Raw genomic sequence first — 239,253 nt, forward strand, 5'->3', positions numbered from 1 at the left:
CGGTGAAAATTAACACAGAGACAGGAACAATCACCCACGAAATGTAAAGCGAAACCCAGGCTACCTAAATACGGTTCCCAATCAGAGACAACGAGAATCACCTGACTCTGATTGAGAACCGCCTCAGGCAGCCAAACCTATTAAACACACACACCCCTAATCAGCTACAATCCCAACTACTACAAACCCCAATATGAAACTACAATACATAATAAACCCATGTCACACCCTGGTCTGACTAACTAATAAACTAAAACACAAAATACTAAGACCAAGGCGTGACAATTTGAAAGGAGACACTTTGACGTTTGTGGAAATGTGAAATGAATGAAGGAGAATATAACACAACAGATCTGGGAAGAGAAAATACAAATATATTTATTGTTTAAATCATCTTTGAAATGCAAGAGAAAGGCCACACTGTATTATTCCAGGATAGGCGCAATTCTGATTGTGTTCCACTCCCTACACAAGGTGTTTCTCAATTTCCTGACCGGCATACATTCTTCTTGAGAAATGAAGGATGGTGAGCAGGGGTTAGTCATGTTCCTGAGAACACCTGGAATCACATAGAACTTTTTATTTCAAGTTGTGATAACTCCAGTGTATGTGCAAGGTTTTAGGTTGATCCAATGAACCATTGCATTTCTGTTCAAAATGTTGTATCAAGACCGCCCAAACGTGCCTAATTGGTTTATTGATACATTTTCAAGTTCATAACTGTGCACTCTCAAACAATAGCATGGTATTCTTTCACTGTAATCACTACTGTAAATTGGACAGCGCAGTTATATTAACAAGATTTTTAGATTTCTGCTCATATCAGATAGGTCTATGCCCTGGAAAATGTTTTTGTTACTTACAACCTCATGCTAATCACATTAGCCTATGATAAACTCAACCATCTCGCGGGGGACACACCAATCCTGTAGAGGTTAAAAACTTAAAAAGAAGAAAAACGGACAAAATGTCACAAAATGTCATCATAATATACACTGAGTATACCAAACATTAGGAACACATTCCTAACATTAATTTGCACACCCCCACCTATTTTGCCCTCAGAACAACCTCAATTCATCTGGGCATGGACTTTACTAAGTGGAGAAAGAATTCCACAGGTATGCTGGCCCATGTTGACTCCAGTGCTTCGCATAGTTGTGTCAAATTGGCTGGATTACCTTTGGGTGGTGGACCAGTCTTGATACACACGGGAAACTGTTGAGTATGAAAAATCCAGCAGTGTTGCAGTTCTTAACACAAACCGTTGCGACGCAGCGACCCGGCGACAATGAGACACCCTATAGGGTGGAGGTGAGTGACCTGGCAGTGTGGTGCAGGGACAACAACCTCTCCCTTAACGTCAGCAATGCAAAGGAGCTGATCGTGGACAACAGGAAACGGAGGGTCGAGCACGCCCCCATCCACATCGATGGGGCTGTAGTGGAGTGGGTCGAGAGCTTCAAGTTCCTTGTTCTCCACATCACAAAGGAATTAACATGGTCCAAATACACCAACACACTCTTGAAGAAGGCACAACAACTCCTCTTTCCCCTCAGCAGGCTGAAAAGATGTGGCATGGTCGCTCAGATCCTCAAAATGTTCAATAGCTGAACCATTGAGAGCATCTTGACTGGCTGCATTCCCACTTGGTCTGGCAACTGCTTGGCATCTGTCTGCAAGACATCACTGGGGCTGAGCTCTCTGCCATCCAGGACCTCTATACCAGGCGGTGTCAGAGGAATGCCCTAAAAATTGTCAGATTCCAGCCACCCAAGTCATAGTTCTCTCTTCTACCACACGGCAAGCGATATCAATGCACCAAGTCTGGAACCAACAGGAACCTGAACAGTTTCTTCCCCAAGCCATAAGACTGCTAAATAGTTAGTGAAATACTTAACCAAATAGCTACCCGGACTACCTGTATCCACCCTTTCTGCACTAACTTTTTGGACTCATCACATACGCTGCTGCTGTTGTTTATTATCTATCCTGTTGCCTAGTCACTTTATTCCTAGTAATATGTACATATCTACCTCAATTACTTTGTACCCCTGCACATCGACTCAGTACTGGTACCCTGTTAAATAGCCAAGTTATCGTTACTCACTGTGTATTTATTATGACTTTTATTATTATGTGTCATTACTCTTCTATTATTTCTCTGTTGTCTTTCTCTCCGTGTTGTTGGGAATGCCCCTTAAGTAAGCATTTCACTGTAAGTCTACACATGTTGTTTACCAAGCACGCGACAAATAACATTTGATTACATTTTTCATTTGATTTGATTGTCCTCCACCTATCTGAGGATATGAGTTTCAGACAAGCTAAACAAAATAACAATTCGCCTAGCCCCTGGGTAGACATGCAGGAACAAAGACAACTCTAATCTTGTAAATATATCAACGGGAAAAAACCCTGGAATTTCACCCAATGAGATATGTACAATAAAGCTGCTGGCTCCCAACAAGTGAAAATTCTTACAGGCTGTTTTCTCAGATGCCATTCTCTTGGCAGTTAATTGATTTTCTTCTTTTTTCTTTTCTCTCTCTCTCTCTCTCTCTCTCTCTCTCTCCCTCTGTCTCTCTCTCTCTCTCTCCCACTGTCTCTCTCTCTCTCTCTCTCTCTCCCTCTGTCTCTCTCTCTCTCTCTCCCTCTGTCTCTCTCTCTCTCCCTCTCTCTCTCTCTCTCTCAAATTAAAAGGGCTTTATTGGTGTGGGAAACATATATTTACATTGCCAAAGCAAGTGAAATTGACAATAAACAAAGGTGAAATAAACAATACAAATTGAACAGTAAACATGACTCTCTCTGTCTCGCTCTATCTCTTTCCATGGGGTGAGGAAGGGGTGTGAGGGGGGTGCTGTGAGATTATTTAAGACTCTTTGAAGAGGAAGGTTTTCAGATGGTTTTCGGAAGATGAGCAGGGATTCTGCTGTGCTAGTTTCAGGGGGAATCTATGTTCCACCATTGGGGTGCCAGGACAGTGAAGAGCTTTGACTGGGCTGAGCGGGAGCTGCCCTCCCGTAGGGGTGGGAGGGCCAAGAGACCAGTGGTGGCAGAACGGAGTGTTCGAATTGGGGTTTAGGTTTTGAGCATAGGCCAAAGGTATGGAAGGGCAGTGCCTCTTGCTGCTCCGTAGGCAAGCACCATGCTTTTTTTTAAACTGGAAGCAAGTGGAGTGTGCGGAAGAATGGGGTGACATGGGAGAACTTAGGACGGTTGAATACCAGGCGTGCTGCAGCGTTCTGAATAAGTTGCAGGATTTTGATGGCACTGGCCAACAGCGAGTTGCAGTAGTCCAGACGGCATATGACAAGTGCCTGGATTAGGCCCTGCACCACATTCTGTGTGAGGGAGGATCGTACTCTACAGATGTTGTAGAGCATGAACCTGCAGAAGCAAGTCACTGCTTTGATGTTTGCAGAGAATGACAGGGTGTTGTCCAGGGTCCCTCCAAGGTTCTTTGCATTCTGGGAGAGGGACACGGTGGAGCAGCTCCGTCTTGTCGAGGTTGAGCTTGAGGTGGTGGGCCGACATCTAAGATGAGATGTCTGCCAGACACGCAGAGATGCTTGTTGCCACCTGGGTGTCAGAAGGGGGAAGGAGAAAAGTAGTTAAGTGTCATCCACCTAGCAATCTCCCTCTCCCTCCCTCTCATGCTCTCTCTCCCTCCCTCTCTCCCTATATCTTTCTCTCCCTCTCCCTCTCCCTCTCTCCCTCTCTCTCTCTCTCCCTCTCCATCTCTCCCTCTCTCTCTCTCTCCCTCTCCATCTCTCCCTCTCTCTATATCTCTCCCTCCCTCTCCTTCTCATCCCCTCTCTCTCACACTCTCTCTTTCTCTATTTCTCCCTCCCCCTCTCTCTCCCTCCTTCTCCCTCTATCCATCTCTTTATCTCTCCCTCCCTCTATCTTTCCCTCTCTCCCTCGCTCCCTCCCTCTTTCTCTATGAATCTAGTAAATGCACTGTAAAAAGAAAGTGATTCAACATACAATTGTAAGGCAGCCAGCTGCAATAGGATTGTGAGTTTGCTCAATATTTGGGAATATAGCTGAACCTACATACAGTGTTGCATTCAAAAGGCAAATATGAATTTGTACCTCGACTCAACAAGTTTTTATACATTAATCCCACTGTGAGACGAGTTTGTTGAATGAACAATGGTTCAATTTCTTGTCCTTCTGAAGTCCACCCAACTCACAGTATTACACTGATAAAGCAGTGTTAGTGTTAGCAGTATACACACAGTCACCTATTTACAATTTGTACCACCAGTGTTTGGATAGACCTAATATAAGAGGCCATGAACTAACAAGCCTGTCCTACAAAGCCAATAAAATAAAGATCACTGTCTCATTTCTGCCTGCAGTATTATTGTCTCCTCTCATGCAGTCGAAGGTATATATGTCCCAGGGAATCAGGAAGAGGCAGGAAATTAAGTCAAGAAAGAATTGTGTACAAATTTAAAACAACTAACTTAGCCTCTCTTGGAGGCCTCCATAGATATAACCAGAGTCATAAACTGTATAGAGTTGGGCTGATGTGGTTTCTGTTTAACAGTTCCGATATACATTACCAGTCAAAAGTTTGGACACACCTACTCATTCAAGGGTTTTTGTTTATTTTGACAATTTTCTACATTGTAGAATAATAGTGAAGACATCAACACTATGAAATAACACATATGGAACCATGTAGTAACCAAAAAAAGTGTTAAACAAATACAATTCTTCAAAGTAGCCACCCTTTGCCTTGATGACAGCTTTGCACACTCTTGGCATTCTCTCAACCAGCTTCACCTGGAATGTTTTTCCAACAGTCTTGAAGGAGTTCCCACATATGTTGAGCACTTGTTGGCTGTTTTTCCTTCACTCTGTGGTCCAACTCATCCCAAACCATCTCAATTTGGTTGAGGTCGGGTGATTGTGGAGGCCAGGACATCTGATGCAGCACTCCTTCACTCTCCTGCTCGGTCAAAAATCCCTTATACAGCCTGGAGGCGTGTTTTGGGTCATTGTCCTGTTGAAAAACAAATGATAGTCCCACTAAGCACATACCAAATGAGATAGCGTATCGCTGCAGAATTCCTGTGGTAGCCATGCTGATTAAGTGTTCCTTGAATTCTAAATAAATCACTGACAGTGCCACTAGCAAAGCACCCCCACACCATCACACCTCCTCCTCCATGCTTCACGGTGGGAACCACACATGCGGAGATCATCAGTTCACCTACTCTGCATCTTACATAGACACGGCTGTTTTAACCATAAATCTCACATTTTGGACTCATCAGACCAAAATACAAATTTCCATTGGTCTAATGTCCATTGTCCATTGTCCATTGCTTGTGTCCATTGCTTGTGTTTTTTGGCCGAAGCAAGTCTATTCTTCTGATTGGTGTTCTTTAATAATGGTTTCTTTGCAGCAATTTGACCTTGAAGGCCTGATTCAACCATTCTCCTCTGAACAATTGATGTTGAGATGTGCTTGTTAATTTCTTAGGGTTGCAATATGAGGTGCAATCAACTTTAAAGAATGTATCCTCTGCAGCAGAGGTAACTCTGGGTCTTCCTTTCCTGTGGTGGTCTTCATGAGAACCAGTTCATCCTAGCGCTTGATGTTTTTTGCGACTGCACTTGAAGAAGTTTTGACTGACCTTCATGTCTTAAAGTAATGATGGACTGTCGTTTCTCTTTGCTTATTTCAGCTGTTCTAGCCATAATATGGACTTGGTATTTTACCAAGTAGGGCTATCTTCTGTACACCACCCCTACCTTGTCACTACACAATTGATTGGCTCAAACGCATTAAGAAGGAAAGAAATTCCACAAATGTACTTTTAAGGCACAACATCTTAATTGAAATGCATTCCAGATGACTACCTCATGAAGCTGGTTGAGAGAATGCCAAGAGTTTGCAAAGCTGTCATCAAAGCAAAGGGTGGCTTAAATATAAAACATATGTTGATTTGTTTAACACTTTTTGGGTTACTACTAAATGATTCCATATGTGTAATTTCATTTTTTTGATGTCTTCACTATTATTTTTCAATGTAGAAAATAGTAAAAATTACTTAAAACCCTTGTATTTGTCCAAACTTTTGACTAGTACTGTATATATCTCTGGTTAGAACCATGAGAAACTCTGTCTTAGACAGTCTGAGAGAAAGTGTGCTACTCTATGTACAGTAGATATTCCCTTATGCTGTGGTGGATATAAAATAATAGAATGTTCATCCAAATGGTAAGAGACATAATGTGGGCTATATTTACCAAAGGCACAGCCCACCAGAGCTCATATGATATTTTTTTATGGCTAATGTTAATATTCTAGGCTCATCAAGTTGAAAGGCGTGCCGAGTCTCGCCTGATCCTCCCTTGTGCCACACCTGCTTGGGAAACAGAGATATTGTTGGGGGGTAGAAGACTGATGCAGATAGGGGTTAACTGGCTTCATGGTCCATCCTGTTGGAGCTTGTCTGTCTTGTCTGCTGTGTTCCATCTCATAAGCAATTCACCCCCGTAACCCTTGAAATTAGTCAAATTTTTTACAATCCTGGATAACACAGTGTTATCTTAGGACAGGATTCAATCCGATCACCCTTGTAGACAGTGCAGTTTTTAAAGGCAATGTGACCACGTTTGCTGAGATCGCATGCAAGGTAAATTCTGCAGATTTCTTCTCAATTGGATATTACCTTTAAATGTGAAGCACGCTATTTCGTGGATCTAATGCAGTCTAGATTAAATCTAGGCCTCGGTTTTGATTGATGTAGACTTGGGAGAATGGTAACGCAAGTCTAGTGTTATTGCTATTCTCAATCGGAAAGATGTTCCTCAAAGGTATGTATAACTCACTATTACGTACCTGGTATCAGCAAATAAATGATACTATGTGGTCCTTCATGAACAGGTTGTACAAGAGTGTGACTTAATGGTTCCTGGGAAGCCTAAAGGGTAACTGTAAGTGACTGTAAGTCACTCTGGATAAGTGTGCCTGCTAAATTATCAATAATACGTAATATAAATGTAGGATAACTTGACTGTACTATGGCATCATATCGAGAGGTTTCACATTATGAATGAATCATACCTGTGGCAAAGCTTTTGGCAAGCAGGTGTATAGTAGGTTGCAATGACATCACACGCCTCACAAGTGTTGGCCTAGTCTCAAAGCTCTACATCACACGCTAATCAGACGGGACCGTTCAGCATGACATGATGTAGAAAGCTAGGTATCAAACACAAACCAATGAAACAGGTGTGAGCCTGTAGCCTGGTCTCAGTAGGTATGTTTACTTTGCCCTACCTTATCAGCACTCTGAGATAATACTGACTCCATAGATTGATCATTCACCCTGGCTCTAGGAGTCACAATGTGATTGAGTCATTGTTACATTAAAGGGAGGAGTGGGTTTACCGGGTTACACTTTAACATTTAAAGCCTGGGAAGAGTTATTTGGATTGTCCTCAGATGGGCCTCTGACTGGGTTGACCCCATTGACCTCTGGCCTGGGTTGGCTCCATTGACTTTTGACCTCTGGACTTGGCCCATCTTCAGAAGATACCCTTTTCACTAGAGTAATAATGATTTTCCTCTTAGTCAGGGATCTGACTGCACAGGTCTGTTAGACGGTCCGTAAGGCTCTTGTTCCAGCCATGCCCGTCTGATTCAGTGTCAAGGAACACCCACAGAGGGCCTTGTATCTAAACCCGGCCACTGGAGAGACTAGCGGAGAAGCCTCTGAATGAGAATTGGATGTACATCTCTCCTCCCTGACAATTACAACTGGTATTAGACCATTAACAGAACCTCCCATTAAACACAAAAGCCCCTCAGATGAACAAGCTACAACAGTCTGTTTCAGATTGTTAAAATACAACAGGCATGCTGTCTAAGATCGACTAGCTACAAAAGGCATGCTGTCTCAGATCGTCGAGCTAAAACAGGAATGCTGTCTCAGATCAACGAGCTACAACAGACATGCTGTGTCAGATCGACAAGCGACAAAAGGCATGTTGTCTCAGATCAACTAGCTACAACAGGCTGTCTCAGATTGTCTAGTAACAACAGGCATGCTGTTTCAGATCGACTAGCTACAAAAGGCATGCTGTCTCAGATCGTCTAGCTACAACAGGCATGCTTTCTCAGATCGACAAGCTAAAACAGGCATGCTGTGTCAGATCAACTAGCTACAAAAGGCATGCTGTCTCAGATCGACTAGCTACAACAGGCTGTCTCAGATAGTCTAGGTACAACAGGCATGCTGTCTCAGATCGACTAGCTACAACAGGATGTCTCAGATCGACTAGTTACAACAGGCTGTCTCAGATCGACTAGCTACAACAGGATGTCTCTGGTCGAGAAGCTACAACAGGATGTCTCAGATCGACTAATTACAACAGGCTGTCTCAGATCGACTAAATACTACGGGCTGTCTCAGATCGACTAGTTAAAACAGGCTGTCTCAGATCGACAAAATACTACAGGCTGTCTCAAATGGACAAGCCACAACAGGCTGTCTCAGATCGACTAGCTACAACAGGCTGTCTCAGATAGTCTAGGTACAACAGGCATGCTGTCTCAGATCGACTAGCTACAACAGGATGTCTCAGATCGACTAGTTACAACAGGCTGTCTCAGATCGACTAGCTACAACAGGATGACTCAGGTCGACAAGCTACAACAGGATGTATCAGATCGACTAATTACAACAGGCTGTCTCAGATCGACTAAATACTACAGGCTGTCTCAGATCGACTAGTTACAACAGGCTGTCTCAGATCGACAAAATACTGCAGGCTGTCTCAGATCAACTGGCTACAATAGGCTGCCAGATTGTTTAGCGACAACGGGCTGACTCAGATCGACTAGCTACAACAGGCTGTCTCAGATGGACAAGCTACAACAGGCTGTCTCAGATGGACTAGCTACAACAGGCTGTCTCAGTTGGACAAGCGACTAGCTACAACAGGCTGTCTCAGAGACAAGTCTCCAACAGGCTGTCTCAGATTGACTAGCTACAACAGGCTGTCTCAGATCGACTAGCCACAACAGGCTGTCTCAGATGTACAAGCTACAACAGGCTGTCTCAGATTGAGTAGCTACAACAGGCTGTCTCAGATTGACTAGCTACAACAGTCTGTCTCAGATCGACTAGCTACAACAGGCTGTCTCAGATGGACAAGCTACAACAGGCTGTCTCAGATGGACTAGCTACAACAGGCTGTCTCAGATGGACAAGCCACAACAGGCTGTCTCAGATCGACTAGCTACAACAGGCTGTCTCAGATGGACAAGCTACAACAGGCTGTCTCAGATTGACTAGCTACAACAGGCTGTCTCAGATGGACAAGCTACAACAGGCTGTCTCAGATGGACAAGCCACAACAGGCTGTCTCAGATGGACAGGCTACAACAGGCTGTCTCAGATCGACTAGCTACAACAGGATGTCTCAGATCGACTAGTTACAACAGGCTGTCTCAGATCGACTAGCTACAACAGGATGTCTCTGGTCGAGAAGCTACAACAGGATGTCTCAGATCGACTAATTACAACAGGCTGTCTCAGATCGACTAAATACTACAGGCTGTCTCAGATCGACTAGTTAAAACAGGCTGTCTCAGATCGACTAAATACTACAGGCTGTCTCAGATCAACTGGCTACAATAGGCTGCCAGATTGACTAGCTACAACAGGCTGTCTCAGATTGACAAGCCACAACAGGCTATCTCAGATCGACTAGCTACAACAGGCTGTCTCAGATCGACTAGCTACAACAGGCTGTCTCAAATGGACAAGCCACAACAGGCTGTCTCAGATCGACTAGCTACAACAGGCTGTCTCAGATAGTCTAGGTACAACAGGCATGCTGTCTCAGATCGACTAGCTACAACAGGATGTCTCAGATCGACTAGTTACAACAGGCTGTCTCAGATCGACTAGCTACAACAGGATGTCTCAGGTCGACAAGCTACAACAGGATGTATCAGATCGACTAATTACAACAGGCTGTCTCAGATCGACTAAATACTACAGGCTGTCTCAGATCGACTAGTTACAACAGGCTGTCTCAGATCGACAAAATACTGCAGGCTGTCTCAGATCAACTGGCTACAATAGGCTGCCAGATTGTTTAGCGACAACGGGCTGACTCAGAGCAACTAGCTACAACGGGCTGACTCAGAGCAACTAGCTACAACAGGCTGTCTCAGATTGACTTGCTTCAACAGGCTGTCTCAGATGGACATGCTACAACAGGCTGTCTCAGATTGACTAGCTTCAACAGGCTGTCTCAGATCGACTAGCCACAACAGGCTGTCTCAGATGTACAAGCTACAACAGGCTGTCTCAGATTGAGTAGCTACAACAGGCTGTCTCAGATTGACTAGCTACAACAGTCTGTCTCAGATCGACTAGCTACAACAGGCTGTCTCAGATGGACAAGCTACAACAGGCTGTCTCAGATGGACTAGCTACAACAGGCTGTCTCAGTTGGACAAGCTCCAACAGGCTGTCTCAGATTGACTAGCTACAACAGGCTGTCTCAGATCGACTAGCCACAACAGGCTGTCTCAGATGTACAAGCTACAACAGGCTGTCTCAGATTGAGTAGCTACAACAGGCTGTCTCAGATTGACTAGCTACAACAGTCTGTCTCAGATCGACTAGCTACAACAGGCTGTCTCAGATGGACAAGCTACAACAGGCTGTCTCAGATGGACTAGCTACAACAGGCTGTCTCAGATGGACAAGCCACAACAGGCTGTCTCAGATCGACTAGCTACAACAGGCTGTCTCAGATGGACAAGCTACAACAGGCTGTCTCAGATTGACTAGCTACAACAGGCTGTCTCAGATGGACAAGCTACAACAGGCTGTCTCAGATGGACAAGCCACAACAGGCTGTCTCAGATGGACAGGCTACAACAGGCTGTCTCAGATCGACTAGCTACAACAGGCTGTCTCAAATCGACTAGCTACAACAGGCTGTCTCAGATGGACAAGCTACAACAGGCTGTATCAGATCGACTAGCTACAACAGGCTGTCTCAGATTGACTAGCTACAACAGGCTGTCTCAGATGGACATGCTACAACAGGCTGTCTCAGATCGACTAGCTACAACAGGCTGTCTCAGATGGACAAGCCACAACAGGCTGTCTCAGATCGACTAGCTACAACAGGCTGTCTCAGATGGACAAGCCACAACAGGCTGTCTCAGATCGACTAGCTACAACAGGCTGTCTCAGATCGACTAGCCACAACAGGCTGTCTCAGATGGACATGCTACAACAGGCTGTCTCAGATTGACTAGCTACAACAGGCTGTCTCAGATTGACTAGCTACAACAGCCTGTCTCAGATGGACAAGCTACAACAGGCTGTCTCAGATTGACTAGCTACAACAGGCTGTCTCAGATGGACAAGCCACAACAGGCTGTCTCAGATCGACTAGCTACAACAGGCTGTCTCAGATCGACTAGCCACAACAGGCTGTCTCAGATGGACATGCTACAACAGGCTGTCTCAGATTGACTAGCTACAACAGGCTGTCTCAGATGGACATGCTACAACAGGCTGTCTCAGATGGACAAGCTACAACAGCGTGTCTCAGATCGACGAACTACAACAGGCTGTCTCAACTCTACGAACTGCAACAGGCCACTCAGATCGACTAGGTAAAATAGGCACTTCAGAATGACTAGCTAAATCAGGACCCTTAGGTTGACTAGCTGCAACACGCAGTTTCAAATCGACTAGCTACAGGCTTTCTCAGCTCTACTAGCTACAAAAGGTCCCTCAGATCGACTAGCAACAACAGGCTGTCTCAGATCGACTAGCTACAACGGGCTTGCTTTCTCAGATCAACTAGATAGAACAAGCATGCTGTCTCAGATCAACTAGCTACAACAGGCTGTCTCAGATCATCAAAATATAACAGGCTGTCTCAGATATACGAGTGAAAATAGGCTGTCTCAGATCGACTAAATAAAAGAGCCTGTCTCAGATCAACGAGTTACAATAGGCTGTATCTGATCAACTAGCTACAACAGGAGGTCTCAGCACTACTGGCTACAAAAGGCCCCTCAGATCGACTAGCTACAACACGCTGTCTCAGATCGATGAAATACAACGGATTGTCTCAGATCGACTAAATACAACAGGCCCCTCAGATCGACTATATATAACGGGCTGTCTCCGTTTGAATAAATACAATAGACTTTCTCAGATCGACTAGCAACAACAGGCTGTCTCAGATTGACTAGCTACAACAGGCTGTCTCAGATTGACTAGCTACAACAGGCTGTCTCAGATGGACATGCTACAACAGGCTGTCTCAGATGGACTAGCCACAACAGGCTGTCTCAGATCGACTAGCTACAACAGGCTGTCTCAGATGGACTAGCCACAGCAGGCTGTCTCAGATTGACTAGCTACAACAGGCTGTCTCAGATGGACTAGCCACAACAGGCTGTCTCAGATTGACTAGCTACAACAGGCTGTCTCAGATGGACAAGCTACAACAGGCTGTCTCAGATTGACTAGCTACAACAGGCTGTCTCAGATTGACTAGCTACAACAGGCTGTCTCAGATGGACAAGCTACAACAGGCTGTCTCAGATTGACTAGCTACAACAGGCTGTCTCAGATCGACTAGCTACAACAGGCTGTCTCAGATGGACAAGCCACAACAGGCTGTCTCAGATTGACTAGCTACAACAGGCTGTCTCAGATGGACATGCTACAACAGGCTGTCTCAGATGGACAAGCTACAACAGCGTGTCTCAGATCGACGAACTACAACAGGCTGTCTCAACTCTACGAACTGCAACAGGCCACTCAGATCGACTAGTTAAAATAGGCACTTCAGAATGACTAGCTACAACAGTACCCTTAGGTTGACTAGCTGCAACACGCAGTTTCAAATCGACTAGCTACAGGCTTTCTCAGCTCTACTAGCTACAAAAGGTCCCTCAGATCGACTAGCAACAACAGGCTGTCTCAGATCGACTAGCTACAACGGGCTTACTTTCTCAGATCATCTAGATAGAACAAGCATGCTGTCTCAGATCAACTAGCTACAACAGGCTGTCTCAGATCATCAAAATATAACAGGCTGTCTCAGATATACGAGGGAAAATAGGCTGTCTCAGATCGACTAAATACAACAGCCTGTCTCAGATCAACGAGTTACTATAGGCTGTATCAGATCAACTAGCTACAACAGGAGGTCTCAGCACTACTGGCTACAAAAGGCCCCTCAGATCGACTAGCTACAACACGCTGTCTCAGATCGATGAAATACAACGGATTGTCTCAGATCGACTAAATACAACAGGCCCCTCAGATCGACTATTTATAACGGGCTGTCTCAGCTCGACGAGTTACAACAGGGTGTCTGAGATTGACAAGCTACAACAGGCTGTCTCAGAACGACTAGCTACAACAGGCTGTCTCAGCTCTACTAGATACAACAGGCTGTCTCAGATCGACTAGCTACAACAGGCTGTCTCAAATCTACTAGCTACGAAAGGCCACTCAGCTCGACTAGCTAAAACAGGCCGCTCAGATTGACTAGCCACAACAGGCTGTCTCAGATCGACTAGCTACAACAGGAATGCAATTTCGGATCGTTTAGGTACAACAGGCATGCTGTCTCAGATCAACTGGCTACAACAGGATGTCTCAGATCGACTAGCTACAATAGGCTGTCTCAAGTTGACTAGCAACAACAGGCTGTCTCAGCTCTACTAGATACAACAGGCTGTCTCAGATCGACTTGATACAACAGGCACATTAGAATGACTAGCTACAACAGGCCCCTTAGATTGACTAGCTACAATAGGCTGTCTCAGATCAACTAGCTACAACATGCTGTCTCAGATCGACAAATACAACAGACTGTCTCAGATCGACTAGCAACAACAGGGGATCTGAGATTGAAAAGCTACAACAGGCTGTCTCAGATCGACTAGCTACAACAGGCTGTCTCAGATCAACTAGCTACAACAAGCTGTCTCTGATCGACTAAATACAACAGGCTGACTCAGATCGACTAGCTACAACATGCTGTCTCAGATCGACTAAATACAACAGGCTGTCTCAGATCGACTAAATACAACAGGCCCCTCAGATCGACTAGCAACAACAGACTGTCTCAGATCGCATAGCAACAACAGGGTGTCTGAGTTCGAAAAGCTGCAACAGGCTGTCTCAGATCGACTAGCTACAACAGGCTGTCTCAGATTGACTTAATACAACAGGCACTTTAGAATGACTAGCTTCCACAGGCCCCTTAGATTGACAAGCTACAATAAGCTGTCTCAGATCGACTAGCTACAATAGGCTGTCTCAGATCGACTAAATACAACAGGCTGTCTCAGATCGACTATCTACAAAAGGCACTTCAGAATGACTAGCTACAACAGGCCCCTTAGATTGACTATGTCCAACAGGCTTTCTCAAATCGACTAGCTACAACAGACTGTCTCAGCTCCACTAGCTACAAAAGGCCACTCAGATCGACTAGCTACAACAGGCCCCTCAGGAAGTCCAGGATCCAGTTGCAGAGGGAGATGTTTAGTCCCAGGATCCTTAGCTTAGTGATGAGCTTTGAGGGTACTATGGTGTTGAATGCTGAGCTGTAGTCAATTAATAGCTTTCTCACATAAGTGTTCCTTTTGTCCAGGTGGGAAAGGGCAGTGTGGAGTGCAATAGAGATTGCATCATCTGCGGATCTGTTTGGGTGGTATGCAAATTGGGTCTAGGGTTTCTGGGATAAAGGTGTTGATGTGAGCCATTACCAACCTTTGAAAGCACTTCATGGCCACGGACGTGAGTGCTACGGGTCTGTAGTCATTTAGTCAGGTTGCCTTTGTGTTCTTGGGCACAGGGACTATGGGGATCTGCTTGAAACATATTGGTTTTTACACACTCAATCAGGGAATTGTTGAGAATGTCAGTGAAAACACCTGCCAGTTGGTCAGCACATGCCCAGGGCACTCGTCCTGGTAATCTGTCTGGCCCCGCAGCCTTGTGTATGTTGACCTGTTTAAAGGTCTTACTCATGTCGGCAACAGAGAGCTTGATCACAGTCGTCCGGAACAGCTGATGCTTTGCCTGTTTGATGGTTTGTCACAGGGCATAGCGGGATTTCTTGTAAGCTTCCGGGTTAGAGTCCCGCACTTTGAAAGCGGCAGCTCTACCGTTTAGCTCAGTGCGAATGTTGCCTGCAATCCATGGCTTCTGGTTGGGGTATGTACGTACAGTCACTGTGGGGACGACGTCCTCAATGCACTTATTGATAGAGCCAGTGACTGATGTGGTGTACTCCTCAATGCCATCGGAAGAATCCCGGAACATGTTCCAGTCTATGGTAGCAAAACAGTCCTGTAGTTTAGCATCTGCTTCATCTGACCACTTATTTATAGACCGAGCAGGTGCTTCCTGCTTTAATTTTTGCTTGTAAGCAGCAATCAGGAGGATAGTTGTGGTCGGATTTACCAAATGCAGGGCGGGGGAGAGCTTTGTATGCGTTTCTGTTGGTGGAGAACAGGTGATCTAAAAACAAATTCCCTCTGGTTGCACATTTAAGATGCTGATGGAAATTTGGTAGAACTGATTTAAGTTTCCCTGCATTAAAGTCTCCGGCCACTAGGAGCACCACCTCTGGGTGAGTGGTTTCCTGTTTGCTTATTTCCTTATACAGCTGTCTGAGTCCAGTCTTAATGCCAGCATCTGACTGTGGTGGTAAATAAACAGCCACGAAAAGTATAGCTGAAAACTCTCTAGGCAAGTAGTGTGGCTTGTAATTTATCACAATATACTCAACTTCAGGCGTGCAAAATCTAGAGACTTCCTTAGATTTTGTGCACCAGCTGTTGTTTACAAATATGCACAGACCGCTCCCCTCGTCTTACCGGAGTGTGCTGTTCTATCTTGCCGGTGCAGCGTGTATCCCGTGTCGTCGTTCAGCCACAATTCCGTGAAACCTAGCTACAACAGGCCCCTTAGATCTACTAGCTACAACAGGCTGTCTCAAATTGATTAGCTAAAATAGGCTGTCTCTGATAAACTAGCTACAGCAGGCTGTCTCATGTTCATGTCTTTGTTGAAAAGCTGAAAACATAAGTATCTGTCACCAGTAATGTACCAGTCAGGTGCAAACAATTATCAGGTGTTCTCAGCATTCCTAACAGGGTGAGTGGTGCACCACAGACATCACATCAGCCATCTTGTCTGACCCACCTGACATCACAGGGGAGTGTGTGTGTGTGTGTGTGTGTGTGTGTGTGTGTGTGTGTGTGTGTGTGTGTGTGTGTGTGTGTGGGGGTGCGGGGGGGGGTTCTTCTTTCAGGTTTCCTGGTGGTGTCTTCAATACATCAGCTTGCAGGCTGACTGTAACGATGACTCCTGGATTCCTGTAAGCCATTTTACAGCAGCTATTGTTCTGGTCTGGAGGGTGGGTCTCTGGAATGGGGTGGGGTGAGTTCTGTAAGGTGGAGGGAAGCTGTAGAAGGAATGTAATAAGGGATTGAGTGAGGGCTATAGAGCTAGCTCTCTGTGATAGGGTTAGGGTGATGATGGAGAGTGAATGCCCTAAAGGACAAATTTAAAGGACAAGGACACATACAAACATACAATCCCCTCTCTGTCTTTCTCCTTGTTTTCCTAACTCTGTTTATTCACGCAGAAATTATTTCTCCTTCTTTATCTTTCTCTCCTTGCATGCTCATTCCCACTCCGTCTCTCTCTGTCTCCCCCTCTTCCACACCACACACATTCTCCCTCTTAGTAATTACCACCATGAATCCTCCCTCTGACGTCAGAAACCGTAGGAAAGTTCCAAAAAGGTCCCATGGTACCCATGGCAACAGAAAAACAGGATTTGGGTTTATTTGGAAGCACGTAGCAGGTTTCATAGGAAATGATCCCAGACAGTTCTTAGCAGGTTTCAGTGGAGTTGACACACCATATTCCACAAGCATGTGCTCAGCACAACTGGAGTTGTTCACCCCACATCTCTGTTAGGAACTCCCTGCATAGAAACAGACTGGGATTTCAGAGACACAATGGGTTCATTTGAGTGGATGGGCACAGTAAAAAAAAACAAAAAAACACTATTCTCAGTCCAGATGATAAATGGTCTGATAAAGAGCTTTCTGGATTGCACACAGCTCATTGTGCTAAATTCTCAAAATGCCCACATTAAGATCGTTTTCAGAGGCAAGGGGAAGAGATGAGACAAATAAATCATTTGTTCTTTCACACCACTGGCCTTCCGTGTTGTTGTTGGTGGTGAAGAATCTGCATACAGAGTTCTAGGGACACCTATAGGGACACCTATAGACTGTGTGGCATCCCAGCCACATCTATGTCTCTATCCAACAGACATTCAAAATGGCACTCAGCTCGGACACCGAGCAAGATCAGAAACCGGCAGCTTTCTCCCAATCTTAGTCCAATCAATTCACCAAGGAATGTGAAAAAGCTTTCAGCACGTGGAAGTAACCAAGCCATTTCTGGGAAGTGAGTCTATTTGGGGATCTGAGTCCCTAATTGTTAACAGAATTGTAATTATACCTTAGCGACCAGCTACAGTTTCTATACTTAACTGATCCTATAGTGGGGATGATTGTTCTGGAAAAACCCTTTCACATGGGGTATGCCCAGTCTGAAGAGAACCCCCTTCCTTTAAACCCTTAACAACATAAGCAAACCTGGAAACCAGAACATATTCCTCTGCTTTTCTTTTTTCCACGTCATGCCACAGTGGCAGTTCACACATACTGGCGGGAATTGGGCAAGCCTTGCTAAATCCCTCCCTCCTTTTTCCCTTCCCCCACCGTGGCAAGCCAGACTGACACACACATTCAGAGGCCCTTCCTCCAACGCCCCAGGCCGACACACACACTCAGTGAAATGTCTCATGTGTTTGCTAAGAGCAGCACATGAGTATGAAAATGATCTGGGAAGTGACTTTCTTCTCCTCATGGTTTGCTACAGATGTAGGATCTTAACTTGAGCAAGTTTGCTACAGCAGGAAGATAATCCTGCAGTAACAGGAAATGTGAATAATTATGTTGATTATAATTAATGGACATTTTTGTAGGGGTTTATGAAGGGAAATCTAGTCTGAAATTTCAAAGTGGAAATGACAAACTTCAGAAGCCTTTTTAAAGCTCAAATACACTACAAAGTTCTGCAACAGAGCGATCAAATGAAGATCCCACATCTGTATCAAAATCAAACGGCAGTTGATCTCTGTCAGTCACAAGGGGAAGATCTGTAGTCTAAGCTCGAGATGAATCTATCTGTCTAGCAATGGCTTGTTGGCATGTTGACGTCTGGATAGGCAACAATAAGTGACCTTTTGAGACACGTATCCTTGTTTTTAGTACAAAACTATAAAGCATGGCAAATTAAATTGCACCATTCTTGTTTCTTTATGACAAATATAAAACATTTTGGACATTTTAACTCTCTGTTGTCTTTATTGTGACTGTATATAGCATTTTTAACTAGGGTGTGGATTATGATTCAATATGTCTCCACTAGTAACCTTTTAGTCCAGGGGTCAAATTTGAGGGGAATTGTCTTTTGTGATAGAGGCACCAAATTTCACACAGCTCGTGACCTCAGAAGTGTTTTAGCTATAGTGCCGTCGCATATTTTTTGGATATTACCTCCCTGGCCACCAAACAGCTCCACAGGGTCATATTGTACAGGTATCACATGATCATATCCCCATAAATAATAGGTACATACAGTGCCTTGCGAAAGTATTCGGCCCCCTTGAACTTTGCGACCTTTTGCCACATTTCAGGCTTCAAACATAAAGATATAAAACTCTATTTTTTTGTGAAGAATCAAGAACAAGTGGGACACAATCATGAAGTGGAATGACATTTATTGGATATTTCAAACTTTTTTAACAAATCAAAAACTGAAAAAATGGGCGTGCAAAATTAAGGTGTCGAAAGCGTTCCACAGGAATACTGGCCCATGTTGACTCCAATACTTCCTACTGTTGTGTTAAGTTGGCTGGATGTCGTTTGGGCAATAAACCATTCTTAATACAAACGTGAAACTGTTGAACGTGAAAAACCCAGCAGTGTTGCAGCTAACATACCCTGTTGAATGGCACTTCAATATTTTATCTTGCCCATTCACAGTGACATGTATTCATGGATTCCAATGGAAGCCAGGCTTCACCAAAAAAACTTACAAAGAACAAAATACAAGTATTTCATCTCTCTGTGTTGTCATAATTTTCCTTCAATTCTCAAGAGGCTGAATGTATTGTATTTCACCGAAGAAAGCATCCGAGTGAGTGAAACAGCGCCCCCTGTCTCTGTATGTGTAGGCCTGTAGGTCTGGTGATAAAGAGTATGACATGTTGCCGCAAGGAAAGCCAGCGACCATTTGTCATACCTTGATAATTTTTTTAAATATAAAATAGTAGCCAATCAGAGTTGAGCTAAACTGTGTGAGCTCAACTGTGAATGGTCCTGTCGCACCAAAAAAAAAGTGTCAATGGAAGCCAGTTTGGATTTGGCTTCACTCCTATCACAGAGAAATACATCATCGAGAGAAACAACTTGAGTTGTTGTGGCTAACTTGCTAACAAAAATGGGCCTTTCCGAAATGATCCATGGATGAAGATAGGGATTTTGATTGATTTAAATCTTTGCACTGGCCAATGATTATAACGGCGAATCTGCTCCAACTGTAAAATACAGTATATTGTGCCCCTGTCCTGAGAGGATGGAAGTTCAATATGTATCTAGATCTAGAAGGCTGATGTTAACTAGCTAATGATGCCCATGAAAGGAAGTTAGTTTAGCAAGCATTTTAGCAAGGTAGCCTAACCGTTTCATAAACATGAAAGAGAGGAGGATGGCATTGGCGTCTCTCTAGGGTTGAGTAGGCTGAGGCAATATTATTTTCTACTTGCACGAACACACACACACACACGCACGCACGCACGCACACCCACACACACACACACACACACACACACACACACACACACACACACACACACACACACACACACACACACACACACACACACACACACACACACACACACACACACACACACACACACACACACACACACACACACACACACAGCCAAATCATATTTAGCTTATGTTGAGTGGACTAAATTGTTTTTGGTATCTGTATTAGACTAAGCAGAGGGGACTAGATGATGTTAAAATGGTGTTGGTATGGTGGAGGCAGCTCCTGTTTTCTTTGCGACTTGCAATAACTGTATGTAACTCTCTGTGGTTTTAAATCAATAGTTGTTCTTTTTTCCAAAAATGTGAGCGACATTAACTTTCTTGACCAAGCTGTCAGTCATGTAACTGTTTGTTACATGCAATATGCTTTGTGAACTTCACCTGACAGAGGTTGCTCTCTGGTTTTGTGATGAAACAAATGTGTGGTTGAATTTATTCTGCCACTGTGTCTTCTTATCGTCTCGGCTTTAGGCCTCTATATCACAGTCACAAGGCATATGAACTAACAGGTTATAGAGCAAACAACAGCATTATCACATAAGTTGTAATAAGGCTTTTTTTCCCTGGTTTGGCTTCCCCAGTGATTTTACCCACGGATCACTACAGCCCATTCACACTCTGAACAGCACACATACAAATGTCATGGAAAGAGCAGGTGTTCCTAATGTCTCAAGGCTTGACAATCCTTTCACCTGGATTCACCTGGTCAGTCTATGTCATGGAAAGAGCAGGTGTTCCTAACGTCTCAAGGCTTGACAATCCTTTCACCTGGATTCACCTGGTCAGTCTATGTTACATTTACATTACATTACATTTAAGTCATTTGGCAGACGCTCTTATCCAGAGCGACTTACAAATTGGTGAATTCACCTTATGACATCCAGTGGAACAGCCACTTTACAATAGTGCATCTAAATCATTTAAGGGGGGTGAGAAGGATTACTTTATCCTATCCTAGGTATTCCTTAAAGAGGTGGGGTTTCAGGTGTCTCCGGAAGGTGGTGATTGACTCCGCTGTCCTGGCGTCGTGAGGGAGTTTGTTCCACCATTGGGGGGCCAGAGCAGCGAACAGTTTTGACTGGGCTGAGCGGGAACTGTACTTCCTCAGTGGTAGGGAGGCGAGCAGGCCAGAGGTGGATGAACGCAGTGCCCTTGTTTGGGTGTAGGGCATGATCAGAGCCTGGAGGTACTGCGGTGCCGTTCCCCTCACAGCTCCGTAGGCAAGCACCATGGTATTGTAGCGGATGCGAGCTTCAACTGGAAGCCAGTGGAGAGAGCGGAGGAGCGGGGTGACGTGAGAGAACTTGGGAAGGTTGAACACCAGACGGGCTGCGGCGTTCTGGATGAGTTGTAGGGGTTTAATGGCACAGGCAGGGAGCCCAGCCAACAGCGAGTTGCAGTAATCCAGACGGGAGATGACAAGTGCCTGGATTAGGACCTGCGCCGCTTCCTGTGTGAGGCAGGGTCGTACTCTGCGGATGTTGTAGAGCATGAACCTACAGGAACGGGCCACCGCCTTGATGTTAGTTGAGAACGACAGGGTGTTGTCCAGGATCACGCCAAGGTTCTTAGCGCTCTGGGAGGAGGACACAATGGAGTTGTCAACCGTGATGGCGAGATCATGGAACGGGCAGTCCTTCCCCGGGAGGAAGAGCAGCTCCGTCTTGCCGAGGTTCAGCTTGAGGTGGTAATCCGTCATCCACACTGATATGTCTGCCAGACATGCAGAGATGCGATTCGCCACCTGGTCATCAGAAGGGGGAAAGGAGAAGATTAATTGTGTGTCGTCTGCATAGCAATAATAGGAGAGACCATGTGAGGTTATGACAGAGCCAAGTGACTTGGTGTATAGCGAGAATAGGAGAGGGCCTAGAACAGAGCCCTGGGGGATACCAGTGGTGAGAGCGCGTGGCGAGGAGACAGATTCTCGCCACGCCACCTGGTAGGAGCGACCTGTCAGGTAGGACGCAATCCAAGCGTGGGCCGCGCCGGAGATGCCCAACTCGGAGAGGGTGGAGAGGAGGATCTGATGGTTCACAGTATCGAAGGCAGCCGATAGGTCTAGAAGGATGAGAGCAGTGCGGAGCGCCTCCGTGATACAGAGAAGAGCAGTCTCAGTTGAATGACTAGTCTTGAAACCTGACTGATTTGGATCAAGAAGGTCATTCTGAGAGAGATAGCGGGAGAGCTGGCCAAGGACGGCACGTTCAAGAGTTTTGGAGAGAAAAGAAAGAAGGGATACTGGTCTGTAGTTGTTGACATCGGAGGGATCGAGTGTAGGTTTTTTCAGAAGGGGTGCAACTCTCGCTCTCATGAAGACGGAAGGGATGTAGCCAGCAGTCAGGGATGAGTTGATGAGCCAGGTGAGGTAAGGGAGAAGGTCTCCGGAAATGGTCTGGAGAAGAGAGGAGGGGATAGGGTCAAGCGGGCAGGTTGTTGGGCGGCCGGCCGTCACAAGAAGCGAGATTTCATCTGGAGAGAGAGGGGAGAAAGAGGTCAGAGCACAGGGTAGGGCAGTGTGAGCAGAACCAGCGGTGTCGTTTGACTTAGCAAACGAGGATCGGATGTCGTCGACCTTCTTTTCAAAATGGTTGACGAAGTCATCTGCAGAGAGGGAGGGGGAGGGAGGGGGAGGAGGATTCAGGAGGGAGGAGAAGGTGGCAAAGAGCTTCCTAGGGTTAGAGGCAGATGCTTGGAATTTAGAGTGGTAGAAAGTGGCTTTAGCAGCAGAGACAGAGGAGGAAAATGTAGAGAGGAGGGAGTGAAAGGATGCCAGGTCCGCAGGGAGGCGAGTTTTCCTACATTTCCGCTCGGCTGCCCGGAGCCCTGTTCTGTGAGCTCGCAATGAGTCGTCGAGCCACGGAGCGGGAGGGGAGGACCAAGCCGGCCTGGAGGATAGGGGACATAGAGAGTCAAAGGATGCAGAAAGGGAAGAGAGGAGGGTTGAGGAGGCAGAATCAGGAGATAGGTTGGAGAAAGTTTGAGCAGAGGGAAGAGATGATAGGATGGAAGAGGAGAGAGTAGCGGGGGAGAGAGAGCGAAGGTTGGGACGGCGCGATACCATCCGAGTAGGGGCAGTGTGGGAAGTGTTGGATGAGAGCGAGAGGGAAAAGGATACAAGGTAGTGGTCGGAGACTTGGAGGGGAGTTTAATGAGGTTAGTGGAAGAACAGCATCTAGTAAAGATGAGGTCGAGCGTATTGCCTGCCTTTTGAGTAGGGGGGGGGAAGGTGAGAGGGTGAGGTCAAAAGAGGAGAGGAGTGGAAAGGAGGCAGAGAGGAATGAGTCAAAGGTAGACGCGGGGAGGTTAAAGTCGCCCAGGACTGTGAGAGGTGAGCCGTCCTCAGGAAAGGAGCTTATCAAGGCATCAAGCTCGTTGATGAACTCTCCGAGGGAACCTGGAGGGCGATAAATGATAAGGATGTTAAGCTTGAAAGGGCTGGTAACTGTGACAGCATGGAATTCAAAGGAGGCGATAGACAGATGGGTAAGGGGAGAAAGAGAGAATGACCACTTGGGAGAGATGAGGATCCCGGTGCCACCACCCCGCTGACCAGAAGCTCTCGGGGTGTGCGAGAACACGTGGGCGGACGAAGAGAGAGCAGTAGGAGTAGCAGTGTTATCTGTGGTGATCCATGTTTCCGTCAGTGCCAAGAAGTCGAGGGACTGGAGGGAGGCATAGGCTGAGATGAACTCTGCCTTGTTGGCCGCAGATCGGCAGTTCCAGAGGCTACCGGAGACCTGGAACTCCACGTGGGTCGTGCTCGCTGGGACCACCAGATTAGGGTGGCCGCGGCCACGCGGTGTGGAGCGTTTGTATGGTCTGTGCAGAGAGGAGAGAACAGGGATAGATAGACACATAGTTGACAGGCTACAGAAGAGGCTACGCTAATGCAAAGGAGATTGGAATGACAAGTGGACTACACGTCTCGAATGTTCAGAAAGTTAAGCTTACGTAGCAAGAATCATATTGACTAAATTGATTGAAATGATACGGTACTGCTGGAGTAGGCTAGCTGGCAGTGGCTGCGTTGTTGACTTTGTAGGCTAGCTGGCAGTGGCTGCATTGTTGACACTACACTAATCAAGTCGTTCCGTCGAGTGTAATAGTTTCTACAGTGCTACAGTGCTGCTATTCGTTACGTTACGTTAAAAGAACGACAATAGCTGGCTAGCTAACCTAGAAAATCGCTCTAGACTACACAATTGTCTTAGATACAAAGACGGCTATGTAGCTAGCTAGCTACGATCAAACAAATCAAACCGTTGTACTGTAGTGAAGTGAAATGAAAATGTGATACTACCTGTGGAGCGAAGCGGAATGTTGACCGGGTTGTTGAAGTTCTATTCGGTAGACATTGGCTAGCTGTTGGCTAGCTAGCTAGCAGTATCTCCTACGTTAAGGACGGCAAATAGCTGGCTAGCTAACCTCGGTAAATTAAGATAATCACTCTAAGTCTACACACTCTAAGCTACACTATTATCTTGGATACGAAGACAGCAAAGACAACTATGTAGCTAGCTAACACTACACTAATCGAGTCGTTCAGTTGAGTGTAATAGTTTCTACAGTGCTGGTAGACGGTGGACGATTAGCTAGCTGCTGGGCAGATAGCAGTGTAGACTACGTTAGGACGACGAAATACGATAATTACGCAATTATCTTTGATACAAAGACGGCTATGTAGCTAGCTAAGAAGGAATTGCTAAGATTAGACAAATCAAACCGTTGTACTATAATGAAATGTAATGAAAATGTAATGAAAAGTTATACTACCTGCGGACCGAAGTGTAGATGCGACTGCTCGCTCCAACCCGGAACCGGAATGGAAAGAGCAGGAAAGAGCAGGTGTTCCTAATGTCTCAAGGCCTAATGTCTCAAGGCTTAAACATCCTCCTTTCACCTGGATTCACCTGGTCAGTCTATGTCATGGAAAGAGCAGGTGTTCCTAATGTTTTATACACTCAGTGTATATTGCATTCTTAAATATATTTTTTAAATAAAAGTGCATGAAATACGCATATACTTTAATTTTCATTTTTTATATTTTACATTTAAACTCTTACAATTGTCATAAGGGTGTTCTATTAAGGCTATTGATTGCAATGATATAATATTCTGTATTGTGTCAATAAAAAAAATAGCTGAGTGTGAAATGTGGTGCCTCTGTCACAAAATACCCCCAAAAATAACTTAGGCTCTGGACTATTAGACATGGGAGTGGCCAATGAGCCCAACCTGTGGAAAAAGCAGAACCGTTTGCATTTCAGAGGCCCAAAAATATATCTGTCTCATCTGGCCCTCACTTCCTCCTTTCTCTTATTTTGCTCTCTCTCTCTCCCTCTCTCTCTCTCTCTCTCTCTCTCTCTCTCTCTCTCTCTCTCTCTCTCTCTCTCTCTCTCTCTCTCTCTGATCTTTCAGCTGTAATGTAGGACTTTGATCCTTCGCTGGCCTCGTATCCCAGGGTGGAATGGGCCTTGTGTACAAAAACATGACAAGAGAACTGATAAGAACTGTGCAGGGGAGTTATGGAGAAGCACAGCTTGCCATCTAACGATATCAGAGTAACATTGGAAGGCCATGGAAGGCCATGGAAGGCCATGGAAGGCCATGGATTGGAAGGCCTTGACTTGTCCCGTTACTTTATTTCTCGACTGACCTTCTCCGCATGCCCATTTCTTACTTTTTGTATGTATTCTCCTCTCTATTTATGTATTCTGCTCTCCATTTTATTACTACATCTAGCTATTTAAGATTTCACTTGGGAGATGTGAGAATGCAAGGTCATTTAGATTTCTGGGGGTTTCTGTTTGGTTTGTCAACACTCCCAGGAGATAACCTTATACAGATGAAGGATCTTAATTTGATCATCCTGTTGCAGCTTTAAAAATGCTTCTGAAGTTTGTAAATTCCACAGAAATGTCTGACAAAAAATGTACCAACCCCTATAAAAATGTCAATTAATTATAATCCACATAAGAATTCACATTTCCTTTTGTTGCAGGATAATTTTCCTGCTATAGCAAACTGGCACAAATAAAGATCCTACATCTGTATGATTACTGTTTCTACGTTCCATGAAATGGTTAACACATTTGTCAAGTCAAGGGCAGGAAGCGACAAACGAGTTTAGATGGAACAAGCAACTATTAAGGTCATGAATTAATCTATTTAGTCATGCATGCCTGAGTGGATGGAGCTTCCTTAAAATGAGGGTTGGGTATATATATGGGTTTCCAGGGCAACGGGTCAGTTGTGAATGACTCAGTGGTCAACATTAGAAAATACATTTTATCTCGTCTTATCACTGGCGAATAGGGAGGAAAAGCGTCAACCTTGGATATCTACTGTGTGGTTAAATAGCAATACAAGTGCCAAGGATTAATGACTGTTTCTTATGTCATAGTTTGTTACACATGAATTCAACAGCCACTGCGCAGGTCACAGTGGTCTTCTTCAAGATCAGTAGGGGGCAGAAGAGGGTAGGTGTTTGGTGCACAGGTAGGCTACAACCTACAGTAGGTAAAGGACAGCACAATGACATGGTCTCTCTGGTCTCCGCACCCATTTTTACCCACAAGACCTTTGCACTCGTTTCCTCTTTGCACTTCCTCGCATGGGTTTCCTGTTTGAAAGCAGACTTTTTTTCGTGACGTATTTCGTCCCCTCCGCCTCGTGCTCATATATGGCTGGTCCTGGCATTGCTGAGTGTTCTGGGAATGCAGGATCTTATCAGCTGCCGACAACACACCAAATAAAAGGTGTTGTGACTGGTCTCCAACAACAACGAGTGAAAAGAAAACAAGCTCCGCTTTTATTATGTGTCCAGCTGTTATCTCAACTATACATGCTGACTGTATAGGAAATGACAGGCCTGTAAGCATCTCTCTGTCTGTCTCTCTCACTCTCTCTCTTTTTCTCACTCTGTTTCTCTCTCTCTCTCTCTATCTATTTTTTCCCACTCTGTTTCTCTCTCTCTTTCTCGCTCTTTTTCAAATCTAACCAAATTAAATTTTATTTGTCACATGCGCCGAATACAACAGGTGTAGTAGACCTTACGGTGAAATGCTTACTTACAAGCCCTTAACATTCTGACATGCAAACACTTGGTATATCTGGAAAGAAGACATCTGGGAGATTATGAGGCAATGATCAGTAGATAGATAGGAGTTACGTAGTTCAGAATACACAAGATCAAGCACAGACAAAATAACTGTTTTGTGTGTGCTTTCATCTTTCATTGACAAGCTATAAGTGAATTATTGATGACTTGAGCTGGAAACACATCAGATGGCTTCCACAACATCTGAATGATATCAGAAAAAAATGAGATTGATAGACCTAACAAATTTTAGTAAGTGGTGTCAGGTGTGATTCACGGGACGTTTTCAATTGTCTCCAAACCTTTCCAAAGTGTCCAAATGTGTTAATTGCACTGTTTTTGCACACTGGATGTGCCTAAAAGTTATTGTTTAAAATGAAAATAAAATTTCTACAACACCAACCTCTCTCAAACATTGGTGGACATACAGGGGATATTGATGCCTACAGCTTATAAGCAGGCAACATCATATTTTTGATGTGCAAAGATATAGTCACTTAGTGGACATTCGATGTTGCCATTAAGTCATACATCACCAGATAGCATTGGAAATAGATTTTCTACCAACAAAAAGATTCATCTGGCATCCCCCATGTAGCTGTCGCTCAAATACCGACTAATTCGAAGCTGTTTGGTGAAAACATTGTGTAAAATACTTATTTTGACTCAGAGCTGGTGATCAATAACGGTAGGTCACAGCCAGACAAATAAGATATCCTCATGATCTGTGGAGTCCCAGCTTTCGGTGTGTATCAACGTATTCCGTGTTTATTTTGTTTATGCGTCACAACGCTAACCAGAATGTAGGTAGCAGCCATCTTGAAATGAGGTCATCGACTTGGCCTGCCCTCATAAATTAATGTACCCATATATGGTGAGCCATGCCTGTCATGCCCTGGTCTTAGTATTTTGTGTTTTCTTTATCTATTTGGTCAGGCCAGGGTGTGGCATGGGTTTTTGTATGTGGTGTGTTTTGTCTTGGGGTTTTTTCATAGGTATTAGGTTTGTAGCTTAGTGGGGTGTTCTAGATAAGTCTATGGCTGTCTGAAGTGGTTCTCAATCAGAGGCAGGTGTTTATCATTGTCTCTGATTGGGAACCATATTTAGGCAGCCATATTCTTTGAGTGTTTTGTGGGTGATGGTCCTTTTGTTCCTTTTCCTGTCCTTATGTCTGTCGTGTATTAGGTTGCACCAGTATTAGGCTGTTTCGGTTTTCGTTACATTTATTGTTTTGTAGTGTTTGTGTTTAGTGTGTTTTTTCATTAAACATGAATCTCAATAGCCACGCCGCATTTTGGTCTGACTCTCTTTCGCCTACAGAAAACCGTCACAATGCCAAAAATTTGAAGGCACCAATCAATAGCCAAGATTTCCCTAGACACCCTGCTTTTTCAGATAGGGGCTACCTGAATTGAATTTTAAAAATCAAATAGGGTCCCCAAAAATGCAGTTCAAGAAATAGAGTTAAGAAAATACTGACTTGATTAACTAAAGTAAAAATAAAAAGTAACACAATAAAAGTATAACAAGTCTCTTTCTCTCTTTCTCACCTTCTCTCTTTTTTCTGGAATCCCTGAACTTTTTGGGTGAACTTCCCTCCTCATATCTTTCCTGATTGTTATTCTCTAAGAGGAAACATATTAGCAAAAGGCTTTTTCATGAAAACAATTGTTGCACTGCATTGTATGATATTGTCATAGAACCTACTATGCTAGAAGTCATTCTGGGTGAGGTGCAGTAGAAGTTCCACTAATCAGTTGGTCACATATATAAGAGTATCATTTTTCTGACAACCACGAGTACTTGAGTTTATCTCTGTTTGAAGGTAGATTCAGCTCATTGTTTTCAGGACAGGGTGTGGTGCATCAACACACCAACCCAGGTGCCTCAAAGGCCCACATTAATAATTTAGCTGGGTGACAACAAAAGCCGCTCAAGGTGCATTAGTTATATGAGCCGATGCGTTTTCTGTTAACCCCTTCATTTAGTGCCGTATTGTTTTATGACAGTGTATGTCTATGATAACACTGTCATAAAGAATTACTTCAAATGAAATACAATTTTATTTGTCACATGCACCGAATACAACAGATGTAGACCTTAGAGTGAAATGCTTACTTACAAGCCCTTAACCAACAATGCAGTTAAGAAAAATAAGTAACAAATAGATAAATAAAAAATAAAAGTAACAAATAATTAAAGAGCAGCAGTAAAATACAAATATTGAGGCTATATACAGGGGGTACCGGTACAGAGTCCATGTGCAGGGGCACCAGTTAGTCGAGGTAATTTAGGTAATATGTACATGTAGGTAGAGTTAAAGTGACTATGCATAGATAGTAAACAGAGAGTAGCAGCAGCGTAAAAGGGGAGGGGGCAATGCAAATTGTCTGGGTAGCCATTTGATTAGGTGTTCAGGAGACTTATGGCTTGGGGGTAAAAGCTGTTAAGAAGTCTTTTGGACCTAGACTTGGCGCTCCGGTACCGCTTGCCATGCGGTAGCAGAGAGAACAGTCTATGACTAGGGTGGCTGGAGTCTTTGACAATTTTTAGGGCCTTCCTCTGACACCGCCTGGTATAGAGGTCCTGGATGGCAGGAAGCTCAGCCCCAGTGATGTACTGGGTTGTACGCACTACCCTCTGTAGCGCCTTGCGGTCGGAGGCCGAGCAGTTGCCATACCAGGCAGTGATGCAACCGGTCAGGATGCTCTCGATGGTACAGCTGTAGAACTTTTTGAGGATCTGAGGACCCATGCCAAATCTTTTCAGTCTCCTGAGTAGGTATTGTCGTGCCCACTTCACGGCTGTCTTGGTGTGTTCAGTAAACTATGAATAGTCATTCATAACCACTTGTATCAATTGACACAATCATGTTCTCATTTTAACATATCCTGATGCAAAACATCGTAATTCCACCATGTACAAAAACCTATAGTACTAGTCCCTTCACAATACTTGTAATACATTCTCAACGTAATCAACTAATGTAACAACTAGTGGGCCCATTGGAAAACTGTCAAAAGAGTGTTTGTTCCAAGGCCCATGTAAGGAAACAGATCTCCAAAGCTACCACACAGCCGGGCATTGATAATTGCTCTGAATATCAACAGGAAAACAACTTAAAAGGTCCCATGTTCTGAGGTTTGACTTTGTGACCTTAAGATCTCCTTAATCAGGTGAGCTGTCCATCAGCTGATTTTACACACAACAAGATCTAACTGGCCAGAAGGACAGAATGTGTGAATATTGAATTGGGAGAGGGGTTACGCAATAAGACCAGATGAAAAAGTGTGACACACATCAAAGATTTGGCCCCAGATCTGGAATCTGGATTGGGTAACACAATATACTTTTTCTGCTAACTCTCCTGTCTCCCTTGTGCCCCTCTCCCACACACTTAAACCTTAAACCCTAACCTAAACCCCCCCAGCAACCCTAACCACAGGGCAGGTCTCTTCCTAATTCACCAAAATGCCTGACTAAATGATTGTGCAGGGAGTGATCCTTCTCTGAGAATAACCAAAGCAGCTCACTATCAAAACAGGGTCGGAGTCCTGAGTGAAATAACAATGAAATAAGAAATACACATGGCCACCTTTTAATTCTTTAGCATTCAACAAGGTGTAGCACAATAGTGGCTTGTTTGAAGATGGAATATTCCTATTCTCTCAGGCATCTTTAACATAAGGTCATAGCTGAGGTGGCAGGATGGAGCAAGCAAAATGCCTATTTTTATAGAGCTGGAGAGAGAGGGATTACGGGTTGTGGACAGAAGACATGAGGAATTGAACACCTCACATGTTTTTTTTTCCTGAAGCCAATTAATTTTTATCCCTGCTGCATCTCTTCCACAGCAATACTGCTCACTCTCTACTGCCTTCTAACTCCATCTCTCCAACCCCTCGCCCCCTCTCCTCCTCTCTGTCTGCCGGTTTCAGTGCATTCCTATCCCCTGCCATCATACCTGCAAGCTTTTCACACCAACCAAAAGCTCCCAGTCCTCCCTGCTGTAAAAGAGGCCTGGACAAAGGGCTATGGTCTTAGTGGACTCCTGGCCCATGCTAGCCTGATCCAAAGAGGAAAATATTTACCCACAGTGCTTTAGTGTTTGCTCTCTTGTTTCTTTGTTTTATACAGCCCCTCGTTTCAAGTTCTGGGCTCTTTTTGGCCAGTTTATGAGCAGGCAGGCAGCACATAATACATCTGCACCTCTGTGGCAGGGAGTAGTCAAAAGCCCCATCCGCTCCAGATATAATAACCTTTAATGAGTCATGACTGGCGAGCTGAGAACTACAGATCCAGAAATTGAGAGCTAGAATTAAGATTTTCAAATGTTTGTTTCTTAACCAGAAGCAGCCTTTGGGGAATGAGTCAGACCATAAATTGTTTCTTTCGTGAGTGCCTCCTGTTTTACTCTGCTATTGTGTTTTACTTTATCACTTTGGCTCATGGTACATAAATACTTCACAGGGCAAGGACAATGATATTTGAGATAAAGTCTACAGTCTACACAAAGGTTTCTATCATTGTTGTGGATCTCTATCTATGCCAACTGACATACCTTTACCTCCCTTTAAAGGTGTGCTGGTCAAATGTTGTAATGTGTCTTTGTTGGTCGGCATAGATAAGAAACTTTGTTCTGAACTCTTTTGTAATTAAGTGTGAGATGAGCGATATCGTCTATAGCAGGTTCCCATGCCAGGAACTCAGTAATCTCCCGGGAATCCAGTGACTCACTAACCACAACATTCTGATCCACAATCCTCAACTAAGCCAACAGTTTCTCAAACTGCACATTTTAAAAATAGCTTCTCTCTTCTCTACACTATGTTTCTGTTAGGAAAGTTCATCACTGTTCAACCGTTGAAGTTGGTAGACATTCAACAGAAGTTTCTAGCTTTGTCCACTCACTCACCTCCTCACGTGACATGGTTCAGATTACAGGCCTGATGAGTGATGTGAGTGTTTGCTGCTCTGGTCTGCCTATAGGGAATGTAACATCCCCTCCTACACATCAGAGAAACTTTCCTGAGTTACTCCCAAGGCAATACAGAATACTGAATTGCATGCCCAATTTTTCAGTTTTTGATTTGTTAAAAAAGTTTGAAATATCCAATAAATGTCGTTCCACTTCATGATTGTGTCCCACTTGTTGTTGATTCTTCACAAAAGAATACAGTTTTATATATTTATGTTTGAAGCCTGAAATGTGGCAAAAGGTCGCAAAGTTCAAGGGGACCAAATACTTTCGCAAGGCACTGTAAGTATTCAACACCTTTGTCATGGCAAGCCTAAATAAGTTCAGGAGTAAAAATGTGCTTAACAAGTCACATAATACGCTGCATGGACTCACTCTGTGTACAATAATAGTGTTTAACTTGATTTTTGAATGACTACCTCATCTCTGTTCCCCACATATACAATTATCTGTAAGGTCCCTTAGTCGAACAATGCCTCCGAAAGAAGGATACCTATTGGTTGGTGTGTTAAAAAAAAATCAGATATTGAATATCCCTTTGAGCATGGTGAAGTTATTAATTACATTATGGCGTATCAATACACCCAGTCATTACAGAGATACAGGCGTCCTTCATCAATCAGTTGCCGGAGAGGAAGGAAGCCTAGTGGTGGCAGTGGCGGCAGGGTATCCTAGTGGTTAGAGCGTTGGACTAGTAACCGGAAGGTTGCAAGTTCAAACCCCTGAGCTGACAAGATACAAATCTGCCGTTCTGCCCCTGAACAGGCAGTTAACCCACTGTTCCCAGGCCATCATTGAAAATAAGAATTTGTTCTTAACTGACTTGCCTGGTTAAATAAATAAATAATCTAATTGAGCTGGATAGCATATGCTCCAACCAACACAACCTCCTCGGTTTATCAGTGTCATTTGAGCACAAACCGCAATGTGGAAACACTGCAGCTAAGACAGGTATGCACTCACTGAAATATTGAGAAACATATGGTAGGACTGTTTATGTTTTTATGTAAACACCGCATTCAGAACCTGAACATTCTACAATACCTCTTTGCCAGGGTGTGGCTGATAGTCAGTCTTAGGCATGGAAGTGCATGGGAGTGACGGCTGGCCGAGGCATGGAAGTGCTGGCTGAGGCATGGGGGTAAGAGGGTAGGAGGCACTGAGAGACAGAGATAAGTCAGCAAGTACATGAGTGCAAATGTAATAACAACTACAACATAGTCTATAGACAGAAACAGGATTCATGCCAGAATTCAGGAAGGTGATGGAGAACTAGGTTCACCTTTATCACGATGATGAGAAAACTGCCGACCACTACCAAAGCAGTAACTGCCCATAGCGTGGAACTGCAAACTAGGGTCTGACACCAAAGCAGTAACTGCCCATCGGGAGCTAATTTGCAGGTTTGGAACTTCCCTTGTGTACCAAAAAAGCAGTAACTGCCCATAGAGTGGAACTGCCCTAACCAAAGCAGTAACTGCCCATAGCGTGGAACTGCCCTACCAAAGCAGTAACTGCCCATAGCGTGGAACTGCCCTACCAAAGCAGTAACTGTTAGAGCGTGGAACTGCCCTACCAAAGCATTGCTGAGTAACTGCCTAATTGAGCTGGATATGCTCCAACCAACACAACCTCCTTGGTTTATCAGTGTCATTTGAGCACAAACCGTGGAACTGCCCTAGTCCAAAGCAGTAACTGAGAGCCAACGTCTCCAAGCGTGGAACTGCCCTACCAAAGCAGTAACTGCCCATAGCGTGGAACTGCCCTACCAAAGCAGTAACTGCCCATAGCGTGGAACTGCCCTACCAAAGCAGTAACTGCCCATAGCGTGGAACTGAGAAAATATGCTTTTATTTACCTTGGTTTCACAGTCACTTTATGTACTTACTGCTAACATGACCCCCAATTTCTCCAAAACACAATACAACCGAGGCAGGATATTTGTCCACATGATTAAGCATGTATTTAATACAGCAAAAAATGACATTAACACATTTTCGACCAAATTGTAACGGCTTTCTTCCTGGGAAGGAGAGGCGGACCAAAACGCAGTGTGGTTATAGTTCATGGTAATTTAATAAGGTAACTCAAACATGAACAGGATACAAAACAATAAACGTGAAAACCAAAACAGCCCTATCTGGTACAGAAAACACAAAGACAGGAAACAACCACCCACAAAACCCAACACAAAACAGGCTATGGTTCCGATCAGAGACAATGACTAACACCTGCCTCTGATTGATTCTTGGAAAAACAAGATGGATATTGTCTATGTCCTTGTTCGCCCACAACTCAGAGAAACAAAGAATATTACAGTTATTCAGTTGTTAAGTGGAGCTCATCCAGTTTGTTCTCTATTGAATGTACGTTTTCCAATAGAACGCAGAGTAGAGAGTTTATTTGCTCGCGAAAGTATTCTCATCAGGAAGCCGGCTTGTCTGCCTCTTTTGCGTCGTCACTTCCTCTTTCGAGTCCCGGCGATTATGGCCTGGTCCGGAGTAAGCAGAAAGTCCAGAACTGTCGACTTGTTGAAGTAGAAATTGTCATCCAAATTGAGGTTAATGATCGCTGTTTTGGTCATAAGAAATGATGGCGGAGACATTATGTACAAAAAAGTTAAGATTAGCTTAGAAACACCCCTAAAACAGCTGCTGACCCCTGCAGCGCAAAGCAGGTTGCCTGCCAGGTATTTGTGTTTACACATTACAGCATATCAATTTATATTTGTGTTTCGTATCACTTGCACTTCTAGAGGACTTAACAAAGGCTTCCAAATTGACAGCGACTACAGGGCAAAACAGACCAAAAGGACATGGCAAAATGCTCAAGCATTTAAGCTTTCAGACTTGCTGCCGCTCCAATGTGTCCCCTATACATTTTACATTTATGGGGCACTATAACTGCAGGATCTGAACTGGTACAGCATTCTCACTAACGGGTGCAACAAATGAGATAGAAACAACAATACCATGCACACACTCGTGTTCAAAAGGTTTTCGACACTCCAGAAATATGGTACGGTACTGTATTCTGTGTGGTGGAATTGCAGTACCATCCGAAACACAGCAATTCTTTTCCCACCCACAACAGGCACCAAAATCAACAGTATTTGGCAGTTAAACATTTCACAGTATTTTACTGTTTATTATACCCAAAAGTACCATATAAATTACAGTTTTCCATTATAGTGTACAGTACTAGCAATGACAAATGTTTTAGTTTAGAGAGCCATCCCCAAACTCAGCTTTGTATGTGATAGTGAATCAAGATTCACTACAAAGGAATCAAAAGTAACTACTGTGAAATCAAAAGTAACTACCCTGGAATCAAGAGTAGTTACAGAATAATCAAGATATATACTGTATTTAAAGGGTAGGAAGCATCAGATTTTACTCACCAATGTAACACAGTGTGGTCAAAGACTTAGTAATTAGTCACCATCTGGTTAAATATAAGTACAACAATTGCTATGTTTTGGGGTTATTAGATATTTATCAACGTATTTCCAACTTCTAAACTACCCACAATGCACTATTTATCAGCATCATATAGAGTATCTGCTCTGTGCCATCGAGTTCGCATGCTAGCTCGGTACCTAGCTCAAGCTGGCTAACGTTAGCCACACCTCATGCTATTCACAGACTTTGTGGCAGTGTTACCTAGTGGGAACCTCATTAGCATCACAGGCTCTGGTGCCTTTTTGCCATGGACTCAAAATGAAAGAGAAAATCATACTTTCTCGCTCTAATTATGTAGTACCTCATCTGTTCTCCTTTTTTGCTTTGTTAACCTTTTAAAATGTTCTTTGCGTAGTAGGCTATGGGAGTTTTATAAATTTTTCCACCTCGACTTTGTGCTAGCGCGTTAGCTGACTGACATCGTGAATCTATATATTTTGGATATCGGCCTGGTGAAATGACCTACCCCCTTGCTTGGGTAGCTAATGCAGCCTGCATTTTTTTTAAAGGTTTTACAATTAGATGGGCCCAAACCATAAATCTGTAAGTCTCTGCTCCCGCTTTGCTTTTAATTTGCAGTTATGCTTTAGTTGTGTTGTGTTAGTTGTGTTTTAGCTGGTCTCCAGTAGTTGGGCTCTAGCTTCCCGACCATAACCATGATGGTTGGCTTGGCTGGATAGGTTAATAGGTAGTTGGCTAAATAGCTAACGTTAGCTGGCTGGCAATCTGGCTCACTAGCTTACTGTTGAAGATAACTGCATATAGCTAACATTCTTTGATAAATGGTTAGATGGGGTTATGTACTTCCAAAACGTTGGTTTACTTTAATGTACAGTAGCTGTAAACTAGGTGTTTAGTGCTAGTGTGACATTAGCAGGCTGTGAGAGCTAATGTTAGCAGGCTAGTAGGGCTAACATTAGCAGGCTAATTGACTAGCAACCTTGCAAGTTGATTTATAACAATAAATTCATAAAGTATTTGCTTGTAAGTTGGCTGAAAATAGAACTGAAACCAGTGGTCCTGAGTGAAACGATTTGGTTTAATTTGAAGTTCTAGATTTGATCAAAGACTCCAGTCACCCAAGTCATAGAAGGTTCTCTCCTCTACCTGCACGGCAAACGGTACCGGAGCGTCAAATCTAGGTCCAAATGGCTCCTTAACAGCTTCTATCCCTAAGCCATAAGTCTGCTGAACAATTAATCAAATGGCCATCCGGACTATTTACATTGACCCCCCCTCGACTAACCTGTACCCCCGCACATTGACTCGGTACCGATACCCCCTATATATAGTCTAATTATTGTTTTTTTATTGTATATTTTACTTTAGTTTAAGTAGTAAATGTTTTCTTAACAATTTTTTTTTTATCTGCATTGTTGGTTAAGGGCTTGTCAGTAAGGATTTCACGATAAGGTCTACACTTGTTGTATTCGGTGCATGTGACAAATAAAATTAGATTTGAAGTTATCTGTTGGATACAGGGAATAGGCTGGCTTGCCGGGTCCTCAATATTACATCACTCCACATTTTTTCCCCCAACATGACTTTGGCATTCTATGCAAAAATTTAAAAAGTCAGGTGTGACTTCGCATTGGGTCTTTTGATGGGAAGGTTCTCCCATCTCTACAGAGGAACTCTAGAACTCTGTCAGAGTGACCATCGGGTTCTTGCTCACCTCCCTGACCAAGGCCCTTCTCCCCTCATTACTCAGTTTGGCCGGGCAGCCAGCTCTTCAGTTTGGCCCGGGCAGCCAGCTCTTCAGGACAGTCTTGGTGGTTCCAAACTTCTTCCAGTTAAGAATGATGGAGGCCATTGTGTTCTTGGGGACCTTCAATGCTGCTGCAATGTTTTGGAATACTTTCCAAAGGCACAGTAGGAGGAACTGAGGGTTGAAGGGAAGCCACACCCTGCTGTAACCTTCACCCGAAGAGACAGAGAGACTGAGATTAGTCACCTCTCATGTCTCCATTTCAAGGTGTCCAGGAATTCAGAAACTACCCCTCATCCTGGTAGGTGCCATGTGTGAGTCATGTTTATAGTAGATATCTCATGGTGATTACCTTCAGGATTGCTTCACAGACAGGCTATTTTCATGTGTCTTTAACACACATCTGTGAACATCACTGCTATGAGTACTGGATCAGCTCAGTGGTGAGAAAGCATACACACCTGTTAAGACAGGTCACTTTGGAGTCTTGTTTGAAAGATTACTGTACCTTTCTACCACAGACATACATGAACAGTCACCAGCAGCACACCTGCACCCAAACCTCCAAAGTGATTTGTCAGTGCACTATGACGTATGATGAAATAATGTTTGAGAGATAGTAGTCAGAGAAAAGCCAGCTGTTGAGGTAAGTGACAGTTTCCCCTCCAAGGGTACAAATTCTACACTGGAGTTTCCCACTCAAACCAAAAATACTCTTTACGCTTTCCAAGGCTGATGCCAAAGTCATCCAGGTTTCTTTTATTTTCCATGCAGTATACCCAATATCCTTCAGCTTTCTGGAAGGAAAACTACAACATTAAACACAGTATTAGCATTGCACTTGGTGCTCTCTAGGGAGAATCACATTTCCATCTATTGAATTGAAATATAAAAAATACATTCTCACTAAGTTTTAAATATTTAAATTCATAAGATTCATACACTGTATGTTTTTATATAGCACTGATCTCTGTCCTTCTAACTGCAAATGAAGGTACTTTGAACCTTAACACAATAAGCAGTAATGCAAGACAGTGATAAACCCTTATGGATAAACCACACCTGTTTGTTCAGCTTAAAGTTCTCCAAGAGCCCTCATCAAAGTGACTAAGAAGCATACTGCTCATTGTTTGGGAATCCCTGTATCCATGTTGGCAGCAAAAATACTACCAATAGAGAAGTGGTTTATAAAGTTTACACGATGAGTCAGATTCGTGTGTGATTGTATAATGTTGAACTTTGTTCACGTCTTGAGGGCTTTGCTGTAGGTTTTACATGAACACTCTTCCTTAACCATTAGTCAACCATTAAATTCTACACTGATTACTGCATGTCTGGACAGCTCTGGGGCGATTTGTGGTCTGAACCACTACGGTGTTTGGAATAGAACTTTCTCATTTGAGAGAATGTTTTCATAAAGAGATTAAACTGATTGATAATGAAGAGTTGTTTGATTCCTTTTTTTAATGAGCTCTATGTTTTGATGCCAGATTAAACCAGACACATAACTAAAACAATGATTCTGATCGTAAGGACAGGGAAGAGGAAGTGGACTATAATTCAAAAATATTTTACTTCATAAACCTGGCAACTAGGAAATCACCAACTGTAGAAGTTGGCTTATGAACAAGCATAAGCCCAGTGCTTCCTCTCCATTCAAAGTCACAATGTCAATTTATTTGTCTTTCCATTGTTACAGTTCAGTATAATGAGAAGCATTCCTGCACAGGAAATGTGCCAGGAGGATACACTGTATATTTACATTTGTTGGTGAACTACAATGTTTGAACTTGCAAATCTATTCTTGCTCCATGCATTTGTACGTCTGTGAATGGGCTTGCATGGTTCAATCGTCAAGAGCACTATAGTCACAAATTATCCACTATGCATTTTTTGCGGTATATCCTCACAAGTGATTACTCATTGTGTGGCTATACTTATCTCTGTGTCCATGGCAACATCCCTCAACTTTCTAAGTCAAGAGTATCTGGAAAAGTCATCAGTGATCTGTGGTAACCCTGTTTCCATAACGACAGTGGGTGTGGCAGCGAAAGGCGCAGTGAAGCAAAGCGGAGAAGGATCACAGAAGGACAGCACAGCCTGTGTGAGTTTTACTAAAGTGAAAGAAAAATCACAGGTAATATCTATCCTCCATGAACAGCATAAAAGCTAGCAAGCAGAAGCCACACACACACACACACACACCATCCTTCGAATAAAGAGCCTCTGTTTTCACTGAGCAGGAAATGCTCCTGAATGGGAGAGAGAGAATGTTCCAGCCAAACTGGAGTCAGAAACCCACTTTCAGGGCAATGTTCAAAATGGGCTCAGGGCCATAGCGCTGAGTAAGACCAGGTTTTTCCATCGACACACATGTTATTTATTTCCTTGCCTTTTCTCTCCCAACCTAACTTGGGTAAGAAAAGGGTATGTGAAATGCAAAAGGCGGAGTTGCATTTCAGCAGTTTAGTATTGTAGAGAGCAATTGCTTTACAATGGCCTTACATCTCTTACTGTATGTCCTTCAAACACCACTCTGGACCTTGAAGCCAGTTCCAATGCATTTTTTTCATTGTTCCCCTCTAATCAGGGACTGATTTAAACCTGGGACACCAGGTGTGTGCAATTAATTATTAGAATAGAAAACCAGCAGGCTCCGGCCCTAGTAAGGTAAGAGTTGAACTTGTCAGCGATGACAAGAGTACCAATAGTTGAAACGTTCTACATAAACACCATGTGACGTAAAGTCTATTATGGTGGTGGTTGAAAGTGACTGGGTTCAGGAGTAACGGGTTTCATGTTACTGATTTAAACCTGGAACTGTAATCCGTTTCCTTACCAGCTAAAATCTTGTAATCAGATTACAGATACTTTAAAAAAAGGAGATGATTATTTTTAAATTCAGAAAGTATGTTTGTGACAATGTTTTCTCTCTCATACATTTCTGTTTTCTCAATGACATTCAAATCAACATAGAAAACAGGTGCAAGTTTAAGTTTGTACGATACGGATATCAGTTTTGATATCTACAGGAGTCAAAGATCATACCCTGAAGACATGATAACCTTCCCTGTTTTGGGATATAGTGAGAGGTTAAAATGTCTTGGGGGTATAATCTTTGACCCTCTGTAACTTTCTCACTCATCACAATTGGTGCTCCCGAGTGGCGCAGCGGTCTAAGGCACTGCATCTCAATGATTGAGGTGTCACTACAGACACCCTGGTTTGAATCCAGTCTGTATCACAACTGGCAGTGATTGGGAGTCCCATAGGGCGGCGCACATTTGCTCCAGCATCGTCCGGGGTAGGCCGTCATTGTAAATAAGAATTTGTTCTTAACTGACTTGTCTGTTAAATAAAGGTTCTTAAAGGTTTTTTTACAATTGGAACATTTATTCACGATTCATTCAGGATTATACGTAATAATAGTAGCATCCACATTAATGTAGAAGTGTTTAAAAACATATTCTTATTTACAATACTATAAATAACTGACTCCAAAATGACACAACATAATATCTACCATTCATTTCTATTGGGCACAAAAAAATGTGAACCACTACCAAAACAGACTGCAAACACATTCAACAAGTTTGTAGAGTCACAAGTTTGATGTAGTCATTGCGTAATAGGAGTACCGGACCATTTTTTTACCTTTATTTAACTAGGCAAGTCAGTTAAGAACAAATTCTTATTTTCAATGACGGCCTAGGAACAGTGGGTTAACTGCCTGTTCAGGGGCAGAACGACAGATTTGTACCTTGTCAGCTCGGGGATTTAAACTCGCAACCTTTCGGTTACTAGTCCAACGCTCTAACCACTAGGCTACCCTGCCGCACTAAACTACTTTATTTTTCATCATTTTTACCCCTTACCTTTGTGAGAGAAAAAAAGTATTACTTGTTAAACAAAATCTCTTTGTCTGAGGAATTGTATCAGCATAAAATAATATAATGTAGCATTTTTTGCATGCAATATAGTTTAGTATTTGAATAATTTATTTTATACAGTCATTATTGCTCATCTTTTTCAAGTGTGTCAATAATTTCAGACCCCACTGTACATAGCACATTGATGTAAATCACACTGCTGCTATCTCATTTAGCTATTTGAGTCTTACGGATTGTGGTTTTTGTGAATGGCTGTGGACGTGTATTTGAACCCAATAATGGTTGAATTGAAGAAGTTTAAGCTGCCTATCAATCATTGTTTTTTTTGTGACCAGTGGACAGCCAGTGAAAATGTGTTCTTGCAACAGCTGCATGCAGATCCCAGCCTATATGGAATACAAGTTTGAGGGAGTTCCTTCTAAACCGCTCCGTGGTCTTGTGCTCCAACAATTTAAGAAGACCACGAGTGGGGCTTTAATTGCTCAATCTAATTTGTGCTGATTAAATAATAAATAATCCATAGGCCTAATGAACACATGCTCAAACTTGTGCACTATTTATATAGACTAATATCTAAGTGTCACTAACAAAAAACGTAAACATTAGACCTAAAGCAAATGCAGCATATGGCATACATTTTTCATATGCAAATAGTACCTTCCGGTAGTGCTCAAAGAATGCCATTCCATGACAGAAGCATGTCTATGTCAACAATGAGCCAATCAGTCCTCAATGACAGCAACATCTATATTTCCATATTTCCAAATTCTATTCTTGAAGATCAAGTTGTATTAAAGACTGTGAATCTGACATACTTTGGTTTTCATTAATCATATTAATATCTGTAGTAGAAAGCAATGGGAAGAAGCCTACATAACCAACCTGTAGAGTAAAATGCAACATTCATGTATGGCCAGCTTTGTAAAGGGGAAGTAATCAGATTACATTAAAGAGTTTGGGTAATCCAAAAGTTACGGTACTGATTAGAATTTTGGACAGGTAACTAGTAACTAACTGTAACTGATTCAATTTAAAAAGTAACGTATCCAACCCTGGAAAATTATGTGGGCTTTCCATGAAAACAGATATTTTACCGCAGTGCATTTGATATCCTCACTAAAGATGAACGCTAATGAAAGCACCATAAGTGAATCAGTCCTTCTAAATATGTCAAAAATGTTCTACGAAAAGGAGTAAACAAACGAATAATATGTGAGTTATTTTGCTAACGAGGATGGAAGTGGTGATTCAATCTCCACCCCCTGATTCTAAACCACTTCATTGGACTAAAAACACTCGTGACATGAGGGAGTTGCATAAATTCTGAAACACACTCAGCCACAACCAGACCCAGACACACCCTTTCTAGGTCTTTCTGAGGGAGGGGGTCAAAGGTTGAGAAAGATATTTCTAACTGCCACACAGAGTTTAAAGGCCCATCATTAAAATCATCTCTGTGTAAACTGGTATGTGTGTAAAACAACCACGCCACATCAATTAAAATGAGTCGACTCTTCAGTAACGCAGGAGGTGTTAGCTAATAGATACCAGCATAAGACAACATGTAAACACAGTTAATGAAGTAATCTTCTTGACGTGCACTGGATGGGGAGGGACAGACTGTAAATAAGTAGATAGGTGTTGTTACCATAAATACTTGACTGACACCTTTGAGTCCAAATTAGGAATCAACTGTTTTGATCGCCATAGGGTCACTGGTAGTTAGTTCCCAACGAAGTGTTATAAGGTGGAGTTTGTATAAATATCTCACATTTCTATGTCTCATGCATTGACAACAGCGTGTCGATATTGTCACTCAGCAGAGCATTACAGTCACACAGATTACAGCATTACAGTCACACAACTCACAGCATTACAGTCACACAGCTCACAGCATTGCAGTCACACAGATCACAGCATTACAGCCACACAACTCACAGCATTACAGTCACACAACTCACAGCATTACAGTCACACAGATCACAGCATTACAGTCACACAGCTCACAGCATTACAGTCACACAGCTCACAGCATTACAGTCACACAACTCACAGCATTACAGTCACACCACTCACAGCATTACAGTCACACAGCTCACAGCATTGCAGTCACACAGCTCACAGCATTACAGTCACACAACTCACAGCATTACAGTCACACCACTCACAGCATTACAGTGACACAGATCACAGCATTACAGTCACACAACTCACAGCATTACAGTGACACAGATCACAGCATTACAGTCACACAGCTCACAGCATTACAGTCACACAGCTCACAGCATTACAGTCACACAGCTCACAGCATTACAGTCACACAACTCACAGCATTACAGTGACACAGATCACAGCATTACAGTCACACAGCTCACAGCATTACAGTCACACAGCTCACAGCATTACAGTCACACAGCTCACAGCATTACAGTCACACACTTGGATCTATTTCAAGTGAGTGAGAGAGTTAAATAATGTATTTCTAAAGGTTGCCATGGCAATAACAAGGACAAGAGATCCGTTGGTGGGACAAGAGGGGATGGAGAGAGGATGGAGTGTTTGGCTCAAGGAGCCGTGACTCACTCTCTGAGAATGCAGAGGAAAGGTGAGGAGGGGCAACAGTGCCAAGGCATTGTGTACTTGGTAAGTAATAAAAAGCATTATCACAAATGATCACACCCAACAGAAACATATGTAAAAACAGTAGCCAAATGATCGCCTCTCTTGACATGGCATATACCCTGATAGAAAATGCTGGAATTTTCATGCTGAAAAGATAACCATACTCAGGTAATTGTTAGATAGCCATAGTAAGGTATTTGTTGTGGAAAGGCAGCACATATTGCTACATCAGGAAGTACAATTGGGGTAATCAGTGGCGATTTTAGCATGTAAATCTTGGTGGGGAAAACGACCCCCAAAATGTTTATGCATGCCAGCAAAGCCACTACACAACGCAACACCAAACAATACATTCATTGGACTGTAACGGTGACAAACGGTGCCCACAAACTGTTAGGGCCTACATAAATCTTATCCAACAGCAGTCCCTAAACCTTACCACTGCAACACCTGACTGTCAGTGGAGCCTTGTCTGGCAGCAAAACAGTTCATTCAGCCTTATTTATTGGCTTTAAAAAACACATTGCTGATATGGCTGACTTTCTTAAACAAATGTGGTTTTTACTGACAATTGAGATCTACAAACTGTGACATAAGGGGAGGACGAGCGGCTAAGAGGCAATCCGTACTTTCCAATAAGACTTAATGAGCGAGCTAGTACAGACGTAGTCAATATAACTATTTGTTCAGCACTTTGAAATGTACAGCGACAGAACTTCAGAACATGGGCCTTTCTTACAGTATTCTCTCTATACCCCAAGTCAAAACTGTAGGATAAATAAAGGGGGCATATAAGCAGACAATGAAAGCTTTGACAATATTCGATCATGACATTTCTCTAAAACAGGCTAGAGGCTACATGTGCACCACCAAGTCAGAACAGTAGACTAAATTATGAGGGGAAAAGGGACCAAATTAAGGTGAGGCACATGGGCTACTGACAGCTTACTACACAACATACAGTTAGTATTACATTCTTAACTACAGGATACATATTTCCCTGGCATATTACATAATTTATGCAGCAGCATATAAGACATTGTTGGACAAATGACCACCTCCACATGGCAAGTACGGGGAGCTGGCACAGGACGCACTAGGCTGTAAAGGCGCACTGGGGACACCGTGCGTAAAGCCGGCGCAGGATGTACTGGACCCTGGAGGCGTACAGGAGACCAGGAGCGCTGAGCCGGCACAACCCGTCCTGGACAGATACCCACTTTAGCACCACAAGTGCGAGGAGCTGGCACAGAACGCATCGGGCTGTGGAGGCGCACTGAAGACATGGTGCGTAGAATCGGAAAACATGGCACCTGAACGGTGACCAACTCCACACGGTAAGTACAGGGAGTTGGTTCTGGTTCCCTCCTTGGCTCCCCCAACCACCCCGTGTGCCCCCCCTCAAATTATTTTTGAGGCTGCCTCTCAGGCTTCCATCGTTGCCGCGAATCCCGGTGTCGTCGTTGTTATTCCTTCGCTGCCTCCGCCTGCTTCCATGGCAGGCTTTCGTATCTTGCCAAGACTTCCTCCCATTCCAGGATATTCTCTCCTCGACCTCCCCCAAAGACCAGGATGCCATCTCCTCCCGGGCACGCTGCTTGGTCCAGTTGTGGTGGGATCTTCTGTCACGATCGTCTGTGGAATAAATGGACCAAGGCGCAGGTGCGTAGAGTTCCACATGTTTTAATAAATGAAACTCACCAAAAACAATACAGCGCAAATGAACCGTGTAGTAAATGCAGTGTTCACAGGCACTACACAAAAACAGGATCCCACACACAACAGGTGGAAAAAGGCTGCCTAAATCTGATCCCCAATCAGAGACGACGATAGACAGCTGCCACTGATTGGGATCCATACCAGGCCAACATAGAAAAGGAAAAACTAGACTACCCACTAGACTACCCACCCTAGTCACACCCTCGTTGAGTTGTGCTCACTTGAACAGGAAGGAGGCTCGGTGGTCCTTTGTGGGCAAATTTTGTCATCAACTTTGTCATCAGCCTGTCATTCTCTGGATTTATGGTGCTTTCAAGACAACTGGGAACTCTGAAAAAAAACAATGTTGAATCATGACGCTAGTGATCAGGTCATCGCTCTAGCAAGAAGCCTGGTTTCCCGACTTGGAATTACAAGTTGGAATACTGTTCAAAATGTTTTTTTCCCAGTCAGAGCTTGTTTCTTTCAGAGTTCACAGTTGTCTTGAACTCAGTGAAGTCTGAGATTTCCCAGTTCTGATTTTCCAGTTGTTTTGAACACAGCAGAAGTCTTGCTGGATTGACGGTACGGCCAATGTTGAATGTTTACCCTTTAAAGCTTGGAAAAGAGACACTTAAACCCAGACTTGGACCACACATTCACTCCACTGAATTGCAGGATAGTGATTGCTTTGTAATGCTTGCAATTAGACACTGATTTCTTCCAAATCACTCACTGTTGAATTTGCAATTTCCAACTTGTTGTGTAATGTTTATGTCCAATGGTCGATGAGCACCGATACTTTTTATCTATAATTTCTCTTCATAATTTCTCTTCATATGATCAAGGATTAAAAAGGATTTTCCAGTAAATTGTCGACTTGATTCATGATGATGACTGCGAGCTAAGATTTTGAAAGTATGATGTTGACAAGATCAGTCCAATCATATAACGTGATTTGACATAATTTTATCTGTGGCCAATGACCTTGAGCCTTCTCGAACGGGCACTTCTTATTTAACTCTATCGACAGCACTTGGAGGTGACTAGTGTCCTCATGAGTGACAGAACACTGAGCCAATCATGGTGCAACTAGAGAACATTACCAACCCCTTACGCTCCGTATTTTCGGCTGGCTGACCCACCCCCACAGAAAGCACTGAGTTAGGCTGAAACACCTGCATTTTGGAGCTGCCTTACTCAAGAAAGCAATAAAACAGACCATGTTTGTATGCTGTACGGCTCAATGACACCATTTTTGTACATTGTTTGCAAACTGATATGCGACACATATTAATGCCAAAATAACATGCAAAACAGGCAAACCTCTCCCCCAAAAATGTATATATATATTTTTTATTGCTAAACAGGTGGTGCTCAAAACAGGTGAATGACAGGTCGCCATCGTGGATAATCAAGATTACAAGCGCAACAGCACTGCTGTATATCTGATTGGTGTTATCTGGTAAGACAAAGGTATATTTGCCTGCAACTTTAAGGAGGCTTCAGTAGATCACAACCCAGTAAACCATCATCACCTTATAACCATGATATTCTAACATGGGTTTCTGTAACATGCTGTGAGACATAGAGGAATGCATGCAGCCTCAGGCCTTGCTCCAAACCACAACAACAAGCCCCATTGGGTGAATAGCTTGAACACCTAGCTGGTTGGTGTAGTTGTCCCTGTTTCTAGGAATAACTGGTTATGCTGAGAGATAACATTGGCTGATTGAGAGCATGATGGTTCAAAAAAGTATAAAAGTAAAAGTATGAAGCTTCTATGAGGTCAATAATATAAAGGTGTCTGATATCAGGACAAGCCTACTAGCAGCTTTCATTCATTACAACCCTGAGTAGCCCAGGCTCATTACGTTCATGGTAGGCAAGGCATCCTGTTTCACACCTTCAGGACAGTATCTAACTGGACCTGTCTCCAATCAGGTGCTGAATTAAAGAGCAGCACAGTGAGCAACAGTTCTGCTTTGCACCTGACCTATATTCCATGAGGTTTACTGGCAAGCTTCTAATCCCTTGTCTTGGAACACATTTGACTATGTAAAGCTATGTAGAGAGGTGATCCTGTTCAACTACATGACAGTTTGTATAACCAGCTGTTATCATATTTCACCTCAGGCTTTAGCACTCCAACAGGTCCACTCCAACAGATCCACTCCAACAGATCCCTTATACCCACCCCCACCATGTTTTTCCAAACAGGGTTCAAATGCCAGGTAATAATTTGGTCAGCTTGTGTTAGAAACTAAAAGTATTCTGTTACACTGTACTACTCCTCCCTCTTCTCCCTTCACCCAGAGGCCTGCCCAATGAGAGTTAGCCCTTTGGCCCCTCCCACTGGGAAGGCTCTTAAAACCAGTGCTGTAACTCATTCTCTGTCTATCCACTCGGGTTTCCCCAGCACTCCAGACAAGACTGCCTGCCACTCTGTCTCGCCCCTCAGTGTCCTTCACTCACCAACCGCTCAAGACCAGCCAGGATGTCGGTCAGGAAAACTACCAGCTACACCGTCAAGTCCTCTTCCTCTGGGGCAGCCCCTCGCAGCTTCAGCAGCATGTCCTACTCTGGACCCAGCCAGGGGGCCTCTCGCCAGAGCTACAGCGCCCGTAGCTCCTATGGAGGGGCCAACAGGGGCATGGGAGGTGGGTTCGGGGCCGGTGGTGGAGGTGGCAGCTACATTTCCAGCTCCTCTGCCTATGGAGGTGGCATGGGCCTGGGGATGGGGATGGGTATGGGTATGGGTATGGGTGGTGGCGTTCATGCCCCCATCACCGCTGTCCAGGTGAACAAGAGCCTGCTAGCCCCCCTCAACCTGGAGATCGACCCCAACATCCAGATCGTCCGCACCAATGAGAAAGAACAGATCAAGGGCCTCAACAACCGCTTCGCCTCCTTCATTGATAAGGTCAGCCCTGGTAACCTGTCCCTGTCTATCCGTCTGTCTGTATTTCTATCTGTGTCTATCAGTATCTCTGACAATGTACTTTGCCATGAGCTGAAACTGCTATAAAACTTTAGACTTTGAATGAAAAAGGAAAGTACAGAGTACAGACAATCTGTGGGATTTTATGAATCTATCTCTATTAGCTAGTAGAATGCTGAGGTGTCTGTTGTGTAATGAACGTGGAACAGTGGAGAATATCTATAGAAAAGTCCACGTTGTGAACTGCTGGTACACGTCGTGGGAGATCTGTTACAGTGTGTTAGGTTGAATACACGCAGGAGCAAACTCATCATCTTGGCAAAGGGAAGGAAACCTTGACTTGTCTGAGACTGAACGCAGTCAAGCAAACTGCTTGTGCTAGTTTTCTCTGGGGCCTCAAGAATTCACATCTAATGGTTTTGCAGTAATTGTCCTTTTATATGATGAAAACAGAAGTGCAGCAGGGTGGGGTGGGGTGGGGTAGAGAGTTTCTACAGAAGGGTGTGTCTGTCTCTGGTTAGAGTAGCTAGTGATCTGGTTTACCTTGGGAATGGCTGCCTGCCCTACCCCTGCGGAGGGGTGTGGACTGCCCTGCGGAGGGGCGTGGCCTGCCCCTGCGGAGGGGTGTGGCCCTGCCCCTGTGGAAGGGTGTGGCCCGCCCCTGTCCTGCTGGACACTCCAAAAAAGGTCATACTCCTGGAACACAGACAGGACCATTTTATCATCACCATCATTGTTACGTTTACATACTTTTAATATTCTTAACAAGTCTTGGAACAATGGAATGAAATTCAATGAAAGGGTAGTCTATACGAAAACATGGAGGGCAACATCGAAACACGGTCAAACATCAATGCATAACATTTAAAAGTGATAGCAATGTTTCATATTGCTTTAGTTTAATTGATGCCTGGGGGCCGTTTTCTTACTAGCTTCTCTACTGACTTATCTGTCCCAGATAGCCTGCACCACTGAGTTAATATTGAAACAGGGCAGCTGGCTAACACCAGTTGATTGGATACATACCAAAGAACAAAACTAATCAGAAAGAGATTTTACCACTGCATGTTCCTAAAGGGAATGGATAATAGTTTGCAGATGGCCCCTCCTTTTTCATCTTGTGATAACAATTCCCTTTCCTACTTATTTCTAAGTATTGACTCTAATCTAATTGCAGTTGAGGCAGCCATTTTATGATCATTCCTGAGGCTCAGTCAGGAGCAATGTCCACTGACAGCCATCTATTTATTTATTTTATCCCTCTATTATAGATGAGCCAACATGCTCTCCCCCTCCCCCATTACACCTACCTGTATACTGCAGTTAAATATTTACCTTCTAGTTGGTTGGATTGGCTTTGTCACGTTCCTCTCAATTCTCTCTCAGGCGGGCGGTCGCCCCACCTCCCGACCGCGCCCTTTTAAAACAGGAAAAACATGAAGGAGGTCTAAATAACTCCCCAGCTCTTTCCATCTCCCCCTCTGCCTCCTGTCAGGATGCACATCATACCTTCCTTGGGGAAATGGTTTGCTCGGTCTATCCTCAAAACATCCGTCCCCACAAGCTCCAAACACTAATTTAAACAATAAACACCCTAATTTCTCCATCGGAGGATTAGAAAGTTCACATGAGGATGACATGAGAATAGTCATGGATGAGTCATGTTAACCCACCATCGATGTTCCTTTTATGGTAGAACAGAGAAAAGTCCAGAAATGGAACAATAAATTGTGATAATGTGATAAACTGGTGATCAATGTGCTTATCAAATGAATCAACATCTACCCCCTCTTACACAACACACAGGTACGCTTCCTGGAACAGCAGAACAAGATGCTGGAGACCAAGTGGAACCTCCTCCAGGGACAGACCACCACCCGCTCCAACATCGACGCCATGTTCGAGGCTTACATATCCAACCTGCGCAGACAGCTGGACGGCCTGGGCAACGACAAGATGAAGCTTGAGGCTGACCTGCACAACATGCAGGGCCTGGTGGAGGACTTCAAGAACAAGTGAGTTCGCTATTCGTGTCTCTGTCTTTAATTAACAGATGTTGTCAGCCTCATTTTCAGAGAAGACTTTGCTTGGGCCTCTGCCTGGCCAGGATATAGTACCATTGGAGGGGTGCAGTAAAGGATCAGGGAAAGCCTGCTACTAGAGTTTTTTATTTATTTAATCAGTAACACAGGACACACCAGTATTGTGTAATAGTACTATAGATGAACAACACCCAACTATAGTCCATTCTCTTCACATCGTAGGGATTACTACACTGAACTGGCATGTCCTGGAGGAAACATTAGATTTTACTTGACTGGAGGTGAAAGTCGTTTAGATGACTGGATGTCTTTCAGCTTCGCTTACACAGATTGTTGCATCACGGCAACGGAACACACACCAGTGCACCAATCTGTCAGTCCTGACAAATGATATGAGCACATTAGCAGTCTGTGTCCTCAGGGGGAAATTGCACAAGATAAAGAACCACCTCACAATCTCCGCCCAGATTGAAGGGTGCAGAGTAGAAAACGATTCCCAGAGGCATAGTTGTTGTGAACGTAGCATTCATGCCCCCTAGTGTGAAAATGGTATATTAACTCTATTACTATACCATAATAATACATAGTTACAATTATGACATTGAAATATATAAAATCAAATGTCGAATATATTCATATCTGAACTAAAAGCTAACATTGCTCACAATCTTCTCCCCAGGTATGAAGATGAGATCAACAAGCGCACCGAGTGTGAAAACGACTTTGTGCTGATCAAGAAGGTTAGCTACTTAAGTTTTAATTTAGTTTGTAGTAGTTTGTTTTGTTGTCATCTTGTAATCTTGTTAACATATGGATTGTGAATGTTCCTCTCAGGATGTGGACGAGGCCTACATGAACAAGGTTGAGCTGGAGGCTAAGTTGGAGAGCCTAACAGATGAAATCAACTTCCTGAGGCAGATCTATGAGGAGGTATGGCACTGAGCTCATCACTTAGCTACTTCCTGTTTACATTACTCCATAACAGTTGAGTTCAAAACAAATACCTCAAGCCATAACCTTATATAAAGTATCTGACTCCATCTATCTACCTAATCTGCTAGTCAATTATTATTGACTCTTCGGATCTTAATTACTAGGATATTATTGACTCTTCAGTTCTTAATTACTAGGATATTTTTGACTCTTCAGTTCTTAATTACTATGATATTTTTGACTCTTCAGTCCTTAATTGTTTTTTTTCTTTTCTTTTTATAGTTTTTGAGTTATGGCATATGGTGTTGTTTGTTGTATACACTGGAATGGGTCTCTCTCTCATGCTGGATCTGCAGTTTTACTGACATCTGTTAGGCATCTTGACTTTGAAGTCAAACTGCTGGAATCAATCTGGTTGGTTTTTCATCTCTGGGGTAGACTGAAGTCTGAAAGTCTTGTTTATAATAGGCCACGTGTTTGATGGTTTCTCTCTGTCTCCTTCTCTCTCTCTCCTTCTCTCTCTCCAGGAGCTGCGTGAGTTGCAGGGCCAGATCAAGGACACCTCAGTGGTGGTTGAGATGGACAACAGCCGTAACCTGGACATGGACTCCATTGTGGCTGAAGTACGTGCCCAGTATGAGGACATCGCCAACAAGAGCCGGGCTGAGGCCGAGACATGGTACAAGAGCAAGGTATAGTAATGGGCTCCTCTATAGTAGATAAACATGGTTTCTCCCTTTGGCATCTATGTTCAGGGCTGCTAATAGCCTTTCAGTACACTGAAAAGGTTGATGTAAAGTCACGTGTTTTCCACACCGACCATGAATCACTAACGAACCCTCTTCTTTCTTCCTGTTGGATGTTTAGTATGAGGAGATGCAGACATCTGCTACCAGATATGGAGATGACCTGCGATCCACCAAGACAGAGATCGCTGATCTGAACCGCATGATCCAGAGACTGCAGTCTGAGATCGACTCCGTCAAGGGACAGGTACACAACCAAGACTCTAAGTGCTAATAAAGTACAATCTTATCTTAAGTGTTACATTTGTGGCATGTAGACTCACGTGATGTTGACAGAATATACTATTTTCCAAAGGCATTAATAATTTGATTATAAGCAGAAATGATGACATGCCGTGTCTTCATCTTGTGTTAGCGTGCCAACCTGGAGAACCAGATCGCCGAGGCTGAGGAGCGCGGGGAGATGGCGGTGAAGGACGCCAAGCTCCGCATCAGGGACCTGGAGGATGCCCTCCAGAGAGCCAAGCAGGACATGGCCCGGCAGATCAGAGAATACCAGGAGCTGATGAACGTCAAACTGGCCCTGGACATTGAGATCGCCACCTACAGGAAGCTGCTGGAGGGAGAGGAGGACAGGTGAGATATAACCATGAAAATAGTACACGTCAGCTTGAAAGTACAGTATTATATAGCAATAAAAATACTGTATATTACCAGAAACTAACATTTTCAATTTGTCTTCTTTTCACAACCAGGATAGCAACTGGTATTCAGTCCATCAACATCTCCAAACAGAGCTGTAAGTAAATGCCTTCCTCACACCATTTAGCAGACACATTTATCAAAATAAAACCCAGTGTTTTTCACCTTCTGTTTTGTGGTGCATTTAAAAACATCCATGATATTCATGTTAAGCCAACCCGTATTCACCAGTTGTGTCTCTCTTTGTCACCTTACAGCAAGCTACAACTCCTTCCCTATGGAGAGTGCTAACAGCACCTACAGCAGTGGCTACTCCAGTGGTTTCGGCGGTGGTTTCGGCGGTGGTTTCGGCAGTGGATACGGAGGTGGATACAGTGGCAGCAACTACAGCACCGGTAGCGGCTACGGTGGCGGCAGCACCTCCAACGTCACCACCCAGAACAAGAAGAGTGTCGTCATCAAGATGATCGAGACCAAGGATGGGAAAGTTGTCTCCGAGTCCTCCGAAGTGGTTGATGATTGAGCGGCTGGATGATGCCCTCTTGTCTACTCTCTTGATCACCATTCCACTACAGTGTAACAATTAAAGTCAAAGGCAAACAATGTTACATGAGCACAAATATAAATGTGGCTGTTCAGCAATAAACAGTTTTAATCCAACCAAAGATTTTAAGGGGACCACAGAATATTTTTCTTGTTCATACTGTATGTCTTATGCCTATTCTAATTCTGTACTAAAACTAAATGCTTGCAGGAAATTAGCAAAAAATGAAGTTGCAACTTGTAGAACATTCTGTCCAAACCTCTGCAACCTTGATAACTGTAAAGAGGGCCATTCTCTGAGTTCAGTGGCATGACATGGATGATAATGTGTTCTGTCCATGACAAGCGTTGCTCAGAGTGGGTGTGAATGTGACAGTACAGCACCAGTGTTCTTGGTCAACCTGTCTAAAATGTCTGCTATGCTAGATAGTAGTGCATGTCTTCCCTGTTGTGTTCTGTTGGACCCCAAAGAAGCTTCCCACCGTTGCCTGAGGTGCTGTTTTTGCTACCAAACAATTAAATGTGTTTTTACTGAAAACGTATTTTGTTGTGTGAGTTTCACGTCTTTATTCCTGCACGCTCAAATTCTTGTAAAAGTTTCTCCCAACATGGGTTTCATACATAGTCTCAGTCGATATGAAGACAGTACTGAGATAATTCTGGTAAAACTGAAAAGGAAGGAGACAGAGAATCACCCAGTGGTAGTAAAGGAGGAGATATGCATTGAGGGCGATGTGCACAGCACATAAACAAGCAGCTTCTCACCTGCACACAAGCCTTTCTTCAGCTTCAATACTGTATTCCATCCCATTCCTTTCTTCAGCTATTATACTGTATTGCATTCCATTCCTTTCTTCAGCTATTATACTGTATTGCATTCCATTCCTTCCTTCAGCTATTATACTGTATTCCATCCCATTACTTTCTTCAGCTATTATACTGTATTGCATTCCATTCCTTCCTTCAGCTAGCTGTATTCCATATTCCTTCCTTCAGCTATTATACTGCATTCCATTCCTTCCTTCAGCTATTATACTGTATTGCATTCCATTCCTTCCTTCAGCTATTATACTGTATTGCATTCCATTCCTTCCTTCAGCTATTATACTGTATTGCATTCCATTCCTTCCTTCAGCTATTATACTGTATTGCATTCCATTCCTTTCTTCAGCTATTATACTGTATTGCATTCCATTCCTTCCTTCAGCTATTATACTGTATTGCATTCCATTCCTTCCTTCAGCTATTATACTGTATTGCATTCCATTCCTTCCTTCAGCTATTATACTGTATTGCATTCCATTCCTTCCTTCAGCTATTATACTGTATTGCATTCCATTCCTTCCTTCAGCTATTATACTGTATTGCATTCCATTCCTTCCTTCAGCTATTATACTGTATTGCATTCCATTCCTTCAGCTATTTCAGCTTATTATACTGTATTGCATTCCATTCCTTCCTTCAGCTATTATACTGTATTGCATTCCATTCCTTTCTTCAGCTATTATCAGCTTCAGCTATTATACTGTATTGCATTCCATTCCTTCCTTCAGCTATTATACTGTATTGCATTCCATTCCTTCCTATTTCAGCTATTATACTGTATTGCATTCCATTCCTTCCTTCAGCTATTATACTGTATTGCATTCCATTCCTTTCTTCAGCTATTATACTGTATTGCATTCCATTCCATTCCTTCCTTCAGCTATTATACTGTATTGTATTCCTTTCCTTATTCCATACTTCAGCTATTATACTGTATTGCATTCCATTCCTTCCTTCAGCTATTATACTGTATTGCATTCCATTCCTTCCTTCAGCTATTATACTGTATTGCATTCCATTCCTTCCTTCAGCTATTATACTGTATTGCATTCCATTCCTTCCTTCAGCTAGTATACTGTATTGCATTCCATTCCTTCCTTCAGCTATTCTGTATTGCATTCTGTATTGCATTCCTTCCTTCAGCTATTATACTGTATTGCATTCCATTCCTTCCTTCAGCTATTATATTATACTTCAGTATTGCATTCCTGTATTTCCTTCCTTCAGCTATTATACTGTATTGCATTCCATTCCATTTCCATTTTCTTCAGCTATTATACTTATTCCATTCCTTCCTTCAGCTATTATACTGTATTGCATTCCATTCCTTCCTTCAGCTATTATACTGTATTGCATTCCATTCCTTCCTTCAGCTATTATACTGTATTGCATTCCATTCCTTCCTTCAGCTATTATACTGTATTGCATTCCATTCCTTTCTTCAGTTGTTATACTGAATTGCCGTCCATTCTGGCTCGATATACCCCAAAATGCATACATGTATGACCTCTGAGCCCACCTTAGGGGCTGTCAATACCATTCTTATCGTTTCATACCTTAATATGCGTTGTATTATGGAGTTAAAAACATATCAAATTGCCTTAGCTTGAGATTGTTTCATGATAATAGAAAATTACATTTCATTCCCTCAATCCTGTTTGCCCAACTAACCGACTAGGGGTCATAACATATAATCCAGTGATTTAGTTAACTCAGATGCATGGGTATTATATGAAAATATAACCCACAGACATGGACCTTAATGAAAATCATGATTAGATTTAGCTAGCCTAAAGTAAATAAATATGTGCAATTTGGCCTGCTGGCGCATGGACTAATATGTGTCTATGTCCCAGACTGAGTGCAGCAGAGACAAATAAGGCTTACAGCAATTATAAAGCATTAAAGTAGGTTGAAATGTCATTCCATGTGAACAACATGTCAACACAAGTTTGTATTTTCATGAAAAGCAGCACAAGGAAATATCTTCCAGGAAGGATTTCAGACATCACACATTTGGGAAATGACCTATAGAGGGAGTTCCCTCCGTAAGCATTTTCACATGTCCCCGATTGGTCATGACTCCCAACATACTGGGCCTGTATTCATTAAACATCTCAGAATAGGATCGCTGATCTTGGATTAGGTCCCTCTTGTCCATGTAATCTTATTCATTGTGCTCTTAAAGGCAAAACTGAACAGCAGAACTCCTTCTCTGTGAAACATTATGAATACGGGCCCTGGTGATACTACTGTCAAAATCTAAAACACCCCTAAAACACTGCAACCTTTTTGGGCAGTGCCCCTGTGACAACAACAATTTTGGATCCCCTTGTGGCCCCCCTAAATGTGGAGTATGAAATCATTTTTACATAACTCATTTTTGCTATCGTTCTTTTTTTTACATCCGTTATTAGACAGTGGCAAGTGGAACACTAATTTAACCCACACATTTTCTAGAGAGACGGCTTTAGGCGGAACACAACAGTATCGTACCACATGTAAAATGATATGACAACAATAACGTCTAATGTAACTGGCCCCTCTAACTGTACAACTGGCCCCAGCTTGGCTCCCCCAGTTGAAATGGTCTAGAAACGCCACTGCTCAGGGCCTGGACAGCTTGCTATCATCAACTGAAAAATGAATTCCCAAGTTTATCAAGACATTTTGCAGGAGAATGTAAGGCTATCTGTCCACCAGTTGAAGCTCAACAACCCAAAAGACAGAAGTAAATCAACAACAGAATGGCTTGAACAGACAAAATATGCCTTCTGGAGTGGCCCAGTCAGTCATGACTTCACCCCGATTGAGATGCTGTGGCATGACCTCAAAAGAACGGTTCACACCAGACATCCCAAGAATATTGTGGAACTGAAACAGTTTTATATAAAGGAATGGTCCAAAATTTCTCCTGACCGTTGTGCAGGTCATTGTGCAGGTCTGATCCGCAACTACAAACAACGTTTGGTTGAGGTTATTGCTGCCAAACGAGGGTCAACCAGTTATTAAATCCAAGGGTTCACATACTTTTCCCATCCTGCACTGTGAATGTTTACACAGTGTGTTCAATAAAGACATGAAAAAGTATAATTGTTTATGTGTTATTAGTTTAAGCAGACTGTTTTTGTCTATTGCTGTGACTTAGTTAAGATCAGATAAAGTTTTATGACCAATTTATTCAGGGTTCACATACTTTTTCTTCCCACTGTAGTTGCAAAAAGTAAACAGAACAGTGGGTCAATTTCCACAATAACTAAGAGCGTTGAAGTGGAAATTAATTGAATTTGTCTTAACTGAATTGACTTCGTTGTCTTTAAACCTCTTAAGCTGACAGTCCCTGAAATAGAATTACTTAAAAATATATGTTTACATTAATTATTTTATTGATTTCCCACCATTTAGAAATCAGAAGACATCCAGACCTTCCTATGACCATGTAACTGTCCTCTGTTGAATAGACTTGTATTTGCTTCTATCTGGTGGTCGACTGCATCATTACATCAATCAATCAATCAATCAATAAAATTGAATTATAAAGCCCTTTTTTCATCAGCAGATGTCACAAAGTGCTATACAGAAACCCAGCCTAAAACCCCAAACAGCAAGCAATGCAGATGTAGAAGCACAGTGGCTTGGAAAAACTCTCTAGAAAGGCAGGAACCTAGGATGAAACTTAGAGAGGAACCAGGCTCTGAGGGGTGGTCAGTCCTCTTCTGGCTGTGCCGGGTTGAGATTATAATGGGATGGGAATGGGAAAAAATTTCAGTCTCTCGATGTGCAAAACTGATAGAGACATACCCCAAGCGACTTACAGCTGTAATCGCAGCAAAAGGTAGCGCTAGAAAGTATTAACTTAAGGGGGCTGAATAATTTTGCACGCCAAATTTTTCAGTTTTTGATTTGTTAAAAAAGTTTGAAATATCCAATAAATGTCGTTCCACTTCATGATTGTGTCCCACTTGTTGTTGATTCTTCACAAAAAAATACAGTTTTATATCTTTATGTTTGAAGCCTGAAATGTGGCAAAAGGTCGCAAAGTTCAAGGGGGCTGAATACTTTCGCAAGGCACTGTAGATGACCAGCAGGATCAAATAATAATAATCACAGGGGTTGTAGAGGGTGCAACAGGTCAGCACCTCAGGAGTAAATGTCAGTTGGCTTTTCATATTCAAGCATTCAGAGTATCTTTACCGCTCCTGCTGTCTCTAGAGAGTTGAAAACAGCAGGTCTGAGACAGGTGGCACGTCCGGTGAACAGGTCAGGGTTCCATAGCCGCATGCAGAACAGTTGAAACTGAAGCAGCAGCACGACCAGGTGGACTGGGGACAGCAAGTAGTCATCAGGCCAGGTAGTCCTGAGGCATGGTCCTAGGGATGAGGTCCTCCGAGAGAGAGAGAGAGAGAGAGAGAGAGAGAGAGAGAGAGAGAGAAAGAAAGAAAGAAAGAAAGAAAGAAAGAAAAAGAGAGAAAAAGAGAGAAAGAGAGAGAGAATTAGATGGAGCATACTTAAATTCACACAGGACACCGGATAAGACAGGAGAAATACTCCAGATATAGCAAACTGACCCTAGCCCCCCGACACATGAACTACTGCAGCATAAATCCTGGAGGCTGAGACAGGAGGGGTCGGGAGACACTGTGGCCCCATCCAACGATATACCCGGACAGGGCCAAACAGGCAGTATATAAACCCCACCCACATTTGCAAAGCATGTCTATCCTTTTAAATCGCCTGTAAAGAACATGAGAATGTTGTGTCAAGTCACAATGTCTCAGAGACAGAGAGAGAGAGAGAGAAAGAGAGAGAGAGAGTGAGAGGCTAATTCAATAATCAGGGGGATTATTTATGAGCATAACGTATGACCTTTAATAAAGGACATGTTTGGATTAACCTTTAAAGGCCAACTGCACCTTAGAACCAACTTATCTGGTTTTAAACAGCCTATGTGGCATCAATATGAGTCAGAGATATGAAATCTAGTGTCAACATTGACTACAAAGTGTAAATAGGATAATTATGCTCATAAAGTCAGTCTCGTCCACAACTGAGTTTTATAAGTCAGTTTGTCACAATTTACTGGAGGGCTGGGTGTGCATTAAGGTCATGCCCACTTGCCCAGTGCCTACTAACCTGAAAGAAGTAGATGTGCTGATTGCCCTCTATCAGCTGCTAATCATAGCAGCCAGAACCTCCAGACAGTGAGACAGATCTGCCCATTACGCAGCGCCTCAGACTTGTTTACATAAGACAACATGTCGTCAATGTTATGTTGAAGTAACCTTGCTGATGTGGTGGATAGAGTCAATCACTCGAGTCTGCCACTTTTTGAGGCAAAATTAGAATTGAGACGATTAGAGTGCACTTGTATCCCAACTTACAACTTGTCAATATTAAAAAACTCATTCACAAGCACCTTGTGTCCCCCGTGACCTGTTTAGTAACATGATTCCCTATGAAACACTGCCAGACAAAGGCACACTGGTAACAGATAGTGAGAATGTTGTAAACGATTAAACAGCGCTGAAGCACGTCGCCACTCGCCAGTGACTTGATAAGCTGATTGTGGCCTGGCTGCTCAATGTGCCTGCTCAATGTGCCTGCTCAATGTGCCTGCTCAATGTGCCTGCTCAATGTGCCTGCTCAATGTGCCTGCTAGTTGCTAACTTCATTGACAAACAGAGTTAGAATTTAGCTACCCACTTGGCAAAAACTGGTTGAATCAATGTTGTTTCCACATCATTTCAACAACAAAAATTCTATTTGATGACGTTGAATCAACATGGAAAACTGATTAGCTTTGCAAAAAGTAATCAACGTAAGGTAATTTCACATTTATTTGACCTAACTTTGAACCTAAATCCAATGACAGGGTGTAAATCAAAACTCTAGATGTTGAACTGACGTCTGTGTCCAGTGGGTAGCTTCGCTAGCTAATTATTTTGGGAACTAATAAACAGTGGGTAGCTTGTGCTTTATTTACGATAGTTTGACAGCTTGCAGATCCTAATGTTGAAGACAATTCCGTGCTTCCAATTTTGTGGCAACAGTTTGGGGAAGGCACTTTCGTGTTTCAGCATGACAATGCCCCCATACACAAAGCGAGGTCCATATAGAAATGGTTTGTCGAGATTGGTGTGGAAGACCTTGACTGGCCTTTACTGAGCCCTGACCTCAAACCTATCGAACACCTTAGGAATGAATTGGAACGCCAACTGCGAGCCAGGCCAAATCACTAATGTGAGGCTGTGGCTGAATGTAAGCAAGTTCCCACAGCAATATTCCAACATCGAGTGGAAAGCCTTCCCAGAAGAGTGGAGCAGCTAAGAGGGGACCAATTCCATATCAGAGTTGACCCGTCATTTTTCGTGTGTCACACCTTGACCATAGTTTATTTTGTATGTTTCTATGTTTGGTTGGTCAGGGTGTGATCTGAGTGGGCATTCTATGTTGGATGACTTGTTTGTCTATTTCTATGTCTGGCCTGATATGGTTCTCAGTCAGAGGCATTCATTGTCTCTGATTGGGAACCATATTTAGGTAGCCTGGGTTTCGGAGCTGCCAGTCTGCATGGAGCTGCCAGTCTGCAAGGAGCTGCCAGTCTGCAAGGAGCTGCCAGTCTGCAAGGAGCTGCCAGAGCGGCCAGTCTGCATGGAGCAGCCAGAGCTGCCAGTCTGCAAGAAGCCGCCAGAGCTGCCAATCTACATGGAGCAGCCAGAGCCGCCAGTCAGCATAAAGCAGCCAGAGCCGCCAGTCAGTATGGAGCAGCCAAAGCCGTCAGTCTACCAGGATCCGCCAGTCAGCCAGACTCTTCCAGATCTGCCAGTCAGCCAGACTCTTCCAGATCCGCCAGTCAGCAAGACTTTTCCAGATCCGCCAGTCAGCCAGACCCTTCCAGATCCGCCAGACTCTTCCAGATCCGCCAGACTCTTCCAGATCTGCCAGTCAGCCAGACTCTTCCAGATCCGCCAGTCAGCCAGACTCTTCCAGATCCGCCAGTCAGCCAGACTCTTCCAGATCCGCCAGTCAGCCAGACTCTTCCAGATCTGCCAGTCAGCCAGACTCTTCCAGATCCGCCAGTCAGCCAGACTCTTCCAGATCCGCCAGTCAGCCAGACTCTTCCAGATCCGCCAGTCAACCAGACTCTTCCAGATCCGCCAGACTCTTCCAGATCTGCCAGTCAGCCAGACTCTTCCAGATCTGCCAGTCAGCCAGACTCTTCCAGATCCGCCAGTCAGCCAGACTCTTCCAGATACGCCAGTCAGCCAGACTCTTCCAGATACGCCAGTCAGCCAAACTCTTCCAGATCCGCAAGTCAACCAGACTCTTCCAGATCCGCCTGTCAACCAGACTCTTCCAGATCCGCCAGTCAGCCAGCTCTTCCAGATCCGCCAGTCAGCCAGACTCTTCCAGATCCGCCAGTCAGCCAGACTCTTCCAGATCCACCAGTCAGCCAGGATCTGCCGGAACCGTCAGTCAGCCAGACTCTCCCAGATCCGCCAGTCTGCCAGACTCTTCCAGATCCGCCAGTCTGCCAGACTCTTCCAGATCCACCAGTCAGCCAGACTCTTCCAGATCCGCCAGTCAGACAGGATCTGCCAGAGCCTTCCTCCACTCCTGTGCTGTGGAGTCTCCCGCCTGTCCGGCGCTGCTGCCGGAGTCTCCCACCTGTCCGGCGCTGCTGCCGGAGTCTCCCGCCTGTACGGCGCTGCTGCCGGAGTCTCCCGCCTGTACGGCACTGCTGCCGGAGTCTGAAGAGCCCCTCTGTCCCGAGCTGCCCCTCTGTCCCGAGCTGCCCCTCTGTCCCGTGTTATTAAGTAGGGTTGCCGTGGCTAGGAGGTCACGGAAGCGGACAAGGTGGGGGAAGACTACGGTGTAGTGGGGGCCACTTCCAGCACCAGAGCCGCCACCGCGGACAGATGCCCACCAAGACCCTCCCGATAGGTTCAGGTTTTGCGGCCGGAGTCCGCACCTTGGGGCGGGATCTGTCACACCCTGACCATAGTTTACTTTGTATGTTTCTATGTTTGGTTGGTCAGGGTGTGATCTGAGTGGGCATTGTATGTTGGATGTCTTGTTTGTCTATTTCTATGTCTGGCCTGATATGGTTCTCAATCAGAGGCAGGTGTTAGTCATTGTCTCTGATTGGGAACCATATTTAGGTAGCCTGGGTTTCACTGTGTGTTTGTGGGTGATTGTTCCTGTCTCTGTGTTTTGCACCAGATAGGGCTGTTTTCGGTTTTCGCACGTTTGTTATGTTGTTAGTTTATCGTGTATAGTTTCTTTAATTAAATAAAATGAATAACAACCACGCTGCATTTTGGTCCACTCCTCCTTCCCATAACGAAAGCCGTGACAGAATCACCCACCACAACAGGACCAAGCGGCGTGGTAACAGGCAAAAGCAACAGCAGGAGCAACATAAAGAGGAATGGACATGGGAGGACGAATTGTTTGGAGAAGGACCCTGGGATCAGCCTGGAGAATATCGCCGCCCCAAAGAAGAACTGGAGGCGGAGAGAGCTGAGAGGCGCTGGTATGAGGAGAAGCAACAGCGTCAGCAGGAGCAACAATATCGGGACTACACTACTTGGGAGGAAATAGACAGGTGGGCGGTCAACCCAGGGAGAGTGCCGGAGCCCGCCTGGGATTCACTGGAGCAGTGCGAAGAGGGTCATAGGAGAATGGAGATGGCGAAGCAAGCACGGCGACGCGGAAGGAAGCCCGGGAGTCAGCCCCAAAAATTTATTGGGGGGTGGCTCACAAGGAGTAGGGCTACGCCAGGTAGGAGACCTGCGCAAACTTCCTGTGCTTACCGGGGGGCTAAAGAGACCGGGCAGGCACCGTGTTATGCTGTGGAGCGCACGGTGTCTCCAGTGCGGGTGCATAGCCCGGTGCGGTACATACCAGCTCCTCGTATTGGCCGGGCTAGAGTGGGCATCGAGCCAGGTAAGGTTGGGCAGGCTCGGTGCTCAAGAGCTCCAGTGCGCCTGCACAGTCCGGTCTATCCAGTGCCACCTCCACACATCAGTCATCCGGTGGCAGCTCTCCGCACCAGGCTTCCTGTGCGTGTCCTCGGCCCAGTACCACCAGTGCCAGCACCACGCATCAGGCCTACAGTACGCCTCGCCTATCCAGTGCTACCGGAGCCTTTCTCCTCTCCTGCGCTGTTGGAGTCTCCCGCCTGTTCAGCACTGCAGGAGCCTTTCTCCTCTCCTGCGCTGCCGGAGTCTCCCGCCTGTTCAGCGCAGCCAGAGCCTTCCTCCTCTACAGCGCTGCTGGAGTCTTCCGCCTGTTCAGCGCAGCCAGAGCCTTCCTCCTCTCCTGCGCTGCTGCAGTCTCCCGCCTGTTTAGCGCTTCCAGAGCCTTCCGCCTCTACAGCGTTGCCGGAGTCTCCTGCTTGTTTAGCTCAGCCAGAGCTGCCAGCCTGCATGGAGCAGCCAGAGCTGTCAGTCTGCATGGAGCAGCCAGAGCTGTCAGTCTTCATGGAACAGCCAGAGCTGCCAGTCTGCATGGAGCAGCCGGAGCTGCCAGTCTGCATGGAGCTGCCAGTCTGCAAGGAGCTGCCAGTCTGCAAGGAGCTGCCAGTCTGCAAGGAGCTGCCAGTCTGCAAGGAGCTGCCAGAGCGGCCAGTCTGCATGGAGCAGCCAGAGCTGCCAGTCTGCAAGAAGCCGCCAGAGCTGCCAATCTACATGGAGCAGCCAGAGCCGCCAGTCAGCATAAAGCAGCCAGAGCCGCCAGTCAGTATGGAGCAGCCAAAGCCGTCAGTCTACCAGGATCCGCCAGTCAGCCAGACTCTTCCAGATCTGCCAGTCAGCCAGACTCTTCCAGATCCGCCAGTCAGCAAGACTTTTCCAGATCCGCCAGTCAGCCAGACCCTTCCAGATCCGCCAGACTCTTCCAGATCCGCCAGACTCTTCCAGATCTGCCAGTCAGCCAGACTCTTCCAGATCCGCCAGTCAGCCAGACTCTTCCAGATCCGCCAGTCAGCCAGACTCTTCCAGATCCGCCAGTCAGCCAGACTCTTCCAGATCTGCCAGTCAGCCAGACTCTTCCAGATCCGCCAGTCAGCCAGACTCTTCCAGATCCGCCAGTCAGCCAGACTCTTCCAGATCCGCCAGTCAACCAGACTCTTCCAGATCCGCCAGACTCTTCCAGATCTGCCAGTCAGCCAGACTCTTCCAGATCTGCCAGTCAGCCAGACTCTTCCAGATCCGCAAGTTAGCCAGACTCTTCCAGATACGCCAGTCAGCCAGACTCTTCCAGATACGCCAGTCAGCCAAACTCTTCCAGATCCGCAAGTCAACCAGACTCTTCCAGATCCGCCTGTCAACCAGACTCTTCCAGATCCGCCAGTCAGCCAGCTCTTCCAGATCCGCCAGTCAGCCAGACTCTTCCAGATCCGCCAGTCAGCCAGACTCTTCCAGATCCACCAGTCAGCCAGGATCTGCCGGAACCGTCAGTCAGCCAGACTCTCCCAGATCCGCCAGTCTGCCAGACTCTTCCAGATCCGCCAGTCTGCCAGACTCTTCCAGATCCACCAGTCAGCCAGACTCTTCCAGATCCGCCAGTCAGACAGGATCTGCCAGAGCCTTCCTCCACTCCTGTGCTGTGGAGTCTCTCCCGCCTGTCCGGCGCTGCTGCCGGAGTCTCCCACCTGTCCGGCGCTGCTGCCGGAGTCTCCCGCCTGTACGGCGCTGCTGCCGGAGTCTCCCGCCTGTACGGCACTGCTGCCGGAGTCTGAAGAGCCCCTCTGTCCCGAGCTGCCCCTCTGTCCCGAGCTGCCCCTCTGTCCCGTGTTATTAAGTAGGGTTGCCGTGGCTAGGAGGTCACGGAAGCGGACAAGGTGGGGGAAGACTACGGTGTAGTGGGGGCCACTTCCAGCACCAGAGCCGCCACCGCGGACAGATGCCCACCAAGACCCTCCCCGATAGGTTCAGGTTTTGCGGCCGGAGTCCGCACCTTGGGGCGGGATCCTGTCACACCCTGACCATAGTTTACTTTGTATGTTTCTATGTTTGGTTGGTCAGGGTGTGATCTGAGTGGGCATTGTATGTTGGATGTCTTGTTTGTCTATTTCTATGTCTGGCCTGATATGGTTCTCAATCAGAGGCAGGTGTTAGTCATTGTCTCTGATTGGGAACCATATTTAGGTAGCCTGGGTTTCACTGTGTGTTTGTGGGTGATTGTTCCTGTCTCTGTGTTTTGCACCAGATAGGGCTGTTTTCGGTTTTCGCACGTTTGTTATGTTGTTAGTTTATCGTGTATAGTTTCTTTAATTAAATAAAATGAATAACAACCACGCTGCATTTTGGTCCACTCCTCCTTCCCATAACGAAAGCCGTGACAGAATCACCCACCACAACAGGACCAAGCGGCGTGGTAACAGGCAAAAGCAACAGCAGGAGCAACATAAAGAGGAATGGACATGGGAGGACGAATTGTTTGGAGAAGGACCCTGGGATCAGCCTGGAGAATATCGCCGCCCCAAAGAAGAACTGGAGGCGGAGAGAGCTGAGAGGCGCTGGTATGAGGAGAAGCAACAGCGTCAGCAGGAACAACAATATCGGGACTACACTACTTGGGAGGAAATAGACAGGTGGGCGGTCAACCCAGGGAGAGTGCCGGAGCCCGCCTGGGATTCACTGGAGCAGTGCGAAGAGGGTCATAGGAGAATGGAGATGGCGAAGCAAGCACGGCGACGCGGAAGGAAGCCCGGGAGTCAGCCCCAAAAATTTATTGGGGGGTGGCTCACAAGGAGTAGGGCTACGCCAGGTAGGAGACCTGCGCAAACTTCCTGTGCTTACCGGAGGGCTAAAGAGACCGGGCAGGCACCGTGTTATGCTGTGGAGCGCACGGTGTCTCCAGTGCGGGTGCATAGCCCGGTGCGGTACATACCAGCTCCTCGTATTGGCCGGGCTAGAGTGGGCATCTAGCCAGGTAAGGTTGGGCAGGCTCGGTGCTCAAGAGCTCCAGTGCGCCTGCACAGTCCGGTCTATCCAGTGCCACCTCCACACATCAGTCATCCGGTGGCAGCTCTCCGCACCAGGCTTCCTGTGCGTGTCCTCGGCCCAGTACCACCAGTGCCAGCACCACGCATCAGGCCTACAGTACGCCTCGCCTATCCAGTGCTACCGGAGCCTTTCTCCTCTCCTGCGCTGTTGGAGTCTCCCGCCTGTTCAGCGCTGCAGGAGCCTTTCTCCTCTCCTGCGCTGCCGGAGTCTCCCGCCTGTTCAGCGCAGCCAGAGCCTTCCTCCTCTACAGCGCTGCTGGAGTCTTCCGCCTGTTCAGCGCAGCCAGAGCCTTCCTCCTCTCCTGCGCTGCTGCAGTCTCCCGCCTGTTTAGCGCTTCCAGAGCCTTCCGCCTCTACAGCGTTGCCGGAGTCTCCTGCTTGTTTAGCTCAGCCAGAGCTGCCAGCCTGCATGGAGCAGCCAGAGCTGTCAGTCTGCATGGAGCAGCCAGAGCTGTCAGTCTTCATGGAACAGCCAGAGCTGCCAGTCTGCATGGAGCAGCCGGAGCTGCCAGTCTGCATGGAGCTGCCAGTCTGCAAGGAGCTGCCAGTCTGCAAGGAGCTGCCAGTCTGCAAGGAGCTGCCAGTCTGCAAGGAGCTGCCAGAGCGGCCAGTCTGCATGGAGCAGCCAGAGCTGCCAGTCTGCAAGAAGCCGCCAGAGCTGCCAATCCTATGGAGCAGCCAGAGCCGCCAGTCAGCATAAAGCAGCCAGAGCCGCCAGTCAGTATGGAGCAGCCAGAGCCGTCAGTCTACCAGGATCCGCTGTCAGCCAGACTCTTCCAGATCTGCCAGTCAGCCAGACTCTTCCAGATCCGCCAGTCAGCCAGACTCTTCCAGATCCGCCAGTCAGCCAGACTTTTCCAGATCCGCCAGTCAGCCAGACTCTTCCAGATCCGCCAGACTCTTCCAGATCTGCCAGTCAGCCAGACTCTTCCAGATCCGCCAGTCAGCCAGACTCTTCCAGATCCGCCAGTCAGCCAGACTCTTCCAGATCCGCCAGTCAGCCAGACTCTTCCAGATCTGCCAGTCAGCCAGACTCTTCCAGATCCGCCAGTCAGCCAGACTCTTCCAGATCCGCCAGTCAGCCAGACTCTTCCAGATCCGCCAGTCAACCAGACTCTTCCAGATCCGCCAGACTCTTCCAGATCTGCCAGTCAGCCAGACTCTTCCAGATCCGCCAGTCAGCCAGACTCTTCCAGATCTGCCAGTCAGCCAGACTCTTCCAGATCCGCCAGTCAGCCAGACTCTTCCAGATCTGCCAGTCAGCCAGACTCTTCCAGATCCGCCAGTCAACCAGACTCTTCCAGATCCGCCAGACTCTTCCAGATACGCCAGTCAGCCAGACTCTTCCAGATACGCCAGTCAGCCAAACTCTTCCAGATCCGCAAGTCAACCAGACTCTTCCAGATCCGCCTGTCAACCAGACTCTTCCAGATCCGCCAGTCAGCCAGCTCTTCCAGATCCGCCAGTCTGCCAGACTCTTCCAGATCCACCAGTCAGCCAGACTCTTCCAGATCCGCCAGTCAGCCAGGATCTGCCAGAGCCTTCCTCCACTCCTGTGCTGTGGAGTCTCCCGCCTGTCCGGCGCTGCTGCCGGAGTCTCCCACCTGTCCGGCGCTGCTGCCGGAGTCTCCCGCCTGTACGGCGCTGCTGCCGGAGTCTCCCGCCTGTACGGCACTGCTGCCGGAGTCTGAAGAGCCCCTCTGTCCCGAGCTGCCCCTCTGTCCCGAGCTGCCCCTCTGTCCCGTGTTATTAAGTAGGGTTGCCGTGGCTAGGAGGTCACGGAAGCGGACAAGGTGGGGGAAGACTACGGTGTAGTGGGGTCACTTCCAGCACCAGAGCCGCCACCGCGGACAGATGCCCACCAAGACCCTCCCCGATAGGTTCAGGTTTTGCGGCCGGAGTCCGCACCTTGGGGCGGGATCCTGTCACACCCTGACCATAGTTTACTTTGTATGTTTCTATGTTTGGTTGGTCAGGGTGTGATCTGAGTGGGCATTGTATGTTGGATGTCTTGTTTGTCTATTTCTATGTCTGGCCTGATATGGTTCTCAATCAGAGGCAGGTGTTAGTCATTGTCTCTGATTGGGAACCATATTTAGGTAGCCTGGGTTTCACTGTGTGTTTGTGGGTGATTGTTCCTGTCTCTGTGTTTTGCACCAGATAGGGCTGTTTTCGCACGTTTGTTATTTTGTTAGTTTATCGTGTATAGTTTCTTTAATTAAATAAAATGAATAACAACCACGCTGCATTTTGGTCCACTCCTCCTTCCCACAACGAAAGCCGTGACATCGTGTGAGTGTGTGCCTGTTTTATATGTTATTTTGATACTATTTCATGTCACACATCCGTTTGCAAACAATGTAAATATATATATATATATATATATATATATATATATATATATATATATATATATATATATATATATATATATATATATTGAGTTAATAAAGCCGCATACAAACATGGTCTCTTTCTTGAGTAAGGCAGCTCCAAAATGTAGGTGTTTAAGCCTGGCTCTGTGCTTTTTATGGTGGAGGGGCAGCCAGCGGAATATACCGAGTGTAGGCATTGGTAATCTCCTTTAGTTGCACCTTGATTTGCTCAGTGTTCTGTCACTCATGGGGATACTACACCACCACAGAATCTACAGGGCGATCTAGGCAGTTCAAGCCCCCTTGGGTGCTGCGATAGACATTAGAAGTGCCCTTCTTGATGGGACAGATCATGTTACTTTCACAATCTTAGCTAGCAAGCTAGACAAGCAGTCATCATCGTGAATTACATTGACAATTTACAGGCAAATCCTTTTCAATCCTTGTCATATGAAGAGAAATTGTAGATAAAAAGTATCAGTGCTCATCGACCATTACACAACAAGTCAGATATCGCGAATTCAACAATTAGTGATTTGTAAGGAATCAGTTGCTGACTGTGATGCAAAGCAATCACTATTTTGCTTCCCCTGCCTGCTATTCGGTAGAGAGGGTGTGTGGTCCAAGTCTTTAAGGATTAAAAACATCTGTCTGAAATGGTCTCTTAAAAGGATAAACATTCCCACACAACATCAGTCCAGCATGTCTTCTGCCGGGTTCAAAACAACTTGGAACTCAGAACTCGGAACTGGAAAATCTCCGACTTGCATTCAAGACAACGGGGAACTGGAAAAAACAAGAAACTCAAGTCTTTTTCGAGAGCTCTGACTTTCTGACCTGAAGATCACTGACGTCGTGATTCAACCTTGTTTTTTCCCCAGAGTTCCCAGTTGTCTTGAAAGCATCATAAATGCAGAGAATGACAGACTTTGATGACAAAGTTTGATGACAAAGTTTTCCCACAACAACTGCCGTTCCACCTTTCTGTTTAAGTGAGCACAGCACAATAATGGTACAAAAATACTACAATTAATAAACCTATGTCTTGTATGTCTCTGCAATATGCCAGGGATATATGTATACTGTAGCTAAGAAAGTAATACTAAGTTTATGTTTTGTAGTAAGCTGTTAGTAGCACATGTGTCTCACCCTAAGAATTTGGTCCTTTTCCTCTCATAACTTTGCCTACTGTTCTGAGTTGGTGGTGCACATGTAGCCTATAGCCTGTTTTAGAGAAATATCATCATTGAATATTGTAAAAGCTTTCATTGTCTGCTTATATCCCCCTGTTATGTATACTACGTTTCTGACTTGGTGTACAGGGAGAATACTGTAAGAACGGCCCATGTTCTGAGTTCTGTCACTGTCCATTTACAAAGTGCCACACAAATAGGCATCTCATCTGTCTGATTAATATCTTAATCAAAATTACGGCTTGCCTCACGGCCGGTCCGGATTGAACAAATCTGGACCAATCTTGGACATCTATTTCTGGGCCAAATCAAGGCCGGTCAAGACAAAAAATAATCTTTCTTTGCTTGTTTTTTCACCCAAAGTAGCCTAGATATGGAAGATATGTTATTTGTGCTCACAACAGAAGGACTTTCAGTAGCTGTCAAGAAATAATCTCACATGTCGGCCTACATCCTCTGAGCCAGTAGAGGGAGCAGTATAACATATGGTGTACTCTGTGTTAGAAGTCAGACTGACTTATTTCACTTTGCTCACCAGGGGGCAGCATTGTCTGACAATATCTCCCACTCCACCTCATCACCCAACACTACTATGTACAATATGTTCGTTGATAGGCTGTTGAGGGCTTACTCTATCAGAATGTAAAATACAAATAATGGCCCAGCACAAAAAAAATGTACTTTGTGATACTGATTCACAGAAGCAGCCAATAATTTAGTAGAAGCCATGATGACTATTGACTACATGACTACATCTATTTGAATTAGTCTCTTAATTGTATTCTTGCCTGTCTTAATTTTATATATTGTTGCTGTCTGATGAAAATCTCTCATAACTATATTTTTACAATTTTTTATTTATTTTAATTTATTTATTGAAAGCAGTAACTAACCTCAATGTACTCTAAGAATTTCATGACTCTAGGAACAAGAAAATGTTTTCAAAATAGCTTCTTAAGTTTTACAATTGTACATTTGTTAATAGAAAATATGGTATATTTTCAATTTCCTGAAAAGTCTCTATTTTGAAGATAAGAGGTTTTCATCAAGCAGTGACGATTTGTATCAAAAGAAATTGTGTTTCTAAAATGTGATTCTTCTATTATTTAATTTGATTTATTGTAAGAAATGTGCTTTATAAATAAAGTTTGATTGATTGATAATGCAATGAGGGTCTCAGTCCATGCTAAAACACTGACTTGTATCACCTTAGTAAATTCTAGAGTTCTTTTAACCTGGTCCCAGATCTGTTTGCGCTCATGCCAACTCCATTGCTGTTATTGTTAAGCCAAACATTGACATGACAATGAGTGACAAGCAGTTGACATGATTACAGCTCAAAACATACTGGCACTCAGGCTAGCATTCGTTGGGATCTTTATGCAAACAATGTTTCTCATACAAACATACCTGGATAGGTGCATCATTTGCATCACTCAAATATGACATTATCAATGAGGTGATCTTTCCCTTAGGTAGGCTGGCCTGATACCAATGAGATACATGGCTAGTTCATCAGTACATATAATCTATTTGCTATGCATAACACATAGAAGAGATGAAAACCATGCCGCTCTTCAACAGATATCTCATAGGAATTGTTAGATGTAAAGTACCTCATGTGATTTTATTCTGCTAGAAGCTAAAAAACAAGTTTGTTGAACCATAATCAGTGTGCTTAGCCAGATAGCTACTCTACCACGCCTACTTGTTGAATGTATACAGAATATATGGATATGCACACCGTTGAGGAGCATGATGTTGTTAACCTTCATCTAGAAGATCAACCCCTTAACCTCACAAAACCCTTCTCTTTCACAATCTTTTCAGCACTTAAAGGGTGGCTGCACTTCCTGATTTTGCCTTTTTTTTCTGAAGATTGCTCATTAAGAAAGGCTAGCGGCCATGACTGGAGCCAAACGAGAGTCGTCTTGGGGGTGTGGTTTGATGTGGGTATGTTATGTTGGCATATCATACCCTGGCAGGAACTGTTGTTTTTCCTCCTGAGTCACCGTAGCAACAACATAGCCACTTCATTAAAATGGTCAAAAAGATACATCAAGAAATGTGTCATTCATTTACAGGTTTTTGCCAAGGAAGTCTTGGTCATGCAATTTTACATCCAGCTGAGATGTTTGGTGCAGTATTTCTAAAGTGAAAACATTTGCATGAAAAACTAGTCAATGCACTGCATACAGTCTATTGAGTTGAGAAAGTCTGGCTCCGTGCCCAGGACTGATTTTTGAGAACAATAACATGTCTACAACTTTATCATCTGCAAGCTGTCAAACTATCGTATATAAAGCTCAAGCTACACACTGTTTATTAGTTCTCAAAGTCACTTGCTAGTGAAGCTACCCACTCAAGTTTTGATTTACATCCTGTCATTTAGGTTAAAAGTTAGGTAAAATAAACATGAAATTCGCTTGTTGATTACTTTTGCAAATCCAATCAGTTTTTCATGTTGATTGAACATTATCACATTGTATTTTGGGGGTTGAAATTATGTGGAAAAAACTATTTTATGAATATTTTTTTCTCCAATTATTCAACAACAATACAGTACTATGACAAAATGTATTTCAACCCTCCCCACCCCCCAAAATAAACAAATACATTACAAATTACAAAATAAATACATTTAATTAGAATAGTAATAATGCTAATAATGACAAATAAGACAAATGACAAGAGAGGCCAACATATACACAAAGCAATGCAAACAGTACATTACAGAGAGACAATAGCTACATCAATCTACAAGCTCACTTCCACCAAACCCCAATGGAAGTGTTTCCAAATAGTCCAGGAAGGGTTGCCATATTTTCACGAAGTAGTTGAATTTATTTCTTAAAGCGTCGGTAATCTTCTCCATCAGAGAGCCATCTTGTAATTGGGAGAGGGGACTCTGATTTCCATGTTTTTCCAACAAATTTTCTTGCAGTGGCAATTTCTGTAAATTTGATGTTGAAGTTACTCCTCAAATTTACATTTGTGTTGTTACCCAGAAAGCATATATATACTGTATATTTTTTTAAACTAGGAAAGTCAGTTAAGAACCAATTCTTATTTACAATGACAGCCTAGCAACAGTGGGTGAACTGCCTTGTTCAGGGGCAGAATGACAGATTTTTACCTTGTCACCTCAGGGATTCAATCTAGCAACCTTTTGGTTACTGGCCCAATGCTAACAACTAGGCTACCTGCCACCCAAGGGATAAGTGAGAAAGGGACCTCCATAAATAACCCTTTGCTTCTGTCCAATGTTATTTCAACATAACATTGACAACATGTTGTCTTATTTAAAAGTCTGAGGCGCTGCGTAATGGGAAGATCTGTCTAACTGTCTGGAGGTTCTGGCTGCTATGATTAGCAGCTGATAGAGGGCAATCAGCACAGCTGCTTCTTTCTGGTTAGTGGGCACTGGGCAAATGGGTATGACCGTAATCCACACCCATCCATCTAGTAAGTTGTGACAAACTCACTTATAAAACTCAGTTTTGGACGAGACTGACTTTATGTTTGAATATATCCTATTTACACTTTGTAGTCATTGTTGACACTATATTTCACTGTATATGACTCATATTGAAGCCACAAAGGTTGTTTAAAACCATGAAAGTTGGTTCTAAGGTGCAGTTGACCTTTAAATGTCAATCCAAACATGTCCTTTATAAGAGCTAATACGTTACGCTCATGAATAGTCCCCTTATTGTTGAATCTCTCTCTCTCTCTCTCTCTCTCACACACATTGTGACTTGACACAACTTGCTCTTTACAGACCATTTGAAAGTATATATATATATAAGCAGAGAAACCGGAAGACAAGCCAAGACGTCACCACCTGAGTACATGCACTAATCGGCACAGAAACAGGGTGTTCCGCGGACACACACACACCTTATTTTCCAGTTGGGACTGGTAGGCTTAACGAGTATGTTCATCCTATTCACTGATTACTAGATATAGAGACCACACACTCATGAGCTCCACCACATACCGTTACTCACAAACAGACAGTGTTTCGATCCTGCAAGGATCTTGGTCAGGACATTTCCTCTTTCAGAGCCATAGCTTAGAGCCAGAGTGTAGGAGAAGGAGCCTTCGACACCTCCTCTCTCTTCACACGTTTCATTATAGCAGGGGTGTACCAGTATACTTACTGTATATTTTGATAAGGGGAGGAATAAAGAGATTAGCCTTTCCCCCCTGCTGTCTGCAATCTGAAGTTCAAACAATAACATAGCGGTCACCCTGTCACTGATTTGGTAAAAAAGAAGCTGTTGGATGGGCTGGAGAATTGTAACCACTCTCAAATTCATAGACTGAGCTATGTATGCAAGGACTGATCATCCTCAAGATCAAATGTACAATTCAATTCATGCTTTGAGGCAAAATAGTGTTTGTTTACAATGACATTGTTTACAAACATTAGGGCAAAACAAGCTAATATTTTGGATTCTGATGGGGTACGCAAGTTGAACTAGACGAATGAGGCAGTTTTAAGTTATGCTTTTTGAGTATGAACAGAATCTATTATAAATCCCAAAATGTATGTACCAGTCACCCCTTTAAATGCATTAGATGATTACCATAGGCTCTTATCTAGATCGCCGTTACATTAGTGAGTGTCTTCATTTACATACTGATCACCCATGGGAATCAAATTAAATCCCATTATTTCTATGACTGTTATACGTTTGACTCACGGCCCATACCAGTTTACTGTACATATAAAATAGAATTACATTCTCCAGATCATGGCTAACTGATCTCAGTTGTAGGAGAACCTTTGACCATTCACCAGCCCTGATATTTTCCTGTGCTCTGACTGGCACCCTAGTTGCTACATACTTTCTAGGTAATGGACAGTCAATAGGTGAGAAATAAATATATTTAATTTACTCAGTCTGTCTGTTATTATAAAGATTGTGAGACCACATTGAGGTAAATGGCTTAAGACATGTATGGAGCATGTCTTTAAGAAATGTACTCGAGCATGTCTTTAAGAAATGTACTGGAGCATGTTTTTAAGAAATGTATTGAGTATGTCTTTAAGAAATGTATGGAGCATGTCTTTAAGAAATGTATGGAACATGTCTTTAAGAAATGTACCCGAGCATGTATTTAAGAAATGTACCAGAGGGCGGCCTCCCAAGTGGCACTGCATGATAGTGCTTGAAGCATCACTACAAGCCCAGGTTCAATCCCAGGCTGTGTCACAGTCTGCTGTGACTGGGAGACCCATGATTTTGTGAATAATTGGCCCAGTGCCGTGAGGGTTTTACCGGTGGGATTTCCTTTCCCCTTTGAGCTCTAGTGACTCCTTGTGGCGGGCCAGGCACCTGCAAGCTGACTTGGTCACCAGCTGGACGGTGTTTCCTCCGACACATTTGGTGCAGCTGGCTTCTGGGTTAAGTGAGCAGTGTGTCCAGAAGCAGTGCGGCTTGGAAGGGTCGTGTTTCAGAGGATGCATGGCTCTTGACCTTCACCTCTCCAGAGTCCGTAGTGGAGTTGCAGCGATGGGACAAGACTGTAACTACCAATTGGACATCATGAAAAAGGGGTAAAATTACTTTCAAAAATTAATGTAATGTTCTTTAAGATATGTATGGAGCATGTGTTTAAGAAATGTATGGAGCATGTGTTTAAGAAATGTATGGAGCATGTCTTTAAGAAATGTATGGAGCGTGTCTCTAAGAAATGTATGGAGCATGTCTTTAAGAAATATATGGAGCATGTCTTTAAGAAATGTACCAGAGCATGTCTTTAAGAAATGTCCCGGAGCATGTCTTTAAGAAATGTATCTGAGCATGTCTTTAAGAAATGTATCTGAGCATGTCTTTAAGAATCATCATTCCTCTCTCATTCACAGCCATATAAGGAGATAATGGAAAACGGAGCCTCAAAAATCCTGTTGGTTTCCTGGTTGCCGTTTCATCTTGGTTTTGCCTGTAGCTCCCGTTCCAGGGCACCCACAGAGAATATCTTTGCAGTTCTGGAAAATTCAGAGTGTTTTCTTTCCAAAGCTATCAATTATATGCATAGTCGAGCATCTTTTTGTGACAAAATATCTTGTTTAAAACGGGAATGTTTTTCATCCAAAAATGAAATTGCGCCCCTAGAGTTTCAAGAGGTTAAGAAATGTATGGAGCATGTCTTTAAGAAATGTACCAGAGCATGTCTTTAAGAAATGTATCTGAGCATGTCTTTAAGAACTGTATCTGAGCATGTCTTTAAGAAATGTATGGAGCATGTCTTTAAGAAATGTACCAGAGCATGTCTTTAAGAAATGTATCTGAGCATGTCTTTAAGAAATGTATCTGAGCATGTCTTTAACAAATGTATGGAGCATGTCTTTAAGAAATGTACCAGAGCATGTCTTTAAGAAATGTATCTGAGCATGTCTTTAAGAAATGTATCTGAGCATGTCTTTAAGAAATGTATGGAGCATGTCTTTAAGAAATGTACCTGAGCATGTCTTTAAGAAATGTATCTGAGCATGTCTTTAAGAAATGTATCTGAGCATGTCTTTAAGAAATGTATGGAGCATGTCTTTAAGAAATGGATGGAGCATGTCTTTAAGAAATGTATCTGAGCATGTCTTTAAGAAATGTATCTGAGCATGTCTTTAAGAAATGTATGGAGCAATGTCTTTAAGAAATGTATCTGAGCATGTCTTTAACAAATGTATGGAGCATGTCTTTAAGAAATGTATCTGAGCATGTCTTTAAGAAATGTATCTGAGCATGTCTTTAAGAAATGTATGGAGCATGTCTTTAAGAAATGGATGGAGCATGTCTTTAAGAAATGTATCTGAGCATGTCTTTAAGAAATGTATCTGAGCATGTCTTTAAGAAATGTATGGAGCATGTCTTTAAGAAATGGATGGAGCATGTCTTTAAGAAATGTATCTGAGCATGTCTTTAAGAAATGTATCTGAGCATGTCTTTAAGAAATGTATGGAGCATGTCTTTAAGAAATGGATGGAGCATGTCTTTAAGAAATGTATCTGAGCATGTCTTTAAGAAATGTATGGAGCAATGTCTCTAAGAAATGTATGGAGCATGTCTTTAAGAAATTTATGGAGCATGTATCTAAGAAATGTATGGAGCATGTCTTTAAGAAATGTATGGAGCATGTCTCTAAGAAATGTATGGAGCATGTCTTTAAGAAATGTATGGAGCATGTCTCTAAGAAATGTATGGAGCATGTCTCTAAGAAATGTATGGAGCATGTCTTTAAGAAATGTATGGAGCATGTCTTTAAGAAATGTATGGAGCATGTCTCTAAGAAATGTATGGAGCATGTCTTTAAGAAATGTATGGAGCATGTCTCTAAGAAATGTATGGAGCATGTCTCTAAGAAATGTATGGAGCATGTCTTTAAGAAATGTATGGAGCATGTCTTTAAGAAATGTACCGGAGCATGTCTTTAAGAAATGTATCTGAGCATGTCTTTAAGAAATGTATCTGAGCATGTCTTTAAGAAATGTATGGAGCATGTCTCTAAGAAATGTATGGAGCATGTCTTTAAGAAATGTATGGAGCATGTCTTTAAGAAATTTATGGAGCATGTATCTAAGAAATGTATGGAACATGTCTTTAAGAAATGTATGGAGCATGTCTCTAAGAAATGTATGGAGCATGTCTCTAAGAAATGTATGGATCATGTCTCTAAGAAATGTGTGTTAGAACTGCTTCTGTACTGGATTGTTCTGGTTGTCAGCTAAGAGCAGATAGACCGGACTCCATACAAAGAACATACGGCAGGCCGCTTGTTGATACCCCCAGCACAATGCAGGCTGGGACAAGGCGCACCAATCTCCTTCAACCTTTAGAAATATCACATTTTTCTACAAAAGGTTCTAGGATGGGCGTTGCCACCTGTTGGGGCCTGCCTTCCAGGAAGAATACTCGATTTGGTGCTGGAGGTGGTGTAGGCCAATCAATGAGATACTATTTACTCCACACACAGAGTTCACAGTAAGTCATAAATCTGTCACCTCCCTCACATCACACTGTAAAAACCCTTAACAACCTTGTTGATATACAGTATGTTGTGGAAGAAGCCAAAGGCATTTTTCTGCTTTTAGTTTAAAAAATGAAGACTTTAAATAGTACAGTATACTACTTTATGTAACAGCTCAACCTGGTGTGGATAGAGGTCAATTGCATAAAAAAAGTGAGCAACAATATCAGTCAGCTTCATGTACAATTCTCCATCTTCCTTTCCATCCTACTCTTGTACTACAGTAATCATGGTATTAATCGTCATCGATTCCGTCCAATATTGACTCCACCAACTCGTCACAGTGGCACAAAGGAGGTTTATGGATTGCTTCCTCTCAATAGACTTCAGTGTATTATGATTTTACATAAGAGCTGTCCTTTACAGTCAAAACAACAGCGCGAGTTCTGATCGGTCCACAGGCATATTGATGGACTTTGTCATCCACATGACATCTTTGTCATCCACATTGTCATCCAGCCAACGAGGCCTGGGAAATCAGCAACACTGGCCACTGGGATGCCAGGCTGCAGCCAATTAGATCATCTTACTCATGGCTTAGCTGTGTGAGTCATGCGACAGTGGTGTGATCGAGAGCGACTCATCTAGTCCACACCCATTTTACCAGGCGCCGGCATCTCTACCACACTAAAGCCAACCAATGGGATGACACTGTCTACTGGGCTTGTACCAACAGCTTCTCCATGAGCCTGGCAATGCAGGACTCCAACTGTACAGAGGAGAGACTGAAGCAGGTTGAGAATATGTGGTGAATACCTGTCACATAACGCCTCTGGAAGGACTCCACACTGGAGGTGTGGCTCTAGCCGACAGGCATTTGTGTTTTTGACTTACAATACCTTCAGAATGTATTCACACCCCTTGACATTTTCCACATTTTGTTGTGTTACAGCCTGAATTTAAAATGGATTACATTCAGATTTTGTTTCACTGACCTACACACAACACCCGATAATATCAAAGTGGAAGGATGTTTAGACATTTTTTACAAATTATTTTTTTAAATGTAGAGCTGAATTGTCTTGAGTAATCAAGTGTCACAATCCCTTTGTTATGGCAAGCCGAAATAAGATCAGGTGTAAAAATGTGCTTAACAAGTCACATAATAAGTTGCATGGACTCACTCTGTGTACAATAACACTGTCGAACATTATTTCTGAACGACTACCTCATCTCTGTACCTAACATTTACAATTACCTATGAGGTCCCTAAGTCGACCAATGCTTCGCAAAGAAGGGCACCTATTGGTAGATGGGTGTATCACTACACCCAGTCAATACAAAGATACTGGCGTCCTTCTAAACTTAGTTTCCGGAAAAGAAGGAAACAGCTCATGGATTTCAAACATGAGGCCAATGGTGACTTAAAAACAGTTACAGGGTTTAAGAAAAACTGAGGATGGCTCAATAACATTGTATTTACTCCACAATATTAACCTAATTGACAGAGTGAAAAGAAGGAAGCCTGTACAGAATACAAATATTCCAAAACATGCATCCTGTTTCCAGTTACATTTTTTTTAAATGTAACCTTTATTTAACTAGGCAAGTCAGTTCTTATTTACAATGATAGCCTACCGGAAAACAGTGGGTTAACTGCCTTGTTCAGGGGCAGAACAACATATTTTTACCTTGTCAGCTCAGGGATTTGATCCAGCAACCTTTTGGACACTAACACAAGTAAAATGCAGGTAAATCTCTCATGGTTCAAAGCGCAGGCTTCAGCAGTTACTTACTGAAACGAGTAACGAGCACATAATATGACCCCAAGGGAGTTACTGCACAGAGTAGGAACCCCAGGGGAGTTACATCACAGAGTATGACCCCAGGGGAGTTACTGCACAGAGTATGACCCCAGGGGAGTTACTGCAGAGTATCACAGAGTATGACCCCAGGGGAGAGTATGACCCCAGGGGAGTTACATCACAGGGTATGACCCCAGAGTATGGGAGTTACATCACAGAGTATGACCCCAGGGAGTTACATCACAGGGTATGACCCCGGGGGAGCACAGAGTATGACCCCAGGGGAGTTACCAGGGGAGCAGAGTATGCACAGAGTATGACCCCAGGGGGAGTATGACCCCAGGGGAGTTACAGCACAGAGTATGACCCCAGGGGAGTTACAGCACAGAGTATGACCCCAGGGGAGTTACTGCACAGAGTATGACCCCAGGGGAGTTACAGCACAGAGTATGACCCCAGGGGAGTTACAGCAGAGTATGACCCCAGGGGAGTTACAACACAGAGTATGACCCCAGGGGAGTTACAGCACAGAGTATGACCCCAGGGGAGTTACATCACAGAGTATGACCCCCACAGAGTATGACCCCAGGGGAGTTACAGCACAGAGTATGACCCCAGGGGGGAGTATGACCCCATCACAGAGTATGACCCCAGGGGAGTTACATCAGAGTAATGACCCCAGAGTTAAGACATAGTATGACCCCAGGGGGGAGTTACATCACATAATATGACCCCAGGGAGTTACATCAGAGTATGACAGAGTATGACCCCAGGGGAGTTACAGGAGTATGACATCACAGAGTATGACCCCAGGGGAGTATGACCCCATCACAGAGTATGACCCCAGGGGAGGAGTATGACAGCACAGAGTATGACCCCAGGGGAGTTACATCACAGAGTATGACCCCAGGGGAGTTACATCACAGGGTATGACCCCAGGGGAGTTACATCACAGAGTATGACCCCAGGGGAGTTACATCACAGAGTATGACCCCAGGGAGTTACATCACAGAGTATGACCCCAGGGGAGTTACATCACAGAGTATGACCCCAGGGGAGTTACATCACAGAGTATGACCCCAGGGGAGTTACAGCACAGAGTATGACCCCAGGGGAGGGTATGACCCCAGGGGAGTTTACATCACAGAGTATGACCCCAGGGGAGTTACTGCACAGAGTATGACCATCCAGAGTATGGAGTATGACAGAGTATGCACAGAGTATGACCCCAGGGGAGTTACAGCACAGAGTATGACCCCAGGGGAGTTACATCACAGAGTATGACCCCAGGGGAGTTACATCACAGAGTATGACCCCAGGGGAGTTACATCACAGAGTATGACCCCAGGGAGTTACATCACAGAGTATGACCCCAGGGGAGTTACATCACAGAGTATGACCCCAGGGGAGTTACAGCACATAATATTACATCACAGAGTATGACCCCAGGGGAGTTACATCACAGAGTATGACCCCAGGGGAGTTACATCACAGAGTATGACCCCAGGGGAGGAGTTACAGGAGTTACATCACAGAGTATGCACAGTTACATATGACCCCAGGGGAGTTACATCACAGAGTAAGACCCCAGGGGAGTTACATCACAGAGTGACCCCAGGGGAGTTACATCACAGAGTATGACCCCAGGGGAGTTACATCACAGAGTATGACAGTTACATAACAGAGTATGACCCCAGGGAGTTACAGGGAGTTACATCACAGAGTATGACCCCAGGGGAGTTACATCACAGAGTATGACCCCAGGGGAGTTACAGCACAGAGTATGACCCCAGGGGAGCCTCTCAGTGAAGGGGTGTGGAGCAGAAGGGGCGAGTGGCTGAGGATTGTTCTGTGTAAAATACAAGTAAGGTAGAGCTTCCAATAATGAAATAAGGTAGAGCTTCTAATAATGAAACAAGGTAGAGCTTCCAATAATGAAAGAAGGTAGAGCTTCCAATAATAAAAACTATAAACACAGTTGTAGTTTTTCAGTCACTAGGTAGGCTATGCCAGCTCCTTGAAACCAATGAAACATGTAAAAATGGAGTGATATAATCAGTTACATGTAAAAGGATTACAAACAAAATGATAACTGTAATCAGTTATGTTACCATATTATATGTTAAATAGTGTAATCAGATGACAGATACTTGTGAAAAACTAGATGATTAAGTTTTTTTCCACCTGAGCGGTCTGACCTCAAGTCAGAGACCACTATGATGAAGCACCAAATGCCTTGGATGGATCCTTTTTGTTTTCTTGTAGTTTCTCTTAAGGGGATGGGTGTCCAAAAGTAACTGAAAACAATCCTATTTTGTTACATTTGTCTTATTCTTCTTAAGGGGGAGAAATCAGATTAAATTACTGAGTTTGGGTGATCCAAAAGGTACGTTACTGATTACAATTTTGGACAGGCTACTAGAAACTGTACAGATTACATTTAGAAAGAAACATACCCAACCCGGAGTGATAATACATTTAAAATCTATTTTAGTTCACTATATTGTCCTTTTTAGGGGAAGTATATTTGTGTATTGAGCTCTTTGATTTAAAATACACATTTTCAAACCATACTGATATAAAAGACACAAAGAGGTCATAAAGACACATACCGTTTCAGTGACGGTTGAACTATGCAGAGAGAAGTGTGAGAACCACTTTGAGAATGTACAAGGTAAATTATCTTCTCTACTTGGATTCGTGCTGTCGTTCTTGATTTCTTGTTTGACATTTGACTGCATTGTTAGGCGCTAGTAACATAACAGCCTAGTCTCATTGACTAAACGTAGCATAGTAAATGTAAATACATGACATTCAAATTAGTATGGCATGTTACATCTGGCATGGTTACATAACACAGAAAACTACTTAAGGCAAAATAATCTAAAGAAGTAGGGTGATTGGTCAGGGTGGATGGGTGGTTGAACATCTAGCAACCCAAAGGCTGTGTGTTGGGATCTCATCACAGACAACTTTAGCATTTTAGTTAATTAGCTATTTTGCAACTACTGGACACATTAGGGGTGTGCCGACATGGCCATACTCATATTTGCAATCATATACGTATTCGTAAATGTGTTTTAATATGTCTAAATAGATGTTGGCAAAATACCTCCTGACATGTTGTCACTGCCAAAAAGCTGCAGAATAGAAGCAGCGCGCAGAGGGTATTTGTGTATTATTAAGATCAGATCTATTACTGTAGAGAATGTCAAGAATGTGCAAAGCTGTCATCAAGGGTGGCTACTTTGAAGAATCTCAAATCTCAAACATATTTAGATTTGTTTAACACTTTTTTGGTTGCTACATGATTGCATATGTGTTATGTCATAGTTTTGATGTCTTCACTATTATTCTCAATGTATAAAATAGTACAAATAAAGAAAAACTCGTACATGAATGTAATGAGTAGACGTGTCCAAACTCTTGACTGGTGCTGTATATGTTTTGAGCATGACAGTTTACATTCTAAGGTAACACCAAGTGATTTAGTTTCCTCAACTTTTTCAACAACCACACCATTGTGGCAGATTCAGCTGAGGTCTAGAACTTAGGGAATGATTTGTACCATATATATTGCTTTACGTTTTAGAGATGTGCAGGACTAGTTTATTAATGACCAGCCATTCCAAAAAAGACTGCCACTCTTTGTTAAGGGTTTCAGTGCATATATGGCTGAATAATCCGTGTACATGGACACACATGCCTTGTTTAATGCCAGTGGCAGGTCATTGGTAAAAATAGAAAAGAGTAGAGGGCCTAGAGAGCTGCCCTGTGGTACGCCACACTTTACATGTTTGACATTAGAGAAGCTTCCATTAACCTCTTGAAACTCTAGGGCGCTATATCATTTTTGGATAAAAAGACGTGCCCGTTTTAAGCGCAATATTTTGTCACAAAAAGATGCTCGACTATGCATATAATTGGTAGCTTTGGAAAGAAAACACTCTGACGTTTCCAGAACTGCAAAGATATTTTCTGTGCGTGCCCTAGAACGTGAGCTTCAGGCAAAACCAAGATGAGACGGCATCCAGGAAATGAGCAGGATTTTTGAGGCTCTGTTTTCCATTGTCTCCTTATATGGCTGTGAATGCGAGAGGAGTAAGTCTGCCCTTTCTGTCGTTTCCCCAAGGTGTCTGCCTAATTGTGACATATTTGTAGGCATATCATTGGAAGATTGACCATAAGAGACCACATTTACCAGGTGTCCGCCTGGTGTCCTGCGCCGAAATTGGTGCACAAAAGTCAGCTGCAAGTATTTTTCCACAGAATTCAGAGAAGAATGCAGGCTTCCACGAACGATATATCAATGAAGAGATATGTGAAAAAACACCTTGAGGATTGATTCCAAACAACGTTTGCCATGTTTCGGTCGATATTATGGAGTTAATTCGGAAAAAGTTTGACGTCGTAGGTGACTGAATTTTCGGTTCGTTTCGGTAGCCAAATGTGATGTACAAAACGGAGCGATTTCTCCTACACACAGACACTTTCAGGAAAAACTGCGCATTTGGTATGTAACTGAGAGTCTCCTCATTGAAAACATCCGAAGCTCTTCAAAGGTAAATTATTTTATTTATTTGGTTATCTGGTTTTTGTGAAAATGTTGCGTGCTAAATGCTACTCAAAATGCTAAGCTAGCTTAGCATACTCTTACACAAATTAGTCAATTGCTATGGTTCAAAAGCATATTTTGAAAATCTGAGATGACAGTGTTGTTAAGAAAAGGCTAAGCTTGAGAGTAGGTGCATTATTTTCATTTTATTTGCGATTTTCAGAAATCGTTAACGTTACATTATGCTAATGAGCTTCAGGCTATAACTGTATACAGGTTTTTTTCATAGCCAAACGTGAACAAAACGGAGCGATTTGTCCTACACAAATAATATTTTTTTGAAAAACTGCACATTTGCTATGTAACTGAGAGTCTCCTCATTGAAAACATCCGAAGCTCTTCAAAGGTAAATGATTTTATTTATGTAACGGCGTTCTTGTTTAGTTGAAGGAGAGTCAGACCGAAATGCAGCGTGTAAGTTACTCATGTTTATTATAAAGACAAAACGAACGAACTATACACGAATAACTAAATAAATACAAGAAAACAACAAACAGAACGAAACCTAATACAGCCTGACTGGTGCAACCTACACAGAGACAGGAACAATCACCGACGAAATGCAAAGCGAAATCAGGCTACCTAAATACGGTTCCCAATCAGCGACAACGAGAAGCACCTGACTCTGATTGAGAACCGCCTCAGGCAGCCAACCTAATTAACACACACACCCCTAATCAACTACAATCCCAAACACTACAAACCCCAATACGAAAATACAATACATAATAACCCCATGTCACACCCTGGTCTGACTAACTAATAAACTAAAACACACAATACTAAGACCAAGGCGTGACAATTTATTTGGTTATCTGGTTTTTGTGAAAATGTTGCGTGCTAAATGCTACTCAAAATGCTAAGCTAGCTTAGCATACTCTTACACAAATTAGTGAATTGCTATGGTTCAAAAGCATATTTTGAAAATCTGAGATGACAGTGTTGTTAAGAAAAGGCTAAGCTTGAGAGTAGGCACATTATTTTCATTTTATTTGCGATTTTCAGAAATCGTTAATGTTGCGTTATGCTAATGAGCCTGAGGCTTTAGTCACGATCCCGGATCCGGGATGGGGAGTTTCAAGAAGTTAAACAAAACCCTCCGAGTTCAATTAGATATATAGCTCTGAATCCACTATATGGCAAAGATTGAAAAGCCATAACAAATACACCACTGTTCAAAAGAAAAGGCTTTAGTGTGCCAAGTGAACCTGCAACCACAACACTTCAATAACACTTGACATATGATCTTCTGTAAAAAATTACAGGGATAGGGTGGGTGTGTAAAGTAAGTAGCAGCTACTTGATCTAAATGATCAGACCAAAAACAAGCGAGTGGACGGAGAAATGCAGCTTCACTCTATCCAATCAGAGCAGCAGGATCAACGTACATCCCGCCCTTCTCTTTACCAGACTGGCAAACTAGCCAGTTGAGTTATTTAGACAACGCACATGACTGACTCAAAGACAGTACAGTTTAAAAACTCTGTAGAATGACTGACATGAGAAAGACGCTTGCTGGCACTCTATTTGTTTACTTCTGGATAACATGAAAACAGCCGAACCAGCTCTGCTGGCAACAATTGTGCTTTTTTTTGCCGACGTTTATTGACAAAGGCCATATTCAACGGGTATTGTACACTTAAGCTTAAGACATGTCGCTCGCTACCGAGGTAAACAATTAACCTAGCTAGTTAAACAACATGCAAGATCACACACATCACGTCACACCACCTAACGTTAGCAAGTGAGCCAGCCAGTTAACGCTAGCTAACAGTACACTTTAGCTTGAAATGAAACCACTTTCTGTCAAAATTAGAAACATGTGAAAATGTAGTGTGCTAGACTATCTTACCCGCGTACATCATCATGCATGATGGACGTGTCTCCCTGTCACGGATCCATGCCACTGCTGCTTTTAGTTTGAAGATGTAATCCGGATACAGGTGTTTTCCCATCTCTTTAGTTATTATACTCTAATTCCACTGATTTCAAACCTCGATCCTCCAGAAAGTGGAGAGCAACACTTATGCAGCTATATAACATGATTACCAACACAATTACATGATTCAACATTATTACCAACACAGACTGACCAGCTCAAATAGACAAAAGCCTTCTATATAGCAGACCAATCCAAACTAATCTCTCGGCATGTCCAGCCCACTCATTATCCAAGACAATCATGGCTAGTGGGAAGGTTGTTGTCTTAATATGTGGCTTAACCAACATGGCTCGTAATTAACAATTGTATTCGTATTTACAGATGGCATACAAGTTTGTTATTAAGGCACATGAAAGTTCACATGTTCAAGGAGGCATTTCTGCTAAGAAATGCATTTTGATAAAAAAAATATGTTTACATTCAAACTGCTCTCCTGTGAAGTCGTGACTTGCGACATACGCCGAGTTTCCTGAATCTGGTGACTCGTTTTAGCTGTGTTGTGTGACAAGGTAGGTGTGGTATACAGAAGATAGCCCTACTTGGTAAAATATCAAGTCCAAATTATGGCAATAACAGCTCAAATAAGTAAAGAGAATGTCAGGACCCGGTTACGAACCTGGGTCTCCGGAGTGAGAAACAGTCCCTTAACCAACTGAGCCACGAATAGTCAGCAGAACCCAGAAGATGAGGCAGACACAGCAGTACTTAAGACGGTGTATTTAATAAAGTAAAAAGGAGAAGTCCTTCAATACAAAAATGGCAAATCCAAAAGGTGGTAGGAATAGCACAAAAAAGCATCAAGAGATACTCAAAAACAAAAACAGAATTCCACAAGAGCATCCACCGGAATCGACAAGAAAACACAGAACACTAGGGCTGGGTGCTAACATACAAACACAGAGCACAGAACTGAGGGAAACTAAGGGTTTAAATACAATCAGAGGAAACGAGGCACAGGTGCAAATAATAATGGGGAACAAGGGAAAAAACATAAGGTCAAAAAGCACAATGGGGGCATCTAGTGACCAAAACCCGGAACAACCCTGGCCAAATCCTGACAGAATCCCCCCCTAGGAACGGCTCCTGACGTTCCTACCAGCTCTCTCAGGGTGGAGGGCCCTGAACTGACGAATGAGGTCAGGGTCCAGGATGTCTTTGGCAGGAACCCAGGAGCGCTCCTCGGGACCGTAGCCTTCCCAGTCCACCAGATACTGCCAGGACCGCTGCACCCGGCGGGAATCCAGTATCCGATGGACGGTATAAGCCGGCTGGCCTCCAATGACACGAGGCGGAGGGGAGGTCTGTCTGCCGGGACAAGGGGAGAAAAAAACAGGTTTTAACAATGAAATGTGAAATGTGGGATTAATCTTAAGGGATCTGGGTAAGTGTAGGCGATAAGAAACTGGGTTAACTCTCCTGGCAACCTTGAAGGGACCGATGTATTTTTGGGACAGCTTGCGAGACTCCACCCGTAGAGGTAAGTCTCTTGTGGAGAGCCAGACTCTCTGGCCGGGCGCAGGGTAGGCCCGGGACGGCGACGTCTGTGGCTTGTTGTTGGTACCTCTGTGAGGAACGCATAAGATTAAGACGGGTCTTCCTCCACATAAGCCGACAGCGTCTGACGAACTTCAAGGCTGAAGGCACTCTGACTTCTGCCTCCTGGTCCGGGAACAATGGAGGAGCATAGCCAAACTGACACTCGTGCGGGGACATACCAGTGGAGGAGGAGCGCAAGGTGTTGTGCGCGTATTTGGCCCAAACAATAAAGGATGACCATGTGGACGGGTTGTCACGAGTCATACATCGGAGGATGGTTTCCAGCTCTTGATTCATCCTCTCTGTTTGGCCGTTGGACTCCGGATGGTACCCTGAAGATAGACTGGCAGAAGCCCCCATGAGTTGGCAGAAGGCCTTCCAAAACCTTGAGGCGAACTGGGGACCTCTGTCAGAAACCATATCTTGAGGAATGCCGAAGACTCGGAACACATGATTAATTACCAACTCAGCCGTTTCCTTGGCAGAAGGTAACTTAGTCAGAGGGACGAACCTGGCCGCCTTTGAAAACCTGTCGATTATGACTAGGATAGTAGTATTGCCATGGGATGGAGGAAGTCCAGTAATAAAGTCCAATGAGATATGGGACCAGGGTCTGTGGGGAACAGGTAAAGGGTGAAGGAGTCCTTGAGGGCGGAGGTGAGAAGATTTGCCCTGGCAGCACACGGGACAGGCATTGACGAAAGTGGCAACGTCTTCTCTTATGGTAGGCCACCAGAACTTACGCTGGATGAACTCCAAGGTGCGACCTACGCCCGGATGACAGGTGAAGCGAGAGGAGTGCCCCCACAGAAGGACCTGAGTCCTCACTGCCTTGGGGACAAACAACCGATTGGCAGGAACTCCTTTTGGGTCCGGTTCGCTAGCTTGAGCACGTCTCACGGTATCCTCAACTTGCCACGAGATCGGAGCCACAATCTTAGCAGCAGGAAGGACAGGCATGTCCGTGTCATCTCGAATGGCAGGAGCGTAGACTCGGGACAGGGCATCCGGTTTGAGATTCTTCGACCCGGGCCGATAGGTGAGGATAAACTGGAATCGATTGAAGAAAAGAGACCATCTAGCTTGTCTAGAGTTCAACCGCTTCGCCTGCTGGATATACTCCAGATTTTTGTGGTCCGTAAGCACTTGAAACGGGTGAGAAGCCCCCTCGAGCCAGTGTCTCCATTCCTTCAATGCCATCTTAACCGCTAGGAGTTCACGATCCCCCACATCGTAGTTCCTCTCAGTCGGGGTAAGCCGGTGTGAGAAGAAAGCGCACGGATGAAGCTTCTTGTCTTCACCCCTCTGAGACAGGACAGCTCCAACACCAACCTCTGATGCGTCTACCTCCACCACAAATGGTTCATCCGTAGTCGGTAGTATCAGGATGGGAGCAGAGAGAACTCGCTGCTTGAGTCGTTGGAAGGCCGTCTCAGCTTCTCTTCCCCACAAAAACCTTGCATTGCCACCTTTGGTTAAAGCTGAGAGAGGGGCTGCCACCAAGCTGAAGTTCTTGATGAACTTGCGGTAAAAGTTTGTGAAGCCCAGGAAACGCTGAACTTCCTTAACGGATTTGGGGGTGGGCCAATCCGCTACCGCCCCTACCTTCCTGGGGTCCATTTGGACTCGACCGGGTTCCACTACAAATCCCAGGAATTGTACTCGGGATGAATGGAATTCACATTTTTCCGGCTTAACGTACAGATGGCTGTCCAGGAGGCGTTTGAGTACTTGTCTGACATGCTTAGTGTGTTCTTGAAGGGAGCTCGAAAAGATGAGGATGTCATCCAAGTAAACGAACACAAATATGTTAAGCATATCCCTAAGCACATCGTTTATGAGCGCTTGGAACACCGCTGGGGCGTTGGTCAGGCCGAAGGGCATCACCTAGTATTCATGGTGACCAGTAGGCGTGTTGAAAGCGGTCTTCCACTCGTCACCAGGTCTGATCCGCACAAGATGGTATGCGTTCCGCAGGTCAAGCTTAGTGAAAACAACTGCTTCCTGGAGCAGCTCGAAGGCTGTGGCCATAAGGGGTAGCGGGTAACGGTTACGGACGGTTATGGCATTGAGTCCCCGGTAGTCGATGCATGGACGTAATCCACCGTCTTTCTTGGCCACAAAGAAAAACCCTGCTCCCGCCGGGGAGGTGGATGGACGCATGAGGCCTGCTTCCAGAGCGTCCTTGATGTAGGTATCCATAGCAGCTCGTTCGGGTGGAGATAGGGAAAAGATCCGACCCCTGGGAGGGCAAGTGCCCGGAAACAGGTCGATGGGGCAATCGTAAGGTCTATGGGGTGGTAGCATGGTGGCCCTCTGTTTGCTAAACACCAGTTTGAGGTCATGGTAACACTCGGGAACTCGGGTCAGGTCGATGGATTCTAAAGACTCGGGAGTAGAACTCGGGGAATTCTGGAAAATACAAGTAGCTTGGCACGTAGGACCCCACTGCTTGATAGTGCCCACAGACCAGTCGATGTGAGGGTTATGGCTGTGAAGCCAGGGGTATCCAAGGACGAGAGGGAACTCGGAACAGGAGATCAAATGAAAGTTCATCAATTCCTGGTGTTGTGAAACTGAAAGTCGCAAGGAGGTAGTGACATGAGTGACAAGTCCAGATCCCAAAGGGCTTCCATCCAATGTAGTGACCCTCATGGGTTCACTTAGAGGTTCAGAGGAACGCCATTCTCCTTCGCCCAGACACCATCCATGAAGTTACCTGCGGCTCCAGAGTCTACCAAGGCTTGAAGGTGAAGCTTGTGGTTGTCCCAGGAGAGGGTGACTGGAATGAGCAGACGGGAGTTGGACGGATGGGAGGAGGTTATGTTTCCCGTTACAGTTCCCCCGGTCTGTACGGGACAGAGCGTTTCCCTGGAGCCCGGGACACGTGGAACGGAAATGGCCCGGTTTGCCGCAATATAGACAGCGTCGCTCCCTCATCCGGCGGTCTCTCTCAGCCTGGGAGATGCGTCCAATCTGCATGGGTTCCGGTGGAGCCAGCGATGATAAAGGTGGGGACTCGGAGCTGGGACTGATAGGGGCTAGAGGTCTACGGTTGAGTTCTCTCTCTCTCAGACGCTGGTCAATGCGTGAGGCCAACTTGATCAGGGACTCGAGATTGTCCGGTGGTTCCCGAGTGGCCAGTTCATCTTGGATAGTGTCGGAAAGGCCTTTCAGAAAGCACACCGTGAGCGCCTCGTTGTTCCAGCCACTCGCTGCTGCCACCGTGCGGAACTGGATGGCATAGTCCGTCACGCTGCGCCAACCTTGATGGAGAGTCAGGAGCTGTTTGGCTGAGTCAGAACCACTGCTTGGGCCTTGAAACACTCGTTTGAATTCCTCAGCAAAGGCAGAGTAGCTGGCACAGCAGGAACTATGGGCATCCCACACAGCAGTAGCCCAGGCCAGGGCTTTTTCCGACAGCAGGGTGATGATATATGCGATCTTAGACCGGTCGGTGGGAAACGACGAGGGTTGCAGCTCAAAGGAGAGAGAACATTGAGTGAGAAACCCTTTACAAGCTTTTGGATCACCTGAGAACCGTTGGGGAGGTGGAAGACGAGGTTCAGCCAGGGGGTTAACTGCCATGGGTACGTGAACCTGAGGTACTGGGACGGGAACTGTTGCCGGGGTAAGTCGATCAGATATTTGCTTAATGGAAGTCAGCATCTCCGACAGAAGATGAGAATGTCTAGCCATTAAGGCCTCTCGCTGAACCAGGGCGGCTTCGTGGCGTTGGACAGTCTCCTGGTGGTGGGACAGCGTGGCAAAAAGGTCCTGGGAACTGGCTGCCTCTGGGTTGATTTTTGGGCTCTGTGTTTCTGTCAGGACCCAGTTTCGAACCTGGGTCTCCGGAGTGAGAAACAGTCACTTAACCAACTGAGCCACGAATAGTCAGCAGAACCCAGAAGATGAGGCAGACACAGCAGTACTTAAGACGGTGTATTTAATAAAGAAAAAATCCTTAAATACAAAAAAATGGCAAATCCAAAAGGTGGTAGGAAAAGCACAAAAAAGCCTCAAAAGAAACTCACAAAAAATAAACAAAAACAAAAAACAGAATACCACAAGAGCATCACCCGGAATCGACAAGAGTACACAGAACACTAGGGCAGGGTGCTAACATACAAACACAGAGCACAGAACTGAGGGAAACTAAGGGTTTAAATACAATTAGAGGAAACGAGGCACAGGTGCAAATAATTAATGGGGATCAAGGGAAAAACACAAGGACAAAAAGCACAATGGGGGCATCTACTGACCAAAACCCGGAACAACCCTGGCCAAATCCTGACAGGTAACTCTGTGTTCTATTAGATAGGTAAATCTGTATTCTATTAGATAGGTAACTCTGTGTTCTATTAGATAGGTAACTCTGTGTTCTATTAGATAGGTAATTCTGTATTCTATTAGATAGGTAACTCTGTGTTCTATTAGATAGGTAAATCTGTATTCTATTAGATAGGTAACTCTGTGTTCTATTAGATAGGTAACTCTATGTTCTATTAGATAGGTAACTCTGTATTCTATTAGATAGGTAACTCTGTATTCTATTAGATAGGTAACTCTGTGTTCTATTAGATAGGTAACCAACAATCCATAATAATGCAGAGGATGCAAATACATTTTTTCAGCAATAGCTTATGATCAATGACATATAAATCTGCACTGAAGTCTAACAAAACAGCTCCCACAAGATACTTTTAATAATACACTGCCTTCACAAAAGTAAAAATATTCATACCCCTTGACTTTTTCCACATTTTGTTGTGTTACAAAGTGGGATTAAAATCGATAGATTTTTTATTTTTTATCTACACAACTGTAACTATGACTCAGTCAAATCTTTAAAATTGTTGTATGTTGCATTTATATTTTTTGTTCAGTGTACTTAGCAGGTTAGCTAACCCTTCCCCTAACCTAAACCTTAACCATTTAACCTAACTCCGAACCTTAACCCTAACCTGAACCCGAACCTTAACCCCTAACCCCTAGCCTAGCTCAAGTTAGACACCTAGCTAACGTTAGCCGCAACAATTGGAGTTCCTAACCTATCATATGCTTTGCAGATTTGTAACATTGTACGGATTGAAATTCATAACATATCGTACGAAATGGATGACATCCACAAATGAATGCATAGCATACAATTTGTAACATATCATACAAACTGGAGTGTCCTGGATTTACATTTACTATCTTATCTCTAGCCCTGAGTCCAGGTTGAACATAAGCCTTTCCTGCAATGATATAACACCTGCTAAACTGTGTACACGACTATTACACTTTCATTTGATTTAACCAGACACACACAAACAACCAACAGCCTGGAGCAAGTTAGGTTATACTAATTTGCCTAAATTTGGAAACCCCAGGTGATCTGTCAGCATTTGCTTTTGGAATGCAGTTTTTGTTGTGGTAAACTTACAATAGACAAAGCTTGGGATACACCCAGCTGAATGGACTCTCTGGCTTATCAAACACATGAACCAGACCTTGAGGGGATACGCATAATGTGCCAAAGGTGACTTGACCCGCAAGGCCACCCTCAGGCTGATGGTTGTCATGACTGGTTACTCATTAAACAAACCTTTCCCGTGGTTCCCCAGGTTACTGAGTTAATGGCTACCGGATTCATTTAATCACGTAATTGTAAACATAGGTAATTATTCAAAAAATAGCCATCACGTTAACGATAATACGTCACGACATGGTCTTACATTCTACCCGTAAAAAATGTGAAGCGGGTGCTGATGGGGAAAACGTGTTTTATAATTATATAACTAGCTAATGAACTAAGGACCTGCCATTCGACCCTCATAGGGAATGCAAATACACAAAGGAGACAGCTTTCACAGAGGTTTTATTGATTAATCTCAGAATACTAAAAGGCCGGTATTCAATCAATTGCAGATTCTGGATTTCAGGATAGCGCTTTCAGAAGTGTGGTTGTTATACAGTGTGAATTGCACACACACACACACACACACACACACACACACACACAGTATTAACACACACACACACACATTATTAATTTGTGGGACACACACACACACACACACACATCATCACACACTCATTGTAATACCACACACACACACCACAGTCAATCTTGCCCCATTCATCCTCTACCAGTATTAATGCACATAATTGTAGAGAACACCGCCAGGGTGTGGCAGGGCACTGCCGGCTTTCATTATTAATTTGTGGGACACTGATCCTGTGCCAGTCCCAGGCTCAGCTTGGTCTGCTCCATGCCAACTGCTGGGTGGGTATGAATGGGTGTTGTCCCTTGGCACAGGTAATGGGACATCATCAAGTTGATTTTTTTTTTACACAGACTCATTGTAATACCAAAGAAATTGTTGTATGACCAGTCAACCTCTCCCCTTATGACAAATAAGAGTCAATCTTGCCCCATTCATCTCTCTACATGTTACATTATGAATACTGAATGTATGTTATCTTTTGTTCAATCCTTTACAGTCTAGAGTTCCCCGAGGGAGGATACCTCCAACCACCCCACTCCTTAATCATTCTATAATGAAATGTATATCAAAGCTCATTTCAATGAGAAAGTGAACTGCTCAGAAGGGTGTTGTCTTTAAGCGGTTACATTTCATTTGAAGTACCTAGTCTTTACATCTACTGGGGTCTCTGCACCCAAATGTCCACTGTTAGGGCAGAAACAATGCAGCGTCATAAATGAGACGTGAGCAGCAGAAGGAAGGTATTCTGAACCTTAGCAGCAGAAGGAAGGTATTCTGAACCTTAGCAGCAGAAGGAAGGTATTCTGAACCTTAGCAGCACGAGGAAGGTATTCTGAACCTTAGCAGCACGAGGAAGGTATTCTGAACCTTAGCAGCACGAGGAAGGTATTCTGAACCTTAGCAGCACAAGGAAGGTATTCTGAACCTTAGCAGCACGAGGAAGGTATTCTGAACCTTAGCAGCAGAAGGAAGGTATTCTGAACCTTAGCAGCACGAGGAAGGTATTCTGAACCTTAGCAGCACGAGGAAGGTATTCTGAACCTTAGAAGCACGATGAAGGTATTCTGAACTCTAGAAGCACGAGGAAGGTATTCTGAACCTTAGAAGCATGAGGAAGGTATTCTGAACCTTAGAAGCACGATGAAGGTATTCTGAACCTTAGCAGCAGAAGGAAGGTATTCTGAACCTTTTTAGCATGAGGAAGGTATTCTGAACCTTAGCAGCACGAGGAAGGTATTCTGAACCTTTTTAGCATGAGGAAGTCATCTTGAATCTTAGCAGCACGAGGAAGGTATTCTGAACCTTAGAAGCACGAGGAAGGTATTCTGAACCTTAGAAGCACGAGGAAGGTATTCTGAACCTTAGCAGCACGAGGAAGGTATTCTGAACCTTAGAAGCACGATGAAGGTATTCTGAACTCTAGAAGCACGAGGAAGGTATTCTGAACCTTAGCAGCATGAGGAAGGTATTCTGAACCTTAGCAGCAGAAGGAAGGTATTCTGAACCTTTTTAGCATGAGGAAGGTATTCTGAACCTTAGCAGCACGAGGAAGGTATTCTGAACCTTAGAAGCATGAGGAAGGTATTCTGAACCTTTTTAGCATGAGGAAGTCATCTTGAATCTTAGCAGCACGAGGAAGGTATTCTGAACCTTTTTAGCATGAGGAAGTCATCTTGAATCTTAGCAGCACGAGGAAGGTATTCTGAACCTTAGCAGCAGAAGGAAGGTATTCTGAACCTTAGCAGCAGAAGGAAGGTATTCTGAACCTTAGCAGCAGAAGGAAGGTATTCTGAACCTTAGCAGCAGAAGGAAGGTATTCTGAACCTTAGCAGCACGAGGAAGGTATTCTGAACCTTAGCAGCACAGAGGAAGGTATTCTGAACCTTAGCAGCACGAGGAAGGTATTCTGAACCTTTCCCGTACTGCTCTCGCTGATGTCAAACAGTATGTCTCACTTCCCACATTTAACAAGGGCTGCTTCTACTTTAGCTGTACCGTTCTTACATCCACTATCATTTTAATATTTCATATTTATAAACGCCTAAGGCCTAACTCCTAGGGGGAAAGCACATGCCATAGTATGACAATAAAAACCAACCATTTAAAATGTTTTTTATCACTTCTATAGGGAGTGGCTTCACCTGTGTTTGATGATAACATACTTGTTTTCGTCTCTGTGGTGAGATTGACAAGACACTTCTATCTCAGCAGTAAGTCACTTTAACGACTCTGGAAAGACAACGCCCATCCACAGTTACAAGAGTTATAGCTGCCTGACTGAGAGGGGTATTTTAGCCCTTACAGAGGCTGATAGGAAGAAACATGCAGGAGAGGGTTTTGTATCTAACCTTATACTTAATCCTGACCCTGACCTTTGTTGACATAAAGTAGTGGACTTACTTTCACGTGAACATAATGGCACAATGCTCTGCAGAGATGTAGTACCACAGGTGTCCAAGGTCTGAGACCATACTAATCCCTTTACAGCATTTTGATGTGCTTTGTCCAACGGAAGTCTCCCATCATTTGGAGACAGGGTGGTGAAATGAAGTCAATCTGATCAGAATGTCTCCTTCACTAGAGTTGTAATTGAGGTTCTGAACCCAGATGCAATGTAGAGCTGATCTGGGATTACTCTTGTTCATGAGAGTGCAGGTACTACAGTCATTAGACATTGAGAAGGTAAACAGGGACATTAAGATACTACAGTCATTAGACATTGAGAAGGTAAACAGGGACATTAAGATACTACAGTCATTAGACATTGAGATGGTATACAGGAACATTAGGAAGTATTTTATGATTATTTACATTCATCCACATTAGACACAATATCTCATGTTGAAGCCTGTAAAGTATCTGTACAACATTTACATGTACATTTTAGTCATTTACATTTGCTCTTATCCAGAGCAACTTACAGTTAGTAAACTCATCTTAAGATAGCTAGCTGGTACAACCACATATCACAGTCATAGTGTCACACCCTGACCATAGTTTATTTGTATGTTTCTATGTTTTGGTTGGTCAGGGTGTGATCTGAGTGGGCATTCTATGTTGGATGTCTTGTTTGTCTATTTCTATGTCTGGCCTGATATGGTTCTCAATCAGAGGCAGGTGTTAGTCATTAGTTCACAAAAGGGGGGTTGCTGGTAGATTATTTAAGTTTCAGATGTTTTATGAAGATGGACAGGGACTTCAGGGGGAAGCTGGGTTCCACCATTGCGGTGCCAGGTCAGAGAATAGCTTGGACTGGGCTGAGTGGGCGCTGTCCTCCCGTAGGGGTGGGAGGGCCAAGACACCGGAGGTGTCAGAAAGGAGTGCTACGGTTGGGGTGTAGGGTTTGAGCATAGCCTGAAGGTAGGGAGGGGCAGTTCCTCCGTAGGCAAGTACCATGGTCTTATAGTGGAAGTATACCCTTTACTATTTGAGTATAAAATATACACAAATAAATACCATTTAGTGAACACTTTTATCGAAAGTGACAAGCATTGTTACTTATCAGACCTGAACACCATGTGTGTACAGTAGGGCCTATGCTTTAGAATGTTCAGTTAACGGTACAACTCCAAAATGCTGCTAGAGTTGTGAGATGCAATGATTTATTCAGACCGCAACAAAACAGTTCCTCCATTTTAATAGTTCATATTACGCCAGAGGCTCATTTTGCTCAAGTAATCACTAGCTTTTCTCAGTAAAACCTGCCAAGTATCTTGAGATAAACTGAATTTGAGCTGTGCTCTCAATGAAACAAGAGCAACATACCATACCAAAAGGCAACCTAACTTGTCACATGTCATAGCTGAGAAGATCTAAGATCCTGTGACTGGCTGATTCCCATCTACTATCTTTGAAGAAGGTTAACAATAGGTGCACAGAGATTATGAATACAATGAAATAAAATGCTGTGACCTGATTGTGACGACCATGGTGCCAAAGCTAGTGCCTCCACTACAGATTACGATTCTACAGTCATTAAACATTGAGAGGGTATACAAGCATTCAAATCAAATCAAATAATAAACAGGTACATTTGCATGCAGGCATACTGTAAAGACCATGCAGACCTTTTAAATTGACATGGCATTGACACTGATATGACATTGACAGTGTCTCTGATATCATGTTGCACTTTTCTGACAGTACCATGCTTGGGAGAAAAATGTCTGTGTAAGCCCTGTGTGCATGACGCATGAAGGGTGTGTCCCGCCCATAGTTCACTTGCACCCTGCGGACATTCTAGGTGTACTACGGAGAAAGGGATGTCTCCACCTATGGCTTAATAAGTCTGAACAAGTATTTCCTTCTCATTTTCACTACCGCTGTCCTTTCTTCTAAACTGTCAATGCTATACTCTGCCATGTTTAAGCTTCCCGTTTTTTTGCACAATAAACCAACTTAAAGTGCATTTAGTAACCCAGAAATAGCCAGTTTACGGTATAGGACCATTTACAATAAAATAACAAACCGCTAAATGTTGCATATAGTGTGACTCCCCAAAAACCTTTTCAAGATGTTAGTGTCTTTTGGCAACAAAGCGGTAGGTGGTATGCTTTCCCATTGCAGCCCATACAGTAGCAGGGCTAGACACAGAAGACAGCCAATGCCAATGCCATAGATCCCTTCAAACTCAACTCTGTACCTCAAAGCCAGTTCCATTACATGTTCTATTGTTCCCCTCTAATCAGGGACCGACTTAGAACTGGGACACCAGGTGTGTCCAATGAATTATCAGGTAGAACAGAAAACCTGAAGGTTCCGGACCTAGAAGGGTAAGAGTTGACCACCCCTGCATAGATGATGACTGGAAGGCTTGGAGCATGCTACCAGCTCACCTTATCATGCTAGCTTCTCTCCTATGCCTTCACCAGGAGAATATGAGCCAATAAATAAATCAGATGTCTAATAGTAAGGTAATTGTCAGAATAAAAAACTAATCATAGCCTTGTTGTTATTTTCTTTATCATAATACTGTCAAAGTATCACTGTGCCAAAAGCACCTTCCTTACTTCATAAAAATGTATTCAGAACACCGACAACTCAATCACTCAGAGTAAATATTTTTCTCTGTGCTTTATTTTTCTGGTTCTCTCAGCGGATCAAATTACTTACAATACGGCTGTAGAATCTTAATTTGAGCATGTTTGCTACAGCAGGAAAATAATCCTGCAGCAACAGGAAATGTATATCATTATGTGGATTATAATTAATGGACATTTATGTAGGGGTTAATACATTTTTCTTTAGGGCAAATCAAGTCTGGCATTTTAAAGTGGAAATTTCAATGAAACATTTTATTATTATTATTTATTTTTTAACTTTAGAAACATTTTTAACCTTGAATACACTACAAGTTTTGCATTTCCTGCGGTGTAGAAAAATGATCAGGAACAAAATTAGTGATCAAATTAAGATCCTACACCTGTGTGTGTCCCACAGCACTGAGCTTACAGTGTTTTGACTTCACAAGGTAACTATGGCAACACACAGACGACAATTATGAATATATAACTCTTATATTGTCTAAGCCTACAATAAAGATAGTCTTCTTCTATGCCTTTTCTGCATCCCCTCCTTGTCTCCATTGCCCTCCCACAGTTCAGCTCTTTTTCAATCTTTTGTCATTCCCTCGACCAAGATCAAGAGTAACTCCAGAACAACTCCCTGTAACCAAGACAGTCGACATACAAGAGACAGGCTGAGACAGAGTCAGGCAGTTACATTCCTCCCAGCACAGCAACACCACCTACAGAATGTAGTGCCATACATTTCTGTCACCCCACTACGGTGTAAGAATAACCCTTAGTGCTGCAGAGATGAAACCTACATTGTAGTTAGGGATTTATCAATCTCTAAATAAAAATGTCACAGATCCTAACAAACACTGATGAATGTGAACAAAACATTGAACTATTCTCAGGTATTTTGATACGACCAGTCTCCCGGACGACCAATCCAGTCTGTGTATCCGTGAGTGAGGCATTGAGTAGAGGGAACAGAGCAGTGTTTGTGTTTTCCAGACAGTTGTAGTCTCTGTTTCCGTGGGGATGAGTGAGATGATAGCCTCTTCTGATGAGAGATTAGGAAGCGTGGTACAGTCTCTTCAGCAAACGTTACACATTCAACAATTCCAACACAACCGGCAGGATATATTATCCTATCCTATACAGTCCATGCAGGTATTAGTCTTTGCTCAATCATGCAAAGAGTAGCTGACTTTTGGATATCACCATGCACAAAACCCCAGATTAAATTATGTGATGAACATTTAGTCTTCAATACACATGAGAAAGTAATGTCCCTGAGAAATAACTGAATGGGTTTGCCATTCCTCTGTGTGTGCACCTGGGTGTGCCGGAAGCCTGATTAGTTTACAGCGGCTACCCGTCTGACGAGCTGGGTCGCTCCAACCCCTCAGCCTGCAGGTGAGAGAACTAGGAGGCAGGCAGATGCTGGGGAGGAGCCCTGTGCCATGCAGACCCACCCCTTGAGAGGGAAATATAAGCCAGCCGCCTCCAGAGAGCAGTCACTCAGAGGGACTTGACTTTCCTCTTAGTGAGATCACCTGCACCACCAATCCTCTCTGTCTCACTCCATTTCTACTACCCCCCTCAGAGGACCAGAACAGCTGCAGCCATGAGCATCAGTTACAAGAGCAGTGGCAGCATGAGCGGAGGCTTCGGCTCCAGCAGAGGATTCAGCTCCGGCGGTGGTGGTGGCGGTGGCGGTAGTGTGAGGAAGAGCTTCTCCAGCTTCTCCTCTTCAGCAGTTCCCATGGGCTCCAGCCGTATGAGCAGCTCGTCGGTTAGACGCTCTGTAGGCGGCAGTGGTGGAGGAGGCTTCGGCCTTGGTGGTGGTGGTGGTGGAGGAATTTCCAGCTACAGCTACATGAGCGGTGGTGGAGGCATGGGCGGTGGCGGTGGAGGTGGAGGCTTCGGCATGGGCGGCGGCGGTGGAGGCTTCGGCCTGGGTGGCGGTGGTGGAGGCTTCGGCATGGGTGGCGGCGGTGGAGGCTTCGGCATGGGTGGCGGCGGTGGAGGCTTCGGCATGGGTGGCGGCGGCGGCGGTGGCTTCGCCCCAATCACAGCTGTCACAGTCAACACAAGTCTGCTAGCCCCCCTCAACCTGGCCATCGACCCCAACATCCAGACCGTCCGTACCCAAGAGAAAGAACAGATCAAGGGTCTCAACAACCGCTTCGCCTCCTTCATTGATAAGGTCAGTAGTGTTCTATTCTCTGAAAGCCCTTCCGTCTAACAGAATGTTAAAAGTATTAAGTATGCCATAACTATGGGCCTGTCCAAGTAAATGAAATATACTGCATTGATCATCATCTACCATATGCCAGCATAGACAGGATGCAGATACAGTATACTACAAATCAGACACTGCAAAGAGATACTGCAAAGTATCTGCAATAGCAATTGATGGCTGGGATACTGTTTTATGGTACAGGTTGCAAATAGCACGCTTGACTAGCTGCAAGACTGTCTGTTGTACGCTATTGTAGGGCTCATTAAATATTTCACAGCCACTCATTATGCAACACCCGGAAATCCTAACCATATAGGAACCAGTTAGGACTGGCTGTGAAAACAAATACACTGAAAGCTGTAGTGGCTGCAGCCTTTGCCTTAAAGTAAAAACAAGGGTGTATCCTTTACCTTAATGTATAAACAGGGGCATATCACCTTGTCACAGGTGGTCAAAGTTCCAATGTGCAGACTGTTGCATTAAAACTGAAAGTGCATCACTGCTTGAGTAGTTTTGTTAGACTGTAATTGCCCTGGCTCTGTGAGTTAGAGGGGGGTGAGTTTGGAAACCCTAGCCCAGGCAGATCCTATAACCACGGGCCCACTCGGAGTGGAGTGAGGGACGGGATCAGGTTGTAGCCCCATTCCCATGGCAGCAGCAAGGGACTCGCTGGCTTTCAATAGAATGCTCTGTCTCTGATGGTGCACCTGAGAGTTTCTCCTCTCTCACATCTCTCCCTCACAACTGGCAGAGACCCACCTGCAAGAGTTTGAAGTGAATATGGCTAAAATGATACTTTATCAATCTGTCTGAAACAGCAAGCTGTGTTCGAGGTTGTTCCTAAATACTTTAATATTTCAGACTACGATGGTATGGACAATAGTGAAGATCAGACATCTTCTCAAGGGAGAGATAGAAATCACCTAGCCTCACCCTGTTAGTGAAAATGCATATTTTCATCTTTTCACAGACACGGACCTGCTTTTTTTCTGGACGGTCGAACAGATCACATTCAGTCATCTCATTTGTCTTTCTTCTGCAAAACATTTGTATTTAATGAAACCCTTAATTCCCTAACTCAACCAAATGTAAATCAATGAAGACTTGTTTTACCAAAACAGGACAGTAAATGCCCTCAGGCAGGTATTTCTCAGATTCTGTAGAATAATGTCTTATAATTACAGGGTGTGGCAGCAGGCAAGTTCATTCACTAGGCCATTCCACCTCAGGCTAAGGCGGGGCAACCCAGCGATATCTGCTGGGGCTTGCCATTGGTGATAATAAGGGAGGATTGGCCCGGGTGTGGCAGGCTAAGACTCCCTCCCTCCTCAGGGATGTGCAGCCTCGCCCATGTACCTCACATGGAAGGAATCTTCTGTAAGCAGGAAACTGTTGAAACTTGTTCAGGTTATGGCAAGTCAAGGCAACATCACCTCACTAGAACAGAACACACATAGTACAGAGAGATATAAAGTGGTCTTCCTGTCCGCCCCAGCCCTGAGGGAAGAGCTCAGCTCAGTACCTGTTAACAAGGGCCCACAGAGGGCTGCATGTGCAAGTCAGTCCTTTTATACATAGGTGTAGGAGAACAGCAGCTTTGTCTGAGACCCAATAAACAACTACAGGCATACCGTCTTCATTAACTTAGTGAATGCAAGTCTAAATAAATACACAAGTTAACGTTGCCAGGGAGATGTTACCAAGGCAACTCATATGGCATTGCATGTAAATCAAATCAATCAATTAAATGTATTTATAAAGCCCTTTTTATATCACCTGATGTCACAAAGTGCTGTATAGAAACCCGGCCTAAAACCCCAAACAGCAAGCAATGCAGATGTCACATGATACAAGGTGATAAAATATTACGTAACCCGGATTGGTAGTCTGTAGTGGAAGATGTGTGCAACCCTGGTTGTAGTTGTAAATATGACACCTGATATTAACTGTTCCATTTGCATCACAACACACAGGTACGCTTCCTGGAACAGCAGAACAAGATGCTGGAGACCAAGTGGAGCCTCCTGCAGGACCAGACCACCACACGCTCCAACATTGATGCAATGTTCGAGGCCTATATCGCCAACCTGCGCAGACAGCTGGACGGCCTGGGAGGAGAGAAGGTCAAGCTGGAAGGAGAGCTGATGAACATGCAGGGTCTGGTGGAGGACTTCAAGAACAAGTGAGTTCGACACCAGATGTTGCATGGATGCTCTAACTGTCCTAAATGCTGGCCCCATATAACCATATGCAATGTGTTTTTGTAGATATGAAGATGAAATCAACAAGCGTGCCTCAGTGGAGAATGAGTTTGTCCTCCTCAAGAAGGATGTTGATGGCGCCTACATGAACAAGGTTGAGCTGGAGGCCAGGGTCGACTCCCTTCAGGATGAGATCAACTTCCTCAGGGCCATCTATGAAGCAGTGAGGACCATGTCAAAATACAATAAGCTTTGCATTTATTTTTTATTTTTATCCACATTACGGCTTTCCTGACTTCCTCCTATCTCCTTCTCTCTCTCCAGGAGCTGAGTGAGCTGCAGGGCCAGATCAAGGACACCTCAGTGGTGGTGGAGATGGACAACAGCCGTAACCTGGACATGGACTCCATCGTGGCTGAAGTGCGCGCCCAGTATGAGGACATCGCCAACCGCAGCAGAGCAGAGGCCGAGTCATGGTACAAGCAGAAGGTATGAGGAGACTTCAGTATATTTCTATCACAGGTGGCAACATTTATTGGGGAGGATGGGTGTGTAGTAATGGCAGGAGCGGAATGAGTGGAATGGTATCAAATACATCAAACACATGGTTTGATGCCATTCCATTCGCTCTGTTCCCCTCAGCAGCCTCCACTGATTTTTATAGATATCCTTTAAATAGGTACAGTACATAATAACATATAGGCTTCACACTGACTCATGTCTGGGCCTCTATTCCTCCAGTTTGAAGAGATGCAGTCCTCTGCAGGACAACATGGGGATGATCTGCGCAACACCAAGGCAGAGATGGCCGAGCTGAACCGCATGATCAGTCGTCTCCAAAACGAGATCGAAAACGTCAAAGGACAGGTACAGTAGTTTGCCAAAAGACGTAATAGTATCAAAATAGTATCAGGTCTGGCACGACACTAATATTCCATTAAGTGAATATATCAATCTGATTTCTGATCTTGTCTTTCTTTTACCTTGTAGCGTGCCAACCTGGAGAACCAGATCGCCGAGGCTGAGGAGCGCGGGGAGATGGCGGTGAAGGACGCCAAGCTCCGCATCAAGGACCTGGAGGAAGCCCTCCAGAGAGCCAAGCAGGACATGGCCCGGCAGGTGCGCGAGTACCAGGAGCTGATGAATGTCAAACTTGCCCTGGACATTGAGATCGCCACCTACAGGAAACTATTGGAAGGAGAGGAGAGCAGGTAATTACACAATCAAATAAATAGATAGTGAAACAAAACGTACCAAATGAATGGATAGGAAAGGTAAAGGCTCAACACAAGTAATTGAAAATCTTTTAAATGAAGTCAGCTCTTTCACTGTAGCATATACTTAGTGATCATGTCAACTAATCTATGAATCTCTTCAAAGGATTACCGGAGGTGGAACTGGAGGTGGAATTGCAACCATCCACGTACAGACCTCCAGCAGTGGTGGTGGTGGCGGCGGTAAGAACCTCATACATATGCATTCAAATTCAGTTAGACAAGAAAATGATAACAGTGAAGACAATCGGTCTGATTAGTCCAAGTACTGACTTCGCCCCTTCCATCTTCCTCTCCCAGGCTCCGGCGGTGGATTCGGCATGGGTGGTGGTGGAGGCGGTGGAGGTGGCTTCGGATATGGAGGTGGCAGTGGCATGTCCATGAAAAGCAGCAGCGGCTTCGGCATGAGCAGCGGTGGCGGCGGTGGATTCGGCATGAGCGGCGGTGGCGGCGGTGGATTCGGCATGAGCGGCGGCGGCGGCGGCAGTGGCTTCGGCATGAGCGGCGGTGGTGGTGGTGTCTCCATGTCCCGTTCCTCCATGACCTCCACATCCAGACGCTTCTAAACACAGAAGTCTGTCTGGCTGTCCCCACCTCCCCCTCACCTCCTCCTCTCCCTCTCTTCCTCGACAACCAAAGCAAGTTACAAACTCCTCCTGTCACATGCAGGCACAGAGCATCTATTGATCTACATTATAGGGTGGGTGGTTTGACCTCCTTAGCGGCATATGCCCCATAGTTACTGGCTGATAGGAAATACTGGATGCACTTTGAATGCAGCTGACAGATCTTTTCCAGACCAATATTTCAAGGGATTTATTCCTGCACTGAGTATCCTGTCCCTCACAGATTCAGAACATACACCAACAAAAATGGAGGCAGAGAGATAGTAAGAACCTGCAGCAGAGAAGTGAGTCTGCTCACTCTACATTCAGCCTGGCTGTCTTTAGTTGCTGGATGGTGCCTGTCATGGAGACACAATATTGGTTGACAGTGCTGTGACAGTGCATTTCATAAGGTAACAGTAGGTCCCCTTTGCACACATAGCCTCCAAATGGGCCTGGCAGAGATGTGCCATGTTGTTCACTCAATGTTGAGACAGCTGACAAGTACAGAGTACACCCCCCTCCCAACCCCCCATCCCCACTGCTTCGCTGCCCCCATATTGCTATGCATTGTGGGGACTGCCAGGAGATCAACATAAGCAGCCATACTAAAGTGTCGACCTTTGCTCTGAGGTAAATAATCTAGCATTAACTCTTAACTCTCCCTATCATAGGGACAATGGGTTCTCCACTGATGTTTGCAAACAGTGTTTTTCTTGTCATTCTGACTGGTACACCCAGATTTATTGAATGTTATTGATCATGTACAACCAAAACATTGTGAATAAATCGGAGTTCTATAAAATACTTGTGTTCACTCTTTCTCTTCTTACTATATCTGTTCTACATAGACACAATGACATTACTGACAGGGCTGATAGGGTTACTAAAAACAACCACACTTTTAAAGTTCACAAAGAGTTAACTCTTTGTATTTGCATTGGTATTCACAGCTGATTTTGAAAAGGCCATTGATAAAGCATGACTAGAATTGATATATACATGCATGAACTATTTCAATTTTGGAGAATCTCTTATAAAATGGGTTAAAGTTATGTATAGTAACCCTAGGTGTAAAATAGTAAATAATGGCTACTTCTCAGAAAGTATTAAAAGGTCAAGAGGAGTGAAACAAGGTTGTCCCTTATCGGCATATGTGTTTATTATGACCATTCAAATGCTAGCTATTAAAATTAGATCCAACAATAATATCAATGGACTAGAATTCCAGGGCTTTTTTATTTTACTTTGCAAGTCAGTTAAATACAAATTCTTATTTTCAATGACGGCCTAGGAACAGTGGGTAACTAATTGCCTTGTTCAGGGTTAGAACAACAGATTTTTACCTTGTCAGCTCAGGGATTCGATCTATCAAGCTTTCGGTTACTGGCCCAACACGCTAACCACTAGGCTACCTGCTGCCACATGATTAAATCAAAGTGGTCATGTTTTCTTTTAAATCTGCAATTTGGAAAGCTCCACAGCCTCAAAGAGGATCGAGATAATCTCTCTCACCTCTCTGGATACACCTTAGCCAAATACATTTAAACTCAGTTTTTAACAATTCCTGACATTTAATCCTAGTAAAAAAATCCCAGTTTTAGGTCAATTAGGATCCCCACTTTATTTTAACAATGTGAAATGTCAGAATAATAGTGGAGAGAATCATTTATTTCAGCTTTTTTTATTTCAGCATTCCCAGTGGGTCGGAAGTTTACATACTCTCAATTAGTACTTGGTAGCATTTCCTTGAAATTGTTTAACTTGGGTCAAACGTTTCGGGTAGCCTTCCTCAAGCTTCCCACAATAAGTTGGGTGAATTTTGGCCCATTCCTCCTGACAGCGCTGGTGTAACTGATTCAGGTTTGTAGGCCTCCTTCGCACACAATTTTTCAGTTATGCTTGGGGTCATTGTCCATTTGGAAGACCCATTTGTGACCAAGCTTTAACTTCCTGACTGATGTCTTGAGATGTTCCTTCAATATATTCACATAATTTTCTCATAATGCCATCTATTTTGTGAAGTGCACCAGTCCCTCTTGCAGCAAAGCACCCCCACAACATGATGTTGCCACCCCCGTGCTTCACGGTTGGGATGGTGTTCATCGGCTTGCAAGCCTCTCCCTTTTTTCTCCAAACATAACGATGGTACCTTCAGGTGTTTGAAATTAAAAAGTCACTTGCACATCTGAGCAATCTTTTTTGCAGGTGCATGGCAACAGTTGAAGGTGAAGGAAAGAGCAGTGCGCGGTTGTCTTTTTCCCTTCACCTTCAGGCATTTGGAAATTGCTCCCAAGGATGAACCAAACATGTTGAGGTCTAGAATTTTGTTTCTGAGGTCTTGCCTGATTTATTTTGATTTTCCCATGATGTCAAGGAAAGAGGCACTGAGTTTGAAGGTAGGCCTTGAAATACATCCACAGATACACCTCCAATTGACTCAAATGATGTCAACTAGCCTATCAGAAGCTTCTAAAGCCTTGACATCATTTTGTGGAATTTTCCAAGCTGTTTAAAGGCAGTCAATTTCGAGTATGGAAACTTCTGACCCACTGGAATTGTAATATAGTGAATTATAAGTGAAATAATCTGTCTGTAAACAAATGTTGGAAAAATGACTTGTGTCATGCACAAAGTAGATGTCCTAACCGACTTTTTACATTTTTCATTACCGTGTAGTTTACCAATGAAAAGGTCAGACGATGAAGTGGACTCTGTATTTATATCCTGTCACGATCGTCGTAAGAAGATGACCAAAGCGCAGCGTGGTGTGAATCCATTCTTTTATTGAATGACAAAAAAAACACAAATAACACTTAAACAAAAACAACCGTGATGCTATGCTAAAGAGTGCTGACACAGGCAACTACACATAGAAAATAACCCACAAAATACCCAAAAAAGATGGCTGCCTAAATATGGTTCCCAATCAGAGACAAAGATAAACACCAGCCTCTAATTGAGAACCAATATAGGCAACCATAGACCTACATAAACACCTAGATGGAAACAACCCTATAAATCTACAAAACCCCTAGACAGTACAAACATCCTAGATGAGACAAAAACTCACATATCACCCATGTCACACCCTGACCTAACCAAAATAATAAAGAAAACAAAGAATACTAAGGTCAGAGCGTGACATATCCAAAAGAAAGAAACGATCAAACTGCAATACATTTTTACAGAAAGTTATCAAAAATAGATAGGATCTTGCTACCATGGAAAGGTAAATACCTGTCTATTTGTTGAAAAATCACCCTGATTAATTCTTTAGTCATATCCCAGTTTACCTATGTACTTATGGCCCGGACTATACCAAACAACTTGTTTTTAAAATATATGAACAAAAAATATTACATTTGATTTGGAACAGCAAGACAGACCAAAAATTAAACGTGACAATTTATATAATGAATATGAATTCGGAGGGCTGAAATGATTAAATAAGAAATCATTGACCCTCTCACTAAAGGATTCAGTAATACAAAAGTTGTACTTAAATCCTAACTGGCTTTCTAACGGTGGCAGCTCTGGCGGTTTCTTGCAGACTGGCAGCTCTGGCTGCTCCATGCAGACTGGCAGCTCCATGCAGACTGGCAGCTCCATGCAGACTGGCATCTCTGGCAGCTCCTTGCAGACTGGCAGCTCTGGCTGCTCCATGCAGACTGGCAGCTCTGGCTGCTCCATGCAGACTGGCAGCTCTGGCTGCTCCATGCAGACTGGCAGCTCTGGCTGCTCCATGCAGACTGGCAGCTCTGGCTGCGCTGAACAGGCAGGAGACTCCAGCAGGGCTGTGGAGGAGGAAGGCTCTGGCAGCGCTAAACAGGTGGGAGACTCCGGCAGCTCTGGAGAGGAGGAAGGCTCTGGCAGCGCTAAACAGGTGGGAGACTCCGGCAGCTCTGGAGAGGAGGAAGGCTCTGGCAGCGCTGGAGAGGCAAGGCGCACTGTAGGTCTGATGCGTGGTGCTGGCACTGGTGGTACTGGGCCGAGGACACGCACAGGAAGCCTGAGCCTTGAGCACCGAGCCTGCCCAACCTTACCTGGTTGAATACTCCCGGACGCTCTGCCAGTGCGACGAGGTGGAATAGCCTGCACTGGGCTATGCAGGCGAACCGGGGACACCCTGCGCAAGGCTGGTGCCATGTAAGCCGGCCCAAGGAGACACACTGGGGACCAGATGCGTAGAGCCGGCTTCATGGCATTTGGCTCGACGCTCACTCTAGCCCGGCCGATACGCGGAGCTGGAATGTATCGCGCCGGGCTATGTACCCACACTGGGGACACCGTGCGCTTCACAGCATAACACGGTGCCTGCCCGGTCTCTTTAGCCCCCCGGTAAGCACAGGAAGTTTGCGCAGGTCTCCTACCTGGCGTAGCCATACTCCCTGTGAGCCACCCCACCAAGACATTTTTGGGGCTGACTCTCGGGCTTCCATCCGCGTCGCCGTGCTGCCTCCTCATACCAGCGCCTCTCCACGTTCACCGCCTCCAGTTCTTCCTTGGGGCTGCGATATTCTCTAGGCTGTGCCCAGGGTCCTTCTCCGTCAAGGATCTCCTCCCAAGTCCAGAAATCCTTATTACGCTGCTCCTGCCCGTTACCACGCCGCTTGGTCCTGTTGTGGTGGGTGATTCGGTAACGGCTTTCTTGGTGTGAGAGAGAGTCGGACCAAAATGCGGCATGGCTATTGCGATCCATGTTTAATGAAAACGAAGTAAACACGAACCAAATACAAAAAACAATACACGAAAACCGAAACAGCCTACTACTGCTGCTAAGTAACACAGACAGAATAAGGACAATCACCCACGCAACATTCAAAGAATATGGCTGCCTAAATATGGTTCCCAATCAGAGACAACGATAAACACCTGCCTCTGATTGAGAACCACTTCAGACAGCCATAGACTAACCTAGAACACCCCACTAAGCTACAATCCCAATACCTATGAAAAACCCCAAGACAAAACACACCACATACAAAAACCCATGTCACACCCTGGCCTGACCAAAAAGATAAAGAAAACACAAAATACTAAGACCAGGGCATGACAAACGGATTAGTAAGAATGGCTCATGTCGTGTTTAGAAATGGCCTTTTCCCCTATATTCAAATTACAACCTCTGGCATTCATCATTATGCACACCTGGCATTCATCATCACAAGCACCAGCGCTTCATCATTAGGCACACCTGGCATTCATCATTATGCGCACCAGGCATTCATCATCACGCGCACCTAGCATTCATCATTACGCACACCTGGCATTCATCATCACGCACACCTGCGCTTCATCATTAGGCACACCTGGACTCCATCACTTCACTGATTACCTTCCCTATATCTGTCACTCCCTTAGTTCCAGTCCCCAGGCAGTATTGACTATGTGTGTCATGTCTATACGTGACTCGTGGCTGTTATTGTGGCAAATGGTCTGTTTATTATTAAACTCATCACCTGCACTTGCTTTCTGACTCCCAGCGTACATGCTACAAATCTGTCATTCTCATTGAAAGCAAGTCTAAAAAGCGATAGATCTAAGTTTTGTTTTTGTGTCTTTTACATTCAGTTTTGTACACCAGCTGAAAATACAACATATTTGTTTATGGAAAATCTTTTCATTGGTTTACATGGTACAATGATTCTCCACACGATTCTTTCTTGTTTTGCCACATAAACTGAAATTAAGGAACTATTAGAATTTTTTGCAACCAGGAAAACAAGATGCTATCAGAGGTGAACGGCTCTTTGCAATGTCAAAGTGTGAGCTGACTTGTGAAGAATTCCATTTCAAACCACAAAATAGACAAATGTAATGACACATCGTCAAGGCCTGTAACACAACATTGAGGAATCTGTCCTCGCCATAATCTAGTTAACCACCAAGTTATTAAAGGGATAGTTCATCCAAATTACAAAATGGCATTGTTTTCTTACCCTGTGTAAGCAGTCTATGGACAAGGTATGACCATACTCCATGCAGTGGTTTTGTTTACCTGGCCACTGTTTCAAAAGCTATCTTTTTAGCATTTGTAGCACTAATGAAATGCAAGTTAATGGTACCTATATTAGCATTTTTACTCTTCATGTCCGAATCATGTAAAAATGTATCGCAACTCATTGAAGTTTCTTATATGTTCATAAAGAGCAACAATTATAATATAGGTACCAATGACATGCATTAGATTTGAGCCAAAAATGCAAAAAACGTAGTATTTGAAACAGTGACCAGATAAAGAAATGAACAAAGCATGATTGCTGTCATACCTCGTCCATTAACTGAATACAGGGTAAGGAAAACAATATAATTTTGTAATTTGGATGAACTGTCCCTTTAAATGGGATTTACAATGAATCTAACAGTATTAGATAGTATGAACATGTGTTACTTCTCTTTACTATAAAAAAAATATTAACCATGTATGGATGTTTTCTGAGGAAATTGGGATAGCATTCATAGCACCCAAAACAATACAATCAAACATTCATATTGCCCTCTTTTTGGAATGCTAGTGAATTGTTACAGACAAAAGCAGTAGTACTGTATTAATTTAAATTAAATCTGATTAAATTGAAATTCATTTAATCTACTTCGATTTCAGCAGGTAGGATACAGGCAGACAACTTTAACTAACGTAACACACACATACATCTACTGTAACACAATGGTGAAAAAAGTACTCAATTATCATACTTGCATTAAGCAGACCAGATGGCACAATTGTCTTGTTTTGTTTTATTGACGGACAGCCAGGGGATGCACTCCAACACTCAGACATAATTTACAAATGCAGTATTTGCAGTGAGTCTGTAAGATCAGAGGCATTAGGGATGACAATGCGTTATATTGATAGACACGTGAATTGGACCATATTGCTGTCCTGCCTGAAAATTCTAAATGTAACAAGTACTTTTGGGTGTCAGGGAAAATGTATGGAATAAAAGGTATATTATTTCCTTAGGAATGTAATGTAGTGAAGGTAAAAGTTGTCAAAAATATAAATAGCAAAGTACAGATACCCCAAAAATGACTTAAGTAGTACTTTAAAGTATGTTTTACTTATTACCTTAACACCATTGCTGTAACAGAACTGAAATGATAACTTGGCCTATCTAACCCGTTCACAAAAAAAAGGGCAGCATAAGAACATTATACATTACACTGAACATGTGCCGTCTACTGTACACTATGTGGATCTATTGATTGAGATTTAGTTTTCTGGCATCAAACATAATTTTTCAGTTAAGATACCAAAACATGCTTAATTTTGGAAAATGCTAATTGAGTCAGAGATGAAAATGTGCTCATAGATGAGATTGATTTGAGGTATGAGATTTTACTCAGTCATGATAAAACATGTTCATACAGATTGTAGCCAATTGGATAAACATGCAAATGGTGTGGTTGATTACCACGTTACTATATTTAATATGACAATACTACTAATATATTAAAAGGTTGTACATCATTCATATTCATTTTTACTAAGCATTCTGAAAATGTATACCTTAAAACAAGTTAAAACCATGACCTACCCTTAAAACATGAGGGATCCATAAAAATGATGACATACCAAATCCAATCAAATTGTATTTGTCACATGCGTCGAATACAACAAGTGTAGACCTTACTGTGAAATGCTTACTTACAAGCCCTTAACCAACAATGCTTTTAAACAATCGCACAATTAGTTACGAGATCATAAAAAGACAGCCATCTCCTTCGACACCATTCTTTCCAGTATCATGTTTCATGAAGTCAAACCATGTTGTGAAATGTGATGCTTTTTATAAGATGGAGCCATGGGGGAGCCATGGGGGAGCCATGGGGGAGCCATGGGGGAGCCATGGGGGAGCCAGTGTTCTGTTGTGTCTGTCCGCTACATTGCAGTGGCACTGGGGTTACTGGGGTCAAAAGTCATAATCTCCATGTGGATCAGACCTAACAGGAAAAGAGTCAATATTTTTTTAATTTTACCACATGAACCACACCCACCATACTGTATTTTAGAATTGGATTTCCTAAAAGGGAAACTTTGCAGAAGTGTAAGTGTAGGGCTCCCAAAGCAGTGGGTAATTCAGGATAAATCCCATCAACATGTACTACAAGGTAATCAGTCATAGAGAAGATGTACTCACTACTCCACTCTCCCACGTCAAGCTCCATGCTTTCAAAGGAGTCGTCGTATGGTGGGGAGTCGGGTTCAGATTCTGGATCATGGAATTCAGAGAGGTAGGGGTGTGAGAGGCCCTCTTTAGCTGTCATCCTGGTGTCTGGGTCCAGCAGCAGTATGCTGTCCAGCAGATCCACCGCTGGACAGAGGTACACACAGGACATGAAGAGAGAGAGAGAGGTAGGCATTTAAGCAGTAAGGCCCAAGGGGGTGTGGTATATGACCAATATACCACGGCTAAGGGCTGTTCTAACATACAACGCAACACGGAGTGTCTGAATACAGGACCTTTGCCGTGGTATGTTGGCCATATACCACAAACCCCCAATGTGCCTTCTTGCTATTTTAAACTGGTTACCAATGTAATTAGAGCAGTAAAAATAAATGTTTAGTCATACCCGTGGTATATGGTCTGATATACCACGGCTGTCAACCAATCAGCATTCAGGGCTCAAACGACCCAGTTTATATTAGGAAATAGAGCATGAAGTAGAGTCATCACAGCCCTCAACTGTTCTCAATACAAAGCAGAAAAACACCACTGAAGAACTGGATATTCATAACCACCATGCAGAATGTTCCAATTGCAAAATAATGATAAATAGACCAACTCACCATTTACATCCAAGGAGGGAAAGACTTCCTTAAAGTTTTTCTTCTTTTGGATAGGGAGACCCTGCACATATGAACGAGCCTGCAAGACAATACCAACAATGTTTAACTGTCAATCCCATACTGACCATAACTTCTGACTTCAACACCAAGCTACATTGATACATTGCATGCTGAATAGTTGCCATTAGACTGAGATGACAGTAGGCCTACATCTTTGCTCTGCATCTTCTGCAGCAGGGAGGACGGTGGTGTTCCTGTCACATGGAGGATCTTCTTCAACTGGTCAATGCCTGAACAGGATGGTCAAGGAGGGGGTAGAGACACACAAAGGCAGACAAACAGTTTCAAGCAAAATAGTTACAGCAATGATCAGTGAACAGTCTGATTGCATGATTGGTGTTGTACTTTGTGCAACTGCACAATGATAACTACACAATAACTCCATCAGCTAACTCCACCTGATAACTACATCAGATAACTACATGATAACTACACCTGATAACTAACAGATAACTACATGCTAACTACACCAGATAACTACATGATAACTACATCAGAAAATCACATCAGATAACTTCACCAGATAACTAACTACATAATAACTATACCAGATAGCCACAATATAACTACACCAGATAACAATATGATAACTACATCAGAAAATCACATCAGATAACTTCACCAGATAACTAACTACATAATAACTATACCAGATAACTACATGATAACTATACCAGATAACCACAATATAACTACACCAGATAACAATATGATAACTACATCAGAAAACTACATCAGATAACTTCATGATAACTACACCTGATAACTTCATGATAACTACATCAGATAACTTCATAATAACTACACCAGATAACTGCATGATAAATACATCAGATAACTGCATGATAACTACACCAGATAGCTTTCTGATAACTACACCAGATAACTACATGATAATTACACCAGATAACTACTTCAGATAACTTCATGATAACTACATCAGATAACTACATCAGATAAGATGGCCATGATAACTACATAGGAAACTATGCAGTTTCAGTTTTTTAACTGTTATTTCTTACATTGGTACCCCAGGTCATCGTATTTCTTTACAAACAGTCGAGAAGAACTACATGAAGATAAGAGCATGATAACTCACCATCAGATAACTGACCAAGAATATGACTTTACACCAGATCCTGTGTTCTGCCTTTCACCCAGGATAACGGAATGGATAACTACACCAAAAAACTTTCGATAAATACATCAGATAACTTCATGATAACTCCGGAGATAGCTTTCTGATAACTCCATCAGATTCTTGCCAATGTCCATCAGATAACAAGGTTGATAAATCCGAGCAAGGGTAGCATTCCAGAGGGACATCAGAGATAACTGCTTTGATCACGGAAACATGGCTCACTGATAAATACATCAGATAACTGCAGCCAGCTGGTTTCATCCAGATAACTGCGACAGAAACAAACATCTTTCTGGTAAGATAACGGAGGTGATAATTCATGGTTAATAACGTGTGTGGCCATAACAACATACAGAATCAAGTCCTTCTGTTCACCTGATTTAGAATTCCTCACAATCAAATGTAACTGCATTATCTACCAGATAACTGCTTGATAAATCACATCAGTATATAACCCCATGATAAATACATCAGATGGCTCTGATAACTTTATTTGACTCTTTGCAAATAATCCATATATCCTGAGGCTGCATTCATTGCTAACTGGGGATTTTGATAAGGCTAATCTGAAATCAAGATAACTAAATTGATAGCATACATCACATAAGGGCTGGAAAACCTTGGATCATTGATAACTGCTGCTACACATCAGATAACTGCTGATAACGACGCGTATAAGGCCCTGCCCCACTCTCCTTTCGGAAAAGCTGACCACATCCATTTTGATGATCCCTGCCTACAGACAGAAACTAGAACAAGAAGCTACATCAGATAGGTCTGATAACTACATCAGATAACCGACCAATCTGATTCCACACTCCAGACTGCTTCCATCACGTGGACTGGGATATGATAACTGCATCATAACATCAACACCAGATAGCTGATTCGGTGATAAGTTCATCAGATAACTGCATGAAGATGTCGTTCCAGATAGCAATGATTAAAACATTCCCAAATCAGAAACGTGGATTGATGGCAGCATTCACGTGAAACTGACATCAGAAACTGCTGTTAATCAGGGCAAGGTGACCGGAAACATGACCGATAACTGCAGTGATAACTACCCTCCGCAAGGCAATCAAACAAGCCAAGCGTCAGTATAGAGACAAAGTAGAATCTCAATTCAACGGCTCAGACACAAGAGGTATGTGCAGGGTCTACAGTCAATCACGGATTACAAAAAGAAAACCAGCCCCATCACGGACCAGGATGTCTTGCTCCCAGGCAGACTAAATAACTTTTTTGCCCGCATGATAACAAAACAGTGCCACTGACACGGATAACCAAAACATGCGGATCTCCTTCACTGCAGATAACTGAGGAAAACATTTAAACGTGTTAACCAGATAGGCTGCAGGCCCAGACGAATACAGCCAGATAACATGCAGACCAGCTGGCTGGTGTGTTTACAGACATATTCAATCAATTCCTATCCCAGTCTGTTGTTCCCACATGCTTCAAGAGGGCCACCATTGTTCCTGTTCCCAAGAAAGCTAAGATAACTGCATGATAAACGATATCGCCCTGATAGCACTCACTTCCGATCATCATGAAGTGCTTTCAGATAACTGTCATAAATATCATCCAGATACCTGACATGAGAACCACGCCAATTTGCTTACCGCACAAATAGGTCCACAGACGATGCAATCTCAACCACACTGCACACTGATAAATCTGGACAATAGGAATACCTTGTGAGAATGCTGTTCATCGACTAAGCTCGGCATTTAACACCATAGTGATAGCTCGTCATCAAGCTCGAGACCCTGGGTCTCTACCCAGATAACTGTGCAACTGATAAATACATCAGATAACTGCCCCCAGGTGATAACTACACCAGATAACTGCTGATAACTACCCCAGAAAACTGCATGATAACCTCTCCAGATAACTACACCATGTTAACCACGACTGGTAACTACACCTCCAACACAATGATCAATTACACCAGATAACTACAACAGATGGTAGGCATGATAACCAACAACCAGATAACTACAGGGAATATATACTAGTGTGGTGTCAGGAAAATAACCTCACACTAAAGTCAACAAAACTAACCAGATGATTGTGGACTTCAGGAAACAGCAGAGGGAACACCCCTATCCACATCGATGGAACAGTAGTGGAGATAGTAAGTTTAAGTTCCTCAGATACACATCACAGACAAATATTGGTCCACCCAGATAACACATCGTGAATAACGCATGATAACCTCAGGATCTGAAGATAACTGTCACCAAAAGTACTCACAAACTTCTACAGATGCACATCAGATATCCTGTCGGGCTGTATCACCGCCTGATAACGGCAACTGATCCGCCCACAAATAAGGCTCTCAGATAAGTGAGGTCTGATAACTACATCAGATAACTGCCTGCCCTCCAGGACATAACGATGTCACAGAAAGGCCATAAAGATCATCAAGGACAACAACCATCCGATAACTGCCTGTTCACCCCGCTATCATCCAGAAGGCGAGGTCAGATAAGGTGCATCAAAGCTGGGACCGATAACTGAAAAACAACTTCTATCTCAAGGCCATCAGACTGTTAAACAGCCACCACTAACATTGAGTGGCTGCTAACTACACAGATAACTCCAGCCACTTTAATAATGGGAATTGATGGGAAATGATGTCAAATAATCACTAGCCACTTTAAACATGCAGATAATATAATGTTTACATACCCACATTATTCATCTGATATGTATACAGATATACTGTACTGATATCATCTACTGCATCTTTATGTAATACATGTTTCACTAGCCACTTTAACTATGCCACTTTGTTTACATACTCATCTCATATGTATATACTGTACTCATAACCATCTACAGATTGCCTATGCTGATAACGGTACCATCAGTCATTCATATATCTTTATGTACATATTCTTTATCCCCTTACACTTGTGACTATAAGGTAGTAGTTTTGGAATTGTTAGCAAGATTACTTGTTGGTTATTACTGCATTGTCGGAACTAGAAGCACAAGCATTTCGCTACACTCGCATTAACATCTGCTAACCATGTGTATGTGACAAATACAATTTGATTTGATTAGATTAGATTAGATTTGATAACTACATAATAACTACATTCATGAAAACTACATCAGATAACTGCATGCTAACTACACCAAATAACTGCATGATAACTACACCAGATAACTACATCAGATAATTTCATGATAACTACACCAGATAACTGCATGATAACTACACCAGATAACTTCATGATAACTACACCAGATAACTTCATGATAACTACACCAGATAACTTAATGATAACTACACCAGATAACGTTATTATAACTACATGCTAACAATACCAGATAACTACAAGATAAGTACATCAGACAACTAAATGATAAGTACATCAGATAACTAAATGATAAGTACATCAGATAACTAGATGATAAGTACATCATTAATATACACTGGATGGGGTACAGAATCTATGTGTTTGTGTTGATGTATAATGAGTGAGTTTTACAGTGGAAGTGTCAGAGGGAACAATAGAGGATACTGTCTTTGCCTGGGAACAGAACCTGGCCTGTGATCATCTCAGCCAAGATGCAGCCTGCTGACCACAAGTCCACTGAGAGGGAGACAGACACACAGAATATATAACACATGAGATACCAATGAGCCAATAGTACAAGAGTAAGATAACCCTAGAAGTGTTTGCAATGCAAGGAAAGTGAAGCCCAAAATATATGAAATGATTTTCGTTGTGTGTTGGCGATAGTTCACCTGACTGGCTATAGTGCATCCAGTTGAAGATGACCTCTGGTGACCTGTACCAGCGTGTCACCACATAGCCTGTCATCTCACTCTCTGCATGTCTCGCTAGACCAAAGTCCAGGATCTGAGATAGAAAGAGAAAGCGAAGGAAGAGAATGTGAAGGAAAAGTGAGGTTAGGTTATTAAAAGAGAGGCTTATATTTAATCACAACAATCAAACAATAAAGTGTAGTCTTTCAACACAAGTGTGGCATCTTTCTAAATCAAGTAAATTACATTTCTCTCACTGCCTGAAGGTTATAATTGAAAAGTGCAGTATTATAAATACATGGACATGCAGGTTGTTGCCCAATTCTTATTTACCTTCAATTCACAGTTATCGTTCACGGCGAGGTTGCCAGGTTTTAGGTCCTAAAGAATAAAGCAAAGTATTGTAGGATGTTATACGATCTGGTCACTGAAATGTGCTTAGAAATGTGTTTCATGTATATCGATAAGAGCCTAATACAAACCCGATGGATGATCCCTGCAGAATGGATATACTAAGAGTAGAAAAATAGAAAAATACACATTTTTGATGAATCATTTTCACATTGGAAATAGCATTATTTAAAGGCCTGTGTATACACTTAATGAGTGGATGTAAACACCTTGAGGCCACATAGAAGCTGGTAGAAGAGGTAAACGATGACGCGATCAGTCAATCTCCTCCTCTTCATGATGTTACCGAGATCCTCAGCAACGAAGGGCATCACCATGTAACTGTGACATGAAGATACAAACAGTATCACCATGTAACTGTGGCATGAAGGAGAGGGGGGGGCAGTAGCCAGATACAAACAGTATCACCATGTAACTGTGGCATAGCCAGAAGGTAACTGTGGCATGAAGGAGAGGGGGGGGAGGGGGGGCAGTAGCCAGATACAAACAGTATCACCATGTAACTGTGACATGAAGGAGAGAGAGGGGAGGGGGGGCAGTAGCCAGATACAAACAGTATCACCATGTAACTGTGACATGAAGGAGAGGGGGAGGGGGAGGGGGGCAGTAGCCAGATACAAACAGTATCACCATGTAACTGTGGCATGAAGAGAGAGAGGGGGGGGCAGTAGCCAGATACAAACAGTATCACCATGTAACTGTGGCATGAAGGAGAGGGGGAGGGGAGGGGGGGGGCAGTAGCCAGATACAAACAGTATCACCATGTAACTGTGGCATGAAGGAGAGGGGGGGAGGGGGTGGGCAGTAGCCAGATACAAACAGTATCACCATGTAACTGTGGCATGAAGGAGAGGGGAGGGGGGGGCAGTAGCCAGATACAAACAGTATCACCATGTAACTGTGGCATGAAGGAGAGGGGGGGGGGGGGGGGCAGTAGCCAGATACAAACAGTATCACCATGTAACTGTGGCATGAAGGAGAGGGGGGGGGGGGGGGGGCAGTAGCCAGATACAAACAGTATCACCACGTAACTGTGGCATGAAGGAGAGGGGGGGGGGGGGGGGGGGCAGTAGCCAGATACAAACAGTATCACCATGTAACTGTGGCATGAAGGAGAGGGGGGGGGGGGGGGCAGTAGCCAGATACAAACAGTATCACCATGTAACTGGGGCATGAAGGAGAGGGGGAGGGGGGGGGTAGCCAGAGCAAACAGTATCACCATGTAACTGGGGCATGAAGGAGATACAAACAGTATCACCATGTAACTGTGGCATGAAGGAGGAGGGGGGGGGGGGCAGTAGCCAGTATCACCATGTAACTGTGGCATGAAGGAGAGGGGGGGGGGGGGCAGTAGCCAGATGCAAACAGTATCACCATGTAACTGGGGCATGAAGGAGAGGGGGAGGGGGGGGCAGTAGCCAGTTACAAACAGTATCACCATGTAACTGTGGCAGAGAATACAGGCAGGGAAATGGGATGATACAAAACATAATGTACTAATTCTACCACCTACAACTAAAAGTGCTGCAGGTGTATAGTAACATGACAAAATAATGCAGGGTACATCATATATTGTGTCTCGTGGTAAGAATCCTAAACCAGACATCAAATCGATGTTTTTTCTCAGATATGAGAAGATATCACATACCCAAGCACAAACAAACATGAACAAACCTGCACGCCTGCAAGCACACACACACACACACACACACACACACACACACACACACACACACACACACACACACACACACACACACACACACACACACACACACACACACACACACACACACACACACACACACACACACACACACACACACACAAACACAAACAGAAAACACACACTATGAAACTAAAAGTCCAAGATACACTCTGAGCAGCCTGTCTCAACAAGCTGAGACAACTGGCAGAGGAATGCTATTCACAGCTCACCACTCACAATGTCTGGAATTTCTCCAGGGAGAAATCAGGTGTGAAGACATTAAGGAGGCAGATCACCTTTAGGAAAACAACAGGGAGTAGGAGAGGAATGGAAGGGTTTATTCCCACGATAAGTGAGCACACGCACATTATACATTGCAGTAAGACTTATTCATCGCCGTAACAGAACAAGTGGGCCTGATGAACAGTTCTCTAGGAATATGTGCACTGTGAAGTGTTGAGTGAAAACACTGGCCCATAACGGCCGCTACTCCTTTCCCATAAACATAAATAAACACGTAGGAAAGAGGCAAAGCAATACAACTGGATGCTGAATAGTGTCCATTGGACTGCAAATTATTCTGATGTGAAGTACTGTAGAATGACTGCATTGTAATGAAAAGCCTCTACATTTTTGAGTGACTGGAATCTCTGTCTAGGGGAGCGCATCTCAGATATCCCACTATAATAGTAGGTAACAAGTACTTACATTGTCATGCTGGATGTGGCGCAACAGTCGTAGTTCCCGGTAGGCCCGTTTAGCATGGATCAGGGACTGGAATGGACGATAGAGCTTCTTAATGGCCACTTTCTCCTTGGTCTGCTGGTCAATAGCAGAACTAATAAATGAGACAAGGTCAGAAGTCAAAATACATTAGTGCTGTATATAACAATTATGTCTCAGACTAGATAGACTCAATAACAACAGACTGTGGGGGATATAGATAGAATGGTTTACTCTCAATAGCAACAGACATCCTCCCCAATTAAGGTGTCACCAACCTCCTTTTGGTTTACTCTCAATACCAGGTCATCAAAGACTGCAAAATCTTTGATTGAATTTTATGTCAGAGTTTGACAAATTATTATCTGAAGTCCTACAAATAACATTTGATTTCAGATATTCCATATGACCTATATCTGGCAGAGGTACAACTGGGTTTCAAGATTACGGGGCTTGCTCCAGGTTGGGAGAGCAAAATTCTTGTCTTATCTCGAAACCTGCTTCAACTTGCTTATTTGCTTGAGGAAATGCAATAGTGCCTCTGTTAGCAATGACCAGTCTATACAGTATTGAACAAATGCAACAAAAAAACTGTCAAAATCCAATAATGTAGAGTTTTGGACTTTATTGAAAATAAATAAACAATTACAGGCTAAGGGAAAGTTGTTCCTTCCATTATTTTTTATTTTCTACATATTTTGCAATGACTGAGATTGAGAACAACTGTATTTATACAGATGTATATTCTAAAGAATACAAACACATGCTGGTTTGGAGTGAAGTTATTCCTGCAAGGCCTCCCAATAATTACCCGATCACCCAAAGGGTTTGTGCTATCCTTGGGATATCCCTACCCCCATTGAAGTTTACATTTTAAATGGAGAAGGTAAGGGTTAAGAATATGGTTTGGTAAGGGATATGGTTAAGGTTAAGGTTAGGGTAAGGGTAGGGGTAAAGGTTAGGGTAAGGGTTAAGGTTAGGGTTTAGGGTAGTGATGTCCCAAGAATCCCAGAATGCACTGATCGTTCACAAAGTCAACTCACCATACTGTCCCGTAAGCACCTGAGCCAACAGCTTTCAGTGCGGTATATTGCTCTGGAACCTCCCATGTTGTTTTCTGTATTTCCAGTCTAAGGAAACCTTTCTTCACGGGCGATTCCATTTTGCCAATACAAAATGGCCCTTTAGTTCAAACTAGTGCGGTACCTATTGGAAATCTGTAATGTGGAAATGACAGGTAAGCAAAGGTAGCTGGGAGACGCCCACCCCGAGGGTGCGTTCGTAAATTCACTCTGGTTATCTACTACGATTTCAGAGCTCTCGTCTGAGTGTGCCAGAGTGCAGAATAACCGCTGAGTTTATGAATATGGCCGGTGTCAGTAAATGTAGGCAAAAAAAGCGTAATTCAATTATTGCCAGCAGCAGTTACAGTCACCAACAGGCTGGATAACATGAAAACAGCCTAATCATCTCTGCTAGGGGGAGTAAAATGGTTAGAGTGAGGTGTTTTCTTATTTGTGTCTGGAAGTAGTTAGTATGCTAGCCAAGTTAGCCTTTTAGCTTGGTTGCTTGACTGCCGTTGTAAGGTCAGAACGCTCTGATCAACCCGACTCCTAGGCCAGAGCGTCCAATGTGCGCTCTGAACACTTCGAAAATGCAATGCTCTGAATTGATGAATGCCCAGAGCGCAATCTGAGCACACTCTGGCACTCCAGATTGAATTTATAAACACACCACAACTTGTCCTTTCCGCTGTACTGCAATGTGTAAACAGTCACCTATCAGAGGCTGTGTATACCTCCTCCCGCCTTGAATCATCAACATTAACTAATCTCTGATTACCCATTTATTTATTTATTTCACCTTTATTTAACCAGGTAGGCAAGTTGAGAACAAGTTCTCATTTACAATTGCGACCTGGCCAGGATAAAGCAAAGCAGTTCGACACATACAACGACACAGAGTTACACATGGAGTAAAACAAACATACAGTCAATAATACAGTATAAACAAGTCTATATACGATGTGAGCAAATGAGGTGAGATAAGGAAGGTAAAGGCAAAAAAAGGCCATGGTGGCAAAGTAAATACAATATAGCAAGTAAAACACTGGAATGGTAGATTTGCAATGGAAGAATGTGCAAAGTAGAAATAAAAATAATTTGGTGCAAAGGAGCAAAATAAATTAATTAATTAAATACAGTAGGGAAAGAGGTAGTTGTTTGGGCTAAAATATAGGTGGGCTATGAACAGGTGCAGTAATCTGTGAGCTGCTCTGACAGTTGGTGCTTAAAGCTAGTGAGGGAGATAAGTGTTTCCAGTTTCAGTGCTTTTTGTAGTTCGTTCCAGTCATTGGCAGCAGAGAACTGGAAGGAAAGGCGGTCAAAGAAAGAATTGGTTTTGGGGGTGACTGACTAGAGTGATATACCTGCTGGAGCGTGTGCTACAGGTGGGAGATGCTATGGTGACCAGCGAGCTGAGATAAGGGGGGACTTTACCTAGCAGGGTCTTGTAGATGACATGGAGCCAGTGGGTTTGGCAACGAGTATGAAGCGAGGGCCAGCCAACGAGAGCGTACAGGTCGCAATGGTGGGTAGTATATGGGGCTTTGGTGACAAAACGGATTGCACTGTGATAGACTGCATCCAATTTTTTGAGTAGGGTATTGGAGGCTATTTTGTAAATGGCATCGCCAAAGTCGAGGATTGGTAGGATGGTCAGTTTTACAAGGGTATGTTTGGCAGCATGAGTGAAGGATGCTTTGTTGCGAAATAGGAAGCCAATTCTAGATTTAACTTTGGATTGGAGATATTTGATATGGGTCTGGAAGGAGAGTTTACAGTCTAACCAGACACCTAAGTATTTGTAGTTGTCCACATATTCTAAGTCAGAGCCGTCCAGAGTAGTGATGTTGGACAGGCGGGCAGGTGCGGGTAGCGATCGGTTGAAGAGCATGCATTTAGTTTTACTTGTATTTAAGAGCAATTGGAGGCCACGGAAGGAGAGTTGTATGGCATTGAAGCTTGCCTGGAGGGTTGTTAACACAGTGTCCAAAGAAGGGCCAGAAGTATACAGAATGGTGTCGTCTGCGTAGAGGTGGATCAGAGACTCACCAGCAGCAAGAGCGACATCATTGATGTATACAGAGAAGAGAGTTGGTCCAAGAATTGAACCCTGTGGCACCCCCATAGAGACTGCCAGAGGTCCGGACAGCAGACCCTCCGATTTGACACACTGAACTCTATCAGAGAAGTAGTTGGTGAACCAGGCGAGGCAATCATTTGAGAAACCAAGGCTGTCGAGTCTGCCGATGAGGATGTGGTGACTGACAGAGTCGAAGGCCTTGGCCAGATCAATGAACACGGCAGCACAGTAATGTTTCTTATCGATGGCGGTTAAGATATCGTTTAGGACCTTGAGCGTGGCTGAGGTGCACCCATGACCAGCTCTGAAACCAGATTGCATAGCAGAGAATGTATGGTGAGATTCGAAATGGTCGGTAATCTGTTTGTTGACTTGGCTTTCGAAGACCTTAGAAAGGCATGGTAGGATAGATATAGGTCTGTCGCAGTTTGGGTCAAGAGTGTCCCCCCCCTTTGAAGTGGGGGATGACCGCAGCTGCTTTCCAATCTTTGGGGATCTCAGACAACACGAAAGAGAGGTTGAACAGGCTAGTAATAGGAGTGGCAACAATTTCGGCAGATAATTTTAGAAAGAAAGGGTCCAGATTGTCTAGCCCGGCTGATTTGTAGGGGTCCAGATTTTGCAGCTCTTTCAAAACATCAGCTGAATGGATTTGGGAGAAGGAGAAATGGGGAAGGCTTGGGCGAGTTGCTGTGGGGGGTGCAGTGCTGTTGACCGGGGTAGGAGTAGCCATGTGGAAAGCATGGCCAGCCCTAGAAAAATGCTTATTGAAATTCTCAATTATGGTGGATTTATCAGTGGTGACAGTGTTTCCTATCTTCAGTGCAGTGGGCAGCTGGGAGGAGGTGTTCTTATTCTCCATGGACTTTACAGTGTCCCAGAACTTTTTTGAGTTAGTGTTGCAGGAAGCAAATTTCTGCTTGAAAAAGCTAGCCTTGGCTTTTCTAACTGCCTGTGTATAATGGTCTCTAGCTTCCCTGAACAGCTGCATATCACGGGGGCTGTTCGATGCTAATGCAGAACGCCATAGGATGTTTTTGTGTTGGTTAAGGGCAGTCAGGTCTGGGGAGAACCAAGGGCTATATCTGTTCCTGGTTCTAAATTTCTTGAATGGGGCATGTTTATTTAAGATGGTTAGGAAGGCATTTAAAAAAAATATCCAGACATCCTCTACTGACGGAATGAGATCAATATCCTTCCAGGATACCCCGGCCAGGTCGATTAGAAAGGCCTGCTCGCTGAAGTGTTTCAGGGAGCATTTTACAGTGATGAGTGGAGGTCGTTTGACCGCTGACCCATTACGGATGCAGGCAATGAGGCAGTGATCGCTGAGATCTTGGTTGAAGACAGCAGAGGTGTATTTAGAGGGCAAGTTGGTTAGGATGATATCTATGAGGGTGCCCGTGTTTAAGGCTTTGGGGAGGTACCTGGTAGGTTCATTGATAATTTGTGTGAGATTGAGGGCATCAAGTTCAGATTGTAGGATGGCTGGGGTGTTAAGCATGTTCCAGTTTAGGTCGCCTAGCAGCACGAGCTCTGAACATAGATGGGGGGCAATCAGTTCACATATGGTGTCCAGAGCACAGCTGGGGGCAGAGGGTGGTCTATAGCAGACTGCAACGGTGAGAGACTTGTTTTTAGAGAGGTGGATTTTTAAAAGTAGAAGTTCAAATTGTTTGGGTACAGACCTGGATAGTAGGACAGAACTCTGCAGGCTATCTTTGCAGTAGATTGCAGCACCGCCCCCTTTGGCAGTTCTATCTTGTCTGAAAAGGTTGTAGTTTGGAATTAAAATTTCAGAATTTTTGGTAGTCTTCCTAAGCCAGGATTCAGACACAGCTAAAACATCCGGGGTGGCAGAGTGTGCTAAAGCAGTGAATAGAACAAACTTAGGGAGGAGGCTTCTAATGTTAACATGCATGAAACCAAGGCTATTACGGTTACAGAAGTTGTCAAAAGAGAGCGCCTGGGGAATAGGAGTGGAGCTAGGCACTGTAGGGCCTGGATTCACCTCTACATTGCCAGAGGAACAGAGGAGGAGTAGAATAAGGGTGCAGCTAAAAGCAATAAGAATTGGTCGTCTAGAACGTCTGGAACAGAGAGTAAAAGGAGGTTTCTGGGGGCGATAAAATAGCATCAAGGTATAATGTACAGACAAAGGTATGGTAGGATGTGAATACATTGGAGGTAAACCTAGGTATTGAGTGATGAAGAGAGAGATATTGTCTCTAGAAACATCATTGAAACCAGGAGATGTCATTGCATGTGTGGGTGGTGGAACTAATAGGTTGGATAAGGTATGGTGAGCAGGACTAGAGGCTCTACAGTGAAATAAGCCAATAAACACTAACCAGAACAGCAATGGACAAGGCATATTGACATTAAGGAAAGGCATGCTTAGTCGAGTGATCAAAAGGGTCCGGAGAGTGGAGAGGTTGGTTGGGGGTCACGGCGATTTAGACAGCTAGCCAGGCCATCGGTAGCAAGCTAGCATAGAATGGACGTCTGTTATTAGCCACCTCTTGCGTTCCGTCAGTAGATTAGTGGGGTTCCGTGTGGTAGAGGGGATTAATCCAAATCACACAACAACAACAAAAATAAAAACAATAGATATAGCTGGAGGCCCAAGAAGAAAAAAAATAACAATAACAATAAAAATAAATAAATAAATTGTCCGATTGTCTATTCAGATAGCAGCCGATAAGACAGCTAATGGCTAGCAGGCCGCAGATGGGCGCCCAGGCAACGTCGCAACGGAGGAGCCAGCCGGATAACTCCTTCGGGTAGATAACGTTGGCAGTCCAGCCGTGAAGGCCCGGTGGGGCTCCGCGTAGGCAGCAAAACGCGTCCGGATAGGTGACCGCAGCCCAGGAGTGATTGATGGAACTCCTCAGTTGGCTAGCTCCGGAACAACTGATGTTTGCTCCGGAATCGACGAAAGCTTTAACTAGCTTCTGATTAGCTTCTGGATTAGCTTCTGGCTTGCTCCTGGCTAGCTCCTGGCTAGCTTCTGGCTAGTTTCTGGCTAGCCTCTGACCTAGCTTCTGATTAGCTTCTGGATTAGCTTCTGGCTAGCTCCTGGCTAGCTTCTGGCTATTTTCTGGCTAGATTCTGGCTAGTTTCTGGCTAGCTTCTTGGAGTTTCTGGCTAGCTTCTTGGAGGATTACAGATTTGAGGTAAATAATACTTTTTATAAATATAAATTGGTGAGGCGGGTTGCAGGAGAGTGTTTTGAAGATGAGTTTATGGAAAATAAAAATAAAATGTATGAAAAAAGTTGTAAATATATATATATATATATATTCGGGACACGACAAGACGAGGACAAAAGACGTCTAAACTGCTATGCCATCTTGGGACGACACGTTATGGACCAGGACCGGCCCTGATCAGCGTTGATTAGTCTAGAAATTAAGAAAAGATTCTGTATCAAATGATACTGTACCATGCCAGGTTGGAGAGGATTGGCCAGTTGTCCGTTTGACAACCTTAGCACATTACAGGCCTCAGAGCCAGAACAACATTGTCCACCCATACTTTTAAAGCAACACTAAGTAAAACAATTTTGGGGGGGTAAAACAATGGAGGAATCTCTTTTAAGCATTTCAACAGTGCTCATTCATGATACTCACAAACATCACACCTATAGGCTTTAAAACTTCTTATGGCTGGGATCCCACTGATGGGATCGATATGACATCAGCCAGTGAAAGTGCAGGGCGCCAAATTCAAAACAACAGAAATCCCATAATTAAGATTCCTCAAACATAGAAGAATTTCACACCATTTTAAAGATATACTTCTTGTTAATCCCGACACAGTGTCCAATTTCAAATAGGCTTTACAGCGAAAGCACCACAAACGATTATGTTCGGTCAGAGCCAAGTCACAGAAAAACACAGCCATTTTTCCAGCCAAATTGAGGAGTCACAAAAATCAGAAATAGAGATAAAATTAATCACTAACCTTTGATGATCGTCATCAGATGACACTCATAGGACTTCATTTTACACAATACATGTATGTTTTGTTTGCTAAAGTTCATATTTATATAAAAAAAATCTCAGTATACATTAGCGCGTTATGTTCAGTAGTTCCAAAAACATCCGGTGATTTTGCAAAGAGCCACATCAATTTACAGAAATACTCATGATAAATGTTGATAAAAATACAAGTGTTATGCATAGAACTTTAGATACACTTCTCCTTAATGCAACCGCTGTGTCAGATTTCAAAAAAGCTTTACGGAAAAAGCACACCGTGCAATAATCTGAGTACGGCGCTCAGAGACCAAACAAGACCAAACAAGCCAAAAAGATATCCACCATATTGTGCAGTCAGAAATAACATTATAAATATTAACTTACCTTTGATGATCTTCATCAGAATGCACTCACAGGAATCCCCGTTCCACAATAAATGTTTGTTTTGTTCAATAATGTCCATCATTTATGTCCAAATAGATACTTTGGTTAGTGTGTTTTATAAACAAATCCAAACTCACGAAGCGTGTTCACTAGGAGCAGACGAAATGTCAAAAACTTCTGTTACAGTCTGTAGAAACATGTCAAACGATGTATAGAATCAATCTTTAGGATGTTTTTAACATAAATCTTCAATAATGTTCCAACCGGAGAATTCCTTTGTCTTCAGAAATGCAATGGAACGTGAGCTACCTCTCACGTGAATGAGCATCACGACCTTGTGGCAATCTGCCAGACCACTGACTCAAAGAGCCCTTATGAGCCCCTCCTTTACAGTAGATGCATCAAACAAGGTTCTAAAGACTGTTGACATCTAGTGGAAGCTGTAGGAAGTGCAACATGACCAGTATCCCACTGTATCGTCAATAGGGAATGAGTTGAAAAATGACAAACCTCAAATGTTCCACTTCATGGTTGGATTTTTTTCTCAGGTTTTTGCCTGCCATATGAGTTTGGTTATACTCACAGACCTCATTCAAAATGTTTTAGAAACTTCTGAGTGTTTTCTATCCAAATATAATATAATATCCAAATATAATGTAATAATATGCATATATTAGCAACTGGGACTGAGTAGCAGGCAGTTTACTCTGGGCACCTCTGGGCACCTTATTCATCCAAGCTACTCAATACTGCCCCCAGCCATAAGAAGTTATTAATGTTCCTCTCTTTTTGTGGCACCAGTCTAAATGCTGCCAAATTCGTCTTGCTCTTCTGTTCAATCAGATGTGTAAGAAAAAGGTTTGTGTTTGTGTGTGAGATCAGGTATGAAGGCTTCTTGTACCTGGTAAAAGCTCTGTCATGCACAGATTGCACACTTATGAAAGTCACACAGATTCACACAGATGACAGTTACAGCTTTTTGATTGGTCCGTGGTTGGTTGTACAGAAAGCTAATGACATTACAAGTATGTATTGAGTATTGCAACTCAAAGGCTACTGTAAAATTCATACTGTACAGTTCAAGTCCTGAATACTGATTGGCTGAAAGACATATTTTTTTTCTTCCTTTCTTTAACTAGGCAAGTCAGTTAAGAACAAATTCTTATTTTCATTGACAGCTTAGGAACACTGGGTTAAGTGCCTTGTTCAGAACAACAGATTCTTACCTTGTCAGCTCAGGGATTTGATCTTGTAACCTTTCAGTTACTAGTCAACCGCTCTAACCACTAGGCTACCTGCTGCTAGATATCAGACAGTATACTATGGGTATGGTAAAACTGTTATTTTTACTGCTCTAATTATGTTGGTAACCAGTTTATAATAGCAATAAGGCTTCACAGGATTTGTGGTATATCGACAATATACCACGACTAAGGGCTGTGTTCAGGCACTCTGTGGTGTGTCGTGCTTAAATAACAGCCCTTAGCCGTGGTATATTAGCCATATACCACACCCCTTCAGTCCTTTATTGCTATTGTAAGACATTTGTCTGAGCTCATTAAAGATTTACTATGGGACTTCTAACATGAACATTTGTGGAATATGGGCATCATATGGACACTCCTGGCAGCAAAACAAATATAACAAGTTATTGATTCAAAGCCAGCCCAGATTTTCTCATCTGAATGTTCAGACTGAATTGACCAGCAGCCGGAGTGAGGGAGACACTTACTGGTCATAAAGAATACTGCTGGACACTCTGTCAAATATACCTTATTGACCATAAAGAATAGTGCTGGACACTGCCAAATAGACCTTATTGGTCATAAAGAATAGTGCTGGACACTGTCAAATAGACCTTATTGGTCATAAAGAATACTGCTGGACACTCTGTCAAATATACCTTATTGACCATAAAGAATAGTGCTGGACACTGCCAAATAGACCTTATTGGTCATAAAGAATAGTGCTGGACACTGTCAAATAGACCTTATTGGTCATAAAGAATACTGCTGGACACTGTCAAATATACCTTATTGGTCATAAAGAATACTGCTGGACACTGTCAAATAGACCTTATTGGTCATAAAGAATAGTGCTGGACACTGTCAAATAGACCTTATTGACCATAAAGAATAGTGCTGGACACTGTCAAATAGACCTTATTGGTCATAAAGAATAGCGCTGGACACTGTCAAATAGACCTTATTGGTCATAAAGTATAGTGCTGGACACTCTGTCAAATAGACCTTATTGGTCATAAAGAATAGTGCTGGACACTGCCAAATAGACCTTATTGGTCATAAAGAATAGTGCTGGACACTGTCAAATAGACCTTATTGGTCATAAAGAATACTGCTGGACACTGTCAAATAGACCTTATTGGTCATAAAGAATAGTGCTGGACACTGTCAAATAGACCTTATTGGTCATAAAGAATACTGCTGGACACTGTCAAATAGACCTTATTGGTCATAAAGAATAGTGCTGGACACTGTCAAATAGACCTTATTGGTCATAAAGAATACTGCTGGACACTGTCAAATAGACCTTATTGGTCATAAAGAATACTGCTGGACACTGGTAGAAGCAAAATGGTGAAACTTCCAGCTAGCCTATCAGAGTGCAAAGTGGAGCTGTTACCATATTGTTTACACCTGTCAAAAAAGAAAAGTGTATAGAGTGTAGTGCTTAGGGGTCCACTTGGGATTGGGTCGTAAATTCCAAGCATCTGCCTCTAACCCTAGGAAGCTCTTTGCCACCTTCTCCTCCCTCCTGAATCCTCCTCCCCCTCCCCCCCTCCTCCCTCTCTGCAGATGACTTCGTCAACCATTTTGAAAAGAAGGTCGACGACATCCGATCCTCGTTTGCTAAGTCAAACGACACCGCTGGTTCTGCTCACACTGCCCTACCCTGTGCTCTGACCTCTTTCTCCCCTCTCTCTCCAGATGAAATCTCGCTTCTTGTGACGGCCGGCCGCCCAACAACCTGCCTGCTTGACCCTATCCCCTCCTCTCTTCTCCAGACCATTTCCGGAGACCTTCTCCCTTACCTCACCTCACTCATCAACTCATCCCTGACCGCTGGCTACGTCCCTTCTGTCTTCAAGAGAATGAGAGTTGCACCCCTTCTGAAAAAACCTACACTCGATCCCTCTGATGTCAACAACTACAGACCAGTATCCCTTCTTTCTTTTCTCTCCAAAACTCTTGAACGTGCCGTCCTTGGCCAGCTCTCCCGCTATCTCTCTCAGAATGACCTTCTTGATCCAAATCAGTCAGGTTTCAAGACTAGTCATTCAACTGAGACTGCTCTTCTCTGTATCACGGAGGCGCTCCGCACTGCTAAAGCTAACTCTCTCTCCTCTGCTCTCATCCTTCTAGACCTATCGGCTGCCTTCGATACTGTGAACCATCAGATCCTCCTCTCCACCCTCTCCGAGTTGGGCATCTCCGGCGCGGCCCACGCTTGGATTGCGTCCTACCTGACAGGTCGCTCCTACCAGGTGGCGTGGCGAGAATCTGTCTCCTCGCCACGCGCTCTCACCACTGGTGTCCCCCAGGGCTCTGTTCTAGGCCCTCTCCTATTCTCGCTATACACCAAGTCACTTGGCTCTGTCATAACCTCACATGGTCTCTCCTATCATTGCTATGCAGACGACACACAATTAATCTTCTCCTTTCCCCCTTCTGATGACCAGGTGGCGAATCGCATCTCTGCATGTCTGGCAGACATATCAGTGTGGATGACAGATCACCACCTCAAGCTGAACCTCGGCAAGACGGAGCTGCTCTTCCTCCCGGGGAAGGACTGCCCGTTCCATGATCTCGCCATCACGGTTGACAACTCCATTGTGTCCTCCTCCCAGAGCGCTAAGAACCTTGGCGTGATCCTGGACAACACCCTGTCGTTCTCAACTAACATCAAGGCTGTGGCCCGTTTCTGTAGGTTCATGCTCTACAACATCCGCAGAGTACGACCCTGCCTCACACAGGAAGCGGCGCAGGTCCTAATCCAGGCACTTGTCATCTCCCGTCTGGATTACTGCAACTCGCTGTTGGCTGGGCTCCCTGCCTGTGCCATTAAACCCCTACAACTCATCCAGAACGCCGCAGCCCGTCTGGTGTTCAACCTTCCCAAGTTCTCTCACGTCACCCCGCTCCTCCGCTCTCTCCACTGGCTTCCAGTTGAAGCTCGCATCCGCTACAAGACCATGGTGCTTGCGTACGGAGCTGTGAGGGGAACGGCACCGCAGTACCTCCAGGCTCTGATCAGGCACTACACCCAAACAAGGGCACTGCATTCATCCACCTCTGGCCTGCTCGCCTCCCTACCACTGAGGAAGTACAGTTCCCGCTCAGCCCAGTCAAAACTGTTCGCTGCTCTGGCCCCCCAATGGTGGAACAAACTCCCTCACGACGCCAGGACAGCGGAGTCAATCACCACCTTCCGGAGACACCTGAAACCCCACCTCTTTAAGGAATACCTAGGATAGGATAAAGTAATCCTTCTCACCCCCCCCTTAAATGATTTAGATGCACTATTGTAAAGTGGCTGTTCCACTGGATGTCATAAGGTGAATTCACCAATTTGTAAGTCGCTCTGGATAAGAGCGTCTGCCAAATGACTTAAATGTAAATGTAAATGTATACTCTCTATAGGAGGATCTGAATTGGTTTTGCTCGACTCCTCGCATCCTCTCTTCTGTCCTCTCTCACCTCCTTTTGAAAAAGGCCAGTCTCCATTCGTGTGTCATGAGGCAAATTATGTTTACAGGGGTGGATCCCAAAATAAATGTATAAAGTTAGCTGTGGAAGACATTTTACAGATAAAACAATAAGTAGCATAATGTTTTTAAACGTGTTCATGTTTTTCTCCTCTGACAACACTAAAGCTGATTCAAAGGGGGTGTGGCAGATTTGAAAACCCTTCTGCGGTTGGATACACATGAGTATTCTCGGTGAAAGGTGCCTATCGAGTAGGGGAGGAAACTCTTTCATTTGATTACTAACAAATTGACACACAGTTCGACCACTCGTCAACTTAATGGTTACCGGGTCACTGAGGAGAGAGGATGGTCTTTTGCCCAAAGAAGAAAAGCCCATTCCCTCCAAACATGTGACCACTGACCCCATCATATGGTGGACATACAACAACAACAGAACACAATCCACATTTAATTTAACTAGGTAAGTTAGTTAAGAACAATTTCATATTTACAATGACAGCCTCCCAGGGAACAGTGGGCAGCGACCGAATGACAGATTTTTTACTTTGTCAGCTTGAGGATTCAATCCAGCAACCTTTTGGTTACTGGCCCAACGCCATAACCACTAGGCTACCTGCACCCCAACGGTAGACACATAGGTAGATGAAAATGGCTCATACACAATAAAGAATGAAAGTCATGCTATACAATTATTAGTGGTAATCCAATCTGTTGTTTGTCTAAATATGCTTACAGTCCCATTAGCAACCACCAGAGGAGGCTCATCTAACATAGGCCAACATCACAGAAATGCTGAGAGAGGATGATGTGATGTTATCCATTAATTGCCTCTTCTGTTACCACCTGGAATTGTGAATTCATACCATTCTTTGTTGTTGATAATTAAATATGTCTGTGGTGGTGACAATTACTAATATTCTGGGCAAGGTATACGTAGCCTATTGGGAATCTGGTAAACCATTAAATAATTAAAAGTTAGGGGAAAATATATTTATTTATTTATTATTATTTAGCATGGAAGCTATTTGTAAAAATTTGACAAAACGTAGGCCTATGTCATACATTTACTCCGTTATCAAACCATAAAAACAGAAGATGCCCACTTGTTATGCCTAAAAAGAATTCTGCCACTCAGCTAGAGCTTGTTCGTTGTGGTAACTGTTCCTCTGAACTCCTCGTGCGCACAGCCAGGCAGATGGTCAGCTGTGGGGATGCTTAAAGACACAACGAATGTACCCACATAACAACGGACAAAGTGCTGCCAGGTAAAGAATAGGAAGGAGCACCTGAGTAAAACAAACGCGCGCTCTTGGATTAAGTGGAGGTAGCGGTCCTCCTTTTGGACCGAACAGACACGTTTTTTTTTCGCTATTTAAGGTAAGAATACAGTTTGATAAGAGTGTATTTAAAAAAATAATTCATAGAAAAGTTGTCTGAAGTGCCTAATAAATATAATAGTGAAGAAACAAACTTAACAATTCAGACTAATAAACACATTTGAGTGAAACTGCACTAGAATGGTTGTGTAGCTAGCTGGTGGTTCATATCTAACCGATTTCCACATTCAGATGGGAAGGTGGCATGATTTGTTATAGCAGTAGCGTTGCCAGAAATTCGTTGGTGGGTGGGCCTGCAGAAATGTGGGTAAAAAAAAACAAATGATTTTGCCATGGTGCAAAAGAGAAAAATGTGCAGTTCAATAGTTGATCTCATGCTATTCTACACATTTTGCCATGAGGCTTAGAGAAATTATGAATTTAAGCTACAATATAGGTGTGTTGACTGTGATAAAGGCACTGGATCATGAGCTGTCTTGTTTGCTAAATGAACAACTGAAGTAGGCAGTGCCATGGTGTATACAGCAATAGAAGCACAGTGACATATGCCTCAATGTGGTCATATTGGTGGCTTATTGGGGGTGTGACTTTCTTAGTTATTTTGGCCACCCTTCCCATGAGAATCAATGCCATTCCAATGCACTGCTTGCTATGAATTCTCTCTGATGGTGTTTGCATGTTTAGGTAAAAAGACAAATAATGTCCCATTTGCAGATGTGGAAAACTACCCACAGAGAATAAATATTAAATCCACTTTTTTTGTATTGAGTGAGAAATTCTCTTTCATTTGTGTAGATCTTTGTTTTTGGTAGAACTTTGTGAAGTGCTGTCATCTACTACATGTGGCCGAGTCACATTGAAACAACTAGTTCCTGCAAAGATGTTGGGAAATGCAAGATGTCTGGCAGCTAAAATGGCAGGGTGATTCCTCACTTGGTGCAAAAAGTGGATTTGATATCTTTCTGAATATGTTTTTGGAAGTTCCGCCTGTAACTGGACACAGGCGTTTAATGAGACAAGAAAAGAAAGTAGTATTGCCAAGAAAGTATTGCCAAGAAAAGGTTAGTTGAAAAATTGATGCCAGGATTTTCCAATAGCTACGGTGGAGCAGTTCTATGGAAGAATTCACATTATCACTGTTACAATGTGTAGCTAGCCATATAGGTCCATTCTACTTTCTTGATGCAGGGATCGAACCCACACATTTGGGCTCCACTGTCACCTGTTATACAGTACTGGATGTGTTGTCTGTTTCAAATGCCATTTTCACCTGCTGACACAATCTCTTGGGGACAAACAGTCAACCTTTTCCTACTGTCTGAAGCTGTCAGTTTGGAAATCAGTGGTGAGTATTGCAACCTAGGACAGACGATATTTATGCCATTCAGCAATCCGCGGTGCCGTTCTGTGAGCTTGTGTGGCCTACCACTTCAGAGCTGAGCCGTTGTTGCTCCTTACTTGTTGGAAAGGTGGCATCCTAAGACGGTGCCACATTGAAAGTCACTGAGTTCTTCAGTAAGGCCATTCTACTGCCAATGTTTGTCTATGGAGATTTCATGGCTGTGTGCTCGATTTTATACACCTGTCAGCAATGGGTGTGGCTGAAATAACCGAATCCACTAATTTGAATGGGTGTCCACATACTTTTGCATATAGTGTATACTCTAGCCCAAACCCTTAAACTTAAGCCTTATCCTAGTGCTAAACTTAGCCCTTACCCTAAACCATGTGGAACACCATTTGGGTCTTTGCTTGTTAAAAAAGATACAAGTCAAATAACACTATTTGACACGTCAAATAAGCTTGTTGACCGATCAGGATCTGAATATGACTGCACGTCTCAGAATAATTTAACATGTTCATACATTTAGTACGAGGGCACACGGTCTGTGAATGTATTGTAATGTTGTTGTTTTTAATTGTATAAACTGCCTTAAGTTTACTGGACCCCAGGAAGTCAGTTCACAATAATGGGAATCCATAATATATACAAATACATAGTAAATACACATTGATTACACTATCACTCATATTTCTTATGTCACAGAGATTCACTGATACATCTGCTATGATGCTGGAAAAGTTGCCTTGCGTACCTGCCGCTGCTGCATAAGGCAAGCACACACTTCCCGAAGCACTGGGACAGTGCTGGTCAGAAAAAAGCTAGCTAGCTGATGGATGAAAAAAATGTTCCCCCTAAACATAGCAAAACGACATCATCTGTTTCAGAGGTGGAAAAAGTACACAATTGTCATACTAAGGTAAAGATACCTTAATAGAAAATTACTCAAGTAAAAGTGAAAGTCACCCACTAAAATACTACTTGAGTAAAGTATTTGGTTTTAAAAAAGTATATGTAATTGCTAAAATATCCTTAAGTATCAAAGTAAAAGTATAAATCATTTCAAAGTTTTTATATTAAGCAAACCAGACGTAAGGATCCTCTTCCTGTGAATGACTGGACCAAGGCGCAGCGTGAGATGTGTTCATGATATTTATTTAAAATCAGAACACTAGAACAAAAAACAACAAAGAGGAAAACAAACAATTATGTAAGGAAACTAACAATACAGAAAACAACTACCCACAAAACCCATGTGGGCAAGATTCGCCCTCCTGTCCGGAGCTGCCAGAGTCGCCCTCCTGTCCGGAGCTGCCAGAGTCAGTAGTTGGATCCGGCAGATCCTGGCTGGCTGGCGGTTCTGGCAGATCCTGGCTGACTGGCGGATCTGGAAGAGTCTGGTTGACTGGCGGATCTGGAAGAGTCTGGCTGACTGCCATCTGGAAGATCTGGCTGAAGAGATCTGGAAGAGTCTGGCTGACTGGCGGATCCTGGCAGACTGACGGCTCTGGCTGCTCCATGCTGACTGACGGCTCTGGCTGCTCCATGCTGACTGGCAGCTCTGGCTGCTCCATGCACTGGTGGCTCTGGGCATGCAGACTGCAGCTGCGCTAAACTGGCTGCTCCATGCAGTGAGCTCCGCCCTTGCAGACTGACAGCTGCAGACTGGCAGGAGACTGGCAGCTCTGGCAGACTGGCTAAATGCAGGACAGCTCTGGCTGCTCCATGCAGCGCAGCTCTGGAGTTCCATGCAGAGGAAGCAGCTGGCAGCTCCTTGGCTGCGCTGAACAGGTAGGGAGAGGTGATATGGCAGCGCTGTAGAGGAGGAAGGCTCTGGCTGCGCTGAACAGGCGTGAGACTCCAGCAGCGCAGGAGAGGAGGAAGGCTCTGGCTGCGCTGAACAGGCGGGAGACCCTGGTAGCGCTGTAGAGGAGAAAGGCTCCGGCAGCGCTGTACAGTCGGGAGACTCCGGCAGCGCAGGAGAGGAGGAAGGCTCCGGCAGCGCTGAAGAGGCGAGGCGCACTGTCAGCCTGATGCGTGGTGCTGGCACTGGTGGTACTGGGCCGAGGACACGCACAGGAAGCCTGGTGCGGGAAGATGCCACCGGAGGACTGGTGTGTGGAGGTGGCACTGGATAGACCGGACCGTGCAGGCGCACTGGAGCTCTTGAGCACCGAGCCTGCCCAACCTTACCTGGCTCGATGCCCACTCTAGCCCGGCCAATACGAGGAGCTGGTATGTACCGCACCGTGCTATGCACCCGCACTGGGGACACCGTGCGCATCCACAGCATAACACGGTGCCTGCCCGGTCTCTTTAGCCCCCCGGTAAGCACAGGAAGTTTGCGCAGGTCTCCTACCTGGCGTAGCCATACTCCCTGTGAGCCACCCCACCAAGACATTTTTGGGGCTGACTCTCGGGCTTCCATCCGCTTTGCCGTGCTGCCTCCTCATACCTGCGCCTCTCCGCTTTATCCGCCTCCAGTTCTTCTTTGGGGTGGCGATATTCTCCAGGCTGAGACCAGGGTCCTTCACCGTCCAGTTCGTCTTCCCATGTCCATTCCTTCTCTTGCTGCACCTTGGGGCGGCTACACTCCCCTGGTTTAGCCCAGCGTCCTCTCCCGTCGAGGATTTACTCCCAAGTCCAGAAAGTCTTGTCACGCTGCTCCTGCTGCTGCTGTTGGCTGTTACCATGCCGCTTGGTCCTGTTGTGGTGGGTGATTCTGTAACGGCTTTCGTCTGGTGGAAGAGAAGCGGACCAAAATGCAGCGTGGTATTTCTGAGACATGTTTAATGAGGAATGAAAAAACAAACTATACAAAAACAACAAACGGAACGTGAAAACCTATACAGCCTATCTGGTGACAACAAACACAGAGACAGGAACAATCACCCACAAAATACTCAAAGAATTTGGCTGCCTAAATATGGTTCCCAATCAGAGACAACGATAATCACCTGACTCTTGATTGAGAACCGACTCACCTGATTGAGAACCGCCTCAGGCAGCCATAGACTATGCTATACACCCCCAAGACAAAACACACCACAAAAAACCCATGTCACACCCTGGCCTGACCAAATAAATGCAGACAAACACAATATACTTCGACCAGGGCGTGACATTGTGGCTAGCTTCACAACACATAACCTGGTCCGGTCGAGTCTCACTAGCCAGATGAAGCTTGCTGGCTACTTATAACCTTAGCTTTGGTCAACAGGGTTAAGTTGCTGGCTAGCTATTTATTTTCATGAACTGAAAGTTCAATTTCAATAGGCAAACAACAAGAAGTGGCAACCTAGCTAATACTTCCTCACAAGGGTTCCTAAATCATTGCTAAGAGTAATGAAAATGACTGCAGTTTCTACTGGTCATTGTTTTTAGGCTGATTGTATTGGTGCTAGCTTGTTACCAAGCTAAAGCTAGCTACCCCAGAAGTTGCGATCGAACAAATGATGCTTTATTACCAATGTGGTATTGTAAACACATTGTTCGTGGCCGGTGTTTGCTTGTTTGCAGACTTTTTTGTACAGCTTTGACAGTGCTACTCTATCCTTTTTGACACGCAAAGACCCAAACGGCGTTCCATATGTCCGTATGTCGTGAAGCTAATAGCATTGACGCATTACTTTGTAACTCCGGTAGGGCAACATCTGATGAATAGCACACTTGGTAGTGTGTACCGGTGCTCAACCAGTCGGCGAAAGCCAACACCACCCACGACAGAGAATGGCTGATTGTTATGGGCAGTGAATTTCATTATTTTGGCTTTAATGGTTTCACCTTTGAGTTGCTGAAATGTTGTTACTCTTTCAAATGACTGCTCAACTTGTTGACTGCTTGATCCACACAGCAGACATTGTGGGCTTGTTTAGGAATGCTGTGTTGCACGTATAGTGCAACATTTTACATGGCGTCATTACGCCATGTACCTACGTTATATAAATATGCACGTCAGGTTTGACATCCGTTTTGCACATTGGCGTTAAACTAGACATCCCAATATGTTCACCGCTATGTCGTACATCCCTACCCAATACCCCATAATGTCAAAGTGGAATTAGGTTTTTTGAAATTTTTACACATTAATAAAATATGAAAACTGTAAAGTATTCAACCCCTTTGTTATGGCAAGCGTAAATAAGTTCAGGAGTAATCATTTGCTTAACAAATCACATAATAAGTTGCATGGACTCACTCTGGGAGCAATAATAGTGTTTAATATGATTTTTGAAGGACTTTCTCATCTCTGTACCCACATATACAATTATCTGTAAGGTCCTTTAGTCAAGCAGTGAATTTCAAACACAGATTCAACCACAAAGACCAGGGATGTTTTCCAATGCCTCACAAAGAAGGGCACCTGTTGGTAGATGGGTTAAATAAAGCAGACATTGATTATCCCGTTCAGCATGGTAAAGTGATTAATTAGACTTCGGATGGTGTATCAATACACCCAGTCACTACAAAGACACAGGCGTCCTTCCCAACTCAGTTGCCGGAGAGGAAGGAAACCACTCAGGGATTTCACCATGAAGCCAATGGTGACTTTAAAACAGTTACTGGGTTTAATGGCTGTGATAGGAGAAAACTGAGAATGGATCAACAACATTGGAATTACTCCACAATACTAACCTAATAGACAGAGTTAAAAGAAGGAAGCCTGTACAGAATGCAAATATTCCAAAACATGCATCCTGTTTGCAACAAGACACTAAAATAATACTGCAGAAAATGTGACAAAACAATTAACTTTTTGGCCTGAGTACCAAGTGCTATGTTTGGTGTAAATCCAAGACAACACATTACTGAGTACCACTCTCCATATTCTCAAGAATAGTGGTGGCTGCAGTATGTTATGGGTATGCTTGTAATTGTTAAGGACTGAGTTTTTCAGGATAAAAAAAGAAACCTAGTTTAAAACTTGGTCCAGTCTGCTTTCCAACAGACACTGGGAGATTATTTCACATTTCAGCAGGACAATAATCTAAAACAGTTTTGACTTAAATCTGCTTGATAATCTTTGGTAAGACCTGAAAATAGTTGCTTAGCAATGATCAACAACCAATTGGACAAAGCTTGAAGAATTTAGCAAAGAACATTGAGCATTTGTTGCACAATCCAGTTGTGGAAATGTCAAGCCTGTGGGTAACTGGTGAAAGGAGTCAGGCGCAGGAGAGCTGAGATGCGTGGACAAGTTATTTAACACAAGAAAAACACCAGTATAAACACAATACTATGGTGCTGGAAAAATACCGGTAACATGAAATAAACGGGCGTAATAACAAAACCCGGTAACAAATATACCAGCGGTCAGATACAGCCTTACAATAAAACAAACATGGGGGAAATCATCATGAACATTTAATGGGGGAATTGAAACCAGGTGTGTAAAAATCAAAGACAAAACAAATGGAAAATGAAAAGTGGATCGGTGATGGCTAGAAGGCCGGTGATGGCTAGAAGGCCGGTGACCGCCGAACGTCGCTCGAACATGGAGAGGGACCGACTCCGGCGGAAGTCGTGACAGGAAAGCTCTTAGAGACATGTAATCACTGCCAAAGGTGATTCTACAAAGTATTGACTGAGGGGTGTGAATTCTAAGTGACCCCAAATTAGCTAACACAACATGCCATTGGAAAACAGGAGTGATGGTTGCTGATAATGGGCCTCTGTACGCCTATGTTGATATTCCATCAAAAATATGCGGTTTCCAACTATAATAGTCATTTACAACATGAACAATGTCTACACTGTATTTCTGATCAATGTAATGTTATTTTAATGGACAAAACATTTCTTAGTTACCCCGGCAGTGTATGTAAATGAGTCTGTATTTCATTTTCAGTACATTTGCTAAAATGTCTAAAAACATGTTTTCACTTTGTCATTATGGTGTAAATGGGTAAGAACAAATTACAATTAAATCCATTTTAATTCCACTTTGTAACACAACAAAATCTGGAGAAAGTCAAGGGGTGTGAATATTTCTGAAGGCACTGTATCTAGCTAGGTGTCATCATCTAAAATACCCCTAATTTATAAGACAGTTTTTGTATTTGGGTGATGATGGTTGGACTTGGGCTAGTCAACCCACACTAGCCATGCTTATAACGACAACAGGGCTAGGTAGCTGGCTAGCTTTTTTAGTTATCTATACTGAACAAAAATAGAAATGCAACATGCAACAATTTCAAAGATTTTACTGAGTTACAATTCATATTGGGAAATCAGTCAATTGAAATAAATTCACTAGACTGTAATCTATGGATTTCACATGAGTGGAAATACAGATACAGTAACTTTAGGGGCGTGGATCAGAAAACCAGTCAGTATCTGGTGTGACCCATTTACCTCATGCCCCAGGATCTCGTCACAATATCTCTGTGCATTCAAATTGCCATCAATAAAATGCAATTGTGTTTGTTGTCCGTAACTTATGCCTGCCTATACCATAACCCCACCACCACCATGGGGCACTCTGTTCACAGCGTTGGCATCAGCAAACCACTCATCCACCCGACCCCATACACATTGTCTGTGGTTGTGAGGCCAGTTGGACGTACTGCCAAATTCTCTAAAACAACATTAGAGGCGATTATAGTAGAGAAATGAACATTACATTCTCTGGCAACAGCACTGGTGGACATTACTGCAGTCAGCATGCCAATTCCACACTCCCTCAAGACTTGAGACATTTGTGGCATTGTGTTTGTTACAAAACTGCAGATTTTAGTGGCCTTTTATTGTCCCCAGTACAAGGTGCCCCTGTGTAATGTTCATTATGTTTCATCAGCTTTTTGATATGCCACACCTGTCAGATGGATGGATTATCTTGGCAAAGCAGAAATGTTCATTGCACAAAATTTTAGAGAAATAAGCTTTTTGTTCATATGGAATATATCTGGGATCATTTATTTCAGCTCATGAAACATGGGACAAACACTTTACATGTTGCATTCATATTTTTGTTGAATGTAGCTAGCTATCTAGTTATTTTCATGAACTGAAGTTCAATTTCAATAGGAGAACAACAAGTTGGTGCCTAGTCACATTCCTAAATTATTGCTAAGAATATTTACAATTATTGCAGTTTCTGGTCATTGTTCTCAGGCTGGTTGAATTGGTACTAGTTAGGTACCAAGCTAAAGCTAGCTAACTAGCTACCCCAGAAGTTGCTAAAAACATCTGTATTAAATACATTTGTGAGTGACTTTGTCATACTGCAAACCGAAGTCAACTTAGTAAGGAGAAAACCGACCTCCTGTTCCAAAACTGTAATCAATGTTGACAAAATGCTTGACTACTATTCTGTATTTTGACTAGCTAGGATGAATCAGGTGCAACTGCTTGGGATGTGGCTGGCTGGCAGAAGAAGCAGGATCACTATCCTTTCTCCCCTGCCTGTAGTCTGCTTGTATGTCATGGAGAATGTTGGACTACCAAGCTAACATTTTTGATTTTGCTCGTTTGATCCTGATCTTATTTCAAATGCTCACACAGACGTTTTGTCATTCGATCGAACAAATAATTGTTTATTACCAACGCGGTACTGTAAACACATCGTGGCCGATGTGTGTGTGTGCTTGTTTACAGATTTTTTTGCTACTGACCTTATTGGTGGGGCTTGGCTTGCTCATACAATTTCAGAGCACACGGCATTCAAACTAAAAGCTTATTTGACACAAACGGTGTTAAATTAAACCTAGCCCTAACCCATACTTAACTCCTATCCTAACTCTTATTATGAACCTAACCCTAACCTTAACAGGCAGTTTTTTATCAACAGATAGTTTGCTGATAGTATGGCCATCTGTCGATCATCTATATGGGACCATCCAAATAAAGTGTTTAAAAAAGATGTGTGTGTGTATATATATATATGTATATATATAAAATTAACCATCATTTTTTAACCTAGCCGAGTGACATCACAAGCAGAAGACTATAGTAAAATGGCCATGTGCATGACCTTCGATCTCTTACACACTCTTTCACTTGTTTTGCTGTTCAAAACCCAGACAGACATTCTTGAATAGCAGGCCATCTGCTAGTCCAGGTGCACGATATCTCATTACCCTCAGATCACTGTGTAAAAGTGTGGATTGATGTGATTGGTTGGCAAGGGGGAACAGAGTCTCATTCGCCTCTTAGACACAATGTCTGGTAAAAATGTGTTTTTTTTACCCCCTTTTTCATCATATCCAAGTGATAGTTACAGTCTTGTCCCATCGCTGCAACTCTCGTACGCCCTTGGGAGAGGCGAAGGTCGAGAGCCGTGTGTCCTCCGAAACACAACCCCGCCAAGCCGCACTGCTTCTTGACATAATGCACGCTTAACTCAGAAGCCAGTCGCACCAATGTGTCAGAGGAACCACTGTACACCGGGCAACCGTGGCAGCTTGTATGCGCCCAGCCGCCGCTAGAGTGTGATGGGACAAGGACATTCTGGCCGACCAAACCCTCAATAACTCAGACAATGCTGGGCCAATTGTGTGTCGCCTCATGGTTCTCCCGGTCACGGCTGGCGGCGACACAGCCCAGTATCGAACCAGGATCTGTAGTAAGGCAGCTAGCACTGCGATGCAGTGCCTTAGTCCACTACACCACTCAGGAGGCCCTGGTAAAAGGCTTTATCATTTGTGTGGGTGGCTTCCACTCATGCCATCTTTGCTTCCTCTAAAAACCCTGCCATCTGATTGGTTGAAAATAGTGGGCTCACTTTCCTTGGCTGGCAATGGGCACCACCTGGGATAAGTCTCCGATTTGGATTGCTGTGTGCTTTTGATCATGTTTTCAAAACTGTCTGCCTATTTGGTCCATAGGCCTACGTCAAGTTTGCAGGTAACAGGGATGAAAACATCTAATGCTGTAGGCACTTGGACCTCTCAAGCAGACTGCAGGCTCTGGGACCTCTCAAACAGACTGTAGGCTCTGGGACCTTTCAGGCACACTGCATGCACTGGGACCTTTCAGGCACTCTGTAGGCACTGGGACCTTTCAGGCACACTGTAGGCACTGGGACCTTTCAGGCACACTGTAGGCACTGGGACCTTTCAGGCACACTGTAGGCACTGGGACCTTTCAGGCACACTGTAGGCACTGGGACCTTTCAGGCACAAGGCACTGGGACCTTTCAGGCACACTGTAGGCACTGGGACCTTTCTAGGCACTGGGGTGGACACTGCAGGCACTGGAACCTCTCAAGGGGAACTGCAAGCACTGGGACCTCTCAGGTGGACAGGAGGGCCCTAGGACCTCTCGGTACTAGGACTTCTCAGGCAGATGAAATTAAACACTTCAACAACAGTTCCTTTATCATTCTTGCTTTGTGACTGATGCTTCTGTAAAAAGCTATTTTTACAAGCAATAGAAGGGTGGTTGTCATCTACAGGCTACACAGAGAGGGTGTTTTGATTGATAATAGTCACATGTTACGGATGTAGGCTAACCCCTTTGATTTTATCAACATGAGAACAAGCAGACAGAGGAGAGGTTTTTGTGGCCCTTTTGAAATAGGAGAAGGGGTTACCCAGAGTGACTGTTGCAAACAAGTATGTCCTGAGATCATAAAAAGTAGCTGTTCACATGTAACATGACCATTAATGGTGCTTTTGACATTTTTTGGGCCCTGCCCAACTGGTCTAGCCATTCCTCCTCATCCTCTTCAGACTCGTTGTGTAGACTTGTATGCTAGGCCTCAGAGACACAAGGGATTGACACTTGTCTTCCTCTGTATCAGCAGTAGATGTATCTAAAGTAATTATTCTCACAGTGGAACAAACACTAGCGCAGCCCTAGATGACAGAGACGTGGCAATAGAAAGAGAGAGGGTCAAAGAACTCCAAGCATATCTAGACAGAATGGCACATCTTCTACTTCAAGAAAGATTAGTTGGGGAGAAGATGGGCAACTTGATATTTGGGGGATGGATGGCAGATCTGAGAGGTTGGTGATTGGAAGGAGGTATTTGGGGCTTCCACACCATCAGTCACTCTAGCAGCAGCAGCTGCTCTGGTCTCATGGTGCATTCTTGCGCTGAGGGTGTGCTTTTTGATGGTATGGAAGGTTGACCAGGGGGCACTAACCAGGGGATATTAACCAGGGGGCACTTTGATGCTCTAACCAGTGAGCACTGGAGGGGGTAACCAGTGAGCACTAACCTGGGGGCACTAACCAGTGAGCACTAACCTGGGGGGGGATATTAACCAGGGAGGGGCTCTAACCACTAACCAGTGAGCACTAACCAGTGAGGGGGCTCTAACCAGGGAGGGGCTCTAACCAGGGGGCTCTAACCAGGGAGCCCAAACCAGGGGGCTCTAACCAGGGGGCTCTAACCAGGGGGCTCTAACCAGGGGGCACTAACCAGGAGCACTAACCAGGGGGCTCTAACCAGGGAGCTCTAACCAGGGGGCACTAACTAGCGGGCTCTAACCAGGGGGGGTATCTAACGATTGGGCTCTAACCTGGGGTATCTAACCAGGGGGCTCTAACCGGGGGTATCTAACCAGGGGGGGCTCTAACCAGGGGGGTATCTAACCAGGGGGCTCTAACCAGGGGACTCTAACCAGAGGTATCTAACCAGCGGGGCTCTAACCAGGGAGCACTAACCAGGGAGCACTACTTTGGACATACTGCTCAGAACATCACTGTGAGAAATATTTAAGGAATATTATAAGTATTGAAATACAATGTCTGCTTATTGTTTGTAGCACTTATGGTGTTTTTAACAGTCAAAAGGTTTTGATCTGATTTGATACAATGACATCATATTATGTCCACCACAATGTGATGTCACTGATTATGATGAACATACATCTTGCTGTTTTGGTAATTACATCTGTCAGTCAGACCTGTTGCTACTTGCACTGCACAGGGGAGTGTACATTACGGTTACTATGTAGATCTCAGAAGCAGCCGACTCCCTGTCTGCTCTTCATCGCATCACTAAGCCCACCCAGGATGGGGTATTCATTATCTAACGCTAACACATATGAAAGCTCTGCATAGTTTCCTTCTTGTTAGGCAAAAGGGTCTCTTCATGCCCTCTGCTTTCATGTCTCCCCTCTCTTTCATGGCACCCCTCTGCTTTCATGGCACCCCTCTGCTTTCATGGTTCCCCTCTATTTCATGGTTCCTCTCTGCTTTCATGGTTCCCCTCTCTTTCATGGTTACCCTCTCTTTCATGGCTCCCCCCTCCTTTATAGCTCCCCTCTCCCTCATGGCTCCCCTCTCCTTTATAGCTCCCCTCTCCTTTATAGCTCCCCTCTCCCTCATGGCTCCCCTCTCCTTCATGGCTCCCCTCTCCTTCATGGCTCCCCTCTCTTTCATGGCTCCCCTCTCTTTCATAGCTCCCCTTTCCTTTATAGCTCCTTCCTTCATGGCTCCCCTCTCCTTCCTCCCCTCTCCTTCATGGCTCCTCCTTCATGGCTCTCTCCTTCATTGCTCCCCTTTCCTTCATGGCTCCCCTCTCCTTCATGGCTCCCCTCTCCTTCATGGCTCCCTCCTCCTTCATGGCTCCCCTCTCCTTCATGGCTCCCCTCTCCTTCATGGCTCCCCTCTCTTTCATAGCTCCCCTTTCCTTCATGGCTCCCCTCTCCTTCATGGCTCCCCTCTCCTTCATGGCTCCCCTCTCCTTCATGGCTCCCCTCTCCTTCATGGCTCTCTCTTTCATAGCTCCCCTTTCCTTCATGGCTCCCTCTCCTTCATGGCTCCCCTCTCCTTCATGGCTCCCTTCTGGCTCCTTCATGGCTCTCCTTCCTCCTTCATGGCTCCCCTCTCCTTCATGGCTCCCTCCTCCTTCATGGCTCCCCTCTCCTTCATGGCTCCCCTCTCCTTCATGGCTCCCCTCTCTTTCATAGCTCCCCTTTCCTTCATGGCTCCCCTCTCCTTCATGGCTCCCCTCTCTTTCATAGCTCCCCTTTCCTTCATGGCTCCCTCCTCCTTCATGGCTCCCCTCTCCTTCATGGTTACCCTCTCTTTCATGGCTCCCCCCTCCTTTATAGCTCCCCTCTCCGTTATAGCTCCCCTCTCCCTCATGGCTCCCCTCTCCTTCATGGCTCCCTCCTCCTTCATGGCTCCCCTCTCCTTCATGGTTACCCTCTCTTTCATGGCTCCCCTCCCTCCTTTATAGCTCCCCTCTCCGTTCCTTTATAGCTCCCCTCTCCCTCATGGCTCCCCTCTCCTTCATGGCTCCCCTCTCCTTCATGGCTCCCTCCTCCTTCATGGCTCCCCTCTCCTTCATGGCTCCCCTCTCCTTCATGGCTCCCCTCTCTTCATAGCTCCCCTTTCCTTCATGGCTCCCCCTCCTTCATGGCTCCCCTCTCCTTCATGGCTCCCCTCTCCTTCATGGCTCCCACCTCCTTCATGGCTCCCCTCTCCTTCATGGCTCTCCCATGGCTCCCTCTCCTTCTCCTCCTTCATGGCTCCCCTCTCCTTCATGGCTCCCCTCTCCTTCATGGCTCCCCTCTCCTTCATGGTTACCCTCTCTTTCATGGCTCCCCCCTCCTTTATAGCTCCCCTCTCCGTTATAGCTCCCCTCTCCCTCATGGCTCCCCTCTCCTTCATGGCTCCCTCCTCCTTCATGGCTCCCCTCTCCTTCATGGCTCCCCTCTCCTTCATGGCTCCCCTCTCCTTCATGGCTCCCCTCTCCCTCATGGCTCCCCTCTCCTTCATGGCTCCCCTCTCCGTTATAGCTCCCCTCCCCCTCCCTCATGGCTCCCCTCTCCTTCATGGCTCCCTCCTCCTTCATGGCTCCCCTCTCCTTCATGGCTCCCCTCTCCTTCATGGCTCCCCTCTCCTTCATAGCTCCCCTTTCTTCATGGCTCCCTCCTCCTTCATGGCTCCCCTCTCCTTCATGGCTCCCCTCTCCTTCATGGCTCCCTCCTCCTTCATGGCTCCCCTCCTTTCATGGCTCTCTTCATGGCTCCCCTCTCCTTCATGGCTCCCCTCTCCCATGGCTCCCCTCTCTTTCATGGCTCTTTCCCCTCCTTTCATGGCTCCCCTCTCCTTTATAGCTCTCCTTTATAGCTCCCTCTCCCTCATGGCTCCCCTCTCCTTCATGGCTCCCTCCTCCTTCATGGCTCCCCTCTCCTTCATGGCTCCCCTCTCTTTCATAGCTCCCCTTTCCTTCATGGCTCCCCTCTCCTTCATGGCTCCCCTCTCTTTCATAGCTCCCCTTTCCTTCATGGCTCCCCTCTCCTTCTTGCAAGTCACTGTGTGGAAGTTGGAACAAACGCCGGCTGCTGATCCTCCTCTGAGTCTGTGCCCATTTGATTTGGCTTCCTAATAAATAGTTGTAAGCATCTTCTGTGTTTTGCTTACCCATGATGAGCTTTATCGTCTCCTGGCTAATTTAGGGACAGTGCTTAGGTTCTATAACCTCCCTGGCGTCTGGTCTGGTGATATACAGGTTGAAGATATGCCTCCCTGGGGTCTTCCCATACCATAACCCTACCACCACCATGGGGCACTCTGTTCACAATATTGGCATCAGCAAAACGCTCATCCACCAGACAGCGTACACATTGTCTGCGGTTGTGAGGCCAGTTAGACGTACTGCTAGATTCTCTAAAACGACGTTGGAGGTGACTTATGGTAGGGAAATGAACATCACATTCTCAGACAACAGCACTGGTGGACATTACTGCAGTCAGCATGCCAATCGCACACTCCCTCAAGACTTGAGACATCTGTGGCATTGTGTTGTGTTACAAAACTGCATAGTTTAGTGGCCTTTTATTGTCCCCAGTATAAGGTGCCCCTGTGTAATGATCATGCTGTTTAATCAGCTTTTTGATATGCCACACCTGTCAGATGGATGGATTATCTTGGCAAAGCAGAAATTTTAATTGCACAAAATTTGAGAGAAATAATATTTTTGTTCATATGGAAAATATGAACAAAAAACATTTGTGAGTGACTTTGTCATACTGCAAACCAAAATCAACTTAGTAAGGAGAAAACCAACCTCCTGTTTCAAAACTGTCATCAATGTTGACAAAATGCTTGACTACTAATCTGCATTTTGACTAGCTAAGATGAATCAGGTTTTTTTTTTTTTTTACCTTTATTTAACCAGGCAAGTCAGTTAAGAACAAATTCTTATTTTCAATGACGGCCTGGGAACTGTGGGTTAACTGCCTGTTCAGAGGCAGAACGACAGATTTTGTACCTTGTCAGCTCGGGGGTTTGAACTCTCAACCTTGCGGTTACTAGTCCAACGCTCTAACCACTAGGCTACACTGCCGCCCCAGGGAGGCTTGAAGATAAGCCTCCCTGGGGTCTGGTCTGGTGATGGACGGGTTGAAGAGAACCCTCCCTGGGGTCTGGTCTGGTCTGGAGATATACAGGTTGAAGAGAACCCTCCCTGGGGTCTGGTCTGGTCTGGAGATATACAGGTTGAAGAGAACCCTCCCTGGGGTCTGGTCTGGTCTGGAGATATACAGGTTGAAGAGAACTCTCCCTGGGATCTGGTCTGGTAGTGAGCAGTTTGAAGAGGAGCACTGTCTGGAGACCAACCTATTAGGCACAGACGTCAATTCAACGTCTATTCCACATTCGTTCAGCATCATTTCATTGAAATGACTTGGAAACCATATTGATTCAACCAGTGTGTCCTCAATGGGAAGTTACTGGCTTTTTGTTGTTCTTTCTCTGGCCTTTGGAAACAGGTGATTTTAGAGACTGAGGAAACAAGGACAGACACACATAGAGAACAACCAAGGTCGCAACTTTCACTGGGGACATGTCCCACCCCACCCCTCCCCCCACATTCTGAAATTGCATTTTTGTCCCCCCAACCTCTCCCCCCACATTCTGAAATTGCATTTTTGTCCCCTCCACCCTTCCCCCCCATATTCTGAAATTGCATTGTTGTCCTCCCCACAGTTGTATCATTGGAATGTGAAATGTAACTAGGCAGCAGTGTGTTTTAGGACCACTCGGACGTCACCGAGAGTCAGTTAGGCTGTTTGGAGTGTTTATCCGAAAAATAATTATGCCCCTCCCCACAATTATGCCCCTCCCCACTTCTAAAACCAAAGTTGCGCCCCTGGAAAACACCAAGAGCTTTCAGGTGGTATGATAGGTTAAGAAATCATTACTATGGCATAAAATATTCTTATTGGCTGTTTTTACACTGTATTCTGGTGTCATCACATTCTATGCTGTATTCCGTCAAGGCTTTATATGAAGGCAGTTAAAGTTCTACAGTGAATGTCAATTAATGATGTCCCTATGATCCACGTTGACACTGTTGACATTTATTCAAAATGGTAAATTAAGCTTTAATGCGTGTTGTAGTCAGCTGAAAATGCCCCCTCTATCACGCCTCTCTTCAGTCACATGGGAAGCCCCAGAAGTGGAAGGGGTGGTTATTGTGCCCTAGTGGAGCAGCCTCCCTCCCTCTGGACACTTGCCTGTGAACCCAGCTGAGCTATGCATGTTGTCAATCCCAGTTGTTAGCGTTCCCTTTCTAAAAGACATCCCTGTAGTAGAATCTTGTGGTCTCGACTTTAAATGACATCACTGACAAATGGCATTTATGCAGTAAGGCATCAAGTTATATTCACACATGTAATGACTAAAACCAGTCTATGATCAATACCTTCTGAACATTTGTCAGGTGTGTTTCTTGGGGAGGGGGGGATTGATTGATCAAACATTTTTTGTTTCTCATCTTAATTAGTAGGGAAGGAGATTTGGAGAGAGTCTGGGTAGATAGGAGATCGCTTTTATCCCCTTTATCTCAGACAATGAGATTGAGGAAGAGGAACTCTGCACTGGAAACAAAGGCTGAGTCTTGCACCATTGTCAAGCTGCTTTACTCATCCTCTCTACTCCCCATATCTAACTGCCTGAAGCACATTGACAGGTTGTGATAACTCCTCATTAATGATGTAACTAGCTACCCTGTGGCTCGATATTGGAATATAGTGCTAATATTTAAATTAACTCCCTGCCTTGCCAAGTTGTTTTGGAGGGTTGTTTCTGTATCGTCATAGGAATTGCTATGAGATGCTCCACAGAGAGTTTCATGTTTAGATATTAGTTATATTCCTTGTCCCTTGATTAAGGAAAAAGTTAAAGAGTAATTCATTATAAATTGAACTCTGGCTTGGTTTAAAGATTAGATTATAATGCCACAGGCACCCAGTCTTGATGCTCAGCCCAATTTGGCCCAAACTGGCTATGTCTCTACAACATTTGGGTCACCCAATAACTGATTGACCAGTTTGTTTAGATATTTAGAGGGGGAAAACTCAGCAACAAGGAAAGCAAGATAACAAAAAATATGTATATGTTTTTGTCTTTGCATGTTTTTGAACGATTTTGACCTTAGGGCTCAGAGTCAAAGGCAAGTAATTGACTTCACAAACATTCCCTTTTGATCTCACAGGAAATTACATGGTTGTTCTGAAATGTCCATGTAGATATCAGCATTATAGTCCCCTGGTTTGTTTATCCTTATAATGCACATGGATGTGCAATAATGGTGTTTATTCAGAAACCACATTCAGAGACCAAAACTAGTGCCGTTATGGTAGGAGCAGAGTAGAGGATCTCACAAGCGGCTTGTACTTAAATGAACAGTTAACAGCTTTATAAATCTAAGACCTAACTCGCAGTCATAGCACCTTCCTTCATCAGTTTACCCTCTATTGGAAATACTTCTTGGGGACACTTGAGCGGAGGTCAAAGTTGTGGGAGAGGGACAGCAGGGGGACAGCAGGGGGGTATGGAAACAGGAAGGAGATTGTTATGTGTTTCTAATTAGATAGCTAGGTATAGAATAAAATGGGTTTTTCATAGAACAGTACAGTATTACATTAGACCACACAGTCTTTGTCAACGGGGAAGGTACAGTATTACATTAGACCACACAGTCTTTGTTAAGGGGGAAGGTACAGTATTACATTAGACCACACAGTCTTTGTCAAGGGGGAAGGTACAGTATTACATTAGACCACACAGTCTTTGTCAAGGGGGAAGGTACAGTATTACATTAGACCACACAGTCTTTGTCAAGGGGGAAGGTACAGTATTACATTAGACCACACAGTCTTTGTCAACGGGGAAGGTACAGTATTACATTAGACCACACAGTCTTTGTCAACATGGGGAAGGTACAGTATTACATTAGACCACACAGTCTTTGTCAAGGGGGAAGGTACAGTATTACATTAGACCACACAGTCTTTGTCAATGGGGAAGGTACAGTATTACATTAGACCACACAGTCTTTGTCAACGGGGAAGGTACAGTATTACATTAGACCACACAGTCTTTGTCAAGGGGGAAGGTACAGTATTACATTAGACCACACAGTCTTTGTCAATGGGGAAGGTACAGTATTACATTAGACCACACAGTCTTTGTCAAGGGGGAAGGTACAGTATTACATTAGACCACACAGTCTTTGTCAACGGGGAAGGTACAGTATTACATTAGACCACACAGTCTTTGTCAAGGGGGAAGGTACAGTATTACATTAGACCACACAGTCTTTGTCAAGGGGGAAGGTACAGTATTACATTAGACCACACAGTCTTTGTCAACGGGGAAGGTACAGTATTACATTAGACCACACAGTCTTTGTCAACGGGGAAGTGAGCCACACAAAGCTAACAGATCCTCCAGCTCAGTCTAATACTTTAAACCTCTCCTCTCTCTGTTCAGTCACAGCTCTGCCGCTTGCTTCTCCCTGTAAAACTTGGCAAAGATACAACTCTCTGGTGATCCAGCTACATGCTCCAGGGAGCCATAGCCCTGTCAGCTCTCACTATCTGCAACATTGTGTTGTCTGTGAGGATGTGTTATGGGTTAAGATTTGAGTTATTTTCCACAACTTAAGTGAATAGTTGGAAAACTCTGATGGAAAGACTGCTTTTTTAGACTTGAATGTTAACCTAGGCAATTGTGTGTAATTGACCTTTCTAATTGCTGCTGTTTAGAAAGAGACTAGCCACAAACCATCCATTTGTGTTTTAGATGACATCATTTGAAGCTTTTAATGTATTTTCTTTTATTTCTAAGCACAATAAGGGAGGGAGTTTTTCCTAGCCTTTATGAATACATTTGATTGATTGATTGAATAATGATATAGGCCTAGTACCACAACGCTACTAGAGAAGGAATAAAACATTTTTTAAGGTATGTCTTGGCCTTACCTCTTGACAGGACTATGTTGTCTGGATGCCTGAGGGTTTATGAAGATGGAAATGTGATCCACATAATAAAGTTATATCTAATCTATCTGCTCATCTTCACACAACAAAAAAACAGAAATACCTTATTTACATAAGTATTCAGAACCTTTGCTGTGAGACTCGAAATTGAGCTCAGGTGCATCCTGTTTCCATTGTTCATCCTTGAGATGTTTCTACCACTTGACTGGAGTCCACCTGTGGTAAATTCTATTGATTGGACATCATTTGGAAAGGCACACACCTGCCTATATAAGGTCCCACAGTTGACAGTGCATGTCAGAGCAAAAACCAAGCCACGAGGTCGAAGGAATTGTCCGTAGAGACAAGATTGTGTTGAGGCACAGATCTGGGGAATGGTACCAAAAAATGTCTGCAACATTGAAGGTCCCCAAGAACACAGTGGCCTCCATCATTCTTAAATGGAAGAGGTTTGGAACCACCAAGAGACTTCCTAGAGCTTCCCTGCCAAATTGAGCAATCGGGGGAGAAGGGCCTTGGTCAGGGAGGTGACCAAGAACCCGATGGTCACTCTGACAGAGCCCCAGAGTTCCTCTGTGGAGATGGGAGAAACTTCTAGAAGGACAACCATCTCTGCAGTATTCCACCAATCAGGCCTTTAGGGGAGAGTGTCCAGATGGAAGCCACTCTTCAGTAAAAGGCACATGATGAAACCAAGATTAAACTATTTGGCCTGAATGCCATGCGTCACGTCTGGAGGAAACCTGGTGAAGGATGGTGGGGGCAGCACCATGCTGTGGGGATGTTTTTCAGCGGCAGAGACTGGGAGACTAGTCAGGATCGAGGGAAAGGTGAACGGAGAGATCCTTGATGAAAACCTGCTGCAGAGCACTCAGGACCTGACTGGGGTGAAGGTTCACCTTCCAACAGGACAACAACCCTGAGCACACAGCCAAGACAATGGAGGGGTGGCTTCGGGACAAATCTCTGAATATCCTTGAGTGGCCCAGCCAGAGCCTAGACTTGAACCCGATCGAACATCTCTGGAGAGACCTGAAAATAGCTGTGCAATGACGCTCCCCATCCAACCTGACAGAGCTTGAGTGGATCTGCAACGAAGAATGGGAGAAACTCCCCCAAATAAAGGTGTGCCAAGCTTGTAGCTTCATGCACAAGAAGACTTGATGCTGTAATCGTTGCCAAAGGTGCTTCAACAAAGTAGTAAATGGTCTGAATAGTTATGTAAATGTGATATTTCCATTTTTTTTATACATTTGCAAAAATAAACAGTTTTTGCTTTGTCATTATGGGCTATTGTGTGTAGATGACAAAAAAAACAATTTCATCAATTTTATATTAAGGCTGTAACGTAAAAACACGTGGAAAAAGTCAATTGGTCTGAAAACTTTCTGAATGCACTGTGACCTGCTGCTGCTGACTCTCAGGCAGGAAGGCAGTCTGTTGCTGACTGAGTGGTTGGATGGGCTGGAGGGTGGGTCGGAGGGTGGAGGGTGGGTGGGTGGGCCGGAGGGTGGGTCGGAGGGTGGGTCGGAGGGTGGGTCGGAGGGTGGGTCGGAGGGTGGGTCGGAGGGTGGGCCGGAGGGTGGGTCGGAGGGTGGGCCGGAGGGTGGGCCGGAGGGTGGGTCGGAGGGTGGGCCGGAGGGTGGGCCGGAGGGTGGGCCGGAGGGTGGGTCGGAGGGGAGTGTGTGTTGAGAACACTGCAGCAGGCAGCTTTGTCCACTATTGGCTGAGTCACGTGAGTGAGAGTTGTCGGTAGGCTATTTAGATTGTCATTATGGCGACACCAGTTTTTTCCAACCCTTTTTCCATAAAACATTAACATGCTAAAACTGATGCGCAAAAGGAAATAATGGCGAAAAAACACAGGGAAAAGACTAGGCGCACAAGAGAGCATTAGAGACATTTGCTCGGCGGTGTTTTAAACTCCATTCTACTCTAATGTCGACTTTGCTTATGGAAAACGGTATCAAGTGTTCTTGGGGGCTGCGCGAGTAGAAATAGAAGTTATGGTACTCCCTCTCTGTTATGGGGGAAATGAATCTGACATTAAATGTGGAGAATGATAGGATACAGTTGCATCTGTTGAACATCAAGTAGCCTGTTAATTTATATGTCATTGTAGGCTACAGTAGGCTACCATTTGATACAATAAATATGTTGAAAGAACTATATCATTGGAGTCATTGTAAATCAATGTGTAGCCGACCTGGAGCTGGCAATCAGATTGAATAAATAGCCTGTGTTGTTGTTGTAGCCTTGTGTTATTGTGCAATTATTAATGGCCATGTTTAGATATTAAATTGGAAGTTATCAAAGCTCTATTGCAATTGCCGATCAGATGTTAGAAAGCAATAGATTGACGATAACAGACAGACAGATTAGGCTACAGGTTAAAAAAAATAAACACAGGCTGTTCTTTAGTCATAGTAAAAATTCACATCTTTCCAGTACTCCTCACCCCCGCCCCAAACTCCACCCTCAACACAATTACCAATCAAAAACTAATTATCTAAAGAAAATGACATTGCGACCAAAGAGAACAGACAAAATGGACATTGTTTTCATGAAGCCAGCTTCTTTCTATGGTGCTACCTGTTCCAGGGTTAGGACCATAACCATGAGAGGACTTGAAAATGAGCCAAAAGCTAAAGGTATTTTGGTTTCAGTGCATTTTCTTTAAAAATAAATGTATATATCCTATCAATGTTTAGGCATACTTTGTAATAAATTGATAATTAAAGGTTAAAAATACAAATTATTGTATACTAAAAACGTGAACTTGTTTTTGCAGAGCATACAGCCATGCCGACAACCATCCGTGGAGATCAGTGGACAAAGGGCTGGACAACGGGCCGCAATGAAAAAACGCATGGTTGCCAAGAAAGCGGATAGATTTTCTAGATTCTTAAAATGTGTACACAGCATTTGTGTGCTGGAGTCACTTTTAATTCATTATTGATCTACCGTTTCTATCATAGGCCTCTGTAATCGATGGGGGCTCAGGGTGGTACTATTCTGCTCATCTGATGAAGGAGCACATGGATCAGATTCAAACTTTGAAGACTGAGATCGAGTCATTGAAGGCAGACCAGCAGAAAGATAAACATTATCTGAGTGCAGAGATACGGGCAACAGCTGATGCATTGGTCCAGAGCCAGGCCGCATTGGCGGAGAGTCAGGCGGAGAATGACACATTGAAGAGGGCGAGGAACGAGATGGAGTCACAATCCATGCCAGGCACACCTGTGAGCTCTGGAACTTCACCTCAGACAGGCAGAGTCAACATAACTGACGGGTTCATCAAGGTTGTCGGTTCACCCTGACATTTCCATTCCTCTTCTGACAACAGAACTTGACCAACTGCTCACCAGTCACAGCAAGGGCCGTCCGAATCGCTATGTTGTTCTACTATAGCCCAATTAACAAATGCAGGTGGCGTGTATCTTCAAAATGCTTTAAATGCTTTATTATCCAAATGTAAAAGCATATATACAGTATTTATTCATCAGCATCTTTTGTTTTCGTTAATAAAATAATGACAAAATACTCTTTCAAAATGCAAATGTTTATTTAGTTATGGATCCATAACGAATTACAATGGGAATAAATATCACTGAATTACAGAAATATTGGAACAAAGTTGTCCAATGAAGGGGAAAAAAATGTTGCTTACTGGAAAATACTCTTTCAAACACACATTGTACAGCACCATTATGGCTATTAGCTGTTAGCTGGACAGTAGACTTGCCAAGAAGGAGGGTAGGGGGAGAATTCTATCTTCAAATGTTTTCTTAGGTTGGCTGTATCACAAACGGCCGTGATTGGTTTCAATTTCAGTTTAATCCACCAGAATTGGCTTAATAAATAATACAACACAAAGTATTATTATTATTAAGGGAGTCTCATAGGGCGGCGCACATTTGGCCCAGCGTTTCTCTCCCTCTAAAAACAGAAATAAATGTTTTAGCCTTTAGAAATATTATTTTGGCCTTCATTCAGATTACAATTGCTCACTTTATTTTTTTTTTTTTTTTTAACGAAATAATCTCCAAAATATCGTTCTATATTATCAAGTTGATGGCACTGTCATATAGCCTGGCACCTACATAAAGCTGTGTGACTCAGTCATTCATGGCTTTGGATCAAAAATAAATCAGTACCAACATTTTTTCTTATAGTCTTTAATAAAGACATGTTTTGGTTATCCTGAACTGGGCACCATGTACTGTATTATAATTGTCCATTGTGGGCTATTAGCAGGACAATATACCTTTACCAACACCTCTCTGTATTTTGATACTTGGTTAGACTACAGTTTTGGTGTAGAAATTGTATGCTCTTATTGTAACCTTTATTTAACTAGGCAAGCCAGTTAAGAACAAATTCATATTTACAAAGACAGCCTACTCCTTCCTCCCTGTCGGGGAATTGAACCCCGGTCTCCCGCGTGCCTGCATTCTTTAGCAAAATAACCCAGTACTGTATGTAGCCTACCGTCATGTTGTACAACCCCATATTTTCCGTTCCATCCTAATGGAAACCCAGAGGGTTTTTTGTTTTTCTTGGAATAGAAGCATCATTATATTAAGAAAAATTAATTCAGCAAAATTTCTTAAAATCAGTCCCATATACAATGTTCTTACAAAAAAAGGTTTTAAATGCTTTAGTACAGCCACTATTGAAGGTTATCAAATGCTTCTAAAAGATGCCCTTTGGTGCTCAAACTAGCACTAAGTAGCATTAATGGTAACAGTGGTTGACACATAAATAACGTGCCATAGAATTCTGCGGCACCATGCAAGCTGTGCTGCAGTACGCTGCAACTTTTAAAGGAAGAACCACTGTACCATAACCCCCGTGCCCTATTGCTTTCATAGCAGTCAAATTAGTTAAGTAGACATCCATTGATGAAACCTGATCTGGCGAGTTTAATAAGGGTGAATTATCTTTTCTCTTGTGACATTTTGAAATGAGTTTATTAAGTCGAGTCATAGTTCGCAATAATTATTATTTGATGAAAACCAAATTTTGCTTCTAACATCATTACAAGTTACGTCAATATTTTTTCTCAGTAGGCTCAAATGTAATTGAAGAAGGGTTTATAGGAAAAATGTGGGTACTCCTCTCTCGCTGTGTGAAAACATTTTGGATGGGGTTTGAGTGGTCATTGTGCGAGTCCTGGCAACCCTGGATGAGACCAAAAATACAACAGGAGAACAAGCAGGCATAAACACTCATAAAAAAAAACTAAAAAAGAACAAAACCATAGATTCAGATATTTGAAATATTGCACAAAAATATACATTTGAATAGATCAAATGAATTTGTTATATCTCCCAGCCCTACTGCCAGGTCTCTCAGGCCTACCACTGTCGTGCCGTTGCCAAACTTGATGATGGTGTTGGAGTCGTGTGTGGTCACGCAGTTGTGGGTGAACAGAGACTACAGGAGAGGGCTAAGCACGCCCTGTGTTGAGTGTCAGCGTGCCTGATGTGTTTTTGCCAAGCCTCACATGTGGTGAATACAACAGGTGTAGACCTTACTGTGAAATGCTTAATTACTAGCCCTTAACCAACAATGCAGGTTTAAGAAAATGGAGTTAAGAAAATATTTACTAAATAAACGGAAATCCCCCCCAAAAAGTGACCCAATAAAATAACAATAATGGGCAGGCAGGGTAGCCTAGTGTTTAGAGCATTGGACTAGTAACCGGAAGGTTGCAAGTTCAAACCCCTGAGCTGACAAGGTAAAAATCTGTCGTTCTGCCCCTGAACAGGCAGTTAACTCTTGGAACAGTATTTCATTTTTGGATAAAAAGACGTGCCCGTTTTAAGAGCAATATTTTGTCACAAAAAGATGCTCGACTATGCATATAATTGATAGCTTTGGAAAGAAAACACTCTGACGTTTCCAGAACTGCAAAGATATTGTCTATGAGTGCCCCAGAACAGAATCTACAGGCAAAACCAAGATGAAACTGCAACCAGGAAATGAGCAGGATTTTTGAGGCTCTGTTTGTCATTGTCTCCTTATATGGCTGTGAATGCGACAGGAATGAGCCTGCCCTATCTATCGTTTCCCCAAGGTGTCTGCAGCATTGTGACATATTTGTAGGCATATCATTGGAAGATTGACAATAAGAGACTACATTTGCCAGGTGTCCGCCCGGTGTCCTCCGTCGAAATTGGTGCATCATCTTCAGCTGCTGGTATTTTTCCATGGGATTCTGAGACGAAAGCAGGCTTCCACGAACGGCATATCAATGAAGAGATATGTGGAAAAACACCTTGAGGATTGATTCTAAACAATGTTTGCCATGTTTCGGTCGATATTATGGAGTTAATTTGGAAAAAGTTTAACGTTTTGGTGACTGAATTTTCGGTTCGTTTCAGTAGCCAAATGTGATCTACAAAACGGAGCGATTTCTCCTACACAAAGAATCTTTCAGGAAAAACTGAACATTTGCTATGTAACTGAGAGTCTCCTCATTGAAAACATCTGAAGTTCTTCAAAGGTAAATTATTTTATTTGATTGGTTTTCTGGTTTTTGTGAAAATGTTGCGTGCTAAATGAAACTCTAAATGCTACGCTAGCTATCAATACTCTTACACAAATGCTTGATTTGCTATGGTTCAAAAGCATATTTTGAAAATCTGAGATGACAGTGTTGTTAAGAAAAGGCTAAGCTTGAGAGCAGGCATATTTATTTCATTTCATTTGCGATTTTCAGAAATCGTTAACGTTGCGTTATGGTAATGAGCCTGAGGCTGTATTCACGATCCCGGATCCGGGATGGGTAGTATCAAGAGTTAACCCACTGGCCGTCTAGGCCGTCATTGAAAATAAGAATTTTTTCTTAACTGACTTGCCTGGTTAAATAAAAAAATAATGAGGCTATATACAGGGGGTACCAGTATGGAGTCAATGTGCAGGGGTACAATGCAAATAGTCTGGGTGGCCATTTGATTCATTGTTTAGCAGTCTTATGGCTTGGCGGTAGAAGCTGTTAAGGGGCTTTTGGACATAGACGTTTTGCTCCGGTCCCATTTAACACGCAGTAGTAGAGATAACAGTCTATGACTTTGGTGACTGGAGTCTTTGACAATGTTTTGGGCCTTCCTCTTGACACTGCCTAGCATATAGGTCCTGGATGGCAGGAAGCTTGGCCCCAGTGATGTACTGGGCCATAAGCACTACCCTCTGTAGCGCATTACGGTCAGATGCCGAGCAGTTGCCATACTAGGCGGTGATGCAACCGGTCAGGATGCTCTCGATGGGGCAGCTGGAGAACTTTTTGAGGATCTGGGGACCAATACCAAGTCTCCTGAGGGGGAAATGGTGTTGTCGTGCCCTCCTCACAACTTTCTTGGTGTGTTTGGACCATGATAGTTTGTTGATGATGTGGACACCAGGGAACTTGAAAGTTTCGACCCGCTCCACTGCAGCCCCGTCGATGTGAATGGTCGTGTTTTTGGCCCTCCTTTTCCTGTAGTCCACGATCATCTCCTTTGTCTTGCTCACGTTGCGGGAGAGGTTGTTGTCCTGGCACTGCACTAGAGATTACGTTATCTGTGGATCTGTTGGGGTGGTATGTGAATTGGACTGGGTCCAGGGTGTCTGGGATGATGGTGTTGATGTGAGCCATGACCAGCCTTTTAAAGCACTTCATGGCTACAGATGTGAGTGATAGTTATTTAGACAGGTTACCTTGGCGTTCTTGGGCACAGGGACTATGGTGGTCTGATTGAAACATATGGGTATTACAAACTAGGTCAGGGGGAGGTTGAAAATGTCAGTGAAGACACTTACCAGCTGGTCAGGGCATGCTCTAAGTACACGTCCTGGTAATGGCCCTACGGCCCTGTGAATGTTGAACTATTTAAAGGTCCTACTCACATCGGCTACGGAGAGCGTGATCACACAGTCATCCAGAAGAGCTGGTGTTTTCATGCATGGTTTAGTGTTGCTAGCCTCGAAGCGAGCATAGAAGACATTTAGCGCGTCTGGTAGGTTTGCATCGCTGGGCTGCTCGTGCCTGGGTTTCCCTTTGTAATCCGTGATAGTTTACAAGCCCTGCCACATCTGACGAGCGTCAGAGCCAGTGTAGTAGGATTCGATCTTAGTCTCGTATTGACACTTTGCCTGTTTGGTGGTTCGTCGGAGGGCGTAGCGGGATTTATTATAAGCGTCCGGATTTGTGTCCCGCTCCTTGAAAGCAGCAGCTTTAAACTTGGCTAATCAGAAAGTAGCACAGCACATGGCTCTGTTTCATTCTGCCACAGTGGAGGAGACTGATGTGGAAAAAGAGGAACACACTGTACCAAGCAGCAGATGTCCTTGTTAAACATTACACAGAAGGACGTGACATGCTAGAGATTACCTGGGGAGGGAGGGTTGGTTGGGTGGCCATTGTTGCTGACCAAATAAGAGCCAATTTAAGCTGGTAAATGTTTCCATATCACTTTTGATACAGCATTAATTTCACACATAAATGTAACTTTGAACTTTCACACAGCTTGTTGCCTTTCTAGACATTGGATGACATTTCGGAGATGTCAGACATTTGCAAATATGGCAAAAGTGGAGTCTATTAGCTGGCGACATGGAATCCCACCTCAAGCAAGAGGATATGTTGCCAGATGCCAAGATAAAATCTGATTTGCTGTAGTACATGTACTGTACATGCCGATGCTGTAGCCCCACCATGCATTGTGACCACACAGTAGCGCCATACAATCCATCCATTGTGGCAACAGTCTGCTAACCAGGAGGAGTGTTCTCTCAGTGTTTATACAGATGAGCCTCCCCGTGTTGCGCTTCCTACAAGCAGCATATTGTTTTAATATCTCGCTTTCAGCTCAGCGTGTGTAATGGCAACTTGAGAAGGAGCGCAGCCCCCACGGTGCCTGTGTTTTAATTGGTCGCTCCAGGGCATTCAGTGGCCTCTCTCTCCTGTTCTGAGACGTGCATCAGTCTGACCAGGTCTGTTTGCCCAGCTGCTGGTTTACCCCCCACGCCCTTCTCACCCCCTCCACATTTCTCTCTTCTTCTCTCAGTCTTTTTGAATACACGTGCAATCACACACACGCATTCACGTGCACACACTCACTCAAGATCAAATCAAAGTTTATGGTTGCCTACACAGTTTAGCAGATGATATAGCGGGTGCAGCTAAATGCTTTTGTTACCAGCTCCTAACAGTGCAGTAAAAATGTCATGCAGTACACAAATAAGAATAACAAATCATTTACAAGAAATCATGAATGTCAGAAGGAATCCAGTTAACAACTCACACACTCACTGAGAGTTTTCCAATATTCCTTTGTCACAACAAAAATAGGTTCTGTTTTTCACCTTCACTCAGAGTGGCATGTCCAAAGGCCATGTCTCCCTTTGCCCCTCTCATCTCCTCCTCTCTCCTTGTGTCTTTTCTTTTCCAGGGTGCACAGTTTGACCCTGGTTACCCAGAACCAATCAATATGGCTCTCGGGGTACAATGTCAGATGTCTCAGCTCACTAATTGAATCCAACAACTCAGCTTATGCATGAATGGCGAGGCTATAGGCACATTAGGCAAATATGCAGCATTGTTGTTTTGATTTGGGACATTAGAAGAATTTCTATTAGTAGAATTTCTCCAACTTTATCATGAAAAGTGGATCGAATCATTTGTTTTGGATCCTGAATCTTGCTACCATGTGAACAGAGGGAATATGTTAATTTAAATTCAGAGAGGAGAACACAGAGAGGCCAAGCCCAGAACAGAATCAACCCTCATAGGACTGAGGAATTGGTGGGTAGGAGGTAGGGGGTTGGTGGTATGAGGGTGAAGGGTAAGGGGATGAAGGGTAGCAAGCTGGCTTAATAACTGTGAGAACTAGTCGGAGCACTCAGCCTGTCTTCTGCCTCAAAGGCCCCAGCAGAGATCCCTGGGCTCAAGAGGCTATCCCCTCACCAAGAAGAATTACATGTTGGCCCTATCATTCATAGCTATTGTATGGCATTACAGTAGTTAGCCACACTTTGAAGAATTTACAGTAACAACTGGAAATTTGGAGGTTCAGAAGATCTAAGTTATTCTGTCATTCATTGAATGTATTCAGTTTTTAAATATATATATATATATATATAGATCATAGCTAATATAGTTATATTTTTATTCAAGTTGAAACATTTACTACCTTTCCAACCTGCACAGATATTGTATTCCTGAAAAGTTCTGTATGCACTTTTTCTGTAAATAGTCATTATGTTAACCAAATGGTCCCTCATCAAAACATTATTTGAGTACCGTAATTTCCGGACTATAAGCGCTACTTTTTTCCCACGCTTTGAACCTCGCGGTTTATACAATGACGCGGCTAATTTATGGGTTTTTCCAGCTTTCACAAGATTCATGCCGCCAAAAAACTGAGCACCGTCACATAATCTGACGTAAATCGCTCAATTCCCATCATTCTGATGACGGTAGTCATTTTCTCACCCTCATCATGGCAAAGACACGCAGAAATGCATATGATGCAGCTTTCAAGTTGAAGGTGATCGATCTGGCTGTTGGAAAAGGAAATAGAGCTGTTGCACGGGAGCTTGGCCTTAATGAATCGATGATAAGACGTTGGAAACAGCAGCGTGAGGAACTGACTCGGTGCAAAAAGACAACAAAAGCTTTCAGAGGGAAGAAAAGCAGATGGCCCGAACTAGAAAATGAGCTTGAAGACTGGGTCAACACACAGAGAGCAGACGGCCGAGGTGTTTCAACTGTGCAGATCCGACTGAAAGCCAAAACAATCACCACCGCAATGAAGTTTGAGGATTTTAGAGGTGGACCATCGTGGTGTCTAAGGTTTATGAGACGTAAAGTCCTGTCCATCAGGGTAAGGACGAGTCTGTGTCAGCAGCTCCCTCCCGACTACGAGGAAAAAGTTTCAAACTTCCGCAAATTCACTGATGCAAAGATAGAGGAGCATTCCATCGGCCCGCACAATGGAATAAATATGGATGAGGTTCCTCTGACGTTTGACCTGCCTCTCACTCGGACTGTCAACAGGAAAGGCGAATCATCCGTCACGCTGAAAACAACTGGGCATGAAAAAACGCACTTCACCTGTGTTCTGAGCTGCACCGCATCGGGAGAAAAGCTTCCACCGATGTTGATTTATAAACGCATGACGATGCCAAAAGAAAGGTTCCCGAGAGGAATTGTTATGAAAGTCAACAAGAAAGGATGGATGACGGAAGGCCTCATGCATGAATGGCATACGGAGTGTTACGGCAAGCGACCGGGAGGATTCTTTCACAAGAACAAGGCATTGCTTGTGTTGGACAGCATGAGGGCCCACATAACAGATTCTGTGAAAGAAGCCATCAAGAGGACAAACTCAATTCCAGCTGTGATTCCTGGGGGCACAACAAAGTATTTGCAGCCACTCGACATCAGTGTAAATCGTGCATTTAAGGTGGCGCTCCGTGTTCAGTGGGAGGCTTGGATGACAAGTGGGGAGAAATCCTTCACTAAAACGGGCCGCATGCGAAGAGCCACTTATGGTCAAGTCTGCCAGTGGGTCCTGACAGCATGGAGCATTGTCAAAAATCCACTATCATCAGCGGGTTTCGAAAGGCTGGACTGCTGCGTGTTGTTGAGGGCAGTTCAGCTGGGAATTTGCCTCCGGATGAAAGTGACGAGAGCGACAATGAAAACGATCCAACATCGGATGAAGCAATTCTGAGGCTATTCAACTCCGACACCGAAGGAGATGACTTCAGTGGTTTCAGTGCACAGGAGGAGGAAGATAGTGACCAATGACTTTATTGGTAGGCTACTGTTTAATTTTTGTTACAAGCCGTGTTTCGTTAAAGCCTATTTATTTTTGTTAGAAGCAGTGTGTTTAAAGTCTTTAAATTTGTTTCTGTGTAAAGTACAAAATACACATATATTTTTTAATAATTTGTTTCAATGTACATCAAGGGAAAAGCAATCTCGCTGTTCTATTAGGCATTGCCAGTAAAGATCTGTGTGGCTGAGAGTTATTTATGTACAAAATACATATATTTTTTTTTTATCAGTTGGTGCGGTTTATATTCAGGTGCGCTTAATAGTCCAGAAATTACGGTACATCAAGGGAAAAGCAATCCCAGAAGGCTGTTCCGTATTATATTTCTCAACTTTCCTAATATTAAGCACATTGCTTCTCTTTACAACAAGAGTGGAGCCTACCTGACTTGCATGAAAATGAACCTCGTGAAAAGAGTCCTCCATTTGCTATTTAAGTGCATAGATGACCTGCATATTTCCCCTGCCCCTGTTTTTTAAATTACTTTTATTTAATTAGGCACATCAGTGAAGAACAATTTCTTATTTTCATTGACTGCCTAGGAACAGTGGGATAACTGCCTGTTCGGGGGCAGAAAGAGAGATTTGTACCTTGTCAGCTTTGGGATATGAACTTGCAACCTTTCAGTTACTAGTCCAATGCTCTAACCACTAGGCTACCCTGCAGCTAGTTGTGCATGAAAATGGTCCATTCTAAATCAAAACTAATTTCACTTCTATATTATTTAGTATGTGTAAAGAAAAGATTACATCAAGAATAGCCTGATGGGTGACAGTATTAGCCTGTCACTTGTGAATGATATATTATCACTTGTGAATGATGCCCAGCTGGTGTGCAGTAAGGCAAGAAACAGCACATGCCTTTTTTTGGTGACTTTTCCAAATCATAGTTACACACCTCCATGTAGCCTAGCCCATAGGCCTATATGTTTTGATTCTGACTAAGGTCTGTATCACAACTTAAGTGGCCAAATAATTTTTTTTTTCTTAAAATGAAGGACATAAATCCGCTTTACAACCGGTGTAGAGCTTAACTGGCAGACATAGGCAGCGCGTGAGTGTCAAGTTTGGGGAAAATAATTTTCACCATATAAATGCACCTTTATAATAAAGCACTACATGCACAATCACATTTGTGTTTACTTTTGAGAATGGTGTTTTCCTGTTAATTGATTGCATTATGGAACAATCGCGCCATGGTGTAAAGTACTTAAGTAAAAAATACTTTAGTATTTTAAGTATTACTTAAGTCATTTTTGGGGGCATCTGAACATTACTTTACTATTTATATTTTTGACTACTTTTACTTCACTACATTCCTTTAAGAAAATATTGTACTTTTTACTTCATACATTTTCCTTGACACCCAAAAGTAACTTGTTACATTTTGAATGCTTAGCAGGACAGGAAAATAGTCAAATTCAACCGAACATCCCTGATCTGGAGGACTCACTTAACAGAGAACATCCCTGGTCATCCCTACTGCCTCTGATCTAGAGGACTCACTAAACAGAGAACATCCCTGGTCGCCCCTAATGCCTCTGATCTTGTGGACTCACTAAACAGAGAACATCCCTGGTCATCCCTAATGCCTCTGATCTGGAGGACTCACTAAACAGAGAACATCCCTGGTCATCCCTACTGCCTCTGATCTGTGAACATCCCTGGTCATCCCTACTGCCTCTGATCTGGTGAACTCACTAAACAGAGAACATCCCTGGTCATCCCTACTGCCTCTGATCTGTGGACTCACTAAACACAAATGCTTTGTTTGTAAATGATGTTGGAGTGTGCCCCTGGCTTTCCGTAAATTAAAAAAACAAAACTAATGGTGCGATCTGCATAATATAAGGAATTTGACTTGATTTATACTTTTACTTTTAATACTTAAGTATATTTTAAACCAAATACTTTTAGACTTTTAACTCAAGTAAAATTTTACTGGGTGACTTTTACTTGAGTCATTTTGAATTAAGATATCTTTACTGTTACGTAACGTAAAAGTAAGTAAGTATGACAGTTGGGTACTTTTTCCACCACTGCATTCGCGCTTATAGCCTACCGTCGTGTGTGCATTGCTGTGCTTATAATGTGAAGAAATAGCCTTATGGTTTATCAACATTTTAAGCTAAATGTTCTGATCTGTTGCCTCATCGCTTTTAATTTTTGGGGGATGTATTAATTTGGGATCTATTGCATCCCACAACTGTCCCAGACTATGTTTAGAATATGATAGGTCAACTTTAGTACTTAGGGGATAGTAGATTGACATAGGCTAGTGCTTTTGCTTTTCATTAGGCCTTTCATCTTGTTGGCTGACTGAAAAGTAAATGTGGACAGTTCTTCCAACACCTTCAATATGCACCTCGGAATTCGATAACAAGGATGCACACAATTGGTTCCCCGATGTGTCTGTCCTCTCTTGTAGCATACTTCAAAGCTGAGATGTGAGAAGGGCCCGATCACGTAACAGGCATTAGATAATAAGAATTGAAATATCCGAGAGAGCCATGTGAGTAAGAGGTGCTTTGGAGCACGCAGACGGGAGAAGTTATTATGAATATTATATTCAGCTCAAGGGAACAACGGCCACTGGCCACAAAAGGCATGGATTTTTTTAGGGGACATTATGGCTACACAAGGAGGATGCTGCTGGGAAAGGCCAGCAGCATACCACCCTGCATACCACTGCTGGCTTGCTTCTGAAGTTAAGCAGGGTTGGTCCTGGTCAGTCCCTGGATGGGAGACCATATTCTGCTGGAAGTGGTGTTGGAGGGCCAGTAACAGGCACTCTTTCCTCGGGTCTAAAAAAAAAATCCCTATGCCCCAGGGCAGTGATCTGTATAGGGTGCTGTCTTTCAGATGGGATGTTAAACAGGTGTCCTGTCTCTCTGAGGTCATTAAAGATCCCATGGCACTTATTGTAAGAGTATGGGTGTTAACCCCAGTGTCCTGGCTAATTTCCCAATCTGTCCATCAAACCATCATGGTCACCGAATAATCCACAGTTTACAATTGGCTCATTTATCCCCCTCTCCCCTGTAACTATTCCCCAGGTCATTGCTGTAAATGAGAATGTGTTCTCAGTCAACGTATGTTGTAAAATAACAGATAAATTGTCAAATTGTGAATGAGAGACTGATGAAGTGTGTACAGCCTGTGCAAAAAACACTGCAGATCTCATGCCTTTCATGCAACTTTTGTATTAACTATCAAAACATATAGCCACATTTTTTATCACAACTAAGGTAGCATAAATAACTCTAAATTAAGTAAATAGGAGGACCTATTTCTTTGTTAACCGCTCAACACAGAATAGCTGCATGTGCAGCTCCCATCATCTTTTTTAAGTAAATATCCTTTCTATTTTATTCAGCTATGTATTCGTCATACTATAAAATAATTTCACAGAATTCTAAGAAAATATTTTATGCTGAATTAACTAGTGTAACACACAGCCATATGGCATAGCCAGATCCGGACCTAACATAAGGACAACTCAGTATGCTATTCTGTTCTTCTGAAATATATATTTTTTTTTTGTTTTGTTAGACCTGTCTAAAATAAATAATGGATTTATTGTGCAGGTGTAGGCTATATTACATGGATTTATTCGATTTTTTAAAATGTAGATGTTCCAAAGGTCTGCATCTGTGGCTTTTATGCTATGCATGGAAGCCAGGAGATGCTAAATATGTTTATGCTACAGTTTTTTTCTGATCGCTTGGGCATTATCTTTAAAACTCTACACACTAATCACAAAACCTTACACCAAACCAGCAAAACATTGTACATCTCTTGCAAAAGCAAACAATTCTTGCAAAACTCTTTAAAAAAAAAGTTTTTGCGTCAATACACTACACACAAACCATCATTTGAATAAGCACACTATGCACTGATAGTATAAAGGAAAAACACTTGTGGCTTCAACTTGTTCTGTGTGCAGGGCATAGCAGTTTGCAATAAAGTGTTGTCATACATGTAGTAAACACACATACACACAGGTATCCAAATGTGTAAAGTATGGATGTGTATTCCGAACTTAACACACTATCAATACAAAAAAAATGTCAAAATGTTCCAACACTCCTCAAACAACAAAATCGCAGTAGAAGAAAACAAAGAACAGAAAAAGTGTATATTCTTTCAGTTTGTCCCATTTATTTTCCAGCGATTGAACGTTAGCTAGCAGAACGGAAGGCAAGGCACAAGGCACCCTGGTCCTCACAAGGCACCTTGGTCCTCACAAGGCATCCTGATCTTCACAAGGCACCCTGGTCCTCACAAGGCATCCTGATCTTCACAAGGCACCCTGGTCCTCACAAGGCACCCTGGTCCTCACAAGGCATCCTGATCTTCACAAGGCACCCTGGTCCTCACAAGGCACCCTGGTCCTCACAAGGCACCCTGATCTTTTGCCTCAAAATCTCAGTTTCCTTCTCCAGCGAATCACGGGGATCTGGGCCTGGTCGGGTGTCTGTAGTATTTCCCTCACGTCCGACTCATTGAAGAAGAACTCCCCGTTCAATTTGGGGTGAATAATCCCAGTTCTGATGTCCAGAAGGTCTTAACAGTAAGAGACTGTAGCATCTGCGTCTAGCTCCATGACTCTCTGAAAGAGACAAGACAAAACAATGTAGCACAGTAGGAAAAGACAGGGAGCAGTCAATATGATGTAGCACCATACACTTCCAGATCCAGTACCAATGATAGGATAGGTCAGCTTACCTGCACATATTCATATCTCAGTTGTTTTATACTGTCTGAGTTTCTTTCGAAAGGGACTATGTACAACTGCTTCATCCTAATTATATTGCGTTTCAGTAGACATCATTTTATTGTGTTTCAGTAGACGAGTGCAGAGACTCACTCTGTTGATGTTTAGGAACATGGTGTTATCTACCATTATGTGGTCCTGCAGGTCTCTGAGTCTGATGCAGTTATTTGCAGTGGCTATATTTACAATGTGGGTCTCCTGCTCTGGGGTGAACAGTTGACCTCTTCCACCAGATACTGGTTTTCTTGCAGTTCTGTAAAAACATTTGAATGATTTTAGTGATAGATCCTTCACATTATGAACACATTATAAACACATATTATTAGGAACACATAAGACTATAGCACTTACAGTTACTTACCGGTTCTCATTTCAAAATATCCGGATGATACATGCAACAGTATAGCGGCTCAGATTTGGTTGAACCTGTTGCCCAGCCTCCCTCATACTCATCCCATGGTTGACAACATGGTCAACCACAGTCGCTCTATTTCATCAGTTATTGCGTACCTGATTCCCTGTCCTCTTCCCCTCCTCTTCTTCTCCCCTGTCTTACTTCACCTCTTCCCTCTCCTCCTCCTCCTCTTACTTCTTCACCTCCTCGTTCTCCTCCTCCTCTTCTCCTCCTCGTCCTCCTCTAGTTCTCACTCCTCTTACTCTCCGTCCAATATTGGCCTCCATCGTTGTCCAATCCAAATGTTTAACTGTGGCCTATTTATAGTGCTCAAGCTCTGATTTGTAAGTTAACTCATTATCTAAAAGTGTTTTCATGTGTCAATGTGGAAAGGCATTTGGCGAAATAGTGTAGCAATGTACAGACCAATGTTTACAGTTTTGTGTAACACAGAAGTGTGTTATTAAATTGCAAACTGAGTGTACAGCAGTGAGTTATGTTTACAGTTTTGCAAAAAAGTCTATTATAAAGCAGAGAACATGCATTCAGTTTGGCACACTTGGTAATTGCATTGGCTACAAGTGTTAATGGTTTCAGAGATAGTGCTTCAAGGATCACTGTTAGTGTGTAAAGAATTCAGAAAAAAACCCTGTGATTAACGGTCAATTACCATGAGACCGGCAGTTATTTCCATGACAAGAACCGGCTGACAAAATGTAATGACCGCCACAGCCCTAGAAGTGACCTGCCTCTGTTGTTTTGTTATAAAACTCTTCGTCAGCTCTGCTAAAGTCCAGACACTGGTATGGCGCCTGGGCTTTCCCATGACTAGCCGCCCTAGAAGAATAAAGCAGGCTGACATTTTATTTTGTTCTTCCTCTACAATATTTTTACAGTATGTCATACAGTACGCCGTAGCAGTGAAGGCGTAAAGACAGAGTAGTATCTTGCTGAGCTAAAGTTTGCTTACCCTGGGTGTTGTTTTGGAGAGGGGGGGGGGTGAAGAGGGAGGAGTGGTGGGGAAGAGGAGTGTGCCTAACTAACCATGGCATTTCAGTCCCCGTGGTGCACTGTTTATCTTTCACTGATCTGGCGTTGGCAGCATACCGGTATTTAGGGCTACGCTTTGATGTTAGTATCTACAGTATGCAGGGATTTCTTTTTCTCGGACCATGTGAGTTTTACTTGGCCTTTTTGTGTGGATAGACTTGAATCACTTGCCTTGACGATTAATACACCAACGCAGAGTTAAACCCTCTGCAAATCCCATTAAAGCCCATCCACTCCCTAGTCTGATTAATGATTAATGCAGTCCCCAGGTGTCAGTCCTGTTAGCAGACTGTCTCAGCACCTCAGGGGGGTGAGCGCCCAGCTTGGTCTGACCACTCCCATCTCCATGCTATGTTTTTCAAGACTGATCATAAGACTTCATACATCTACAGAAAGCAGTTGATTTTTTTATTGAAAGATGTGTATGTCATGGATTTCAGTGAAGATCTTTTCACTGTCTTCTTCTGCAGGTTTGATCCTAGATTTCATCACCTAATTGTCCTCGGGTCACAATCAAGCACGTTTGCGTTAAACACAGCAGGCTCTGCACATTAATCATTAATCATTTTCTGTCAGGGATAAGAGAAAGGGGTTGTGTGTGTGTTGTCTCTGTGTGTCTGTGGCTTCTACTTAAGAGAGAGAGAGTGCACTCTATTAACCATTTGACAGTTGAAGACCTCCCACTCATAGAGGCCTGCTCTGATTCTCACCCAATTACAATGTGCCAGGGAAAAGGAAGGGGTGTCTTGAGGGCGGCCGTTATCTTTTAATTGAAGCTGTCTGTCACCTCGCACACGAACAGAAGGCCACGACAGCTCTCACCTGCCTGTCTCTGCCTAAAATGTGTGTAATGAGAGTTTGTAGCTTAGTGTATTTTCTCCTGGGGAAAAAAGGATTACAACACAATTACAATTGCATAGCTACATGATCATCAGTTTAGAAACATGTTTTTATAGTTTGACCAATATACTTACATTTACATTACATTTAAGTCATTTAGCAGACGCTCTTATCCAGAGCGACTTACAAATTGGTGAATTCACCTTCTGACATCCAGTGGAACAGCCACTTTACAATAGTGCATCTAAATCATTAAGGGGGGGTGGTGAGAAGGATTACTTATCCTATCCTAGGTATTCCTTGAAGAGGTGGGGTTTCAGGTGTCTCCGGAAGGTGGTGATTGACTCCGCTGTCCTGGCGTCGTGAGGGAGTTTGTTCCACCATTGGGGGCCAGAGCAGCGAACAGTTTTGACTGGGCTGAGCGGGAACTGTACTTCCTCAATGGTAGGGAGGCGAGCAGGCCAGAGGTGGATGAACGCAAGGGCCTGATCAGAGCCTGGAGGTACTGCGGTGCCGTTCCCCTCACAGCTCCGTAGGCAAGCACCATGGTCTTGTAGCGGATGCGCTTCAACTGGAAGCCAGTGGAGAGAGTGGAGGAGCGGGGTGACGTGAGAGAACTTGGGAAGGTTGAACACCAGACGGGCTGCGGCATTCTGGATGAGTTGTGTTTAATGGCACAGGCAGGAGCCCAGCCAACAGCGAGTTGCAGTAATCCAGACGGGAGATGACAAGTGCCTGGACAGGACCTGCGCCGCTTCCTGTGTGAGGCAGGGTCTACTCTGCGGATGTTGTAGAGCATGAACCTACAGGAACGGGCCACCCGCCATGATGTTGGTTGAGAACGACAGGGTGTTGTCCAGGATCACGCCAAGGTTCTTAGCGCTCTGGGAGGAGGACACAATGGAGTTGTCAACCGTGATGGCGAGATCATGGAACGGGCAGTCCTTCCCGGGAGGAAGAGCAGCTCCGTCTTGCCGAGGTTCAGCTTGAGGTGGTGATCCGTCATCCACACTGATATGTCTGCCAGACATGCAGAGATGCGGTCGCCACCTGGTCATCAGAAGGGGAAAGGAGAAGATTAATTGTGTGTCGTCTGCATAGCAATGATAGGAGAGACCATGTGAGGTTATGACAGAGCCAAGTGACTTGGTGTATAGCGAGAATTAGGGCCTAGAACAGAGCCCTGGGGGACACCAGTGGTGAGAGCGCGTGGCGGAGACAGATTCTCGCCACGCCACCTGGTAGGAGCGACCTGTCAGGTAGGACGCAATCCAAGCGTGGGCCGCGCCGGAGATGCCCAACTCGGAGAGGGTGGAGAGGAGGATCGGATGGTTCACAGTATCGAAGGCAGCCGAAAGGTCTAGAAGGATGAGAGCAGAGGAGAGAGAGTTAGCTTTAGCAGTGCGGAGCGCCTCCGTGATGCAGAGAAGAGCAGTCTCAGTTGAATGACTAGTCTTGAAACCTGACTGATTTGGATCAAGAAAGGTCATTCTGAGAGAGATAGCGGGAGAGCTGGCCAAGGAACGTTCAAGAGTTTTGGAGAGAAAAGAAAGAAGGGATACTGGTCTGTAGTTGTTGACATCGGAGGGATCGAGTGTAGGTTTTTTCAGAAGGGGTGCAACTCTCGCTCTCTTGAAGACGGAAGGGACGTAGCCAGCGGTCAGGGATGAGTTGATGAGCGAGGTGAGGTAAGGGAGAAGGTCGCCGGAAATGGTCTGGAGGAGAGAGGAGGGGATAGGGTCGGCGGGCAGGTTGTTGGGCGGCCGGCCATCACAAGAAGCGAGATTTCATCTGGAGAGAGAGGGGAGAAAGAGGTCAGAGCACAGGGTAGGGCAGTGTGAGCAGAACCAGCGGTGTCGTTTGACTTAGCAAACGAGGATCGGATGTCGTCGACCTTCTTTTCAAAATGGTTGACGAAGTCATCTGCAGAGAGGGAGGAGGGGGGAGGGGGAGGAGGATTCAGGAGGGAGGAGAAGGTGGCAAAGAGCTTCCTAGGGTTAGAGGCAGATGCTTGGAATTTAGAGTGGTAGAAAGTGGCTTTAGCAGCAGAGACAGAGGAGGAAAATGTAGAGAGGAGGGAGTGAAAGGATGCCAGGTCCGCAGGGAGGCGAGTTTTCCTCCATTTCCGCTCGGCTGCCCGGAGCTCTGTTCTGTGAGCTCGCAATGAGTCATCGAGCCACGGAGCGGGAGGGGAGGACCGAGCCGGCCTGGAGGATAGGGGACATAGAGAGTCAAAGGATGCAGAAAGGGAAGAGGAGGGTTGAGGAGGCAGAGTCAGGAGAAAGGTTGGAGAAGGTATGAGCAGAGGGAAGAGATGATAGGATGGAAGAGGAAAGAGTAGCGGGGGAGAGAGAGCGAAGGTTGGGACGGCGCGATACCATCCGAGTAGGGGCAGTGTGGGAAGTGTTGGATGAGAGCGAGAGGGAAAAGGATACAAGGTAGTGGTCGGAGACTTGGAGGGGAGTTGCAGTGAGGTTAGTGAGGTTAGTGGATGTACTTGGTACATTTGATTGCCACTGTGGGAAAGGAAAGCAATCCTCCATGAGTCGTCCTATTTTGCAGGTCTCTAGTCCAAAGTGAAAAGTGAATTTGGAACGCTTCTCAAGGGACCTTTAACCATTAGAGATTATTTCTGCATGATGACTCTGGCAACCGATGAAACACGTGTGATGAAAGTAAGTCTTTGCATACACAATCATGCCAATGAGGTAATCTGGCCAAGTTTTTTTCTCTTTAGGTTTAGCTACAGACCACTAAAAGTTTTGACTGTAGATCCAGAAGCGTCAGTTGCTATGGGGCTTAAAGCAAGATCACTGTACCGTTTCATATTCAAACAGGTTTAAAGCTGCAATATGTAACTTTTAGGTGACCCAACCGAATTCACATAGAAATGTGTGTTATAGATCTGCCATTCTCATAGAGAGCAAGTCTAAGAAGAAGTAGATCTGTTCTATGTGCACTATTTCTATGCTTCCCGTTCTTAAGTTTCGGTTTTGTACACCAGCTTCAAACACCTGAAAATATAATATTTTTGGTTATGGAAAATATATTTCACAGCAGTTTAGATGGTACAATGATTTGATACAAGATAGTTGTTTGTTTTGTCACCAACTGAAATTAGGTGAACTACTAAAATTATAAACACAACATGTAAAGTGTTGGTCCCATGTTTCTTGAGCTGAAAAAAAAGCTTATTTCTCTCAATTTTTGTGCACAAATTTGTTTACATCCCTGTTAGTGAGTATTTCTCCTTTGCCAAAGTGTGGCATATCAGGAATCTGATTAAACAGTAAGATCAGTACACAGTTGCACCTTGTGCTGTGGACAATAGAAGGCTACACAACACAATGTCACAATGCCTCAAAAGTTTTGAGGGAATGTGCATTTGGCATGCTGACTGCAGGAATGTCCACCAGAGCTGTTACCAGATAATTTAATGTTAATTTCTCTACCATGTCGCCTCCAACGTAGTTTTAGAGAATTTGGCAGTACATCCAACCGCCCTCACAATCGAAGACCACGTGTGTGGCATTGTGTGGGCGCGCAGTTTGCTGATGTCAATGTTGTAAACAGAGTGCCCTGTGGTGGCGGTAGGGTTATGGCATGGGCAGGCATAAGCTACGGACATCAAACACAATTGCATCTTATCAAGGACAATTTGAATACACAGAGAAACCGCGATGAGATGCTGAGGCCCATTGTCTTGCCATTCATCTGCCACCATCACCTCATGTTTCAGCATGATAGTGCACCATGTCGCAAGGATCTGTGAATGTCCCAGTTCTTCCATGGCCTACATACTCACCAGACATGTCACATGGGATGCTCTGGGTCAATGTGTATGACAGTGTGTTCCAGTTCCGAGCCAATATCCACCAACTAAGCAGAGCCATTGAAGAGGAGTGGGACAACATTCCACAGACCACAATCAACAGCCTGATCAACTCTCTGCGAAGGAGATATGTCGCGCTGCATGAGGCAAATGGTTGCCACACCAGATACTGATTGTTTTTACTGATCCACGCCCCTACCTTTTTTTTTAAGGTTTCTTAAAATCCATTAATTAGGGCCTAATGAATTTGAATCAATTGACTGATTTCCTTACATGAACTGTAACTGAGTAAAATCTTTGAAATTGTTGCATGTTGCGTTTATATTTGTGTTTGGTATATTAGAATTTTAGCATCCAGGAAATGGTGGAGTGATTTCTGCATAGTGTATCTTTAATTACACTGACTGGTTGTCCTTGGCGAAGTAGAATGTCTTTCAGGTTGAAATATCAGACCAGAAAAATCAAGTATTGAAACGCATACTGAAGGTAACTGTGGCTGATTAAGAGAATGAATTATTAAATCATTAATTGAAATGTATAAACAGTGAGGTTTGACAGAGATGACTGATGTGAACATCTGAAATTAGTGCAGACACATGCACTGCACATACACTAATGTTCAAAAGTTTGGGGTCACTTAGAAATATCCTTGTTTTCCATGGAAACATACATGAAATTAGTTGCAAAATTAATAGGAAATATAGTCAAGACGGTGACAAGGTTATAAATAATGATTTTTAATTGAAATAATAATTGTTTCCTTCAAACTTTTCTTTCGTCAAAGAATCCTTCATTTGCAGCAATTAGAGCTTTGCAGATCTTTTGGCATTCTAGTTGTCAATTTGTTGAGATAATCTGAAGAGATTTCACCCCATGCTTCCTGAAGCACCTCCCACAAGTTGGATTGGCTTGATGGGCACTTCTTACGTACCATACGCTCAAGCTGCTCCCACAACAGTCAATAGGGTTGAGAACCAGTGACTGTGCTGGCCACTCCATTATAGACAGAATATCAGCTGCTGCTTCTTCCCTAAATAGTTATTTCATAGTTTGGCGCTGTGCTTTGAGTCATTATCCTGTTGTTGGAAGAAATTGGCTCCAATTAAGCACCGTCCACAGGGTATGGCATGGCGTTACAAAATGGAGTGATAGCCTTCCTTCTTCAAGATCCCTTTTACCCTGTACAAATCTCCCACTTCACCACCACCAAAGCACCCCAGACCATCACATTGCCTCCACCATGTTTGACAGATGGTGTCAAGTACCCCTCCAGCATCTTTTTCTTTTTTCTGCGTCTCACGAATTTTATTCTTTGTGATCCGAACTCCTCAAACTTTGATTCAAGATGGCTTAGCAGTGGGATGTCTGTTTTGATTGTCTTGTCCCGTCCCTTGTATATATTGTTTTTCTTCGTATATATTTTTTATTCTTTTTAATCTCATTGTCCATCTATGGACTGAACATACTCTCCTGCAATCCGCCTCACCCATTGTGGTATGGATCTGCTATTTTTACACTTTTGAACCCCTTCAGGAGCTAGCCGGCTAACTAGCTACTAGCTAGTCGTCAATTAGCCACTGCTAGCGGTCATCACCGTTAACTCTGACATCTGCCACCCTCAGCCTAGGCAACTCCTGCCAGCCTGCACAGCGCAATATCTACCCAGAGCATATCGTACTGCTTTTCTCTACCACATCTCCAGATTCCTACCGCAAGCTCTGAATCTTTACTCCGGACCATCGCAGCTAGCTAGCTGCTATCCGAGTGGCTACTCTTGTCTAACGTCTCTGTCCCTGAGCAAGCACCAGTTAGCCTGGAGCTAGGATTGAACTCGGCCCGAAGAGGTCCATCAAGCAATTCCTGGGCTTCAATTAACTCTTTTGCCAATTGGCATGGACCCTTTGCTGCCGACATGGAGCCCCGCACGACTGGTCTACCGACGTAACCGTCCGAGGGGGTTTCTGTCCCGAAGCGAGCACCAGTTAGCCTGGAGCTAGCCTGGAGCTAGGCCCTGCTCCCTGATAGCCAAAGAAATCCATCAGATAATTCCTGGGCTTCAATACCTCTTCTTCCAATTGGCCATGGACTACAGGCAACATCCGCATCAAGTTAAAGGCTACAGATGCCACTTTCAAGGAGCGGGACACTAATCCGGATGCATATAAGAAATCCTGCTATGCCCTCAGACTAACCATCAAACAAGCAACGTGTCAATACAGGATTAAGATTGAATCCTTCTACACCGGCTCTGACACCATCGTCGGATGTGGCAGGGCTTGAAAACTTTTATGGACTACAAAGAGAAACCCAGACGCAAGCTGCCCAGTGCCGAGAGCCTACCTGACGAGCTAAATGCCTTTTATGCTTGCTTTGAGACAAGGAACTCTGAAGCATGCACGAGAGCACCAGCTGTTCTGGACGACTGTGTGATAACGCTCTCGGTAACTGATGTGAGAAAGACCTTTAAACCGGTCAACCTAAACCATTTTCAACCTCTCCCTGACTGAGTCTGTAATACCTACGTTTCAAGCAGACCACCATAGTCCCCGTGCCCACGGAAGCGAAGGTAACCTGCCTAAATGATTAGCGCCCCGTAGCACTCACGTCAGTAGCCATGAAGTGCTTTGAAAGGTTGGTCATAGCTCACATCAACAGCATCAACCCTGATACCCTAGATCCACTCCATTTCGCATTCCGCCCCAACAGATTCACATATGACGCTATCTCTATTGCACTCCAAACTGCCCTTTCCCACCTGGACAAAAGGAACCCCTATGTGAGAATGCTGTTCATTGACACCAGCTCAGCGTTCAACACCATACTCCGCACAAAGCTCATCACTAAGCTAAGGACCCTGGGACAAGACACCGCTCTCTGCAACTGGCTGTAAGACGATGCAGAGGGTAGTGCGAACGGCCCAGTACATCACTGGGGCCGAGCTTCCTTTAATGGTTAGGGTGATGAGGGAGTCGAGATCCACCGGCAATTCCCGAGCAGCAAGCTCATCTTTTACCACCTCAGATAATCCGTGAAGAAAGGTATCGAAGAGAGACTCCGGATTCCAGGCACTCTCGGCGGACAACGTGTGAAAATCAACCGCATCGTCTGACTACCGGAGGATCTCCAGAATTTCGCTCCGGAGGAGGTAAGCGGAGTTCTCATGGAACCGGGGTAGGCTGTACAAACTTAGCCACTAAAAGGATAAAATGCACCGGGAGGTTGGGGTCTTTCAGGGATTTCAAAGCAGGAGAGCGCAAAAAAAATGCTGGTTGACTTGGACATACAAGACGAACTGGCACAGAGAGACAGGAAACACAGGGATAAATACACTGGGGAAAACAAGCGACACCTGGATGAGGTGGAGACCATAACAAGGGCAGGAGAAACATCAGGGTGTGACATATATAGGGAGTAGAAAATAACATGGCTATATACATACAGTTGAAGTCGGAAGTTTACATACACCTTTGCTAAATACATGTGAGTTTGGTCAGTTTTTCACAATTCACAATTCATCTTCACAAGGTCCTTTGCTCTTGTTCTGGGATTGATTTGCACGTTTCAGACCAAAGTACATTCCTATCTAGGAGACAGAACTTGTCTCCTTCCTGAGCGGTATGACGGCTACGTGGTCCTATGGTGTTTATAATTGCGTACTATTGTTTGTACAGATGAATGTGGTACCTTCAGGCGTTTTGAAATTGCTCCCAATGATGAACCAGACTTGTGAAGGTCTACAATTTGTTTTCTGAGGTCTTGGCTGATTTGTTTTGATTTTCCCATGATGTCAAGCAAAGAGGCACTGAGTTTGAAGGTAGGCCATGAAATACAGTGCCTTGCGAAAGTATTCGGCCCCCTTGAACATTGCGACCTTTTGCCACATTTCAGGCTTCAAACATAAAGATATAAAACTGTATTTTTTTGTGAAGAATCAACAACAAGTGGGACACAATTATGAAGTGGAACGACATTGATTGGATATTTCAAACTGTTTTAACAAATCAAAAACTGAAAAATTGGGCGTGCAAAATTATTCAGCCCCCTTAAGTTAATACTTTGTAGCGCCACCTTTTGCTGCGATTACAGCTGTAAGTCGCTTGGGGTATGTCTCTATCAGTTTTGCACATCGAGAGACTGAAATTTTTTCCCATTCCTCCTTGCAAAACAGCTCGAGCTCAGTGAGGTTGGATGGAGAGCATTTGTGAACAGCAGTTTTCAGTTCTTTCCACAGATTCTCGATTGGATTCAGGTCTGGACTTTGCCTTGGCCATTCTAACACCTGGATATGTTTATTTTGGAACCATTCCATTGTAGATTTTGCTTTATGTTTTGGATCATTGTCTTGTTGAAAGACAAATCTCCGTCCCAGTCTCAGGTCTTTTGCAGACTCCATCAGGTTTTCTTCCAGAATGGTCCTGTATTTGGCTCCATCCATCTTCCCATCAATTTTAACCATCTTCCCTGTCCCTGCTGAAGAAAAGCAGGCCCAAACCATGATGCTGCCACCACCATGTTTGACAGTGGGTATGGTGTGTTCAGGGTGATGAGCTGTGTTGCTTTTACGCCAAACATATCGTTTTGCATTGTTGCCAAAAAGTTCAATTTTTGTTTCATCTGACCAGAGCACCTTATTCCACATGTTTGGTGTGTCTCCCAGGTGGCTTGTGGCAAACTTTAAATGACACTTTTTATGGATATCTTTAAGAAATGGCTTTCTTCTTGCCACTCTTCCATAAAGGCCAGATTTGTGCAATATACGACTGATTGTTGTCCTATGGACAGAGTCTCCCACCTCAGCTGTAGATCTCTGCAGTTCATCCAGAGTGATCATGGGCCTCTTGGCTGCATCTCTGATCAATCAGTCTTCTCCTTGTATGAGCTGAAAGTTTAGAGGGACGGCCAGGTCTTGGTAGATTTGCAGTGGTCTGATACTCCTTCCATTTCAATATTATCGCTTGCACAGTGCTCCTTGGGATGTTTAAAGCTTGGGAAATATTTTTGTATCCAAATCCGGCTTTAAACTTCTTCACAACAGTATCTTGGACCTGCCTGGTGTGTTCCTTGTTCTTCATGATGCTCTCTGCGCTTTTAACGGACCTCTGAGACTATCACAGTGCAGGTGCATTTATACGGAGACTTGATTACACACAGGTGGATTGTATTTATCATCATTAGTCATTTAGGTCAACATTGGATCATTCAGAGATCCTCACTGAACTTCTGGAGAGAGTTTGCTGCACTGAAAGTAAAGGGGCTGAATAATTTTGCACGCCCAATTTTTCAGTTTTTCATTTGTTAAAAAAGTTTGAAATATCCAATAAATGTCGTTCCACTTCATGATTGTGTCCCACTTGTTGTTGATTCTTCACAAAAAATACAGTTTTATATCTTTATGTTTGAAGCATGAAATGTGGCAAAAGGTCGCAAAGTTCAAGGGGGCCGAATACTTTCGCAAGGCACTGTACATCCACAGGTACACCCCCAATTGACTCAAATGATGTCAACTAGCCTATCAGAATCTTCTAAAGCCATGACATCATTTTGTGGAATTTTCCAAGCTGTTTAAAGGCAGTCAACTTAGTGTATGTAAACTTCTGACCCACTGGAATTATGATACAGTGAAATAATCTGTCTGCAAACAATTGTTGGAAAATGTACTTGTGTCATGCACAAAGTAGATGTCCTAACCAACCTGCAAAAACTATAGTTTGATAACAAGAAATTTGTGGAGTGGTTGAAAAATGAGTTTTAATGACTCCAACCTAAGTGTATGTAAACTTCTGACTTCAACTGTATATAGTGAGTAGAAACTAACATGGCTATCTCCATTTATAGGGAGTAGAAAATAACATGGCTATATACAGGGAGTACCATGATACTAAGCAGAGATGTGCTTGTTTCTTCTTGAAAATAGGCTTTTTGGCTGACTGGCCTGTGTCTACTCGGAGTACTTAAGTATACACTGAGTGTACAAGATATTGGGGACATCTGGTCTTTACATGACAGACTGACCAGGTGAATCCAGGTGAAAGTTATGATCCTTTATCCACTTCAAGCAGTGTAGATGAAGGGGAGGAGTCAGGTTAAAGAAGGATTTTTCAGCCTTGAGACAATTGAGACATGGATTGTGTATGTGTGTTATTCAGATGGTAACTGAGCAAGACTAAATATTGAAGTGCCTTTGAACGGGGTATGGTAGCAGATGCCAGGTACACCGGTTTGACTGGGTCAAGAACTGCGACGCTGCAGGGTTTTCACGCTCAACAGTTTCCCATGTGTATCAGGAATGGTAAACTTCCCAAAGGAGTTCCAGGCAACTTGACACAACTCTGGAAAGCATTGGAGTCAACATGGGCCAGCAGCGAGTCCATGCCCAGACCAATTGAGGCTGTTCTGAGGGCGAAAGGTAGTGCAACTAAATATTAGGACGGTGTCTCTCATGTTTTGTGCACTTAGTGTAAGTGCTTCCATTTTACATTTGAGTAATTTAGCAGATGGCTGACCTGCCATCCTAGTCGTTGAGGCCTCTATTGCCAGTAAACTAAAGCTTCCCCATTTTACATTCCCCAGTAGTGGAGTGTTTTGTTAGAATATACATTCATCCACACTGCTCTAGGCCAGAGCTTGGGAGAAGTCCTCACTGCCAAGCCTTAAACAAATAGTTGGCATTCTGATAGGAGCCTGTGACACCAGTCACTGAGGAAGAGGAGAGGGAGGAGTGCAATGGATCTCTGTTCTTATAGGCTTATGGGGCCCCTCTGCTGTTGCCTTTGTTTACTTATGAATTGCTGAGCACGTGTTTATTAAGTTTCCTCACACCTCTATGAAAAATGTGTCTTGTTATTTTCAGTCCATCTCTGTAGATTCCCAGATTACGGAAACAAATAGCTTTTGCTTGCATGGTGCATGGAAAATCATTTTTATTGGTGTACTTTTTGTTTAAATATACTAATGTCTCGTGAAGTGAGGGGAATAATTCAATGCAGCACATGGAGCGTTTCTTACCATGACCTCTATTCTTAAATTATAATCCCATCAACCTAACCATGAATTATTTTGTCAGGGAAGCATCAGTGGTTGTACAGTTGCTACTAATTTAATTGCCTATGAGTTGACGCTAGGCTTTCTTTTCATCCAACCACGAGACGTCGTCAAGACAACCACAAATGACAAAGGGCTTTCTCAGTCTATTCAGCGATATGAAAGAGAGGCTGTTTTGTGTGAAGGAGATCAGTGGAGGCTGCTGAGGGGAGGACGGCTCATAATAATGGCTGGAATGGAGTCAATGGAATGGTATCAAACATGTGGTTTCCGTGTGTTTGATAACATTCCATTTACTCCGTTCCAGCCATTATTATGAGCCGTCCTCCCCTCAGCAGTCTCCACTTACAGAGATGTAATAACACATGCAGTAGGTGGTAAGGTATGCAGCCAGGGCACAAATGCATGAATACGCCTCCTCTTCAGCCTCCTGTGATGGCAACACAAAGACATATACATTATCAATATTCTATTCACAGGATGCTAATAATGCCATATTATCTGAATAAAACATATTGACACCATCACAAAACATACATTCTTCTTTAAACTCACTTCCATTGTAGCTACTTCTGCTCTGCAGAACACTTGTGGCCGAACTGCTAAATGCCAACTATATTTCACTTGCAAATGGATTGGTCAATCTGATCATGTTGGTTTGGTCTTTAAAGTTCACAGCAGATAAAAGAGGAAAGAGTGTAAAAGACAAATAGAAATCCAGGAAGACAGAATGTGTTTTTATTTTATTATTGTCTACATTCACACGCTCCTCAATGTTCAAATTTTGGTCAGATCATTCCCTGAAGAACCCCACAGTCAGTAGTGTTGTCTGTAATTTGGTTGGAGTAGTTGACTCCTGTCCTGTTGCTGTGGCCACAGCAGAGTCAACAGGACCTGACCACCAGCCTCTCAGTAGGACCTAAACCAGCCTCTCAGTAGGACCTAAACCAGCCTCTCAGCAGGACCTGACCACCAGCCTCTCAGCAGGACCTGACCACCAGCCTCTCAACAGGACCTGACCACCAGCATCTCAGTAGGACCTAAACCAGCCTCTCAGCAGGACCTGACCACCAGCCTCTCAACAGGACCTGACCACGAGCCTCTCAACAGGACCTGACCACCAGCCACTCAGCAGGACCTAAACCAGCCTCTCAACAGGACCTGACCACCAGCCTCTCAACAGGACCTGACCACTAGCCTCTCAGCAGGACCTGACCACCAGCCTCTCAGCAGGACCTGACCACTAGCCTCTCAACAGGACCTGACCACCAGCCACTCAGCAGGACCTGACCACCAGCCTCTCAGTAGGACCTGACCACCAGCCTCTCAGCAGGACCTGACCACCAGCCACTCAACAGTACCTGTCCACCAGCCTCTCAGCAGGACCTGACCACCAGCCTCTCAGCAGGACCTGACCACCAGCCTCTCAGCAGGACCTGTCCACCAGCCTCTCAGCAGGACCTGTCCACCAGCCTCTCAGTAGGACCTAAAGCAGCCTCTCAAAAGGACCTGACCACCAGCCTCTCAGCAGGACCTGACCACCAGCCTCTCAGCAGGACCTGACCACCAGCCTCTCAGCAGGACCTGACCACCAGCCTCTCAACAGGACCTGACCACCAGCCTCTCAGCAGGACCTGACCACCAGCCTCTCAGCAGGACCTGACCACTAGCAGAAGGATCTCAGCAGGACCTGACCACCAGCCTCTCAGCAGGACATGACCACCAGCCTCTCAGCAGGACCTGACCACCAGCCTCTCAGCAGGACCTGACCACCAGACCCTCAACAGGACCTGACCACCAGCCTCTCAGCAGGACCTGACCACCAGCCTCTCAACAGGACCTGACCACTAGCCTCTCAGCAGGACCTGACCACCAGCCTCTCAACAGGACCTGACCACCAGCCTCTCAGCGGGACCTGACCACCAGCCTCTCAACGGGACCTGACCACCAGCCTCTCAGCAGGACCTGACCACCAGCCTCTCAACAGGACCTGACCACTAGCCTCTCAGCAGGACCTGACCACCAGCCTCTCAGAAGGACCTGACCACCAGCCTCTCAGCGGGACCTGACCACCTCAACGGGACCTGACCACCAGCCTCTCAACAGGACCTGACCAGTTGTCAACAGAATCATCTCAGCAGGATGACCACCAATCAGAAGGACCTGACCACCAGCCTCTCAGCAGGACCTGACCACCAGCCTCTCAGCAGGACATGACCACCAGCCTCTCAGCAGGACCTGACCACCAGCCTCTCAGCAGGACCTGACCACCAGCCTCTCAGCAGGACCTGACCACCAGGTCTCAGCAGGACCTGACCACCAGCCTCTCAGCAGGACCTGACCACTAGCCTCTCAGAAGGACCTGACCACCAGCCACTCAGCAGGACCTGACCACCAGCCTCTCAGTAGGACCTGACCACCAGCCTCTCAGCAGGACCTGACCACCAGCCTCTCAACAGGACCTGACCACCAGCCACTCAACAGTACCTGTCCACCAGCCTCTCAGTAGGACCTGACCACCATCAGCAGGACCTGACCACCAGCCTCTCAGCAGGACCTGTTCAGCAATCCTCAGTAGGATTAAAGCAGCCTCTCAGAAGGACCTGACCACCAGCCTCTCAGCAGGACCTGACCACCAGCCTCTCGGCAGGACCTGACCACCAGCCTCTCAACAGGACCTGACCACCAGCCACTCAGCAGGACCTGACCACCAGCCTCTCAGTAGGACCTGACCACCAGCCTCTCAGCAGGACCTGACCACCAGCCTCTCAACAGGACCTGACCACCAGCCACTCAACAGTACCTGTCCACCAGCCTCTCAGTAGGACCTGACCACCAGCCTCTCAGCAGGACCTGACCACCAGCCTCTCAGCAGGACCTGTCCACCAGCCTCTCAGCAGGACCTGTCCACCAGCCTCTCAGTAGGACCTAAAGCAGCCTCTCAAAAGGACCTGACCACCAGCCTCTCAGCAGGACCTGACCACCAGCCTCTCGGCAGGACCTGACCACCAGCCTCTCAGCAGGACCTGACCACCAGCCTCTCAACAGGACCTGACCACTAGCATCTCAGCAGGACCTGACCACCAGCCTCTCAGCAGGACCTTCTCTGAGAATTCCTTCGACCTCATGGCTTGGTTTTTGCTCTGACGTGCACTGTCAACTGTGGGACCTTATATAGACAGGTGTGTGCCTTTCCAAATCATGTCCAATTAATTGAATTTACCACAGGTGGACTTCAATCAAGTTGTAGAATCATCTCAAGGATAATCAATGGACACAGGACGCACCTGAGCTCAATTTCGAGTATCATTGCAAAGGTCTGAATACTTATCTAAATATATATTATGAATTATTATTTTTAACCTATTTTCGCTTTATCATTATGGGGTATTGTGTGTAGATTTATGAGAGAAAAAAAACGTAATTTAATCCATTTTAGAATAAGGCTATATCAAAATGTGTAAAGAGTCAAGGGGTCTGAATACTTCCTGGATGCGCTGTATACTTTAGTTTTACACATGACTATTTATAAACTATATATCAGAATGAATATACTTATGTATGAATACATAATCCTTCAGCTGCCTACATCCATCATTCTTGCGGAATAATCTCTCTCTTTATCTCTCTCCTGCTCTCTCTCTTTCTCACTCTCCCCTGCTCTCTCTCTCTCTCCCCCTGCTCTCTCTCTTTCTCACTCTCCCCTGCTCTCTCTCTCTCCCCCTACTCTCTCTCTCCTGCTATCTTGTTCTCTCTCCCCTGCTCTCTCGTTCTCTCTCCCCTGCTTTCTCTTTCTCTCTCCCCTGCTCTCTCTTTCTCCCTCTTCCCTGCTCGCTCTCTCTCCCCTCTCTCTCTCCCCTGCTCTCTTGCTCTCTCTCCCCTGCTCTCTTGCTCTCTCTCCCCTGCTCTCTCGCTCTTTCTCCCCTGCTCTCTCGCTCTTTCTCCCCTGCTCTCTCACTCTCTCCCCTGCTCTCTCTCTCCCCTGCTCTCTCTCTCTTTCTCTCTCCCCTGCTCTCTCTCCCCTGCTCTCTCTCCCCTTCTCCCTTGCTCTCTCTCTCATGCTCTCTCTTTCCCCTGCTCTCTCTCTCCCCTGCTCTCTTGCTCTCTCTCCTGCTCTCTCTCCCCTGCTCTCTTGCTCTCTCTCCTGCTCTCTCTCCCCTGCTCTCTCGCTCTTTCTCCCCTGCTCTCTCACTCTCTCCCCTGCTCTCTCTCTCTCCTGCTCTCTTTCTCTCTCCCCTGCTCTCTCTCTTCCCTGCTCTCTCTCTCTCCCCTGCTCTCTCTCTCTCCCCTGCTCTCTCTCACTCCCCTCTCTCTTTACTGTGCATAAGGCAGACCAGTGTAGTATTTGGCTTGATCTCAGACTCTAGAGCGAACTGGAATAAGTCTGCGTTAGTTCTGCTGCACCTTGATTCCCCCTGACAAAGCACCATCAGAAATGTCTAGGCCTACATGAAGGGTCCCGTTATAAGACCGACTGTGTGAAGCTCTTCACAAGGACTTGGTCAGAGAGGACTGAAAGGGACACTATTCCCACCAAAGGGCTTCACAGACCCCCTTTCAATACTGGGGACATAGAGAAAGACCCTCTGTGTGTTTATGTGAGGGCTGCTTGCTATAGACCTATAGAAGTGGACGGAAATGGCAGAGGGCCAAGTGTGTGTAAGTCCGCCTTTAATATCAGCTCGTTTACATTGATATTTGTCTATACCAACATTTTGTATTATATACTACAATAGAAGACATCTGTGACTGTGACTGGTCAGTGTTATTCCCTACAGAAAGACCCTCGAAGTCTGACAACTACACCCTATGCTGTGACATTTATGCTTTCTGTAAAACAGAAAATCTATGTGTTAGATTAACTGTACTGTAGTTGGATACTACCTTTCCCTCGTAGTCATGAAGCTATGAACTATGATGGCTGTGTGTGCTCATCGGAGCCTGTCATAAATCAAGCAGACGGTTCAGCACCATTTGGCCGTGTACCAAAGGGGGAGATGCCAGGAGCAACAGAAGAATGTCAGGACTCCGAGCCTGAGGCCCATCTCATTCAGACGGCGCCTGAAAATAATCGCACCCCTGTCTTTTTGGAGGCATTCGCTGCTGATCTCTCCTTTTTATGGGGTCTTAGCCTTTAGAACCCTGTTGCAAGTCATGAGGAGTTGAAGGTTCAAACGTGCACTGCAGCCACTTTAAATGATTGATCAACATAGAGGAGAGTCTCCCGATCTCGCTGTTTCTGAGGTGTCTCTATGCGTAGAGCAGTGGAGCTTTGTGGACTTGGCTGTCGTGTAGTGGGATTGTAAAACCCTGGTCAGACCACCAGTGCTGTTGGCAGCCTAATAGTCTCGCAGTAGTTATTTATAGGTTTCTTGGACTGCACCAGGGCAGAGCCATGCATTCCAGACTTGGCCCATGAACTCTGGAGGTTGTTGGCTCTGCGTGCCCTGTCCCAGAGCCCCTCTCCTCCCATTGTATTTAATCATTACAAACTCTACTGTAGCAGTAGTAGTAGTAACAGTTAAGTGTTACATTCTTTTTACAATTTGGACATTTGGCAGACACTCCACGTTTCCAGAAGTACTTAGATTCAGATTGATGGTATTAGTAGAAATACTATAGTGGCTATTCAGCTGAAGAATCTTCTCCAGTTCTGACCTAGTAGAGATAGGATGTAAAGAAAACATTGGAAATTAGGCTGCTTTTTATGTTGCTAAAAAGGTTGTTTTCCCAGTCCTGTCCTACGCTGCTACTCCTGTTACTAAGAGGAAGTTCCCATGACTATTGTTCCTGTTTCACTAAAGATATCTACAGTGGGACGTCAACAGGTCAAAGAGCAAGTGAGGACACCAGACCAGTAGCATGGCTGTGTTCTCTATTCTTCCCAGGCCTCACAATGCAGCTTTGGTCCTGTCCGGGGGTGTCATCGGACGGGGCCACAGTGTCTCCTGACCACTTCTGTCTCAGCCTCCAGTATTTATGCTGCGGTAGTTTATGTGTCGGGGGGCTAGGGTCAGTTTGTTATATCTGGAGTACTTCTCCTGTCTTATCCGGTGTCCTGTGTGAATTTAAGTATGCTCTCTCTAATTCTCTCTTTCTTTCTCTCTCTCGGAGGACCTGAGCCGTAGGACCATGCCTCAGGACAACCTGGCATGATGACTCTTTGCTGTCCCCAGTCCAACTGGCCGTGCTGCTGCTCCAGTTTCAACTGTTCTGCCTGCAGCTACGGAACCCTGTCCTGTTCACCGGGCGTGCTACCTGTCCCAGACCTGCTGTTTTCAACTCTCTAGAGACAGCAGGAGCGGTAGAGATACTCTTAATGATCGGCTATGAAAAGCCAACTGACATTTACTCCTGAGGTGCTGACTTGTTGCACCCTCGACAACTACTGTGATTATTATTATATGACCATGCTGGTAATTTATGAACATTTGAACATCTTGGCCATGTTCTGTTATAATCTCTACCCGGCACAGCCAGAAGAGGACTGGCCTCTCCTCATAGCCTGGTTCCTCTCTAGGTTTCTTCCTAGGTTTTGGCCTTTCTAGGGAGTTTTTCTTAGCCACCGTGCTTCTACACCTGCATTGCTTGCTGTTTGGGGTTTTAGGCTGGATTTCTGTACAGCACTTTGAGATATCAGCTGATGTAAGAAGGGCTATATAAATACATTTGATTTGAAATTTGATTTGTGTACCACGGGCCACTAGGTCTTCTTTGGCCCACGACCCCATATTGATATTTGAAGATTCTCATGACCCCAACCATGTGAAAACAATTATGTAATTAACAACCAATGTTTTCTTCTTTATTATGGGCTATGGCAGTCAATTGAAAAACATTCTAACATTATTTATGATTGTTTTCTCAACTCAGCCCCACATTAGAAGTATGTGATGGTATGACAGTCAACTGTAAATTAGTCTGATATAATTTATCTTATCTCACCACCACTAATGAGATGGGTGTGGCTTGATGTATGTCTAAAAGTCAGGGGGCGTGGTCGACAGTGCGCACCTCATCTCTGCTGTCACATCCAACCTGGATTGATATTTGGTTTTAATCCAGACAAGAGCAATGAATCCAGCTTCAAACAGATATGAGCTGTGGAAGGGTAGCCTACCCTGAGTTTTATGGTCCTTTCAAGACAACTGGGAACTCGGAAAAATGCAATGTCAAATCATGGCTTCAATGATCTTTAGATCTGAAAGTTGGCGTTCTAGAAAGAGGCCAGAGATCCCGAGTTAGAATTCCAAGTTGGATGACTTTTCGCAGTCGGAGCTCGTGTCTTTCAGGATTCCCAGTTGTCTTGAACGCTCGGAAGTTGGAGATTTCTGAGTTCCCAGTTGTTTTGAACGCGGCATTAATGCTCAGAGGGAGATGGCAGGGTATTCCCTTTGAGTCAGGAACCAAAACTCTGTAGTGACCCGTGAGTGCCTTGTCTGCAGCATTCGGTCACATGACATCTCGATCAGCTGTTTCGATTTGACTTACCGGCATGTCAACTGAGCCAGGATCAAGGTCAAGCGGATTGGGAAGTAGGTCCCAAAGTGCTCTTCCAAGCGTCAGAGGTGAGCAGTCATCATTCGTCTGGGTCATTTACTGATGCTGTTATCTGTTAATTTATTTTCATTACACAGAAGGTTAAGCAAGTCTTTTTTTTTTTTTACATCCATTGCAAATGACAACAGTTCCTCTCGCAATGCTAGAAATCTTTGCAGCACTCTCCCTCGATAACCACCAAGCCTCACTATGAAATAGAACATTGTCATGCTCTAATCCCATATCTCCACATAGTTTTGTGAACAGACATGTGCACAGTGGATGTGGTTTGATGTAGTTTACAATCGAAGTTACCTGCTGCATTATATCTCACGGGTTCTGTGCTCTGCTCTTTTTTTCCCGCCAGTTGCTCTCTGTGTATCATACGTTCATATTGCAGAGGGAGACGCTTTCATAAGTGCAGTGCAGAGGCCTGCCCGCAGTTCCGCCATAGACGGAGCCCCATCTTTGCACAAGCCCAGCATTTGATCCCATGAAATTTGTTTATCGTCAGTATAGCCACACAGCACACTGGACATCGACTATGCTTTTTAATGCTTGGGAATCGTGAGACAGAACATTATGTCCTTGTGAATAGCATCCCCCGACATGTATATCGAACAAAGCCAATGCATCTCTGCCCTCACAGCTAACAACCATTTGGTGAGCATAAGTTGGGGACCCAGCTAGCAATGAGGAATTAGCCCAGAAGCGACCCTCATGGCACGGAATCTTGGCCAGGAACTAATTGAATTTCCCCGGAATCGCGTGTCGGACTCGGCCCGGAGTCAAAATGAATGACTGCCCAGAATTGACCCAAGTACATCGGCCCGTTTCCGTCTACCAGAATCCAGCCAACTTTGCCGGCATCTTACCAGAATCCCCCCAGAAGCGGCCCGATACAAATTTAAATAAATGTATACAAAATTACCAGATTTTAGTCATTTTAAATATTACTATATTACTATTATACATACAAAACAGTTGTCTCGGAGGAAACACCATACACCTCACCATACACCTGGTGACCATGCCAGCGTGCATGCGCCTAGCCCGCCACAGGAGTCGATACAGCGCGATGGGACAAGGACATCCAAGCCGGCCAAACCCTCCCCTAACTCGGACGACGCTGGGCCAATTGTGGGTCATGGGTCTCCCGGTCACGGCCGGCACGGGTCTCAAACCAGCTTCTGTTGAAATGCAGTTTGTACTGAGATGCAGTGTCTTGGACCGCTGCACCACTCGGGAAGTTGCATCCACAATGTTTTTAATGCTTATCAATTGCCTTCCACAAAGTAGCAAAATACTAAAATACTACACAGGACTCTTAAAGAATTTCATTTGTAATGTTAATTGTATTTTTTGATCACAGAAACAATGAGGAAAATCTGGAAAAATAAATAAATGTTAAATATATAAAGCAGCCAGTGTAATCATCTGCCAGAGAGTAGCCCCAATCGGTCCGAACCCCAAGTAATACATTTGGGCCAGATAACTCTCACCGGAATCGGCCCGATCCCAATCCCTGCATCCTAGCCATAAGTAATACTGCCGAAGGCGGCCCAGACTCCGGCAACATGACGTCGGCCGAGTCTGACTCTCACCGGAATCGGCCCGATCCCAATCCCTGCATCCTAGCCATAAGTAATACTGCCGAAGGCGGCCCAGACTCGGGCAACATGACGTCGGCCGAGTCTGACTCTCACCGGAATCGGCCCGATCCCAATCCCTGCATCCTAGCCATAAGTAATACTGCCGAAGGCGGCCCAGACTCCGGCAACATGATGTCGGCCGAGTCTGACTCTCACCGGAATCGGCCCGATCCCAATCCCTGCATCCTAGCCATAAGTAATACTGCCGAAGGCGGCCCAGACTCGGGCCACATGACGTCGGCCGAGTCTGACTCTCACCGGAATCGGCCCGATCCCAATCCCTGCATCCTAGCCATAAGTAATACTGCCGAAGGCGGCCCAGACTCGGGCAACATGACGTCGGCCGAGTCTGACTCTCACCGGAATCGGCCCAGATCCCAATCCCTGCATCCTAGCCATAAGTAATACTGCCGAAGGCGGCCCAGACTCGGGCAACATGACGTCGGCCGAGTCTGACTCTCACCGGAATCGGCCCGATCCCAATCCCTGCATCCTAGCCATAAGTAATACTGCCGAAGGCGGCCCAGACTCGGGCAACATGATGTCGGCCGAGTCTGACTCTCACCGGAATCGGCCCGATCCCAATCCCTGCATCCTAGCCATAAGTAATACTGCCGAAGGCGGCCCAGACTCGGGCCACATGACGTCGGCCGAGTCTGACTCTCACCGGAATCGGCCCGATCCCTGTGCTCCTGGGCATCCTAGCTTTCAGTCAGAGCATAAATTATTTGTTTAACAGTGTTATCTGACAATGTTATTGCCCAGACTCGGGTCCCCCCAACATCTGTCCCCCTCATATCGCTGCCAGTAATATCAGTCTCTGTAATAGTGTGTGATTTCTAGCTCACTGGCCATCACCCTGAGAATTATCCCAAGTCCCTTTCTCATGATCTAGCTCTATCTTGTTGAATTTTATCTTTTAGATTTGAATAATTTAGATTTTTAAGGTTAACCATATTACAAGACTACGGATATTATAATATATTTTGTAGAATATATATATATTTAAGGATTTTGGAAATTCTCCTGCGACCCCCTTTTCATATCAGGCGACCCCACATGGGTTCTCAACCCCTAGTTTGGGAACCTCTGGTCTAGACAGAAACTGTGCATCAAGGACAACAGTGGCAGGGATTAAGAGGCCCACAAATAGATGTAAAGAGTAATCTTGATAGGGATAATGGCTCTATAAAGCAATTATAAAGTGACACCCCATGGAATGACAATGCCCCCATCACTGAATGGTTTGATGAGCATGAAAATGATGTAAACCATGTGTCCTCAGTCCCAATCTCCTGCATCCTAGCCATAAGTGCATTGAATCTGTTCTGACTCATGGTGGCCCACACTATGAAGGAACTTTATGTTGGTCTTTCCTTTATTTTGGCACTTACCTGTATGTTTTTCTCAATAAAATGTGATGCACAAGGAATTGCATGTTGTATGTATTTTTCATGGACTACTTCAACCTCTTGGTGATTTCTTTCCACTCCTGTGGCAGTGGGTGTGGAGTTACCATACAAGACATGACCACCCCCTGTGGCAGTGGGCCTCGGATACTGTCCACGTGACCGCCCCAATCCCTGGCAGTGGGCCTGGCGGATACTGCCAAACGTGACCACCCCCTGTGGCAGTTGGCCCGGATACTGTGCAAGACGGGAACCCATGCAGTGGGCCTGGCGGATACTGTCCAAGACTGACCTCCCCTGTGGAAGTCGGCCCGGAGATCCAAGACATGACCACCCCCTGCATCCAGTGGGCCTGGCGGATACTGTCCAAGACATGACCACCCCCTGTGGCAGTGGGTGTGGAGTTACCGTCCAACGTGACCACCCCATGCCATGGGCCTGGCGGATACTGTCCAAGACATGACCACCCCCTGTGGCAGTGGGTGTGGAGTTACCCCAAGACGTGACCACCCCCTGTGGCAGTGAGCCTGGCGGATACTGCCTGACGTGACCACCCCTGTGGCAGTGGGTGTGGAGTTACCGTCCAAGACGTGACTCCCCCTGTGGCAGTGGGCCCGGATACTGTCCAGACGTGACCACCCCCTGTGGCAGTGGGTGTGGAGTTACCGTACGTGAGTACCCCTGTGGCAGTGGGCCTGGCGGATACTGTCCAAGATGTGACCACCCCTGTGGCAGTGGGCCCGGAGACTGTCCAAGGGCAACATGGCAGTGGGTGTGGAGTTCGTCCAAGACTGACCACCCCCTGTGGAATCTGGCCCGATCCCAATCCCTGGCATCCTAGCCATAAGTAATACTGCCTGTGGCAGACTCGGGCAACATGACCTGTGGCAGTGGGCCGCGGATAGTCTGACCACCCTGTGGCAGTGGGCCTCGGATACTGTCCAAGAAGATCCCATCCCTGCATCCTAGCCAGAAGTTAAGAAGCCCAGACACCTTGTGGCAGTCGGCCGAGTCCAAGACACCTTGTGGCAGTGGGCCTGGAGGTTACTGTCCAAGACGTAATCACACCTTGTGGAGTGGGCCTGGAGGTTATCCACTGTGAAGTTTGTGAGTCTTTCAGTCAGAGCATAAATTATTTGTTTAACAGTGTTATCTGACAATGTTATTGATGTGAGATTCTGTGCCTCTGTCCCCCCACACATCTGTCCCCCTCATATCAATTGCTGCCAGTAATATCAGTCTCTGTAATAGTGTGTGATTTCATAGCGTAGCTGTCCAAGAGGTTACCGACCACCCCCTGTGGCAGTGGGCCTGGAGGCGTGACCTTTCCCATGTCAGTGGGCCTGGAGGTTACTGTCCAAGACGTGACCACCCCTGTGGCAGTGGGCCAGTGGGCCTGGAGGTTACTGTCCAAGACGTGACCACCCCTGTGGCAGTGGGCCTGGAGGTTACTGTGATGACCAAGTGCACCCCCTGTGGCAGTGGGCCTGGAGGTTACTGTCATGATCTAAGGGCTCTATCTTGTTGAATTTTATCTTTTAGATTTGAATAATTTAGATTTTTAAGGTTAACCATATTACAATGCGATACAGTACAAAGACGTGATATTATAATATATTTTGTAGAATATATATATTTAAGGATTTGGGCCTGGAGGTTACTGAAATTCTCCTGTGGCAGTTTTTATATCAGGCAGTCGGACCCCACATGGGTTTCCAATCACACCTTGTGGCAGTGGGCCTGGGAACCTACTGTCCAAGAAGATCACCCTTGTGGCAGTGGGCCTGGAGGTTACTCAACCCTAGTTTGGGAACTGTCTGGCCTGGAGGTTACAGAAACTGTGCATCACCCAACAGTGGCAGGGATTAAGAGGCCCACACCCCTGTGGCAGTGGGCCTAGATGTAAAGAGTAATCTTGATAGGGATAATGGCTCTATAAGTGGGCAATTATAAAGTGACACCCCCATGGAATGACAATGCCCCCATCACTGAATGGTTTGATTAGCATGAAAATGATGTAAACCACCCCTGTGGCAGTGGGCCTGGAGGTTACTGTGTGTCATGGAGGTTACTGTCCAAGACGTGACCACCCCTGTGGCAGTGGGCCAGGTTATCTCCAGTCACCAGATCTCAACCCAATTGATTACTTATGGGCCTGGAGTTATTCTGGCAGTGGGCCTGGAGGTTACAGAGCTGACCACCCCTGTGGCAGTGGGCCTGGAGGTTCCCGACATGCCACCCCTGTGGCAGTGGGCATTGAATCTGTTCTGACTCATGGTGGCCCAACACCCTATGAAGGAACTTTATGTTGGCCTTTCCTTTATTTTGGCACTTACCTGTAAGTTTTCTCAATAAAATGTGATGCACATGGAATTGTGACCACCCCTGTGGCAGTGGGCCTGTTACTGTATTTCCTGTGGCATGGAGGTTACTTCCAAGACGTGACCACCCCTGTGGCAGTGGGCCTGGAGGTTACTTTCCAAGACGTGACCACCCCTGTGGCAGTGGGCCTGGAGGTTACTGTCCAAGACATGACCACCCCCTGTGGCAGTGGGCCTGGAGGTTACTGTCCAAGACCACGTGACCACCCCTGTGGCAGTGGGCCTGGAGGTTACTGTCCAAGACGTGACCACCCCCTGTGGCAGTGGGCCTGGAGGATACTGTCCAAGACGTGACCACCCCCTGGCAGTGGGCAGTGGGCCTGTGGCAGTGGGGATACTGTCCAAGACGTGACCACCCCCTGTGGCAGTGGGCCTGGAGGTTACTGGATACTGTGTGGGCCCAAGACATGACCACCCCTGTGGCAGTGGGCCTGGAGGTTACTGTCCAAGACATGACCACCCCCCCTGTGGCAGTGGGTGTGGAGTTACTGTCCAAGACGTGACCACCCCTGTGGCAGTGGGCCTGGAGGTTACTGTCCAAACGTGACCACCCCTGTGGCAGTGGGTGCCTGTGGCAGTGGGCCTGGAGGTTACTGTCCAAGACGTGACCACCCCTGTGGCAGTGGGCCTGGAGTTACTCGTCCAAGACGTGACCACCCCTGTGGCAGTGGGCCTGGAGGTTACTGTCCAAGACGTGACCACCCCCTGTGGCAGTGGGCCTGGAGGTTAGTTACCGTCCAAGACGTGACCACCCCCTGTGGCAGTGGGCCTGGCGGATACTGTCCAAGACGTGACCACCCCTGTGGCAGTGGGTGTGGAGTTACCAAGACGTGACCACCCCTGTGGCAGTGGGCCTGGAGGTTACTGTCCAAGACGTGACCACCCCCTGTGGCAGTGGGCCTGGCGGATACTGTCCAAGACCCCTGTGGCAGTGGGTGACCACCCCCTGTGGCAGTGGGTGGAGGTTACTGTCCAAGACGTGACCACCCCTGTGGCAGTGGGCCTGGAGGTTACTGTCCAAGACGTGACCACCCCTGTGGCAGTGGGCCTGTCCAAGACGGCACCCCTGTGGCAGTGGGCCTGGAGGTTACTGTCCAAGACGTGACCACCCCTGTGGCAGTGGGCCTGGACCCCCTGTGGCAGTGGGCCTGGAGGATACTGTCCAAGACGTGACCACCCCCTGTGGCAGTGGGCCTGGAGGATACTGTCCAAGACGTGACCACCCCTGTGGCAGTGGGCCTGGAGGTTACTGTCCAAGAAGTAATCACCCCTTGTGGCAGTGGGCCTGGAGGTTACTGTCCAAGACGTAATCACACCTTGTGGCAGTGGGCCTGGAGGTTACTGTCCAAGACGTGATTCACACCTTGTGGCAGTGGGCCTGGAGGTTACTGTCCAAGAAGTAATCACACCTTGTGGCAGTGGGCCTGGAGGTTACTGTCCAAGACGTGAACCCCTGTGGCAGTGGGCCTGGAGGTTACTGTCCAAGACGTGACCACCCCTGTGGCAGTCGGCCTGGAGGTTACTGTCCAAGAAGTAATCACACCCTGTGGCAGTGGGCCTGGAGGTTACTGTCCAAGACGTAATCACACCCTGTGGCAGTGGGCCTGGAGGTTACTGTCCAAGACGTAATCACACCTGGAGGTTACTGTGGCAGTGGGCCTGGAGGTTGGGCCTGGAGGTTACTGTCCAAGACGTAATCACACCTTGTGGCAGTGGGCCTGGAGGTTACTGTCCAAGACGTGACCACCCCTGTGGCAGTGGGCCTGGAGGTTACTGTCCAAGACGTGACCACCCCCTGTGGCAGTGGGCCTGGAGGTTACTGTCCAAGACGTGACCACCCCTGTGGCAGTGGGCCTGGAGGTTACTGTGCAAGCAGTGGGTGACCACCCCCTGTGGCAGTGGGCCTGGTCCAAGGATACTGTGGCAGTGGACGTGACCTGTCCCCCCTGTGGCAGTGGGCCTGGAGGTTACTGTCCAAGACGTGACCACCCCCTGTGGCAGTGGGCCTGGAGGTTACTGTCCAAGACGTGACCACCCCTGTGGCAGTGGGCCTGGAGGTTACTGTCCAACCCCTGTGGCAGTGGGCCTGGAGGTTACTGTCCCACCCCCCTGTGGCAGTGGGCCTGGAGGTTACTGTCCAAGACCACCCCTGTGACCACTGTCCAAGACGTGACCACCCCTGTGGCAGTGGGCCTGGAGGTTACTGTCCAAGCACCCCTGTGGCAGTGGGCCTGGAGGTTACCATCCCCTGTGGCAGTGGGCCTGGAGGTTACTGTCCAAGACGTGACCACCCCTGTGGCAGTGGGCCTGGAGGTTACTGTCCAAGACGTGACCACCCCTGTGGCAGTGGGCCTGGAGGTTACTGTCCAAGACGTAACAGACCTCTTATCCCTTCATGAATCAGTAAAGAGGGGTCTGACTGAGACACACCTACAGTATCAGAGTACACCTGCTCCAAGTCCACCAGCTAGGGCCCTCCTCACCCTTTTATGTCCCGTCCTTATAACACTACAGTCACATACTGTAGGACTACTGCACTAAGTTCTTCGTAAGGGGGAGGACTGGGGAGAGATGTTTAATTATTGAAGGGTTTCAGCTGTATTAGAGGACTCCGGTGTCCCACTGGCCCATTGATTCACTGGAGTAGTGAGGTGACGAGAAACAAGTGTCTAATTGGAGAACGGGCTGCATCACTTCATTAAAGTGTCTGCATGGCAGGTTCTTGAACATGATCCAACCAATGTAACCCCTGATGGATTATTGGGTGATATTAGATTGTAATAATATTTTCATGTTTTCTTTTCTCTACAGGTGGAGTGAACAAGAATGGTTTATGTTTGTGGATGAGGAGGAGACTTGAGCTTAACGTCGGACACAAATGGTTAGACATTGTATAACTGTATAGAAATATATTTGTGTAGCAAACTTGATGTTGAGCGTCCTTTAACTGTATTTGTCTGCAGAATATTTGCCATGCCACTTGGGATGTCTCTGATCTCAGCCCCGCTCGTCTTCCTCCTGGTCACCACCACATGCTTCCTCGCTGTCTGCACTTATCCCCGCTTCTCCAGAAATGATACTTCATTTGAGCACCTGGTCCTGCACCCAGACCCCTCTGTAGGCACGGTCTACGTGGGGGCCAGGGACCATCTCTTCCAACTGGACGGGTTGGACGGCCTGCGTCTGGAGCAGGAGGAGAGGACTGGCCCAGTGACTGATAGTAAGGAGTGTCTTCCCCCTGTCACAGAGGCCAATTGCCCCCAGGCCCGGCACACCTCCAACCACAACAAACTGCTCCTGGTGGACCCCTCAGCCATGGAGCTCATCACCTGTGGTAACGTCCACCAAGGCACCTGCCAGAAGCGCAGCCTAACCTCTGTGAAGGAGGTGCTGTTCTCCACAGAGAGGCCGGTGGATACCCAGTACGTGGCGGCCAACGACCCGGGGGTGTCCACCGTGGGGCTGGTGGTGGGGCCCCGAGGCGGGGAGCGGGCTGTGCTCTATGTGGGCCGTGGTTACACAAGCAGCCATCCGCCCATCTCCACACGCCATCTGGCCCACGAGCCTGTGTTCTCATACGACGAGACCGCCAAGCTGGCTGTGGCGGGAAGGCTTTCGGAGTACGACCACCATTTTGTAGCTGCCTTCGCTCGGCGTGGGCATGTGTACTTCTTGTTCTATCGCCGTGACATTAAGGCTGTGACGCGAGAATACCGTACGTATGCTGCCCGCGTGTGTCTGGATGACTCCTCCTACTACTCATATGTAGAGGTACCCCTGGTGTGTCACTCCTCCTCTACCTCCTCCCCAGAGAGGAACTACAACCTTCTGCAGGCAGCCGAGGTGGGTCAGGGGGGCAGCAGAGAGGGGGAGAAACTGCTTGGGCTCTTCTCCACCAGGGCCAGCTCCTCCAACGGGCCCTCAGACGACTCGGCTCTGTGTGTGTACGCCCTGGACGAGCTGGACAGACACATCGACTCCACACGAGACCTGTGCTACACGCAGGATGGCCGGGTGGAGGGAGGAGGGGAGGTGGCCTACATCGAGTACGAGGTCAAGTCCAGCTGTGCCAATTTACCCACGGTAAGTTATTCAGAGAAGCAGATGTAACCTTTCACATGATTCCTCTGGTTCATCAGAATGAAAGTGTAGGTTTCCACTGCTCAATGTCAAACATTTGCCTTCTTTTTCCTAACGTCAGGGTACTAGCAATGGAATGCCTTATAATCTAGTGAAATCCTACTTATTCTCTACCTTCGCCACTGTAATGCTTATTGGCTTCCGCAGTCAGGAAGTGGACTAGATCCATGCTTAAAGCCAAACAGCCATAGAGAGAAGAAGGGAAATGGAACATAAAGGGCCTTAATGAACCCTGTGTCAAACAGCCAAGAGATCCCTGAGGCCTGTGAGTGAAGTAGCCATGCAGGCTTACGACCCCGGGATGACCTCCAGTCTGGGCCCAGAGCCCAGAGCTCATCAGGCCTGCTTGCCTGGAGCATTTTAATAAAACAAACTGTCCCAACTCAGCTATCGGACTGTTAAATGAAGGCTGACAAGGATGGGGAGGAGCCCTTTGAAGTCCAACGAGACGGACAGATGGATTGTAACAGGAAGTTAGTTTGGGAAACAATGCATCTTAAAGTAAACAAGTCCTGGAACAAAAGACATCCCAATTTACTGGAGTTTGCTGAAGACTTATTGGTAAGGATTTAAGGGTGTTAAGCAAAATCAAAGGAGCAAGATTGCCGTTTTGGTATGCTTCTAATCTAATATTAATCCTCTTATTAGAACTAAGAGGATTGGTTAGACTGTGAGTCAATGATGTGAATAATTATTACTGAATGGAAGTAATACTGTTGAAATGACTAACCAGGTTCCGGTGATAATGTGAACGGAACATTCTCTTGAGAGAAGGCAATTGTTTGTTCTCTGTGTTCCAGAACACCCTGAAGGCTTATCCCTGTGGCTCTGACCACACCCCCAGTCCAATGGCCAGCAGGGTGCCCATAGAAGCTGAGGCAGTATTGGATAGCCCGTCCGCCCGTCTCACTGCTGTGGCTGTCAGTGTGAGGGCGGGGCACACAATTGCCTTTTTAGGAGACTCTAAAGGGAATTTGCACAAGGTATGCCAAGTTACAGTAGGTTATGAAGCATGTTTTAGTTAATTCATGAGATTTAGATCAAGATAGCAGTGTTTCAGACATACTTCTACTCAAATGGAGCTAGACATCTTCTAGTAGCGTTGTTAAAGCCGTTGCCAGGGGAGGTGGGGGAGCCTTTGAGTCCCTCAGCATGCAGCCCACTGAAGTTACCTGTTTTAAAAGGATTATCTCATCTGTGTACACCAAATTCCACAAACAGCATTCAGACACACACATGTGCAAATGCATGCGTGAACACACACACACACACACAATGTGGGTACCACCTGCAGGTTTCTAAACCATTGTGTCAGCTCGCTAAGATGTTCTGAGAGTCCACTTGACAAACCAAAGAGATTCCTACAGCACTGCGTTCACTGGAGGCTTATAGAGGCCGACATCAAATCTATGCTAATCTCATTAAACTCAGGTGACTTGAGAGTTTGAGGGCTTATGATTCACTTAGGAAAAGGTGTCTTTAGATTAGATTTACTGACTGACAATCAAATTAACTGTTCTCTTCCCAATACAATCCTGTAGATAGTGCAAATGCACCTTTAATTTGCTTTTAGCCACATATTCTAGCCACAAATGTCACTTCTCTTTTTCAGTTGCCTTTCAGTCCGTCACTCTGTATAACATACTATGGGGAGTCAACGACCAATCCTATTCACCTGAAGCAAACGGAAATCATGGCCAATGGGCCAATGGATGCTGAGCCCGCCCTCCTGGGGTCGCGTGTAACGACTTCCGCTGAAGTCGGCTCCTCTCCTCGTTCGGCGTTCGACGTCACCGGCTTTCTAGCCATCGCCGTTCCATTTTTCATGTATCCATTTGTTTTGTCTTGTTCCCTGCACACCTGGACACCCTGCACACCTTTTCATTCCCCAATCAATCTACATGTATTTATGCCTCTGTTCCCCATCATGTCTTTGTGTAAGATTGTTTGTGTTACGTGTGTCTTGTTGACACGCCAGACTAGCTTGTTTTTCCCGTGTTATTTTTCACAAAGATGTTTATTGTTAAACTTAATTGTTGTGACTGTTTTGCGTGTTTTCCACTTTTGCCTAAATAAAGTGTGCGCCTGTTCACAAATCTCTGCTCTTCTGCACCTGATTTCTCTACCAGTACGCACTCATCTGACATAGCGAGAGAAACTCTGAAATAAAATAACTAAAATCTCATGTGGTTTTCACAATGAAAATTTAAAGATACTCACGAGTGCTGTCCTATTTCCATGGGTGGAAACACACTCAGGAGGCCTTGGCTCAGACCAGTTGTGTGACCATTGTCTCCGGCTGGGGTCAACTTCCATTGGGAGTCGGGCTGACTTTGTGTAGAAGATTGGTGGATAGAGTAGAGCCCAGCCAAGTGAGGCTCATTCCGGTTTCTCTGGCAGTGTTCAGAGTTAGGATTCCTGGGACGATATACTATCCCTGAATGGCTCTGGAGAGTTTTCAGAGTGTGAATCGGATGACATCAGTCCGGGCCAGCCTGAAGCCCTGGCTTTGGATTTGACAGGGGAGAGTGTTGGTGTTGAACGTGGCTTTGATGGTGGTTTCTCCCCCAGTGGAGTTCTTCCAGTTCAACAGTTTGCTGTGTGTCCTCCTCCTTTTCTTGGCGTCAATGGTCCATGTTTTAAACAAGCACCTCAAGGTTGCAAGTGTCTGTCCATGGTGGCGGCTCCGGCGCGGGACGTGGACCCCACTCTATCAATGTCTTAGTCCCTCCTCCTCCTCGCGTCCTATGATAGCCCACCCTCGCCGCCGACCACGGCCTAGTAGTCCTCACCCAGAACCCCACTGGACTGAGGGGCAGCTCGGGACTGAGGGGCAGCTCGGGACTGAGGGGCAGCTCGGGACTGAGGGGCAGCTCGGGAATGAGGGGTACCTCGTCACTGAGAGGAAGCTTAGGCAGGTAGTTGGATCCGGCAGATCCTGGCTGGTTGGCGGTTCTGGCAGATCCTGGCTGACTGGCGGATCTGGAAGAGTCTGGCTGACTGGCAGATCTGGAAGAGTCTGGCTGACTGGCAGATCTGGAAGAGTCTGGTTGACTGGCAGATCTGGAAGAGTCTGGCTGACTGGCAGATCTGGAAGAGTCTGGCTGACTGGCGGATCTGGAAGAGTCTGGCTGCCTGGCAGATCTGGAAGAGTCTGGCTGACTGGCGGATCCTGGCAGACTGACGGATCTGGCTGCTCCATGCTGACTGGTGGCTCTGGCTGTTCCATGCAGACTGACAGCTCTGGCGGCTTCTTGCAGACTGACAGCTCCTTGCAGACTGGCAGCTCCTTGCAGACTGGCAGCTCCTTGCAGACTGGCAGCTCCTTGCAGACTGACAGCTCTGCAGACTTGCTCCATGCAGACTGACAGCTCTGGCTGCTCCATGCAGACTGGCAGCTCTGGCTGCTCCATGCAGACTGACAGCTCTGGCTGCTCCATGCAGACTGGCAGCTCTGGCTGCTCCATGCAGACTGACAGCTCTGGCTGCGCTGAACAGGCAGGAGACTCCAGCAGCGCTGTAGAGGAGGAAGGCTCTGGCAGCGCCGAACAGGCGGGAGACTCCGGCAGCGCAGGAGAGGAGGAAGGCTCCGGCAGCGCTGGAGAGGCGAGGCGCACTGTAGGCCTGATGCGTGGTGCTGGCACTGGTGGTACTGGGCCGAGGACACGCACAGGAAGCCTGGTGCGGGGAGCTGCCACCGGAGGGCTGGTGTGTGGAGGTGGACAGGATGGGCTAGACCGTGAAGGCAAACTGGAGATCTTGAGAGCATGGCTGGCACAGGACGTGCAAGGCTAGGGAGGTGCACAGGAGGCCTGGTGCGTGAGGCTGGCACCAACTTCACCAGCCGACTAACACGCACCTCAGGACGAGTATGGAGCGCTGACCCAGGTGCCATCAAATCCCCGACACGCTCCATCGGGCGAATTCCATGCTTAAAGCACCAACACAGCAACTCCCTCATTTCTCTCTCCTCCAATTTCACCATTAACTCCTTCACAGTCTCTGCTTCGCTCACCTCCAACACTGGCTCTGGTTCTGGTCTCCTCCTTGGCTCCTCACGATAAACAGGGAGAGTTGGCTCAGGTCTGACTCCTGACTCTGCCACACTCTCCCTGAGCCCCCCCCAATACATTTTTGGGGCTGACTCTCGGGCTTCCTTCCGCGTCGCCGTGCTGCCTCCTCATACCAGCGCCTCTCCGCTTTTACCGCCTCCAGTTCTTCTTTGGGGCGGCGATATTCTCCAGGCTGAGCCCAGGGTCCTTCTCTGTCCAATTCGTCCTCCCATGTCCATTCCTCTCTTTGTTGCTCCTGCTGTTGCTGTTGCCTGTTACCACGCCGCTTGGTCCTGTTGTGGTGGGTGGTTCTGTAACGGCTTTCGTCTGGTGGAAGAGAAGCGGACCAAAATGCAGCGTGGTGGTTATTCATGTTCTTTAATAAATGAACTCGACATGAAATAACTAAACAAAACAATAAATGTGTGAAAACCTATACAGCCTATCTGGTGACAATAAACACAGAGACAGGAACAATCACCCACGAAACACTCAAAGAATATGGCTGCCTAAATATGGTTCCCAATCAGAGACAACAATAACCACCTGCCTCTGATTGAGAACCATTCCAGACAGCCATAGACTATGCTAGATACCCCCACTAAACCACAAACCCAATAACTAACAAAACCCCAAGACAAAACACACCACAATAAACCCATGTCACACCCTGGCCTGACCAAATAAAAGAAGACAAACACAATATACTTCGACCAGTGGTGTGACATGCGGTTATTGGATCTGATGGCCTCTATATGGTGGCACTGGGACTTGATTTGTTGATGTGTCTGTTTCAGCACTGGGTGATAACAGGATGGTGGTGGCTACATCAACATGCCGGGAGGGACGCGGTCACTCTCTCTGGCCTGTTATCTGCTCATATGGACCAGTGTGCATTTCCTGTTGCTCAGGGTGACGTATCTTCCCAGATTTCTCAACGTGGGTGAGGATCTACATTCCAGGGGGGTGGTCCTACCTCTACAGAGTGGAGAGTGCACCACTTAGTGGTGGCTCAGATATGAGACCGGTTCGTCAGAGTCGATGTAGATCTTCTGCATCGCGAGAACACACATTGTTGTCTGTTCTTCTCAATAAGGGATCCAGGTTCTCCATTGGGAACGGACGCTTTGGCACATCACTGGCCTCGGATAAGGTTCTATGCGTTTCTCCAGTGAACCTGATTCAGGCCATTGAAGATAGGGTCCATCAGTTTTGAGGATCTGACATTTTTTCCCATTCCTCCTTTGGTGAGGTTGGATGGAGAGCATTTGTAAACAGCAGTTTTCAGTTCTTTCCCAGACAACCTTTGACTTGGTTCCCTGGATATGTTTAGATCATCCATTGTAGATTTTGCTTTATGTTTTGGATCATTGTCTTGTTGGAAGACTATTGTCTCAGGTCTTTTGCAGACTCCACAGGTCTCCAGAATGGGTTTGGATCTTCCCATCAATTTTGAATTTGTCCCTGGTGGGGCCCAAACCATGATTACCACCATGTTTGAAGTGGGGATGATTATGACTGTGTTTGAGAGTTTTGCATTGTTGTTCATTTTGGTTTCAAAGGCACCTTTTCCACATGTTTGGTGTGTCTCCCAGGTGGCTCTTTTGGTGGACATTTTGAAATGGCTTTCTTCTTGCCACTCTTCCATAAAGGAGATTTTTTGAGCGATTGTTGTCCTATTTTCCACATGTGATCTCTGCAGTTCATCCAGAGTGATCATGGGCCTCTTGGCCATCTCTGATCAGTATGTCATGTAGGGATTGATGGCTCTAGACCTCATGGGTCTTCCATCAATATTTGCTTGCATCGTGCTCCTTGAGGTGTTTAAAACTTGGGAAATCTTTTTGATCCTCCGCTTTAAACTTCTTCACAAAGTAGGACCTTCCTGGTGTGTTCTTGTTCTTCATGATGACTCTGCGCTTTTAAGGTTGAGACTATTGCAGGTGCATTTATAGACTTGATTACACCAGGTGGATTGTATCATCATTGGTCATTTAGGTCAACATTGGATCATTCAGAGATCGTCACTGAACTTCTGGAGAGAGTTTGCTGCACTGAAAGTAAAGTGGCTGAATAAACACCCAATTTTCCAGTTTTGAGTTTGAAATATCCAATAAATGTCGTTCCACTTCATGATTGTGTCCCACTTGGTTATTCTTCACAAAAAAATGCAGTTTTATATCTTTTGTTTGATGCCTGAAATGGTTATACAGTTATGTCTTCGCAAGGCAGGTCTGGACAGGTGAGCATTTGTGACCAGCTGTTCCCTAATCCAGCTCGGGGTATGGCACTTTCTGTTTTCTCATTCAGTGAACAATGGAGGTGACAGCAAAGGACAAGGGTCCTAGCGCTGCAGACTCACTCCATTACAGTGGGCATTGTTCAAGGGCATGAAGATTGGTGATATCTGTGCTGCCGAGTTGAACTTTGTGAGGTTTTTGCCACATTTCAGGTCTTCAAACAGGTTATTTATTTATATAAAACTTTGTGAGCCTTTTTTTGTGAAGAATCAAGTCACAGCAGGTGGGACACTTGTGTGTGTTCTCATTCCAGACTCCTCAGGTCTCGGTGTGAGCCTTTTGGAAACCGTAGGGTTTATGGATTTATGTTAGGCAGATTTTGACCGGGTTATCAAAGGTTTTTTGCTAACAAGTCAAAAACTGAAAATTTGGGGTTACCACAGTTCCCTGTGGGTTTGACCCTCATCCTGCCGTGGTTCATCGACTCTGGCCGTTGCTATGCAGCGTGCGTGTGCGCTTTCTGTTGTTTTTGACTTGCTGTTCGTTGTAGGAGTTCTGAAATTTCAGGCTTGCAAGTTAAGTATCGTTTCTGGAACTGTGGGATCATGGGACTTGGGCTGCAGTGGCAGTATGTCAGTACACATAGCCAAGTTGCAGCAGGTTCTGGTTCCCTATATGGGGATCTGACAGTTTAGGCTTCTCGGGTATATATTAGGGAAGAAGGGGGCTTCTGTAACCCATATTTGGAGCCGGTGGAAACTGTGTGGGCTGCAGTGGGCCTCCTAGTTTGGTACCCTCTGAGCCGGGTTGGGGTGTGATTTTATGTCTAAAAGGGAACGTACAGTTATGAATAAAACTATGGTTCCTTGAAGGAGGGAACGAGGAATAACAGATTTTGTCCCCGTGCCGTCAGGGGGTTTGCACATACAGTACATATAAAACGTACAGTACACACTCAGCATATACAGAACATATGTTCCCTGAAGGAGGGGATGAGGTATAACATACTATTGGGAGTCCAACAACCAATCCTATTCACCTGAAGCAAACTGAAATTACGCTCAACGGGCCAATTAATGCCGAGCTCGTCCTCGGAAGCCGGGCCTCTCTGGTTATAATGCCACAAAATAGCTGCATGTGCCCACTCCCTCAAATCGTTTGGAGAACATATCCTTTCTACTTTGTTCAATTGTATTCTTCATACTATAAAATAATGCCACAGACTTCTAAGCAAATCTTGTCAGCTAAATTAACTAGTGTAGCCCACAGCCATTTGGCATAGCCAGATCAGGACCTAACATAAGGACAACTCCGAGTATGCTGTTCTTCTGAAATATTAATCATGCTTCTTTAGTACTGTCTAAAATAAATAATGGCTTTATTGTTAAGGTGTAGGCTATATTACATGGATTTTATAGACTTTTTAAAATGTAGATGTTCCAAAGATCTGCATCAGTGGCTTGTAGGCTATGTGTGGAAGCCAGAAGATACTAGATGTGTTTACGTTAATTAACGGTCAATTACCCTGAGACCAACAGTTATTTGCTTGACAATCACAGTGTGACGAAATTTTGTGACGGCCACAGCCCTACTTGGAAATGATTGATAGTTTAGGACAGTAAACCATCTGCTTCCTTCCAGGTGTTTCTAGGCTCTGGAGGTAGGGTGGAGAAGTACTCCTCCATACTCATCCAGCCCAACTCACCCATCAGCAGTGACCTCCTCCTGGACCAGATGGAGACACACATCTACATCATGACCAGCACAATGGTTAGTCTGAGTGGACGCCACACAGCAAAACACAGCTCAAACACATCATCGCTAGCTTATTGACTCTCCTAATATAGGGCAGGAATCATCAACTAGATTTAGCCACGTGTCGTTGTTTTCCTTGATCGGTGGGCGGAATGCAGTGAAGTAGATCAATGGCAGGTACAGGTGTGTTGTTGCCTTTTGTCTGTTGGCACTCTCCCTTTTAGATTAGAAAACCTGGCTAGGAAACACAATAATAGCACCTCTATGGGTTCATTGTCCATGTATATACTAAGTACAGCTGTTCTTAAGAAAGGGATGTGTGGGTAACATTTCAGGTGGAGAAGCGGCCGGTGGCAGAGTGTGGAGATCACCTGGACTGTCAGTCCTGTCTCTCATCCCGAGAGCCGTACTGTGGCTGGTGTGTTCTGGAGGGCAGGTGAGGAAGCACCAACGGACTATTCTAATTCTATACCACAGAGAGTTGTTAATAGTTAATAGAAGTTAATAGAAGTTCACTTCTCACTTGTTCCTCTCTTTGGACCTGTGTTCCACCCCTCACCCCCACACCCCCCTGTGATGTCAGGTGTGGCCAGCGTTCCCAGTGCAGTCGGGGGGCTCTGCAGGGCCAGTGGCTGTGGAGCTTTGACCAGCAGCAGCAGTGTCTCAGTATCCAATCCCTCAGCCTGTATAACATCAGCCTTGGAGTGGAGACAGACGTAAGACATGAGAAGAGCAAGATACAGTGATTGGTTTGAGCTTTTAAAAGAAATGATGAATACCCTTTGACACCTGTCTGTCCTTTCTTTCTTTCTGTCTTTCTTTCTCTCTTTCTTTCTCTCTCTTTCTCTCTCTCTCTCTCTCTCTCTCTCTCTCTCTCTCTCTCTCTCTCTCTCTCTCTCTCTCTCAGATTGCTGTTTCAGTGAAGGGGTTGCCCAGTCTAGTGGAAGGCGAAGAATACAAATGTTTCTACCAGGATTTGGAAAGTCCAGCCAACGTCACAGACACTGGTGTGACCTGCTCTACCCCCGACTCCAGAAGGCTGCCTCTTATTGGCCAAGGAGAAGGTGAGTGACATTGGTGGGAGACCAATAGGACATTACAATGCGAAAGGATTCCACTCTCATTCTCAATTATCACCCTAGTTAACTATCCTACTAATGTCGTCTCCTACTCAGACTCCGTCACCGTCCCTCTGTCCCTTCGCTTCCTCAATGTGACAGTGGCTGCATGGGAGTTCACCTTCTTTGACTGTGGCATGGTCCAACAGCTCTCTGGAGGCATGCCGTAAGTTAAAATGCTGGCATTTTACCTCAATACAAATTGTATTTCTCTCCCTGTTAACCTCTCACGGTCTCCGTCTTCTCTCTGTTTCCAGGTGCAGAGGGTGTGTGAGCAGTCGCTGGGGCTGTAACTGGTGTATTCACCAGCACTACTGCACCCCCAACACTTCCTGTGATGATGGAGTCACAATTTACAACAAACACGTAAGTCCACCTACGCGTATCAGTCAGTGCAGTTACAGGACTGCTAGCTGGAACGTACTATATCTACTAACCAGCCTATTCATGTTTGCTTTGTGGAGAAACTGGTAACTGCCCTAGGGTAACTGTTCGTTTATTCATGTCTTGTCGTATTCCATTGTCTCTGTTTTTATTTTTATTTTTTTGTAAACGTTTAGTTTTTTTTGTGATGTCAGTCTTATTTGCATATATTTCTTGCCTATCCTGTCGTTTTACTGTCGTTCCCTCCTCTCTCCTTCTCTGGTCATGTTGTTACCATCTCAAGTTGAAACCACCAACAGCCACTCCACCAGCAACCAAACAATCTGATACTGTAACTCCAACTGTTCTGGTTAATCTAACACTCCCATACACAGAGGTATCTGTTAGGACCACTCCCCCAGTCCCAGCCAGCATGGATGTGCCCTTAGCCACTCCCCCCACCACCCCAGAGCCCACTGCAGTCCCCATCACACTCTCACAAACCATCGCCACCACCACATTTTCAACCACACTGGCCACCCAGGCTACGACTGCACTGGAAGTGACAACCAATCTGCAGGCAGGGGCCATCGCAGAAGAGACCAAAGTGGAGAGAGATGGAGACGGGAGTCTCTCCAGGACTACTGGTGGAACAGAGCAGACAACAGTCACCAGGGTTGAGCTGCTAGACTGGCCCGAGGCTCTAGAGATGTTTCCTAGTCGTACTACTGGACTGACTGGCCTCACTGGGATGGAGCCCTTGTCCCCTGACACCACCTCAACCATCTCCAGTGTTGTCCCCCTGTTACTGGACCTGCCCACTGGCCCCTTCCAAAGTACAGCCTCACCCCGCTGGACCGGGGGATGGGACAAGGGAGAGGGAGAGACCGAGACAAAGATGGACCCTGCAACATCCTCTGCCACAGTGCCCTCTGGAGTTGATGAACCAAACCAGCCCTCTCCATCATTTACCCTCACACCTGACCCTGAGTCTGAGTCTTCACCAGACTACCAGTCTGACTCCTTTGCTCTGCTGGTGAGTGGGCCAGGGCTTCCACTGCCAGAGGCTGTCTCGCTGATGCACCCAGTACAAGACATGCGTTTAATCAGATAAGTGTATTTGCATTGTGTTAAATAGGTTACTCTTAATTTGATCCCAAATTCCTACCCTCTTATTCATGTCATGATATGTGTGATGTGTGTAAACAGCATCACCATTATGTTGTGTGTTTTGAGTGTCATTGAAGTTGTCAACTGGCAATGCTTTCGAGCTCAAGCCATCAAAATATGGCTGTCTTCAGTTCACACTAAACCTGCTGTTTTTTGTTTTACACCATGTTTGTCATTGTTTCTTTGTTATTTTCCTCGATCTCATGTTATAGACCTTTAGACTATAGAGCAACATTTTGGAGTGGGATTAATTGTTAATTGTTCTAACAGTAAATCTGGTTTAAAGCAGCAATTATAGTTTCAAACAATAACAAAGTGTCCCTGTTTTGGTCAACAGATGAGGGATGGGGCTGAGAGACATGTAGCCACTCTCAAATTCATAGACAGCTATGAATGCATGGACTGACCATCTGTGACGTAAAAAATATAGTTTTAGCCATGTTTTGAGGTTGTATAGTGTTTTTTATTTATTGACTTTGTTTAAAAACATTGGGGTAAAACAAGCTTATGTTGGGGTTCTGATGGGATACGACAGTTGAATTAAGTTCATGAGGCATTTATAAGTTATATTTTTCAAGAATAAAAGGGTACATATCAATAATTTATAAGTCAACGAAATGTATGTAGCAAGTGCAGAACGGCCCTTTTAATGACTGAAACTGACGAGACATCACCTGGGGATGTAGGATGCTGTTAAGTTTGATGTCCCCTGTGTGTGTGTCCTGTAACATGTTCTATAATGTGAGTAGGACTGCCCGTGTGTGGAGAAGGTCCAGGGCTCCTATCTACTTCCTGTTAATGTGGAGAGGAAGATCACTCTGGTGGGACGCCACCTTCACCTCTTCCAGGTGGGTGAGGAATGCTGGCTGAGGGTTTACTTGTCTTCAGGTGCGTGAAATGCGGTGTGTATGTCATCTACTGGCGTGTGCCTGTGTGTGATCAGGATGAGGGTCTGGACTATGAGTGTGTCCTGACCATCGAGGGGCGGTCAGTGGTGGTGGCCGCGTACGTGGAGACAGAGGACACCCAGCCCTCTCTCTACTTCATCACCTGCCAGTTACACCAGGTCTCTATTCAATATCAGATTATGTGCTATTGCAAAAATGATGTTAATTTGAACAGTGTTTGTCTGTAGGTTGTTTCATGTTTTTTGAAGGGTGATATTTCAGCTATTTTATTTTTCTAGTCAAGACAGTTAAGAACAAATTCTTATTTTCAATGACACGCTAGGAACAGTGGGTTAACTGCCTGTTCAGGGGCAGAATGACAGATTTTGTACCTTGTCAGCTCGGGGATTTGAACTTGCAACCTTTTGGTTACTAGTCCAATGCTCTAACCACTAGGCTGCCCCGAGCTATGCAGGAAAGCTATGATTACCTTCACGGCTAAGAATGACTTATTTTGTCATGTTGTTGCAGTATGCCTATACTGCCTTTGTGGAGGAGTACGATGCCGTAATCAATGTGAGGAGGAGAGACACCTTTCAGATTGATAGTGTTGACGACCTTCATGGTAGGTTACAAAGGAGAAGACCTATTGATGTAGATCTGTGCTGTTGGGTCGTTGACTTCTGGTTATCCTCTCTGTTCCAGTGACGTTGTTTAACTGCTCTGTGGGCCGGTCAGACTGCAGCCGGTGTCGTATGGCTGATCAGAAGTACGGCTGTGTGTGGTGCGGGGGAGCTCGTTCCAGATGCAGTTACCGGGACACCTGCGCTGGCGAGATCAAGCAGTCCTGCCCAGCACCCGTCATCCACTTTGTGAGGCTTGATTTGGGTCATTGTCCTTTCATGTGTTTTCGTCTTCAGACAGTGAAATAGACTCGTTTGTTGACTTCTCCACGACTGTGTTGCAGATGGAGCCCATCTCTGGACCAGTAGATGGTGGTACTGTGGTGACCATCTCAGGCTCCAATCTGGGACAGAAAGCTGAAGACATCCAGAACTCTGTCACTTTAGCTGGTGTCCCCTGCATGGTCATCAACAGCAGATATGAGATCTCCTCGAGGTAATGTTCTTCTCATGCAAATACGTTTTGTTTTTCTTCTATATTCTGTATCTCTAGTTGTATCTGCATTCAGAGTAGTAACCTGCTTTAATCCTCCATTGTTCTGTAGGATTGTGTGTGAGACCACAGCCAGTGGGGGACAGAAGAGTGGCCAGGCCTCAGTCGAGGTGAGAGGAGGAGGGCTTGGACTCTCCAGTCAAAGGTTCAGCTTCCAGGTATCTATAACAGACTTTGTTATCTTCTATTAAAATGCTGATCTAGCCGAGTGGACAATACTGGCCCTCAAATGAAGTCTGATAAAGTTGTCTTTTCTAATGCCCTTTCTCTTCTTCTCAGGACCCAGTTCTGTTGGAGATAGCCCCTCGTAAGGGGCCCAAGGCTGGGGGCTCTGCGTTGACCGTAATGGGCCAGAGCCTGAAGACTGGACACCTCAGTGAGGTCAGCGTGCTGATTGGAGGAGTCCCATGCCTCATGTGAGTCTCTTACGTATCTGTAACATTCAGTCACCAGATCAAACAGTGGTTTACAGTGGTGTCTGCGTTATGTGAGAGAATTCATAATTAATTTGTCAGTTTCCTCAATAAAAGCCCTGTAACATTCTGTAGCGGTAGTTGTTATATCTGGTTCAACTCATTCTCTAGCTCCTCGGAGGTCAAGGATGACCAGATTACATGTATGACTCGAGGCAGCAACAGAACTGGAGCACATGGAATCACTGTCCGATTTGGTAGAGCAGATCGCCATCTAGAGGGAGACAGTTACTATTACACCTCAGACCCTAACGTAACCATGGCTACACCCTCCAAAAGCTTTCTCAGGTGGGTGGAACACTGTCACTCACAACACATTGTGTCAGAAATATATACCATTTTGTGTTTAAAGTCTTCTCTCTGTGTGTCCAGTGGTGGAAGACTGATACGTGTGTCTGGACAAAACCTGGATGTAGTCCAGGAGCCCAGAATCCGGGTGACCGTTAGTCCTCTGGAGTCCCTCTCTCCGAGGAAGAACAGGAGGACGAGGAGGAGCAGCAGAGATGGAGAGAGTAGAGTGAGATGTAGAGAAATCCCACTCAAGAGGCAAAGACGGATAGTTCCTGAGCCAGACTGTCCTGAAGACATGCTCTGTGTTGTCAAACAGGTCAACTGGAAATGCGTGTTGAGTCCTCTAATATGATGTTCAGTTGTCTCCTTGCTTCCATTTAGGGATAGACACTCTTTTCTTTGATAATGTCCTGTGATGTATCACCGTAAAGTTGAGAATTATTCACTGCTTTCCCTAAATAGCAAATGGCAAAACATCCTTACTCTTTTTGCTGCAAAAATATCACATTTCTATGTGCTTGATCTATAAATAATCTCTTCTGTCTCATGTCTCACTCTACAGTTTATAAATCAACTCCTCTGTCTCATCTCTCCCTCTCCAGTTTGAGACGCGCTGTGCCGTGAGCAGCTCCTCTCTGATGCTGTGCCCTACGCCTGCCGTGGGGACGGAGGCCCACAGTGCCCGGGTCAAGGTGGACTTCCTACTGGATAACCTGCACTTTGACTTCAGTGCTGTGGGCAGCGGTGCTTTCAGTTACGAGCTCAACCCCATCCTAATCCCACTGAACCAGAATGACCCCAGCAAACCCTACCAGCACAAACCTGGCAGCATCATCTCTGTGGAGGTGTCTGCTACATCCCATCTCAACTACCATAACAGCTTCTGAACAGTTTTTCAGAGCCTATGAGTGTTGTCTGTTTTTGTCTAATAACAGTATGGTTCTGAATCAGGGGGAGAACCTGGACCTGGCCATCTTTAAGGAGGAGGTGGTGGCTCTGATCGGGGAAGGGGTGTGCTCGGTGAAGACCTTGACCCATAACCACCTCTACTGTGAGCCTCCATCCCAGCAGCCCTCAGTGATGGCCAGCAAGAAGCAGGAGGGCATGGATTCTCTCCCCGAGTTCACTGTACGTCTTCACTCCTTGGGTTACCACTGTTGAAATTGGAAATCAGAGAGGGCAAGTCTTACATTCTGGAGGATAGTCACACCTGTATCTCTGAATGTGATGAGTAATGCTGTTGATGGATGATCTAGTGACTATAGTTGTGGTGATAGTAGGGTTGAGATGTACAGTATAAAACACATCAATCCTCCCACTCTAAAATCCATCGCTGTCTTGTCCCAGGTCCAGATGGGCAACCTGAACTTCTCCCTGGGCAGAGTGCTGTATGACACCCAGGTCCAGTCCACCTTCCCCCTGGAGGCCCAGGTGGGCTTGGGGGTGGGGGCCTCCATCGTAGCCCTCATCGTCCTCATCATAGTGCTCATATACAGGTGGGTGTGGGAGTGGGGCCTCATCATTGTCCTCATCATTATGGTCCTATACAGGTGGGTGTGGGGCCTGCATCGTAGCCCTCATTATCCTCGTCATAGTGCTCATATACAGGTGGGTGTGGGGCCTCCTCATTGTCCTCATTGTCCTCGTCATAGTGCTCATATACAGGTAGGTGTGGGGCCTCCATCGTAGCCCTCATTGTCCTCATCATAGTGCTCATATACAGGTAGGTGTGGGGCCTCCATCGTAGCCCTCATCATCCTCGTCATAGTGGTCATATACAGGTAGGTGTGGGGCCTCCATCGTAGCCCTCATCATCCTCGTCATAGTGCTCATATACAGGTAGGTGTGGGGCCTCCATCGTAGCCCTCATCATCCTCGCCATAGTGCTCATATACAGGTGGGTGTGGGAGTGGGGCCTCATCATTGTCCTCATCATTATGGTCCTATACAGGTAGGTGTGGGGCCTCCATCGTAGCCCTCATCATCCTCGTCATAGTGCTCATATACAGGTAGGTGTGGGGCCTCCTCATTGTCCTCGTCATAGTGCTCATATACAGGTAGGTGTGGGGCCTCCTCATTGTCCTCGTCATAGTGCTCATATACAGGTAGGTGTGGGGCCTCCATCGTAGCCCTCATCATCCTCGTCATAGTGCTCATATACAGGTAGGTGTGGGGCCTCCATCGTAGCCCTCATCATCCTCGTCATAGTGCTCATATACAGGTAGGTGTGGGGCCTCCATCGTAGCCCTCATTGTCCTCGTCATAGTGCTCATATACAGGTAGGTGTGGGGCCTCCATCGTAGCCCTCATCATCCTCGTCATAGTGCTCATATACAGGTGGGTGTGGGGCCTCCATCGTAGCCCTCATCATAGTGCTCATATACAGGTGGGTGTGGGGCCTCCATCGTAGCCCTCATCATCCTCGTCATAGTGGTCATATACAGGTGGGTGTGGGAGTGGGACCTCCTCATTGTCCTCGTCATAGTGCTCATATACAGGTAGGTGTGGGGCCTCCTCATCATCCTCGTCATAGTGCTCATATACAGGTAGGTGTGGGGCCTCCATCGTAGCCCTCATCATCCTCGTCATAGTGCTCATATACAGGTAGGTGTGGGGCCTCCATCGTAGCCCTCATTATCCTCGTCATAGTGCTCATATACAGGTAGGTGTGGGGCCTCCATCGTAGCCCTCATCATCCTCGCCATAGTGCTCATATACAGGTAGGTGTGGGGCCTCCATCGTAGCCCTCATTATCCTCGTCATAGTGCTCATATACAGGTAGGTGTGGGGCCTCCATCGTAGCCCTCATTATCCTCGTCATAGTGCTCATATACAGGTAGGTGTGGGGCCTCCATCTAGCCCTCATCATCCTCATCATAGTGCTCATATACAGGTAGGTGTGGGGCCTCCATCGTAGCCCTCATCATCCTCGTCATAGTGCTCATATACAGGTGGGTGTGGGGCCTCCATCGTAGCCCTCATCATCCTCGTCATAGTGCTCATATACAGGTGGGTGTGGGGCCTCCTCATTGTCCTCATCATAGTGCTCATATACAGGTAGGTGTGGGGCCTCCTCATTGTCCTCGTCATAGTGCTCATATACAGGTGGGTGTGGGGCCTCCTCATTGTCCTCATCATAGTGCTCATATACAGGTAGGTGTGGGGCCTCCATCGTAGCCCTCATCATCCTCGTCATAGTGCTCATATACAGGTAGGTGTGGGGCCTCCATCGTAGCCCTCATTATCCTCGTCATAGTGCTCATATACAGGTGGGTGTGGGGCCTCCATCGTAGCCCTCATCATCCTCGTCATAGTGGTCATATACAGGTGGGTGTGGGGCCTCCTCATTGTCCTCATCATAGTGGTCATATACAGGTAGGTGTGGGGCCTCCTCATTGTCCTCGTCATAGTGGTCATATACAGGTAGGTGTGGGGCCTCCTCATTGTCCTCGTCATAGTGCTCATATACAGGTAGGTGTGGGGCCTCCATCGTAGCCCTCATCATCCTCGTCATAGTGCTCATATACAGGTAGGTGTGGGGCCTCCATCGTAGCCCTCATTATCCTCGTCATAGTGCTCATATACAGGTAGGTGTGGGGCCTCCATCGTAGCCCTCATCATCCTCGTCATAGTGCTCATATACAGGTAGGTGTGGGGCCTCCATCGTAGCCCTCATCATCCTCATCATAGTGGTCATATACAGGTGGGTGCTGACACAGTCACTAGTCTACCAAGTATAAACCATTTCATCCTTTTTTCAAAGTAATGCTCGGTATACTGGATGTGAGCTCTTCTGTCTGTCCATATGTCTCTCTGTCAGGAGGAAGAGCAAACAGGCCATGAGGGACTACAAGAAGGTCCAGATTCAGCTGGAGAATCTGGAGACCAGTGTGAGGGACCGCTGCAAGAAGGAGTTCACAGGTATGAGAAAGCACCATAAGCAATAAATTCACATATAAATGTTTTATTTCTTTATTTAATTTATATTTAACCAGGTTTTTCTTGTTGAGATAAACATCTATTTTTCAAGCGAGACCTGGACATAACAGCATCTTATATCTCAAAACCTAAAGTGGACATAAATAAGGTGTTTTTTTTCGGGTGTAGGTTGCATATGCTGTTGCTAAAAAGATTCTCATTCTATCTCAATGTGGTTTGTTTCCCTCCCTCTTCCTCTGTGCAGACCTGATGACTGAAATGATGGACTGTTCCAGTGACCTGGTGGGTTCTGGTATCCCCTTCCTGGACTACAGGGCATATGCAGAGCGCATTTTCTTCCCTGGCCACCGGGAGTCGCCACTGAGGCGAGATTTGGACGTACCGGAGTGCCGTAGACAGACGGTGGAGCAGGGGCTGGTTCAGTTGTCCAACCTCCTCAACAGCAAACTATTCCTCACCACGGTAATCTCAACTGACTCTGAATAAGTATGATGTCCAGTCTCTTTTGTTGTTTACTGAACTCGAACTACCTCAATTGCATTCAGACTCTAGGGTAGCCTAGTGGTTAGAGAGTTGGACAAGTAACCGAAAGGTTGCAAGTTTAAACGCCCGAGCCGACAAGGTACAAATCTGTTGTTCTGCCCCTGAACAGGCAGTTAACCCACTGTTTCTAGGCTGTCATTGAAAATAAGAATGTGTTCTTAACTGACTTGCCTAGTTAAATAAAGTTTAAATAAAAATATAGTAATATCATAATGCATATATTTAATGCTTCTCTGTCACTGTTTTGACCCCAGTTCATCCACACCCTGGAGGTGCAGCGGACCTTCTCCCCTCGGGACCGGGCCTACGTGGCCTCCCTGCTCACCGTGGCCCTGCATGGGAAGCTAGAGTACTTCACTGACATCCTGAAGACTCTGCTCAATGACCTGGTGGTGCAGTACATGGCCAAGAACCCCAGACTGATGCTCCGAAGGTGAGGTGGATGATCTGTAGGATGTTCTCCTCAGTCTTGGTAATGATCTAATAAGATGGTCTTCTAAAGTCTGTTGTGGATGGGTGTTCTTATCAATAGCAGACACATTCATATTGAATATGTTGTCCTGTTTCAGGACTGAGTCAGTGGTGGAGAAGCTGCTGACCAACTGGATGTCAATGTGTCTGTTTACCTTCCTGAGGGTGAGTCTCTCAGCCTGCCATGTCCCCATTCACCCCTGTGTCTCCTCACTAAAGAGACAGAGAACCATGTCCCCATTCACCCCTGTGTCTCCTCACTAAAGAGACAGAGAACCATGTCCCCATTCACCCCCTGTCTCCTCACTAAAGAGACAGAGAACCATATCCCCATTCACCCCCTGTGTCTCCTCACTAAAGAGACAGAGAACCATGTCTCTGTGTTGTGTTATTAGGACACTGCAGGGGAATCATTCTACATGCTGTTCAGAGCCATTAAACACCAGGTGGACAAGGGACCGGTGGACGTTGTGACAGGAAAGGCCAAGTACACACTCAACGACAACAGGCTGCTCCGCGAGGATGTAGATTACAAAACCCTGGTGAGAGCACAGCACACATAATCCCTGATGTCCATTTACCATTAATACACATCTACATGCAAGGCTTTCTGTTGCATTACAAAGCAGAGGCTGGAAAGGAAGGAGTTGTGCAGCATGGTGAAGTAGTCCTCGTTTCAGGATAGTGGTATAATGATCCACCAATAACCTTTCAGACACTGAATGTCCTCATGCCAGCGACAGGCAACGGTGGCATGCCCCAGACGGCTCCTGCCAAGGTGCTGGACTGTGACACCATAACCCAGGTGAAGGAGAAGCTCCTGGAGCAAGCATGGAAGAGCATGTCCTTCTCCCAGAGGCCCCACACAGACTCTCTCCACCTGGGTGAGCCTCCGCTACAGCTCTCTATCATTCACTATTCAATATGAAAAGGTGACATCCTCGTCCACCCTGGCATGCCAGGTTGATTCAAGCCAAATAACATGTATCCAAGTTAATGGACATACTATAGAATTGACAAAGCCAACAGAATCCCTCCTTGGTCGTGTCATTTATAATGAACTGTTTCATTTTCTGTATTGTGTCCTTGATCAGAGTGGCGTGCGGGCACGGCAGGTCACCTGATTCTGTCTGACGAGGACCTGACGTCGGTGGTGCAGGGCTCCTGGAAACGCCTCAACACCCTGCAGCATTACAAGGTCAGACACAGCAGGCCAAACATCCCATCACATTATATCCCTCCCTATCCCCCTTAAAGGGATAGTTCAATATTTTGGCTATAAAGCCATTTTTCTACTAACATGCTAGCTGCTCCTGCAGACTTTGTCATTGCGCAAACATCAGTTAGCAATGCCTCCAGAAACTACCTTGAAATTGCACACAGATACATACAAATGGTATCCATGAATTTATCTGACTCTGGGGAAGTAGATAAAATGTGTAACAATCCCTTTAACCTGTTGCGTCGCGCAATCCCGGATCCGGAATTCTATTTATAGCCTCAAGCTCATTAGCATAACGCAACGTTAACTATTCATGAAAATCGCAAATGAAATGAAATAAATATATTTGCTCTCAAGCTTAGACTTTTGTTAACAACACTGTCATCTCAGATTTTCAAAATATGCTTTTCAACCATAGCTAAACAAGCATTTGTGTAAGAGTATTGATTGCTAACATAGCTATAAGCCTAGAATTCAGCCAGCAACATTTTCACAAAAACAAGAAAATCATTCAAATAAAATAATTTACCTTTGAAGAACTTCAGATGTTTTCAATGGGGAGACTCTCACTTAGATAGCAAATGTTCAGTTTTTCAAAAAAATATTATTTGTGTAGGACAAATCGCTCCGTTTTGTTCACGTTTGGCTATGAAAAAAACCTGTATACAGTTATAGCCTCAAGCTCATTAGCATAATGTAACGTTAACGATTTCTGAAAATCGCAAATAAAATGAAAATAATGCGCCTGCTCTCAAGCTTAGCCTTTTCTTAACAACACTGTCATCTCAGATTTTCAAAATATGCTTTTGAACCATAGCAATTCACAAATTTGTGTAAGAGTATGCTAAGCTAGCTTAGCATTTTGAGTAGCATTTAGCACGCAACATTTTCACAAAAACCAGATAACCAAATAAATAAAATCATTTACCTTTGAAGAGCTTCGGATGTTTTCAATGAGGAGACTCTCAGTTACATAGCAAATGTTCAGTTTTTCCTGAAAGAATCTTTGTGTAGGAGAAATCGCTCCGTTTTGTACATCACATTTGGCTACCGAAACGAACCGAAAATTCAGTCACCAACAACGTCAAACTTTTTCCGAATTAACTCCATAATATCGACCGAAACATTGCAAACGTTGTTTGGAATCAATCCTCAAGGTGTTTTTTCACATATCTCTTCATTGATATATCGTTCGTGGAAGCCTGCTTTCTTCTCTGAATTCCATGGAAAAATACTTGCAGCTGAGGTTTGCGCACCAATTTCGGCGCAGGACACCGTGCGGACACCTGGTAAATGTGGTCTCTTATGGTCAATCTTCCAATGATATCCCTACAAATACGTCACAATGCTGCAGACACCTTGGGGAAACGACAGAAAGGGCAGGCTTATTCCTCTCGCATTCACAGCCATATAAGGAGACAATGGAAAACGGAGCCTCAAAAATCCTGCTGATTTCCTGGATGCCGTTTCATCTTGGTTTTGACTGTAGCTCATGTTCTAGGGCACGCACAGAGAATATCTTTGCAGTTCTGGAAACGTCAGAGTGTTTCCTTTCCAAAGCTATCAATTAAATGCATAGTCGAGCATCTTTTTGTGACAAAATATTGCGCTTAAAACGGGCACGTCTTTTTATCCAAAAATGATATAGCGCCCCTAGAGTTTCAAGAGGTTAAACAGAATGACTAACTACATCACTGTAAAGTCTCCTTTTTGTTACTTTGTTAAAGATATACTTCTCCATAATGCAAACGCTGTGTCAGATTTCAAAAAAGCTTTATGGAAAAAGCACACCATGCAATTATCTGAGTACAGCGCTCAGGCACCAAAACAAGCCATACAGATACCCACCATGTTGTGGAGTCAACAGAAGCATTATAAATATTCACTTACCTTTGATGATCTTCGTCGGAATGCACTCCCAGGAATCCCAGTTCCACAATAAATGTTTGTTTTGTTCGATAAAGTCCATAATTTATGTCCAAATACCTCCTTTTTGTTCACATGTTTAGTTCACAAATTCACGAGGCGCAGTCACTTAGCCCAGATGAAATGTCAAAAAAGTTATATTACAGTTCGTAGAAACATGTCAAACAATGTATAGAATCAATCTTTATGATGTTTTTAACATAAATCTTCAATAATGTTTCAACCGGATAATTCCTTTGTCTTTAGAAATTAAAAGGAACGCAGGTCGCTCTCACAGCCGCAATCGGACCAAATTTACACTGTATCTTGGATAGGCAAAGACTTGAAAACCTACAAACATCAGATTTCCCACTTCCTGGATGGATTTTTTTCTCAGGTTTTTGCCTGCCATATGAGTTATGTTATACTCACAGACTTAATTCAAACAGTTTTAGGAACTTCAGAGTGTTTTCTATCCAAATGTAATAATATGCATATCTTAGCTTCTGGGCCTGAGTAGCAGGCAGTTTACTCTGGGAACCTTATTCATCCAAGCTACTCAATACTGCCCCCAGCCATAAGAAGTTAACTTGATTTCATGATTTCACAAATGGTCTGCAGGTTCCGGATGGAGCCACTGTTGCACTGGTACCCCGGAACACCAAACACATCCACAATGACAGCCATGATTACATTCCTGGAGAGAGTGAGTCTGCACAATGACAGCCATGATTACATTCCTGTAGAGAGTGAGTCTGCACAATGACAGCCATGATTACATTCCTGGAGAGAGTGAGTCTGCACAATGACAGCCATGATTACATTCCTGGAGAGAGTGAGTCTGCACAATGACAGCCATGATTAGATTCCTGGAGAGAGTGAGTCTGCACAATGACAGCCATGATTACACTCCTGGAGAGAGTGAGTCTGCACAATGACAGCCATGATTACATTCCTGTAGAGAGTGAGTCTGCACAATGACAGCCATGATTACACTCCTGGAGAGAGTGAGTCTGCACAATGACAGCCATGATTACACTCCTGGAGAGATTGAGTCTCAACTAATCTATAATCTAGGGCAGCATGGTCATAGGATAGTGGTTAGCATCAATAGAACACAACAACCACATTCAGACAATTCACACAATATTATTTTGTTATGGTGTGATACTGTATAACTAGCAATGGTGTTTTTCTGAAGAAACAGCCCTTCAACTGTATTATGGGGGACCTTACCTTATCAACCAAGACTAGGTCAGAGATGGCCTGCAGGGGCACTGTATGACCATGCGTGTTCCTCTGTCTTACAGAGACACCTATGTTGGACGATGGGGACGAGGGAGGCGTGAAGCTCTGGCACCTGGTGAAAGCCAACGAGGAGCCAGACCTTCCCAAACACAGGCGTGGCAGCCTGAGGGAGAGAGAGAGGGCCAAAGCCATCCCTGAGATCTACCTCACTCGCCTACTCTCCATGAAGGTGCCATAATGCACATGCAACACAATCCCACACACACAGGCTCACCCACAAACAGTATTTGTAACAATTTACACTCAACATTTGCACAAATTTATTCCCATAACTTCCTGCTCACCCTCCCAGGGCACACTGCAGAAGTTTGTGGATGACTTGTTCACAGTGATCCTGAGCACTAACCAGCCAGTTCCCATGGCTGTCAAGTACTTCTTTGACCTGCTGGATGAGCAGGCTCTGCAACACAACATCACAGACTCTGAGACCATCCACATCTGGAAGACTAACAGGTAACAACTCAGCACTACTACTGGTTCATTTGTTTGCAAACACTGAAGTGTTTCATATCTTTTATAATAACAGCAACCAATACAGATCAGGGCCTCGTCATTGAAAGAAAGGTTCACCCATTTTGAATGTTATATTGTTTTTGTGCATCTCCGAGTGATGTTCTATCTATTCTCTGGGTCATTTCACGTTTTCATGTGTACCTGAGTTATTGGCGTTCAAGCAGGCAGAAATCCATCCGGTGTGACGAAGCATCGTGATAAAGTCTCTCTCACTACACTGGAAGTTAATAGGAATATGACTTTTAGATAGTGAAAACATCTATCATACATGTCAGATTTCTGGCCAATGTTCTCAAAGTCAGTGTATATGTGGAGAAACGTCTATTTTTCTCTAAAGTACGTAATGTTACGATTCCGAAGCTATACGATACTACAGATAGCAAGTTAATTCAAATCAAATCAAATGTTATGAGTCACATGCGCCGAATACAACAGGTGTAAAACTTACAGTAAAATGCTTACTTACGAGCCCCAAACTAACAATGCAGTTTTAAAAAATATGGATAAGAATAAGAAATCAAAAGTAACAAGTAATTAAAGAGCAGCAGTAAAATAACAATAGTGAGACTATATACAAGGGGTTACCGGTACAGAGTCAATGTGCAGGGGAACAGGTTAATTGAGGTAATATGCACAGCAAATAAAATAAAATGTATTTATAAACCCCTTCGTACATCAGCTGATATCTCAAAGTGCTGTACAGAAACCCAGCCTAAAACCCCAAACAGCAAGCAATGTAGGTGTAGAAGCACGGTGGCTAGGAAAAACTCCCTAGAAAGGCCAAAACATGTAGGTAGAGTTATTAAAGTGACTATGCATAGATGATAACAACAGAGAGTAGCAGTGGTGTAATAGAAGGGGGAATGCAAATAGTCTGTGTAGGCATTTGATTAGGTGTTCAGGAGTCTTAGTGCTTGGGGGAGAAGCTGTTTAGAAGCCTCTTGGACCTAGACTTGGCGCTCCGGTATGACTAGGGTGGCTGGAGTCTGACAATTTTTAGGGCCTTCCTCTGACACCGCCTGGTATAGAGGTCCTGGATGGCAGGAAGCTTGGCCCCAGTGATGTACTGGGCTGTTCGCACTACCCTCTGTAGTGCCATGCGGTCGAAGGCCGAGCAGTTGCCATACCAGGCAGTGATGTAACTAGTCAGGATGCTCTCAATGGTGCAGCTGTAGAAACTTTTGAGGATCTGAGGGCCCATGCCAAATCATTTTAGTCTCCTAAGGAGGAATAGGTTTTGTCGGGCCCTCTTCACAACTGTCTTGGTGTGCTTGGACCATGTTAGTTCGTTGGTGATGTGGACACCAGGGAACTTGACACTCTCAACCTGCTCCACTGCAGCCCCGTCGATGAGAATGGGGGGGGGGAACGGTCCTCTTTTTCCTGTAGTCCACAATCATCTCCTTTGTCTTGATCACGTTAAGGGAGAGGTGGTTGTACTGGCACCACACGGCCAGGTCTCTGACCTCCTCCCTATAGGCTGTCTCATCGTTGTCGGTGATCAGGCCTACCACTGTCGTGTCATCTGAAAACTTAATGATGGTGTTGAAGTCGTGCCTGGCTGTGCAGTCATGAGTGAACATGGAGTACAGGAGGGGACTGAGCACGCACCCCTGAGGGGCCCCTGTGTTGAGGATCAGCGTGGCGGATGTGTTTTTACCTACCCTTTCCACCTGGGAGTGGCCCGTCAGGAAGTCCAGGATCCAGTTGGAGGTGTTTAGGTGTTAGAGGGAGGTGTTTAGTCCCAGGGTCCTTAGCTTATTGATGAACTTTGAGGGCACTATGGTGTTGAATGCTGAGTCATTGAATAGCATTCTCACATAGGTGTTCCATTTTTCCAGGTGGGAAAGGGCAGCGTGGAGTGCAATAGAGATTGTATCTTCTGTGGATCTGTTTGGGAAGTATGCACATTGGAGTGGGTCTAGGGTTTCTGGGATAATGGTGTTGATGTGAGCCATGACCAGCCTTTCAAAGCACTTCATGGCTACATGCGTGACTGCTACGGGTCGGTAGTCATTCAGGAAGGTTATCTTAGTGTTCTTGGGAACAGACGCTATGATGGTCTGCTTAAAACATATTGGTATTACAGACCCGGACAGGGAGTGGTTGAAAATGTCAGTGAAGCTGTCATGCTCGCAGTACACGTCCTGGTAATCCATCTGGCCCTGCGGCCTTGTGAATGTTGGCCTGTTTAAAGGACTTACTCGCATCGACTGCGGAGAGTGTGATCACAGTCTTCCGGAACAGCTGGTGTTCTCATGCATGTTTCTCAGTTATTTGCCTTGAAGTGAGCATAGAAGTAGTTTAGCTCATCTGGTAGGCTCGTGTCACTGGGCAGCTCTCGGCTGTGCTTCCCTTAGTAGAATGTAATGGTTTGCAAGCCCTGCCACATCTGACGAGCATCAGAGCCGGTGTACTACGATTCGATCTTAGTCCTGTATTGACACTTTGTCTGTTTAATGGTTCGTTGGAGGGCGTAGCGGGATTTATTATAAGCTTCCAGGTTAGAGTCCCGCTCCTTGAAAGTGGCAGCTCTAGCCTTTAGCTCAGTGCGGATGTTGCCTGTAATTCATGGCGGGGTATGTACGTACGGTCACATAGGGGACGACGTCATCGTTGCACTTATTTATGAAGACAATGACTGATGTGGTGTACTTGTCAATGCCATTGGAGGAATCCCAAACAGTCATGCTTAGCATCTGCTTAATCTGACAACTTTTTTATTGATCTAGTCACTGGTGCTCCCTGCTTTAATTTTTTATGGAATCAAGAGGATAAAATTATGGTCAGATTTGCTAAATGGAGGGCAAGGGAGAGCTTTGTATGCATCTCTGTGTGTGGAGTAAAGGTGGTCCAGAGTTTTTTCCCTCTGGTTGCACATTTAACATGCTGATAGAAATTTGGTTAAACAGATTTAAGTTTCCCTGCATTAAAGTCCCCGGCGACTAGGAGTGCCACCTCTGGGTGACCATTTTCTTGTTTGCTTATGGCGGAATACAGCTCATTCAATGCTGTCTTAGTGCCAGCCTCTGACTGTGGTGTCAAGTAAACAGCTACGAAAAATACAGATGAAAACTCTCTAGGTAGATAGTGTGGTCTACAGCTTATCATGAGATACTCTATAACTCAGGCGAGCAATAGCTCGAGACTTCCTTAGATATCGTGCACCAGCTGTTATTTACAAAATACATAGTCCGCCGCCCCTTGTCTTACCAGATGCCGCTGTTCTATCCTGTCGGTGCAGCATATAGCCAGCCAGCTGTATGTTGATAGTGTCGTCATTCAGCCACGACTCCATGAAGCATAAGATATCACAGTTTTTAATATCCTGTTGGTAGTTTAATCTTCCGCGTAGATCATCTATTTTATTGTCCAAAGATTGCACGTTTGCTAGTAGAATGAAAGGATGTGGGGGTTTATTCGATTGCCTACGAATTCTCAGAAGGCAGCCCGCACTCCGGCCCCTTTTTCTCCGCCTCCTCTTCACACAAATCATGGGGATCTGGGTCTGTTCCTGAGAAAGCAGTATATCGTTCGACTCGTTAAAGGAAAAAAATTATTCTGCCAGTCCGTGGTGAATAATCGCAGTCCTGATGTCCAGAAGTTATTTTCGGTCATAAGAGACGGTAGCGGCAATATTATGTACAAAACAAGTAAAAAAATAAGTTATAAACATCGCAAATAACCTACCAAAATAACACAATCGGTTTGGGCACATAAAACGTCTGCCTTCTTCTCCTGCTCCATCTTACTTACATTATTATTACAATTATCTCACATCTCAGAAAAGATTTGTAATGTTGAAGTTCTTGTTGAGGAAATTTGTGCTAATGTTAGATTTTTAAGCTTGCGCTCAATAGAATCCCATTCACTCCTTGAATGAGCTTGTCCCACAATAACCCAGAATGCACCGGGTGGCCCATTAACGTAATATGGGCAACATTACCCATCTTCTGGAAAGTACATCTGCGATTGCGAATGTTAGACTACACTCTGTGAGGCACATTGGTCTACAGGTTGAACATGGTGAGATTGTGGACTCCTAAATTAATTGAGCTAATTGTTTGTTTTCCCACCAGTTTACCCCTGAGGTTCTGGATTAACATCCTGAAGAACCCTCAGTTCATCTTTGACGTTCAGGCATCAGACCACGTGGATGCTGTGTTGTCTGTCATAGCCCAGACCTTCATGGATTCCTGTACCATTGCAGAGCACAAGCTGGGCAGGGTGAGACAAACACGGAGAGTAGACATTACTGAGAAGGTTAAGGGCCTGGGGGAATGGAAGGTCTGGCAGAAATGAAGGGAGAGTAGAGATGCCAGGGGGGATTGAATGAAATAAAGAAGAATAGAGAGAGAGTACGAGAGCATGCAGGTTCTAAACACTCATGGAAGCGTACTGTGTTTTGAGTAGAACATTTTATTTTTTCATTCTAGGACTCTCCTATCAACAAGTTGCTGTATGCCAGAGATATCCCACGGTACAAGCAGATGGTAGAGAGGTGAGAATATGACCCTGGGCAAGGCAGAGAGGGCACAGCCAATCTGTCAGTGCCATGGAGCGGGTTCACTGAGCATGCAGGGATTCTTCTGGGGAGAGTCTGTCGGCTTGGCAGCACACACCACTGCCGTAGCTATATAGGGAACTCATGTCAGAAGAATTGTAATGTATTCATTTGCATGAAATTGGTGAATTAGTGTTGTATGAGACATGGATAGCATATGGATATTATGGAGGGTGCAATAATCTCAGATTCCCATTCCTTCACTACCCCCCCTCCTTTCAGATACTATGCTGACATCAGGCAGACCATTTCTGCCAGTGACCAGGAAATGAATTCTGCACTTGCAGAACTGTCTCGAGTATGTTACATTTAAAAATAACTACACCTTGGTGCATGTTTTGAGGTTAATATTGTGCTGTAGGTCTTAGGTTGTTTTTCTATAGATCACGTAAAAGTTCTGTACCAACAAAGTTTTACTGAGTACTTACACCTTCTTTCTTTACAGAATTATGCTGGCGAGGTGAACTACCTTGTGGCCCTGCATGAGCTGTATAAGTACATCAACAAGTACTATGATCAGGTGAGTCCTCCATTTCTATCCATCGAGGCTTTTCAGCCCCTTCCTTGTAATTTCCATTCGATGTTAAGCTAGCTGAGATAAACAAAAGCAATTGTCTGTCTTAAAGTAACTGTCCAGTGTTTCTAGATTTCTCTAATATGACCTATAATTAATTACAATATGAGTGAAATAGTTTTTCTTCCAAATAGTTTGATTAAGTATGTTAAAAAAGAGGCGAGTAGACCGCAAGCATTTTTTAAATCGGTCTGTTTCAGATATACATGTTTTTTAATTTATGCATTGGCCACAAATAAGAGTATAGGATGAGTCAGCAACATTATTTGGGTATGAGTTAACAGAATATTAACTTCTAATCAATAATGGCTTTTGATCGTCTTGAATGGCCTTTTTTATTCAAAACTTTGGAAGCTTTTAACTTTCCAGCGGAAATAATACATTTAATAAAAAATATTGTATAAATACCCTAAAGCAAAAATATACACAAAAAATACATTATTGGATTTTTTCAGAATACTCAAAAATCTCAAGTTATAAAATTAACGTTGAATAATCAAAATAATGGCAATAGGAAAAAGGAAAAGAATAACTGATGAATTAAAGCCTTTAAATGGACCACAAAAATTGGAATATTTAGGATGCTTAATAAATGACAATAAACAACACATATATAAAGATAATTCATATTGTTGAGTAATGGAATAAAGTTGAGATTTAATTCAATTGAACAATATTCCCAAAAATCTTATAGGTAGAATAATCCTCTTTAGAATGGCTGCCAAAGTTTTGTATATATTTTCTGTATGATTTTTGGTAATAGCAATTATCCCACCGAAGACATTCTGTAAAAAAGTATACTCGATCATTATAGACGTTATATGGGCACATAAAATTCTTAGAATAAAAATACAAGTTTTACATCTTCTTAAATCTGAGGGAGGTTTTAACCTTCCAGACTTGGAATTGTATCAACTCGCCACCCAGGGCTTTTACATGTGACATATAGTTAAATGCACTAAAGAGGAACAATGGGTACATGTTTAAGATGTGCATGCTCATCCTCAGAATCTGTTTACGTGTCTGTTTTCGAAGGATAGAGCTAAGAACATTAACAACTTCCTAGTTAAGAACACTATAACGATATGGAAGAAAATGACAAATATTTCACAAGAACTAATATCACTCCCTAGAAACACAACCTTACGGAATAATCCTTGGATAGCTTTACAGAATGAATGAAGAAATAGGACCACATGGAAATCAAAAGGCATAGAAACCGTCATTTACTGGGTAACCGGAAATACATGTATTTTCCATGACAGGATTAAAAGTCATTTTGGACTGACCAATGTAGATAGTTTCAAATACATGCAACTTAAAAGTTACATATCACGAAATTTCAATTTGAAATCTTTTGGACAGAGCAACCTTGAGGGAATCTTATTTGAGTCAGAAAAGGATGTTCATATGAAAGATCTACAAAACCTTGCAGAGACCATATCACCTGACAATCGATTAGAAAAAATAGATATAAACTGTTGGAACCAAGATTTAAAAAGAACTGATGTTGGCATAAAATGGAGGGAAAGTTGGAGCATAACTAATGAAATTACAGTTAACGACAATGTACGCTCCAGTATGAACGAATGTACAGAATATATTATGCATAAGACAAAATTCACAAATTATACAGCACAAAGGCAGAGTCATGTTGGAAAAGTGTAAGACTAATAATGACTGAATAATCGATTCTTTCTGGGAATGCCATTAAATTCTGAAGTTGTGGGAGAAGCTAGAATGTTTGCTGTTGGAAGTATTACAATATAAATGTACTTTTAATCCATCCGTCTGTATATTACAAAACATGACACATAGGGTGTGGTGACATACACAATGATCTGGACGATTCTCTTCTCATCACTCATCTTGAAAAAAATGTATACTAAAAACTTGGAAGTCAATCAATCCCCATCATTGACACAATGGAAACATCTACTTATGTATTATTTAAATATTGTAATAGCATGGACGACTGAGACAAAAAAAAATGTTTTCAACCAAGTTGCAAACAATAATGAAAGAGAGATGGGGGTGTGAGCAGGCTGGTCTGGACAGATGAGATGTAGTAATTGTTTGTATGTGTCTGTAAGTTGTCGTTTGTATGTATGAGTTTGTTTTTGGAGTGTAAAGAAATGAAGAAAGGGAAAAATAAAACATTTTAAAAAGTGAGATTTTCACTGGACAGTTACTTGAACCTGTTATTGGTACTCCCTCCTCCCAGATCATCACTGCTCTAGAGGAGGACTCTACAGCTCAGAAGATGCAGCTGGGATACAGGCTCCAGCAGATCTCGGCTGCCGTGGAGAATAAAGTCACTGACCTATGATGACAGAGTGGCCCTGAGACAGGGGACAGGCCGCGACACTGAGATGACAGAGTGGCCATGAGACAGAGGACAGGCCACAACACTGAGATGACAGAGTGGCCCTGAGACAGGGGACAGGCTAGGACACTTAGGAGAAGACAACAGCTGAGATGAGTAGTCCCAAATGAAAGAAATGTGTGAAAAGGAGGAAGACACAGTGAAATGAACATACAAGGTGTGATTTCATACAGGGTGAGATTTTCCTCTCTTTTTGGCAGACTGAAGGAAGGAAAGAAGGAAGATGGTTGAGGGGCTCAGTAGCAACGTCCTTGTGGACTTCCTGATCATAGATTCTCCTGATGAGCTGCACAGGACATTTCCATGGCAACCTGACTACATTCTCCCACTACTGCTCAGTGTGTAGATACATAGACATTATTCTGAGTAAGTAAGCAAAGTCCTGTTGAACTCTCTGCATGGCTGCAGAGTCTCTGCAACAGGAAGTCAGTCTTACTGGGAGGAAATGGATTTATGAAGCTTACAGCACTGGAGAGAACTGAATAGCAGTTAGTGCATTGACGCTATTGTCATCGAATGCCTCCTGTTTCTTTGAATCACATTTTCTAAGTCTTACTTTTTATTAAATAGCTAACATTTACAGACATTGTGTGATGTTTCCGACAAGCTCAATGAGAGATAGTATTGTCTTCACTCCTCTTCACTCCCATCAGTGTTTTTTGGCTATACACAAATGTAACTGTTTCTGCTTCATGTAGTAACTTTGCCCCTACTGGTCACCCAGCATTGAAATTCTGTATGATTTGAATGTTCCTCGCCAATATCATGTATAATCTAGGCTACAAGTAATTATTGTGCATTTCTAAAGGCAGTTCTATGTTTCCCTATAACTACAGTAGCCAAACTGATTGTGTCTGACCTAATGCTGAGATTATGATAGACATCTCTACCCAAAACCTCCAGAGACACATCTCAGCTGCTTAATGTTTTATCCCCAGCACTGTGCCAGACTGCACTACACATTATCTTTCAATGGCAGACCAGAAGGTGCTCTCACAGCTTTCATGAGTAGCAGGAGGTGATAATCAAACACAACAATTCATAGAACAAAATGTGGTGGAAGAGTTCAGAAAATGCCTGGTTATCATGCAAAAGTTTAGATTTAGTTAATTCTGACATTTTGATTATTCAGCTATCTGTAGTTGTTCTGGCTCGCAGGTTTTTCATCACTGTTTTTTTGGAACAGATCACGATTTAGCAGGGTGTAAGCATCTTTTGAAATTTGAAAAGGCAGGGGACATTTGGCCCATAGATTTGACGCGAAACTTGCAGAGTGAGTGGGGTGGAGCTACCGCCCTGCATCCTCTCCTTGTTCAAGTATCTTTTCTCATACAGTACTTTATGAAAGTATTCACAACCCTTGATTTTTTTTCCAGGTTTTGTTGTTACTTTTTCCACATGTTGTTGTGTTACAGCCTGAATCTTTTTGTCACTGGCCTACACACAATAGTCCATGATGTCAAAGTGAAATTATGTTTTTCGAAAGCTGAAATGTCTTTAGTCGATAATTATTGAACCCCTTTGTTATGGCAAGCCTACATTTTCAGAAGAAGGTTCAGAAGTAAACATTTACTTATAAAAGTCACTCTGTGTGCAACTATAATGTGTTTTTGTATGACTATCTCATCTCTGTACCCCACACATACAATTATCTGTAAGTTCCCTCAATCAAGCAGTGAATTTCAAACACCGATTCAACCACAAAGACCAGGGAGGTTTTCACAAAGAAGGGCACCTATTGGTAGATGGGTAAAAATATAGACATTGAATATCCCTTTGAGCCTGGTGAAGTTATTAATTACATTTTGGATGTTCTTTACATCCAGTCACTACAAAGATACAAGTGTCCTTCCTTACTCAGTTGCCGGAGAGGAAGGAAACTGCTCAAGGGTTTTATGATGAGGCAAATAGTTACAGAGTTGAAATAATGGCTATGATTGGAGAAAACTGAGGATGGTTCAACAACATTTTAGTTACTCCACAATACTAATCTAATTGACAGAGTGAAAAGATGGAAGCCTGTACAGAATAAAAATATTCCAAAACATGCATCCTGTTTGCAACAAGGTACTAAAGTAATACTGTAAAGAATGTGGCAATGCAATTAACTTTTTGTCCTTAATACAAAGTGTTATGTTTGAGGCAAATCCAAAACAATACATTCCTGAGTACCACTCTGTATTTTAAAGCTGGTGGCTGCATCATATTATGGGTATGCGTGTAATGGTTAATGAGTTTTTCAGGATAAAAAAAGAAACAGAATGGAGCTAAGCACCAACAAAGTCCTAGAGGAAAACCTGGTTCAGTCTGCTTTCCACCAGACACTGGGAGATGAATTCATCGTTCAGCAGGAAAATAACCTACAACACAAGTCCAAATCTACACTGAAGACAGTGAATGTTCCTGAGTGGGTGAGTTACAGTTTTGACTTATCTGCTTGAAAGACCTGAAAATGGTTATCTAGCAATGATCTACATACAGTTTGACAGAACTTGAAGAAGTTTGAAAAGAATAATGGGCAAATGTTGCACAATCCAGGTGTGTAAAGCTCTTAGAGACTTACCCAAACATACTCACAGCTGTAATCACTGCCAACGGTGCTTCTACAAAGCATGTGTAAATAGTTACACTACCACTCAAAAGTTTGGACACACCTACTCATTCAAGAGTTGATATTTATTTTTACTATTTTCTACATTGTAGAATAATAGAGAAGACGTCAAAACTATGAAATAACACATATGGAATAATGTAGTAACCAAAACGTATTAAACAAATTCAAATATATTTTATATTTGAGATTCTTCAAAGTAGCCAACCTTTGCCTTGATGACAGCTTTGTACACTCTTGGCATTCTCTCAACCAGCTTCATGAGGTAGTCACCTGGTAAATGGTAAAAGTTAAATTGTGGAATTTCTATCATTCCTAATGCGTTTGAGTCAGTCAGTTGTGTTGTGACAAGGTAGTGGTGGTATACAGAATATAGCCCTGTTTGGTAAAAGACCAAGTCCATATTATGTCAAGAACATCTCAAATTATTAAAGAGAAATGACAGTCCATCATTTCTTTAAGACATGAAGGTCAGTCAATGCAGAAAATTTCAAGAACTTTGAAAGTTTCTTCAAGTGCAGTCACAAAAACCATCTAGCGCTAGGATGAAACTGGCTCTCATGAGAACCGGCACAGGAAAGGAAGACCCAGAGTTAGATCTGCTGCAGAGGATAAGTTTATTAGAGTTTGACTGCACCTCAGATTACAACCAAATAAATGCTTCACAGATTTCAAGTAACAGACACATCTCAACATAAACTTTTCAGGGGAGAGTGCGTGAATCAGGCCGTCATCAAATCAAATGTATTTATATAGACCTTCGTACATCAGCTGATATCTCAAAGTGCTGTACAGAAACCCAGCCTAAAACCCCAAACAGCAAGCAATGCAGGTGTAGAAGCACGTTGGCTAGGAAAAACTATAGAGAAAGGCCAAAACCTAGGAAGAAACCTAGAGAGGAACCAGGCTATGAGGGGTGGCCAGTCCTCATAGCCTGGAGATTATAACAGAACATGGTCAAGATGTTCAAATGTTCATAAATGACCAGCATGGTCAAATAATAATAATCACAGGCAGGGACAGTTGAAACTGGAGCAGCAACACGGCCAGGTGGACTGGGGACAGCACGGAATCATCATGCCAGGTAGTCCTGAGGCTCAGGTCCTCTGAGAGAGAGAAAGAAAGAGAGAATTAGAGAGAGCATACTTAAATTCATACAGGACACCGGATAAGACAGGAGAAGTACTCCAGATATAACAAACTGACCCTAGCCCCCCGACACATAAACTACTGCAGCATAAATACTGTAGGCTGAGACAGGAGTGGTCAGGAGACACTGTGGCCCCATCCGATGACATCCCCGGACAGGCCCAAACAGGAAGGATGTAACCCCACCCACTTTGCCAAAGCACAGCCCCAACCACTGGAGGGATATCTTCAACCACCAACTTACCATCCTGAGACAAGGCCAAGTATAGCCCACAAAGATCTCCACCACGGCACAACCCAAGGGGGGGGGGGGGCACCAACCCAGAAGGGCATACATTTATAATGAATGATCTCCGCATGTGTGGTTCTCACCGTGAAGCATTGAGGAGGAGGTGTGATGGTGTGGGGCTGCTTTGCTGGTGATACTGTCAGTGATTTATTTAGAATTCACGGCACACTTAACCAGCATGGCTACCACAGCAGCGATACGTCCTCCCATCTGGTTTGCACTTAGTGGGACTATCATATTTTTTTTCAACAGGACAATGTTCCAAAAACTTCCAGGCTGTTTAAGGGCTATTTGCTCAAGAAGAAGAGTGATGGAGTACTGCATCAGATGACCTGGCCTACACAATCACCCAGCCTCAACCCAATTGAGATGGTTTGAGATGAGTAGGACCGCATAGTGAAGGAAAAGCAGCCAACAAGTGCTCAGCATATGTGGGAACTCCTTCAAGACTGTTGGAAAAGCATTCCTCATGAAGCTGGTTGAGAGAATGACAAGAGTGTGCAAACCTCACGCCACAACCTCTCTCCCCCGTGTAACCTACTTGTTGTGTGTATGTACTGACATGTATGTGTAACTGATAGATGCAAACACACACGACATGCTAATGTTTTTAAATTTATGTAAATTATCAAGCCTTTTGTCTGTAATGTCTTTTCGTTATTTGTCAGACCCCACTAAGACTAGCTGTCACATTTGAAATTAAGAGTAGCAAGGCTATATACAGACACCGGTTAGCCAGGCGTATTGAGGTAGTATGTACATGTGGGTATGGTTAAAGTGACTATGCATATATTATGAATAGAGAGTAGCAGTAGCGTAAAAGAGGTGTTGGCGGGTGGTGGGACACAATGCAGACAGCCCAGTTAGCCAATGTGCGGGAACACTGGTTGGTCGGGCCAATTGAGGTACTATGTACATGAATGTATAAGTGACTATGCATATGAGATAAACAGAGAGTAGCAGCATCGTAAAAGAAAGGTTGGGGTGGCACACAATGCAAATAGTCTGGGTACCATTTGGTTACCTGTTCCGGAGTCTTATGGCTTGGGGGTAAAAACTGTTGTGAAGCCTTTTTTGTCCTAGACTTGGCACTCCGGTACCACTTGCCATGCGGTTGTAGAGAGAACAGTCTATGACTGGGGTGGCTGGGGTCTTTGACAATTTTCAGGGCCTTCCTCTGACACCGCCTGGTGTAGAGGTCCTGGATGGCAGGCAGCTTTGCACCAGTGATGTACTGGGTGGTACGCACTACCCTCTGAAGTGCCTTGCGGCTGGAGGCCGAGCAATTGCCGTACCAGGCAGTGATGCAACCGGTCAGGATGCTCTCGATGTTGCAGCTGTAGAACCTTTTGAGGATCTCAGGACCCATGCCAAATCTTTTTAGTTTCCAGAGGGGGAATAGGCTTTGTCGTGCCCTCTTCACAACTGTCTTAGTGTGTTTGGACCATTCTTGGTTGATGTGGACACCAAGGAATTTGAAGCTCTCAACCTGCTCCACTACAGCCCCGTCAATGAGAATGGGGATGTGCTCGGTGCCTCTTTTCCTGTAGTCCACAATCATCTCCTTAGTCTTGATCATGTTGAGGGATAGGTTGTTATTCTGGCACCACCCGGCCAGGTCTCTGACCTCCTCCTATCGTCGTTGTCGGTGATCAGGCCTACCACTGTTGTGTCGTCAGCAAACTTAATGATGGTGTTGGAGTTGTGCCTGATCATGCAGTCGTGGGTGAACAGGGAGAACAGGAGGGGACTGAGCACGCACCCCTGGGGAGCTCCAGTGTTGAGGATCAGCGTGGCAGATGCGTTGCTACCTACCCTCACCACCTGGGGGCGCCCCGTCAGGAAGTCCAGGATCCAGTTGCAGAGGGAGGGGTTTAGTCCCAGGTTCATTAGGTTAGTGATGAGCTTAGTGATGAGCTAGTCAATGAATAGCATTCTCACATAGGTGTTCCTTTTGTCCAGGTGGGAAAGGGCAGTGTGGAGTGCAATAGAGATTGCATCATCTGTGGATCTGTTTGAGCGGTATGCAAATTGGAGTGGGTCTAGGGTTTCTGGGATAATGGTGTTGATGTGAGCCATTACCAGTCTTTCAAAGCACTTCATGGCTACGGACGTGAGTTCCACGGGTCTGTAGTCATTTAGGCAGGTTGCCTTTGTGTTCTTGGGCACAGGGAATATGGTTGTCTGCTTTAAGCATGTTGGTATTACAGACTCAATCAGGGACATGTTGAAAATGTCAGTGAAGACACACCTGCCAGTTGGTCAGCATATGCCCGGAGCACACGTCTTGGTAATCCGTCTGGCCCCGCAGCCTTGTGAATGTTGACCTGTTTAAAGGTTTTACTCACGTCGGCTACGGAGAGCGTGATCACACAGTCGTCTGGAACAGCTGATGCTCTCATGCATGCCTCAGTGTTGCTTGCCTCGAAGCGAACATAGAAGTGATTTAGCTCGTCTGGTAGGCTCGTGTCACTGGGCAGCTCGCGGCTGTAATTCCCTTTGTAGTCAGTAACAGTTTGCAGGCCCTGCCACATCCGACGAGCGTCGGAGCCGGTGTAGTATGATTCAATCTTAGCCCTGTATTGACGCTTTGCCTGTAATCCATGGCTTCTGGTTGGGGTATGTACGTACAGTCACT

General features: G+C 44.7%; 5 protein-coding genes across 5 annotated transcripts; 3 read left to right on the plus strand and 2 right to left on the minus strand.

Moving 5' to 3' along the window:
* Window positions 1–47,871: 47,871 nt before the first annotated feature.
* On the plus strand, window positions 47,872–53,940 carry LOC135503953 (keratin, type II cytoskeletal 8-like). Its single transcript, XM_064922159.1, has 9 exons — window positions 47,872–48,414; window positions 50,239–50,447; window positions 51,154–51,214; window positions 51,309–51,404; window positions 51,935–52,099; window positions 52,275–52,400; window positions 52,569–52,789; window positions 52,909–52,952; window positions 53,113–53,940. Exons 1-9 carry the CDS (start codon window positions 47,989–47,991, stop codon window positions 53,376–53,378), a joined length of 1,614 nt encoding a protein of 537 aa, XP_064778231.1. The 5' UTR covers window positions 47,872–47,988; the 3' UTR covers window positions 53,379–53,940.
* Window positions 53,941–100,178: 46,238 nt separating this feature from the next.
* Window positions 100,179–105,807, plus strand: LOC135503954 (intermediate filament protein ON3-like). The gene is made up of 8 exons (XM_064922160.1): window positions 100,179–100,884; window positions 102,894–103,102; window positions 103,188–103,344; window positions 103,446–103,610; window positions 103,863–103,988; window positions 104,112–104,332; window positions 104,502–104,578; window positions 104,696–105,807. The coding sequence occupies exons 1-8, from the start codon at window positions 100,303–100,305 to the stop codon at window positions 104,959–104,961; spliced, it is 1,803 nt and encodes a 600-aa protein (XP_064778232.1). The 5' UTR covers window positions 100,179–100,302; the 3' UTR covers window positions 104,962–105,807.
* A 5,919-nt stretch (window positions 105,808–111,726) lies between these two features.
* Window positions 111,727–122,879, minus strand: LOC135503955 (mitogen-activated protein kinase 14A-like). The gene is made up of 12 exons (XM_064922161.1): window positions 122,668–122,879; window positions 121,610–121,739; window positions 121,139–121,197; window positions 119,403–119,514; window positions 119,265–119,294; window positions 119,116–119,163; window positions 118,762–118,876; window positions 118,535–118,606; window positions 114,005–114,084; window positions 113,795–113,873; window positions 113,145–113,318; window positions 111,727–112,947 (listed from the first exon to the last, which is right to left on the minus strand). The coding sequence occupies exons 1-12, from the start codon at window positions 122,784–122,786 to the stop codon at window positions 112,886–112,888; spliced, it is 1,080 nt and encodes a 359-aa protein (XP_064778233.1). The 5' UTR covers window positions 122,787–122,879; the 3' UTR covers window positions 111,727–112,885.
* A 12,204-nt stretch (window positions 122,880–135,083) lies between these two features.
* On the plus strand, window positions 135,084–234,360 carry plxnb1a (plexin b1a). The gene is made up of 38 exons (XM_064922162.1): window positions 135,084–135,241; window positions 200,288–200,357; window positions 200,440–201,559; window positions 202,417–202,599; window positions 209,550–209,678; window positions 209,999–210,099; window positions 210,247–210,379; window positions 210,571–210,727; window positions 210,839–210,947; window positions 211,039–211,147; window positions 211,449–212,180; window positions 213,064–213,162; window positions 213,258–213,380; window positions 213,733–213,826; window positions 213,907–214,073; window positions 214,169–214,320; window positions 214,430–214,535; window positions 214,657–214,793; window positions 214,962–215,138; window positions 215,223–215,457; window positions 215,744–215,986; window positions 216,093–216,269; window positions 216,489–216,637; window positions 218,962–219,062; window positions 219,325–219,542; window positions 219,878–220,056; window positions 220,193–220,259; window positions 220,490–220,636; window positions 220,810–220,978; window positions 221,189–221,292; window positions 223,843–223,927; window positions 224,532–224,698; window positions 224,822–224,982; window positions 229,122–229,269; window positions 229,479–229,543; window positions 229,829–229,904; window positions 230,052–230,126; window positions 232,405–234,360. The coding sequence occupies exons 3-38, from the start codon at window positions 200,450–200,452 to the stop codon at window positions 232,507–232,509; spliced, it is 6,489 nt and encodes a 2,162-aa protein (XP_064778234.1). The 5' UTR covers window positions 135,084–135,241; window positions 200,288–200,357; window positions 200,440–200,449; the 3' UTR covers window positions 232,510–234,360.
* LOC135505305 (octapeptide-repeat protein T2-like) lies at window positions 148,289–148,636 on the minus strand. Its single transcript, XM_064924559.1, has one exon. It carries the CDS (start codon window positions 148,634–148,636, stop codon window positions 148,289–148,291), a length of 348 nt encoding a protein of 115 aa, XP_064780631.1.
* Window positions 234,361–239,253: the final 4,893 nt, after the last annotated feature.

Source organism: Oncorhynchus masou, chromosome 18 (assembly GCF_036934945.1).
Source record: "Oncorhynchus masou masou isolate Uvic2021 chromosome 18, UVic_Omas_1.1, whole genome shotgun sequence".
Lineage (NCBI taxonomy): Eukaryota > Metazoa > Chordata > Actinopteri > Salmoniformes > Salmonidae > Oncorhynchus > Oncorhynchus masou.

Excerpts from the sequence above, each read along its gene's own strand:
- LOC135503954 (XM_064922160.1), top strand. The coding sequence starts at position 100,303 with ATGAGCATCAGTTACAAGAGCAGTGGCAGCATGAGCGGAGGCTTCGGC. Across the intron at positions 103,989-104,111 it reads TCGAAAACGTCAAAGGACAG|CGTGCCAACCTGGAGAACCA; the intron begins GTACAGTAGTTT and ends TTTACCTTGTAG. Across the intron at positions 104,333-104,501 it reads TTGGAAGGAGAGGAGAGCAG|GATTACCGGAGGTGGAACTG; the intron begins GTAATTACACAA and ends ATCTCTTCAAAG.
- LOC135503953 (XM_064922159.1), top strand. The coding sequence starts at position 47,989 with ATGTCGGTCAGGAAAACTACCAGCTACACCGTCAAGTCCTCTTCCTCT. Across the intron at positions 50,448-51,153 it reads GTGGAGGACTTCAAGAACAA|GTATGAAGATGAGATCAACA; the intron begins GTGAGTTCGCTA and ends TCTTCTCCCCAG. Across the intron at positions 52,401-52,568 it reads TCGACTCCGTCAAGGGACAG|CGTGCCAACCTGGAGAACCA; the intron begins GTACACAACCAA and ends ATCTTGTGTTAG.
- LOC135503955 (XM_064922161.1), bottom strand. The coding sequence starts at position 122,786 with ATGGAATCGCCCGTGAAGAAAGGTTTCCTTAGACTGGAAATACAGAAA. Across the intron at positions 121,740-122,667 it reads GGTGCTTACGGGACAGTATG|TTCTGCTATTGACCAGCAGA; the intron begins GTGAGTTGACTT and ends CTCATTTATTAG. Across the intron at positions 121,198-121,609 it reads GCCACATCCAGCATGACAAT|GTGATCTGCCTCCTTAATGT; the intron begins GTAAGTACTTGT and ends GTTTTCCTAAAG.
- plxnb1a (XM_064922162.1), top strand. The coding sequence starts at position 200,450 with ATGCCACTTGGGATGTCTCTGATCTCAGCCCCGCTCGTCTTCCTCCTG. Across the intron at positions 213,827-213,906 it reads TAGTGTTGACGACCTTCATG|TGACGTTGTTTAACTGCTCT; the intron begins GTAGGTTACAAA and ends TCTCTGTTCCAG. Across the intron at positions 219,543-219,877 it reads GCAAACTATTCCTCACCACG|TTCATCCACACCCTGGAGGT; the intron begins GTAATCTCAACT and ends TTTTGACCCCAG.
- LOC135505305 (XM_064924559.1), bottom strand. The coding sequence starts at position 148,636 with ATGAAGGAGAGGGGAGCCATGAAGGAGGAGGGAGCCATGAAGGAGAGG.